The sequence below is a fragment of the Rana temporaria genome, chromosome 8 (genome assembly GCF_905171775.1).
Source record: "Rana temporaria chromosome 8, aRanTem1.1, whole genome shotgun sequence".
In the NCBI taxonomy this organism is placed as follows: domain Eukaryota; kingdom Metazoa; phylum Chordata; class Amphibia; order Anura; family Ranidae; genus Rana; species Rana temporaria.
This window is the reverse complement of record NC_053496.1, coordinates 143078493-143349131: the sequence shown is the minus strand read 5'-3', so window position 1 is coordinate 143349131 and position 270639 is coordinate 143078493. Positions and strand designations below refer to the sequence as shown.

Below are 270639 nucleotides of genomic sequence, written 5' to 3'. Positions count from 1 at the left end.
GGGGGGACAGAGTGCGCCCCCCCTCTCCTGAATCGTACCAGGCCACATGCCCTCAACATGGGGAGGATGTTGATGGGGACAAGGGCCTCATCCCCACAACCCTTGCCCGGTGGTTGTGGGGGTCTGCGGGCGGGGGGCTTATCAGAATCTGGAAGACCCCTTTAACAAAGGGGACCCCCAGATCCTGGCCCCCCCTGTGTGAATTGGTACTGGGGTACACTGTACCCCTACCATTTCACGAAGGAAGTGTAAATTCTTGTAAAAAAAAAAAACACACAGACACCGTAGAAAAAAGTCCTTTATTAATAAAAAAAAAGAAAAAAACTCCAGCGGTGATAATCCACTCGTTCCCGGCTTCCTGCTCCAACGTTGTCCTGATCCAGCGACGGGTGCGGGTGATCTCTGGTGCAGCAACGGGTGCGGGTGTATCCAGCGACGGGTGCGGGTGATCTCTGGTCCAGCGACGGGTGCGGGTGTATCCAGCGACCGGTGCGGGTGATCTCCGGTCCAGCGATGAGAAGATCCATCCATCCAGAGCGCAGCATCGACCGACCTCCTCTCACCGCTGGACACAGCCCAGCGAATGACGCGACTGAAGCTGTGACATTTCTTACATAGGGGAGGCAGGGCCACCCTTCACGTGACCCCACACCCTCTGACGCACCCTCTGCTACGTCACTGGGGAAGCCAAGGAAAGGGGAAGACTGGGCTTACCCAGTGATGTAGCAGAGGGTGCATCAGAGGGGGCGGGGTCACGTGACGGGTGGCCCTGCCTCCCCTATATAAGAAATGTCACAGCTTCAGTCGCATCATTCGCTGGGCTGTGTCCAGCGGTGAGAGGTGGTCGGCGATGCTGCGCTCTGGATGGATGGATCTTCTCATCGCTGGACCGGAGATCACCCGCACCCATCGCTTTATACACCCGCACCCGTCGCTGGACCGGAGATCACCCGCACCCGTCGCTGGATACACCCCCACCCGTCGCTGGATCAGGACAACGTTGGAGCAGAAAGCCGGGAACGAGTGGATTATCACCGCTGGAGTTTTTTTCTTTTTTTTTTTTATTAATAAAGGACTTTTTTCTACGGTGTCTGTGTGTTTTTTTTACAAGAATTTACACTTCCTTCATGAAATGGTAGGGGTACAGTGTACCCCATTACCAATTCACATAGGGGGGGCCAGGATCTGGGGGTCCCCTTTGTTAAAGGGGTCTTCCAGATTCTGATAAGCCTCCCGCCCGCAGACCCCCACAACCACCGGGCAAGGGTTGTGGGGGTTGTGGGGGTCACAACAAAAAAATGGCGTGGAGTTCCCCCCAAAATCCACACCAGACCCTTATCCGATCCCCGATTATCTGTCCCCCCTCTTTTCTGCGGCCGGCCAGGTTAACGTGCTCGGATAAGGGTCTGGTGTGGATTTTGGGGGGAACTCCACGCCATTTTTTTTTACATTTGGGGTGGAGTTCCCCGTAAAATCCACACCAGACCTGAAGGGTCTGGAATGGATATTTGGGGGGAACCCCACGTCATTTTTTTTTTAAATTGACGGCGGGGTTCCCCTTAATATCCATTCCAGACTCGAAGGGCCTGGTAATTGAATTTGGGGGATCCCCATTTTTTTTTAATGAATCCTCTCTGAATTGCCGAAGCCGACAATTCATTATAGCCGCAAAGCCGACAATTCATTATAGCCGCAAAGCCGGTTTTAAATGACTTTTTTTCCTTTCAGAAATGACACTTTGTGCAGTACCATTACATAGCCGAACTCCGAACCCGAACCCGAACTTTCAGCAAATTATTTGGGTTTGGGTTCGGGTCCAAAAAAAATAAAAATTCGGTACGAACCCGAACTTTACAGTTCGGGTTCGCTCAACCCTATTCCTGAATAGTCACTGATTGTTCATCACACCCACCTGGAGCAGTAATCTCCTTTCTCTAGAGTGAAGAAAGGGTTGGCCACAATTTTGACCCTGACATTTGGGGATAGTTCCTCTCCATTTTCTTTCTTTCTTTTTTTCATTCACTTTTATTTGGTGCATTTAATTATCACTTCTGACAAAGCTTATCAATTAAGCAAAACATGTAGAGTTTTAGAATTTTGGGAGCACTTTTATTTTTTGGGGTACAGCGTGGTTTTGTGCAGGGGTGTTTTTCAGAATTTGACTGGCAGATATAGTTCAATAGTTTTTATGATACAGGTTTTATTAGTCTCTCCAGCTCTTGAGGCAGTAGCTTTGGTTAGGCTGACTAATTGTTAGACTTTGGCAGTACCTAGCTTTATATGAGGCAGGTAAACAAAGTATACTGTATGCAGTTTTTTCTGAGGCAGACAGTTTTGTTTAGGCTTATCATTTGTCAGACTTTTGAAGTACCTAGCTTTTATATAGTTACTGTATATAGTAGGTTAGGTTGAAAAAAGACACAAGTCCATTAAGTTCAACCTATCTGTGTGATTATAGGTCAGTATTACATTGTATATCCCTGTATGTTGTGGTCATTCAGGGGCTCATCTAATAGTTTTTTGAAACTATCGATGCCCTCTGCTTAAACCACCGCCTGTGGAAGGGAATTTCACATCCTTGCCGCTCTAACAGTAAAGAACCCTCTACACAGTTTAAAGTTAAACCTCTTCCCTCTAATTTTAGTGAGTGGCCACGTGTCTTATTAAACTCCCTACTAAGAAGGGGGCGTGGCTTGCGTTCACTGCTGATGGCCATTCATTAGAGAAGATATATATCATGTGCCGCGCTACTAATACTAATTAATAAATAAAACCTATGCTATAAATAATAAAACAATACAGGTTCAGATGCTTAGCATAAAAACGTGACTTGCAATTTTTTTTACATATAGACACTCGTTAGAGATGCTCCGGAGCATCCGGCAGGAATAAAGAATCCAGGACCTGGTTTCCAATGGCTAAAGCTCCCTCACCCACCCGAGGATGACAATGAAGTGCAAGGATAAACGGCAGCCTCAAAAGCTGACGGAGTTCTTTCTCTCCAGCCTCCACATGGCGGTGGAAATGATGATGCCTACACCTCGTCTCTGCCGCCGTGCGCAGCCACTCCAGACACTACACTGACCTACCTAACGATAATCCAATGGCTGAGATAACTCCAGGGGCTGCTTCGCCCTATCAGACCTCTCCTCTATCAAGCCCTCCTTGTGCCAGCCCTGCTAAAGACAGAATGAGACTGGACTGCGATCTGAGCGGCAACCTGGTAAGTCAGGGTGAATCCTATTTACAAACGGCACATGCGCCGTCCGTGTACATATCCCAGTGTGCATTGCGGCAAAGTACGCAGCAAGGACGTATTGGTTTCGACGTGGACGTAAATTACATCCAGCCCTATTCACAGACGACTTACGCAAACAACGAAAAAAAATTAAATTTTGACGCGGGAACGACGGCCATACTTAACATTACTAGTCCAGCTATTTGATGGAATAACTTTATGCCTGAAAATGCCTTACGTAAATGGCGTATCTTTACTGCGACGGTCAAGCGTACATTCGTGAATAGGCGTATCTAGTGATTTACATATTCTACGCCAAACGCAATGGAAGCGTCACCTAGCGGCCAGCCTAAATATTGCACCCTAAGATATGACGGCGAGTTTGAGTGAGTTTTCAAGTTTGAGTTTTCGAATCTTCGAGTTTTCGAATCTTCGAGTTTGAGTTTTCGAGTTTGAGTTTTCAAGTCTGAGTGAGTTTTCGAGTTTGAGTTTTCGAATCTTCGAGTTTGAGTTTTCAAGTTTGAGTTTTCTATTCTTCGAGTTTGAGTTTTCGAGTTTGGCCCCCTACACACGACCGAGTTTCTCTGCAGAATTCTGCCAGAAACTCGATCGGAGCTGGATTCTGCAGAGAAACTGGGTCGTGTGTACACTTTTCAGCGAGGAAGCCGACGAGGAACTCGTCGGGCCGAATAGAGAACATATTCTCTATTTCCTCGTTGTTCAATGAGGAAAGTCGGCCCGCCGAGATCCTCGGCGGCTTCAACACTGAACACGATGAGGAACTCGATGTGTTTGGCACGTCGAGTTCCTCGGACGTGTGTACGGGGCCTTTGAGTTTGAGTGAGTTTTCAAGTTTGAGTTTTCCTATCTTCGAATCTTCGAGTTTGAGTTTTCAAGTTTGAGTTTTCGAATCTTTGAATCTTTGAGTTTGAGTTTTCTAGTTCGAGTTTTCGAGTTTGAGTGATTTTCAAGTTTGAGTTTTCGAATCTTCAAATCTTCGAGTTTTCAAGTTTGAGTTTTCAAATCTTCGAGTTCGAGTTTGAGTTTTCAAGTTTGAGTTTACGAATCTTCGAGTTTGAGTTTTCGAGTTTGAGTTTGAGTGAGTTTTCGAATCTTCGAGTTTTCGAATCTTCGAGTTTTCGAATCTTCGAGTTTTCGAATCTTCGAGTTTTCGAATCTTCGAGTTTTCGAATCTTCGAGTTTGAGTGAATTTCCGAGATTGAGTTTGAGTGAGTTTTCGAGTTTGAATTTGAGTGAGTTTTCGAGTTTGAGTTTTCGAATCTTCGAATCTTCGAGTTTGAGTTTTCGAGGTTGAGTTTTCGAGGTTGAGTTTTCGAGGTTGAGTTTTCGAGGTTGAGTTTTCGAGGTTGAGTTTTCGAGGTTGAGTTTTCGAGTTTGAGTTTTCGAATCTTCAAACCTTCGAGTTTGAGTTTTCTAGTTTGAATTTGAGTGAGTTTTCAAGTTTGAGTTTTCGAATCTTCGAATCTTCGAGTTTTCGAATCTTCGAGTTTTCGAATCTTCGAGTTTTCGAATCTTCGAGTTTGAGTGAGTTTCCGAGATTGAGTTTGAGTGAGTTTTCGAGTTTGAGTTTGAGTGAGTTTTCGAGTTTGAGTTTTCGAATCTTCGAGTTTGAGTTTTTGAGGTTGAGTTTTTGAGGTTGAGTTTTTGAGGTTGAGTTTTTGAGGTTGAGTTTTTGAGGTTGAGTTTTTGAGGTTGAGTTTTTGAGGTTGAGTTTTCGAGGTTGAGTTTTCGAGGTTGAGTTTTCGAGGTTGAGTTTTCGAGGTTGAGTTTTCGAGGTTGAGTTTTCGAGTTTGAGTTTTCGAGTTTGAGTTTTCGAGTTTGAGTTTTCGAATCTTCAAACCTTCGAGTTTGAGTTTTCTAGTTTGAGTTTGAGTGAGTTTTCAAGTTTGAGTTTTCGAATCTTCGAGTTTTCGAATCTTCGAGTTTTCGAATCTTCGAGTTTTTGAATCTTCGAGTTTTCGAATCTTCGAGTTTTCGAATCTTCGAGTTTGAGTGAGTTTCCGAGATTGAGTTTGAGTGAGTTTCCGAGTTTGAGTTTGAGTGAGTTTTCGAGTTTGAGTTTTCGAATCTTCAAATCTTCGAGTTTGAGTTTTCGAGGTTGAGTTTTCGAGGTTGAGTTTTCGAGGTTGAGTTTGAGGTTGAGTTTTCGAGGTTGAGTTTTCGAGGTTGAGTTTTCGAGTTTGAGTTTTCGAGTTTGAGTGAGTTTCCGAGATTGAGTTTGAGTGAGTTTTCGAGTTTGAGTTTTCGAATCTTCGAATCTTCGAGTTTGAGTTTTCTAGTTTGAGTTTGAGTTTTCTAGTTTGAGTTTGAGTTTTCGAGTTTGAGTTTGAGTTTTCGAGTTCGAGTTTGAGTGAGTTTTTGAGTTTGAGTTTTCGAGTTTGAGTTTTCTAGTTTGAGTTTGAGTGAGTTTTCAAGTTTGAGTTTTCGAATCTTCAAATCTTTGAGTTTGAGTTTTCTAGTTTGAGTTTTCGAGGTTGAGTTTTCGAGGTTGAGTTTTCGAGGTTGAGTTTTCGAGGTTGAGTTTTCGAGGTTGAGTTTTCGAGGTTGAGTTTTCGAGGTTGAGTTTTCGAGTTTGAGTTTTCGAGTTTGAGTGAGTTTCCGAGATTGAGTTTGAGTGAGTTTTCGAGTTTGAGTTTTCGAATCTTCGAATCTTCGAGTTTGAGTTTTCTAGTTTGAGTTTGAGTTTTCTAGTTTGAGTTTGAGTTTTCGAGTTCGAGTTTGAGTGAGTTTTTGAGTTTGAGTTTTCGAGTTTGAGTTTTCGAGTTTGAGTTTTCGAATCTTCAAACCTTCGAGTTTGAGTTTTCTAGTTTGAGTTTGAGTGAGTTTTCAAGTTTGAGTTTTCGAATCTTCGAGTTTTCGAATCTTCGAGTTTTCGAATCTTCGAGTTTTTGAATCTTCGAGTTTTCGAATCTTCGAGTTTTCGAATCTTCGAGTTTGAGTGAGTTTCCGAGATTGAGTTTGAGTGAGTTTCCGAGTTTGAGTTTGAGTGAGTTTTCGAGTTTGAGTTTTCGAATCTTCAAATCTTCGAGTTTGAGTTTTCGAGGTTGAGTTTTCGAGGTTGAGTTTTCGAGGTTGAGTTTGAGGTTGAGTTTTCGAGGTTGAGTTTTCGAGGTTGAGTTTTCGAGTTTGAGTTTTCGAGTTTGAGTGAGTTTCCGAGATTGAGTTTGAGTGAGTTTTCGAGTTTGAGTTTTCGAATCTTCGAATCTTCGAGTTTGAGTTTTCTAGTTTGAGTTTGAGTTTTCTAGTTTGAGTTTGAGTTTTCGAGTTTGAGTTTGAGTTTTCGAGTTCGAGTTTGAGTGAGTTTTTGAGTTTGAGTTTTCGAGTTTGAGTTTTCTAGTTTGAGTTTGAGTGAGTTTTCAAGTTTGAGTTTTCGAATCTTCAAATCTTTGAGTTTGAGTTTTCTAGTTTGAGTTTTCGAGGTTGAGTTTTCGAGGTTGAGTTTTCGAGGTTGAGTTTTCGAGGTTGAGTTTTCGAGGTTGAGTTTTCGAGGTTGAGTTTTCGAGGTTGAGTTTTCGAGGTTGAGTTTTCGAGTTTGAGTTTTCGAGTTTGAGTGAGTTTCCGAGATTGAGTTTGAGTGAGTTTTCGAGTTTGAGTTTTCGAATCTTCGAATCTTCGAGTTTGAGTTTTCTAGTTTGAGTTTGAGTTTTCTAGTTTGAGTTTGAGTTTTCGAGTTCGAGTTTGAGTGAGTTTTTGAGTTTGAGTTTTCGAGTTTGAGTTTGAGTTTTCGAGTTCGAGTTTGAGTGAGTTTTTGAGTTTGAGTTTTCGAGTTTGAGTTTTCGAGTTTGAGTTTGAGTGAGTTTTCAAGTTTGAGTTTTCGAATCTTCAAATCTTTGAGTTTGAGTTTTCTAGTTTGAGTTTTCTAGTTTGAGTTTGAGTTTTCTAGTTTGAGTTTGAGTTTTCGAGTTCGAGTTTGAGTGAGTTTTTGAGTTTGAGTTTTCGAGTTTGAGTTTTCTAGTTTGAGTTTGAGTGAGTTTTCAAGTTTGAGTTTTCGAATCTTCAAATCTTTGAGTTTGAGTTTTCTAGTTTGAGTTTTCGAGGTTGAGTTTTCGAGGTTGAGTTTTCGAGGTTGAGTTTTCGAATCGTCGAGTTTTCGAATCTTCGAGTTTTCGAGTTTGAGTTTTCGAGTTTGAGTTTGAGTGAGTTTTTCGAATCTTCAAGTTTTCGAATCTTCGAGTTTTCGAATCTTCGAGTTTTCGAATCTTCGAGTTTTCGAATCTTCGAGTTTGAGTTTTCGAGTTTGAGTTTTCGAGTTTGGGTTTGAGTGAGTTTTCAAGTTTGAGTTTTCGAATATTCGAATCTTCGAGTTTGAGTTTTCGAGTTTGAGTGAGTTTTCGAGTGACGTTATTGACGTTTTTTTATGCACATGCGCTGTCCGTGTACATATCCCAGTGTGCATTGCGGCAAAGTACGCCTCAAGGACGTATTGGTTTCGACGTGGAAGTAAATTACGTCCAGCCCTATTCACGGACGACTTACGCAAACAACGTAAAATTTTTAAATTTCGACGCGGGAACGACGGCCATACTTACATTACTAGTCCAGCTATTTGGAATAACTTTATGCCTTAAAATGCCTTACGTAAATGGCGTATCTTTACTGCGACGGGCAAGCGTACGTTAGTGAATAGGCGTATCTAGTGATTTACATATTCTACGCCGAACGCAATGGAAGCACCACCTAGCGGCCAGCCTAAATATTGCACCCTAAGATATGACGGCGAGTTTGAGTGAGTTTTCAAGTTTGAGTTTTCGAATCTTCGAGTTTGAGTTTTCGAGCTTTGCCCCGTACACACGACCGAGTTTCTCGGCAGAATCCCAGCCAGAAACTCGATCGGAGCTGGATTCTGCCGAGAAACTCGGTCGTGTGTACACTTTTCAGCGAGGAAGCCGACGAGGAACTCGTCGGGCCCAATAGAGAACATGTTCTCTATTTCCTCGTTGTTCAATGAGGAAAGTCGGCCCGCCGAGATCCTCAGCGGCTTCAACACTGAACTCGACGAGGAACTCGATGTGTTTGGCACGTCGAGTTCCTCGGACGTGTGTACGGGGCCTTTGAGTTTGAGTGAGTTTTCAAGTTTGAGTTTTCCTATCTTCGAATCTTCGAGTTTGAGTTTTCAAGTTTGAGTTTTCGAATCTTCGAATCTTTGAGTTTGAGTTTTCGAGTTTGAGTTTTCGAATCTTCGAATCTTTGAGTTTGAGTTTTCGAGTTTGAGTTTTCGAGTTTGAGTTTTCGAGTTTGAGTTTTCGAGTTTGAGTTTTCGAGTTTGAGTTTTCGAGTTTGAGTTTTCAAATTTGAGTGAGTTTTCAAGTTTGATTTTTTTTGAATCTTCGAATCTTTGAGTTTTCTAGTTCGAGTTTGAGTTTTCGAGTTTGATTTTTCGAGTTTGTTTTCGAATCTTCGAATCTTCGAGTTTTCGAATCTTCGAGTTTTCGAGTTTGAGTTTTCGAGTTTGAGTTTTCGAGTTTGAGTTTTCGAGTTTGAGTTTTCGAGTTTGAGTTTTCGAGTTTGAGTTTTCGAGTTTGAGTTTTCGAGTTTGAGTTTTCGAGTTTGAGTTTTCGAATCTTCGAATCTTCGAGTTTTCGAATCTTCGAGTTTTCGAATCTTCGAATCTTTGAGTTTTCGAATCTTCGAATCTTTGAGTTTTCGAATCTTCGAATCTTTGAGTTTTCGAATCTTTGAGTTTTCGAATCTTCGAATCTTTGAGTTTTCGAATCTTCGAATCTTTGAGTTTTCGAATCTTCGAATCTTTGAGTTTTCGAATCTTCGAGTTTGAGTGAGTTTTCAAGTTTGAGTTTTCGAATCTTCGAGTTTTCGAGTTTGAGATTTCGAGTTTGAGTCTTCGAGTTTGGACAAATATGTAAATGAAGCACAGATACTCAAATCACTGAACACCACATCCCGATATAAACAGAAAACAAGAAATGCGGGAAAGGGTGACAAACCCTGGGATTTTAAAGGTGTTAATATTGGAAAATTCAATCCAAAACAATGAAATAAATATAAAAATAATAATTTATTCAGACATATAAATTGGTTTTTAAATAACACAGAATATCAAACAAGACATGGATGGTCTCATAGGTGATGTTAGCGACTAAAACAGTAGCAGAGGAACCTGTTGGAGGAGGCCCGACATGTTTCGCTAGATTGAGCTTTATCAAGGGCAGTGCAACAAGCTACAAAATAGAAAAAAGAGAGAAAAACAAAATAAGGCATTGTGAATATTGCCAAAAACAACAACAACAGTCTGAAAAGTACAGACCGCTGGTGTTGCAGTACAAAATGATCTATATTTATACATAAATGATATTTGGGGGATAAACATTTGTAATAGAGTAGTTCATGAAAATACAAAGGTCACATAAACTAGTTGTACAGTGAAAGAGACCAGGAGCACACTTACCCGTCCAGGTCCAAGAACATCCAATCACAATTAAAATCAGCTGTATGCCATTAAATCAAACTGTGAAAAAGGATTCCACAGTATATGTGCCAAATCTAGCAAGCATCCCAAAGGAGAGCCACACCAGCCAGTCAGTCCAAGTGGGGTTTACACAATGCTATAGTAAAAAAGGTAAACAAAGCCCGAGTGAATCCCTCCCCAATTTGGAACAAGAATTAGGTCTGTACGGCGAATGGTCAAATTTCAAGATTAATTATGATAAATCGGAAGCGATGGGAGTGGCGATCCCGGGGAGAGAATTAAGGATATTGAAATCAAAATTTAAATTTAAATGGTCTGACACTGCCCTTACATACTTGGGAACCCTCATACCGGCGGACCTAACACAAGTTTTTAAGCTTAATTTTCTGCCCTTGTTGTCCAAAATACGGGCCCTCCTGGATGGATGGCATAGGGGGTTTCACTCGTGGCTGGGGAGATCCAGCATCATTAAAATGAGCATATTACCCAAATTTCTGTACCTCTTTCAGACCCTCCCGATAGCAATACCCAGATCTTTCTTCAGGCAGGTACAGGTTCTTATTAATAAGTTTATTTGGGCAAACAAACGCCCAAGAATTAAGGCTCATACTATATCACTGGCCAAACGGGACGGAGGAATTGCTGCCCCGGATATTTTTAGATATTACCAAGCAACATTACTGTGTCGACTTATTGATTGGAGCCGACACACTGGAGAAAAGTTATGGCCGGGGCTAGAGCAGGACCAATGCGGTAGTATCCTACAGCGGGCAGCATGGTGTTACCGGGCTCTCCCAACAGAAATGAAAAGACATCCGCTGATAGGACCTACCTTGCGGGTGGCACACAAGCTATTTGTACGGGGGATACTATCGACGGAGGATTCACCCCTTTTCCCAATTTTGGGAAATCCGCAGTTTGTACCAGGGTCATTGAACGGCCCCTTTAGTAAGCTAATGGAACAGGGGTTGTTCCAAGCATCGCATTTCCTGAGGGAGGGCGTTTGGATTCCCAGGCAGGAAATGGAGAGGATAGACTCCCCTTACCAACTAGACTTTTGGAGATCCCTACAACTGTACCACTTTTTAGACACCTTAAAACCACCAGTTAGGTACTGCCGAACCCTGACAATGTTCGAGAGGTACTGTAGCGGGCAGGGGACTCTACGGCACTCCCTCTCAAGAATTAGTGCGTTACTTAATACTCCATCAGCGGATTCTCAGTTACCCTTCTTTAATAAGTGGGAACGGGAATTAGGAAGACCTTTTACAGAAGATCAAAAAACTAAGATAATAGGGAATATTTTCGAAACATCCATGTGTATAAAGACACAAGAGATGAATTATAAAATCTTGTCTCAGTGGTATCGGACCCCTGAGATTTTGAGTAAATGTTTTCCAGACATGACAGACAGATGTTGGAGGTGTGGGCGGGAAGGAGGAACCCTCATGCATATTTTTTGGGCCTGTCCTAAGATTCTAGGATATTGGAGTAGGGTCCGGGAAATTACACAAAGATTTTGTAAGGAACAACTACCAACTAAATGGTCTTTTTTCATACTTCAGGATGTGGAAATATCAGTGAGGCGCTACAGGAAAACAGTGGTGTGCCATCTCCTGAACGCAGCCCGGGATTGCATTCCAGGGCTGTGGAAACAGACAAGGGCCCCATCTATTAAGATGTGGCTTAATAGAGTGGAAAACTTGAACAGAATGGAGGACCTAGTATGGACCTCAAGGCAGAAGCGGAGGGTCTACTTGGAAACGTGGGCGGAATGGAACATATTCAGATATTCGGAGGAGGGGAAAGCCTTGATGGATGTAGATTGAAGGTGGGATGACTGCTGCGGGGTCCGGGGGGAGAGGCAGGCAGGGGCGTTGCTTTTTTTTTTTTTTTTTTTTTTTTTTTTTTGTGGTTTTTTTTTTTTTTTTTTTGGGGGGTTTAATGGGTATTGGGGAGGGGTTAGGGACGGGTGGGGGGGGGTTAAGTAAAGTAAACAAGGAGATACAGGGGAAATGTCCCAATCATGGCGGGATTTTGGCTTCCCGCATGAAGGGGACAGAATCGAAACGGGATATTAAAGGTACTGTCAGGGTGAGAGCCCTGACTTTTGAGGAGTGAGGGAGGGGAAAGAAACAGGGATCAGAAAATTTAAAATGTAATTTGTTTTTCCTCCCCCTGGTTATAAATGAAGATTAATTAGATGGGGAAATGTTTTTTTCTTTTGAAATGTTTTTTTTTTTTTGTATGGGTAATTAAATTGATATTACTGTTATATATGATCAAAGGGGGTTAAACTGGAAGAATACCCCTCGGGTTTGGTTTCTTTTTCCTTTTTCTTTTCTTTGGATTGTACTCGTGAATCTCTGTTTTCCTTGTTGTTTAAAATCAAATAAAAGATGATTAAAAGAAAAAAGGTAAACAATAATAAATAATGGGAGAGTACACCCACCAAAGAAAATTCTGGGGGGGTAAAATCTCAAGCAATAAGGTTAAAAATAAAAGTTTCTATATACAGCTGTATCCATATATAAGCATATGTAAATACCTTGGATAGGCAGTTGGATCGGATCAAAAGAAGGGACTAGCAAAATTGCGTCCAGCACAGGAAGAGTTAAACAGCCAGTTAGCATTGATCAGTTGGAGAGAAACCTCTAACAACGCTGGTTGCTAATAAAAAAACATATAAGAAGACATATAATCACTAATGGTGTCAATATAAACACCCAATGCAGTAATATTAGGATATCAAAAAAAGCTGTAGAATAAAACAAGGAAAGAGAGAGAAACAAACCTGTTTGAAGAGGTTGAAATCACATGCCTGAGAAATCATAAGGCAGAGACAGCCTGAAGCTCTGACATTTCAGAGCCATGGCAAGAGCAAACATAATTGACCTTTAAATACCCCCCAGCTGTGATGCAAAGCTGCTGGGGGTGGGCCTGAATCAAAAGTGTGTCCAATGACAAAATGGGCTGGGCAGGGAGATCCAAGGTGGCCGCCCCTAGGTGGTCAGTTCCACCCAGATTAAACGAGGGGTCGGAACAAACAAAATAGGAATAACCTAAATGGTTTAGACTCTTAAAGGGGCGGGATGACTAACCTGAGTCTCCAACAAAGGACCAGGGTGGCATAGAGTCACCCAGGCCATCAGCAACCAAATGGCAAAGGCAACCTAGAGAAAAGGGGGGATCACCCACGTGGACTTACCGATCAAAGACCACGAATCGGGTGCAGCCCACAGGCCCATATAGCATGTGATTAGCCCTAAAACGGCTGGAAAGAGTGGGACCCGAAAGGGATGCATGCTTAGTGGAACAAAATTTAAATGAAAAGTAAAAAAAATTTCAGTATGTGTGTAAATAACACAGGGGTAGTGTACCCCAACAGCATGACAAATGTTGGATCAAAAAAATTAACATCCAACAGAGGAGAAAAAATGAACAATATCTCCCTAAAACATATCGATGAAAAACATCATAGTAAAAGGATGGTCCGGACCTGGACAAATAGAAAATATGCTCAGTATAAACATGCATTATTAAACAATAAGTACACAAAAATGACACAAATAGCATTGAATACATTTCAATTCAAAAACGGTCAGTAAAAGAAAAAGAGAAAGAAAAAGAAAAAGAAAAAAAAAAAGGGAAAAGAAAGAACATGAACATAGAGATAGATCAAGCAGACCGTCAGTTCATGTACAAATAGAACATGCATCAGAACATATGCGTGTTAAGAATAAACAAACACAAGAGGCAAAATACATATGTAAATAATACTGTATTGCCCGCTAACCTAAAGAAAGGGCTTGAAACTAAACCCATCATTAAGACCGGGGGACTTTAATGCAGACAGCTGATGGATCCATTTGGCTTCTTTCTGAAGCAACAGTTTGTCATAGTCTCCTCCTCGGTCACCGGGGGGAATATGCTCTAATGCAAAAAAATGCATGCAGGAACTGTCGAAGTCATGAAAGAGCCCCATGTGTCTACTGATAGGTGTTTCCATTCCTTTTTTCAGTACCAGGGCAACATGGTCCCTGATACGATGGAAGAATGGTCGCTTCGTTTTCCCAACATAGAACGCATTACATGCGCACAACATGATGTATACAATCCCTATGGATTGGCAGTTGGCAGAGAAGCGAGGTTTAAATCTCCGTCCATTGGGGAGAGTGAGAGTCGTTGCTGCGTGGATATATCTGCAGAACAAGCAGTTGTGACATGGTCGTGTGCCAAGCATATCAGCCGAAATGGGTTTCCGGCTGGCATGATGGCTCCGGACCAGTTTGTCCCGCAGAGATAGGGATCTTCGATAAGTGATCTGGGGAAAAGAGCATAGATGTTTAGATACGGTTTCATCACCCATTAGTAGGTACCAGTACTTCTGGAGGATGACCTTAATTTGATGGTGATGCCCAGAGAAGCGAGTAATGATCCTCGTACCTGGATTCTGTTTAGGAAGTTTGGGATCATGAAGCAACGAACCCCTGGTCTTGGCTTTGGCCCTTGCAAATGCCTTTTTGAGGCACTTTTTGCTGTATCCTCTATCGAGAAACCGTCTCTGGAGCAAATTTGCCTCATGAAGGAAATCATGGTCCGAGCTACAGTTCCTCCTCAATCTTAAATACTGCCCATAGGGGATACTGGACTTAAGAGGCTCAGGATGAGAGCTGGTAGCATGGAGAAGGGCATTCCCTGCCGAGGGCTTTCTAAACAGGGAGGTGCCAATGGTATCATCCTGATGGATCAAAATTTTAACGTCCAAAAAGGAGATTTTCTCTTGGCTAGTCTCAAAGGTGAATTTGAGGTTGAACTCGTTCATCTTGAGACTATCGATGAAAGAGGTCAACTCACAGTGTGGCCCGGTCCAGATGAAAAAAACGTCATCTATGAAACGTCGCCACATAGGGATCTTTTCAAGATGGTGTTGAATATCCTCCCGGTGAATACCATTTCACACAGGGGGGGGGCAGGATCTGGGGGTCCCCTTTGTTAAAGGGGTCTTCCAGATTCTGATAAGCCCCCCGCCCGCAGACCCCCACAACCACCGGGCAAGGGTTGTGGGGATGAGGCCCTTGTCCCCATCAACATGGGGACATCCTACCCATGTTGAGGGCATGTGGCCTGGTACGGTTCAGGAGAGGGGGGGGCCGCACTCTGTCCCCCCCTCTTTTCTGCGGCCGGCCAGGTTAACGTGCTTGGATAAGGGTCTGGTGTGGATTTTTAGGGGGACTCCACGCCATTTTTTTTTAATTTGGGGTGGAGTTCCCCTTAAAATCCACACCAGACCTGAAGGGCCTGGTATGGATATTTGGGGGGACCCCACGCCATTTTTTTTGGTTTTTACAACAGGGTTCCCCTTAATATCCATTCCAGACATGAAGGGCCTGGTAATTTAATTTGGGGGGACCCCCATACATTTTTTTTTTTTTTAAGTTTTAATGAGCAATGACTGTATTCTTTATAGCCATGAGTACTTTAAACTTACTTTTTTTTCACTTCAGAAATGACATCTTGTACAGGGACAGTTCTAAGCACGGGAAACATGCGTGTAAGCCCCCTCCCCCCTGTATGAAATGTAAAGGAATATTTCACTTTTATTATTTCACTTTAACCACTTCCATACCGCGCCTATTCTGGCACTTCTCTCCTTCATGTAAAAATAATATTTTGTTCCTGAGAAATTACTCAGGACCCCCAAACATTATATATAATTTTTTAGCAGACACCCTAGGGAATAAAGTGGCGGACATTTTTTATTTGATTTCCAACGGCATTTGCGCAATAATTATTCTAACGCCTTTCTTTTTTTGCCCAAAAAAAAACACGGTCCATGAATTTAAAAATAACCAAACAATAAAGTTAGCCCAATTTTTATGGATAATGTGAAAGATGATGTTACACCGAGTAAATAGATACCGACTTGTCACACAATCATGGAATGGCGCCAAACTTCGGGACATAAAAATATCCATAGGCGATGCTTGTTTTTTTTTTTACAGGTGACCAGTTCAGAGTTACAGAGGAGGTCTAGGGCTAGAATTATTGCTCTCGCTCTAACGCATGCGTCAATACCTCACATGTGTGGTTTGAATGGTGTTTACATATGTGGGGACTTACATGCATATTCGCTTCTGAGTGCGAGCTTCTAGGGACAGGGCCGTTTATTTTTTTGTGTTTTTTAGCTCATATTTTTCTTCTTTCACTTTTTTGTCACTTTTTTGGATTTTGGATCACTTTTCTTCCTATTACAAGGAATGTAAACATCCCTTGTAATAGGACTAGTGTGTGACAGGTCCTCTTTATGGAGAGAGGCGGGGTCAATAAGGCTGGAAAGCATGGTATTGGAAAAAAAAAAAGATCTCATGCTTTCAGCTGCAATCATGTTCGTTCAGCACAGTGGTGTAGTGTATAGCACTTTGACCTAGCAGCAAAAGAGTCGTTGGTTCGAATCCCGCCTGTGACAGCATCTGCATGGAGTTTGCATGTTCTCCCTGTGCCTGTGTGGGTTTTCTCCAACAATATAAAAACATGCTGTACATCGGATCCGGTCTAAATAAGCCCTAATATGCAGTAGTATATTTAGGTTTTGTGCTGCCCTAGGCCTGACTACATTTCTGCACCTCCTAATAGAAAAATGACCCACCCCTTCCTGTCAAAGCCACACCCTGTTTTTGTATGACCCGCCCAGGAATTTTCAGGGCACACACACACACTAGTTCTGGGGGGGGGGGGGGAGGGGGTTACTGGACTCCCTTAATTTGCATAGTTTTTCTCTCACTTCCTGTTTGGCTATGGGGCAGGAAGTGAAGGCAAATCTCCCCAATTGGACACAGATAATACAAAATAAACTGACAGGGCCTATAACCCTCCCTCACTCTATCCAAAATTAAAGAAAATAAAAAGTGTTGATTATAGTTCTAGTCAGGGGCGGACTGACCATTGAGTCACTCGGGCACTGCCCGAGGGCCACATGCGACTAGGGGGCCCCCATCAGGGTTGCCAGGCTCAGTAAAACCAGGGACAGTATGTAAAAATCTTTTATTTTTTTAGATCTGTCCCTGATATGTCCGAAACTGACATGCTTTTAATGTGAATATCCCAAGATTTTAGCTGCCCCGCCTCTGCACTGCCTCCTGGCGTGGTGGCCATCTGTAAGCCAGAGGGGCCCCATAATCTTCTATTGCCCGGGGGCCCCATGAGTTGTCAGTCCGCCCCTGGTTCTAGTTTAAGCACAAATTTCATAGAGTTGTATTGAGAGGCCTAAGAAAATATAACCATGCCAATAGGCCAGGATACAGCGTGGCTAATATGTATGAATGTACTGAATTTTGGCCCCATTCCAGGAGTGTTTTCAATAGTAAAGCGTGACATGTAAGGTATCTATTTACTCGGTGCAACATCATCTTTCACATTATCACCAAAAATTGGGCTAACTTTAGTGTTTTGTGAATTTTTAACCACTTGAGCCCCCGACCATATTGCTGGTCAATGACCGGGCCAGTTTTTGTGATTCGGCACGGCGTCGCTTTAACTGACAATTGCGCAGTCGTGCGACGTGGCTCCCAAACAAAATTGGCAACCTTTTTTTTCCCTTAAAGAGAGCTTTATTTTGGTGGTATTTGATCACCTCTGCGTTTTTTGAATGTTTAGAGCTATAACCAAAAATAGAGCGACAATTTAAAAAAAAAAAAAAGAATAATTTTGACTTTTTGCTATAATAAATATCCCCAAAAATATATATTCTAAAAAATAAATAAATCCCTCAGTTTAGGCCGATACATATTCTACATCTTTTTGGTTCCAAAAAAATTGCAATTAGCGTTTATTGATTGGTTTTGGCAAAAGTCTCCAAAATATGGCATTTTTGTTATATTTTTTTTTAACTAGTTATTGCGGCGATCAGCGATTTTTATCGGTACTGCGACATTATGGCGGACACATCGGACACTTTTTTGGAACCATTGGCATTTTTCTAGCGATCAGTGCTGTAAAAATGCATTGCTTACTATAAAAATGCCACTGGCAGGGAAGGGGTTAACACTAGGTGCGAGGGAGGGGTTAAATATGTTCCCTGGGTGTGTTCTAACTGAAGGGGGGGGTGGGACTGACATGGGTAAATTACAGATCGCTGTTCATAAGGGGGAACTCCAGACCAAAAAAAAAAAATGTGGGTTCCCCTTCAGGTGCATACCAGGCTCTTAGGCTTGGTCTGGAACATAAGGGGTTAAACCCGAGCCGAAAACCAGCGTGGGGTCCCCCCCAAGATGCAGACCAAGCCCTTATCCCAAGCACGCAGTCTGGCCGAACAGGAATGGGGGTGGGGACGAGCGAGCGCCCCCCCTCCTGAGCCGTACCAGACCGCATGCCCTCAACATGGGGGAGTGTATGCTGTGGGGAAGGGGGGCACTGCCCCCCCACCCCAAAGCACTCTTGTCCCCATGTCGATAGGGACAAGAGCCTCTTCCCGACAACCCTGGCCGTGGTTGTCGGGGTATGTGGGCGGGGGGCTTATTAGAATCTGAGAGGCCCCTTTAATAAGGTGGCCCCCAGATTCCGGCTCCCCACCCTATGTGAAGGAGTATGGGGTACATTGTACCCCTACCCATTCACCTGGGGAAAAAAAATGTAAAGAAATAAAACACAACACACATTAATAAATTAATTTATTAGTCTGCCGGGGGTCTTCTGCCGGGGCCCCCCACCACCCCATTAGGCACCGGGCTTCGCCGTCTTCTGCCGGAGCCCCCTTCACCATGAGGCTCCTGCCTATGGGGGAGGGCTTCGTCGCTTTCTGCGGGGGGGTTCACCTACCCCCCCGTCCTTAGCGCCGTCTTTCACCGGGACCCCCTTCACCAGTGAGGCTCCTTGCCTTTGGGGGAGGGTCCCGGGCTTCGTCGGTTTCTGCGGGGGGGTGCACCTGCACCCCCCCGTCTTCAGCGCCGTCTTTCACCAGGACCCCCTTCACCAGTGAGGCTCCTTGCCTTTGGGGGAGGGTCCCGGGCTTCGTCGGTTTCTGTGGGGGGGGTGCACCCCCCCGTCTTCAGCGCCGTCTTTCACCGGGACCTCCTTCACCAGTGAGGCTCCTTGCCTTTGGGGGAGGGTCCCGGGCTTCGTCGGTTTCTGCGGGGGGTGCACCTGCACCCCCCCCCCGTCTTCAGCGCCGTCTTTCACCGGGACCCCCTTCACCAGTGAGGCTCCTTGCCTTTGGGGGAGGGTCCCGGGCTTCGTCGGTTTCTGCGGGGGGGGTGCACCCCCCGTCTTCAGCGCCGTCTTTCACCGGGACCCTCTTCACCAGTGAGGCTCCTTGCCTTTGGGGAAGGGTCCCGGGCTTCGTCGGTTTCTGCGGGGGGGTGCACCCCCCCGTCTTCAGCGCCGTCTTTCACCGGGACCCCCTTCACCAGTGAGGCTCCTTGCCTTTGGGGGAGGGTCCTGGGCTTCGTCGGTTTCTGCGGGGGGGTGCACCCCCCGTGTTCAGCACCGTCTTTCACCGGGACCCCCTTCACCAGTGAGGCTCCTTGCCTTTGGGGGAGGGTCCCGGGCTTCGTCGGTTTCTGCGGGGGGGGGTGCACCCCCCGTCTTCAGCGCCATCTTTCACCGGGACCCCCTTCACCAGTGAGGCTCCTTGCCTTTGGGGGAGGGTCCCGGGCTTCTACGGTGTTTTCCGCCGGGGGGCGACACCCGCGGGCTTCTGCGATGCCTTCCGCTTCTGCCTGTCTCCTCCGCGGAGCACAGTGCTTTCTTCCACCGGAGGGCGCCACCCTCCGGGCTTCTGCGGTGCCTTCCGCTTCTGCCTGGCTCCTCCGGGAGCACAGGGCTTGTCTCCGCTGTGTTCTCCCTTCTCTTCCATTCGATGTTGACACGACGAGGTTCCGCGCTGGAATGCCGTCTGAGCAGCGGGCATCGACTTATATAGGGCAATGCCACCATGTGACCTCAACCCATGTGACATCATATTCCCATCATGCCCAGTGAATGTGATGTCACATGGGTTGAGGTCACATGGTGGCATTGCCCTATATAAGTCAATGCCCGTCGCTCACACGGCATGTCAGCGCGGAACCTCGTCGTGTCAACATCCAATGGAAGAGAAGGGAGAGGACAGCGCAGACAAGCCCTGTGCTCCCGGAGGAGACAGGCAGAAGAAGGAAGAGAGAAGAAAGAAGACGGAAGAAAGCCCTGGCTCCGCGGGGGAGCCAGGCAGAAGAGGGAGCAGAGAAAAGACCGGGGAGTTGGCGCACCCCCGGCAGAAGACCGGAACCCTGGCGGAAGGCACCGGAAAGACCGGGGGATAGGCGCCATCCCCCGGCAGAAGTCGCCGAAGTCCGGATGGCCCCCCCCTAATGTAAAAGAGCTTAAATGGGGTGGGGGCCCCCGGCGGAAGGCTCCGGAGAGGACCGAGGGATGGCGCCCTCCCCCGGCAGAAATCACCGAAGCCCAGGGTCCCGGCAGAAGATCGGGAGAGAAGAAACCCCCCCTTGTGAAAGAGCTAAAGAAGAAAGGGGGGGCTCCGGAGCTGATTAATAAAATATTTTATTCTGTGTGGTGTTTTATTTAACTTTACATTTCCCCCAGGTGAATGGGTAGAGGTACGATGTACCTGATACTCATTCACATAGGGTGGGGGGCCGGCATCTGGGGGCCCCCTTATTAAAGGGAGCTCGCAGATTCCGATTAGCCCCGCCCGCATACCCCGACAACCAATGGCAAGGGTTGCCGGGAAGAGGCTCTTGTCCCTATCGACATGGGGGCAAGAGTGCTGTGGGGTGGGGGGGCAGTGCCCCCCTTCCCCCACAGCACACACTCCCCCATGTTGAGGGCATGCGGTCTGGTACGGCTCAGGAGGGGGGGCCGCTCGCTCATCCCCACCCCCATTCCTGTCCGGGCCAGACTGCGTGCTTGGGATGAGGGCTTGGTTTGGATCTGGGGGGGGAACCCCCCGCCGAATCGGCGCGGGTTTAACCCCTCACGGTCCGGACCAAGCCTAAGAGCTTGAATTTTGGCGCGGAGTTCCCCTTCATGGCTGAAAACAGCTCGGAGATTCCCGTGCGCCGCGTCACGCAGCGCAATCACGGGTACGCCGCTTGGTATTTACCAAGATTTTCACGGCGTACTGACACGGCGCACAGGAAGCTCTGAAATTTCTCTCTACGCATGCCCAGTATGCAAATGAACCTCCCGAGGTTCAGGCGCACTGTGCAAGCGTACGGGGATCTGTTTTCAAAAAACACTTTCACTTTCAATTCGGCCCGCCAAACACATTCAAACACATGTCACTTCACTTCCCCTGCATCCCCCCACCTCCCCCCTAATAAACTCCTGCCCAAACCCCCGCAATTTACATTTCAATGTGCCGTGCGCCAGGTCTATCAGGTGCACAATGCACCCTCTCCTGGGCGCACGGAGCACATTAGTAACTAGGTAAATACACTGCACTAGCAGCGTATTTCTTTAGTAAATGGCAAAACGGCTGCTACTCCTGCTTTTACTCCATGAGTCATGGAGTAAAGGCTTGGTAAATCAGCCCCTGTGTCTCTATCTATCTCTCTCTATCTAACTGTCTGACTGCTCCTCTCTTTCACAAAGCGGGAACACACTACACAAGGCCGCCGTGCAGGCTGCCTTTTATAGTGTGGGGCGTGTACTAATCCCCCTGAGCCATAATTGGCCAAAGCCACCCTGGCTTTGGCCAATTATGGCTCTTCGTTTTTTGCGCGCTGTGATTGGCCAAGCATGCGGGACATACAGCATGCTTGGCCAATCATCAGCGCTCAACGCCGCAGTGAATTATGGGACGTTTTGCGTCACTCGAATTTGGCGCGAACGACCCGTTTTGTTCGAGTTTCGTCGAACGATCGAACGACCGATGTTCGAGTCGAACATACGTTCGTATCGAACGCAAAGCTCATCCCTAGCCAGGAGGGCTGGCAGGGCCTGAAGATGGCTTACTGGGCTCAATAGCCACATGTAGGACAGCTAGCACCAGAGACTTTCTATTTTGCTACACTATAGGGGCATGCAAAGGACAATTGCTATGGCCTGGCTGAGCCAGTGTCAGGCCTAACCACGCAGTGCTAGCTGTAGAGTGCTGGAGGAGCTGAGGAGTAATAGTCTGCAGTAAGAGTTTTGCTGGAGGAAGAGAGGCCCGTATATACCTAAGAGTATACAAGTTGTCCCAATTGATTGCTCTAAAATTCACCAAGTGAATTGAAAATTCACTGGGCATCCCATACTTCCTATGCCCTATCCAAGTTCAATCCCCTCAATAAAAATAAAGCTAATGGACTGTTCATGGCTTTGGAGTGACTGAGGATTGAATGCCTTTTTTTTCTTTTTTTCCTTTCTGCTAATTAAGGGGAGTGTTTAATTGTTAACAGGGGAGTGTCTAATTGTTAACAGGTGAGTATATAAGTGTCTGTAAAAACTCCATAAGAGCTGGCTCCTTGCGGAGATCTGGTGTGGAATTTCTGATCAGAAGTGGATTTTTTTAATACAAGTGGAAGAGTTAAAAACAGGATTTGCTTTTAGCTGCTTTTAACTGTTTCTGCTGCAAGTGTTCAATTGTTTGTCTTTTTTTCTCTGACACTTTTTAAACAGCTTTTTTTTTTCTTTTTTTCCTTTCTGCTAATTAAGGGGAGTGTTTAATTGTTAACAGGGGAGTGTCTGATTGTTAACAGGTGAGTATATAAGTGTCTGTAAAAACTCCATAAGAGCTGGCTCCTTGCTGAGATCTGGTGTGGAATTTCTGATCAGAAGTGGAATTTTTTGAATACAAGTGGAAGAGTTAAAAACCAGGAGTTTAAAACAAGAGTTAAGACAGGAGTCTTCTAAAACTGTAAGTATCATCTTAATCTTCATACAAGTAATTATATTGTAACTGGGAAATGAGTGCTAGCAGGGTTGAAGGTTTTGCTCAGTGCACAGCGTGTCACATGTATGCAAAATTGGTGCAACAGCTCCAAGATGGATACCGCTGTGACAGATGTGAGCAGGTTGCCCTTCTGGAAGCTCGTATTAGAGATCTGGAGGAGCAAGTTGCAACACTGGGTAGAAATGACAACCTTGAAAGGGGTCCTCTGCTCGCTGAGCAAGTGGTCAGTAAGGTTGATGTGGAGGGTGGAGGGGCAAGTCAGGATTATCAGATAGGGAGATGGGTTAATGCAGTTAGAGGGAGTGGAAGGGGCGTGAAGAAAGGGAAGGCCAGTCCTGTATTTGTGCATCAAAACAAATTTGCCAAGTTGGGTGATGATGTGGAGGTGGCAAACACAGAGGTGGCAGCCCTAGATGTTACTGCTACCCCTAACAGCCGGGAGAGCAACCCATCTAGTAGAGGTGGGGAGGGGAGTGCAGGTAGGCCTGGACAGTTGGTGGTAATAGGGGATTCTATAATCAGAAGGACTGATAGAATAATTTGTCGCCAGGATCGCTTCAACTGAATGGTTTGCTGTCTCCCTGGTGCCAGGGTTCGGCATGTGGTGGACCGGGTGGATAAATTACTGGGAGGGGCTGGGCATGACCCAGCTGTCTTGGTCCACGTTGGAACCAATGACAGTATACATGGAAGGTGGAGGCTCCTTAAGAATCAATTTAAAGAACTAGGCTGCAAGATGAAGGGAAGGACCTCCAAGGTGATATTCTCTGAAATATTGCCTGTGCCATGCGCAACACAGGAAAGGCAGGGGGAGATTAGAGAGCTGAATGCATGGCTAAAGACCTGGTGTAGGAAGGAGGGATTTGGGTTTCTAGAGCACTGGGCTGACTTTTCATTGGGGTGCAACCTATATGCTAAAGACGGTTTGCACTTGAATGGAAGGGGGTCTGCTGTGCTGGGGGAGAGGTTTATGGGAATGCTGGAGGAGTATTTAAACTAGGATTGAGGGGGAGGGTGAATTAGAATTACATCAAGCAGACAGGTCAGTTAGCGGTCAGACATTAATGGAGAGTGGAATGGGGATAGATGGGGGAAGGGTTATGGCAGGTGACAAGAAAGTTCCCATGTTGCAAACAGCCATTGGAAATAATAGTGCCATTTGTACTACTATAAATTATATGAAAAACACCAGAGAAAAATGTAACAATACATTTAAGTGTTTGTTCACCAATGCCAGAAGTCTGCCAAGCAAAACAGGTGAGCTGGAAGCTCTGGTGCATGAGGAGAGCTATGATGTAATCGGTATTGCTGAAACTTGGCTTCAATCCTCACATGACTGGGCTATTAATATTCCTGGCTATGCTCTCTTTCGGAAAGACAGGGTAAAAAATGTCTCTATGTGAGAAGTGACCTCAAAGCAAGCGTGAAAGAGAACCTGGTTGATGAAGAGTGTGATGAGGCTGAAGCATTATGGGTGGAACTGCATACAGATGTGCGTAGTTCAAAATTAATCATTGGAGTTTGTTATAAACCACCCAATGTTAATGAGGAGGTGGAGACTCAGCTCCTTGCACAGATGGAAAGGGCTGCAAGGTCTGGGACGGTGATAATAATGGGGGATTTTAACTACCCAGAAATTGACTGGATTAATGGCACTTCTGGGACAGTTAAAGGACAAAAATTTAAAAACCTATTGCAGGACAATTTTATGGTGCAGTTTATTGAGGCCCCAACTAGGAATGATGCCCTGTTGGACCTGATAATCTCAAACCATGCAGAGCTTATTACTAATGTTCAGATAAAGGAACACCTGGGTAGCAGTGATCATAACATGATTTCATTTAATGTTAACTATAAGCAAGAAATACATACAGGAAATATTAAAACACTAAATTTTAAGAGAGCAAATTTTCCAAGGATGAGGGCTGCTCTCCAGGACTTGGACTGGGAGGGACTATTGGCACAGCTGAACACAGAACAGAAATGGGAATTCTTCAAAAAGACTGTGTGGAACCTCACTGCAAAGTATGTTCCCATGGGCAATAAGTTTAAAAGGCTAAAAATAAAACCTATGTGGCTCACGGTCAAAGTTAAAAAAGCTATAAACAATAAGAAAGTAGCTTTTAAAAAATATAAAAATGAAGGAACACTAGTGTTGTTTAAATGTTACAAAGAATATTACAGGATATGCAAAAAGGAAATCAAGGATGCAAAAATTCAAAACGAACGACAGATTGCAAAAGATAGTAGGACAAACCCCAAGAAATTCTTTAAATATATTAATAGTAAAAAGGTGAAGTCTGAGCATGTAGGCCCCTTACAAAATAATCTAGAGTGGGTGACTGGGGACAAAGAGAAGGCAAATTTATTAAATGTTTTCTTCAGCTCTGTGTATACAATGGAGCATGGGGGAGCTCATGTCCAAAATGGGGGTGGGAGTGACATAGCCTCAAATCCACAATGGCTCAAAAGTGATATGGTCCAGAAATATTTAGACAGAATAAAGGTGGATAAAGCACCTGGACCTGATGGCATCCATCCACGGATCCTAGAGTTGAGCTCTGTCATTTCAAAGCCACTGTATCTAATATTTAGGGACTCATTAAAGACAGGAATAGTACCACTGGATTGGCGCAGGGCCAATGTGGTGCCCATATTTAAAAAGGGAACAAAGTCTTTACCAAGTAACTATAGACATGTTAGTTTAACTTCTATAGTTGGGAAGATACTGGAACGTTTAATAAAAGACCACATGGATGAGTTCTTGCTGGAAAAAAACTATTTAAGCAGCAGACAACATGGATTCATGAAAGACAGAAGTTGTCAGACAAACCTGATTTCCTTTTATGAAGAGGTAAGTAAAACCCTGGACAGAGGCGTGGCTGTGGACGTGATATATTTGGATTTTGCAAAAGCGTTCGATACAGTTCCGCACACGCGGCTCATGTGTAAGGTAAGGTCTACAGGATTGGATATATCAGTTTGTAAATGGATAGAAAACTGGCTGAAAGACATAATTCAGAGAGTCGTGGTTAATGATTCTTACTCTGAATGGTCCAAGGTTATCAGTGGTGTACCCCAAGGTTCAGTGCTAGGACCCTTACTTTTCAATATATTTATAAATGATATTGGGTCTGAGATCAAAAGTAACATTTCTGTCTTTGCAGATGACACCAAGCTATGCAGTGGAATAACGTCCTTGCAGGATGTCTCCAATTTACAAGCCGACCTCAATGCTCTGTCTAATTGGGCGACTAAGTGGCAGATGAGGTTTAATGTAGATAAATGTAAAGTTATGCACTTGGGGGTTAAGAATATGCATGCATCATACATACTAGGGGGAGTACAACTGGGGGGATCTGTAGTGGAGAAGGATCTGGGGGTTTTAGTTGATCATAAGCTCAATAATGGCATGCAATGCCAAGCTGCGGTTTCCAAAGCGAGCAAAGTCCTTTCTTGTATTAAGAGAGGTATGGACTCCAGAGACAGAGATATAATTTTGCCCCTGTACAAATCATTAGTAAGACCTTATCTGGAATATGCAGTTCAGTTTTGGGCACCAGTTCTCAAAAAGGACATCGGAGAACTGGAGAAAGTGCAGAGAAGGGCAACCAAACTGATAAGAGGCATGGAGGAGCTCAGCTATGAGGAAAGATTAGAGGAACTGAATTTATTCACTCTTGAGAAGAGGAGAATAAGGGGGGATATGATCAACATGTACAAATATATAAGAGGTTCATACAGTGAACTTGGTGTTGAGTTATTCACTTTACGGTCAACACTGAGGACAAGGGGGCACTCTTTACGTCTAGAGGAAAAGAGATTTCACCTCCAAATACGGAAAGTTTTTTTCACAGTAAGAGCTGTGAAAATGTGGAACAGACTCCCTCCAGAGGTGGTTCTGGCCAGCTCAGTAGATTGCTTTAAGAAAGGCCTGGATTCTTTCCTAAATGTACAGAATATAACTGAGTACTAAGATTTGTAGGTAAAGTTGATCCAGGGTAAATCCGATTGCCTCTCGGGGGATCAGGAAGGAATTTTTTCCCCTGCTGTAGCAAATTGGATCATGCTATGCTGGGTTTTTTTTTGCCTTCCTCTGGATCAACTGTGGGTATGGAGTTGGGTGTATAGGATTTTACTGTGTTTTTTATTTTGTTTTTTTTATTTTTTGTGGTTGAACTGGATGGACTTGTGTCTTTTTTCAACCTGACTAACTATGTAACTATGTAACTATGTAACTATGTAATGCCGGGCTGGGCAGGGTGACAGGTGGGCCACAACACTCAGCAGCCCATACAGGGGCATATATATATATATATATATATATATATATATATATATATATATTACAGTGGAGAGTTTATAGTGCCATCTGTATATATAATACATTGCAGAGTATATAGTGCAGTCAGTGTAGTATATATAGTACAGTGCAGGGTATATAGTGAAGTGCAGAGTATATAATGCAGTGTATTGAAGTGGTTATTGGGAAACCCTATGACAGAATTAAGAAAAAAAAGTGTGCCCCCCCCCCCCCCCCCCCAATCCATACCAGGCCCTTTGTGTTTGGTATACATTTTAAGGGAAACTCCATGCCAATTATAATTTTAAAATAAATTGGCGTGGGGTCCCCCCCCCAAAAATCATATCAGACCCTTATGCTAACAAGCAGCCTGGAAGGCCATGAAAGGGGGGCCGAACCAACCCCACCTTCTGAATCATACCAGGCCACTTGCACTCAACATAGGAAGGGTGCTTTGGTGTACCCCCAAAGCGCCTTGTCTTCATGTTGATGGTCCCCATCAAGAGCCTCTTCCTGACAACCCTGGCTATTGGTTGTCGGGGTCTGTGGGTGGGGGGCTTCAATGATTTTTATGTATATTGCCGGCAATATATTACAGCCCCAAACCATTTAAAATGCAATTTTTTCCTATAGAAATGTCATTTTGCTGCTCTCATTCTGAATTAGCCCCCTGAGCCATGATTGGCCAAAGGCACCCTGCCTTTGGCTAATCATCGCTCTCACAGCAGAGCACACTGTGATTGGCCAAAGCATGCAGGTCAGGTGAATGCTTTGGCCAATCAGCAGCTGTCAATGCACTGCAACCTCGCAGTGGATTATGGGGTGTTTTGCGGGCACTCAAATTCCTCGAACGCCTCATATAGTTCTAAATTTGGCTACATATGTTCGACTTGAACATCGGGCTCATCCCTAGTCAGTACATCAGCTGTGATCAATTTTTAATGATTGGCACCATAGCTTGTAGACTGTATAACTTTCACACAGACTAGGTGCCATGTACATGTGCATTTTTACAACTGCTCCTAAATGATTAAACTTGACAGATAGTAACACATGTTTAAAACTTCAGTTTTGTCGCGTTTACATGCCGCGTTTAGTGGCGTTTTGCCGCGTTTGCGTTTAGAAGCGTTACTAGAATTTTTATTTTTTTTTTAAATGGGCAAAAGCAAAATGCTGCTAAACGCGTGTTACAGCATTTAGCTGTGTTTAGTCACGTTTGGCATCTGAAACTTGGAAATCTTCTGCATCTGAACCCATTTTTTTGCTTTCAAAGAAACGCCAACTACCTAAAAAACAGCAATAAACGAGACTGTGTACATGGTCACATAGGATAACATTGAATGAGTTCAGGTTGAAAAAAGTGTCCAAGTGCGTACGTAAGTGCGTACGTTTAGCAGCGTCCCGTGTACATGGGGGCTTAATAATATCCACTAATTTGGGTTATTTTTTGCAGAAAATTTAAAAGATATGTAGCAGTATACATGTTGGCTAAAATTTATGAACAAAAATTACTAATTTGCTAAATTTTACAAATAGAAACTAAAGTGGTGATTAAATACCACCAAAATAAAGTTTTGTTTGTGTGAAAAAAAATGCTGTAAATTTGTCTGGGCAGAAAGTGCTCTGTACTGAAGTGGTTAACCATGTACTTTTATACCATGCCCCATATCCTGCACTATTTAGACATGGCCACTTTTTGCACAGTGCAATGTTTGCGCTGCATGACCCTCCCTCAGGGTATGCCTTTCTTGCAGTGGCGGCCCGTCCATAGGGGGCGACCGTAGCGGCAGCTGTTATTGTTGCCAGCTGCCGCTGGTCTATTCAGATGGCCAGAACTTGGGCGCCTGAATAACGGCAGCTGGTTCGCTGTGCGGAAGTGCCTATCAGAGCCAGCGGCTCTGATAAGCTTTCCGAGTACAGCCCTCGTCTCCGGGATATCTATCCTCAGAGCGCACGGGGGGTGCGTTCCTTGGATAAGACTGACGGCCGTCTCAGCCAATCAGGTTTGCCTATTCTGGTTATCGGTAACCTGATTGGCTGAAGCGTCATCGAGGGCAGGAGAAGACATCGAGGGACGTGGAAGCAGAAAGGTAAGTGCATTTTACAGGGCACAGCGGCGACAATGGGAACAGAGGCGACAAAGGGCACAGTGGCATCAATGGGTACAGTGGTGACAAAGGGCACAGTGGTGACAAAGGGCACAGTGGCAACAATTAAAGGGCACAGTGACATGCACAGTGGCAACAATGGGCACAGTGGTGACAATGGGCACAGTGGCAACAATTAAAGGGCACAGTGACATGCACAGTGGCATTAATGGGCACAGTGGTGACAATGGGCACAGTGGTGACAATGGGCACAGTGGCAACAATTAAAGGGCACAGTGACATGCATAGTGGCAACAATGGGCACAGTGGCGACAATTGGCACAGTGGCGACAATTGAAGGGCACAGTGGCTGTGTGTGATGGCATGTCACAGTGGTGACAATTGATGGCACAGTGGCTGCATTTGATGGCATGGCACAGTGGCTGCGTTTGATGGCATGGCACAGTGGTGCGAATTGATGGCATAGTGACTGCGTTTGATGGCATGGCACAGTGGTGATAATTGATGACACAGTGGCTGCATTTGATGGCATGGCACAGTGGTGACAATTGATGGCACAGTGGCTGCGTTTTATGGCATGGCACAGTGGTGACAATTGATGGCACAGTGGCTGCGTTTGATGGCATGGCACAATGGTGAAAATTGATGGCACAGTGGCTGCGTTTGATGGCATGGCACAGTGGTGACAATTGACACAGTGGCTGCGTTTGATGGCATGGCACAATGGTGACAATTGATGGCACAGTGGCTGCGTTTGATGGCATGGCACAGTGGTGGCAATTGATGGCACAGTGGCTGCATTTGATAGGCACAGTGAGGCTGCAATTTTTTTTTTTTCGTTTGCGCCTCCCCAAAAATTTTAAGCACCAGCCGCCACTGCTTTCTTGTCTTACGAAGTTTCCTTTGGGCTCCTCAAAACCAGAGTCTTAATTAGTAGGCAAATTGTAGCTTCCAGCTCAAAAGTCAAAGCTTTGACATATCCTCCTTCCCTTTCATCAGTGCAATGAATGACAATGGAAAAAGTGCCAGACTCTGAGCCCCCTGGATTCAGGAGCTCCTGTTTCACCCAAGACCAAAAAAATTATGTGTATGAATCTTGGAGCAAGAATGTAAACATTTTAATCGGTTTGAGTGAGTTAAGGAATTTAACAGTTTTTCTTCCAGACAACCCAGACTGAGAATAAGCAAATAGACAAGGATTCATGCCATAGCAGTAAGCTTGGTGCACATGGTAAGACAACAGATCTGCTTACACACAGCTCCCTATGCTTTACCTCCTCCCTCTTCTCCTATGCTGCTGCTCTCACATTCCCCCACCCCCTCTTTCTTTCACTGGGCACCTCTCAGTCACTCCAGAAACAAGGATGCAAACAGAGTGCAAGCTCACCCTGCGAGGTAAGAAAACATAATTGTTTTACTTTTTGTAAGTGCACATGTAACTGTTAGTTAAAATAAAACAGCATGCAGTAACCAACAAGCTGTTTTTTTTCTGTAATCAGTAATTATTGCTTTGTGTTTTTTACCTATTGTTTTTATCTTCTGGAGTAAGCTATTATAATAGATGACAGGTATTTTTAAAATGATATGGAAGGCAGAATTTCTGAAAATTAAGGGACTGTTCGTATAGGGTACATCAATGGCTAGCGGTTACTAAAAATGGTTTGAAAGCAAAAAGAAACAAGAAAAAAAAAGGAAACTGTAAAAACAGTGCTAATCAAGGTTAAAAAAAGGATTATATTTAAAAAGTTCTTATAGTGGCTTACATGCGTTGCAACCTGCCTCTGCAAACTATTAGGTTAAGGTAGAATTTTACAGTAAGGTATACATGCATTGGCTGGAAAAAGAGCCAATGTATTTACCAAAAAATGTAAAACTAGATAACAGAATAAATGAATAGACTGATAATGTGTCATTATATTTAATTCACTATACAGCCAAAGCTGACCATACACCACAACCTCTTAGTTCAGTATTTTATCTACAGTTTAAATGTTAGATAACATTACACTTAATTACCATTTTTCACAGTGCATACAGTAAATACATCAATTAAACCAATAATATAAGATTCAATATATAAAGTGCTCGGGGCTCCAAAATTCATAATAAAGGTGCTGAAGTGCTCCAGGTGAACAGGTTGTGCAGTGCGGCACACACCCCTCTTGTACCTTTACTTACTAGAAAAAAATTGACCCTCTGCTTTTCAGTCTGGGGGTGAAACTCACTTATATCTGGTGATAAAGGTGCCACAGATTCTTTGTTCTTTTAAATATCCAACCTGCTGCTTTTATCAGCAGCAATTAAATTGTAATGCGTGTGGGGCCATGTACTTTCAAAACACACTCCACAAGGACCACAAGTAGGTTATATTTTCCAGACTGTTGTAAAGATGTGATTATTAGAACACAAGTTATTTCACCTGTTAATGGTCTGCCAAGCCTTATCTATGACCACAGACTGACCACAAATACAAAGCAATAAAACAGGTTTACAATTTTATTTCAACAATCAGACCACGTAGAGGTGCCATAAGGAGCACATATGGTGGTCAGGACCCCGTGGTTAGGATAGAGTATCTCTGGTGCACGGCTTTGCATTCTTTAAGCCACCTGGCATTCTGTGTCTATCCTACAGTAAGTATCTATGGATGGAGGATTGCTGAGTGTATCCAATGAGTAGCAAAATCTTTGTTCTTGGGTATGTCCCTAGGTTTGACTACTGATCAACTGAACAACATAATATCTATTTTTAATATATATCTTTAACTAGCTGAATACCCGGCGTTGCCCGGTCTTCCTATCTTAACCTTTTGGGGAGGAAAATCATAGTAATATAAATATACCCATCTTTTATATAAGGGTGTAGGTAAGGGTTAATTTAACTGTCATATATTTTTATTTGGCATATAAGTAATATGTGTACCAGGTATTATTGAAATATCTCCAGGCGTACAGAAGTTATGTGGGAACATACATTTCCCATTGATTTGCATGGGACTTTAAACAAAAACCCCGACCCTCACAAATGGGGGCAGTTAAGGGATAAATTAACTATCCTATAGTTTAAGTGGACATATAAGTAACATGTGACCAAGTGTTATCGAAATATCTACAGCCGTTTGGAAGTTATGAAGTAACATGTATTTCCCATAGAGTTGAATGGGACTTTAAAGGAAAACCCCGACCATGGCAAATGGGGGTGGGTAAGGGTTAAACTACCTATCCTATGTTTAAGAAAATAGGATAGGGGGCGCTAATAGTAAATATGTGAAAATCCAAGTAAACACTATACAATAACACTAAAGTGCCTGTGCATAATGTGCAAAAAATGAAAAATATCAACCATAAAGAACAATCACAAAATAAATGCGTTGTATTACAAAGTAAATAATAAGTTTAAAGTGCATGTGCAATAAAGACAAAAAAGTATAATTGGAGTGAGTGAATCACACAATTAGAACCATTAAAAAAATATATATTCCGTGAACTAAATGAGTTCAATTGCAAATGTCCATAAGTGCCCTGATCGACACTGCATGTGTGATGATTGTGAGATATAAGATAACCGAAATGTCCACCTTCACCACTTTTATCACCCGATAGTGAATAAAAAAGATGGCCCCTTACCGCATGTAGTTGACCTCTTTAACTAAAAAGAGGTCAAATAAAGCTTAGTTGTCACCTTGGACAAAAAACGTGGATACTCTGAAATTCCTGTTGGTCCGATTTAAAATGTCAGAAATATCCAAACAAAACGAGCAGCGAGCTCATATCTCTCTCTTCAGAGTGTGAAGAGAGAGATGTTTGTTGCTGACATATAAGTAATGTTTGTTGCTGACATATAAGTAACATGTGTGCCAAGTTTCATGTTAATATCTTTAGACGTTTGGACGTGATGGTGGAACATACATACACACACACGTTTTATATATATAGATTGGGCTCATAAACCAAGGCAGAAAATAAGCAAAGCAGTACAGTTTCTGTGCTGAGATCATCTGATCAAACAGTTTTTTTTTTTTTGCTAGTAATAAAAGATTTTCACTATTCAGGCCTCGTACACATGGCCGAGTTTCTCGGCAAAAACCAGCAAGAAGCTTGCTGTTTTTTTTTTTTTTGCCGAGGAAACCGGTCGTGTGTACACTTTTTGACGAGGAAACCGCCAAGGATCTCGTCGGGCCAAAAAGAAAGCATGTCTTCTTTTTGCTCGACGGCAATGGGAAAATTTGACTCGCCGAGATCCTCGGCGGCTTCACAAGGAACTCGACGAGCAAAACGATGTGTTTTGCCCGTCGAGTTTCTCGGCCGTGTGTACGAGGCCTGAGAGTACATAATGTGCTGCCGTTTGCTAAAACAGAACATATATTATTGCTACAAAAGCCATTTTAAAATGTAATATTATTATTGAAATTACTTTTCCATGTCATACTGCAGACACGGTCATTTCCAAAATTGTCAAAACATTCAAAGGTTTCTTTGCCAATTGGCAAACTTGAGATGTTTTGTAAATCATCATATATCATTTTCCCAGAAATATAATTTCCTGCTTGTGTGATTGGCAGGGCTTTCCTAGAATTCTACACTGAGATACAAGTCAAATTTTAGGCTTCCACTGATGTTTCATTTTTGGTGAGATACTTTCTTTCTGAAGGAAACAGCTAGATAAGTTATGGTGAGGTGGGCTAAAAAAAGTCCCAGACGTAAAAAAAATATATTTTTTTCAGTGCCTCGAGTCCAGCATTGTCTACTTTTTAGCCAGTTCTAGCCACTGCAGGTTCCTGGTGCTGCCACTGGATATGCAGGGCCATCTTTAATGTTGATTGGACCCTGGGCAAAAAAATTATTGGACCCCCTCTCAATGCAATTTTGCTCTTCACCTGCTCTGAGACATACAATAAATATCAGCTAGACTTAAAATCAGTTTACTGTATCAGATCAGGCAGTGATTGCGATTGGTTGCCAAAGGTTGCAACATATCATTACCACTTACTGACTGGTTGCTAGAGGTTACAGCACACATTACAAGTCACTGATTAGTTGCTAGAGGTTACAGTACAGGATTTCTTCTAGTTGATTGGTTGCTAGAGATTACTGTAGAGTAATACTGCTCACTGATTGGTTGCTAGAGGTTACAGCACATCATCTCTTCACCGCAGAGGGGCATGATATACATATGAATGCCGTCTTTATTTACATACGAATCCGGGTGGCCTCAGCTATTTACATATGAATGCTCCCGTTATTTACATATGAATGATCCTGTTATTTACATACACACAGGTCTGTAGGTGAGTCAATACAACAATAGGGCAGAGCTGGGCAGCATTAGAAGCAGCACTTCACATTGAAATATCAGGACACAGTACTAATACTTCAAGGGACAAGGGAATTAAAACTGGAATAGTTGGAAAGTATGAGGCAGCTTCTTTTGGCCCCACAACAATGTCAGGGGCCCCTTTTGCCTTGCCTTAAAGGCGGCCCTGTGGATATGGGAGCCCGCTGTGGCTTCCTGAGGAACCATAGCTAGATCCCCACTGCTCATGCATGATCCTGCAGATTTCTGAGACATGTGACATATCCCTGGAGGCTGTGGGGGGGGGGGGATAGGGCGGGTCAAGGGATGCCATCCTCATCTAAGCAAGGATTGCAGAAGTGGCAGCAGGTACCGATAACAATTGGTACTTGTCCCTCCCAAACCACCCCCCCCCCCCCAAATACAAACCTAGGACTCAGTTACAGGCTGGGGGAAGGAGGGAACCAGTGGGGCTTTATTTTTTGAGAAAATAGAAACATTTTGGAGGCCTTACTTTCACCATAGATCAAAAAACAAGGTGTTTATTCCTTGTTTCAGAATGATGGGTGATATTGTGCAAATTGTTTCGTTATGTCCCTTTTGTGGCCAACTGCACATTCAAGAATGCTGGTTTATAGTAAAATTATTCCAAATTATTCCAAATTGCATAAACTTGTTTTGAGCCAGCGTATAAAGCAGCGGTTTTGAATGCCACAATGGGTCAATGATTTGCATGGCCCCACACCCAATAAAATGAGAAATAAACTCCTTATTTTTTGATCTGTGATAGAAGCAAATAGTGTTTCTTTTAAAGTGTTACTAAACCCAGAACCTACATTTACTATAGGTCTGATTTACTAAAACAGGAGAGTGCAAAATCTGGTGCAGCTATGCATGGTAGCCAATCAGCTTCTAACTTCAGCTTCTTCAGTTATGCCTTGAGAGGAAAAACCTGGAAGCTGACTGCTTTCTCTGCAGAGCTGCACCAGACTTTGCACTCTCAGGTTTTAGTAAATCAGCCTCTATATCTGCTCTCCCACAGTACACAGAACATGGGAATGCAATAGTTTTAGTAAATCTAAACTGCTAAATGCCTTTTGTCATCAACAGTATATAGGAGTCTTGTGACTTCTATCACTGCTTAAGCTTCTAGGTGGAGTTGCCATTCTCCCCTGATCCTCTGTTTGGACAGTGCTGATTGGCCCTGTGCTGATCACAAAAAAAAAGCAATACACACCAAACTGAGCATGTGCAGCCTGACTCCTAATGCTCTGTTCTACTGAGAGATGAGTTGGAGTCAGTTAAAGAGGAGGAGGATCAGAGAAGACAACACAGCCTTTATACACAATGCAGAGAATTAACCCCTTAGGTTCCACAGTGAGTATAACAAGCATGCTTTACTGCATATACACACTTTTTCTACTGGTGTGGGTTTAGTAACACTTTAAGAATGCTCTACTATGTTCTTCTAAATGGAAAAAGGAGACTACACCTGTTGGTATTTGTGATCCTCCCATTAAAAAATATGTTTACACAAGAACACGATAAACTAAAGAAAATTTATGCAGAGCAGAGAAAGGTATCAATGTGCAAAAAAAAATGTAAACAAGTTCATAATATATACCGGTAGTTTATTTAAAGTGTTACCAAACCCACAACAATAAAATCAGCCTGTATATGCAATAAAGCATGCTTGTTACACTCACTGTGGAACCTAAGGGGTTAATCCTCCGCATTGTGTAAAAAGGCTGTTTGATCCTGGCTTCTCTGATCCTCCCCTCCTTCCACTGTCCCCTGATAATTTTCTGATAACACAGCACCTATGGAACCAGGCTGCACACGCAGCATGTGATCAACACAGGGCCAATCAGCACTGTCCAGACAGAGAGAGGTCTTGCAGTCTCATTGGGCATTCAGAAAACTCCTCCTACAAGCTTTAACCAGTGCTTGGCTGGACACTGCTAGAAGTCACAAGACTGCTTTAACTGCTGATGAGGAAAGGTATTTAGCAGTTTATATTTACTAAAATAATTGCATTTCCATGTTCTGTGGGAGACCAGATATAGTGAATGCAGGGTCCTGGGTCTAGCAACACTTTAACCACTTACGGATCGGTACTTTGAAGAGGAATATCGTTGTTATGGCAACAGCTAGCTACCATATCCCCTGTATCCTCTTCTTCAGCAGATGGTCCACTTTCAGATAAAAGTGGTCTCTGGCCGGATTCACCGCAAGATCACTTTTATCGGTGGCGCTCCGATGCCCTCAGCCACTTACCAGACCCGTCGGTAGCGGAGGAGGTGACCGGGTCCTCTCCCTGGCTTGATATGGAGACGAGTGAGGGGAAGATAGCCCCCACCCGTCTCCATACCATTGCAGGGCGGAAGTGATGTCAAAACTTCACTTTCGGCCATAGCTCTGAAAGAGAAATTTTTTATTTATTTATTTTCAAATGGCATTTCATTATTATTTTTTTATTGCATTTTTGTGTATATATGAGATCTGAAGTCTTTTTGAGTTCATATCTCATATTTAAGAAGTCCTGTCATGCCTTCTATTACAAAGGATTTTACATTCCTTGTAAAGGGAATAAAAGTGACACAGTTTTTTTTTAAAAAGAACAGTGTAAAAATAAAAAATAAAAGGCAAAATAAATAAGATTTTTTTTTCAAACGCGCCCAGTCCCGCCAAGCTCGCGTGCAGAAGCGAACGCATACGTGAGCAGCATCTGCATATTAAAACCGTGTTCAAACCAAGCTAAGATCGTTATAGAGAAAGCAGTAATTCTAGCCCTGGACCTCCTCTGTAACTCAAAAAATGCAACCTGTAAAAAAAATGTAACAGTTGCCTATGGAGATTTTAAAGGGTAAAAGTTTGTCGCCATTCCACAAACAATCGCAATTTTGAAGCGTGACATGTTGGGTATCAATTTACTCGGCGTAACATTGTCTTTCACTATATAAAAAAATTGGGCTAACTTTACTGTTGACTTATTTTTTTATAAAAACAAGTGTATTTTTTAAAAAAAAGTGCGCTTGTAAGACCGCTGCTCAAATACGGTGTGACAGAATGTATTGCAACGACTGCCATTTTATTCTCTAGGGCAGTGATGGCGAACCTTGGCACCCCAGATGTTTTGGAACTACATTTCCCATGATGCTCAACTACACTGGAGAATGCATGAGCATCATGGGAAATGTAGTTCCAAAACATCTGGGGTGCCAAGGTTCGCCATCACTGCTCTAGGGTGTTAGAACCCCCAAACGTTATATATATTTTTTTTATAAGTAATTTTCTAGCCAGATTCAGATAGATTAGCGGATCTTTAGATCCGCGTAATCTATCTCATTTACGATCCGCCGGCGCAATTTTGCGAGGCTAGTGCAGTATTTACTTGCACCGGCGGATCGTAACTCCCCCGGCGGAATTCAAATTCCGCGGCTAGGGGGAGTGTAGTATTTAAATCAGGCGCGTCCCCGCGCCGATTTAAATGCGCATGCGCCGCCGGCTAAATTTCCCGGTGTGCATTGCTCACACTGACGTCGCTAGGACGTCAGTGGTTTCGGTGTGAGCATAACCTGCGTCGGGCCGAATTCTGAATCGACGTTCGCAAACGACGTTAACATTTAAAACTCAGAGCGGGAACGACGGCCATACTAAACATAGGATACGCCGCAGTTACCCCTGCTATAGCAGGGGTAACTATCTGCCGGAAAAAGCCGAACGCAAATGACGTGAAAAAAAAGCGACGGGCGGGCATCGTTACTGAATCGGCGGTTCTCCTCATTTGCATATCCGACGCGTAAAAAAACGAGGCGACACCTAGCGGCCAGCGGGAGATTGCAGCCTAAGATCTGACGGTGTAAGTCACTTACACCAGTCGGATCTAAGGGAGATCTATGCGTAACTGATTCTCATGAATCAGTCTGTCTTCCCTATAAAAAGGGATCACTCGATCAATGCGCCGCCATAGTGAAGCACGGGGAAGCCGTGTTTACACACGGCTCTCCCCGTTCTTCAGCTCCGGGGAGCGATCGCGACGGAGCGGCTATAACCGAATAGCCACGCCGTCGTCCCGGATCGCTTCCCGAGGCTTACCGAGCGCCGCATGTAGCGGGGGGGGGGTCCCGATCGGATCCCCCACCCACGTCAAGCAGAGCACGTACAGGTACGTTGATGTGCCTGTCCGTGCCATTCTGCTGACGTATATCTACATGAGGAGGTCGGTTGTGGTGGTTAATGACACCCAAAAATGCAGAAAAAGAACCCCCAAACATTATATATATATTTTTTATATATATATATATAAAAAATAATTGTGCGAGTTCAGCTAATTTCATTCTCACAGTCAGTGTGAACCAAGGCTAAGGGCCAGTTCACACCAGAGCGCAGGGCCGGAAAATTTCAAAATGCTCTGCAGTTGCGATCTGTTAATGACACCCAAAAATGCAGGTCGCAAACTCAGTACAGGAGTATCATGTGAAGAAGTTACAGTGAGTTTCCTAAATTAGTACATGCGCTACTTTGGGTGCGATGCAGTGCAATTTCAGCCAATTAAAAATGAATAGGATAAAGTCGGCACCACATAGAACTGCATGTGAATTGCATGGTTCCTGGTGTGAACTAGCCCTTATACTTTGCCATGAAGGTTGGTTGTAGTAATGCAAATGTTACCACTACTCAAGTTAACACATGTTTTGTGTAGTTTTCATTTTGAATGAAAGGAACACAATGGACAACTGATGCACACGTGTTGCAGTATACCACATCTCAGGGCAATGCAAAGTGTGAAAATATGCTGCATGTCCCTTTTTTTTTGTACGTTCTAGTGCATTTGCAGCGCTTCTAAGCAATACAACCAAATTAAATATTGTGGCTAGGCCCTTAAATCATTTCTGAAATAATTCCTATCAGCCCAGAGATGGCCATAGACATGAGGTATGAATCTCCAGATCTTGAAATTCAGATTAGACAACAATCTTATATCTGGTGCAAGGAGTCACTGCCAACCAACTGTTCTCCAGGGGGAATAAAGAATTGGCTAGGTTTGAAAACAGATGTTTATCTGTTTCTAACCCAAAATGCCCAGCTATCCAACAACATCTATCTGTCAATGCCCAGTTAACAGTGCTGCAGTATCCCACATACTTTCACTGTAAGAATGTTTTTATTCATTAATAAGTATTAATGTTAGGAGTAGTCACAGGTCTCCAGCAATAGCTTTAGTGATTTTTTTTTACAAAAAAAATGACAGATGCATATATTGAAATTACATTGCAATGTTCACACATAAATTGGACAAGCACAGAAAGATCCTTGGAAACTTGGGACAAGAATGTGGATAGTTTAACACCTAGTGAATATTTTATGTTACTGTATTAAATTTCAGGTGCTTGAAAAAATAAAAAAATAATGACATAGTGATACTGCACTGGAAGAGGAGTGCCATTGTTTCCTTCCTCTGTCAGACTTGTGTATATATCATTGCTAGGAGTCATGCCATTGTTACATGGCAGGAAGAGCATGTACATATGCTCTAAATAGCAGTATGTTTACTTATAGATAAGACATAAATCGCATAGTATAAGGCCGCTTTCACACCGAGATGTCGGAGGTAAAGCGCTGCTATTTTTAGGGGCGCTTTACCGTAGTTTTTGCGGAGGTATTCGGCCACTAGAGCGACACTTTGAACCCACGCTAGTATCCGGAAAAGGGTTAAAACCGCCAACAAAGCGCCGCTGCAGTGGCGCTTTGGCCGCGCTGCCTATTCATTTCAATGGGCAGGAGTGGTGGAGGAAGCGGTATACACACTGCTCCTTCCCCGCTCCAAAGATGTTCATAAGCTCAATAATGGCATGCAATGCCAAGCTGCGGTTTCCAAAGCGAGCAAAGTCCTTTCTTGTATTAAGAGAGGTATGGACTCCAGAGACAGAGATATAATTTTGCCCCTGTACAAATCATTAGTAAGACCTCATCTGGAATATGCAGTTCAGTTTTGGGCACCAGTTCTCAAAAAGGATATAGGAGAACTGGAGAAAGTGCAGAGAAGAGCAACCAAACTGATAAGAGGCATGGAGGAGCTCAGCTATGAGGAAAGATTAGAAGAACTAAATCTATTCACTCTTGAGAAGAGGAGAATTAGGGGGGATATGATCAACATGTACAAATATATAAGAGGTCCATACAGTGAACTTGGTGTTGAGTTATTCACTTTACGGTCATCACTGAGGACAAGGGGGCACTCTTTACGTCTAGAGGAAAAGAGATTTCACCTCCAAATACGGAAAGGTTTTTTCACAGTAAGAGCTGTGAAAATGTGGAACAGACTCCCTCCAGAGGTGGTTCTGGCCAGATCAGTAGATTGCTTTAAGAAAGGTCTGGATTCTTTCCTAAATGTACAGAATATAACTGAGTACTAAGATTTGTAGGTAAAGTTGATCCAGGGTAAATCCGATTGCCTCTCGGGGGATCAGGAAGGAATTTTTTCCCCTGCTGTAGCAAATTGGATCATGCTCCGCTGGGGTTTTTTGCCTTCCTCTGGATCAACTGTGGGTATGAAGTTGGGTGTATAGGATTTTACTGTGTTTTTTTATTTTGTTTTTTGTGGTTGAACTGGATGGACTTGTGTCTTTTTTCAACCTGACTAACTATGTAACTATGTAACTATGTTGCTTGCAGGAGTTTTTTAACGTCCTGCCAGCTCATTGCCTGCAGGGCTGGAGTTTTTCAGGCGCTTTACAGGTGCCATTTTTAGCCCAAAAGTGCCTTAAAAACGCCCCAGTGTGAAAGGGGTCTAACAGAAGGCAAAACCGGAGAGGAATTAGAACATCAGTCAGGCTATTATTGCTGTCTGTGCCCCTATTAGGGAGATTTACTGTTAGTGTATTACTGAGAGTGAAGGTGAAAGAAAGAAAATATAATATTTGGGGTTGTCACCATAACAGGAATAGAGGGTAAATCTTCCAATAGGAAGACAACCAGGGATACTTGTACTTTAGAGGGATTAATCTCACTCCCTGTTTTGGCTATAGGAAAGGAAATATTTTTTTTACCTGGAATGGACCTACGAATCTGGGTGCAATTTTTTTGGATGGGCATGTTAAAGCGGTGTTCTAGCCGCAAAGTCAGCAGCTACAAACACTGTATCTGCTGACTTTTAATAAGGACACTCACCTGACCAGAGAGCCCACAATGTCGGCCTCCCGAGGCCGATCTGTCCATCGGCTAGGGTGCAGGCACTGCCATTGTAACTAAGGGAAACTGGCAGTGGAGACTGCAGGCTTCACCGCCGGTTTCCTACTGTGCCAAGCGCAAGTCGCACGGCGCTTTCTGATTGGCCCGTCATCACCTGGGACACACACAAGTCCCAGAAGGCAGCGGGGTAAAAGAGAGAATTGATGCCGTGGGTCGCGGCTGAGGTAGAAAGGAAGTACACTTAGTACTTTACATAAGGTAAGTAAAAAAATAACAAATTATCAAAAACGAGTGGTGGAGGGGTGGTCATTCCTTTAAGAACAAGTTGTAAAATAGGGTGGAACTCTGCTTTAACTTGAGGTTTGCAGTGGATCCCCTAACTGGAGATTTCCTCCTCTTGTCAAACTCGTTTGCTGTCTGCCTATATTGGGCACATCTGGCTGCTAGGCTAAGGTGACCATATTTTTTAAATGAAATCTCTGGACTTTTTTATTTTTTTTTACTAGTAATGGTGGCAATCAGCGACTCTCTGCCCGTCACCCGTCACTCTCTGCCCGACTCTCTGCCAGTCTTACTCTCTGGGCCCCTGGCTACTACTGGGTGGGGAGCGGAGGGGAGGAAGATCACTCCGCCAGGGAAAGCAAAGAGATAAACAGGCAGGCTGCTGGTCGGGACTTGAGCCAAGGCAAAAGAACATGCAAGCGTAACTGATGATCATCAGAAAGGGGCACAGATAATGGAAAAAAATACACCCCCCTAAGCTAGTAGGTGCGGCAGAGCAGGTGTGTGTAATTCAGATTTTTTTTTTATTCTGCACTGACTGTCTTTGAAATTGCCCCAGCCCCTGTTCAAATCCAATCCGGGGACAGACTTGGTCCGGGAACAGTGTCCTCAATCCGTGGACTGTCCCTGGAAACCGGGGATGTCTGGTCACCCTATGCTAGGCTGTCTGATGACCTATCCAGAAGCAAGAGAGCAGCGTAGGGTTTGGATTGTGACTTGCAATCCAACCAGAATAGACAGTTCTGCCAGCCGGAGAACCTGTCTTGGTCGGAGGTAGAGGGGAAGCTGTCGCCACTAAGGGACCAATCACCTTGTTACCAATGACCTCAGTGAGTAGATGAAGCAAGTACCGGAGCAGAATTCGCACCAACTGGGGACGGTGACGAATCAGGAAACTTCAGCCCGGTATCAAGCCAGGGACCCAACCTGCACGCTTGAAGAGCAACCTTATGTGTCAAGCCAGGGACCGAGCAGGCCAGTGGGGTGAAGCTTGAGAAGTATCTGGAGTGCCAAGCTAGGTACCCAGCAGAGAAGTGGGGTTGACGCTTGAGGAAGATACTCAGTGAACATTGGCGGAGCTCAAGGGATTCCGGGGCAGTGAATAGGAGCTCAGTGGATTGAAGAACCACAAGACGTGATTGCAGTGGAAGTGAAGGAACTGTTACACTTTGTGTTAGAAACTGTTAAAAACTGTTGCCATAGGAGACAGTATTTCTACACATGCAGATATGGCATCTTGCTGGATGCCTTTCTCTGCGTGACTGTCCTGTAGCATTTTCGGCATCTGCCATCTAAAGTTGCAACTGCTTAAGGGTGTCCTGGCCCTAACCTTCTTTCCCAAAGTTCTGTTTAACAGAAATAAAATCTCTTTGCATTCAAGAAGTCTCTGGCGCCCAATGAATCTAAGTTGCATTACACCCACCATGCCTCACAGCCCACCATATACAGAAGGATGTCAGCTATCTCTGGCCCTGGAGGTTCTCATTAGACTGAAGGAGGCCGGAAACCTTGCTACATATATTGCCACTGTATTTTTTTTTTTTTTTTTATCCTTTTAGTACCTTATTGCTGCAGCACTGTTGTGTAGTCACACAATCTTTCCCTGTTTTTTGGCATCTGCAGAGAAAGATCCTTTGATGTATGCGCCCAACAATTTGCGTCTTTGTCTAGCCAGTCCTGATTGGTGCTGTGCCAGTCATATGACTAAAAAAATATAGTTTCAGCCGAGCGATTCAAATTTAATTATATTATTAATTACGGAGCATGCCCCCCAAGCTCGGCGCGGGAACGCGCCTAATTTAAATGATTCCCGCCCCCTACGGGATCATTTACATTAGGCGCCCTTACGCCGGGCATTTTTGAGGAGCGCCCACGCAAATTACGTGGCTACTGCTTCATGAATGAAGCGTAGCGCAGATAATTTGCGTAGGCGCAGGGTAAAAAGGGTACACTGCGCCTCCGTAAGGAGCGCGCAGCTGTACCTGAATCTACCCCAAGATTCACAGCCTCTTCAGAGACTCTGCTGGCCAGGCCATAAATGTGCAGTAGACTCCCTGAGTATTCCTATGGAAAACTCACAAATTGATGACCTCAATTGATGGGCTTCCCATGGGAATTAATAGTCAATCTACTGCACATGCATGTCAGCCAAGAGAGTTTCTGTTAAGAGGCTACAGTAAGTGTCACCTAGCAGGCTATGCACCTCCCAGTGGCGCACAGTGAAGATTGGGACAGACTTGCTGAGGCTTGGAGAGGGAGCCATCATTTTCAGGCTATCTGTTCTAAAATTACAGTTATCAGTTAGAATTTCTATTGTTGTATATTGTTGTCTCAATTTAGCATGGTTGCAATTTTTGTGGATAGTGTTAGTTTACTGATGGAATTTAATAAAAGCTGGAGTTGATCATTAAACTCATTTTGCACCACAATTCTTAAAGTGATTCTCAGGTCTCTCTTCTGTGCTCCTGGCACCTCTCTCCTTGCCCCCACAGTCAGCAGATTCCTAAGGGTGGCACCTGAACCGAGTCACAACTCTATGGGGGTTATTTACAAAAGGCAAATCCACTTTGCACTACAAGTGCAAACTGCAAGTGCAAAGTGCACTTGAAATTGCAATGAAAGTGCACTTGGAAGTGCAGTCTCTGTAGATCTGAGGGGGACATGTGTTTTTTATTTTGTTTGTTTATTTTTTTGTGGTTGAACTGGATGGACTTGTGTCTTTTTTCAACCTGACTAACTATTTAACTCATTTCAGATCTACCCCTCAGATTTACAGCGACTGCACTTCCAAGTGCACTTTCAGTGCAATTACAAGTGCACTTGTAGTTTGCACTTGTAGTGCAAAGTGGATTTTCCTTTTTGTAAATAGCCCCCCATGTGTCCATTCAGACACGGAGCCCCAACCCGGCCCAGATGCTGCTGTGTCTCAGCCAATCAGGAGGAGTGTCCTGGATGGCTTAGACATTTGTGGACATCTCTGGAGAGAGATGGGGCTCAGGTAAGTAATTAGTGGGTGATGGGGTGGCTGCTCCACACAACAGGTTTTTTATCTTAATGCATGGAATGCATTAAGATAAAAAAAAACTTCTGCCTCTACAAATCCTTTAACTTACAAATTGAAACGTAGATATTTGTTGTGCCCATGGTCAGTATCTGGTACATTTCCCTAATATACAGTATAACCTTGGTTTGCGAGCATAATTAGTTCCAGAAACATGCTTGTAATCCAAAGCACTTGTATATCAAAGCATTTTTGTTACAGTGTATAAAAGAGAAGAGAGGCACCTCTAAGTGTAGCAATAAGTTGCTAAATGTTGTTGCTACACTTATGCCGCGTACACACGATCACTTTTTGTGATGAAAAAAAATGGTCGTTTTTCAGAAGACAAAAAATGATGTTTAGCCCACACACGATCATTTTAAATGACGTTTTTAAAAATGTCATTTTTTTTCATCACAAAAAGTGATCGTGTGTACGGGGCATTAGAGGCTCCTCTCTTCTTTTTTATACTCAGTTGTGACATGACACTACTTGTATATCAAGGCAAAATGTATTAACCCCCCTGGCAGTATTCCCGAGTCTGACACGGGGTTACATTTTTGTGCTGCGATCGGTAACTCCGAGTCAGACTCGGGCTCGCCTCGCAGAATCCACAGGCTTGGTTTACTTACCTTGTCCCTGGATCCAGCGATGCCACCGCGCTGTGTGAGCGAGCGGGTGCTCGCTCGATTCACACAGTGCCTCTGTGTGCCGCCGATCTCCGTTCCCTGCAACGTTACGACGCACAGTGGCGGAGAACGGCGCCAAATTCAAAAAGGTAAACAAACACATTACATACAGTATACTGTAATCTTATAGATTACAGTACTGTATGTAAAAAATACACACCCCCCCTTGTCCCTAGTGGTCTGCCCAATGTCCTACATGTACTTTTATATAATAAACACTGTTCTTTCTGCCTGCAAACTGTAGATTGTCCGTAGCAACCAAAAGTGTCCCTTTATGTCAAAAATGGTTTTAGAGCAGCTAGAAAACAGCGATAATAAATTATAATCACTTGCAGAATTGTGCGATAGCGATTTGTGGGGAAATTCGTCATAAAAAAATAAAAGTAATGACAGCGACAATTCTGCAACTGAGCAAATTTCAGTGATTTTGAGTTGATTACATTATTGAATAATGTTTATTATAATTATATTATTATTTGTTATAATTATTTATAATTATTTATTATATTATAATTTATAATTTTGTTTTTAAAACAAATTCATACCCTGGATGCCTACTAGACTCTTGTTTGGTCAGATTTAAGTGAGTTATTCCTAAAAATGACAGGCCTACAATGTAAAACACCAAATTTCCTTGCAAATAATTGTACCGCTTTCAGCACCTTTTTTCTGAAATAATCATACCGCCAGGGAGGTTAAAACATTTTGCTTGTCTTGCAAAACGCTCTCAAACCAAGTTTCAAACGCTCTCAAACCAAGGTTTTACTGTAATAATTGCATAATTATTCCTGACATTCAAGAAATTTTAAAGTAGAAAAACTTAAATTTATAATGTCTTCCTAATATACTGAGTCATATTTTGATTGTAAAACTAATACATTTTATTGCTCTCATCTTGTCCCCCCACCCCCCCCCCCCTAATTCCATCTGTCTTGTCATTCCAATCTGGATGATTCATTCCCTTTCTGGTCTCCACCCAAGGCTTCCTCCTGCACCTCCTAAGTTTGTTTCCCCTCCTACCCCTCTCACGCTCTTATCCTTTCTCTCTCTCCCCTTGCCCCTCCCTTTGCACTTGCTACCCATCACCTCCGACAGCTAGCTGCCAGTCGCACAACCTGTCTCGAGTGCCATCGCCTCTACCGAACCAAGCCCGCCGAGTCTTCCTGCAGAACAACCAGATCTCAGAATTAAGTCCTGGACTTTTTTCTCCTCTGACATCCGTACTTTGGCTATTCTCAAATCGTATCTCTGTACTGCATCCTGGGACATTCCAGGGTCTGGAGCATTTAGAAGAATTGGATCTTGGAAAGAACCCAAATTTGCCACCTCTACAGCCAGACACTTTAAGTGGTTTGAATTCTTTGCTCTCCCTGCACCTGTATCAATGTAATATCCACAGGCTGCCGGCTGACCTGTTTCGAGGCCTCCATTCTCTGCGCTACCTCTACCTTCAACACAACCGCCTGACAGGGTTGCCAGTGAGTAAAACTTTTAAATACCATGAATGACCTCTAAAATATGTGTATCTCAACTGACCTGAAGAATTTTCTAAAAAAAAAAAAGAGTTGGACTCCTCAGTCTCAGAAGATGCCTGTAATCCTTTAATTCAGTGTTTCTCAACTCCAGTCCTCAAGGCGCCCCAACAGGTCATGTTTTTAGGATTTCCCTCAGATGAAACGGGTCTGGTAATTACTAAAGCAGTGAAACTGATCAAATCACCTGTAAATAATGGAAAACCTGAAAACATGACCTGTTGGGGCGCCTTAAGGACTGGAGTTGAGAAACACTGCTTTAATTCAATATTTAGCCACAAGCTGCTTACATGAAATCAACTATACTTAAAGGGACTGTTTATAAAAACCATACAATCCCTTTAACAATCTTTGTGTCATTGTGTATTGTTTAAAAAATGTATATGTGTAATGATTTAATAGAAATAGAAATTTGGATATATAGTGTATAGTGTCTGTATAATATATACTGTATATTGTCAAAAGTATTGGGCACTGGTCCAAATCATTTGGTGAAGGGAGGTATGGTATGGTATAGGGTTGTTTTTTAGGGGTTGGGCTTGGCCCCTTAGTTCCAGTTAAAGTGGATGTAAACCCTCCATACATCCAATGAACTGAACAGCCTCAGATGATACACAGAGATTAACCAAATCTTCCTACATAGGTTTTATATGTATATCTGCTGTCTTCACATTTATATACTGTTTAGAAAGTTGAGATTGTGTTAGGAGATTCTCTCTTCCTGGTCAACACATAGTGTGATGTCTGGGCATACACCCAAGATAACTAACATTGCTTATTGGAGGAAAGACACACATCCCCTCTCATCATAGGCAGAGACTCTCAGAGCTGTTTTGTAATAGGAGCTGCTCTCTGCTACTCTATTTTAGCAACCTCCTTTGACAAAAGATTCTGTTTGCCTTTGTCTAAAAAGTCGAAAAATATGTCAGGAGTTCCCAGGCTGATAACAGAGGAACCATTCAGAAGAGAGCTATAAGACTTAGCTCATTAAAAATAGAAAACAAAATACTGCAGATATATGTGCCCAGCTTAAATTTCATAAATCGGGTTTACATCCACTTTAAGGAAACTCTTATGCCACGTACACACGATTGGTTCGTCTGATGAAAACGGTCTGATGGACCGTTTTCATCAGACGAACCGATCGTGTGTGGGCCCCATCAGTTTTTTTCCCATCGGTGAAAAAACTTAGAACCTGTTTTAAAATTATCTGCTGGTTAAAAAACCGATAGAAAAAAATGATCGTCTGTGGGGAAATCCATTGGTTAAAAATCAACGCATGCTCAGAATAAAGTCGACGCATCCTCGGAAGCATTGAACTTAATTTTTCTCAGCACGTTGTTGTGTTTTACGTCACTGTGTTCTGACACGATCGTTTTTTTAACTGATGGTGTGTAGGCAAGACTGATGATCGTGTGTATAGTGCATTTAAGCGTCAGCATACCAAGACATTTTGGACAATGTCATGCTCCCAACTTTGTGGGAACAGTTTGGGGATATAAAAACTGCTTCCTCCAAAGTAGACAAGAACCCTTGAGTCACTCAACCTGCCTTGTTGAAAATTTTCTTATCCTGGGTGACATACACCATTCAAAAGACCTGCACTGTCAAAATATATATATTAATATGGAAAGCCCGGGATCATTAAACAGCTGCCTGTGGAAGTCCTTATTGCCCATTCAAAAAAGGAACACAAACAGCTTGTTTTCAGCACAATAAAAAACATACAGCCCAAATTTGTCCCCGAATGCCCGCCGTCGTTATATGTTAACTGTTTGAAGGGGAATACCGTTGTTATGGCAGCAGCTAGCTGCCATAACCCCAGTATTCTCTTCAACTGCGAGCGGTCGGCTTTCAGATAAAGTGGTCTCAGCAGTGGATTTGCCGCAAGATCACTTTTATTGGGGGCGGGAGAGGGTCCACCCCTTCCGCCATGCTTTGGTCGTCTCCGCTGCTTACCGGAGGCGTTGGTAGCGGCGGAGTCGATCGGGTCCTCTCCCTTCACAAGCTGCATGCCGAGTGAGGGAAAGATGACCCCGGCTCGGCTCCACACCATTGGATGGCGAAAGCGACTTCAAGTGTCGCAGGCACTTTTTTCCCCCCACACTGCAATCGGATCGCATGGGTATTCTCACCCATGCGATCTAATTCCAGTGCAAGTTCACAGTTTGCACTGCGATCTGCGAAACGATCTGGGGGTGTCATTAACATTGTAATGACACCCACAGCAGTTCGTAGAGGGCAGTGTGAACTGCCTGCGGGAGAGATGCGATGCAGGAAGCGGCGCTGGAATCACACTGGTACCCACATCGCATTTGTGTGAACCTAGGCTCAGGGCTTGTTTACACATATGGTGCCCTCTGAAGAGCAATCCATGTTTGGATTTCTCTTCAGAGGGAATTTGACAGGTAGTGAGGAGGTGTGATATCACCTCCTCATTACCTGTTTAAACCCCACAGCAGTACACTGCAACTGAATGCATTACACACGGTTGCAGGAAACCCCCATTCACTTGGATGGGCCACATTCAGCAGGCATTACGTTATGACGTTACGAATGTAAACAAAGCCGCAATTGCGGCTGTCAGCATTAGATCTGTGAATTTTCTTTTCCCGATCTCATGCTTTCCAGCCTGGAGGAGAGATGTGGGGTCTTATTGACCCTGCATCTCTCCATAAATAGGACCTGTCACTAACAATTCCTATTACAGGGGATGTTTACATTCCTTGTAATAGGAATAAAAGTGATCAATAGGTGTAAAATAAAGTGTAAAAATAAAAAAAATTAAGTAAAAAAAAAATGTTAAACGCCCCTGTCTCCGGTAGCTTGCGCTCAGAAGCGAACACACACGTAAGTCCCGCCCACATATGTAAACGGTGTTCAAACCACATGTGAGGTATCGCCGCGTGCATTCGAGCGCGTGCAACAATTCTAGCACTAGACCTCCTCTGTAACTCTAAACTGGTAACCTGTAAAAAAAAATTTAAGCGTCGCCTATGGAGATTTTTTAGTACTGAAGTTTGGCGCCATTCCATGAGTGTGCGCAATTTTAAAGCATGACAAGTTAGCCCTCTATTTACTCGGTGTAACATCATCTTTCACATTATACAAAAAAAATAAAGGTAAAGGGCTAACTTTACTGTTTTGTTATTTATTAATTCATGAAACTTTTTTTCCCAAAAAACTGGCGTCTGATTGCGCAAATACCGTGCAAGATAAAAAGTTGCAATGACCGCCACTTTATTCCCTAGCATGTCTGCTAAAAAAATATATATGATGTTTGGGGGTTCTGAGTAGATTTCTAGCAAAACAATTATGATTTTTACATGAAGGAGAGAAGTGCCAGAATTGGTGCGGTAGGGAAGTGGTTAATGTTTTGTATATATATATCAAATGTGTGTGTATTATTAATTGGGTGTAGATTATATATTTTGAATGATTCTTCTCACCGTTGGATACACATAGATACTCTATCAGTTGGATCAGTGCTCTTTTACCACAATCTTTAATACTGTGCCCATGGATGAGACATGTGTCAGGTGCCACAGCTGCTAAGTACATACTGCGCCACCGCCAAGTTTCTACCCACCGCCGGCCTGCATTCTCCCTCCTGCAGTGATCACTGGTCACACTTAGAACAATATCCCATGCTATACGTTGGACTGATATCCTAACCACTGTTACAATGTTAATTATATATGACCTTACTGCATCACTACTTCCAAGCTTCACCCTCCTGTGGAAAACGTTGGATTTGGGATATATACAGTACTTGAACTCCATACGGTATGTTAGTACCTGGAGTTGCTATCCACGGTGGTCAAAGGAAAAACTTGTCCCCCTTGCTGCACTCGCAGAGCCCCCATGTTTGCACAACCATCCTGTACACTGTGGAAATATTCCTTATCTATGGTGTTTCAACAGTGATTTTACTTTACTTAAGGGTTGCTACCTTTTCTTCAAGCCAAACCCAAACACTTTAGCTGCACAAGGCACTTTTCTTTTCTTTTTTTTCGTAGTACATAGGATTATAAAGGATTAAGTAACCCTAGTGGTAATGCAGCATGCTGTGACAAACAGTTGGTGTGGCCAAACTGCTCTTGCTGACATCTTCGAACCCCCCCCCCCCCACAGTGATTCTGAAACTGCACCCAGACAGCATCCTGCAGCTCCCAGATGGCAACAGATTTGTGTGTGACTATCTTAGTTATTCGGGGAGTCATAACCCAGTCTGAATAATGTGTCCAGGTTTTAGGCAGACTGAAACCTGGACACATCATTCCAAACCCGGACTGTCCGGGTGAATCCTGGACAGGTGGCACCCCTACTCCAAGGATGCAATGCCAAGCTGCGGTTTCCAAAGCGAGCAAAGTCCTTTCTTGTATTAAGAGAGGTATGGACTCCAGCGAGAGAGATATAATTTTGCCCCTCTACAAATCATTAGTAAGACCTCATCTGGAATATGCAGTTCAGTTTTGAGCTCCAGTTCTCAAGAAGGATATTGGGGAACTGGAGAAAGTGCAGAGTAGAGCAACCAAACTGATAAGAGGCATGGAGGAGCTCGGCTATGAGGAAAGATTAGAAAAACTGAATTTATTCACTCTTGAGAAGAGGAGATTAAGGGGAGATATAATCAACATGTACAAATATATAAAGGGGTCCATATAGTGAACTTGGTGTTGAGTTATTCACTTTACGGTCAACACTGAGGACAAGGGGGCTCTCTTTACATCTAGAGGAAAAGAGATTTCGCCTCCAAATACGGAAAGGTTTCTTCACAGTAAGGCCGCGTACACACCAGCGGATCTATCCGCTGAAAACGGTCCGCCAGACCATTTTCAGCGCACAGATCCGCTGCCGGATTTCTGTCTGATGGTTATACACACCATCAGACAGAAATCCGCGCGTAAACAATACGCGGGGCGTGGCTGCGCCGGCGCCGCGACGATGACGCGGCGACGTGGGTGGCCCTGGAAGGTCAAAGCTTCCACGCATGCGTCGAATCAGTACGACGCATGCGAGGGATGGCGGTCGGTCGGACGTGTCCGGTGAGTCTGTACAGACGACCGAACACGTCCGACGGACAGGTTTCCAGCGGACAGATTGCTTAGCATGCTAAGCAATTTTTGTCCGCTGGAAACTGTCCGATCCGCCGGACAATTGTCTGGTCGGGCCTACACACGACCGGATCTGTCCGCTGGAACTGTCCGTCGGAAAAATATCAGCGGACAGATCCGGTCGTGTGTACGGGGCCTAAGAGCTGTGAAAATGTGGAATAGACTCCCTCCAGAGGTGGTTCTGGCCAGCTCAGTAAAGTGCTTTAAGAAAGGCCTGGATTCTTTCCTAAATGTACATAATATAACTGGGTGCTAACATTTATAGGTAAAGTTGATCCGGGGAAGATCCGATTGCCTCATGGGGGATCAGGAAGGAATTTTTTCCCTTGCTGTAGCAAATTGGATCATGCTTTGCTGTTTTTTTTTGCCTTCCTCTGGATCAACTGTGGGTATAGAATTGGGTATATGTGATTGTAAGATATTATTATTATTTTATTTCTTATGGTTGAACTTGATGGACTTGTATCTTTTTTCAACCTGACTAACTATGTAATTATACTATGTTATGTTGACATATGTATGTGTGTGGATTTTTATGACACAGCTGCATCTTGATCAGACAACGTTGTCTATTTTGATTAATTTTTTACTGAGGTGTTGGTGATGGGATTTTTATCTGGTGTTTTTTGTATTATCATTTGATATTTTTGTGTAATAAAGTTCCCTTATACATAAGCTGCATGGTACCTAGTAATTACATTCCATGGAGCAGTGCAGGTTTATAAATAGAACCCATTGCTGTGTCCCCCACTGAGGAGATTTCCCCTCACTCCCTGTCTGTGTGACACCAAGACAGGAAGTGAGGGAAATCTCAGTGAGGGAAATCTCAGTAGGGGTAGAGGACATGGGATGGAGGGGTAGAGTTGGAGGAGGTCATGTATTGGAGTAGATGGGACTGGAGGAGGACATGGGATGGAGGAAGAGGAGGACATGGGATGGAGGACATAGGATGGAGGAGGAGGAGGACATGGATTGGAGTAGATGGGACTGGAGGAGGACATGGGATGGAGGACATAGAATGGAGGAGGAGGAGGACATTAGATGGGGACATGGGATGAAGGAGGTGGGGGACATGGGATGGAGGACATGGGATGAAGGAGGAGGAGAAGGACATGGGATTAAGGGGGAGGAGGATATGGGGTGGAGGAAAATGGATGGAGTGGGAAGAGGACATAGGATGAAGGAGGAGGGGGACATTGGATAAGGGAGATTGGACTAGAGGAGGAGGAGGAGGACATGGGACTGGAGGAAGAGGACAAGGAATGGAGGGGATGGTAATGGAGGAGGACCTGGGATGGAGGAAATGGAAATGGAGGAGGAGGACATTGGATGGAGGAGGAGGAGGAGGACATTGGATAAGGGACAAGGGGTGGAGGAGATGGTAATGGAGGAGAATACGGGATGGAGGAAGAGGAGGACATGGGATGGAGGACATAGGATGGAGGAGGAGGAGGACATGGATTGGAGTAGATGGGACTGGAGGAGGACATGGGATGGAGGACATAGAATGGAGGAGGAGGAGGACATTAGATGGGGACATGGGATGAAGGAGGTGGGGGACATGGGATGGAGGACATGGGATGAAGGAGGAGGAGAAGGACATGGGATTAAGGGGGAGGAGGATATGGGGTGGAGGAAAATGGATGGAGTGGGAAGAGGACATAGGATGAAGGAGGAGGGGGACATTGGATAAGGGAGATTGGACTAGAGGAGGAGGAGGAGGACATGGGACTGGAGGAAGAGGACAAGGAATGGAGGGGATGGTAATGGAGGAGGACCTGGGATGGAGGAAATGGAAATGGAGGAGGAGGACATTGGATGGAGGAGGAGGAGGAGGACATTGGATAAGGGACAAGGGGTGGAGGAGATGGTAATGGAGGAGAATATGGGATGGAGGAAGAGGACCTGGGATGGAGGAAATGGGGATGGAGAAGGACATGGGATGGAGGAGGACATGGGATGGAGGACATGGGACGAAGGAGGAGGAGGACATGGGATGGAAAAGATGGGACTGGAGAAGGACATGCAACAAAGTGTTGCCTGCAGTTTCCTTTTTAAAAAGTTTACTGGTGAGCCCACCACTTTGATTTTTCAGGATGCTAATGTCTAAAAAGTTGACCATATGTAGATCATAGGCCATTGTAAAGAACAGATTAAAATTGTTCTGATTCATCAAGCTCAGACGATCTCTCAGCTTGTTCTCTGGACCATCCCAAATGATCAGAATATCGTCTATGTATCTCTGCCACATTAGGATGCGGCGAGTATACATAGATAATTGTTCTCCTGATAAAAAATCCTTCCCACAATCCCCCAGGTACAGGTTGGCATATGAGGGTGCACAGCCCATCCCCATAGCCACACCCTGTACCTGGAGATAGTGGGAGCCCTTGAAAAGGAAAATATTGTGTCTCAGAATGAAGTCCAATATTTGAAGAACAAATTGATTGAGCTTCCATTCTGTGGTTGCCCTTTGTCTAAGTATTCGTCCAATGGCTACGATACCCAAGTCATGTGGAATGCTATTATATAGCGATTCTACGTCAGTTGTTACCAATATGGCAGGACTAAATAAATCAGGACTTCCAAATTCTCTAATATTTGTAATCGATGAATGGTATCCTTCGTATAGGAAGGCAATTCCATTACATGTGGCCTAAGATGTTAATCTATAACCTGGCTGATTCCTTCCGAGATACAACCATTACTGGAAATTATTGGTCTTTCAGGTGGATTGTGTATGTCCTTGTGCACTTTTGGTAGTGCATATAGTGTGGGCAAGCGGGGGGTGTCGTGTTCAAATAAAGTCCCACATATATCTTGTGATGACTCCCTCATAAAGAGACTCATCTACAAGAGAATATAATTCTTGATTGAATCTACCCACTAATGAAAAATACGGTTTTACGGTAGCATTTAATATTGTTGAGAATCTTCAAACTTTTTTTCATAGTTTACATTGTCCATCAAGACAATGTTGCCCCCTTTATCCGACGCCTTAATAGTTATCTGGATATTATTTTTTAAAGATCTGAGTGCCCGTTGCTGGTAAAGAATCAGATTTTGATTAGTGGTATCATTTTTCAATGCCTCCATTTCCTTAGTGGTTTGTTTTACAAAGTGCTATTGCTGGATTCTTGTTTAAAGGAGGAAATCTATGTGATTTCCTCTTAAATTTCTTCATTGAATTATCATCTACCTCTCCCTCACTTTCCTCACTATCCAAGTCTTCCTCCCATAGGCCGTCTAGGGAAAAAAAATGTTGTAACAGCAGATTCAGTTCTCTAAGACCTCTAAAGTCCGCTGCTTTCAAAGTCTGAGCTACCTCTGCCTCCTTGGTATTTAGTTTGGTATGCATACTTTTAAATAACAGTTTTCTCGCAAACAAATTGATGTCTTTAATTGTTTCAAAGTTGTCCGTACTGCTCTACTGGTGTCAAGATATGAGAGGATAGATTGATAACATTCAATCTTCCTTCTGTGTGGTTTTGATCACAAAGGGTTCAATTCCCATTTTTCTCAGGGGTGATGTCTAAAAAATCATCCAATTGCGTTTTTTGTGTCCTTGGAATGTCCTTGGTCCTCTGTTGAAAGAGGAATGTTTGATATTTCCATTTTGTGCACCACTGTTTCTAATCATGTTATACCCACCACCTCTGCCACCACGTGATGATTCCATCTGTATGCTCGACCTTCACCAAATGCATATTTATCTCTCCAATATTTTTTCTCTTTTTTGATAAGTGTAGCTTTGCCAAAGGCTTCCAAGTGCTCTTTAACTTTTTTCTCTGAGTTAGCATATTCCTCATGACTTTTCAGTGGAGTAAGTCGAGCATACAGAGAACCAATTTCTTTATCCAAAATTTCCAACTGCTGGTTGCAGCAGCTACATTACATTTCTTGAACAGTCATTTAATTTAATTTCCCAATACATTTTAAGATCCTTAGTATTATTATCCAAAATGGGGAATATTTGAATCCTCAAACCAATGTGGTTGATATCTTCCTAAAAGCAGAGGTCCGCCGATTTATTTTTTTATTTTTTTAAAGTCAGCAGCTACAAATACTGCAGCTGCTGACTTTAAAAATATGGACACTTACCTGTCCAGGGTGCCCACGATGTCGGCACCCGAAGCCGAGCTGTCACTCAGCTCTCGTGTGCTGCCGCCGCCATCTTCGGTAAGGGAATTAGGAAGTGAAGCCTTGCGGCTTCACTTCCTGGTTCCCTACTGTGCATGCGCTATCCCACTGGTCCTTGCTGTCTTCTGGGACCTGTGTGTCTCCCAAATTTTTGTGATTCAGCACTGCGTCTCTTTAACTGACAATTGCGCAGTTGTGCGATGTGGCTCACAAACAAAATTGAAGTCCCTTTTTTCCCACAATCCAAATCTACAAACGAACTAATGACAGTTTAGACCACCACCCAATTACTCTATGCTTAATCTTTCCCGAATGTCCACACATCCAAAATATGCGACATTATGGAGGACACTTTGGACACTTTTGATGCTATTTTGGGACTATTGTAATTTATACAGTGAACAATGCTATAAAAATGCACTGATTACTGTGTAAATGACACTGGCAGTGAAGGGGTTAACCAGTAGGGGGTGGGGAAGGGGTTAAGTGTATCCTAGGGAGTGATTCTAACTGTGAGGGAGGTGGGCTACATGTGACATGACACTGATCATTGCTCCTGATTACAGGGAGCAGAAGATCAATGTGCCGTCACTAGGCAGAACAGGGAGATTCCTTGTTTACACAGGCATCCCCCGTTCTGCCTCTTCAGTTCTAAGGTGAGTACGAACAGTGATGGGGAGAGGGGGCAACCTTGCCTCGTCCCATTACGGATGTGGAAGGCATTTGACAGGAAGCCGTTAACTCAGACTTTAGTAGAAAGCCATTATGAAGCTTAATAGGCGACTACCCAAGCCCATGGACCGGAGAACCGCTTCCATGTAGTCCCAGGCTACCCTGTCAAATGCCTTTTCCGCATCAAGGCATAAGAAGAAACCTGCTTGGTTGGAGGAGGTCAGATTATGGTGTAAATGTATTGCTTTGATGGTGTTATCCCTGCTACTGTATGCCAGGGATAAATCCTACTTGATCTCGGTCGATTATGGATGGTAGGAGGGGAAGCAGACGGTTTGCTAAGATTTTTGCAAAGATTTTTATCTCGAAGTTTAATAGGGATATGGGTCTGTTTGTGTAAGATCTGTTTCTTCCTTAGAGATAACTGATATGTGTGCTTCTAACAAGTTTGGAGTGAGATAGTGGTCAGGAGAGAGATAGTTAAATGTTTTGAGAAAAGGGGCAGATAGTATATCTGTGAATGTTTTGTAGTAGACGGCTGATAGGCCATCTGGGCCAGGGCTTTTCCTTGGTTTCAAGTGTTTTAGAGCTGTGTACCATTTTTTTTTTAATATATAGGGAGATCTAGCTTGATTGTGGTGTCCGGTGTGAGTGATCTAGGGCAGTATTTTTCCAGGAAACCCTCTGAGGGTTGACATAGATGAAAATCTGAGATTTTGTGTTTCTGAAGTTGGGAGGTTGTATAAGTCTGTGTAGAAGTGCTCAAATTCTTTTGCTGTCTGGGTTGCTTTTTTTTTTTATATAATCTTTATTTATCCATAAAGAAATTTTTTGTTTTTCATTATACAACAGCAAAACAAAAAAAAAAAGAAAAATATAAAAGGGCGAAGAGGGTGCATACAATGCCGTCCAACCATACAATCAGAAATTACAAAGGAGCCGAGGGCCCAGTTGAACATCTCGCAGACTAAATAATAAGGACGAAGGTTACACTTGCAGGGTTAAATAACATATAAACCAAAACAACTTGAAGTTGTCCCTAAATAGTCCGCCATGTGCAAGGGCCCATAGAAGAAAAGGTAGATCATCTTGGTCAGGCAGGTAAGTAAAAACAGGAACATAATAAAAATCAGAAAAACAAAAACAAAAAAAATTATAAAGAGGGCGTACCCATAGGCATCAAAACAGTCCAGCAACAGATATGGTCACATACACAGTGGTTTCATGAGGAGGAGTACAGGGAGGGAAGAGAGGGAAAAGGGAAACAGACCCAGTCACCGTCCCTCATCTACCTGGAGTTAAGGCGTGAGAGGTATAGCTGTGTCTCCCTCCCCCTCCCCCACATAGTGCAGCCAGGTAGCCCAGATCCCGTACCATTTGTCGTATTCGTCCCTATGCCTCGCCATCCACTCCTCCGCCGACCTGACATTGTTCACCATCCGAATCCAGTCCAAACGGGACGGGACCCGGCTGGTCTTCCAAAAAATAGGAATCAATCTCCTAGCTGGATTCAAAAGATGCGGTAGCACTGATTTCCGGTACAGGCCAAGGGGGACGGTGGGAACATGCAGGAGGAAATTCATCGGGGAGTCTGGCAGGTCCACGTCAAGGATGGAGTTGACTTGGGACCTAATATCCAGCCAAAATGAGCGCAACTTAGGGCATTCCCACCAGATGTGTAGAAAAGTGCCCTTATGACCTCAATCCCGCCAACAGGTATCTGAGGTCGTTGGGTAAATCTGCTTAAGTCTAGTGGGCACCCTGTACCACCTGGTCAGAACCTTATACCCGTTTTCCTGCATTTTCGTATCGACTGAGCTAGAATGTGTGAGACGGTACAACTGGCTGAGCTGGTTATCAGTAAACGTATGCTGCAAATCTCTCTCCCACTCCCGGATGTAAGCAGGTCTCCCACGAGAACTCCGGTCCTGCAAGAGGCCATAAAGTATAGATATAGCATGGGGGACAGGGGAGGAGGACATACAGAGCTTCTCAAAAGGGGTAGCAGATGTGGGGGAGCGTATGGTATGGGGCAGGCCCTGTGCAAAATGATGAAGCTGCCCATGCCTCCAGCTATCCATTGGAAACCCCCCATATTGGGCCCTAAGTTCCCCCAGGGATAGTAGGCCCCGATCCTGGAAAAACCGGCCACAACGCAGTTCGCCGTCTGCTGTCCAGGAGCGCAAAAAGGACGGATGTTCCCCCGGTAGGAACCAGGGGAAGCCCCCTAAAGGTGCCAGAGGGGAAAAAGGGGGGGCAAGGTCTCCCATCTTATTCATAGTATCTCATAATTTCAGGGCGTGAGTGGACATTAGGGAAACATGAGACGACAGACCCCTCTGTGAGTGGGGAAGCCAAGGGGCATGGGATAGATTACGGCCTGCCATACATTTTTCCAAAGGGACCCATTTCTTAGAGGACACTCCATGGTGCCAGTCTAAAATTCTCTGAAGGGCAATAGCTTCGTAATACTTGCGAATGTCAGGGACACCCATACCTCCTAGTCGTTTGGGCCTCTGCAAAATACGGAGAGCCAGACGGGGACTTCTACCCTGCCAGATGTATCGGAGAAACGCACTGTTAAGGCTCAAGAAAAAAGACCTAGGCAAAGAGATAGGCACCATTTGGAGGAAAAACAAAATGCGAGGAAGCACATTCATCTTTAACACACTGACTCGGCCCATCCACGAGAAAACCTCCCTGTCCCAACGGTGTAAGTCCGCCTTAATGGTGGAAAGCAATTGGACGTAATTACTAGAATATAATTGAGAGTAAAGGGGGGTGAGGTATACCCCCAAATATTTCATGTGGGTGGTGCACCATGTAAAGGGGAAGGAGGATTGCAACCGTGTACGCAGATCTGACGGGACCTTTAACGATAGAATTTTGGACTTCGCAAAGTTAATTTTGAAGTTAGAAATAGAGCCAAAAGTCCGAAGTTCCATCATAATATTGGGCAGAGAAAGCAGGGGGTTCGCTACATAAAAAAGGACATCATCCGCGTAGGCAGAGAGCTTATGTTCCTGAGAGCCAACGCAAAAGCCCCTAATATCAGGGTTAGAACGTATCTTACTAAGCAGAGGCTCCAGGGTGAGGGCAAAAATAAGGGGCGACAGTGGGCAGCCCTGTCTCGTCCCATTCCCAATAGGGAAAGGGTCAGAAAGAGTACCGTTTACCCTAACCCGAGCCTCTGGCCTACTGTACAAGGAGGAGACCCAAGAAAGCATTTTCGGCCCGAGTCCCAATTTAGACAGCACCGCCCGCAGATATGTCCAATCCACCCTGTCAAAAGCCTTCTCGGCATCAGTGGACAGGAGGAGACAGGGTGGATGGTCCGTCTGCATTTGTACCCACCGAATCAGCTGAATGGCCCTATTCGAATTATCCCACGCTTCTCGACCAGCAATAAACCCCGTTTGATCGGCGTGAACGAGAGAGGGAAGAAGAGGTTGCAAGCGGTTCGCTAAAATTTTCGCTAGAATTTTAATATCGGTATTTAAGAGCGAGATCGGTCTGTAATTACCCGGAACCATGCAATCCTTCCCCTCCTTGGGCAGCACTGAAATATGGGCCAGCAGGCCCTCCCTAGGCATAGGGGTGCCTGCGGCCAGTGCGTTAAAGTAAGTGCACATATGGCCCGAGATCAGGGGGAGAAAAACGCGGTAGTAGGCATTTGTGTAGCCATCAGGGCCAGGGCTTTTCCCTGACGGTAGGTTTTTTACAACGATTTCCAGCTCCTCCGAGGTAATCGGAGACTCTAGAACCTTACACGTTTTGAGGGGGAGTCGGGGAACATGGGCCTCAGCCAGATACTCGCGGATACGGTCCTGCTTCTGCGTTTCAGTTAGACCCGGGAGTGTGGCAGGCAGCTGATATAGTTGGGCATAATAGTCCTTAAAAACGGCCGCAATTTTAGAGGGGTGAACCACTGGGGGACCCGTCCCTATTTGGAGCTTATGTACATGGCCCGAATCGCGTTGCCTCCTCAGAGCTCTGGCAAGGAGACGTCCACACTTGTTACCATATTCGTAAAATGTATATGACACACGACGCAAACGATCACGTATACGGGTGTCAAGTAAAGTAGCTAGCTCCACACGGAGGGCTTCAAGGTTGGCCAACAGCTCCGGCGTTAAGCTTCTCTTATGCGCGACCTCCGCGAGTTGTATTTTCCGCAGCAGGGATTGAAGGTCTCCCTCCCGCACCTTTTTCAGACGCGCTCCCTGGGATATAAGCTCCCCCCGTACAACCGCCTTGTGCCCCTCCCAAACCGATGCCGCCCCTACCTCAGCCGAGGCATTTTCAGAGAAGTAACAGGTGATAACGTCGGAGGTGCTTTTGAGGGCAACGGCGTCGTCCAAAATATTTTCATTTAGGCGCCAGGTCCAGGACCTAGCACCTGAAACCAGTGGGTGTACAGATAAGGAAACCGGGGCGTGATCCGACATGGTGATGGAACCAATCGACGCGCCGGACAGCGAGTCCAGGGTGTACTGGTCCATCAGCAGTAGATCTATCCGGGTGTACACAGCGTGGGTTGCCGAATAATAACTAAAATCTTTTACCCTCGGGTGGAGTGTTCTCCAGCAATCCACAAGATGGTGGGCTTGTAGGGTCTTCCTAAAACGTTTTAAGAAAGCAAATGAGTGGGCAGAGTGCCCCGAGGACGTATACATTTCTGGATCAGGGCTGACATTAAAATCCCCCCCTAAAATCAGCTGACCTTCCCGGAAATGGGAAAGGGAGTCCAGAAGGGAGTCCAGGAAGGTGAGCTGACCCGAATTCGGTGCATACACGGTTGCAAAAGTAAACTTACCACCAAGGATGTTCCCCTTAATAAAAACAAATCTACCATTTGGGTCCGTCAATTGATCGGACAAAACAAAAGGGCAGGACCTGTGTATAGCTATAGCAACCCCACTAGATTTGGAACGGGTCGAGTTGCTAAGAAACCATTGGGAGTAGAGGTGTGTGGGTAGGCGAGGGACCGAGTCAGTGCGAAAGTGCGTCTCCTGCAAAAAAAGAATGTGTGCCCCCAGGCGTTTAGTCTCGAGCCACAACTTACTGCGTTTGTTGGGGGAACCGAGCCCACGGACGTTGTAGGAAACCACCTTCAAGGAAGCCATAGGGTAGATGTTCGGGGAGCCCCCCTTAGCCAGGAGGGGTGAGAGACCTGCAGCCATTTGGACCGGGATGCAATGGGTACCGAGAAAAACATTAAAGACAAAGGAAAAAAAAAAGTCATGAAAAACAAAAGAAACAACGGCAAAACAAAACAGAACAAATAATAGCCTCCATAAGGGAGACAGTTTAAAGACCTCCCGAGGCATCCAAGTCTGGTCGGTCGGGGACCTCCACCCAGCAAGTAAACCTGCGAGAGGAGAAGGTCAGCGAGCAACCCAGAATCCCAAACATGGGACATGACTCCGTGGAGTCGGCCTACGTGGGGGAAGAAGCGCAACATGAGGTGCGAGCCCGTCCATAGGGAGCGAGCCCGCCACATATCACTAGAGTGGCATAGCAGCCACAAGGGCGCATCTGCCTAATTTAAACGATTACCGTAGCAGCTTTAGAAGTACTAAAACCAGCCAAATACAGTGAGGTAATAATAACAGTGCCTTCAACTGCGTACATAAAAAAAAAAAACAAGAAAGAAAAAAAAAAAAAGGATGGGAAGGAAAGCCCTGGTAGACAGTTCACAGCCAACCAAGAATCAATGGGTTCTTCAGGTTCCCCTCTGGGGGGGAGTTGAGGGCTGAGGAGCCGGGTCCTCTTGGGGGGGATCCACTCAGGGGCGACGTCTGTTGCGACCCTTGCGGCGTGCCATGCGCCAAGGTTGCGATTGCATGGGCATGGGGATCTCAGGAGCAGTCTTCCAATCCGGAATCTCGATGGTAGGGAGGCCCAGTTTCTGTAAGAATTGTGGCAGATCATCCACGGTGCGTAGCACAACTTGGCGTCCATCTTTAGTCACGGAGAGCTGGAAAGGGAAGCCCCATCTGTAAGGCAACTGAGCATCTTGCAGGGCTGCCAGTAACGGCTTCAGAGCCCGGCGTTGCATCAGGGTGCGTCTTGAAATGTCCGGGAAAAAGGACACCTGCGCTCCATCAAAATCCACCTGACGTACACCTCGTACATGGGCCATTATGCTCTCCTTCAAAGAATATTTATGCAGCTTGCATATAATGTCCCGTGGTTTATCAGGGTCATCCGACGGTGGGCGCAACGCCCTATGTGCCCGATCAATCTCAATGCGGTCAGGAGCATCTCGGCCAAGTACCTGCTTAAAGAGGCCCTGTAATGAAGGAACAATGTCCCTGGGGCCAGTGGCTTCAGGCAAGCCCCTGATACGTATATTAACCCTGCGGCTTCTGTTTTCGAAGTCATCCATTTGGTCAATAAGGGCCTCGATTCTGCGGTCCTGCCTCTTGCAGTGTTCATGGAGAGATTGTAGAGCCGGGGTAACCACATCCCACTGTGCCTCCAGGTCCTCTAATCTACCCCCAATATGCGCAGTGTCCGCCTGCAAGGCCTCAATGTCCTGCCTGAGGGCCTTCTCGACCCTGCCAGCAAACAGTTCCAAGTCTGCTTTCGTGGGGAGGGCTAGAATGTGTGCTCTGAGGTCTGCGTCCCCCATCATCTCATTCAGGGGCACTGCTGACTGCTGGGAGCAGACCGTGCTGGCAGGGGAGGTGGGAGGCTGGAGCGAAGGAGTAGGAGAGGGCGGCTGCGGTGAGGGAATAGGGGAGGCCGCGTGCGGGGCCTTGTACCTGGTAGCCGGCGCCATCTTGGAAGTCCTAGGCGCGTGTCCCCGCTCCAAGAAATAGACATCCAGCGAACCGGATCGTTGCCGGGAGGACCGCTGCGGTTGCGGTGAGGTCTTCCGCGATTTAGCCGGCATAGTGGCGGGCCAAAGAGATGTAGCGAACGGCTGCTACGGGTGCTGTATATGCGGCGGGCGGACGGAGCTCCTCACAGACACGTCCTCACACGTCCATGCCGCGGCCACGCCCCCGTCTGGGTTGCTTTTTAATGTGTTGCCTATTGGGGTCTTTAGTAGATGGACTTTTGTTTTGGCCTTTTTTAAGCTTGTGCTAACAGGTGGCCACTTTTGTTGCCATGTTCATAAAAGTGTTTCTGAGAAAGGGTGTGTTTTCTCCTTATCTTTCGATCAAGTTCTTCTAGAAGGTTTTTCTGTGTCAAATTAGTTTGTTGTAGGTACTGTATGTTGTGCAAGATCACGTTTATTTGACCCTTTAAGTGTTTGTATTTTGGATAGGAGGTTATGGATGTGTTTTTGTTTTTCATGCTTTATGGTCAAAGCAAGGGAAATGAGACGTCCTCGTATTATACACTGTTGTGCTTCCCATTGAATAAGAGGTGAAGTGTCTGGGGTATTGTTGTCTTTAACCGCGTGCCGACCAACCGCCGTCATTATACTGCAGCAGGTCAGCACAATCCCATGAACCGCCGTAGCTGTACGTCGGTTCCTTTAAGCGGGATAGCAGGCACACGCGCCCGCTGCACAGTGGGGGTGCCGATGCTCGTTGCCAGAAGTTGCGATGACCGCCAGGCCACGAGTGATCGAGGACACGAGAGGCAGAACAGGGACATGTGTGAGTAAACACACACATCCCAGTTCTGTGAGAAGAGAGAAATCGTGAGTTTCTATGACCTGGGAACCACGAACTCTCATCTCCTATAGGGAACACAGTTAACCCCTTCCCTGCCAGTGACATTTACACAGTAATCAGTGCATTTTTATAGCATTAATCGCTGTATAAATTCCAATGATGTCAAAAGTGTCCAATATGTCTGCCATAAAGTCGCAGTCCCGATAAAAATTGCTGATCACTGCCATTACTAGTAAAAAAATAATAATAAAAAAATGGCATAAATCTATCTCCTATTTTGTAGACGCAATAACTTTTGCGCAAACCAATCAATATATGCTTTTTGCAATTTTTATTACCAAAAATATGTAGAAGAATACATATCGGCCTACACTGAGGAGAAAATTAGCTTTTTTAAAAAAAAACTGGGCTGTTTATTACAGCAAAAAGTACAAAATATTGTGTATTTTTTTCAAAATTGTCGCTTTTTTTGTTTATAGCGGCAAAAAAAACGTGGAGATGATCAAATACCACCAAAAGAAATACCTATTTGTGGGGGAAAAAGGACGTAAATTTTGTTTGGGTATGGCCGAACAATTGTCAGTTAAAGCGACGCAGTGCCGTATGGCAAAAAATTGCCTGGTTAGCTGATGAAGAGATCGACTACTGCAACTCTCTCCTTAATGGCCTACCCTTACACAGGCTATTTTCCCTTCAGTCTATTATGAATTTTGCTGCTAGATTAATACATCTCACTAACCGTTCCGTGACTGCTGCTCCTCTCTGCCAATCCCCTCACTGGCTTTCCATACCCCACTGTGTAAAATTCAAAATGCTAACCACAACATACAAGGCCACTCACAACATCGCCCCCATCTACATCACCAAATCGTCCCCTCCGCTCCTCCGGACCCCCTGCTCTCTAGCTCCCTTGTTTCCTCCTCCCATGCTTTCCTTCAGGACTTCTCCAGAGCCTCTCCCATACTCTGGAACTCCCTGCCCCGTCATGTCTGATCAGCCCCTACCCTGTACACTTTTAGGAGATCCCTGAAAACTAATTTATTCAGGGAAGCCTATCCCAAACCCACCTAACAACTGTCCCTGAGCCACCCCCATGAAATTATTCTCTGCGGCGGGGAGTGGGGACTCTGGGCTCTGGTGGCAACATCACCACGGAGGGGGTAGTGGAAGTTCCGGATGTTGCAGGGGCTGCTGCAGCCAGGGTTTGAATGCGTCCCTCCAGATGGGTGTACCCTTCCTGCAAGTTTCTTACAGCAGCGGTGAGACCATCCAGATGATGGCTTAAGTCCTCCATAGGAGACGCTTCCTGCGTGGGCTCGGACATGGCTGACAAGTACTGTCACGTACCTGGTTGTGGAGCCCAAGGTGCAGGGAGCGGCCTCTCGTAAGCCTCTGACTCTTGACCCTCTGTCTACTCTACAAGGGGCTCCTGAGTCTAGAGGGGCACAAGTGCCTGATGGTAAGCTGGATTGCGGACCGGGTGTGGCAGCAGGCAGGTGTAGGAAGGGTCCTGGCAGGATGCCAACAGCAAACAGGAACAGAGATGTGGCACTTGCGGGATAGGAGCCAAGTGGATGGCACAGACCGGATCAAGCACAGGCTAGCGGATCAGAAACCGGAGCGGGTCCGAAAGGGTTAGTCAAGTCCAGGCCAGGTCAGTATATCGGGCGAGCAGACAACAGAGCCAGGGGTTGAGCAGAAGTGGTGGTCAGACAAAGCCGGGGTCAGGGGCAGGTTGCAGGCAGAAGAGGTCACAGGAAGCCGGGTCAGGTAAACAGGAAACCAACAGGTAAACAGGTGCAGATTCTTCAGGGAACACTGTAGACTAGTCAGCAAGATGGTGAAGGACCAGACTGCTTAAATAGCATATCTTGTCGGCAAAACGCTGTCACCGGGCACTCGCTCCCGCCGCACGCACCACGCATGTCGCCGCGCGCTCCTCGCGCACAGATGCACGCATTTGCGCGAGCAAACGCGCGCCAACGCGCATGCGTCGGGGCTGAATTCTCCTGTCGTTGCCATTGATGGCCAAACTGCTGGATCGTCTTCCATGACAATTACTAGAGCAAATATAGGGGCGATAAAGGGCAGCCCTGCCGTGTACAGTTTGCAATATGAAAGGGCATAGAAACCATACCAGAGGTCAAGACTCTAGCAGACGGTGAGGAATATAGGGCAAGAATAGCTGTGGATTTATGTTCTGTAAGGCTGAATTTTTGTAGAACTGCTTTTAGGTCAAATGTACCCTGTCGAACACCTTCTCTGCATCCAAAGAGAGGAGCAGAGAAGGTGTGTGGTGATGCTCGGCCCACTGTAGAAGATCAATGAACCTTCTGGTTCCATCAGATGCTTGTCTATGTGGGACAAACCCAACCTGATCTGGGTGAATTAGTGTGGAGATATAAGGAGATATATACGGGAGGCTAAGATTTTTGCATATAGTGTGATATCCGTGTTTAATAACGAATTATGCCTGTATTTTTCCGGGTTATCTAATGACTTGGTTTGGGCATAGTAACAATTGGTGCTTCTAGGGATTCCTCAGGTATTTCTCCAGAAGCAATAAAATGATCGAAGGCTTGACGCAAGTATGCGACCAGGGTGGAAGAGTATGTTTTAAAGTATTCACTGCAGAATCCAATGGGTCCAGGTGCTTTATGTAACAGGAGCGATTGGATGGCTTTTAAAATTTCAATTTCGGAGATTGGTTGATTAAGTGACGGTACTTGATCTGGTGTAGGAGCAGGGAGATGTATAGATTTCAAGAATTGGTCTATTTGGGCTGGTTCTGGTTCGGGTTCTGAATTAGAGGTACGCAAATTGTATAATTTTGAGTAGAAGTCGCCAAAGCAGTCCGCAATATCTTTGGGATTAATGACTCTTTGTCCTTGTGAGGTATGCATATAGGGGATTTTACAAAGGGCTGCTTTTTTTAACCTGTTTGGCCAATAGGGTTCCAGGTTTGTTGCCATATGCATACCAGTTTAGGCGTAATTTATTGATATGGTAGTCAAAAGATGATTGCAAGTAGTTACAGAGATTTTCTCTAAGATTACGAAGGAGGGCCGCATCAGTTGCATTGGGGCGAGCTTTATTACTCTGTTCGGCATTATGTATTTGGTCAGTGAGGGAGTTAAGCGTCTCTGCTCGTTTTTTCTTCTCATAGGCCCCCAGCTTTAAAAAGATCCCTCTAACAACAGCCTTATGGGCATTCCATAGTAGTGGAGCATTGGTTACAGATCCATCGTTTAGGCAAAAGAAAGATTCCAATTTTGTCTTGATTTGTTCCTGATGCAATGGGTGAGAAAGTAAGGAGGTGTTCATACGCCAGGTTGTGCATCTCGGTCATGTCGGATTAATATAAATTGTTAAAGTTATTGGTGCATGGTCTGAACAGGTAATTTGGCCTATGTTAGCTTTAGATACTGTCTGGAGGGTAGATTTGCGTAGCAGGAACAAATGAATTCTAGAATATCTTGGGCAGCAGAATAGAAAGAATAATCTCTTTCCGAGCTGTGCAAGCACCACTACGGATCATATAGGTCTTCCAAGAGCTTGAAAGAATGAAGAGCTGTTGGAGTCTTTCTGTGGGTAGAGGAGGAGTCTAGGGTAGGGTGATCTATATCGCTGAAGTCGCCACATAATACTACATTATCTTTGGGGTAGTGTGATAATTTGTTGTGGATCATGTGGTAAAAAAAATTGATGCGGGTTGGGAGCATATAAGTTAATAATCACATAGTGAACATTGTCAAAAAGGGCAGACAGAATGAGATATCGGCCCATAGGGTCACTTTCTATTTGTTGGAGCTGAAAATATCTAGATCCACGCACAGTGATCATAACCCCTCTAGTTTTTTTAAATATTATTAGCAAAGAATTGATGGGGGAATATGCAGTGGCTACGGGAGGGGGCGTTCCCTTGTGCAATATGTCTCTTGCACACTTAATATATCTGTTTTTAGGGACAAGGCTTCTCTCCATAGGCTTGATCTCTTGAATGGGCTATTAAGCCCTTTTGCATTGATGGTGGTTATACGAAGCGTCATTGTTATACCAGTCCCTCAGCGTTTATTAGGTGGGAAAAAGAGAGAGGTATGACCTCAAGAGCTAGAAGGTGAGGGTCAAGTGAATATGAATGCAAAATAGCTAATCAATTTTACAGTCTTAAGCCCTGTACACACGGTCGGTGAAAAAAAATAGAACATGTTTTAAAATTTTCCTATGGATAAAAAAAACGATCGAAAAAAACGATCGTCTGTGTAGAAGTCCATAGGTTAAAAATCCACACATGCTCAGAATCAATTTGACGCATGCTCGGAAGCATTGAACTTCATTTTTCTCAGCACATCGTAGTGTTTTACGTCACCGCGTTTTGGACACGGTCAGATTTTTGACCGATGGTGTGAAGGCAAGACTGATGAAAGTCAGCTTCATCGGATATCCGACGAAAAATTCCATCAGATATCCGATCGTGTGCACAGGGCTTTAGTGTTAGTTCAAGTATAGATACACTTTAAACAAACAAAAGAAAGAGAAATAACAAGCGTATAGTAATACAACACAGTAACTACACCACACGGGTGATATATAGCAAATTGCTTAAGCATCTATAGTGCCTTCTGCCAATAAGTATATAATAGTTTGTTACAGCATAAGTAGGGATGAGCCGAACACCCCCAATTCGGTTCGCACCAGAACATACGAACAGGCAAAAAATTTGTTCGGAAAAAGCAAACACCGTCAAAGTCTATGGGACACGAACATGAAAAATCAAAAGTGCTAATTTTAAAGGTTAATATGCAAGTTATTGTCATAAAAAGTGTTTGGGACCTGGGTCCTGCCCCAGGGGACATGTATCAATGCAAAGAAAAGTTTTAAAAATGTAATTTTTTTCGGGAGCAGTGATTTTAATAATGCTTAAAGTGAAACAATAAAAGTGAAATTCTGATTAATACTCCTGAACATTGATCACTGCAGATTATGAACTTTTAGTTCAGATGAAGTTTATTTTTATTTCATCAAGCGCTGTTAATGTTTTATTGTTTACAATGTTACATACATGATTTTTCTATACATTTTATTTTATAATAGCTGTTCAACTGCTCCAAACTAGTTACACCATAGAGCGCTTGGATCAGAATTATCTTTGGATCTTTTATGATATTTTTTCAAATAAAAGTGAAACATTCCTTTAAATTTTGTACCTGGGGGCTGTCTATAATATGCCTGTAAAGTAGTGCATGTTTCCAGTGTTTAGAACTGTCCCTGCACAAAATGTCATTTCTTTATTTATTTATTTTTTTTCCAACAAATGTCAAAACAGATACCATAATACAAAAGAATACCAAGTTCTATAATTACATACAATATATTAAAACAGTGCCTACTTTATCTTACCCTAAACGACAACCCCCCTCCCTCCCTCCCCCTTCCCCTCCGCATATAGACCTTGTTTCCTAGTGAAGTCATAGTTTATTTTCCTAAAGAAAAATAGAATTACCTTTCTTATAAAGGTGTAAGTGCTCCCACCAGGGAGAGGGGGAGAAGAACGAAAAGAGGAAAAAATTAAAAAAGGAAAAGGGAGAAGTAAAGCCAGAACGGAGGATGGCATTAGAGGAGAAGGATTGCAAAGAAATATAGAAGGAGCAGAGGAAAAAGGGAGGAGCTAGGCACCCTTATTAATAAATTATACTGGCAATGGCAAGACGTTTCAATTCCTATAGGGACAAGGAGACCTAAGGCGGGGGGAATGCCAACCCCTTATAGAGGATACCCCATTGCCGCCAGCCAGGGCCCCCACATTCTCTCAAACTTTTTATAGTTGCCTTGTCTAATAAACGCCGCTCTCTCACTCCAAATCATTACGTTGATAGTCTCTACCCAATTTTCCACCGCCAGGGGAGTGTGTGCCTGCCATTTCTGTGCAATTAACTTTTGTGCTTGGAATAGGCACCACTTCCAGGGTGGGTACCTGACGGGACTCTACGATTCTCCATGCTCCCTAGGAGGCAGGTTATAGCCACTGGTTCTAATGAGGTCCTAAAGATTTTATTAACCCTGTCTATTATCTCCACCAATATCTAAATAGCTTGGGGCATTTCCAGACAGTGGGCCAGATTCAGAAAGATCAGCGGATCTTTCTGCTGGCGTAAATATCTCTTTATTCACAAAGCACTTGCCTGTAAAGTTGCGGTGGCGTAGCGTAAATCACCCGACGGAATTCAAGTAGGGGGCGTGTATCATTTAAATGAAGCGCGTCCAAGCGCCGAACGAACTGCGCATGCGCCGGCCGCGACTGAATCCCAGTGCGCATGCTCCAAATGACGTCAGGAAATCGTCATGCTTTCGACGTGAACGTAAATTACGTCCAGCCGTATTCGCGAATGACTTACGCAAACATTAGCTACGCCTCATATAGCAGGGGTAACTATACGCCGGAAAAAGCCAAACGCAAACAACGTAAAAAAAAAGCGCCGGGCGGTCGTTCGTTTCTGAATCGACGTAAATACTAATTTGCATATTCTTCGCATAAACAAACGGAAGCGCCACCTAGCGGCCAGTGTGGAATTGTAGCCTAAGATCCGACGGCGTAAGACACTTAGGCCCCGTACACACGGTCGGTTTGGTCCAATGAGAATGAACCGAAGTTAATTTTCATCGGACCAAACCGACCGTGTGTATAGGCTATCGGTCTGGTTTCCTTCGGTCCAAAATTTCTAAACATGCTTCAAAACCGAACCGATGGACCGCTGCCCCATCGGACCAAACCGATGGTTAGTACAGAAAAGCATCGGTTCAAAACCCGCGCATGCTCAGAATCAAGTCGACGCATGCTTGGAAGCATTGAACTTCATTTTATTCAGCACGTCGTGTGTTTGACGTCACCGCGTTCTGACCCGATCGGATTTTGGACTGATGGTGTGTACACATTTCAGGCCGTACAGCCACTTCAGAGGTGAACCGATGAAAACGGTCCGATGGGCCAGTCTCATTGGTTTGGTCCGACCGTGTGTACGGGGCCTTACACCTGTCGGATCTTAGGCCCCGTACACACGACCGGATCTATCCGCTGAAACTGGTCCGACGGACAATTGTCCGGCGGATCGGACAGTTTCCAGCGGACCAAAATTGGTTAGCATGCTAACCAATCTGTCCGCTGGAAATCTATCCGTCGGACGTGTTCGGTCGTCTGTACAGACTCACCGGACTAGTCCGACTGACCGCCATCCCCCGCATGCGTTGTACTGAATCGACGCATGCGTGGAAGCTTTAAACTTCAAGGCCGCCCACGACGGCGCGGCCACGGCCCGCGTATTGTTTACGCGCGGATTTCTGTCTGATGGTGTGTACAACCATCAGACAGAAATCCGGCAGCCGGACGCAGCGGATCTGTCCGCTGAAAACGGTCCGGCGGACCGTTTTCAGCGGATAGATCCGATCGTGTGTACGGGGCCTTAGGGATATCTATGCGTAAGTGATTCTCTGAATCAGTTGCATAGATACGACCGGCCGGACTCAGAGATACGACGGCGTATCAGGAGATACGCCGTCGTATCTCTTTCTGAATCCGGCCCCATGTGTATAAAATCGCCCGTCGCCTTGCATCTAGGACATTCATCGCTTTGTCTCCACCCAAGTTTAAACATTTTTTTAGGAGTATGGTAGACTCTATGTAATAGGAACAGGTGTGACAATCTCTGTGCAGGAGCAATTGAAACCAGTGCTCCCTTTTCTAGGATCTTGTTCCATTCTTACACAGTTACTGTCCCCAGATCTCTTTCCCATCCTTCTCTGCTCTTAGAGGTTCCTGTTCTATTTATTACTCTGGCCCCCAATTTACTGTACGTCTCTGAAATTAGACCTCTAGATATATTAGACTGAATTATTTTTAAAAGGGCGGGGATATGGGTCCATTCAATCGTTTGTGACCTGGACTGTACATGGATGGCATTCCGAATCTGAAGATATTTATAAAACGTCTTATTCGAAATATAAAATTTGCGACTCAGATCTTAAAACGTTTTCATGAGGTTGCCCTCATACAGATGGATTAACCGGTTAATTCCCTGTCTCTCCCATTCTAAACATTTCTCTATGGCCGTTATTTCCGCCAAATTTTTGTTATTCCATAAAGGGGCAAACTCTGTTACCCCAGTGTACCCCAATAGGGCCTTCACTGTCTGCCATATTTTGCTGACTAATTTTATGGTCGGGCATCTATGAATAAAGGAATCTGCCTCTAGGGCCTTCACTAGTATATTGTATGGGGCCCCTATTAGCATTAATCTACCGCTGAAATTCACTAGCGTTTGGTTTACGCAACCCGCTAGATGTTGTAATGTGGGATGCCAAAAAGTATGCCATCGGATGCGGAACCGCCTCTTTTATTGGAAGTTGCATAGTCTGCAAGCTAATCCTGGCTTGTCCCCCCCCTCCACATTAACTCCCTAAATAGTGATTCTATTCTCTTGAACCACATTTGGCCTATCCAGATCGGTGAATTATGGAACAAGTACAGTATCTGCGGTAGCCATATCATTTTTATTAAGTTGCACCACCCTGCTGCAGACAGAGGAAGACGGTTCCAAATGTCTCTTTTTTGTTTCAATTTAAGTAGTAATGTTATTATGACATACTCCTTTATGTCGCTCGTGATCAAGACCCCAAGATATTTAATTTTTTTAACTACTTTTAGCTGGGAGGCTCCGAGTTGTACCTGGTCACCAAGTGGGTCTATTGGTAACAAAGCCGATTTTTCCCAATTGATGACCAGGCCTGAAAATTGTCCAAACTCGCTAACCATTTGGATCACTGTAGCTAATGAGGCTTCAACATCTCCTAAAAAGAACAGAACATCATACGTAAATAATGCAATCCCGTCCTCTTCCAGCTTCCTTTTAAACCCCTGCATGCCTTTCCTTGATCTGGTCATAATTGCCAATGGCTCCATAGCAAGAGCAAACAAAAGGGGGGAGAGGGGACAACCCTGTTTCGTCCCTCTCTCCAACCCAAACATTTATAAAAGCTCATTATTTATTTTCATTTTTGCTTGTGGCTCTCTGTATAGAAGTTTGACCCAGCTAATAAAAGATGGGCCAAATCCAAAACTCTCCAGCACCTTCCACAGATATAACCACTCAAGGCTATCGAATGCCTTTGCGGCATCAAGGGCCAGCACCGCTCTAGGGCCCTCATTATTCGTTGGAATCTGCATATTTAGGAATACCCTTCCGATGTTAATGCTTGTTGACCTATTTGGGATGAAACCTGACTGGTCAGGATGAGTGAGATTCTTGATACACCCATTTAGGCGAGTTGGCAGCACTTTAGCTAAAATTTTTACATCAGTGCAAAGTAATGAAATTGGACGGTAGGAAGAAGGATCCAATTGGTCTTTTCCCTCTTTATGGATTACAATGACAGTCGCTTCCGTAATTGAGGTAGGTAACCCTCCCCCCCTCAGTTAATGCCCACTCCAGTGTCTTCAACAGTTCTGGAAGCAATATTTCACCATACTGTTTATATATTTTTATTGGGAGCCTATCTGGGCCGGGCGATTTTTGACTAGACATTCCCGCGACTGCCTGTTGTATTTCCTCTAGCGTAACTAGGGATTCTAACTCCAGTTTATCCTTCCCTGACAAAATCGTTATTTTAATTCCCTGAAAAAAAGCTTTCATGCCTCCACTCCCTTTACCTCTCTTGGATTTATACAAAGTTTTATAGAAATCATAAAACGTGTGCATTATCTCTGGTCCATCGGTAGAGATTTCTCCTCTTGATGTCCTAATTGCCACAACATTGGAAGAAGGGGTATTAGCCCGAATCAAAAGAGACAGCACACATCCTACTTTCTCTCCTTCTCCAAATTGGCATTGTCTCTAAAAGATTTGGCTATTCTCTGCCCTCCTCATAGTGGCCATTCTATAAGCTTGCTGTTTATCCAACCATACTCTTTGCCTAATCAAAGGTGGATCCTCGATGTACCGCTTTTCTGCTAACATCACCTCAGTTCTAAGGTCTCCCTCACGCTCTCTAGATTCTCTTTTTACTCTTGCTACCTGTTGAATTAAAAGACCCCTTAAATAGGCCTTCAGAGTCCCAGACCACTCCAGCCGGCGCTGAAACTTTATTAATTTGTACATAATCTTTCAATCTGTTCATCAGTTCTCTCGGGTCACCAATCAACTCGAGCCAACATGGGCTAATTTTCCACACTCTTTGATAAACTTTATCCCCAGTTTTTATTATCAGCCCTAGCGGTGAGTGGTCTGAGATCCCTCTTGGGCCATACTTTTCTTCACCATAGTCAGTGCTTCTTCATATCCCCCCAAAATTCCATACCAGACCCTTATCCGAGCACGCAACCTGGCAGGCTGCAGGGAAAGAGGGAGACGAGAGAGGGCCCCCCCCTCCCGAACCGTACCAGGCCACATGCCCTCAACATGGGGAGGATGTCCCCATGTTGATGGGGACAAGGGCCTCATCCCCACAACCCTTGCCTGGTGGTTGTGGGGGTCTGCGGGTAGGGGGCTTATTGGAATCTGGAAGGCCCCCTTTAACAAAGGAGACCCCCAGATGCTGGCCATCCCTTATGTGAATTGGTAAAAGTGATATATAAACGCACACATCTGTGTTTGAGCTTTGGTGTGCACACCCTTAGAAACTAAAAAAACCTCAATGGGAATGGGATTTTTAAGGCAACAAATATAGAACAACAAGGTCATAAAAAAGTATAAATGTATTACAACATATAAATATATTAGAAAAAACAATATCAGTAACAATTGTAAAACTTTTTGAAAAATACTGTCTGTCACCGCATGACCAAAATCAGCAAAATCAGAATTTCCAACGCGTTTCAAATGATTGACATTCTTCCTCAGGGTATTTTTACAGTATAAATTTCTACAATAGAAAAAAACACAAGAAAAAAAAGAAAAATTAATTAAATAAACATATATATTAGGCACTGGAAGGGGGCAATCATCACTACGTCTCACCACCAAAAGTTGACATAAAAAGGTGACTCACCCTCTCCTCAAGAGAAACATGTGTCAGGAAGCTCGGGGTGTGCATCTCCAAAGGTCCCAGATGGTAATATTCAAAGAAGGCACCAAACATATACGTGGGGGCTCATCATCCCTCAAACCCATAGAGTGCGGAATAAAGAAAATTCCATAAGACGGCATTCACAAAACTTCTCCCACTTTGTCACTATAGAAGGAAGGGGTATATATGTATGTGTATATATATATATATATATATATATATATATATATATATATATACACAGTATATATATAAAAAAAGGGGAGACCAAAATGTCACCAAATAGGGGAGAGATTTCTATGAAGACTCACCAGTCTTGGATGAAGAGAGAAAAATAAAAAATAAAAAAAAGATTCTCCAAAGATCCATGCAATTTTTATCCAGCCAGGAAAGGAACACCAAATATCCCTCTAAGTGGGGCAAGGAAAAGCAGAACTTTTCAGCTCCTCCAAAAGTAGTAGTGCCCGCCACAGTGCCAATCAGAAACACCTGTCAGTACCTCATCATCAGTGCTGCCTATTAGTGTCAATCAGTGTCACTTGTTAGTGCCAATCAGTGCCCATCAGTGCCACCTATCAGTGCTGCCTATGGGTGCCCATAAGTGCTACCTATCAGTGCCCATCAATTCTACATATCAGTGCCCATCAGTGCTGCCTCCTCAGTGCCTGTCAGTGAAGGAGAAAACAAACAAACAAAAAAAAGAAACAAAACATATTTTTTGCACAAATTTCGGTCTTTTTTCGTTTGTTTAGCAAAAAATAAAAACCCTAGTTATGATCAAAAACCACCAAAAGAAAGCTGTATTTGTGGGAAGAAAATGTAAAAATTTAGTTTAGGTACAGTGTTGCATGACCGCGCAATTGTCATTCAAAGTGCGACAGCGCTGAAAGCTGAAAATCGGGCAGGAAGGGGCGAAAGTGTCTGGTATTGAAGTGGTTAAGTGGGAAAAAGATCTCTCCCAAACCTTCTCATCGGAGTCCTGGCATACAGCCATTAAGATAAACTATTCTGCAACATCTTGTATCCAACACTGGGAGAATTCACAAAAAAGACTTAACCGTTGGTACATGACACCCTACAAACTCTCTAAAATCTTCCCTTCTTCCTCCTCTCCTATCTGTTGAAGATGTAATAATCAAACAGGAACATTATATCATACACTTTGGAACTGCAAAAACATCTCCAGCTTCTGGAGGACTGTTTTCTCTTTTATTGCATCCCTTACAGGTAACCTAAGTCCTCTTAACCCTGCAACAGCACTAGTAGGATTAAAAAGAGATTTTTCTCTGCATAAACAGAAAAAACACTGCGCTAACGTAAATGATGAAATTAATTGTCAAAAACCATGTGAAATAGGATAGAAGCCGCCAGTATTAATTACTAGATACCATAGTAAAAAAATGCAAAAAAAGGGGGAAGGGATAATACAGCGCTACTAATTGACCAATACAAAAAGTGGTTGGACACGTGAGCTTTCAACCAAAATAAAAACAATATGAAAATTAATCAAAAAAAGTTCATAGTGTAAGAGCCATAAAATCGAATGATTCAATTGAATTAGCAAAAATAAAGTTCATATAAGGTCTGAGTGAAATATATTCCTTAATGATGAATGTGAAGTAAAGTCCTTAAAGTCATGATGACTTTGCCCAATCATGGCTCTGGCTCAATGCTCCATAGTCCCACCCCACACTATAAAAGGTTCCTTTCCCCAGGAAGCTTTTGTGGTGTGTTATTGGAGTAGAGCTAGACAGAGCAAGGCTCAGTTTGCTACTAGCGAGTTAGTTTGTTAACCTATTGTGACTCTTGAGTGTAGAGTGTTAGTGTAGAGTTAGTATAGTGTGAGTATAGTATGTCATTATAGTGCAGAGTCAGTGTAGTGTGTCAGTATAGTGTTTTAGTATAGTGTAGTGTTTCAGTATAGTGGGAGTATAGAGTAATGTGTGAGTATAGTGTGTGAGTATAGCACAGTGTCAGTGTAGTGTGTTAGTGTAGTAGTTAGTGTAGTTTAACAGCATTAAGTGCTGTATACCCCCCCTCCCTTTTTTTGGTTGCTGGATTGTTGTTGTTGTTTTGTCCCCTGCCTGCCCCCTTTTTTTTAATTGTCAGCCACAACGCTGGTGTCTCCCCCTTTTTTATTTACTTATATATTTATTTTTGTATAGTTTTTAAATTTCTGTCAGCATCAGTCCTCAATTTAAAGTGCACCAAAAACTTTTCATTCAATATAGTTCACCCAATAACACATTTCCCAGTTTCTATTAAATTTGGGTATTAAGTCCACTCCCCATCGTGTCTAGGAGGCCAACAAGGAGAGACAGACATTCTCATAGCACTATGAGGGGGCCAGCAGCGTATGTGTCCACAGGCAAAGGTGGATGTGGTCCATCCTCAGCCAGAGCATGTTTTTCTCTGTTTAGTAATGTTGCCCGTGCTTTAACGCCACAGCATGCAGAGGAGGTGGTGGACAGCCTACAGAGAACACTGATAAACAACAAGTTGACAGTCATGTTCCCCCCAGCCGCAGCATATTGTCAAGGTGGCTCCAGTGATGATGAGGATGGAGGAGGTGATGATGATGAGGTCACTGACATGACTTGGGTGGCGGATAGAGCAGAGGAGGAAAGTGAGGGGGATGAACAACCCAAATGAGGCAGGGTGTCCTCCAAGGGCAGCCATCATGGAAGATCAGAGAGCAGCCATCCAATTCCATCAGATTGTCTTCTGGTCCACTTTCCACAGCTCAGCTGTGTGAGTCTTTTTTAGCACATGTGCAGCTGATCGCACTGTTGCAATTTGCAATCTCTGCCACAAGCAGACCCAGCGTGGCAAAAACACCAGCCATTTGCATACCACATGCTTGACAAGGCATTAAACCTTCCACCATTCAGCATGTTGGCAAGAACACCTGAAAGCCACACAGAAGGGACACAATGGACACAATTCTTCTCCTCCTCACTCCTCACCATTCATGTCTACCCCCACTATATCTTATGACCCCTCATCAGCCTCCACTGACCGGGATGACGGTATAGCAAAGGGTGTCACAGGTCCTTGCAACACATCTGCCAGCAGAACACCACCAACTGTAGACTATAGCAGGCAGATTTCTCTGCCACAGCTCCTGCAGCGGAAAAAAAATATTCTCTCTGCCACCCACATGCCCAGAGTGTAAATTACAGCTTGTCCAAATTGCTGGCGTTACAACTCCTGCCTTTCCATCTGGTGGATTCTGCACCCTTCCATGAATTTGCAGAATGTGTTGTACAACAAAGACAGGTTCCCAATGGCTATTTCTTTGCACATAACGCCATTCCAGCTCTGTACCATCATGTGAAAGGCAATGTTTTGGCATCCTTGGTCAAGGCAGTCAGCCGCAAGGTCCACATTAACTACCATGTACCTGGTGCCGGAGGACAATAGAGAGAGGGCTTCCCTTGCGGCTAAGTTCCAGACTCCCCTGAAAGTGAGAACAGGAGGAGTCAGGCTCAAAGTAGCACAGGTTGCCAGTGATACTGTTTGTAGAGGAACTCAGAAGGGTTTCTGATGTGCTAAGTAATGGCTGCAGACAGGTGGCGCCTGTGAGACGTGGCAGGTCTGTAGTAGCACTGATATAATGGGAAGTCAGTTCAATCCAGAGTTTGGAGCCAGGAGGATAACAGAGCAGGCAGTGTCAGAGGGGAAACGAAAGCAAGACACAGGTGACAATAGAAAATATCCATGGACAAGCCAAGGTCAGATCAGGAGACAGGCAGGAGAATAGTCAAGGACAAGCCAGGTTGGTAAAAAAGGATTTTCAGGAACAAGGATCACAGCAACATGCAGTACAACACAGTACAAGCTGAAGATCAATCAGCAGCTTTGAACACTAACACACTTCCTTATCATGACTCATGTGACGTGCTGGTAGAGATGCTGGGTCCTAGAGCCCTTCTCCTGCTGTTGGTGTATTGACAGATGATGGGTCCTAGAGTCTTTCTTCTACCATTGGTTCCCTGGGAGTGCCCCCCCCCCCCACGGGCAGCCTCCAGATGCCTATTTGGAGGTATTCAAGCTCTGTACCATCATGTGAAAGGCAATGTTTTGACATCCTTGAGCTCTCCTCCTGCTGTTGGTGTCTTGACGGATGCTGGGTCCTATAGTCCTTCTCCTACCATTGGTTCCCCGACATTACTGCTGACAAGTGGTCCAGCAAGCATGATATATTTCATTCACAATTCTGCTTGCAACTAGAAAGATGCAGGACAGGGCTCAGTGCTGGAGCTTGTTTTGCTGCCGCATCTCAATACAGCTAATGGTGATGAAGCGAGATCTGTTCGTTTCATGCATTCCTCCTCCATACCCTCCTCTGCTGAAACCACCAGTACACCGTAAGCATCCATGGGGCCATTTAACAATTCGGGCTAAAAGATGCCATGCAGTGCTTCAGCTGGTCTGTCTAGGGGACAGGAGCCACATCAGAGCAGAGATTCTTTCAGCCCTGCAGGGGCAGGTCCAGATGTGGTTTTACGCCACTGCAAATTAAGCCAGAAATGGTGGTGTATGATAGTGGCACTAACCCTCATTTCACCCTCTGCCCTGAGTATGGAACATGGACACGCTCAGGACAGCTTGTTGCACTGTATGTGTCACCATTTGGGGAGGCGACATGGATTGTAAACCGTGACAATGCATGCATCAGTGATACAATCCCTCTTTTGTTCCTGCTGGAGCAGACTCTGTGTGGCATTATTAACAGGGCACTTGAGGCAGAGCAGCGGAAGGAAGAGGAGGACTTCCTTCTTCTCTCACAGCCTGCTTTATGCAGACGCACTTCTTGCAATGCCACAGTACACACAAGAAAAGGGGGAGGAGAAGGAGGAGGATACTGCCAGTTTTGGAGGCATGGAAGCAGAGGACGACATATGTCAAACCTTAAGAGATGGTTTTCAGTCCCCAGAAACACTTGGGAGTAGTACGTGGCTAGGAGGAGGCAGTTCCAGATACTGTAATCCTCAGTGGCCCAGAGGCTTCTCATGCCTCTGCAAACTTGTGGTGCATGGGCTCCCTTATTCTTCAAAGCCTGTGAAAGGACCCGAGAATTTGGCAACAAGGATTATTTTTTTGACAACAACATTATTGGTTGTCAACCCTCCTTGACCACTGTTACAAGAGGAAAGTCTCATAACTCATCCTACGCTTAAAGAGGAGTTTATGTAACCAGGGCCGGCCTTAGGTGTTCAGGCGCCCTGTGCGAGCTAATCCTGTGGAGCCCCCCCTCCCAGACTGCTAGACACTGACCGCTACACAATACACACTGACCGCTACACAATACACACACTGACATTACAGCATTGGTGCATTTTACTATAGATCCATTGATGGACTACAAGGTCCAGCATTTTACTATAGGAGGTATTGGTGGACATTTTAGTCCCACCAATGCCTCCTATAGTAAAATGCTGGGCCTTGTAGTCCATCAGGATTCCCTTTACCTCATATTGGTCCCCCCTTGATTAGATCAGGGAACCCACCCATCAGTGTCCCCTTCCCCACGAAAGACCCCCATTAGACTGCCTTACCAAGAGACGCTTTGAGCCAGGAAGTGTGGGAGCCGGAGTTTGGGGGGTGGAGCTCCTCTACTGTAGTGTCGTTTTCCTTCCTTTCATTGTGTGGAGAAGTGTGTCGGCGAAACACAGGATTCAGGACACATCCAAACTGGTACACTCACTCACAGGGCTGCTGTTAGCATACAGCCACCCCCTAAGGATGGAAAGAGGTGGGGGGGAGGGAGGTGAAAAGGGAGAGAGAGAGAGAGAGAGAGAGAGGGGGGGAGAGGGAGAGAGAGATTAAAAATAGAGTGGGAGAGAGGGGGGGGAAAGAGATAGAGAGAGATTAAAAAAGAGTGGGAGAGAGGAGGGGGTGAGAGGGGGAGAGAGAGGGGTGAGTTGGTGAGGATGAGAGAGAGAGAGAGAGAGAGAGAGAGAGAGGGGGATTAAAGAGTGGTGGGAGAGAGGAGGAGGTGAGGGGGTGAGAGAGAGGGGGGAGAAAGAGGGGGTTGGGTGAGTTGGTGGGGGGTGAGGATGAGAGAGAGGGGGATTAGAGAAAGAGTGGTGGGTGGGAGAGAGGAGGTGAGCGAGGGGCTAAGTGAGAGGGGGGATTAGAGAAAGAGTGGTGGGTGGGAGAGAGGAGGTGACCGAGGGGCTAAGTGAGAGAGTGAGGAGGGGGTGACACAGAGGAAGGGGGGTAAGCTGACACAGAGGAGGGGGGGTGAGACAGAGGAGAGTGGGGTGAGACAGAGGAGAGTGGGGTGAGACAGAGGAGGGGGGTAAGCTTACACAGAGGAGGGTAGGTGAGACAGAGGAGAGGGTAGGTGAGACAGAGGAGAGGGGGTGAGACAGAGGAGAGGGGGGTGAGACAGAGGAGAGTGGGGTGAGACTACACAGAGGAGAGGGGGTAAGCTTACACAGAGGAGAGGGGGGGTGACACAACAGAGGAGGGTGGGTGACACAACAGAGGAGAGGGGGGGTGACACAACAGAGGAGAGGGGGGGTGACACAACAGAAAAGAGGGGGGGTGACACAACAGAGGAGAGGAGGGGGTGACACAACAGAGGAGGGGGTGGGTGACACAACAGAGGAGAAGGGGGGGGACACAACAGAGGAGAGGGGGGTGACACAACAGAGGAGAGGGGGGGTGACACAACAGAGAGGGGGGTTGACACAATAGAGGAGAGGGGGGTTGACACAACAGAGGAGAGGGGGGTGACACAAGAGAAGAGAGGGGGGGTGACACAAGAGAGGAGAGGGGGGTGACACAAGAGAGGAGAGGGGGGGTGACACAAGAGAGGAGAGAGGGGTGACACAAGAGAGGAGAGGGGGGGTGACACAAGAGAGGAGAGGGGGGTGACACAAGAGAGGAGAGGGGGGTGTCACAAGAGAGGAGAGGGGGGTGACACAAGAGAGGAGAGGGGGTGACACAAGAGAGGAGAGGGGGTGACACAAGAGAGGAGAGGGGGGGTGACACAAGAGAGGAGAGGGGGGTGACACAAGAGAGGAGAGGGGGGTGACACAAGAGAGGAGAGGGGGGTGACACAAGAGAGGAGAGGGGGGTGACACAAGAGATGAGAGGGGGTGACACAAGAGAGGAGAGGGGGGGTGACACAAGAGAGGAGAGGGGGGGTGACACAAGAGAGGAGAGGGGGGGTGACACAAGAGAGGAGAGGGGGGGTGACACAAGAGAGGAGAGGGGGGGGGTGACACAAGAGAGGAGAGGGGGGTGACACAAGAGAGGAGAGGGGGGGTGACACAAGAGAGGAGAGGGGGGTGACACAAGAGAGAAGAGGGGGATGACACAAGAGAGGAGAGGGGGGGGGGGGTGACACAAGAGAGGAGAGGGGGGGTGACACAAGAGAGGAGAGGGGAGGGTGACATAACAGAGGAGGGGGGGTGACTCAGAGGAGGGAGGTAAGCTGACAGAGCAGATGAATAGGACTCACATCGTGAGGCAGGACTCTGGGAGCAAGCAGGCACGATGATTCGTATCCATCCACAGTGCAGCCCCGCCCACGCCTCCACACATGACCAGCACAGCCATTCACAGACCCCATATCTGCTTCCCGGCCCGCCCCGCACATCGCACATGGCCCGTTCGGCCAATCACAGGGCACCCACTGTCTCAGAGCGCAGCGCAGAGTACGGGATCATGCGCGCTGCCCGAGACAGAGATCCGGCTGCTACAAGCCACAGTGGAATGTGTACCCGAGCAAAACAGGTGGCAAGTGGCAACCCTATGCACGGCGCCCCTGTTCCCAACGGCGCCTTGTGCGGGCGCACAACCCGCACAACGCAAAGGCCGGCCCTGTATGTAACACCTTTCCAGACTCTGGATAGGTTACAGTCTCATATAAAAGCTAGTTTTGAGGCTTATGTTATCCTTAGTGCCCATGACTGTCAGCTTCAAGATCCCATTGGCAGCGTCTGCTTCATATGGTGGAAAATTATCTAGGGGCGAAAACAGACATGGAGAGCTTTCCAGTACACTGGGTTACTGGTTCATGAGAATAGACCACTAGCCAGAACGTGCCTAGTATGCAATTGAGCTGCTGGGCTGCCCTGCATCCATTGTGCTTTCTGAATGGGCATTTAGTGCTGTTGGAGGTTTTGTTACAGATAAAAAAGCGCATCTGTCCACAGACTCCGTTGACCAGCTGACATTTGTCAAAATGACTCAGTCCTGGATTAGCAGCAGCTATTAAGCCCCTGATTCCGATGTCACTGATTAATTGTTTTGGGGATCTGTAGTCTGCAAAGCTGTGTAAGCTGCCTAGCTTTGTGGATGTTGATTTTATCTTGAAGTCATTCTTTGCTTTAGGTTTCATGGGCACAATTAACACCCAAGTACCACCTTTTTCCACATCTGTTTGACAGGTTGTTTATAATTAATTATTTTTTTACAGCAAGGAAAATTCTTGCTTTCATCAAGAGTACCTCTATAGGGTTAGGGAATGAAGGCACACCCTAAGACCAATTTTTCCACAACTGTTCGACTGGGGCATCAAATTTAATTTTAAAATAAAGAGAGAGTAGAAAATAGAAAAAAAACACTGCGCTAAACAAAAAAATGTGTAAATGCTGCCAGTACCAAGAATTGTAGATACAAATTCAAAGGATGTGTTAAAAAAGATAAATGAACGGCGCAAAAACAATATATGTGAGAATTTTAGTGGTGACACCAAAAAAGATAAAGTGAATAGATAAAATGTGCAAACTAATGCCAAAAATAAAATAAAATAAAATAAAACAAAACCTATAATAATTTATCATAAATTGTGAAACCAATAACAAGATGAGTGTGTACCAATCTCTTGGTTACAACAAATCCAAAAATATAGTGTGCAAACTATTGCCAAAAATTAAAACACAACCTATAGTGATTAAGCATAAATTGTGAAGCCAATGACAAGATGAATGTATACCAATCTCTTGGTTACAAAAAATATAAAAATGTATATGATCAATCCTAGAGGGCAGCATTAGAGTGAAAAAATACATATAGCAATGTGAAAAAGGTCAAAGTCCATAGAAAATCCCAAGTGTGGTAAAAGTGATGGATCAGTCCAAAATCTTCTTATCATTCATGACATGACATCAAAGATTACAGGTAAAAACTCCTTCCACCAAGTGAGCACCCAAGTGAGGGGGATGTAGTCTCCTTACCAGATGCTGCGACCACAGGTAGGCGGTCAGACCAAGCATAGGGTTTTTAAAGTCACCCAAAAAGACTTATGGCTGGAGCGGGTTCAGATGTGCTGAATCAAACGCTCACAGGGGTCTCAGATGTAAAGACAAAAACAAAAAAAAGCCCATATTGTAGACTGCGACTAAAAAGCTTTAATAAAAAATGGTAATGCACTTACAGGAAACAGATGTATATCGCGCGTCATGTACGACTATATCAACGACTCTATTCATGCAATGTGCATTGGGATCTCGGCGTCTCCTTCCGTTCCTTCTCCTATGTCTGTCTCTTGTTCCAAAGAGTTCATTAAGAGTACCTCTTTAGAGTTACAGTGTAAATGCATTACCATTTTGTGCGAAACGTCGGCTGTCCCCTGTTTCTGTTGCTGTGATCTGGTAATGCTTTTGCTGTTCATTTAATAAAAGACAACCTGTACGGTTTTTGGAGTGCGGCCATCCATCCTTCATTCAACCTTTATGCATAAGATAATACTTGATGCAAATGTTCTTCAATATAATGCAAATTAATAAAGTGACTGATGCATAAACCACAATATAAAAAAAAATGCTCAAAAAAGTGCAAAATTAATAAACATTCAGGTGCCTAAATAATAAGTACCTTTTGTGACTCTCATTTGTAACGCACATAGTTCATATAGTGAATAGATGCAGCATATGTGGAATCTAATTCAGGCAATCTCCTCCATATGTCTCCTATGCGTTCAATCACTGAGCATTGCAAGATGTCTGATATGTTCTGCTTGAAAACAATCACATGTGTTTGAAGATACAATGTCTCATAAGGTTAAAAGTTGGCCTCTTACCAGAAATGGTGGACCCCTATTATGCCGCGTACACACAGTCAAAATTTCCAATGGAAAAAGTCAGATGGGAGCTTTTCATATGATATTCCAACCATGTGTATGCCCCATCTGACTTTTTCGCTTGGAATTTCCGACCGTGTGTACCGTGTGTCATCTATTTCTTTGTTTGTTTTAATCAAGATCTCCTTTTTTTTTTCTGGTGATCTCCATATTTTTTTTTTACCACAACATTATTATCTTGTATTTTTTAACCTCAAGGAGGTTGGTTGGTGTACCTTGTTAATTTGATATTGTATTTTTGAAATGTACCTGCCTACTCACAAACAAACTGTCCTTTTTTAAGAAAAACACATAGGCAAGTATTTCCAGAAAAAAAAATACCCATTTATTATGGGTCATCACAAAATAAAGAGGAAGGCAACGCTAGAGAAACTTCTGGAATTTGCGAAGCCTTTGGACCCCAGGGCAGACATCAACTCTGTGGAAAAGAAAATTGGTAGCTTGAGAAGTCTATATAATAGGGAGCACAATCTGATCCAGGACTCAGAGAGATCAGGAACAGCAGCAGATGACATACTGTATATGTCCCCAGTCTGTGGTACTACAACACCCTTCATCTTCTGTCAGACCAGACTGAACCCAGGTTATCACTTTCCTGTCTTCCTTGCAGTCTTCCCTGCACCCTTCCCTGCAGCGTTCCCTCCATGCTTCACTGCACGCTTCCTTCGGAGACTGTGGCTCTGGTGGTGGACTTGTGGCAGGAGGAGGATGAGCGAGCTCACATACGTGGTTGTTCTCAGTCAGCTGGCCCCTCAACCCCTTCTGAAGGGCCTGAGCAAAAATTCTCTCACAGAGGAGGCATCGGCTCTCCTCCAATTTCTGCAATCTAGTAGCTAGATAGCAGCCAAAGGCCTCACTAGCCTCCTTAATGAGGCCCAGTGCTGCCTCATCCACGTTCCTCCCCTTCCTGGGCCTTTTTGTTTGTTTGAAGGCGGAGGGGAGGCACCTGAGATTGGGCGAGGCCACTGGGCCCGGCCACCTCCTGGCTGCCACTGGGCCCTGACTGGCACTTACCTTGCCTCCTCCTGCGTGCCACTTTCCAGACCCTCATCCTGGTGTGAGGTCTTGCTGTGTATAAAAAAGGGACATAGTTTTAGTTTTTGGCTCATCAATCACACACAATTTTCAGCTCATGACTATTGCAAATTGAATGTTAATAAATAGAAAAGACTCTCATTCTGACTCCAGCAGTTTTCATTCTTGTGCCAAACATTTTTGGTCACTACTGTCTATTGATATGTCAGACGTTTTTTGTTAAAGCATTAATTTGTTATCAATAATAACATGTAGTTAACATCAATAATTATAGGACAATAAATATGGTAAAAAATACTATACCTGGCTCAAGCTGGGCTCCTCCACTTCTTCCAGGATGGAAGGCCCAGGTTGTTCCTCGGAAGCCTCAGCTGGGGTGGAGGGAAGGCTACAGGGAAGTGTAGAAAGTGATTCCCTGGCTTCAAGCTGGTCGTCCAGAAACCGCAGTCTGTTGTAGTACCACAGACTAGGTACAGAAACATCCTCTGCTGCTGCTCCTGATTTAGGGGAATCCTCTTCTTATACATGCTCCTCAAGGTACCAATTTTCTTTTCCAGAAAAGCGATGTCTGCGTCAGGGACCTGCGTCTCAAATTGCAGCAGTTTCTCCAGCGTTGCCTTCCTTGCTGGTCTATTGTAATACAAGTTTTTTTTTTACCTCCCATAAATTGTTCGGCTCCCTGTACCGGTCTATGAACCTGGCCATGAATTCTGGCTCCTTAAAGGGATTCAAATTTGCTGCAAGACAAAACACAAGACAAAAACACTAATGTCAGGCTAAACTCTCATAATCTTATCCCAATATAGGCCTCAATCTAGAAGCAGTATAGACCACTGATGCCCCAAGTTTAAATTTTACCTTTGTTAGAACGTTCAGCGCTTCCATTCCACCTTCCTCCGCACACAGAACGTAGGTACAACACATGCGTGTTAGCTTCATATACACTCCGCATGCGTTTAATTCCGCATACGTCGCCCGCCCCTGACGTTCTTTCTAGTATATTCCACATCTTTTCTCTTTCAATGCGCAGTGGGAGAGACATGGTGGAGACACAGCAGGTGGCTGATAATTCCACGAACGACGAGGAAAGCCCGGGGCCAGAAACGTCCCGATCCAGGAGGAGATATAAGGCCTCAAATATGTCCTTTGTAGAGGTGGCGAAGATGGTGGACATCTTGAGAAGGACTGACTATGATGGGAAGCATGGACCGTACACCAACCCTAATGTGAAAAAGGCCAAGATCATGTCTAAAGTTGTGAGGAGTCTGCACAGGAATTTCGGGGTACGACGATCCAAAGAGCAATTGAGGAAACGCTGGTCAGACCTGAAATTGAGTGAGCATGATCAATACAGAAGGATCAAGAAAATGCTTAAAAAAAGTAAGAATTTGTCCTGTGTTCCTATTATTATTATTATTGCTTGCATGTTGCTCCATGTACTTTTCTTTACTGTTGTACAGTTAAAAAGGGCAACTTTCAGTTTTGTGGGCACAGTATTCGCTTGCATTAAACATCGTTTGTTTGCCAAGAAAATACAATGTTTTGGTAGATACAGGGTTAACTACATTTGGTCATGCCTATTTATATAAAATAAAAAAGTTTATTACATTGTTGTCTAGATGTGTTTGTAACTAGAATGAAATGCAAACTTGATTTAGTGTAAGGAGAGGGCACTCAGCAGCTATTTACACATCTGGGCATGGATTCAGAAACATCTGCCTAGCTTTAGGCGGGCGTAGCGTATCTCAGATACACTACGCCGCCGTAACTTAGAGCGGCAGTTCCTGTATTCAGAAAGAACTTGCGCTCTAAGTTACAGCGGCGTAGTGTAAATGGTCTGGCGTAAGCCCGCCTAATTCAAATTGTCCAGGCAGTGGGCGTGTTGTATTAAAATGAGCCTTGACCACACGTAAATTAAATTTTTAACGAACGACGCATGCGCCATCCGTGGACGTATCCCAGTGCGCATGCTTCAAATTACGCCGCAAAGCCTCATTGGTTTTGACGTGAACGTAACTTACGCAAAGCCCTATTCGCGAACGACTTACGCAAACGACGTAAACGACGCTAAATTCGACGCTGGCCCGACGTCCATGTTTAACATTGGCTACGCCTCATATAGCAGGAGTACCTTTACGCCAGAAAAAGCCTTACGTAAACGACGTAAAACAAATGCGCCGGCCGGACGTACATTTCTGAATCGGCATATCTACCTAATTTGCATATTCTACACGTAAATCTCCGGAAGCGCCACCTAGCGGCCAGCGTAAATATGCAACTAAGATACGACGACGTAAGAGTCAGTCGTATCTTAGCCAAATTTCGGCGTATCTTGCTTTCTGAATACAGAAAGAAGATACACCGGCGCATCCTAGAAGTTACGCGGCGTATCAATAGATACGCCAGCGTAACTTCTTTCTGAATCTGGCCCCCGGACTCAGAAGCACTAGTGTGGGACACCAGAACAACCTTTTTAGGGTGTCCCACACAGGTGCTCCAGTGGATACTTGGGGTGTCTCCATGTGTGAAACTTATCCAAAAAAGGTAAGTATTCCATCTTTGGTAAGGGAAAAAATCATGTCTTCAGCTTTGAACTCTGGCAAAACAGCTAATTGTACCCCCTTTCCATGCAATGTTTCATGTTCCTATTTCTGGCCTCAAATATCTGTGTGCTAAGTATACCCTTTGTTTCATTCTCATAGGGGAGAAACGACTCTGGAAAAATGAGGACCCCAGGAACCCCACACTTCATGAAGAAGGGGAACAGAGGACACCAGAACCTGAAGATGTGGAGGAAGGAGAGGTGGAGGAAGTGGTTGAAATTGTCACCACAACAGGTCAGTGTCTGTCACCACAGCTTCAGGTATTAGATGTATGCCTGCATATTTATAACACATGCTTTTTAATATTTTTTTAGGTGATGTGGATGTTGTGGAAGAACAATCTCCTGATTTCACAAGTGCTATTGCACAAATCCTAATCCAGGAGATCATGGTGTGTAGTCAGGAAATAGACATCATGATGAATAATCTCAATGTTCTTGAACAGAAAATTAAGAACATGATTGATGTTTTGGAGAGAATCTAAATATGATCAAAATGCCACCATTTTACATTTTGTTGTACTAAATATCAAATTTTTTAGGACATTTTAAAAGCCAAATTTTGAAAATGCACACAGTGTGTCAACATGTGCTATCTCCCATCACAGGATATAAATGTACATGTTTTGTGGGTGCAACCCCTTCCTCACAACTCAAGTAGGTGAGAGGAAGGGGTTGCACCCCCCAAAACACGTCCATTGTTCCCCCATGATGCGAGATAGCACATGTTGATGTTTGGCATGGGATTAGGAGGGAAAGCCCCATTTTGATTCCCAATTTTAGTGCATCTTCAAAATTTGTCTTTTTTTAGGGGTCACATCACCCCATCTGATAAAGGCAAGATCAACACAGTTTTGACACACTATAATGTCTGATATTGCCTTCAGTTTTTCTACGTTGAACTTTGTAAGTTCCAAAGTTGGGTCTATGATGTTTTGAAACATGCCTGTTTATGCAAATAAAAAAAAATTCAATTGATCTCTGTCTTCTTACATCCGATATGCTCCCTTTGTTGGCTGGAGTTAAATATATCCCCAGAGCGGTGTCCGAGCACTCGCCTTTGATGGTGCACCTCACTCTGGGCCCTCCCACTTATACCGTGTATGGAGACTGAGCCCACTATGGTTGGCAGACCAGACTGTGGTAGACCAGAGTTTGGCAGACATGAAATCGTATTGGGTGAATAATATGCACAGTGCATCCATCCCTGTGGTCTGGGATGCCTTTAAGGCCACTGCTCGCGGCTCATTTGCTGCGGCGATCGGGGTGGCCCGTAAGGCGTCGCAGTCCAGATTGATGGACGCGGAAGGAGGACTTCGGGAGGCGGAGACTGCTTACTTAGCGGACCCTACCCCCGAGACACACGCTACCTGGCAACATAGGGCCAGAGAGTTAGACCTGGTACTTCTGGAACGCACACAAAAGAAACTGCTCTACCAGAATCAACGTATGTATGAATTTGGGGGAAAAAATAGCCATCTATTGGCCTATTTGGCCAGGCCTGACTATCAGCCATGTACTTTCCCTAGAATAACAAACTCAGCAGGCTTAATAGTAGAGCAAAACGATGACATTATGGGAGCGTTTGTCGCTTTCTACTCCACGCTCTATACTACTAGAGCTCACTACACCATAGTGGAGCTAGATGATTATCTTTCAGATATTTCACTCCCGAGACTAACGGACCATCAGATCTCTGGACTTGATGCTCCATTAACAACGGAAGAAATAGGGGAGGCTATTAAGTCGTTCGCTAGACATAAAAGTCCAGGCTTAGATGGATTTCCCAGTGGAAAGTACATGCAATTCCGGGAACTGTTGATCCCACCTTTGCTGCTAAAGTACAAGTATGCCCTTAAAACAGGACAGCTACCACCCTCCATGTCAGAAGCACTGATGGTACTGATTCCCAAACCCCATAAAGATCACCTCCTCTGTGAGTCATATAGACCAATTTCACTCATCAACACTGACATTAAAATTCTGGTCAAGGTGCTTGCACAACGTTTAAATACAGTCATCACAACCATCATAGGGGCAGACCAAACTGGATTTATGCCCGGACGATCGACATCTATTAATTTACGTAGACTCTTTACCAATATGCAAGCGGTTCATGACACGACTGGCTCCCGAGCTGTGCTGGCTTTAGATGCTCACAAGGCCTTCGACTCTTTTGAAGTTCTAGCTAAATTTGGATTTGGACCTACCTTTATAAAGTGGGTACAACTCCTGGACTATAAACCCATTGCCAGATTAAGGGTTAATGCATCCATATCGGATGCCTTTCCCATAAAGAGAGGCACTAGACAGGGGTGTCTGCTATCGCCGCTCCTTTTTGCGCTAGCAATAGAGCCCCCCGTGTCACTGATAAGGTCCAGTGGGGAAGTTAAGGGACTGACGATTGGGGGTCTAGAGGAAAAAGTGTCCTTATATGCGGACGATATGCTGGTATATCTGGAGGACCCCCAGTCGTCGCTCCCAGCCCTGCTGGAGATTATCCAAGTCCCTTTTTTTTTTTAGATTGACCAGGAGGCACCACTTACACCACCCCCCGCATGCCCACTACAAAAAGTTTAAACCTTTCAATATCTCGGAGTCGTGATAAAACACCCAATCTCCTCCTATACCAAAATTAATTTGGACCCCATTATCGGTAGATTGAAAAATACCCTGAAAACATGGAACAACCTCCCTCTTGCACTGTTAGGAAGAATAAACATTTTTAAAATGATCTATTTCCCACGATTCCTGTACATCCTGAGCAATTCACCAATATATATAACCAAAGCAAAATTTAAAGAGATAGACTCCATAATTACCACTTTCATCTGGAGGGGCGGTGTAGTGAGGATCGCTTTACAGCTCCCTACCTTGGAGGGGGGCCTGGCACTCCCCTGTCTCCAAACGTACTATATTGCTTCACAAATGGCGCATGTCCATTGGTGGTTTTTTATCCTGAGGCCAACAATGCGGCTGCTGCTCTAGAGGTGGCCGTCCTCACCTCATACGAATCTCTCCAGAACCTAATACACAGTCTGTCGCTTAGGGGGAGGGAAGGGGTAAATGTTTTGACCATGACCTTGTGGATCTTTAAAATCTCTAAACTATTACCACCCAGCACCTCAACTAAATATTCTCCCAACGCCCCGCTATGGGAAAACCCATGTCTACCAGAATTTCATCAGAGAACCGACGGGGGTACTGGTTTAAGAAAGGGGTAAAAACGATATTGCATCTATTTACAGACAATACGTTCAGTTCGTTTGAGGAATTCCAGAGAGACTTTGGACTCCCACGCACGGCCTACTTCCAATATCTACAGATACGACATACCGCTGCGGCACAATTCGGGCTGCAAAATATAGAGATGTGTACGTCTCCACTTGAAAACTTACTGATGGATCTCTTCCACACCAAACTAGTTTCCTCTTACTATAAGACTCTACTACACTCCACGACCGCTAGGCTTACTACCATTGAACAGAGATGGCGCACAGACATATCTGAGCTGACGTAGGAGATTTGGGGTGAAATTATTCCGCTCCAGGTGCCCTCCGTCATCTCCTCAAGGGATAAGGTGATCCAGACCAAACTGCTGTATAGATCATATTTTACACCATATTTGTTATATAGACTAAAGAGATTATCCACTCCTGTGTGCACTCGATGTGGAATGGCCGATGGCACGTTCTTCTATCTGATGTGGGAATGTGCTCCGATCAGGAGGTTTTGGTCGGATGTTACAGCCTTCATAAGCTCTGTAGCTGAGATACCAATCATTTGTAATCCTCTTAGATGTTTGATGGGATATGTTGACGATGAAGCATTGTCCAAAAATGTGCAACCCTTTATATGCATAGTGATGTTTTACGCAAAAAAACGATAACCATGAACTGGAAATCCCAATCCGCACCGACTATAAAGTTCTGGCTTACCATTATCAACCAAGCAATACCACTATATAAGTTAACATACGAAGCTAGAGGATGTCCAAAGAAGTTCTCCAAAATATGGAACTCCTGGGTTACCTCAGATAGTACCATACCACCTGCCTCCTAGGGTACAACTTGTAATAGGAATATTATGGTCCGATTACTGACAGTGCCTACGCCCTGACTAGAGTAAACTATGCTGTGCGCTGATGTTTTCTGTGTACTGTTTCACACTATTCACCTCTATACCTGATTAACGTATTGCACTATGTTTGCAGCGATGTTCGCTATGATTATACGCCTGTGTAACTATTATGCGTTATGTTTATAAAAAACAATAAAAAAGTTAACCTTTAAAAAAAAAAATAGTAAAAAAAGCACCCCTGTCCCCCCTGCTCTTGCGCAAAGGCTAACGCAAGCGTCGGTCTGGCGTCATATGTTAACAGCGAAAGTCAGATCGAGGGCAGTAATTTTAGCAGTAGACCTCCTGTAAATCTAAAGTGGTAACCAGTAAAGGCTTTTAAAAATGTATGTAGTTTGTTTCCACTGTGCGTTTGTGCGCAATTGAAAAGTGTGTTTTTTTCCCCAAATGTTTTGGGGAAAAATCACTGCGCAAATACTATGTGGAAAAAAATGCAACACCCACCATTTTAATCTGTAGGGCCTTTGCTTTAAAAAACGATATAATGTTTGGAGATCCAACGTAATATTCTTGCAAAAAAAATAAAAAATGTTGTGCTTTGTCTTCAAGTGGTTAGAAGAGTGGGTGATGTGTGACATAAGCTTCTAAATGTTGTGCATAAAATGCCAGGAGAGTTCAACCCCCCCCCCCCCCCCAAATGACCCCATTTTGGAAAGTAGACACCCCAAGCTATTTGTTGAGAGGCATATCGAGTCCATGGAATATTTTATATTTTGACACAAGTTGCGGGAAAAAAAGACAAATTTGTTTTTGAAAATAAAGAAAGAAAATAATATTTTTTTTCTTTTTTCAATTTTCAAAACTTTGTGACAGAAAGCTAGATCTGCAAAATACTCACCATACCTCTCAGCAAATAGCTTGGGGTGTCTACTTTCCAAAATGGGGTAATTTGGGGGGGGGGGGTTGTGCCATCTGAGCATTAAATGGCCTCTGAACTGTGATTGGCAGTGAGGAGTGAAATCAAAAATTTACACCCTTAGAAAGCCTGAAGGCGGTGCTTGTTTTTTTTGGGGCCCCTGTACGCGGCTAGGCTCCCCAAAAGTCCCACACATGTGGTATCCCCATACTCAGGAGAAGCAGCAAAATGTATTTTGGGGTGCAATTCCACATATAACCATGGCATGTGTGAGCGTTATATCATTTAGTGACAACTTTTTGTAAAAATGTTATTTAAATTTTTTTGTCATTATTCAATCACTTGGGACAAAAAAGTAAAATATTCAATGGGCTCAACATGCCTCTCAGCAATTTTCTTGGGATGTCTACTTTCCAAAATGGGGTCATTTGGAGGGGTGTTGTACTTCCCTGCCATTTTAGCATGTCAAGAAATTAGATAGGCAGTCATAAACTAAAATTGTACCCTAGTTTGTAGACACTATAACTTTTGCGCAAAACCAATAAATATATATACGCTTTTTGACTTTTTTTTTATCAAAGACCTAAATGTATGACTAAAATTGAGTTTATTCGATTTTTCGTATAGCAAAAATTAGAAATTATAATTTTTCTCCAAATTTTCAGTCTTTTTTCATTTATATCGCAAAAAAATAAAAATAGCAGAGGCAATCAAATACCATCAAAAGAAAGCTCTATTTGTGGGGAAAAAAATAATGCAAATGTTGTTTGGGTATAACATTGCATGATCGCGTAATTACCAGTTAAAGCAGCGCAGTGCCAAATTGTAAAAAGTCCTCTGGTCCTTAGGCTGCCTAATGGTCCGGGGCTTAAGTGGTTAAGAGCTATTGGCAGAAGTGATGTTTTAACATCGCTTCCACCCTGCAAAAACCACACACGGAAAGGACTTGATCGCTTCTGCTTCCCGCGGAACGGCAGAGGGCTACGCAGGGAGGGGAGGCCCTCTGTCCCACAACCGATAAAAGCAGCAAATCAGCCGCAGAGATCATGTTTATCTGAAAGCCGACTGCCTGCTCTTGAAGAGGATACCGGGGTTATGGTGGCTATCTGCTGCCATAACAACCATATTCCTCTTCAAAGTACCCACATAACGACGGTGGGCGGGCGGCAAGTGGTTAAACTGTTGAAGTCTATGGAACCAAAAACCAGAAAAAAAAACTGGCCCTTTCCATAAAATGCACAGATGTGAACTGCATCCATAAGACACCATGTTAAATGAACTGTAGTGTGTTTCTGCAAAACTGAAAATGCACTAAAAAATGTACAGGTGCCTTAGCCCTGGTTCACACTATTTAGTGCTTTTTGCATTTTGCAGAAACACACTACAGTAGGGTGACCAGACATCTCCGGTTTCAGGGGACAGTCCCCGGATTGAGGATACTATCCCGGACCAACTCTGTCTGTCCCCGGTTTTGTCCCCGGATTGGATTTGAACAGGGGCTGGGGAAATTTCAAAGACAGTCAGTGCAGAATTAAAAAAAAAAAAATCTGTATTACAATTTTTTTTCCATTATCTGTGCCCCTTTCTGATGATCATGTGCTGGTCAGAGTGGAGGTAATATTTCTTCAGTTTTGGGTGCATGCCCATTCAGCTCCACTCGCATGTTCTTCTGCCTTGGCTCAAGTCCCGGCCAGCTGCCTGCCTGCTTATCTCCCTGCCTACCCTGGCAAAGTGATCTTCCTCCGCACCCCACCCAGTAGTAGCCAGGGCCCGGAGAGTAAGACTTGACAGGCTATGAGGCGAGCAGTGACAGGCAGAGAGTCACTTTAATTCCGTTATTACTAGTAAAAAAAAAATATTTCCCGGATTTCATTTAAAAAATCTGGTCACCTTACACAGTCCATTTAACATGGTTTCCTATGAAACACATTCTGCATTGCAAATCTGCAAAATGCAAAAAACACAAAAAATGCATAGGTGTGAACCAGGGCTTAAAGGGGTTGTAAACCCTCATTATTTTTCACCTTAATGCAGTCACCCCCCCCCCCGAGTCACCATTTTACATACCTGACCCCGATCTTCCTCTGGCCGGGAATGAGCACACCAGCACTAGCCGGTGTCTCGTGTTCTGATTGGATAGATTGATAGCAGCGCAGCCATTAGCTCCTTCTGCTGTCAATCAAATCTAATGACGTGGGTCCTGCATTCTGTGGGAATGGACACAGGAGCGCGCCCACGCGGGTGTCCACCAAGGAGCGCTTCTCCAATGTGGACACTTGATGCAGGGAGGAGCCACCAGCGCCAACTGCACAGTGGTTTTTAAAACAAGGGTTTACAACCCCTTTAAACTGCATGCTGGCAGTCACTTTTCTGCACACTGATTTAAGCTTGCTGCAGATTATGTAATTGCTAGTAAGAGGATAAATTGCACAGTAGCATGATATTTAAAGTGCCCGTGTGGTGAATTCCAGAATGGAACAGCATGATTAATAAATGTAAGGGATATCATCACTATTGTTTGTGCTGTCCAGTAGTGCTTAGCATGTTCTACTTATAAAGGTGCAGACAATTTGCAAAAAACAAGTCTAAATCCTAGAGTTGTCTTAGCAAACAAGGAACAGATGGTAACTATAGGACATAAACTCATAAGCATATGATTCCTGATTAGTGTCAAACTATGAAATCATTGGCAGGATGTGCGGTATTATTCTTTGGAAACCTTGTGGATAATTCTAGATGAAAAGCTGTTTGCTTTGAGTCATTAAAAATGAAAGAGTAGCAGGCTCTGTTCCCTACTCAGTCTGAAAGTGGAGTAATGTTTCCATTTAATTTATTCATTACCTGTTGCACTAGCACAGTACAGGAGCTAAACTAAACGGACTGTACTGGAGATGGCAGGACCACTAAGCTTGTTTAATACCGCATCGCCTAACCTATTGTGAATATTACACTAATAACAGCCTGACAAGTCTTTCTAAAATATGTAAACCTGTTATAATAAAAAAAAAAAAAACATAAAACATTTAAATCTTTGTCTTTCTAACTTCTGGACTTTTGTTTGGGGCTAAAGGCCCCAAACAAAAGTGCTTGAGGTCTTTATATTTCTCACAGTCTGCTCCCAAAGAGACTGTATTTGAGTAAACACTAGACATGTGCATTCGTTTTCGTCCGAATGCATTTTCGTCCAAATTTCAGTTATTTTCGTTATCGTTTTAACAAACGATAACGAAAACACAGAAAACGAAAACCGAAAGATCCGACCTAAACAAATGCTTTATTTTCGTTTTCATTGCGGTCGAATGTGCCTAACCTTAACTCTATTAGTCCAACATTATTCTACATAAAGAGAAAAGATTCGACAATATAGAGCAAGAAGAGTCGACATAGAGAGAAAAGATTCAACATTATAGAGACATGAAGATTCGACGAAGTAGCACTCGAAAGTTTGAAATCTAAAGCGCTAATTTTAAAGGCTAATATGCAAGTTATTGTCCTGGCCCCAGGGGACATGTATCAATGCAAAAAAAGTTTTAAAAACGGCAGTTTTTTCAGGAGCAGTGAATTTAATAATGCATAAAGTGAAACAATAAAAGTGAAATATTCCTTTAAATTTCGTACATAGGGGGGTGTATAGTATGCCTGTGAAATAGCGCATGTTTCCCGTACTTAGAACTGTCTCTGCACAAAGTGTAATTTCTGAAGGAAAAAAAAGTTATTTAAAAATCACTCGCGGCTATAATGAATTGTCGGCTCCTGGCAATTCAGAGAGAATTCATTCATAATTCAAAATTCAATTACCAGGCCCTTCAGGTCTGGTATGGATATTAACTACTTAAAGACCCGCGTATTGTAAATGTACGTCCTCTTTTTAAACATGGATATCTCAGTAACGGCAGCAGCTGCTGCCACAACTGAGATATCCATGTTTTCAGCGGGCGGTCGTGTAAACGATAACGGCGGTCTCCGCGGCGGATTCGCCGCGAGATCGCCGTTATCGGTGGCGGGAGAGGGCCCCCCCCCTCCCGCCGCTTTTCCACGCCCTCCGCCGCTTACCGGAGCCGTCGGTAGCGGCGGAGGAGATCCGATGCTGCCGCCTGGAGAGCGAGGACTTGAGTGAGGGCAAGGTGGCCCCCACCCGTCCTCATAGCTCTGCTGGGCGGAAGTGACGTCAAAACGTCAGTCCCGCCCAGCCTCTTAAAGAGACAATTTTTTTTTTGTCATTTTTTTAAATGACAAATTTTCCTTTTTTTTTTTTTTTTTTTTGCATTTAAGCCTAAATATGAGATCTGAGGTCTTTTTGACCCCAGATCTCATATTTAAGAGGACCTGTCATGCTTTTTTCTATTACAAGGGATGTTTACATTCCTTGTAATAGGAATAAAAGTGATCATTTTTATTTTTTATATTTTAGTGTAAAAAATAATAAAATCAATAAAATTAAATAAGAAAACAAAAAAAAATTTTTTTTAAAGCGCCCCGTCCTGACGAGCTCGCGCGCAGAAGCGAACGCATACGCGAGTAGCGCCCGCATATGAAAACGGTGTTCAAATCACACAAGTGAGGTATCGCCGCGATCGTTAGAGCGAGAGCAATAATTATAGCCCTAGAGCTACTCTGTAGCTCAAAAAATGCAACTTATAGAATTTTTTAAACGTCGCCTATCTAGATTTTTAAGGGTAAAAGTTTGACGCCATGCCACGAGCGGGCGCAATTTTAAAGCGTGACATGTTGGGTATCATTTTACTCGGCGTAACATTATCTTTCACAATATATTAAAAAATTGGGCCAAATTTATTGTTGTCTTATTTTTTAATTCAAAAAAGTGAATTTTTTCCAAAAAAGTGCGCTTGTAAGACTGCTGCGCAAATACGGTGTGACAAAAAGTATTGCGATGACCGCCATTTTATTCTCAAGGGTGTTAGAAAAAAAAAATATATAATGTTTGGGGGTTTTAAGTAATTTTCTAGCAGAAAAAACTGTTTTAGTCTTGCAAACACCAAATCTGAAAAACACCTAAGGTCTTTAAGTGGTTAAGGGGAACCCCGGCGTCAATTTAAAAAAAATTACGTGGGGTTCCCCCCAACTATCCATTCCAGACCCTTCAGGTCTGGTGTGGATTTTAAGGGGAACTCCACCCCAAATTTAAAAAAAAATGAGGTGGAGTTCCCCCTAAAATCCACACCAGACCCCTTATTGGAGCATGCAACCTGGCCGGCCGCAGAAAAGAGGGGGAGGACGAGAGAGTGCCCTCCCTCCTGAACCATACCAGGCCACATGCCCTCAACATGTTGCGGTTGCAGGGGCACGCATCGCGGCGATCGTTGTTGCAGGATGTCAGTCTGACACCCCGCAACACCGATCAAGGTAAAGAGTATCTCACGGAGACTCTTTACCACGTAATCAGCCATGTCCAATCACGGCTGATCACGATGTAAACAGGAAAAGCCGGTAATCGGCTTTTCCTCACTCGCGTCTGTCAGACGCGAATAGAGGAGAGACGATCGGCTGCTCCTGTGACAGGGGGGGTTTGTGCTGATCGATTATCAGCACAGCCCCCCCGAGGATGCCCACTGGACCACCAGGGACGCCCACTAGACCACCAGGGATGCAAAAAAAAAGGTATGCCACCCTAGACCACCAGGGATTAGAAGGACACAAAAAATGGATGCCAATCAGTGCCGCAATGGATGCCAATCAGTGCCCACAATGGGCATTACTGATTGGCAGGCATTGTTTGGCACTGATTGGCATCCATTAGTACAACACATACGATAGTGCCCATCCGTGCCACCTATCAGTGCCCATCCGTGCCGCCTATCAGTGCCCATCCATGCCGCCTATCAGTGCCTATCCGTACCGCCAATCAGTGCCCATCCGTGCCGCCTATCCGTGCCCATCCGTGACGCCTATCCGTGCCCATCCGTGACGCCTATCCAAGCCCATCCATCTCGCCTATCCGTGCCGCCTATCAGTGCCCATCCATGCCACCCATCAGTGCTGCATATTAGTGCCCATCAATGCAGTACCATCAGTGCCCATCAGTGAAGGAGAAAACATACTTATTTACAATGTTTTATAACAAAAACAAAAAAAACGATTTTTTTCTAAATTTTCGGTCATTTTTTATTTATTTTTTGCAGAAAATTAAATATCCCAGAGGTGATCAAATACTACCAAAAGAAAGCTCTATTTGTGGGTACAAAATGATAAAAATTTAGTTTGGGTACAGTGTTGTATGACCGCGCAATTGTCATTCAAAGTGCAACAGTGCTGAAAGTTAAAAATTGGTCCGGGCGGGAAGGTGTATAAGTGCCCTGTATGGAAGTGGTTAATAAATTACTTTTTCCATGGTGTGTGTGTGTGTGTTTTTTTACAATTATTTACACTTCCTTAATGAAATGGTAGGGGTACAATGTACCCAATTACCAATTCACATAGGGGGGCCCAGGATCTGGGGGTCTCCGTGGTTAAAGGGGTCTTCCAGATTCTGATAAGCCCCCCGCCCGCAGACCCCCACAACCACCGGGCAAGGGATGTGGGGATGAGGCCCTTGTCCCCATCAACATGGGGACATCCTCCCCATGTTGAGGGCATGTGGCCTGGTACGGTTCAGGAGGGGGGGCGCTCTCTCTTCCCTCCCTCTTTTCTGCGGCCGGCCAGGTTACATGCTTGGATAAGGGGGCTGGTGTGGATTTTAGGGGGAACTCCACGCTATTTTTTTTTAATTTGGGGTGGAGTTCCCCTTAAAATCCACACCAGACCTTAAGGGTCTGGAATGGATATTTGGGGGGAACCCCATGTCATTTTTTTTTTAAATTGACGACGGGGTTCCCCTTAATATCCATACCAGACCTGAAGGGCCTGGTAATTGACTTTGGGGGGACCCCCACGCTTTTTTCTTTTTTTCCTTGTCAAATATCTTTATTTGTAAATGTCAAAGAATTGAACAAACAGTATAACACAGATACATTACAATTAAGGAATAAGTTCTTTCGCAAGTACGTCATCTTGAAAATTTCGTATAATGAGCACGTTATAACCTTGGTGGATAATTTTCAACAATCTTATACCGATTAATCAAGAGGTAGAAAAACTTGAAACAAAATTTGAAGCCTAATATACCATACTTATATATCCGTTAAGTAAGTCTACTTATTATATAAACAGTTGAAGCTTCAATCTTATATTACTGACCTAAGATAACTTAAGTGGAATACGTACAGCAAACATCAAAACGTCAGAACAAAAAATAAAAGGGGGGGGGGGAAGGAGGGGGGAGGATAAGGTAAGGGAGTTTCTTTTTTTCTTTATGAATTAATTCTCTTTGAATTGCCGGGAGCCGACAATTCATTATAGCCGCGAGTGATTTTTAAATGACTTTTTTTCCTTCAGAAATGACACTTCTTTTTTTTTTTTTTCGCTCAGTCAATAACTTTCTTGGTGACTTTCTCATGGAAGATGGTCCCCCATTGTCTCCGAAGAAGTTTTAGCATCATCTGCGGATATATAATTCCTTTTTATTTTGATTGTTCATACTAAACTTTTTTTTTTTTTTTATTATTATTATTATTATTATTATTATTAGATAGTATATTATCTATTTTTATAAAAAGTAATTTGAATTTTTCAATCAGAGACAATGATGAGGGAATACACAAATTGATTCCAGCGACCCTCCCCCTCCCCCCCACCTAACCCCCCCCCCTCCCCACCATCTCGTGACTCCACTATTGCTAATTTGTCCCAAGTGCTACTTGAACTTTCTATATCTCCCTCAGATTTTCCATGTATCCCCTAGTTTTTTTGAACTCGAACCAATTTACCCATTTACCCCTGTGATTGGCATTTTCCTCGTCCGCCCCGTCTTTCCACTCCTCCCTCCTGTAGGTCTCCTCCACTGACTCCATCCACTCCCATACTTGTGGGCTTTCTGCTTCCCTCCACTTTTTTGGTATCAGAAGTTTAGCTGCGTTGAGTAGATGGGGAGTTAGTGATCTTTTATATTCTTTTATGCTCTTTTCCCCACCATGGAACAGAGCTACCCATGGATCTTCTATTATGTCTTTCTTGGTTATTACCTTAATCAGTGGCAGAATTTTTTTCCAATAGTTTTTTATTACCGGGCAGTCCCACCATAGGTGTGCCATTGTCCCCTTTACTGTACACCCTCTCCAACAATCTGCTGACTGACCTTCTCTATATTTGCTAGTTTTATCTGGGGTAGCGTACCACCCCGTTAAGCATTTGAAGTTCATCTCAGCAGTCCTTACGTCTATTGCAGAGGAATGGGTCATTTTTATTATTCTTGTTACTGACGTATTCCCTCTAGGTGCCTCCAGTTCTCTTTCCCATTTTAGGATATATTTTGGGGTTTCTAACTCATCCCTTTTAAGCAAAAACCTATAGATTTTAGAGATGTTGCCTTTTGCACTGTCGGTTATGCAGAGTTTTTCAATCGATGTATACTCCTCACGTGGTCTGAGAGGTAGCGGGAGACGCTTAATAAAAAGCGCCAACTGCATATATCGCCATTCATCCAGCCTCATGGATTCTATCTTTGCTTTAATTTCATGGAGTGCCAATATCTTACCCTTGTGAATTATATCCCTAACCTGTATTCTATTTTTAATCCAATTCCCTTCCACCCCTTCAGTCCCTGGTGCAAAATATTCATTATATTTAAGGTCCATTAGTGGGGAGTTAAATTTTGATTTCAATTGTTTGTGAAGTCTATCCCAGACCCGTAGTGCATTAAATGTTATTTCATGTGTAGCAGTATCTAATGTTCTATGTTGTGGTGGATTCCATATTATTCGTCCCAGATGTGCCCGTGCAAGTGCGCTTTCAATTTTAATCCATCTTTTGTCTAGATTTTCTTTGGCCCACTCTATAACCCGTGCGAGTACCGTTGCATCGTAATATTTTCTGATGTCTGGGACCGCAAGTCCACCCATTTTCTTATTCTGTTTTAGTACTTGAGCAGAAATCCTCTGTTTTTTATTTTTCCAGATGTAATTCATCAGGAGGGAGTTTAATATTTTGATGAACGTCTGTGGCAGTGCTACTGGGACCATTTGAAATGTATAAATTATTTTTGGAACCAAGACCATTTTTACGACGTTTATCCTACCGAACCATGAGATTGGCCGATGATAAATAGTTTTAATTTCTCGTTTAATTTCATTTAGCAGAGGGACATAGTTGACTCTATACATTTTCTTTAAAGAATTTACGAGTTTTATGCCAAGGTAATTTATTTCTTTTTTCCAGGAGAAATTGAATGTCTTTTGGAGGTATCGTTTTTCCTCCTTAGGAATATTGACATTCAATATCTCCGTCTTGGATACATTCATTTTAAAATTTGAGACCTCGCCATACTGTAAAATAATTTTCATTAGATTCGGGAGTGTGTTTCTGGGGCTACTTATGAAAAATAGGATATCGTCCGCGAAGGCAGCCAATTTGTGCTCTTCATCCCTGACTTTGGGTCCCATAATCTCGGAATTATTACGTATCTTGCCAGTAGAGGTTCCAGCGAGAGAACGAAGAGGACAGTGGACACCCCTGCCTAGTCCCATTCCTCATCTCTAGAGGAGTGGACAAGGACCCATTGATTTTAATCCTGGCGTATGGGTGATGGTAAAGCATTTTAATCCGCCTCACCATCATCGGGCCTATGCCTATATCTTCTAACGTTTGAATCATGAGCCCCCAGTCTACCCTGTCAAACGCTTTTTCAGCGTCAACTGACAGGAATAGACCGGGGGATCCACTATCTTTAATTTGTCGAAGGAGAAGGAGAGCCCTAACCCCATTGTCCTTACCCTCTCTACCAGGTATGAAGCCCACCTGATCAGGGTGCACTATGGTCGTCATTAGCCCCTTCATGCGTTCGGCCAGAATCTTTGCATACAGCTTTGTATCTGCATTTAATAATGAGATGGGCCGGAAGCCCGAGCAAAGTGTATTATCTTTTGACACTTCTAAGTACGGGAAACCTGTGCTTTTTTCACAGGCATACTTTACACCCTCCCTATGTACGAAATTTAAAGGAATATTTCACTTTTATTGTTTCACTTTAAGCATCATTAATTTCACTGCTCCCGAAAAAACAGTTTTTAAAACTTTTTTTTTGCATTGATACATGTCCCCTTGTAGGCGGAACATTCGACCGGAAATGTACGATTGCAGCATCGTACAGTTTCATTGCTCTCTTTTTTTTTTTTATTCTGTCGAATATTCTTTTTTTTTTTTTTTTAAAGATTCCGTTGAATCTTCTTTTTTTTTTTAAGATTCCATCGAATCTTCTTAGAACATTTGACAGACACCATAAGCCTTCAATGACAGATTCGATCTTAATTCATTTGGATTTTCGGACAAATGCATTTTTTTTACGAAAAACTAAATAAATAAAAACGAATTTCGGGAGTAACTAAATAAATTTATTTTTCAGTGCCGCCCATCAGTGACACATGTGATGGCTCATCAGTGCAGCACATTAGTGCTGCCTAATCAGTGTTGCCATATCAGAGCCCATAAGTGCTGCATATCAGTGCCCATCAGTGCATCTCATTAGAGCACATCAATGCCACATGTCATTGCCCATAAGTACCACCTATCAGTGCAGCACATCAGTGCTGCCCATAGTGCCCATCAGTGCAGCCCATCAGTGCCGCATATTAGTACTGCCTCATCAGAGCCAACTTATCAGTGCCCATAAGTGTCGCCTATCAGTGCCCATAAGTGCAGCTCATCAGTGCTGCCTCATCAGTGCTTCTTATCAGTGCAGCCCATTAGTGCTGCCTCATCAGTGTAGCATCATCAGTGCACATCAGTGAAAAAGTAAAATTACTTACAGTAAAACCTTGGTTTGAGAGTAATTTGGTTTGAGAGTGCTTTGCAAGACAAGCAAAATGTTTTAATACATTTTGCCTTGATATAGAAGCGATGTCTTGATATAAGAGTAGTGTCATGTCACAACTGAGTATAAAAAAGAAGAGAGGAGCCTCTAAGTGTAGCAATATGGTTACATTTAACCACTTCAGCCCCAGACCATTTCGCTGGCCAAAGACCAAAGCATTTATTGCGATTCGGCACTGCGTCACTTTAACTGACAATTGCGCGGTCGTGAGACGTGGCTCCCAAACAAAATTGGCATCCTTTTTTCCCCACAAATATAGCTTTCTTTTGGTGGTATTTGATCACCTCTGCGGTTTTTATTTTTTGCGCTATAAATAAAAAGTTTTCTTGCCCCTTTTATTCCAACCTTCAAGGAGATGGTTCTTAAGGATATAACAGCTTTGAAAATTCCTAAATTTAGGAGCAATTACGAATTTCAGAGCAATCTAAAACAAATCTGTGCACGTAATGACATTGTGATACGACCTGCTGACAAAGGCGGTGGCGTCGTCATTTTAAACAAAATTGACTATTTGCCAGATATGAACAGGCTTTTATCTGATACTGCAACGTACACTCAATTGCCTTGTAACCCCACAATCAAATACAAAAAAGAGCTCCTGTCTTTGATCAATGAGGGTTACTCTTTAGGTATTTTAAATAAAAAAGAGAAAGTACATCTAGTACCCTCCGCACCTAGAGTACCAGTCATATACTATTTGCCTAAGGTGCATAAAAGCATGTTAAACCCACCGGGTTGTCCCATTATAAGTGGACTAGACTCAGTTACGGCAAGAATAGACAAGTATATTGACGAATTGTTGCAACCTTTGGTTACGGCAACACCTTCATATTTGCGTGATACCACCCAAGTCATTAATCTTTTGACTGATTGGAAGGAAGGATTCATCTTAGCGACAGCAGATGTCACTTCCCTCTATACTATCATATCACACGAGCATGGTCTAGAGCAGGGTTATGCAATTAGCGGACCTCCAGCTGTTGCAAAACTACAAGTCCCATCATGCCTCTGCCTCTGGGTGTCATGCTTGTGGCTGTCAGAGTCTTGCTATGCCTCATGGAACTTGTAGTTCCGCAACAGCTGGAGGTCCGCTAATTGCATATCCCTGGTCTAGAGGCAGTGAGATTCTACCTCCAACAAGATAACACTTTATACGTTGTGCAGAAAGATTTCATTATAAACCTTTTAATTTTTGCCACCAGTCACAATTATTTTTGATTTGGGGGGCTCTTTTATTTACAAAGGTGTGGCGTGGCTCGCCAACCTTTTTATGGCATATTGGGAGAGGGAAGTCATAGACAAAAACCCTCCCAAAGAATTGCGCCTTTGGAAAAGATACTTCGATGATGTTCTCATATTATGGGAAGGTGACCTCCTTTCATTAGAAAATTTTCTTAACAGATTAAATGATAACAATAGAGGCATTTGTCTTAAGTATGAAACTAGTCAGTCTTAAATCCACTTCCTGGATCTTAACATCACAGTTAATGAAGGGATTCTGACTACTACTACATACTTTAAGGACACCGTTCGGAATGCGTTTATGCCACTGACGAGCTGTAACCATTTTAATTGGCTCACTGCTGTCTCTAAGTCCCCATACACACGAGAGGACCGTATCCGCGGATAAATCCTCTCGAGGATTTCAGAAGATTTCTATGCGATGGCGTGTACACACCATCGCATTGAAATCCGCGCTGAAATCCTCTGGCGATGACGTGTCGCGCCGTCGCCGCTATTATGACGCGTCCACGGGCGCGACGCTGTCATATAAGGAATTCCACGCATGCGTCAAATCATTACGACGCGTGCGGGGAATCCCTTTGGACAGATGGATCCGGTAAGTCTGTACAGACGAGCGGATCCATCCGTTGGAATGGATTCCAGCAGATGGATTTGTTGTGCATGTCAGCAAATATCCGATCTGCTGGAATCCATCCCAGAGGAGATTTCTCCGCGGAAACAGATCCGCTGGCGTGTACACACCATAGGATCTATCCGCAGAAACCCATTTGCTGGGATTTATCTGCGGATGGATTCTATCGTGTGTATGGGGCCTGAGGGTCGGTTCCAATGAATCAGGAGAAACTGTACCACTTTGGTGGACTATCAACAACAAGCACAAATTTTAAAGCAGAGATTTTTAGAAAAAGGTTATTTAGAGACAAGCATTGATAATACCATTAAGATGGTCAATGATATGGATCGTATTCGTAATCAGATGCTTACAAGAACAGGTAGGGTCAACCAAATTATGGACAATCGGTTTGGTTGCTCAATGATTACAAGCTACTCCAACCCAAATTTTTTAGTCAAAAAGATTTTCAATAAACACTGGAATATTGATCTGCTATTCCAGATCGTCCAGTTGTTATATTTAAAGGAGCACCTTCTTTATGCCATAAGCCCCTAATATTATCGACCCCCCCTCAAACAGTCTTTCTTTCAAACTATGAAAGGTTTTTTCCATGTCGCAAATGCAAAATATGTCAGTTAAATTCTTTCAAAGGACGCAAATTAGAAAACTTTCAATCTACGCAGACAGATAAGGTTTATGATATTGACTCTTTCATTACGTGCTCCAGTGAATGTGTGGTATATCTTATCCAGTGCTCATGTTCTAAACAATACATTGGTCGCACTAAGAGGGCTCTGCATGTCCGTTTAGAAGAACATGTAGGGAATATAAGACGTGGGCTTCCTAAGCATAATTCATCCAAGCATTATGCCAAATGTCATAACCGACAAATTGATGGAACATTGTTTGTCCCCATTGAAAAACTCCGCCCACATTGGAGAGGCACGAATAGAGTTCGCTCTATATTCAAATTCGAGGCGAGGTGGATATTTGATATGCGATCCTATGTGCCTCATGGGTTAAATGTAGATTGGGACATCAACTGTTTTTTAAATAATGCTTAGTCAGAATATGATTATTTATTTTAACACCTTTGAAATCCATTTTTTAATATTCATATATTTTACTATCATTTTTACTGTATTTTTATTGTATTTAATCAATTCATGTTGGATTATTCATGACTTTTTAATTATTATTGCGATATGTAATCCATTCAGATATGTTTTGCATATTGGTCGCGGTGCCTTTTTGTTTTTCTGCCTTAGATGTATTGCTCCGTGTGCTTCCTCTTTATCTCCACAAGATGGTAGTGTTTTTTCACTGAATAGGCTTCTCTCTTTGCTCCATAACAGCTGTCATTACCAGGCCATTGACACGGTCTGCTTTCCATTACCTTTATCTCCGTTTGCCCTCAGTCAAAATGGAGCATCGGCACTATATAAGGGCATGCGTGATGGCGCAAATCTAGCAGCCAATCCCAGACGACGTCCGTGGTGACGAAACGCGTGTGGCTTGCAGATCCAACGTCATCACGCCTTTCCAGACGAGGAAGCACGGAGCATATACAAATAGGAGATGCAGGAGAAGCCGCCGCGCCTCCATTGGATTTGTTTATATCGCAACTAGATCTCCATGGTCTTGTAAGTGCATAGTTACTTGGCCTAATAAATTTATACTTTACGGTATTATGCTATGGTCTTCTTTTCTCTGATCATTCGAGATAACAGATACCACCCCAGACATTCCATAGAGGGTCCGGAGGGAGACCTAAAATCCCCACGTTTGCTGAGACTGCTGTTAGGCCTTGTACACACGGTTGTTCCAAACCAATGAGAATGGTCCGACGGACCGTTTTCATCGGTTCACTGCTGAAGTGGCCTGATGGTCTGATGTGCGTACACACCATCGTTCCAAAAACCGATCGGGTCAGAACGCGGTGACGTCAAACACACGACGTGCTGAATAAAACGAAGTTCAATGCTTCCAAGCATGCGTCGACTTGATTCTGAGCATGCACGGGTTTTGAACCGATGCTTTTCTGCACTAACCATCGATTTTGACCGATCGGGCAGCGGTCCATCGGTTCGGTTTTGAAGCATGTTTTAAAATTTTGGACCGAAGGAAAACAGACCGATGGGCTATACACACGGTCGGTTTGGACCGATGAAACTGAACCTCGGTCCATTCTCATCGGTTTTGTCTGACCGTGTGTACGGGGCCTAACGGTGGTCATACAGTTAGGGTAAGGAGACTGCAGAACCACTTCTGGGTGCCTTCCTGGTGGATGAAGTTTGCTCTATTTTTCAACCTTTCTTTTGGGCGCTTACCTGGATTAACCCCTTAAGGACTGATTTTTCTTATGTTCCTTTATCCATTCAATGTAATGGGACTCTCTTGTTTTCACACATGTTTCTTTGTGTCACTTATACTGTTTTTTCACAAGAATTTGTTACTGTGAGAATTAATTCTCAGTATTCACCTGTTATTACAGTTATATTTAAGATCAATTTATTTTTAGATCTTCTTCACCGTTTTTTGAGCGCTGTACTGTTTATTACACAAATAAAAAAATAGAGTGACAATTTTTTAAAAAAAACAATATTTTTTACTTTCTGCTATAATAAATATCCCCAAAAAATGTATTAAAAAAACATTTCCTCAATTTAGGCTGATACGTATTCTTCTACATATTTTTGGTAAAAAAAATGCAATAAGCGTTTATTGATTGGTTTGCGCAAAAGTTATTGCGTCTACAAAATAGGGGATAGTTTTATGACATTTTTATTAATATTTTTTTTTTTACTAGTAATGTCGGTGATCAGCGATTTTTATCGTGACTGCGACATTATGGTAGGACACATCGGACACTTTTGACACATTTTTGGGACCATTGTCATTTTTACAGCGATCAGTGCTATAAATATGCGCTGATTACTGTGAAAATTACACTGGCAGTGAAGGGGTTAACCACTAGGTGGTGCTGAAGGGGTTAAGCGTGCCCTAGGGAGTGATTCTTACTGTTAGGGGGCGTGGCTACATGTGACATGTCACTAATTGCTGTTCGGTCAGGAACCGGTTATGAAGGTACATTTAGCAACTTATTGCTACACTTATGTCTTGTACAGACGAGCAAACATGTACGATGAAACCGGTCCATCGGACCGTTTTCACCGTACATGTCTGCCCGGGGATTTCTGTATGGTGGCTGTACTCACCATCATACAGAAATCCGCGCGTAAACAATACGCGGGACGTGTCCGCGCCGTCGCCGTGACGATGACGCGGCGACGTGGGTGGCCCTGCCAGTTCAATGCTTCCACGCATGCGTCAAATTCATTTGACGCATGCGAGGGATGGCGGGCGCTCGGACATGTACGGTAGGTCTGTACAGACGACCGAACATGTCCGAGCGGGCAGGATTCCAGCGGACTGTTTTAAAACAAGTCCAAAAATATTTGCCCGCTGGAAAAAGGGCTGGCGGGCAAATGTATGCTGGAATCCTGTCCACTCGGGCCTACACACGACCGAACATGTCTGCTGAAACTGGTCCGCGGACATGTTCGGTCGTGTGTACGGGGCCTTAGAGGTTCCTCTCTTCTCATTTATACCCTGTAAAAAAAATGCTTTCATATACAAGTGCTTTGGATCACAAGCATGTTTCTGGAACAAATTAAGCTCTCAAACCAAGGTTTTACTATGTGTAAAATGTTATAACAAACTAATAAAAACATATTTTTTTAAATACCAGTCTTTTTTGATGTTTAGCACAAAAAAAACTCAGTAGTGTTTAAATACCACCAAAAGAAAGGTCTATTTGTGTGGAAATTGGTAAAAATGTCATATGGGTACAGTGTTGCAGAGAAATATTTTCAATATGTTTCTGTTTTGGCACTTGGCACAAAAATTGTTTGCATCTTCATTTTATTTATTTCCATAAAAAGCCCCACCAAAATCCTCAGCACCAGGCCCATGATGCTCTTAATCCAGTCCTGACTGCCATGTGCATTGAGTATGCCCAGGAAATGGTTCCTGAGTTGGTTCCCACCAGGGATCTGTCAAGAGCCGAGGGGAAAGAGTGCCCATCAGCCTGAGGAATGTGACCGATAAAGCGATCACGTTGGGGGCCCGAATGCTGGTGGGGCAGGTGAGTGCAGCCACTTCTGTATTCCCTGAAGAAGTCAAGGATCTGAAGGGTGGTCAGCAGCTGCAGAAGGAGTTACAGCGTTGTGCTGAAGTCTTATCTCCTGCTTGGCAGAAAATAACGAGGTCCCAATTGATGAGATGGGAGAAGATCTTTCCCAAGGATGATTTTGATGTGGGGTGTGCTAGAAGTGCTCAATATAGGATCCGGTTGCAGGAGGATAAACCCTTTCGAGACCAAGCTAGAAGGATACCTCTTAGTGATTTGGAGTGGAGTTGAAGAGGTCAGGAGTCACTCAGGAGTCTCGGAGTCCCATACAGTCTTATGCATCCCCCATTGTAGTGGTGCAGAAGAAGATTGATTCACTACGTATGTGTATTGACTATCGGACTCTGAACCGGCGCACCATCTTGGATCAGTATACAACACCCCGGGTATTATCAGATCCCCATGCATCCAGAAGACCAAGAAAAAATGGCATTCATTTGCCCTTTAGGATTCTACGAATTTAGTCGAATGCCTCAAAGGTTGTCGGGGGCCCCAGTGACCTTTCAACAGCTAATGGAGAGAACGGTAGGAGACATGAATCTTGTGGAGGTGCTGGCGTATTTGGATGACATTGTGTTCGGAAGAACACTAGAAGAACATGAAACTCGACTGTAAAAGGTGTTCTCCCACCTCCATGATGAAGGATCGAAGCTGTCGTTTCAGAAATGCCAGTTTTATAGAACCTCGGTGACATATCTGGGTCATGCTTAACAAAAAAAGAGGATAGGGAATGGGGATTATAGTACATACAATGCATACACATGTGTGTTAAAACAACAGAAAAAAAACAGGGTGCCTCTAAGTGCAGAAGTATACAACTTTTAATATCCCCTAAAGGGGTTAAAAACACTCACAAGATAGTGGATGAAACAGGCATGTAGCAGGTAAGTGTGTCCAGGAGATGTTCCAGTGGCAGGGCAGTCCCAGTCTGTGATGGTAAAGCTTCCAGGGAAGTCCACGAGATAACAGCCAACTTGTGCTGTGAATGTTCAGAGGACACAATAATGCTGGAGCCTGGGGGTGACGTCAGAGGAAGCGAGACACCATCTTGGATCAGTACACAACACCCCGGGTATTATCAGATCCCTATGCATCCGGAATACCAAGAAACCCGCGACCTTTCAACGGCTAATGGAGAGAACGGTAGGAGACATGAATCTTGTGGAGGTGCTGGTGTATTGGATGACATTGTGTTCAGAAGAACACTAGAAGAACATGAAACTTGGCTGTAAAAGGTGTTCTCCCACCTCCATGAAGAAGGATCGAAGCTGTCGTTGGAGAAATGTCCGTTTTATAGAACCTCGGTCACATATCTGGGTCATATTTAACAAAAAAAGGAGGATAGGGAATGGGAATTATAGTGGTTCCTAGTACATACAATGCATACACAGGTGTGTTAAAAACAACAAAGCATAAAAGTACAATTAATACTGGCCAGGGTATTTATGGCCTACTGAGGTTACAAATGGTGGATCCCTACATGTTTCGCCAAACATTGGCTTCTTCAGGGGAAGTAATGGTAACCTGTATATGTACAATGGCTCTGAAAATACAAAAATACATCTTAGTGGTTATTCACTAAAAATATTAACCAGAAAATACAAGCATTGAAAATTGAATCACCAACTTATTAAAGGACCTGGCATATTAAATAACATTTTAGAAAATTAATATTATAAAACAACAATTAATTTTCTAAAATAGTATTTAATATGCCAGGTCCTTATCTGCCCCCTGCAGCCACAACTGTTGTGGTGTCGGACGGTGGTTCTGGGGTGGTCCCAGTTTTGACTCGGCTCCCTGGGGATATCTAGGTAGGTAGTGGGGTGTGTGCACTTTGAAAGTTGGGGCTATTCCCTGTTTGGAGAGTTTCCTTGAGCCATGCCATGCTCCCAGCATAATAATTTCTGGTAAATATTTTTTGTGAATATCCACTAAGATGTATTTTTGTATTTTCAGAGTCATTGTACATATACAGGTTACCATTACTTTCCCTGAATAAGCCAATGTTTGGTGAAACATGTAGGGATCCACCATTTGTAACCTTAGTAGGCCATAAATACCTTGGCCAGTATTAATAGTACTTTAATGCTTTGTTGTTTTTTTAACACACCTGTGTATGCATTGTATGTCAAATCAACTTTTTTGTAACAATAAAAACTTTAATCTTTTTAAGTATTATTTGTAACCTCTGTCTTTCTAGGCAACACGATAATCCCTATTCCCTATCCTCCCTTTGTTGTGAAACATTACTTGGGATCAAGTGCCAAACACTTTGAGGACATTCGAGCCATACTCCATTTTCTAAATATCTGGGTCATTCCAGACCATCTGGAGGCACCTGCAATTCAGTCCACCGGGAGCTGTAGCGTGGCGTGGTGGCTCCATTTCCACAGGACACAGAGAATTCCATCTGGAACTATTAGATTGTAAGCTCTTCTGAGCAGGGCCCTCTTAATCCTCTGGTATTTTATTGTATTGTCACTGTTTTGTCTCCCTTTATATTGTAAAGTGCTGCGTAAACTGTTGGCGCTATATAAATCCTGTATAATAATAATAATAATTTATCTAACGTCCATAGTGAGCGGGCACAGCTCTTGTGATAGTTGACAACAGTAAAGCTGAGTAATTTCTTTACAGACTGGCTTGTGATACTTGTAGTTGTACGGATGTGAATCTATTTCTTCTCAGGCCTCACACAGCAGGCGCTTGGGGCCCATATTCCCCATTGTGCTTTAAAGTCAGTATTTTGAACACCTCTCTAACACATTTAAATAGGAGCATACAGGTGTTATCATCCCTTTACATAAGGTGCAGGTTAGTTCATCTTTGTTCTCCTTTTTTCATTTTGGATTACAAATTACTGCAGTATAAATAACAGGCTAGCTGAAGATAACCGGAACTGAAGGAAGATTTATAATTTCTTCTCTGCTCTGCACAACTTCCTTAGATTCCTTTGCTATTGCATTGAACTACAAACACAGGGGAGCCAATCTATAGGATAGTGTTCAATTTACATTGTGTTTAATATATACATATGTGTATCACTGTTTGCTGGTCTGTGTGTTGAGGGGACTCAGAGGGAAAATATCCAATATACAGTTGCAAGAAAAAGTATGTGAACCCTTTTGGAATGATATGGATTTCTGCACAAATTGGTCATAAAATGTGATCTTATCTTCATCTAAGTCACAACAATAGACAATCACAGTCTGCTTAAACTAATAAGACACAAAGAATTAAATGTTGCAATGATTTTATTGAACACACCATGTAAACATTCACAGAGCAGGTGGGAAAAGTATGTGAACCCTTGGATTTAATAACTGGTTGAACCTCCTTTGGCAGCAATAACTTCAACCAAACGTTTCCTGTAGTTGCAGATTAGACGTGCACAATGGTCAGGAGTAATTCTTGACCATTCCTCTTTACAGAAATGTTTCAGTTCAGCAATATTCTTGGGATGTCTGGTGTGAATCACTTTCTTGAAGTCATGCCACAGCATCTCAATCGGGTTGAGGTCAGGACTCTGACTGGGCCACTTCAGAAGGCGTATTTTCTTCTGTTTAAGCCATTCTGTTGTTGATTTACTTCTATGCTTTGGGTCGTTTTCATGTTGCAACACCCATCTTCTGTTGAGCTTCAGCTGGTGGACAGATGGCCTTAAGTTCTCCTGGAAAATGTCTTGATAAACTTGGGAATTCATTTTTCCTTCGACGATAGCAATCCGTCCAGGCCCTGATGCAGCAAAGCAGCCCCAAACCATGATGCCCCCACCACCATACTTCACAGTAGGGATGAGGTTTTGATGTTGGTGCGTTGTGCCTCTTTTTGTCCACACATAGTGTTGTGTGTTTCTTCCAAACAACTCAACTTTGGTTTCATCTGTCCACAGAATATGTTGTCAGTACTGCTGTAGAACATCCAGGTGCTCTTGTGCAAACTGTAAACGTGCAGCAATATTTTTTTTGGACAGCAGTGGCTTCCTCTGTGGTATCCTCCCATGAAATCCATTCTTGTTTAGTGTTTTACATATCGTAGATTTGCTAACAGGGATGTTAGCATATGCCAGAGACTTTTGTAAGTCTTTAGCTGACACTCTAGGATTCTTCTTCACTTCACTGAGCAGTCTACGCTGTGCTCTTGCAGTCATCTTTACAGGATGGCCACTCCTAGGGAGAGTAGCAGCAGTGCTGAACTTTCTCCATTTATAGACAATTTGTCTTACCGTGGACTGATGAACAGCAAGGCTTTTGGAGATACTTTTATAACCCTTTCCAGCTTTATGCAAGTCAACAATTCCTAATCATAGACCTTCTGAGAACTCTTTTTTGCGAGGCATCATTCACATCAGGAAATGGTTCTTGTGAAAGGCAAACCCAGAACTGGTGTGTGTTTTTTATAGGGCAGCTGTAACCAACACATGCAATCTCATCTCATTAATTGGACTCCAGTGAGTGAGTGAGTGAGAAACTTATATAGCGCAACACATGCGAACTGAAATGCCTCTGGGCGCTTAGTATCCATTCCCTGAGTAAACTTTGTTTTTTTCGCCTTCAGAAGAGATGGGTTTTGATTTTTCTTCTGAAGGCCAAGTAGTTCACCTCCAGTCGGATGCTGGTTGGTAGAGCGTTCCATAGTCTAGGTCCTTGGACTGCAAATCTTCATTCTCCTTTGCACTTGTATCTGGCTTTGGGTATCTGGAGTAGATTTTGGTTAGTGGATCGCAAAACGTGATTGGGGTTGTGAGCTTTTAGTTTTTCGCATAGATATTGGGGGGCATTTCCTTAAACACACTTATGCGTTAGACATAGTGCCTTGAAGGTGATTCTGTCTTTTACAGGCAACCAATTAAGGGATCTCAGTGAGGGTAAGATTGATTCCCATGGTTTTTTCCCAGTCACGAGTCAAGCGGCCGTATTTTGAACGACTTGCAGACGAGTGATTTGGTATTTAGGGAGTCCGAGGTAGAGGGCATTTGCATAGTCAAGTCTGGAGTTGATAATTGTTCCCACCACAACTGCTATGTCTTCTTTTGGGATAAAAAGAGTGAGTCTGCATAGTAGGCGCAGCAGATGGTGCGATCCGCTGACTACTGACCCTATTTGTGCATCCATTGTCATGTAGGTGTCGAAAATGACTCTTGACTTTGGTGCTAGGGGTGATGGTTTTACCCAGAATGGGCGGGGGTGTCCATGTTGTTGCAGGATGATTCTTTTGATTGGCATGAAACAGGAGAAGTCCTGTTTTCGAACCGTTGAGTTTAAGATAACTCTTCGTCATCCAATTTTCTATCAAAGTAAGGCATTTCTCTAGTCCGAGATAATGATCCTTTTTTTTTGCAGATGCGAAAATACAGTTGTATTTCATCTGCATAAGAGTGGTAAAGTAACTTCTGGTTACTGATGATTTCAAAAAGAGGGCAGAGATAGATATTGAACAGAACAGGCGACAAAGGGGATCCCTGAGGGACTCCGCATGACACCGTGCGTTCTTCAGAAGTGAAAGGCCCAAGTTTCACTATTTGTTTATTGGCTTTCCAAGAAGAAGGAGAACCAAGATAAATCACATTCCGCGACTCTGGCTACTTCAGCTAGCCTCACCTCACTCCAATTAGCTCTTGGAGATGTCATTAGTCTAGGGGTTCACATACTTTTTCCACCTGCACTGTAAATGTTTGCATCAGGGGTGGGGAACCTTTTTTCTGCCAAGGGCCATTTGGATTTTTTTAACATCATTCGGGGGCCGTACAAAATGATCAACTTAAAAATTAGCCTGTTATATTTGGTCAAACATTTTTTTTGTATAATTTTTATTTATATACTCCATTTTTACAAAAGAACAAAGGAAACACAATGGATATGTGCCTATCATACAGCCTCTGTGCACATTATAAGCAGCCTGTGCCCATCATATGAAGCCTCTGTGCCCATCATACAGCCTCTGTGCACATGATATGCAGCCTGTGCCCATCATATGAAGCCTCTGTGCCTATCATACAGCCACTATGCCCATCATATGAAGCCTCTGTGCCTATCATACAGCCTCTGTGCCCATCATATGCAGCCTCTGTGCCCATCATACAGCCACTGTGCCCATCATACAGCCACTGTGCCCATCATATGCAGCCTCTGTGCCTATCATACAGCCTCTGTGCACATTATAAGCAGCCTGTGCCCATCATATGAAGCCTCTGTGCCAATCATACAGCCTCTGTGCACATCATATGCAGCCTGTGCCCATGCAGGGAGGGGGGGGGGGGGGTGCTTTTGCAAGGAAGAAAGATAGTGCTAGAGGGAGTTGTTAGATTTCAAATCTAATCCAAACTTCTAGCATTGCCTTCCCCCTCCTAACCCCTCGATCACTTCAAATATTTTCTACCTTGCCCTCCTTTTCTACCGATCTCTCCCCCTCCCTCCTCCATCTACAGAGCATAAAAAAACTTTCTACAGACCTGATATCAGCACCATGCCTGTTCCCCCTCCTCCTCCTCCTCGTGTACAGAACGGAGAAGGAGGGGACGAGCTATGATACATTGACACTCTGCTCTTCTCTGCTGTACCAAGCTGCTGTCAGGGAGAGGGGAGACATGTCACTCTCAGTGCAGTCTGTGCGAATGATGTGTCCTGGTCTGGGACAGAAGTAAACCCGCACCCGCTGCACCCCGCCAGGATCGGCCCTGACTCTGCCTGTGACTCACACTGTCAGAAGGAGCCGGAACTACAATGTAAACATCGGCTCCTTCTGACAGCTCCGCGGACACACACTCAGCGGCACGGGGGGCCGGATGGAATGATTTTGCGGGCCGCAGGTTCCCCACCCCTGGTTTACATGGTGTGTTCAATAAAAATATGGTAACATTTAATTATTTGTGTGTTATTAGTTTAAGCAGACTGTGATTGTCTATTGTTGTGACTTAGATGAAGATAACATCACATTTTATGACCAATTTGTGCAGAAATCCATATCATTCCAAAAGGGTTCACATACTTTTTTCTGTTTGTGTTACAGTGTTGGGTATTTGTTTTCTGTCCACCTGTTCACATAGGTCTTGTAAGGGATTTATATCAAGTACTTTTGTGTATCAGTTATGAGACCTATTCGCTGTTAAACTAAGCTGTGTTTATTCATGCCATTCTTTGTGTTAATTTCATCCCAGTAAACATATCTGAGTTGTTCAGTGATACTGTGTGAGTTTTTATTACTATCGCAGCTGTGGCGGGAAGGAACTCAAGGTGTCAGAGGTAACAGAGGATTTGCAGAATCGAGGTAACCAATGGGGTATAGAATCTACTAGCAGCCCTCACGGGGGTACGGCTCCATTTACATAACCAAATCAAACGTTTACATACCCCAGTTCTTAATAGCGTGTATTGCCCCTGATAACATCATTGACAGCTTGAAGTTTTTTGTGGTATTTGTGGATGAGTCTCTTTATCTTCTCAGATGGAAAATCTGGCCATTCCTCTTGGCAAAAAGCCTCCACTTCCTGTGAATTCTTGGGCTGTCTTGCATGAACTGCACGTTTGAGATCGCCCCAGAGTGGCTCAGTGATATTTAGGTCAGGAGACTGAGATGGCGACTCCAGAACCCCCACTTTATTCGGCCGTAGCCAATGACAGGTCAACTTGGACTTGTGTTTTGGATCATTGTCCTGTTGGAATGTCCAAGTACGTCCCATAATCAACTTCCTGGCTGATGAATGCAAATGTTCCTCCAGTATTTTTTGATAACATACTGCATTCATCTTGCCATCAATTTTGACCAAATGTCCTGTGACTTTGTAGCTCACACATCCCCAAAACATCAGCGATCCACCTCTGTTTTTCACAGTAGGAATGGTGTACCTTTCAACATAGGCCTTGTTGACTCCTCTCCAAATTAAGTGTTTATGGTTGTGGCCAAAAAGCCCAATTTTGGTCTCATCAGTCCATCACTCATCACTCCAAACTTTGTGCCAGAAGGTTTGAGGCTTGTCTCTGTGCTGTTTGGCGTATTGTAAGCAGGATACTTTGTGGCATTTGTGTAGTAATGGCTTTGTTCCGGCGACTCGATCATGCAGCCCATCTTTCTTCAAGTGCGTCCTTATTGTGCATCTTGAAATAGCCACACCACATGTTTTCAGAGTCCTGAATTGCACCCACATTTTCCTGGCATTTGTGGCTGAAATTTTAGTTGGTCTACCTGACCGTGGTTTGGTTTCAACAGAACCCATCATCTTCCACTTCTTGATTAGAGTTTGAACACTGCTGATTGGCATTCTCAATTCCTTGGATATCTTTTTATATCCCTTTTCTGTTTTATACAGTTCAACTACCTTTTTCCCGCAGATCCTCTGACCATTATTTTGCTTTCCCATGACTCAGAATTCAGAAACGTTAGTGCAGCACTGGATGAAAGATTCAAGGGTCTGTCAGGAGTCCAGAAACTCATTGATGTTTTATACACACACTAATTACAAGCAAACAGATCACAGGTGAGGATGGTTACCTTTAATAGTCATGCAAACCCCTTTGTGTCAACTTGTGTGCATGTTATCAGGCCAAAATAACCAGGGTATGTAAAGTTTTGATAGGGGTCATTTGGGTGGTTTATGTTGTCATTATGATTTAAAAAGAGTAAACATAGTTGAATGATAATAAATGGCTTCAGCCAAACACTAACCATGAGTGAAAGAAAAGTTTTTGTGTTATCATTCATATTCTCTGAAAAATTACCAAGAAATCATAAATTCTGCCAGGGCATGTAAACCTATGAGCACAACTGTATGTGTGTGTGTGTGTGTGTGTGTGTGTGTGTGTATGTGTATATATATATATATATATATACATACACACAAAGGCCCAGATTCACAAATCACTTACGCCGACGTATAACAAGTTACGCCGACGTAAGTGCAAATGTGCGCCGTCGTATCTATGCGCCAGACCCACAAACAGATATGCGCCTAAAACCAGGCTACACCCCGCCGACGTAGCTTGGTGGGCGCACATTTAGGCTGGGTGCATGGTGCCGCTTCCATTGATTAGCCATTCAAACATGCAAATGAGGGAAATACGGCGATTCACTGACCTGCGTGCGCCCGATGCAGGCTACGCGAGGTGCGCGTAAGTTGTACGTCCGGCGTAAAGTTATTCCCCATAAAGGAGGTGCAACCCAGCAGCAGACATGCAAAGGTCTGCACCAGGGAACACAAGCCGGCGTATTTTACGTTGGACGTGTGTCTGGCTGGGCGTAGGTTACATTCACGCCGTACGCAGTGATCCGGCGTAGTTTAGGCAGTTGTTCCGATGTGTTTGTGAGCAGGCGCAGGGGGATGCGTCCACGTCATGGCAAATGCGCAGTTCATGATACGTATCTGTCTTGCGTTCAGCCCATCATTTGCATGGGGTCACGCCTCATTTGCATGGGTCACGCCCACTTCCACCTACGCCGGCGTACGCCTTCAAATCCCAGGCCACGCTGGCGCAGCGTTGGGAGCACTGGCTTGCTGAATGCATTGCTTGCCTCTCCGCGATTCGTTGGCGCGGCGTACAGCGTTTGCGCTACAGCGGCATAATGTGCGCCCACACTCTGTGAATCTGGGCCAAACAGTCTAGTGTGTATGTGTATATATATATATATATATATATATATATATATACACTCTGCACTCAGTGTAGCCTATATATACAGTGCATTCAGTGGTGTACAGTTTCTAACTTCAGGCAGTGTACACAGTATATACAGTAATACAGTGTGTAGAGTTTCTAATACACTTCAGGTGGTGTACACAGTATATAATACAGTGCAGCCAATGTACAGTTTCTAATACACTTCAGGTGGTGTATACAGTATATAATACAGTTTGTACAGTTTCTAATACAGTGCAGGTGGTTTACACAGTATATAATACAGTGCAGCCAGTGCACCGTTTCTAATACAGTGCAGGTGGTGTACACAGTATATAATATAGTGAAGTATGCTGTGAAAAAAAAAAAACTCCCATCATGTCCGGAAGGCCACCAAGTAGAGGCAGATGCTTACAGGCCACTAAAAGAAGGCAAGCAGCCTCTGTGTCTACAGTCAACAGTGTAAAACGCATGATGTCATGGCGTTGCGCACATGCCGAGAAAAACCCACACATGTGCACCTCGCCAGGAACAGTCCAGAGATGAACAAAGGATGCTGCCGGCAGGGTGAAGCTAAAGTCGGCGGATGCATCTGCCAACAAAAAGCAATGCAGGGGGGACGTGGACAAGTGCTCACTCCCCCCCACCCTGCCGGGAAGCCACATAAGACCAGGGCCCATCCCACCAAGGAGGCAGGCGCCACAGGGGCCCACCACACTCCACGGCAGAATCGCACCCATCAAGTGTGTGCATGATATATTAGGACACATGACACAATAGTGTACTTCATAGAGGAAATTGGTATAATTATAGGTCTAGCAATATCCATTGCATATTGGTTTGAATTAAATAGGAGTTGTGTAAGCGTTCAATGGTCTCAAATTTCTGCATGTATGGTCAGAAAAATATTGTTTAATTGCCTGAACATACTGCACTACAGGATTATAGGTTAGATATATCCTGATGTGTGAGAAGGAGAAGGACACATTTTGGATCTATTCCCCCATTAGGGGGGATATCGCTTCATATTGAGGTTAACGATAAATCACCCACAAATGTATGTAATGGTTGGGGTAGAAAGGTTGACTTACAGGTAACGGGACAATTTAAAGAACAGTACACAAATCCTATAGTGTCTCTCTGTGTCACGAAGGGGAAAGGGGTGTTTAACCACCCAAAATAGTTTGCTATGGGAAAGGACACATGGAGGAGAGATATAAGCGATGCAAACCCCGAAATGGTAGAAGAAGAATGGGAAGGTTCCCCAGTGGGGCTTTGAACAGCAGTGTAATGTAGTTGAAAAATTAGCAAATGGATAGCAAAAAGGGGTACATTTATTGAAATTGTACAGGTATCACAATGAATGAAGTTACAACATTTAAAAGGCTGGCCAATAGGTAAAATACATAATCCACATGTAGCTTATATTCAAGTTTACACAATACTGTGCACATTGTTACACATCAGATTGCTGAACGTGGTGGAATCCCCGATGCGTTTCCACCTCTGTAGCGGTCATCATCAAATTAGCTCTATAAAACACATAACATAATTTCAGATATAGGAAAACATCATCATAAGTCCCATTTGGGGTCTAGCATAATGAAATATTTACCGCTGAAGTGGAGTGGATGGTCCCATGGCCAGATGGGTTGTGAATCGCTGGGTGATGAGGAGGGTCCCATAGGGGCACCCACTCTCCCACAGCGGAAGAGCCGGTCCGAGGGGCTTACAAGGAGCCACACAAGATTGACACCCTCCAGGGGACAGGAGAATCGGAACCTGCAATAAATCCCCAATCAATGACCATATATAGAGTGTAAAGGTTATGGGTATATTGGCTCTTGGCACATTAACATGGATTATTAGAAGTATAGCACGCTACGCCGGCATAACTATGCGTCAAGGTATGTGAATCCGGGCCCTTGTTGCTATTTGAACCAATTAAAGTGTGCTGCTAGGCAGCTATGCTAACTACTAAGTCACTGTGCTGCCTATAGATTTGACTAGAATATAGTAGTACCATGATTCAAGAATAAAGATATATAATTATAAATAGATATTCTAATAAAATTCAAATTAGACATGAAAAATTGTTTGTATGCTAGAGATATAACTATAATTTGTATAGATATTTTTAACATTAGAAAAAAGTATGCATTACTCTGTAACATTCATTAAAAAATGCATTAGTTTGCAGGACATGTAAAAAAAAAAAAAAACACTACAAAACAGGAAATACAATTTAAATTTTTAGTATCAAAAGTAGACAAATTTATAATTAGAGAACTCCGTGCTATGGTAATAAAAATATAAATATATTAAAGAAGCTAATATGGAAGTAGCTAAACGTGACCAGAAATGCCTCGACGTACGTTTCATCTATTGATGTCATCAGGAAGCTTTCTGACGACATCAATAGATGAAACGTATGTCGAGGCATTCCTGGTCACGTTCAGCTACTTCCAGATTTGGCACAGAGAGGCGGAGGAATGCACGCTACACCTACCCACGAGAGTGAGACACAGTGCAGCTGGTGCTCCACATCACATCTAGCTTGATTTCTTAGTGCCAAGGTCTCGGCACTTGCACAAGTTTTGTTTTTAATCTGTTTTACAATAAATCGCAGAACTTCACTATGGCCCGTTTTTCTTCATTTTATTCATGGTAATTTCTTCTGTTGGAGGCCATTCCTAGCCAGTCCCATCCAGGTACCAGTACAGACCTTAGGCCACCAACTGTACTAAAGCTCCACCTGATCCTTTTTTCAAACGAAGGGTCATGCTGGTCTGGTAAGTAGGCACTTACCTCTACCTCTCAGGCCCCGTACACACGACCGAGTTTCTCGGCAGAATTCAGCCAGAAACTCGATCGGAGCCGTATTCTGCCGAGAAACCCGGCCGTGTGTACACTTGCGGCCGAGGAAACCGACGAGGATCTCGTCGGGCCAAATAGAGAACATGTTCTCTATTTCCTCGTTAGTCAACGGGGAAACTTGGCTCGCCGAGATCCTCGTCGGCTTCACAAGGAACTCGACGAGCAAAACGATGTGTTTTGCTCGTTGAGTTTCTCGGACGTGTTTACGTGGCCTCACCGCTGTCGCCAGTTGGATATCTGTTCCTTGGTGATGGTGTTTACTCTCAAGTCAAAAATTTGATGCATGGACTTACCAATGCTTATCATTTAATGACCATTGCTGCGTTTTTTTAACTTGTTTGCACCTATTTTTCGATGTTATTATTATAAAAGCACTTGCACTTTAAATCACTATTATATTGTTGACCTTATAGTTAATATATTGTTTCAAGCTAGAATTTGGAATTTATCTATCACCTACTATTAGCGCCCCCTTATTATTATACACCCCCCACAAACAAAAAAATTACACTTGCCAATTGTTTCTTTTTACACACAAACAGGATCTTGGCAAAATCCTGCTATTTTTTCTATTATGGAAAATTGACTATCCTGACTTGACATTTACTAATAGGCGTTAACCTATTTGGTCCACTTCAAAATCTTATGCCGCGTACACACAATCGAAAATTCCAACAAGAAAACCGTTTTTCAGACTGAATTTTGGCTCAAACTTGTGTTGCATACACACGGTCAGACAAATCTTGTCTGAAATTCCGACCGTGAAGAACGCGGTGACATACAACACGTACGACGAGCCAAGAAAAATATCCTCCTTCTTTTTCAGTAGCCAGTGTGGCTCTTCTGCTTGATTCAGAGCATGCATGAATTTTTGTGCGTCAGAATTGTATACAGACGATCAGAATTTCTGACAAGAACTTTTCCCGTCTGAAAATTTAAGAACCAGCGCTCAAATTTTTGTTGTCTGATGGAGTCTTATAGAGCCTACACACGGTCAGAATTTCCAAACAAAAGCTCACATCGAACTTTTCTTGTCGGAATTTCCAATCGTGTGTACACGGCATTAGTTGTTTCAATTAGGCGCAATTAGGAGTCTAATGAGTCTAAAGTGTGATGTGAGGTTTTTGTCAGGAATTCTGACCGTATGTACTGTATGCATCATCACACTTTTTCTGTGAGTTTTCCTGCCAAGAAAAGATTGAAAGCAGGATCTCAATTTTCGTGACAGGAAAAATTCCTATCGTGAATCTTGGACGTCTGTATGCAGTTACCACGCGGAAAAAAACGTGCATGCTCAGAATCAAGCAAAAGAGCCGAACTGCCTATTGATCTTCATTGATCTCGGCTCGTCGTACGTGTACGTGTACCGCGTTCTTGACGTTCGGAATTTCAGACAAGATTAGTGTGACCGTGTGTATGCAAGACTAATTTCAGCCGTTTTCCTGCTGAAAAAAATCAGCAGTTTTCCTGTCGGAAAAACTGATCATGTGTACTAGGCATTACATCTATTGCTTCTCTTTTATTCTTAATAAAGGAACCCCTCAATCTCTTTTTTTTCTAAACAACTAGTTAATATTTATTTCCTGTTTATCTAATTTACCTTGTTTAGGTGGTTTGCTGTTCCTTCTTTTTTTTTTGTGGATGGTTGGTTGGTCCTCATTTTGCTGAATGTGACTCTTAACTCCTTCAGGTATTGTTTTTTTCCTTTAATAGTGACTCTCTGACTTGGCCTGGGGCACAAGGTTAATCCTTGGTGCCCTTCCTTTAGTTGTGGCAATTTCCATATTTGGCTTGTCCTCCTCCTCCTCCTCCTCCTCCTTCAAAAAATAATATTTATGTACTTACTTTGTTCCATAAAATCTTTTATCTTTCTGATAAAAGTGGTCTCTGCGGTGGCGGGAAAGGGGCCTGCTTACCGGTGCCGTCGGCGGTGGAGGCTATCGCGTCAGTCCCCTGCCTGGGTATGTAGACTAGTGAAGGGATGGCCCCCACGTTTCTCCATAACATTGCAGGGCGGAAGCGACGTCAAACGTCACTTCCGCCCAATGTTCTTAAAGAGCCATTTTACATTTTTTTAAGTTTAAATGTTTTTATTGAGAGTTTTTCAAAGAACAACATGTCAGTTAACATTGGTACATGTTTACAAAGCGTCAGTTCCATCTCACATATACATGTCGGGAGAGAAACTCCCCTGTTCCTACAAAACATAGTCAGTGAACTCCTCAAGAGCGAGCAGAGCACAATGTTAAAACCAGTAGTGTGAGCGCCATTACAGGGTTCCTACTAATACATTAGTACCGCTCAGTTCCCATAACCCACGGCACACCGGACGCCCCTAAAAGGGATCACGCTGCGTCCCGAGTACCAGGGTCAGGGGCCCGGGCCTGTATAAATCAGCCGCACTCTGTCCCCTCGGGGGATGAAGTCTGCCCGTTCTCGAGGCGACCCCCCTAAGAGGGGCATAACCTGAAATTCAACATCCTACCCGACAGCAGCATCTAGCACCAAGGGAGGTGCTTACAGGGGGAGAGAGAGAAAGAGATAGAGAAACGTGGTAAAGAGGAGAATGACAGAGGAGTCTAGTGAGGATCAGGATGGGGTGTTCCCGCCTCCAGGCGGTACTCCAGGCAGGAGAGAAACGTTGCAGAAGGTAGCCCAGGGTTCCCATATAGATCTAAATTTGTCAGTCTGATCCGCCCGCTTCGCTACTATTTGTTCTTGTGACATTATCCAGGAGACTTTCCTCCTAAACATCTGAAAAGAAACTGCGGGTTTCTTCCAGGCTTTAGCTATGGTCATCCTGGCCCCCAATAAAATGAAAACTGATAAAATCCTGGAATGTTTAGGTAAGCCTGGGATGCACTGATTTAGGAGTGCCGTGTTAGGCTGTGGAGGTATCCTTTTCTCTAGAACGGAGCCCATAGTGCTGAAAACTCTTTTCCAGAAGGATCTAATGCGGGGGCAGGACCACCAAGTGTGTAACATGTTACCTTCCAGTTCGCATCCCTTAAAACATAATGGAGAGGACCCCGGGAACATTCTAGCCAGTCTAGAGGGGACGTAATACCACCTAAACATCACTTTAAGACTAGCTTCAATGAGACATGTATTGAGAATACCTTTATATGCTCGCTCCGTTGCTCGGTGCCAGACTGCAGTGCTCCAAGATGTGTTCAGTTCCTCCTCCCAGACCCAGGCGTACGAGGGCTTATCAGTCTTAGTCATCAGGGTCCTATAAAGTAACGAGATCCCACCCCTCTGATCCCTAGAGTTTGCGCACCAGTTTTCATATGGCGTTATCCTGGGGGGAGCTGACTTGTCCTTCCAGATAGTGTGGAGATAGTGGGAGATTTGGGAGAACCTAAAAAGTTCCTCCATGGGCATATCCAGTTGTTTTTTGCAATGCTTTAGTGACAGTGGGCCCTCACTAGCCAGGAAGTGTCCTATCCTGTACATTCCTTTATCCGTCCACCACCGGAACGCCTTGATGTCCATCCCTGGGGGAAAGTCTGGGTTATGGAATATGTGCGAGAGGCGTTTCAGAGGGGAAATTAGACCGGGACTTGAGAATAGTTTAGTACATAGGGCTACGGAGTGAGATAGCGTAGGCGCTAAAATGGCTGGTCTGCGTTTGGAGTCACACCCCAAGACATAATCAATGGTATGTGATGGGATGGCCTGTCTCTCCATTGCAAGCCAGTCCGGTTTCGAACCCTGGAAGAAGGCCGTCGAAATTTGTGTTAGTTGGGCCGCTTGAAAATACCCCCATAAACTAGGGAGCCCCATACCTCCTTGTGTTTTTAAACGGTAGAGAACTCCTGATGGACACCTATACCCCTTTTTCCCCCACACAAACCGGGTAATCTCTGCTTGGAATTTATTGAGGAAATGTTTCGGTACCGCGATCGGGAGCGAGCGGAACAGGTATAGCAAACGTGGCAAAAGGGTCATTTTTACTGCGTTCACCCGGCCCAGCCAGGACAACCCACATTTGGCCCACCTCCCCAAATGCCCTCTACACTTGCTGATCATCGGGGGGTAGTTCACTTTAAAGAGGCCTTCGATATGGGGTGTGAGCTTGATGCCTAGGTACGTAATATGTGAGGGAGCCCATTGGAAGTCGAAGGTATCAGTAAGCTGTTTAAGTAGGTCCGGGGGGACTGATACATTAATAGCCAGAGATTTGCCCACATTTACCCGCAGGCCAGACACCTCACTGAATACCCCTAGGGTCTGGAGTATCTTTGTCGTGGAAGTAAGGGGTGAAGTGACAAAGAGTAGGAGGTCGTCCGCGTACAGGGCACATTTGTGTTCCTTTGGTCCACAGAATACCCCCCTGATGTCAGGGTTCGTCCTCAGTGCTACCGCCAGCGTTTCGATAGCCACAGCGAACAGGAGCGGGGAAAGGGGACACCCCTGCCTGGTCCCTCTGCCAATTGGGAAGGATTCAGAGTATCTGCCCATAAGTCGCACCTGGGCGGAGGGGCTGGAGTAAAGTGACCCAATGAGGCTCATGAAGTTGGGTCCAAACCCCCACCTTCTCAGGACCTCCCTCAAGTACGCCCAGTCTATAGTGTCAAAGGCCTTATGTAGGTCTATAGATAATAAGAAACCCTCCTGCCGCGGTCCTCCGTCCCACTGTGATTGCAGAAGGGAAACGATGTCTATAGCCCGTCTGATCTGGTCTGTCCCCTGTCTCCCAGGGATGAAGCCCACCTGGTCTTTGTGTACATATGAGGCTATGAAGCCGGACAGCCTATTCGCTAGTATTTTTGTCATGATTTTAATATCGTTGTTAATCAGTGAAATGGGGCGGTAATTACACACCTCGCTAGGGTCCTTATCCGGTTTCGGAATGACCGAGATGTAGGCAGAGTTTAGGTCTGTCCCCAGTTGGGCTCCATCCCTGAGAGAGTTGAACAGTCGTGTCAGGTGAGGGGCCAGGCATGGACCAAATTTCTTATAGTAACCGGTGGAGAAGCCATCCGGGCCCGGCGATGAACCCAGCTTGAGGGCCTTAATTGTGGACAGTACTTCCTCTTGAGTGAAAGGGGATTCCATGATGTCCCTATGTTCCCCCGTCAGGGATGGCAATGGGAGATTGTCCAAAAAGTCCTTACCCGTCGGGGAAGGGGGCGTTTGAGCTGGCTTGTATAACCCCAAATAAAATTGAAGGAATGAGTCCATTATCTTAGTTGGGTTCTGCGTCAGCTCCCCTGTGGGGACCCGTATTTTAGGGAAAGCAAGCGCCCGCTGTTTGGGGCTCAGTTTGGTGGCCAGGCGTGAGCCTATCCTGTCAGTTTGGGAGTAAAACCTGGCCCCGGACCATCTGAGGTGCTTCTCGGCCGCAGTCGTCAGTGATAAGTTCAGAAGAGCTCTCGCTTCGTCCAGTCGGGCAAGTGAGTCAGCCGTGGGTTGGCGTTTGTGTGCTTTTTTCAGCTTGTGAAAGGTCTCTGTAAGCCTGATATTGTCAGCCCTGTGTTCCTTTTTAAGTTTAGCGGCTACCTGTATCAGTTTTCCCCTGATGACCGTTTTGTGCGCTGCCCAGACCGTGGAAGGGGAGACTTCAGACGTTGTATTGGTAAGGAAATATTCCTTAATGTCCTCTTCTAGTAAGGAGCATTGGACCGGATCGCTTAGAAGCGACTCATTCAGGCGCCAGCGAGGGGGGTTTCTAGATCCCGTTGGCCTCCTAGTGAGCAGAGTGACCATTGAGTGGTCTGACAGGGGGGTGTCTACTATCCTGGCGTTACAAATTAACGGTAGTGTCGTGGCGTGGGTGAAAATGTGGTCAATCCTGGCATAGGAGTTGTGGGGGGCAGAAAAGTGGGTGTAATCTTTTGTGCGTGGGTTTACCTCCCGCCAAACATCTATCAACCCCCCCGAGTGGAGGAGCTTGGCTATATTAGAGCTCTGTTTGGAGGGGCGTTTAGGTTTGGGTGTGCCGTTAGCCGTCTTATCCAGTGAGAAGTCAAACGCCGTATTTGAGTCTCCCCCCAGGAAGACAGTGCCCCTCAAGTGTGGTTGTAGTTTGCGTAATAGTGATTCAAAAAAGGGTCTTTGGCCCTTATTCGGTGTGTAGTAGGAGACGAAGGTGTATAGTTCCCCATCGATATGGCCTGAAACCAGGATATAGCGGCCCAACGGGTCCACTATAGATTCCATCAAGGAAAGGTTGATGTGTCTGGCGAAACATATGGCCACCCCCTTCGTTTTAGTGTCAGCCGAGGCAAGGTAAAATTGGGGATAACGGTGGTGGAGGAACGTGGGTCTGTAGGTGGACGGGAAATGCGGCTCCTGCAGTAGAAGGACTTCAGCGTGCATAGAGTGGTATGACTGGAGGAGCTTCCTGCGTTTAACGGGGGAATTTAGGCCCTGAGTGTTATGGGAGATGATTTTGAGTGTTGGTGGGGGGGGACATGTGTCAGCCATGGATCAGAGGTTCAGGAGCCCCACTATACCAATACAGCCTACCTGTGTCCTGTCGGGAGTATTCCCTCCGTAGTTCTGGCACTTGTAGCGTCGCGAGCCCTGGGTCTGGGCTGAGGAACTGGAATCCACCCCGGAACCGTGGAGCACCCCTAGGGAATTGTGGAGAAGTCAGAAGAAAAAGAGGTGAAACAGAGAAAGAAGGGAGAAGAAAAGACAACATTATCACATAGCTGCCGCAGAGCAAATAAATCCTCAAACTCAGTGAACATTTCTTGACCGTATTCCGGGGGTCCCCTGACCCCCCCCCCCACCCCGGGGTGATGTGGGCAAAACTGCCCTCATCCCAAAAAGTTTAGGGCACCGATATGGCCCTAAAACCGGGCTACCGGTAACGGATCTGGCTTCACCAAAGGTGATCCTGATCCAATGGAGGTGCACTGAGTCCACCACGGCCCCGTCACCTCTATACTATCACTTAGGGCTAACCGGGAGCCTATGATACCCAAAAACTGAACGCCCCTTCCGTGTAGGTCAAGGCCCACAAACTGTAACCGAGCCCCCAACAAAAACTAACCGGAGGAGGGAGAGAAGGAAAAGGGCCAGTATCCAGTGACTTAACCAGTTTTAAAAAGATGCCAGCCTGTGGAGCCCCTGGGCCATTTAAAACCCACCCCTTTATCCTAGTACGTTAGCCTTAAAAGGACTGAGACCCCTCCTCCCCCCCCGCTCTACCAAACTGTGACCTTGATTTTCCCCCTAGCTTCCCATGCAAGATCTAGTTGTGCGATGAAAAACAATCCCTAGCAACCATGCTGAAGAAAATAGTCCCCCCAGGAGCCCCAGAGCTCCCAAAATCGTCCCCCCCCCCCCCAGAGTTCCAGACAAAAGTCCCAGTCCCCATACCATGACCAAAGAGCAACACAAACCAACATTAAACTAAAAAAAAAAAAAAAAAAACTGCTTATCAGAGTTCCGATAGGCCTCAACAAGGCAACCAGATCGTGGTATAGGAAGACAGCTCCCATAAGGGCCATCGTTGGGACCGGGGGGGAAAGAGGGACCCTCCACCCCCATATGGGATGGGTAGTTCTTCAGTGGTCCAGACCAGTCAGGACTGGGAAAACTTCAGATGCTGATTCTCATGTGAAAGAGTTCTCCTTGGAGCGCTTGTGGTTCTGTGTCAGCCAATTCTTCTGCAGCGGGCTTGCGGGCGGCGGTCTCTTCGTGGATCCAGGTGTCCCCCTGCCGGACTGTGAAGATGGCGGTTCCAGGGCAATCAGTCCTAGTTGGGTTAGCAGGCGTTCCCCCTCTGGGAATGATGAGAAGCAGAAATTTTTGTTTCTGTAGGAAAAGTTCACTCGTAGCGGGAAGGACCATCTGTACGTGATTTCTTTTCCCATAAGGACCTGCAGCAGCGGTTTGAGAGAGCGCCTCTTCTGGACTGTGTAAGGTGACAGATCCGCAAAAATTTGAATATTGTGGCCGTTTAAAGTGAGATTGTCCGATCTCCTAGCTCTCCTCATCACCTCTTCTTTGACAGCATAGTAGTGCGGTTTCACAATGATATCCCTGGGCAGGCCATCCGATCGGGGGGATTGTAAGGCTCTGTGTGCTCTATCTAGCTCAAGACGGTGCTCAGCGATATCCGGGATGAGGCTTTTGATCAGGGTTTTCACCGCAGCTTGTACCTCCTTGTCCGACTCCGGGAGCCCCCGCACCCTAAAATTATAGCGTCTCGATCGGTTCTCGAGGTCGTCGATCTTAGCAAATGCCATCTCCAGTTGATCCTGTACCTCTTGTAACCTAGTGGAATTCTGATTGATACGCGCCACTGCCTGGTCCGCCTTTTGCTCTATAGTGTCCATCCTCATCCCCAACTGCAGCAAGTCTGCATGGATGGATGATGTAATTTGTGCTGCGTTCAGTGCCAGGCTCCTGGACAGCATTTGGGAGAAAGCAGCCATCATAGAGGGAAAGTCTGTGGGAATGGGGGCCTCCTCCTGCACCTCACTGACAGTAAGCAGCAGGCCTGTATGTGGGTCTAGCATGGGGGTAGTGGGGAATGCAGATCCCATCCTGCCCAGCAGTGATTCCGTGGATGATGGAGAAGCTGCTGCTGCTAAGGGGGGGAATCCTGTACCTGGGGATTGCGGGGGGGAATGGTCTTGGTCAGCTATGGAGTTCTCCTTCTGCTCCGTTTCCAGGCCTCGTGGAGCCGCCATCTTGGCATAGCTGAGGGGACCAGGAGACGCCGCCATTTGGCCTGATAAGTCCCTCCGGACTGGCGGTAAAGACATCCGCGGGTTCGGGGGTGCCTCCCCTACCTGATAGTCCCGGTGTGATAGCTGTGGGGGCGTTCAGTCAGCTCCGGTGGGCAGCGTTAGGCCGTGGTGGAGCGGAGCTTCAGACGCCGGTGGCCATCTTGAAAGCTGCGCGCATGCGCCTTCCATTTTACATTTTTTTAGAATTACATGTGCGTTTTAGTCTTTTTGACCCCAAATCTCATATTTAAGAGGACCTGTCATGTAATTTTTCTGTTACAAGGGATGTTTACATTCCTTGTAATAGGAATAATAGTGACCCAGACTCCATGGCAGCCTATGTGTGGGTTAACCCTGCCTCCTCTCCAATGCTATAGGACGCCATTCCCATAAATGTTAAATCACCGCTAGGGAATGCTGTTTTCCGAAGGCTGGCATACCATTTATGCTGTGCAGCTCAGGGCCCAGCCACGGGCGGGCAAGTAGAGTCTCAAGGCAAACAAATACCCCAGTGGTGGAGGGGAGGTTTCATCTGTATGCCTGAAGATGGACTCACCAACGGCTTGCAAGGTCTGCTGTCTTTTCTCTCTTCTTTCGCATGGCAGCCGTCCTTATGTTTTTGTTTGTCTGTTTTTGGCCTCCCTCCCTGGGTTTTTCTCCCTGTACCACTCGGTATCTTTCATCTCCCCCTTATGGCGTCTGGAACACTTCTGCGTTCCAAACTGCCACGTTGCTTCTGGGTGGCTGCCTCCCATGACGCAAGTAGGTAGGTAGGGGTGGTAATGTTACTTGGGTGGGGGGATTTAAAGGGCTGCCAGCTCCTGTTAGGTCGGGAATCCCCGCAGACCGTGAGCGGCAGCAGCTTCCCCCAGCCTGGTCTGCACCCTGTTGAGGTAGACGTCCTGGTGGGCCGGTTCTTTCTCCCTTAAAGGGGAAATTACAAAATATAAAGGAGTAAATATATATATTTTTGAATGTATATAAGATATCCTAAAATAAATAATAATAAAAAACGGGTAAATATACATTTTAATATAATTTTTTTTTACACACACACACACACATATGTATATATATATATATATACATATATACAGTATATATATATATATATATATTTGATGATCCTATTTTTCTTATGGCTTCCCCAGTACGCTTGGCTATTCTTATGTCATCTGCAGACCATCTGTGCTTGACGTTCATTCCTGAAGTCATAGACAAGTCACCACACCCCCTCACACACAAGGTACATGCAGGTGAGGGGAGGGGTCGAGCTTGCAGTTTTAAATTTCTATGAGTGCGTTTGATGTTATATCTCGACCTTCCCAGGCCACAACATTACTGTTCATCATCCAGGTCCAGATGTGATTCTCCGTCCAGGACCCAACAGCAGAGGAGATGTTCCCATTCCTCCTCCAAGCAGAGGAGATGTTCCCATTCCTTCTCCATTCACCGCACCCAACGCCATGACAGCTGCTCTGATCGCAGAGCCTGCTGGGGATGTGGGACACGAGTCCCAGAGGGAAAGTCTTTATGTAACCAATGTTATGCCAGGGCAGTTGGAGAAAAAGAGACGGAAAAACAACATATGGAGTCTCTTGTGAAATGTGTTGTGCAGCAATCACTAAAGGAATGGGATACATCCCACACACAAAGCCAGTCCACCAACCTATCTGGCCCCTTGGCTGACATGGTCCAAGAGGACCTGGGTCCTTCCCAGCCCTACGCGGCTTCTCCGGATTCTTCGGACAGCGAGCCGGGATGGTGACGGAGGTGTCGGAGGCTTTGATTTCTCTCTGGTTTCTTCACTAGTCAAAGCGGTCAAGAAAGCTCTTAAGTGGGAAGAGCCAGTCGTCCGGTGGACGTGAACTGGTAAAGTATTTTTGAAATTGTGCCCGCCCAGGGGGGTCAGTGGGGGCTCGTCTGCTCCTCTTCCGGTACATCTGGGTGGCCTCAATATCGGACTACTGGACCATCAAGACGGTCTTGTCAGGCCACACATGGTCCTTCACCAGTACTCCTCCCCCCAGATTTATTTCCATCCTGCTACCTCGGTCAGAAGAGCAGAAGCAGGTGTAACGGTCCTACGTGGATTTGCTGAAGACTCCGGGAGCAGTAGTGCACATCCCAGGGGATAAAGAATTTCAGGGGGTATACTCCCCCCTCTTAGTTCAGAAGAAAAGCGGTGAATGGCGCCCAGTGAAAGATCTAACTTATCTAAACAAATATATAAAATACGAAAGATTCAAAATTAAGATTCTGTCGACCATCCAACAGGCCATGCAGCCGGGTGATTGGCTAATCTCAATCGACTTAAAGGATGCTTACTTTCACATCCCAGTGGCAAACAAGTTTCTCAAATACCTCCAGTTCCAAGTCGGGCAGGAACATTTACAGTTCATCTGCCTCCCTTTTGGGCTGACAACCTCACCTTGAGTCTTTTCAAAAGTTCTTCTGGCCGTAGTGGCTCTCATCAGAACGAGAGGAATGTGTCTTTATCACTACCTCAACAACCACTTGTTACTGTCCCAAGACAAAGAGCAGTTGCTAGCCACCTTGACCAGCTTCGGGTGGCTGCTAAACCTAGAAAAAAGCCACCTAGAACCAGTCCAGTGCCTGATATACTTGGGGGCCCAGTTCGATACAGTGGAAAGCACCATCTCTCTCCCTCTGGAGAAGATTCTGGTCACCCAGAGAGAATTTCACAGGCTCTGAACTCCTCACGAATGAGGGCCTCACAATGCCTAAAAATTATCGGCACAATGGTCTCTACGATCCCCATAGTCAAATGGCCCCTGTAGAGATTATGCCCTTTCTAGTCAGGGTTTCTTCAGCAATGGAAATCAGGGGACAACAGTCAACCTATTCACGTATCATCATCGATGAGTACCAGCCTCTTCTGGTGGCCTTGTGTGACCTTCAGTCCTTTTCTCATCTCCTGAAGGAAGAGTCGGTTTTATTAAGGATGGACAACACCACAGTGGTCTCCAATGTGACGAGGCAGGGGGCACTCGGAGTGCCAAACTACTCAGAGGTCAAGCCCATCATGTCTTGGGCCCAGAAGAATCTGACCAACATCTCAACGGCCTTCATCCATCCAATTAGACTTCCTGTCGCGCACTCGGTTAGACAACAACAAGTGGATCCTGTCTCTGGGAGTCAATCCTGAAGTGGATCTATTTGCTTCCGCCTGCAACTGCAACTTGGAGAAGTATTACACTCGGGGCTGCTGCAACCATGCCTTTGGAATAGATGCACTGACAGATCAATGGAAATTCAAGAAGGTATACGCCTTTCCACCGATCTCAATTATCCTCAGGTTCCTACGGAAACTTCAAGCGAAAGCAGTCGAGGTGGTGGTATTAGCACCCTTCTGGCCGAACAGGCCTTGGTTTCCCCTCCTGATCCAGCTCAGCTTCCGGGATCCGGTGCCTCTTCCCCTCAGGCTGGACCTTCTTTATCAGGGGGCAGTCCTGCACCCGTGTCCATTACTGAGACTGATATTCTGGTTCTTGAGAGGGAAAGGCTGAAATCTCTCGGGTGCACTTTAAGAGTGATCTCCACTCTCATGAGCTCTAGGAAGACGAGCACGAATAAAGTTTATAGGAGAATATGGGCCAAGTTTGTTGAATTTTCATCCTCTACGAATAGATCATTCAGAAATCCAGAAGTTCAGGATATCCTCAGCTTCCTTCAATCTGGCCTAGATCTATCTCTATCTATCAGCTCTCTTTGAGTCCAAGTCTCAGCTTTGTGGGCCTTCTCTGGAACTTTGTGGGCTGTTCACCCCTTAATCTGGCAGTTCTTCTGTGGAGCATCAAGACTCAGACCCCAAAGAAGGCCAAGAATCCCAAAATGGGATCTTCCCCTTGTTCTCGACTCACTGTCTGGCCTCAATACCACAGGGTCCTCCCCGCTTTCCATTAAAGACTACTCTGCAAAAGTAGCCTTTCTAGTGGCCATCACCTCAGCCAAAAGGGTCTCTGAGATCAGGTCCCTAGGCCATAAAGAACCTTTTCTGACGTTCTTTCCAGACCTGGTGGTCCTCATCCCTATGTTGGGCTCAAATCCAAAAGTTACTTCAGTGTTCCACGAGAACCAAGAAATCTTCCTACCTATGTTCAGGACCCAGGGGTCCAGTGAAGCTCACCCCCTGTATGTGGGCAAAATTCTGAAAGAATACCTGCAAGTTACTCCTTTAGACGTTCTGACTACCTGTTCATCTTGCATTCCTGCAGCAATAAAGGGAAGCGTACTTCGACCAGGACAATTGCAGTTTGAATCGTACTGACCTTCCAGCAGGCTTATAGGGCTAAGGGCTTGGCTCCTCCAGAGGCGGTAACAGCAGACTCCACCAGGTGAATGGTGGCCCCCTGGGCAGCAGCCCGGCATGTGGCACCAGATGTCATCTGCAAAACGGCCTCTTGGGCCTCTATCAATACCTTTATGTCTCATTACTGTATAGAGCAGTGGTTCTCAACCTTCTAGCACCGTGACCCCTTGATAAAATTTCCCAAGTTGTGGGGACCCCTAATGGTAAAATTATTTGCATGGCAAGACAAGTAATTTGCGCCCCCTAACCCACAGACATTTAGCGCTCCCTGAGTCCCTTCCACTCATACAGTGTTAAAACCCCTTATGGTACATTTTAGGATGTACTACTCTTTCTCTTTGTTCTCCTTTCTTTCCCTTGTATCTCTCTCTATCCTAATCTCTTTTTTTTCCCCCATCCCTCTCTCTAGCCGTCTTTATTGTTATTTCTCTTATTCCTTCTCTCCTTTTTTCTTGGTTCCTCCCCCTTTCATGTATTCTCTATTTTTATTCCTGCACTTACTCCTTGGTGGGAGGCTCATACCAGCTGGGCAGCCACAAGCTCCAAGGACAGCCCTGCTGGGGGGCCGCAAAAGGCTGGGAGAGTGGTGTGGGCTTCAGGAACAGCCCAGCATTTGGTGACCCCTGGCAAATCATCATTTGACCCCCGAGGGGGTCCCGACCCCCAGGTTGAGAACCACTGGTATAGAGCCTGCGTCTCTTTCCTCTGTAAACTTTGGTCTAAAAATGCTGTCTGTTGACGGCACAAATTAAAATAATTTTTCTGTTCAGCATACCCACCGTGTGGTCTGGCTAGTTATTTCCCACATGTAGGCTGCCATAGAGTCTGTCAGGAAAATGGAAAATGTATTATTAAATACTTACTGTAATTTTCCTTTTCCTGATGGACTCCATGGCAGACAGTGTTCCCACCCATCAAAGAGTTGGCTAGTTAATGGAACACTAAAGGCAAAAATGTTTTTTTTTAAATACCAAACATATTTTACTTACCTCCACTGTGCAGCTCGTTTTGCACAAAGTGTCCCCGAACGCTGTCTTCTGGGGTCCCTTGGCGGCTGTCTCGGCTCCTCCTCGCAAGAGCTTTCCACCTTCATGCGAGCGAGCGTGTGACAAAAAGCATTGCAACGACCACTCTTTTATTCTCTAGGGTGTTATAAAAAAGAAATATATAATGTTTGGGGGTTCTAAGTAATTTTCTAGCAAAAAAAATAAATGTTTTTAACTTGTAAACACCAAATCTCAGAAAGAGGCCCGGTCCTTAAGTGGTTAAACAAAACACCTTTGGCCCTTGGCTTCAAGGAAATTAAGGTCTATATTATATAGACTATTCTGTTTCAACATATACAACTTTATACATTGACAAACCTCCTTATGCCCCGTACACACGGTCGGAATTTCCGTCAAGAAAAGTCTGATGTGAGCTTTTGGTCGTAAATTCCGACCGTGTGTAGGCTCCATCAGACTTTTCCTGATGGAATTTTCACCCAAAAAAATTTAAGAACTGGTTCTCAAATTTTACGACGGAAAAAAATCCAATCGGAAATTCCAATTGTCTGTAACAATTCTGACGGGCAAAATTCCAACGCATGCTTGGAAACAATTTGACGCATGCTCGGAAGCATTGAACTTAATTTTCTAGGCTCGTAGTAGTGTTGTACATCACCGCGTTCTTGATGGTCGAAAGTTCAGAGAACTTTTGTGTGACCGTGTGTAAGCCAAGCTTGAGCGGAATTCCGTTGGAAAAAATATACAAGGTTTTTCCGACGGAAAATCAAATCGTGTGTATGCGGCATTCGACTCAGTCTGTCCTAACAATATTGTTACCTGCTGACTTGATCCATAGGCAGCCTAAAGTGATATTAAAGTTTTTTTATTTTATTTTTTGTTTTTTAATAACAAACATGTTATACTTACATGCTCTGTGCAGTGGTTTTGCACAGAGCAGCCCCGATCCTCTTTTTCTTGGATCCTCTGCTGGTGCTCCTGGCTTCTCCTCCGTGACCAGTGCCCCAATATCAAGCTGCTTGTATGTAAATCAGGGGAGGATTTTAGGATAATACTGGACTATAAAATATCTCATAGAGGCAATATCGTAGGAAAGGTTTTACCACTTCACCCTAACTTTCTTTACAGAAGGGCACATACTCTTCACAATATGTTGGCTCCTGGTGTCTTGGATCCACCTATTCTGAAGAGAAATAATGGATTTCTTCCACTGTTATCTGGATTTTTTATGCTTGCAGAAAATGCAAAGCTTGTAAAACTTTGAGGCATAATGTAAAAAAAGAAAGGAATTTACAGCAATAGCCACTGGGAGTACATACAAAATAAGGGACTTTGTTACATGTACCACTTAGGGGGTGGTGTACATGCTAGAATGTACCTGTGGCCAATTGTATGTAGGCCGCACATCCAGACCATTACAAGTAAGAATATGTAAACATGAAGCTAATATAAAGTAGGGTAAAAGGGATTATAGTGTGTCCAAATATTTTAAGTACATTCATAACAATAATGCAAGAGATTTGAAGTTATGGGGACTGAAGAAAGTGGAAAGGCATTGGAGGGGTGGAGATCATGTCAGGCAGTTAAGTTGACGCGAGTTCTGTTGGATCTATGAAAAAAAGGTTTGTGCCCTGACTGGTTAAAATGTAAATATTGATTGTAACTGCTTCATTAGTGATAGTTTACTACCCCTACATAGTAGCGGAAATATTTAAATGGAGATTTGATATGTTTGCTCATTTTATGATATAAAACCATTTACAATTACTGTATTTATTGGTGTATAACACTCACTTTTTTACCCTGAAAATAGAGGCCCCATAGGTTATTTAACCTTAGGTTAAAAAAATGGCAACTTGCTTTAAAATTTAACCGATGGATTGTTAACCGATAGGTCAAAACCGATCATTAGTACGCACAACCATCGGTTAAAAATCCACGCATGCTCAGAATCAAGTCGACGCACGCTTGGAAGCACGTCGTTGTGTTTTACGTCACCGCGTTCTGACACGATCGGTTTGTTAACTGATGGTGTGTACGCACGACGGACCATCAGTCAGCTTCATAGGTTAACCTAGGACAACGGTCCTTCAGACCGTTGTCCTCTGGTTAACCTATCGTGTGTACGAGGCCTTAAAGTTAGGGTGCATGTTATACGCCTGTGCGTTTTATACGCCGATAAATACGGTATTTATTATATTCATTACTTTTTCATTTTTTTTATATATTTTATAAATATTTTTATAGCTAAGCGCGACATCTGGAAGTGTAAAGATTGTTTTTATGAATACTGGCCCAGATTCAGTAAGCAATTGCGCCTGCGTAACCATAGGTTACGCAGTGCAATTGCTTACTTGCGCCGGCGTTACGAATGCTCCCGATTCAGGAACATCGCAACGCCGACTGCAGCCTAATATCTGCGTGGCATAAGGCTCTTATGCCACGCTGATTTTAGGCTGCATTCTTGCGTTGGCCGCTAGGGGGCGCTCCCATTGTGATCAGCGTATAGTATGCAAATTGCATACTAACACCGATTCACAAAGTTGCGCGGGCCCTGCGTACGCAAGTTACGGATTTTCCGTACGGCGTCTTTAGCGTAAATGTCTGCCCCTTCTAATAGTAGGGGCAGCCAATGCTAAAGTATACCGCCCTTCCCGCGTCGCGACGTTCAAATTTTACGTCCTTTGCGTAAGTGAGCTGGACGCCATTCACGTTCACTTTGAAGCAAATGACGTCCTTGCTCTACGCTCCGCGCGGGAGCGCGCCTAATTTAAATGATTCCCGCCCCCGGCTGGATCATTTACATTGCGCGCGCTTACGCCGGGCAATTTTGCCGGCGCGCCCTCGCAATTTACGGAGCTACTGCTCCGTGAATCGAGGGCAGCGCAAAATATTTGCGTGGGCGCAGGGCAAAATCGTTGCTCTGTGCCTCCGCAAATAAAACGCAAATGTACCTGAATCTGGGCCACTATTTAGAATCTTTTTGACTTTATGCATGATTTTTGTGTCCCATTGTCTTCAGCTGGGTATTGTGCTCCTTCCATGGACGGGAGGAAGCTTGAAAGCCAAGCACGTCACTTAATTGTGTAAATTTACTCATAGTAGTCTGCAGAGCATACAACGCTTAAAAACTACAGAGGTCTCCAGAATGCTAGTATCCAAAATGACCATGGCTCATTGCATGGGTGGTGACAAGTCTCGGCTCCACCCTAGGTGTTTTGTCATAAGTGATGTCATCAGGGGCACGTCATGATGGCACCTGTGCCCCTGATGATTTCAATTATGATGAAACAAGTAGGGCCATTTTAAATGCTGGCATTCTAAAGAACTGTTCAATTACAAGCGCTGCATGCTCTGCAGACTACTGTGAGTGCATTTACACACTAAAGTCAATTTTTTTTGTGGATTTACACTATGGAAGTTGTGTTTTCCATCCTACTTTGTGATGTGAGCTGTGGGTCTTGCCGAATTGGAGAGAGTGGTGTAAAGTGTTGCTCCTGCTGAATTGGTTAGAGGTATTTGAGATCATTCAACCATTGGTGGTATAGAAAGTGAGAGGCCGTGATAAAAGAGCTTTTTATGACCACTCTATATTGGGGGTCATAAAAGACTGGTAATTCTTGCCTCTACAGAGAATGTTGTGTGACACATACGGCTCTGGATCGGGACACGCTGTCACTGGAATCAATAGGTTTGAAGGGGACTATCTTTGTCCTAATCTGCCAATTAAGAACTTTTCTGTTGTGTACCACTATTCGGAGCTAGATGAGTACTGTGTAGCTTCCCTATTTAACTCTGTTATAATTACTCTGCACTTGATTTTGCACAACTTATGTTATGGTTTGCACTTATTTGCACAGTTGGCGTTATTTCCACTTTTTGCAAACTATTTACTGCAAGTAAATAGTGACTATGAATAGTGAAACAGCATTAAAATAAACATAAAATAAGCTTTAATATATCACCCAAATACAGCGAAAACTACCTTCATAATCGAGGTGGAGAGGCACGACCCCCCTCATTCAATCAGGGAAGGCTTTGCATTCTTTAAGAAAATACAAAGTGTTCTCTATATGGCCAGGAGCATCGGGGGTGGACCTCAGAAAAGGAGGATCGAGGCTGCTCTGTGCAAAACCACTACACAGAGCAGGTAAGTATAACTTGTTTGTTATGTCATTTTGTTTTTTAATACAGCCTTTAATAATTACTTTAAGCTCCGAAGGGTGGAGTGAAACACATTAGGATGTGGCCTAGTTGGAACCCAGGCTGAGGTTGCCACATATCACTTCATAGCCTGTCTGTTTCGATATCCAGAATATTGGACATGCTTCTAATCTTACACTGCAGGGTAAAACCATTGCAATCCTGGCCGAAGGGGACTGGCTACACAGTAAAAAAGAAGGAAATGAAAGCAGAGTTCAATTCTTGCTTTTTTGACCAGAGTTTTCCTTCATATACAAATCATAATTTACATGTCACTACGTGCCTCATAAGTGATGTGAGCATTTAATTAGTTATCATACCAGCTGCCTAAGTATTCTATGATTTAACTATACAGATTACATTTCTGTATAAGCCATAGACTGTAACTTATGCTCAAAGGCACATGCACATTTAGACATGTATATTCTGTGATTGCATGAAATGCTGTCATATACTATATATAAACTGATTGCTGCGCTTCTGTCAGAAACTCCTACAGTCCTCCCACTACCACCTGTTATTTCTCCCTCATTTTTCTATCCTATTTGTTAAAGTAGAACTCTGGTCTGTTTTTATCCATATCACAATTATTGCTGCTGAACATCATATAACATCATTTAAGATATTACTCTGGTTTTCATATAATGTAAGAGCACCTAAAAGTAATCTAAAGCCTTGCACCCACGTTAACAAGAAAGCACAGCACGTAAAGCAGTGCATTATAGGAACTTTGCATTTTCTGATTTAAAACTACCTAAAGCGATTGTAAACCTTCCAATAAAAAAAAATAACAAACATGTAATACTTACTTGCTCTGTGCAATGGTTTTGCAACAGAGTAGCCCCGGTCCTCCTCTTCTCAGGTCTCCACCAGTGCCCCTGGCTCCTGCCAGGTGCCCCCATAGCAAACTGCTTGCACATAGAGCACGGCTCAGCCCCACCTGCTACTCCCCTCTGTAATTGACAGCAGCAGGAGCCAATGACCAATGAGGAGGGAGAGAGCCTCGTGCACATTGCTGAATTAATATCGGGCTTAGGTAAATATAAGTGTAGCGCTACCCCCTCAGGAGCCGCTGATTGATTTGGGATCGGCGTATTAAGTTAACTTTATGTGATGTCTAGGGGTGAAGGTAGTGAGTAGAGCAGTAATTTAATATCCAGACTGCAGGTGAAGTTTTCTGAATGCTTTATTTCTTGGTCCAACACGACCAACACATCAACTCGAGGTAGACAGGAAAGGCTGATGAAATAAAGGAACCGTGCAGTATCAGACTTTGGATAGAGAAAAGCAATCCTGCTATTCTGTAGTTGTATCAATGCGTCGCCACTCCATCCAGAGTGGGTGAAGTGCCTCCGGACAGACCCCTGCCACAGGCCTGGCAGCCGGAGTGCCACTTAAGGTTGCTGGGAGGAACAAGTCTCTGCCACAGACTTGGCTCTAATTGAATGTTGAGGCCTCTGCCACAGGCCTAGTGCAAGATTTAAGTTGAACAGCAGAGCGAATCCTCCCAGTAAATTACGATAGGGTCACCGGTTGACAGTGCAAGTGTACCTGTCAATGTTCCGGTCACCAGATCCCCGATGGTCCGTTCAAGCCCTTTTGGATAACCTGCCTCCGGGTTCTCCTCAAGCCAATCCCCCCCACCGAATGGCATACAGCCTGGGATCTCCTCAGTAGAAGTGGGGACCCAGTAAGTCACTGGGGCCCCTTGGCAGCATCAGTCGCTCCAGGCCAGGATGGCCCAGAGTCTGTAACTCCACGTAGCGCGCGACCCCAGGCCAGGTGGGCCATAGTGGTGGGGCCCGCGATGTGCGCACACCCTAAAGGTGGGCGCCGCACCTGGAACCAGGAACCCGCAAAGAACCCAGAACGGCTTCCGCCACAGAAATACCCCTCCCCAGCATGCACAGCGAGGTCCAACTCCTCTCATTGGCTGCTGGGAAGAAGTGGCTCCGCCTGGATCCCTCTGGCGCCATCTGCCGTCAAGAGATGAAACCGTATCTCTGGACGCACAGACTGACACACAGGACAATCCAGGATTTGGCGATAGTCAAATTTACCAAAATCAAGAATGAGAGCAACATAATCTCATTCCCCCACTAAATTTAACATAGCGTCCTTTCTGAAGGTAAAGGGGCGCTACATAAGGGGGGTGCTCAAGGTTTTTATACTTTATATTTTGAGGGTGGGGAAAATACGGGCCATCTTTTAACAGCAATAGTAAAAGCGCAGAAACCAATGACACAAGTAGTTGATCTACAAGTTTCTCGATTTGAAACTGCAGGAGCGTTTGATGATTTTTATAAAAACTTGTATAGTAGTAAAGTATCCTAGAATGAACTGCAACTTTCTCTTAACTCTATTACATTAACATAACTATCAGTAGATGATAGGGAGATGTGGAATCAGCCCTTGACATTGGAGGAACTCAAATCTGCCTCTGCTTGTCTGCCTAATAATAAGGCACCGGGGGTAGATGGGTTAACGGGGGAAGTTTATAAGGTCTATGGATCTGATTTGATGCCTGAACTACTAGAGGTATTTAATAGAGCATTGAAATGTGGTCACCTTCCACCCTCTATGTAGGAAGCAATTATTATAGTTTTGTTGAAACCAGATAAAAACACCTAATGCCCTGTACACACGATCGGTCCATCCGATGAAACCGGTCTGATGGATTTTTCCATCAGTTATCCGATGAAGCTGACTGATGATCAGTCGTGCCTACACACCATCAGTTAAAAAACCTATCGTGTCAGAACGCGGTGACGTAAAACACAACGACGTGCTGAGAAAAATGAAGTTCAATACTTCTGAGCATGCGTCGACTTTATTCTGAGCATGCGTAGATTTTTGACCGATGGATTTCCCCACAGATGATCGTTTTTTTTCTATCGGTTTTTTAACCATAAGAAAAATTTAAAACAGGTTCTATTTTTTTTCACCGATGGGAAAAAAACTGATGGGGCCCACACACGATCGGTTCGTCCGATGAAAACGGTCCAACGGTCCGTTTTCATCAGACGAACCGATCGTGTGTACAAGGCATTAGAACTAATCCACAAGTGAACAGCTTTGGGCGGTGGTGTAGAGACACTATAGGATGAAGAGTGGGAACAAGCGCTGAAGAATCTATTTGAAGTATCCTTATGTTCCTCACAATGCTTATTCATAGATCCCATTATACCCCTATACTCTTGTGATAAATCAGACACACCAAACTTTCCAAGGTGTACTACTGATACAGGTACACTTATACATATGCTGTGGCGATGTCCTAAAACTGAATTGCTATTGGGAGGGTGTTTTTGATATTTAAAATTCGCTATGTTTTACACAAATTCACTTTAAACCAAAGATACAGTAGCTTTTCTAGGCACCATTCCAGCTGAAAGGCATGTGATGTGGCTGAGAGCTATGTATATGGCTCGTAACATTATACTACAAAAATGGAAATCAAAATATCCACCAAAGATAGATCAATGGATAAGAGCAATTAATCTTAATTTAAGGCAATTGAACAATCAGTTGAGTGAATTAATGATACAGAAGAAAGCTAATAATGATATAAGAGGGGGATAAGCATAAGTATATATATATATATATATATATATATATATATATATATATATATATATATATATATTACAGTAAGGAGTATTAACCACTTCCCTACCGGCCCATAGTAAAATGACGTCCACAAAGAACTTCTGCCGTTCAGAGTGGACGTCATATGACGTCCTGGGCTTTCCGGGTGGATATCTGAATGATGCCTGCAGCTAGAGGCATCATTCAGATATCCTTCTAAACTGCCGGCGATTCTGCACAACGTAAGAACGATCATAGCGGCGGTTCCGCCGCTAGATCGTTCTTACAGGCGGCGGGAGGGGACATCCCCCCCTCCCGCCGCCATCCGGTGCTTCTCCGGGCTCTCCCGTGCCATCGGGGGCCCGGAGAACGAATCGTCCGGCGCTCGCAGGAAGCATAGAGATGACTGGTGACCAGATGGTCACCAGTCATCTCTATGACCGTCGGAGGACCCGGGCGCGATGTGATGACGTCACGCCCGGGTCCCCGTAAGTAAACAAAGCCGCGATTGCGGCTGCTAAGCAACCACAAGCATGAGATCGGTGAATTTTTTTTCACCGATTTCATGCTTTCCAGCCTGGAGGAGAGATGTGGGGTCTTATTGACCCCGCATCTCTCCATAAAGAGTACCTGTCACACACATTCCTATTACAAGGGATGTTTACATTCCTTGTAATAGGAATAAAAGTGATAAAAAAAAAAAAAATAATAAAAAAAAAATTGTAAAAAAAGAAATAAATATATAAAAAAAAAAAAGAAATAAAAAATGTATTTTTTTAACGCCCCTGTCCCCGGTAGCTTGCGCGCAGAAGCGAACGCACACGCAAGTCCCGCCGACATATGTAAACGCCGTTTAAACCACATATGTGAGGTATCGCCGCGTGCGTTAGAGTGCCAGCAACAATTCTAGCACTAGATGTCCTCTGTAAATCTAAACTGGTAACCTGTAAAAAATTTCAAATCGTTGCCTATGGAGATTTTTAAGTACCGAAGTTTGGCGCCATTCCATGAGTGTGCGCAATTTTAAAGCATGACATGTTAGGTATCTATTTACTCGGTGTAACATCATATTTCATATTTTACAAAAAAATTGGGCTAACTTTACTGTTTTTAAATTTTTTTAATTCATGAAACAATTTTTTTCCCAAAAAAAGGCGTTTGAAAAATTATTGCGCAAATACCGTGCAAGATAAAAGGTTTCAATGACCGTCGTTTTATTCCCTAGGGTGTCTGCTAAAAAAACATATATAATGTTTGGGGGTTCTGCGTAATTTTCTAGCAAAAAAATTATGATTTGTACATGTAGGAGAGAAGTGCCAGAATAGGCCTGGTATGGAAGTGTGTATAACTGCCCGGTATGGAAGAGGTTAATATGAAGAATGGTCTTCAGTAAATATGGAAGCGTAGTCTGGTGGGCGCATATAGGCAAAATAGGAAATGTGCATTTTTTTGAGGGGGGGGGGGTGATTGGGGGTTGGTTTGTGGGAAATGTATTACAGTGGAAGCTCGGTTTAAGAGTAACTAGGTTTAAGAGCGTTTTGATTTGCGAGCAACTTTTTTTTTATTCTGACTCGGTTTGCGAGTGTTGACTCGCAAGACGATTAATTTAAGCTAAATAGGCCTACAGTACCTCATTTGGCCTGAGGTACGGGGGTGCAGTAGCTGAGCATAGCCGAAAATAGGCCTTCAGTACCTCATTTGGCCTGAGGTACGGGGGCACAAGAGCCGAGAAAAGCCGACCGTTGGCCTGCAGTACCTAATTTGGCCTGAGGTACGGGGGCGCAGGAAACAAGCCGAAGTGTCCTCTGTTTTTTTCTGCCGTTTTACTTACCGTAATCAGATGTTCAGCTAACTTAGTCATTGGACCTCTTGTCCACGTCTGACGAAACACAAAACGTATCTTGGTTGATAGGTTCTTTTTCTCGTGACTTAAATATATTCACAAAATTGTGGTAGTCTCGCCCCTCTCATCAAGGATAGAGATTTCCATAAAAAAAAAAAAAAAAGACAGCAGTGCCTGGCTCGTCAAAATGAAAAATATTGAAGATATGTAATATTTTTGTATCTTTAGGCATTTCTGAATGATTAGCATTGACAGCCAGACTGAGTTAACCTCCCTGGCGGTATGATTCTGTCTGGAATTACGTACCAAAAGTGGTACAATTATTTGCAAGGAAATTTGGCTTTTTATACTGTAGGCCTGCAATTCTTAGGAATAACTCATTTAAATCTGACCAAAGAAGAGTCTAGTAGGCATCCCGGGTATGAAATTTTTTTAAAAACAAAATGATAAATTATAATATAATAAATAATTATAAATAATTATAACAAATAATAATATAATTATAATAATAATTATTATTTAATAATGTAATCAACTCAAAATCACTGAAATTTGCTCAGTTGCAGAATTGTTGCTGTCATTACTTTTATTTTACTTTTATTTTTTTATGACGAATTTCTAAAACCATTTTTGACATAAAGGGACACTTTTGGTTGCTATGGACAATCTACAGTTTGCAGGCAGAAAGAACAGTTTTTATTATATAAAAGAACATGTAGGGCACTGGGCAGACCACTAGGGACAAGGGGGGTGTGTATTTTTTACATACAGTACTGTAATCCATAAGATTACAGTATACTGTATGTAATGTGTTTGTTTACTTTTTTGAATTTGGCGCCGTTCTCCGCCCCCGTGCGTCGTAACGTCGCAGGGAACGGAGATCGGCGGCACACGGGGACACTGTGAATCGAGCGAGGACCCGCTCGCTCACACAGCGGGGATGCATCGCTGGATCCAGGGACAAGGTAAGTAAACCAAGCCTGTGGATTCAGCAAGAAGGTAAGCCGCCCCGCTGCACACTCTGCACATCTACCCCGAGCGTGACTCGGGGATACCGATAATAGCATGAAAAAAACACCCGAGTCACGCTCGGGGATACCACTAAGCAGACAAATCAAAGTGTGATTTTATTGTCAGGCAATTGGCATCATAAATACAATATAAAAAGTATAAGGCCACCATGAATAATTCCATAAAGAAGGGTCAGTCGTTCACCCCTGAGCTGCTGACCGCTAACATTGTGATGATCCCGAAGCCGGATAGGGACCATTCCTCTTGGGCTAACTTCAGGCCAATCTCCTTAATTAATATCGATATGAAAATCTTGACTAAGATTTTGGCCAATCGATTGAATCGATGATGACGCGGCGACGTGCGCGACGCGGTCATATAAGGAATTCCACGCATGCGTCGAATCATTACGACGCATGCGGGGATCCATTCGGACGGATTGATCCGGTGAGTCTGTACAGACCAGCGGATCAATCCGTTGGGATGGATTCAAGCGGATAGATTTGAAAGCATGTCTTCAAATTTGTATCCGCTTGAAATCCATCCCAGGGGATAAAAATCCGCGGAAACAGATCCGCTGGATTGTACACACCAGGGGATCTATCCGCTGGAGCCGGTCCGCGGATCAATTCCAGCGGATGGATCCTCTCGTGTGTACGGGGCCTAAGAGTTTATGCGTTGCTCCGTAACCTCTTTGATACCAACTTAAAGAGGGACCCTTTTGAGGCCCTTTTATGGAAACCGATCACGGAGCTTCTCCGTCCTGAACGCCAGTTGGCGGCGCATGTTTTTACTGCAATTAAATTGATCATTGCAAGGGCCTGGAAGACCCCGGTTCTTAGCTTCGAAGCAGTTAAAAACTGCATTAATGATATTATGGTTAATGAGAAACTTACTGCTGTGTTAGCAGATACCCACAATAAATTTCTCCGGGTATGGCAACCCTGGGTGGCTTACAACCACCCTTCACGATTTGACCCAGCACTACTTTCTCTTTGATGAGTCTCTGTTCCCCCCGCCCCGTGGACCCCCTTCCTTCTTTCTTTCTTCTATTTTCTTTTATTCTTTTTTTTGCTCTTTTCTTGCTGTTCTTTTCTATTTCTATTCCTCTTTCTCTCCATTGCTACTTGTTCATGCTACTTTTCTAGCTGGCTTTCTTTCTTTTCATCCTCCCTTTCTTTGTTCTTTGTGGCTTGGGCCCTCAGGCTTGGTCCTGTTGGCCTTGGACACAGGATGCATTATTTAATTTACAATTTGGAATACTGATATCCTCTGCTATGTGCCTGCTTGAATTTTATTTTATTTTTATTTATTTTATTTTATTTTTATTTTTTTTGTAAGGTTGTGTATCGTACAACAACTGTGCTTTTAAGTTCTACATTTACCCCGGTGTGTTAACCGGTATGTTACCTAAGCCAGCATTAGGTCAATCTAGCAGGCCACTTCAGTTGAGGACATTCTATTGCTGGCCTTCTGGATTTGTTTTCGGATCCCTAGGAGCTGGACTGATCTCAGGTCTATGGACTATTTTTTCTGATATATGATAAGCTTATGGTGTGTCCTCCACTGCTTTTTTCTTTTGTATTCTTTTTTGTTTGTTGATGTGTTTTTTCAATAAAACTCTTTGTACAAGAGTTAATCTTAGACGTGAACATGACAAAAAAATAGTTTTGTTTAGTTTAGATACGTTAATCTAGTTATTTTGTTTCATTAAATTTGGTTTTAATGTTCAAAAAAAAAAAAAAAAGTATAAGGCCTCGTACACACGGACGGACTGTCCGATGAAAACGGTCCGCCGGACTGTTTTCATCGAACATGTCCGCTGCCGGATTTTGGTCTGATGGTTGTACACACCATCAAACCAAAATCCCTGCGGACAGGATACGCGGTGACGTGGCCGCGACGATGACGCGGCGACGTGCACGACCCTGGAAGGTCAATGCTTCCACGCATGCGTCGAATCACTTCGACGCATGCGAGGGCTTTCGGCCGAGCGGACATGTCCGGTAAGTCGTACAGACGACCGAACATGTCCGACGGACAGGCTTCCAGCGGACATGTTTCTTAGCATGCTAAGAAACATTTGTCCGCTGGAAACCTGTCCGATCGGCCGGAAAATTGTCCGGTCGGACGTACAGACGACCGAACATGTCCGCTGAAACTGGTCTGCGGACCAGTTTCAGCAGACATGTTTGGTCGTGTGTACGAGGCCTAACAGTTCAGCTCAGTGTAGGTAAAAATATAAGAAATAAAAGCAATGCTTATGAAAATGTGTCAAGCTTAGAGTATGGCTTACCTGGGCTAAAGAAAAACGGACCTGGTCTGTTGCTAAGTGGACCCGGAGTATGGAGGAAGAATGGAGAGTCACACACTGCAAGATGCTTGAAGTCCAGTGTGAAGTTTCCACAGTCTGTGTTGATTGGGAAGCCATGTCATCTGCTGGTGTTGGTCCACTGTGCTTCATTAAGTCCAGGATCAACACAGCTGTCTACCAGGAGATTTTGGAGTTCTTCATGCTTCCTTCCACAGACGAGCTCTATGGGGATGCTGACTTAATTTTCCAGCAGAACTTGGCACTTGCCCACACTGTCAAAAGCACAAAACCTGGTTCAATGACCATGGGATTACTGTGCTTGATTGGCCAGCAAACTCACCTGACCTGAACCCCATAGGGAATCTATGGGGCATTGCCAAGAGAAAGATGAGAGACATGAGACCGAACAATGCAGTACAGCTGAAGGCCACTTTTGAAGCATCCTGCTCTTCCTTAACACCTCAGCAGTGCCACAGGCTGAGAGCTTCCATGCCACGCCGCATTGAGGCAGTAATTGTTGCAAAAGGGACCCAAACCAAGTACTAAGTATGTACTTTATACTTTACTGTATATTTCACTTACGAAGACGTCAATGCCTCCCAGTGCCACTAGGATGTGGCTGTCAGGGCGCTGTGCATGGCCTCGATGTGCAGGAGGACAAAGGGGCAGGGAGGCACTGCTGCGCATTGTCACCCAGCGTGCCAGGTCCGTCTGGCGGTGCTCAATTGCTTCAAATTGGAGGCTGAGACATACGCCACCCGGCACATGCAGCACGTCCTGGCTCCCATGTGTTATCAGCTCAGACACTGGCCACAACAGACAATGTCCACCTACACGGGTGATGTCATCTTCCTCCTGTTACTAACCCAGGAATCCCCAGCGGTTGGCAGTGCCATTCCCTGCTCTCCATTATTTACCATCTCTGGATACAGGTTTAGTTTCATCTCACTCTGCTGGCAGAGGGATGTAACCTTCTCCAATCGCATTTTCATCAGTCTCAACATGACTAACACCTTTTCTCGATGTTTCACCAGCCAACCGCTTGGATCGTGTTAACCCTTCTCTACCCGGAAGCCATCAAGTGATATTGTTTGCCTTTTAATACTTGCTTTTTAACCACTTAAGCCCCGGACCATTTTGTTGCTAAAGGACCAGGCCCCTTTTTGTGATTCGGCACTGCGTCGCTTTAACTGACAATTGCACGGTCGTGCGATGTGGCTCCCAAACAAAATTGACGTCCTTTTTTCCCACAAATAGAGCTTTCTTTTGGTGGTATTTGATCACCTTTGCGGTTTTTATTTTTTGTGCTATAAACAAAAATAGAGCGACAATTTTGAAAAAAATTCAATATTTTTTACTTGTTGCTATAATAAATATCCCCAAAAAATATAAAAAAAACATATTTTTTCCTCAGTTTAGGTTGATACGTATTCTTCTACATATTTTTGGTAATAAAAATTGCAATAAGCGTTTATTGATTGGTTTGTGCAAAAGTTATAGGGCCAGATCCACATAGAAATAGATCGGCGCATCGTATCAGAGACACTCTCACTAGGAAGAACAGGGAAAGGTTTGTTTACACTTACCTCTCCCTGTTCTTTAGCTCTGTGACCCGATCGCGGGACACCAGCGGTTGATAGGGTCCGCGGGTCCCGCAGGCGTGGTCACAGAGCTCATGACCGGGTTGCAAGCGCGCCACAGACGGCACGCGCGACCCACGGCTGAGCTCTTAAAGTGTACGTATCTGTACATGCTTATGCCCAGCCGTGCCCCTCTGCCGACGTATATCGTCGTTAGGCGGTCCTTAAGTGGTTAATATCAGTGTTTCAGTTGTGTCATACCTTGACCAATACAGTTTTTTAAAGATTCATAGACTTTCCCTTAGTTCTTGCTTGATTAATCTCAAGTGCAATAAACTATTAATTATTCAATTTAGGATTTTTCATGTACTTTTTGAATTTGACCCATAGAGCACCATCCCCAAGTTGCCTTATTTTTGTATATCCATTGTTCCAGTGGTTGACGGCCGCACAGGGTTCAGTCCATCAAACCTTGTTGGATTATGACATTCCTATACATGAGCCATAGTTTTAGCACTTATGGATTTTTGTTTTAGCTTTGCAAAATCATATGAGGTCAAACCTAAATACTTTCAGTTTGTATGCAATCAGGCAGGCATTTGCTCTACATAGTTGAAGGTAAATCTAAAGGAAATTGAATAAGAAAATTGTATAATGTATGGCCAGCTTAAGATAGGTAAATACACTTTAAAATGCACTCCATTAGTAAATACCACAGTAAGGTATGAAAAACAGACATTTCTAGTCACTGACTAGCTTACAATAAAAGGCAGATGATACTAACACATGCCGTGATGGATGATTTGGACCTAGACCCAGACAGACAAATGTGTATTACAAACATCATTGGCACCACCCAAGTGCTTACCAGCATATGGAGGACCTACAAAGCTTATGAGCTAAATGTTCCATGGAGTGACTTAGGGAGCTACTGTTTATATAATGCAGAAGATGTAACTTTTACTAAACATTGTTTGATAGAGAATCAATCAACTGCTTAAAACACATGGACCTGTAAGATTCCCTGCCAGAGCATTTTTGGTGAAAGTCACATTCTCTTTATAAATATACCTATTGGCAGGGCGGCCATTAGGAATTATGGGGCCCCTTACACAGCTTCAGGCATCATGGGCCCCCTGCAGCAGAGAACCGGGGGGGGGGGGGGATGCTGCCACGAATTGAGAAGCGGGGGGGGGCCCTTTACAAAAAAAGAAGAAATTAGGAAAAATATATATAAAACAAGGGGGGTAGCCATCCGGGGCCCTGGGGACCTCCCTTTAATAAAAAGAAATAAAGAAAGATAAAATATATAGAAAAATATATATGTTTATGTATGTATGTATATATATATATATATATATATATATATATATATATATTTTTTTTTATGTATATATATATATATATATAACTAAATAAAAAAATATATAAAAAAATATGGGTTGTCATCTGGGGGCCCTGGGGATCTTTGGACCCCTAAAAAAAAAATGTCCCTTTAATATAAAATAAAAATATATTAAAAAATATATATATTTTTTTTTTATAAAAAAAAAAAAAAAAAAAGGAGAGTTGCCATCTGGGGCCCTGGGGGCCTCCGGGCCCCTTACAGGTGTACTGCCTGTACCCCCCTGATGGCGGCCCTGCCTATTGGTAGGAATTTTAGAGGTGACCCAAGTTACTGCAGTATGAAACACAACTGAAGTTTCTTGAAAGAGAAAAACTTCTTTGAAAGCCAGTATTCATTACAAATGCCTTACATTTTTGTCTACTTATCAAGAACCCAAAGTATCTCCTCAGATAAGCATACACTGTGAAGTATAAATATAGTTTGATAGACATACCTGAATTCAATAGTTGATAAAATTAGGCTCCTGTCTCAATAAAACAACTCAGTCACCTAGAAAAGTGCTACCTATTATCAAGCAAACAGTCTTCTTGAGAGTGGTGTTTTGAACAAGACAGATTTAATTGAAATATAGAGTGTGATTGTTTTGAACATGCATTCAGTATAACTGATATATTCTAACATGAGAATTTATTTATACAACTTTAGTTTAAAGAAGGTGGCATCACCGTTTTTATTTTATTTACAATAATGATCATTAATTTTTTTTTCTTCTTTTTTTTTAGGATGGCCTTTTTGGTGATCTGTCAAATCTTACACAGCTATTTCTGTACGGAAACCTTCTACAGTCGCTCCCCGCTGGTACCTTTTTTGGCCTCTCAAGCTTGGATCGCCTTCTACTTCATAGTAACCGCTTAGTGACTATTTCTCCTGCTGCTTTTACAGGCTTAAGTAGCCTTACTATTCTCTTTCTTTTTAATAACAGCCTCCCTTCTCTCTCAGGAGACTCTTTGCGTTCTCTGCCTTCCCTCCAGTTCTTACGCCTCAATGGAAACCCATGGCACTGTGATTGCAGTTGTCGATCACTATGGGGCTGGTTTCGATCTTCCCCAGGTGTCTCTAGCTCCCCAGTAACTTGCGCTTCCCCTCCTGCTCTTAAGGGGAGGGACTTGCGCTTTCTAGAGGAACGGGACATGCGGCTCTGCACTTCACACAGTCCTTTGCCCACGGGGAACCTGTCAGGATTGTCATTTCCACCCAAGCCTTCCTCTTTCTACAGAGGTCAGCCTGGGCCAAGTGAGAATGGGATCAGAGGATGGGATGATAGGACAGAGGAGGATGAAGAAGGAGAAGACATAGGCAATGGTGCAAATAGGTCTATTGGGGGTCTTGCGATTACACTGATGGTGTCTGTACTTATTGTGAATGTGGAACTAGACATTTGAGCTGTGCAAACCATTATAACCTTATACTCTGTAATTACTTTCTGAAAAAAATAAAAAAAACAATATATATATATATATATATATATATATATATATATATATATATACACATAATATATGCGTGTCTGTTATTTTTTTTAACCAGCAAGCAATTGTTCAATTGTTCTTAACTTAGGGTAAATCACCCAAAACACAGTTTATTTCATATATTATAAATATAAGGGGCTTTATAGTATCTAAATGTCTGTGACTATTCTTATCAATATATTTAACATAAGGGTCTCATCATAATAACAAACACTGGTTTTTGCTTTTTAATTTTCCACAGTAATGTTCTCACTTTTTCCTGGAAGCCAATTACATTTTTTTCACTAAAAACAAACAAAAAAAAAGCCATAGACCAACAGTCCAACTACTTAAAGCGGTGGTTCACCCTCCTTCACATCATTAGACCATTACATTCGGCATCGTAGCGCGAGCTACGGTATGCCGGTCTTAAATTTTTAATCCCCGTACTCACTGTGCTATCGATGATTGAAGAATCCGACTCCCGCGGGGAATGGGCGTGCCTATGGAGAGGGAGGATGATTGACGGCCGGCTCTGGCACGTCACGCTCCCCGAAGACAGCCGGAGTAGGTCTCGGCTATTCACGGCGCCTGCGCACAGGCTATGCGCAGGCGCCGTGAATAGCCAAGCCTATTTCGGCTATTTCCGGAGAAGCGTGACGTGCCAGGGCCGGCCGTCAATCACCTTCTCTCACCATAGGAACGCCCATTCCCCGGATTCTTCAATCATCGATAGCACAGTGAGTACGGGGATAAAAAATGTAAGACCGGCATACCGTAGCTCGCGCTACAATGCCGAATGTAATGGTCTAATAAAAAAAAAACATTTTTTTTTTTTTTTAACAGGGTGAACCCCCGCTTTAATAATAGTAAAGGAACCTATTTGTGGTTGCTCACACAGTCATATTTTCCTAAACTGCCCAGCTTGCCTTAAAAAACAGGAATACTGTGTAAATGGCTCTTCTTTTGCATCTCTAGGCCTCCCTATTGACTGCAAGCAGGAAGAGAGCAGCGGTGTCTCAGACCACACAGTCACCTGTCACTCTTTCTAATATTGTGCCTCGTTTTTAATGTAAGCTGGAGGCTTTACATAAAATATCAATATCTGTGGCCATAGTGCCAAATCGTAGCAGCAGGTTCACTTTACTGACTCCAGATATTAGACAATATTCAGAAAGCATGGTCCAGACCTTACTAAAGGTGTTTTAGAACAGCCTTAACCATTTGGCCTTGTACACACGATCAGTCTAAACCGATGAAAACGGACTGAAGGACCGTTTCATCGGTCCAAACCGACCGTGTGTGGGCCCCATCGGTCAGTTATCCTTCGGTCCAAAAAAATAGAACTTGCTTTAAAATTGAACCGATGAACGCCTAACCGATAGGTCAAAACCGATGGTTAGTACGCAAAAGCATTGGTTAAAAACCTGCGCATGCTCAGAATCAAGTCGATGCATGCTTGGAAGCATTGAACTTCATTTTTCTCAGTACGTCGTTGTGTTTTACGTCACCGCGTTGGACTCGATTGTTTTTTTAACTGATGGTGTGTAGGCACATCAGACCATCAGTCAGCTTCATCGGTTAACCGATGAAACAGTCCTTCAGTCCGTTCTCATCGGATGGACCGATCGTGTGTACAGGGCTTTAGGTTGCACACACACACGTATTCCTGTTTACACTATGGAGTTCAGAGATGCTGCTCAACATGTTATAGACTGTTCTACTACTAGTGTATTGTGAGGGAAAACAGTACCAAGCATATAAGAATTCCTACAATACTATACACTCTGCTGAACTTATATAGCTATTGCATATATGTATTAATTTGTATGTCCCTTTATTGCTAGACTAATCTACCAGAGTATGCTAGGCCTAATGATAAAATGTTAGCTATGAGACAGACGCCTTTGCTTAGTAAACAATGTTACATTTATTTCCTTTAAAAATAGGAATATCATATGTAGCACTACCCCCGGAGGAGCTGCTGGTTGTTTTAGGTCTACGCTCTGTGATTAACCCCCTTAAAGTGGCTCAAATCCCTCCCTTGACATACCTGGTAATATGGGATTTGTGGACCCCAGTAGCTTGTGGGGTAGCACAATATCCCATTACACTACAACAGATTATGCAGACAAATGGAGTTACCTTAAATGAAATGGACCTTGTAATAGGAACGATAGGCTGCACACAAACTTGAAAATAACCAAAGTGATGCTTTACTTAACCTCCCTGGCGGTATGATTATTTCAGAAAAAAGGTGCTGAAAGCAGTACCATTATTTTGCAAGGAAATTTGGTGTTTTATATTGTAGGCCTGTAATTCTTAGGAATAACTCACTTAAATCTGTCCAAACAAGAGTCTAGTAGGCATCCCGGGTATGAAATTTGTTTAAAAACAAAATTATAAATTATAATATAATAAATAATTATAACAAGTAATAATATAATTATAATAAAATTTATTCTATAATGTAATCAACTCAAAATCACTGAAATTTGCTCAGTTGCAGAATTGTCGCTGTCATTACTTTTATTTTTTTATGACGAATTTCCCCACAAATCGCTATCACTCAATTCTGCAAGTGATTATAATTTATTATCGCTGTTTTCTAGCTGCTCTAAAACCATTTTTGACATAAAGGGACACTTTTGGTTGCTATGGACAATCTCCAGTTTGCAGGCAGAAAGAACAGTTTTTATTATATAAAAGAACATGTAGGGCACTGGGCAGACCACTAGGTACAAGGGGGGTGTGTATTTTTTACATACAGTATACTGTAATCTTATAGATTACAGTACTGTATGTAAGGTGTTTGTTTACCTTTTTGAATTTGGCGCCGTTCTCCGCACCTGTGCGTCGTAACGTCGCAGGGAACAGAGATCGGCGGGAGGACACTGTGTGAATCGAGCGAGCACCCGCTCGCTCACACAGCGCGGTGGCATTGCTGGATCCAGGGACAAGGTAAGTAACTTTTGGTTTTGGTATAAAAATCTTACCCCGAGCCAGACTCAGGAATACCGCCAGGGGGGTTAAAGAAGAAACAAAGGAACATGAGCAACAGTGATACTCTGTTTGCAGATCCCTGCAATATCAATAATAATATTAAGGCTTCAGTGTGAGCTAGGCTACAATGTCATATAAAAGAGTAGAACTGATTAAAGTAGTAGAACTGATTACTCGGTCAACGAGCAATGCAATCAATAAAGCAAATATACAACTCTAAATAGATAACCCTTGGGTACTATAAGCTATAGTTAACTAGGATAGCCTGGCGTCTCAGGCCAAACTTCAATACAGTCTCCTGCTAATAGTTTGTGCACTTGTACGTTGGCATGCGGTGGCGCGCAAAGAGCAATTTATAATCCAATGAGGGTAATAATAAATTGTTAAAAGTTTCCTGAATAGTCAAACCGCAAAGATGGATATCAACGATCCACCCTTCCGCAAGACAATCAGTACTTTCAGGCAAGTGCCCATCTTACCCAACCGGTTCAGGCCTTGTCCTTCTACGGCACACCGTTCGGTCAGTCAGCAGTCTCCAGTCCTCAGACAGGTTGCAGGGTTACTGGGATCTCGTCCGCTGACTCCGGCAGAAACTCCGTCCTTCCTTCTCAAAGCCACTCCCGCTCGGGCGTATGTAGGCCTCAACTGCAGCCTACTCCCCGTGGAGACACTCCTGACAGTGTCCTCCTGGGTTGAAGAGGCAGTCCTGAGAGAGCGCACACCAAACACGTCCTCTCCCTTAAATTACCTCCCTTAGCAGGTGGTGCGGAAGGCAAAGTATCTTGGGTGGCCCAGCTGCTCTCTGGGTAATGTAGTTCATTACAGGCCAGGGCAAATGGAGTCTCTTCTCCTTCTGAACTCAATTCCCCAACATTCACTGCAGTACCAGGATGAATTGTAAACAACAGGTGGCTCTAACCCAACTCGGCCACAGGAGGGAGCTGAGATCTTTCACGATCAGCAATGGTAGTCCTTTGTATCACATCAGAAAGGATGATACCCCACTACACACTCCCCCCACCTAAGAATCGTTGGTCCTCCAAAGATAGTAACAGTTTGCAACCTGGTACACGCTTTCAAATTACATGCAGAGAAACTTGATTAGGGCATGCATGACAATAAGCAATCAACATTCCTATATGAGGAGCCTAAATTAAAGCAACTCATAACATAACACCTCCCACCAATTGTCATAGGACAGAGGGTTGTTCTGTCCACAGACCACCTGAACTGATGTTGCCTTACCAGATGTGTCAGGGAGTGAGCTAGGGTTACCCTCTTGCAAATAGACAGCAGAGGGACCAGGCAGGTCAATTTTCCTTTTATAAGTGAAAACGACCTCTTCAGAGCATTCACCCAGCTGACTGTAAGTTAGCTTCTTGGGAGGGTGGATGGTTCTCTTCCCCTTCTCTTCCTGCTCAGACACATAGAGTTCAGCTTCTTCTTTTGGAACTTCTTCTTCTAGAGCATCTTCCTCAGAAACCGTTTCCTCTTCTGGAACGTCTTCCTCTGGAACAGCTTCCTCTGAAACATCTTCCTTTGGAACATCTTGCTCTGAGGCTCTTTCTTCTGGAACTTCTTCTTCTTCTTGGGGAGCATCTTCCTCCTCATCAGAAATTCCTTCGCCAAGCCACGAAGTCTCCTCAAGAAGCGAGGCACAAATTCGGGAGCTTCAGGACGAAGAGCGCCATTGTCAACCATGTCAGGGTAAGATGGAGTGGGGTATACGGTCTCTTGAGACTGAGACGGCCATAACCAGTCGGATTCCATCTCTTCCTCTTCTGGGTCTTCATGTTCAGGCTCTTGAGAAGACTGAGATCTGGTGACTGGCCGTGACCCTTGGGAGGTCGACGGGGTCACTGGTGGATCAGACATGGGAGGTATACGAACTGCTTCGGAAAGAGGCAACAGATGTTCCGGTGCCAGGTCTTTATCGGTCCAGTACTACCTTCTGGCCTGACCTGGTATACTGGGAGACCGGGTAACTGTTTGCAGATAATGTATGGCTGAGATTTCCAACGGTCCGCCAACTTGTGTTTGCCTGGCACACCTAAGTTCCTCAATAATACCCTATCTCCCAGCTGCAGGTCTTGAACCCTGACTTTTAAATCATAATTCCATTTATTCCTCTGTCCCCTTTGGTCTGAGGTAGCTCAAGCCTTTTCATAGGCCGTTTTCAGGCTCCTTCTGAGTTTGTCCACATACCTCTTAAGGGAGGTGGCTGAAGCATTGTCCAAGGAGACACCAAATGCCAGATCCACTGGAAGCCGAGCTTCTCTTCCAAACATCAGCCGGTAAGGGGAGTATCCCGTTGCATCACTGGTGGTGCTATTGTAGGCATGCACAAAAGCAACCACTGCTGCTTCTTCTCTAGAGTGGGTTCCGAGCATGTCCAAGAGAGTGCGATTAAAGCGCTCCAGCTGAGCATCCCCCTGGGGGTGATAAGGAGTAGTCCTGTTTTTTTTATACCCAGCAAATCCAACAGCTTCCTAATGAGGTTACTCTCGAAGTCCCTTCCCTGATCGAAATGTATACGTTGGGGAAATCCATAATGGACGAAAAACTTTTCTACTAATACCTTCGCCAGTGTGGAAGCTTGTTGATACTTGGTTGGAAATGCTTGGGCATATCGGGTAAAATGATCAGTTATCACCAAGACATTCCCCAATCCACACAGATCTGGCTCTAGGCAAAGGAAATCAATGCACACCAGCTCCATGGCTCCTTGGCTTTGCAAGTGGCCAATTGGGGCAGTCTGATGTGGCAAGGTCTTCCTTTGGATGCACCGCATGCAGGAGTGGCAGTACCCTTCGACTTCAGCCCACATGTGGGGCCAGTAGAACCTGTCTCTGACTAACTGAAAGGTTCTCTCAGAACCTAGATGGCCGTGGTTGTCATGAAGGGTGTTCAAGACCATCTCTCTATATTTGTTGGGGAGAAATAGCTGCCATCTCTCTTCTGGACCATCGGAGGGGCCCCTTCGTTAGACCACCCCCTGATGTAACTGCAACCGGTCCCATTCTCTATGTACCAGTCGAGCCTCCTTAGGTGAGTCTGTAAGAAGTACTTCTGGGCATTTCTCCTCTAGAAATTTTAAGATGAAGAATCTTCCCAGGGTGTCTTCCTGTTGGTCCATCTTCAGCTCTTTTTTTGATAGCTTTAGGAGACCCTCCTCTCTCACCTGTGTTACTATACAATAGCACTTAGGAGTTTCACCTGCCGGAGTACCCATCTCCTCAGCCATGGACCCTCCTCTGGCCTTGAGCTCCACCCCTTGATATAGGGGCCGTACTCCTTCTGTGTTTAGCTGAGTCCACTCTTCAGTGGGACCTTCAGGGCCATGAGGACTTCTGGATAGGGCATCTGCATCTCTGTTCCCAGCACCTGGTCGATACTTCAGACTAAAGGTGAATCCTGAGAGGGCTGCCAGCTACCGATGTCCTGTAGCATCCAGTTTGGCTGTAGTGAGGAGGTAGGTGAGTGGGTTGTTATCGGTTCTCACCACAAACTCGACCCCATACAGATAGTACTTCAGTTTATCCACAACGGCCCACTTGAGAGCCAGAAATTCAAGTTTATATGTCGGGTAATTCTTCTCTGCTGGGACCAGACTCCTACTCACATATGCGATGGGGCGCAGGTGACCATCATATTCTTGGTACAACACCCCACCCAGTACATCTCGGCTGCCATCAACGTGCAGTTTGTACGGTCTCTTGGGATCTGTATAGGCCAGGACAGGAGCCATGGTCAGGCTTTTTTTAACTGGATAATAGCCTCTTCACATTTAGGGTTCCACTGATCCTGGATCGATTTCCTGGGCCTTAAAGTGGGCTTCACAGACTTAACCGCCCCTGGGGCTTCATCTTCTTCTTCTATCTTCAGCAATTCATTCAGGGGTCTGGCTATCTTCGCAAACCCCTCCACAAATCTTCTGTAGTAAGAGCAAAAACCCAGGAATGATCGGAGTTCGGTCACATTAGTAGGCCTCGGCCAGGAGGTAACAGCATCCAACTTCTCTGGATCCGTAGCCACTCCTTTAGCAGACACAATGTGACCCAAATAGTGGACTGAAGACTGATAGAATTGACACTTTTCCGGGGATAGCTTCAATCCTTCCTCATGAAGTCTCTTCAAAACCTTCTCCAGCCTTTCTTTATGCTCTTCCAGAGTTCTTCCAAATACAATAACGTCATCCAAGTACACCAGGACTTCTATCAGATTCATGTCTCCTACTGTCCTCTCCATCAGTCTTTGGAAAGTAGCTGGGGCTCCTGATAGGCCCTGAGGAATGCAATTAAACTCAAAGAATCTTCTTCTTCTTAAAGGCCGTCTTCTCTCTGTCCTCAGGATGCATGGGAATTTGGTAATACCCACTCTTCAAGTCCATCACACTGAACCATTTGGCCCCCGATAAACTCTGTAGGTGTAACAGCCTACTGTGTCCTAGTAACAGGCGTTTTCAGCGGCGTAATGCATTCCATGCTGGAACGCATACGGCGCTCGCGCAATGACGTCATCGCCCGGTGCTGTGGTGCGTTCCACCGTGGAACGCGGAAGTGCGCTGTGGAGTACGGCCGTCTTTTGCATTCAGTGCTGTCGCACTGCACTTGTACCTATTTGACTCCTTGCCTATAAAGGCATTGATTTAACTAAAGAACCTTGTTCTATTATTGTCAGCCATTTCGGCCATGCTACTGATACCGCTGCCATCGCTCTCCATGCTGCAACACCGCTCCAGGAAACAACTACTTCTTTGGTGCTAATGCACCTACTGCAACAGAACATTGCCTCTCATACGCATCTAATTGTTGTCGCAACAACTCCAAGTTACCATGTGTACTCTCAAAGTACCTACGCTATAAATTGCTACTCTTATGCAACTATCAGTTGTCGCTACAACGCATATATACTACGTGCTGACATAAGTGCTACTTGTATATGGGCCTATGCCCTAAAGTTGCGAAACATGTTCGCCTAAAACTTTCTATGCTAAGGGTTGACGTATTCTATACCTTCTCCCTTAGTCGCCTAATGCACAACGCTATGTTATACTCATAATCCCTAGCGTATAGTTGTGCATTGCAATATTTTAGTACATACTATAATTTTAAATGCTAAGCTCTGGTCGCATGTTGTAATGCGTCCATTCTTAGTAGCTCAACGCCTTTCTTTATGTGACAGAAAGATGATGTAGAGATCCCCCAAACTCCTGTTGAGAGGAGTGACGCCCGGGGCCAATACTGAGTTGTCACATAAGGAAGCGCATTGAAATCCTTGCTAACCGCAGTTGTGGTTTACTCCGTTCACCAGTGCTGTTACAGTAGGGCATCTTCTATCCTGGGGGTAGTATACTAATCAGGGACAGCCCTTCGGTTCAACGTTCGGTAGTCGATGCACAATCTTAGAGACCCATTCTTCTTGCGAACTACCACGATCGGGGAGGCATAAGGGCTTCTAAATTCCAGAATTATTCCTGTCCTCTTTAGCTCCGCCAGTTGTTCATGCAAAATTGTCTTCCTCTAGGCGGATCGTGTCAGTGGCACTCTTCGCACACCCCATGTCATATTCATCCTTAGAAAAGATTTTCTGCCATCTGGCCAACTGAGCTCTGGCCCTTCCTTTCCATTCTGGTGGGAGGGCCGTGTCCCCTGTGCAGAGCTTCTCCAGCATTCCTTCTCCCCCTTCCTCCTTCTTCCAATCAGATGGGGCAATTGGGGTAGCTGAGTTCACTTGGCCCAGTAACATCCTGGCTGGTACCTTCAATGGTGCGGTTGTAGTGTTTCTGATGCTCACCGAGACCTTCCCATGATTCCTCTGTAGGGCCTTCAATGGAACCACTTCAGGGACCACTTCTATCCCCTTGATGTTCTGTGGATAAGCTTTTAGAACAACAAAGGGACCTGGTTGCCTCCAGCTGAGCTTGACAGAAGCCTTTAAGCAGATCACCTCTCCTGGCTGTAGCATCCTTTCACTTCTTCCCAGTCTCCAGGTCCTTCCAACCCCTTCTTTGGGAGTCTTCTTTTCCAGAACCAGGTGCTGGTAGGCCTGCCTCAACATTGGATGCACCCTCGCAGGTGGAGTATCTTGCTCTTGAGCTAGAGGTGCCAGAAGCCTCCGCACCAAGTCGGTGTTAGTCCCTATTATAAGAGAACTCTTTTCAGCTCCTAGTGGGTGGGGGCAAACTATCGCCAGAGTTTTTGAAAGTTTTGGCCTTTCCAGCCACTGAGGGGTCAAAAGTCAATTTTATTGGCAAGTATCCATCATAAGGGAAATTTTGGGTGCCAATGCTCCAGATCTCTAACTCTTCCAGCTTGCGTAACGGCAGGTGCTTGAGGTGTTTGTCATAGAAATCCCTATATATGAGAGTCACTTGGGCTCCAGTATCAAGGAGGCCCTTGGCGTAGATTCCTCCTATTTGAATGGAAACTATCGGGGAAGGCTCCACTAACTTGGCAGGAAACTTCTTTCTTGACACCTTCTTACTTGACTCTGCCGTCTGTACCTTTACTTCTTTCTTCTGTGGATTCCTATTAGGTTTGAACCCTTGTTGGACCCGGCGTGCATTGATCTCCCGCCTTTTGGCAGCTTACGTCATGGGAGGAGAAATATTTGACTGCCCAGAGACAACAACAGGGGCGCTTGGTGGGGACTTGTACCTTTTGACACTGCCTTCTTTTTTTGGAGAATGTCTTGGCGTCAACTGAGACCCGCGGACACAACCGCTTGACTTCTTCACCGGGGCCCTCTGAAGTTTTCCGCCAGCTGGTGGTACTGAGCTGCGGCCTTCTCAGGACTTGGGCATACCTCCATGATATGTCCGACTCCTCCACAGTTGAACCAAATTGGTAACTTCCAGTGTTTCCTTATGGAATCGGTGTTGGAACTGGTAGGTTTCCTTGATTCTGATGAAGCATCCCTACTCGGGGTCTTAGTTGTTTGACTTGTCAGGGCAGTCACCAATTCTATCAGCTGAGACACTTGAGCCTTCAAAATTTCCACCTGATTGTCCCCTTCTTCAGCACCGATGGTTCTGACTTTAGCAGTGGGTTCAGGCTTCTGGGGTTCTCTCTTATTGTCCAGCATAATTTCTTCTTCTCTAACTAGCCGGATCAGATCAGGGTATTCCAAGACACTTCCCGCCAGGCGGGTTCACAGAACAAGGGCGATGGGGTCTAAAGGCTGAGCACCTCGAATAACTTGTTCTGTATGGACCTCATCTACCCTTTTTGGATCCATTCCCTTCTTTAGTAAGATCTGGTATATGATCCGGTCTAACCGTCTTATGAACTCCAACATTTTCTCCCCCTCCTTCTGGTAACAGTGTTCCAACTGATACACATCTTGAAGTGCGCTCGGGTAATCTTGGGCTGTACAGTTTTTCTTACTGAGCTTGAGATTTTGTATGATCTCTAGAGCGGGGCCCCTTAAGCTCTCAGTGACCCTTTGTTTCTTCTGGGCTTCAGGAACTTCCCATTCTTCCAAAGCCTGGGTGGCACAGTCTAACCACTCCTCGAATCCATCTTCCGTTGAGGGTACTGGTTGCCTACCTGAGAAGACCCTAAGCTTCCGGTACCCAGCCATCACATAGTCCGTTGGATCTTTCTTGCACTTGGCAATCATTTCCCCAAGGACAGAACACAGTTCTGGGTTAAGTGAGGCTAAAGACGGGGATTTTGATCCCACACTTGAACTGGGAGTGGCTTGGCTAGTGGATGTTGGACCCCCTCCGGATAGATCTGGACGTATAAGAAAAAGTTCAGTCTGATTAGCTTCTTTTACACTCGGACCCTTAAACTAGTCGGGAATCCCTTTCTTCCATTCACACAAGGCATAGGTGTGTGGGACCTAAGGAGTTGTCTTTACATCAATCACCCAGGGCTTTCTACCTGGGGACAGTGTTTTCAGGACTGAGGTCAGCTCTTCCTCATTCCAAATTTTCCCTTTTATCTCCACCACCAGACAGGCATCAGGAGAGGCATTTTCCTCTTTACACCACTTGGTGATGGCTACAGGATCCATTGTGGTGTTGACAAGGGTTTTTCTTAGGGGGGAGTTAACCGCTAAAGCCGTAGAAATCCCGGACTAACCCCCACATGTAGTACTACCCCCGGAGGAGCTGCTGGTTGTTTTGGGTCTACTCTCTGTGATTAACCCCTTAAAGTGGCTCAAAACCCTCCCTTGACACACCTGGTAATATGGGATTTGTGGACCCCAGTAGCTTGTGGGGTAGCACAATATCCTGTTACACTACAACAGATTATGCAGACAAAAGGAGTTACCTTAAATGAAAGGGACTGTGTAATAGGAAAGATAGGCTGCACACAAACTTGAAAATAACCAAAGTGATGCTTTACTTAAAGAAGAAACAAAGGAACATGAGCAACAGTGATATTCTGTTTGCAGATGCCTGCAATGTAAATAACAATATTAAGGCTTCAGTGTGAGCTAGGCTACAATGTCATATAAAATAGTAGAACTGATTAAAGTAGTAGAACCGATTACTCGGTCAACGAGCAATGCAATCAATATAGCAAAAATACAACTCTAAATAGATAACCCTTGGGTACTATAGCTATAGTTTACTAGGATGGCCTGGCGTCCCAGGCCAAACTTCAATACAGTCTCCCGCTAACAATTTGTGCACTTGTACGTTGGCATGCGTTGGCGCGCAAAGAGTAATTTATAATCCAAAGAGGCTAATAATAAATTGAAACTCCGTCCTTCCTTCTCAAAGCCGCTCCGCTTGGGCGTATGTAGGCCTCAACTGCGGCCTACTCCCTGTGGATACACTCCTGACAGTGTCCTCCTGGGTTCAAGAGGTGGTCCCGGGAGAGCGTGCCAAACACATCCTCTCCCTTAAATTACCTCCCTTAGCATCACATCAGAAAGGGTGATACCCCGCTACTTATATACTAACAACAGATAACTACAACATATAACAATCATAAAGATACTTATCCCCTCCTCTAAGTAAACCTTGCAGACTGAACTCAGATGTTAACAGAAAGGTCTGGGCCGCATGGAGTTTTAGGCCTAAGCCATTAGGCCCCGTACAGACGAGCGGACAGTCCAATGAAAACGGTCCACCGCACCGTTTTCATCGGACATGTCCGCTCGGAGATTTCGGTCTGATGGTTGTACACACCATCAAACAGAAATCCGCGCGGACAGGATACGCTGTGACGTAGCCGCGTCGTCGCCGCGACGATGACGTGGCGACGTGCGTGACCCTGGAAGGTCAATGCTTCCACGCATGCGTCGAATCACTTTGACGCATGCGAGGGCTTTTGGCCGAGCGGACATGTCCGGTAAGTCGTACAGACGACGGAACATGTCCGACGGACAGGCTTCCAGCGGACATGTTTCTTAGCATGCTAAGAAACATTTGTCCGCTGGAAACCTGTCCGATCCGCCGGAAAATTGTCCGGTCGGACGTACAGATGACCGAACATGTCCGCTGAATCTGGTCTGCGGACCGGTTTCAGCAGACATGTTCGGTCGTGTGTACGAGGCCTTAGAGATGGCAGAGAGACAGCCTCATGGCAAGGCTTGCCACAATCCTTTTTACAAAACTCACTCATCACTCATTCAAACTCCCCCCATTGCCAGTCCCCTTTGCTTCTGGATCAATCAGTATTCACAGGTAACAACAAAGCCTGGGAAAATGCCCAGGGAAAAACCAAGCCTACTTATCGACCAGCTTGCAGAACAGCCAATTAACCTGTCTAACAGTATGCGTTAAAAACAGGGGTTTTGTCCGCACGCATTTGCAAACGCATGCTTGAGCCACAGAGCCACGCTAAGGCACCCTGTAATCTGTGGTCTTAACACTAAACAATGCGTGTCCCCACAATGGAGGCACATGCATTCTAATGGATAGATGAGGGCAGGTGGACTGAAGGGGAGCCACCCCTCCTTAAAGGTGCAGGAGCACACCAAACACCCAGCATGTAGCACAATGGCTGCAAAGGTGTTGGTGCGCTGCTGGACCAATACAAGCACCACAGGCGAAACATAAACATGTCCACCGTCCCATCTATAGCAGTAAGTAGCATTCACAGGGCAGTCTTTCTCATATTACTTACTGTCCTGTCATACTTGGCCTCTGGGGGCAGTATTGTCCATATCATCTCCAACAGCTTGCTGGTTTTTGATCATTGCCATTTAGGGGCTAATGAAAGGATCTCGCAGACAGATTGGAGCCTCTAATATCATGTAAATATAGAGGTTTAACAGGCTACATTCCAACCTGGGGGGGGGGGCATCCTGTCCTCCAGGACACTGCAAGCCTCAGCTTGTCTGACTGTTGGGAATGAAAACAGATGTGTAGAAACTTTAGAAATATGACATTAGACCATGTTGCCCTCCAACATATGCAGCTTTGCGCCTAAAGAGCGCATATCACCCTTCTTCAGACATGGCTCCCATTGAACAGTCCATATGGTCTTAACGGCCAACATGTGTTTCCGAACCAGTACCTCTGGAACAGTCCTTTACTGTCTTTCAATATGTGCTTCAGAAACGGCACCTATGGAACAGCCTATAATTGTTTTATCGTGTTGCGCCTCTCAACATGTGTTTCCAGACCAGTACCTATGGAACAGTCCTTAACTCTTTCAATGTGTGCTACAGAAACGGCTCCTATGGAACAGCCCATAACAGTCCTAATAAGCTGTGCTTCCCAACAGGTGCCGCTTTACTACTGGGTGACACACCAACATCATTCTTCCGTGACAGCTTCCATGTCACCATTCTGTATCTTCTGTATCTTCTTCTTTCTGACATCTTCATGAAGGGGTGTAGTACAGGCAAGGGGTGTCCATTCACTCACCATTCCCCAGCACACTCTCAGAGCAGCATATCAACCAGCTTTCGGATACAGAGTCTCAAGGAGGGCCTTTCTTGCCCATATAAGTAGCCTAAAATACACCTTTATCACACTATACCATGACATGAATCAACCCATTATTGTAATATATGCATATATATGATCCATCCAATTACGCCTCCCGCTCCCAACCTCCTATAACTCTTTATTGTAGATACGGGTCGGGATTAGGCAGGCTTGCTCACAGTGGTCTTTTCTACCGCAACTTGGCCTGTCTGCGTTACCTCAGGTCTCTGAATTGGCAGCAAAGTCTCTAATTTGTACGAAGAGACCTTACCATCACTTTGTCCCTCAACTTGCATAGATAAGCGGGAGAGCTAAATCTGAAACAATGACAAAACCCACAAAATTCCATCCCTGCGCCTGGATTTCAATGACCATGCCCAGGGTATATCATGCACCTCTACCTACTATTATGTTCAAGAAACACCCTAGTTCCATTAATAACGTTATATCGGTATCCTTTAGGACAAAGAGAAAACTTGCCTATGTCTCAAATAATACCCAGGTTCTTCCTTCCCAGCAATGATCTCTCCATCCAGAACACAGAGTGGAATATCTTCCCAACATTTCTCGTTCACCGCCGTGTATTGACCTGGCATGCAAAGGACATTGTGGTCATGCTTCTGACAGAGGGAAATATCAACCTGTCCCCAGCTTCTGTACTCTCTGATCACATGTGGGTCACTTAGCAACAAATGCATCAAAAGAGAATCCCCAGTCAGTAGGCCCGTTGATGCCCCCACTTCTGCACTTCTGTATATGGGGTCATACAGCATAACACCTTTCACAATCCAAACTAGTACAGCCCATCAAGGCATTCGACCACCACTTTGGATTAGTGTAAGCGATGAGTTTTGGCAGTCTTACTGAGCGGTGATGCTACCTCATCAGGCCACTGCCCCCCATATAGAGATTGTACAATCAGCTTGATGCTGGTCAATAACTCCGCCTGCCCCTGCTTGCACGCCAGTGCCAATGACGTATTTCTGCCATGTACCATCTCACACTCTCTACCAACCTCTCAACATGTTTGACAAAATCTTGAGCCACTTTACACTGGGTATTTATGTGACTTTGTTGAATTTTATCAAGGGTGCCCCCAACCTCTCTGAGCAACAAAGCCATGCTTATTGTCTGAAGCTATGGCTGCAAGTTTGTTCCTCAGGAGACCGATGTCCACTCCATTAACAACACCCATCCCAGCTCCTAATCCCCCAATATAGTGCTGAATACATCCCTCCTCTTTCAGGTTACTTCTCATACTTGAAGTGATTGTAGCTGTATTAGTGCAATTGTGACAGAGAAAATTAAGTACTGTCCGTGATACTTTTTTTATTTGCACTAACATATAATTTTTCATGGATGAGCTTTCGGGGTGTGTCCCCTTCTTCAAGGTCCAAGCAGTACTGATTCACAAACGTTTTAGCAGAAGGTGAAATGTTAAAACAAAACAAAAAAAAATATCTCTGAAGGAAAGGGAAAAGAAAAACAAACACATACAAATCACTGTGCATGGCAATGGTAATAAAGCTACCAGCAAGTGAGATAAGACAAAGGTAAAGCTATAGACTTTCTATATGCATAAGTGCCAGCCTCCTAGGTACCTGCACCATATGTCACACATCAAAAAACATTTCCTTCTTTCAATTACTCCTCCCCCAAAAAAATATATATATATTTTACATTTCTTGTTCAAATCAGAGAAAACTTTTTTTTTTGTTAAAAGCAAAATAATCACATACACAGACATTTGGGTTACAGGCAGCTCACGTAGAGAATGTGCAAGGAGTATTACAAGTTACAATACTGTACATAACACATGCCCCTAAACCTGTGTATTATACTGTCAAATGTAGCTCCAGTACTATTCAAGGAGAACTTGAATAGAAAGGAAGAAAAAAATGAATAGAACCAACAACAATTAACCTAAATGAGCAATACAACTGGTGTGCACTTACCCAAAAAAAGGGAACAGATATTCCATATATTTGCCTTCATCAATGTATCACTCTCAAAATTACTATTGATCCCAGCAGGCCCCCAGACTGTACAGTGACATTACCCCCCATTTTCAGCTATGCCACCAACAATCTGTCAAAGACAAGATGTGGGGGAGCAACCACCGGGGACTCCAGCCACTCCTGCCATACTTTGGTAAATTTGCTTGGTACTTTTCTGTGTTGATATGTGTTTTTTCCCTCATGAGTATCTTAATAACTTCTTGAATCCATTGGTGGGATGTGGGGGCATGGGTGGAGAACCAATATTCTGCAATCAGTTTCCTGGCCAAATACAACAGCCTCAGTATCGTTATGTATGTAGTAGGGGGGTATAAGTCCTCCTCAAATTAGCCTAGTGACTGGGACAAATTGCAGCTGCCTATTATAGGTATGATTAATAATTCCCAGCACCTCCTGCCAATATTGTACCAGTTTGGGACATCTTCACAACATATGCATTAGAGTTCCTTGGTGTAAGTGGCATTTTGGACACAAAAGCCTCGTACACACGATCGGATATCTGATGGAATCTAGTTCGATGGATTTTTTCGTCGGATATCCGATAAAGCTGACTTTCATCAGTCTTGCCTACACACCATCAGTCAACCAAATTCGACCATGCCAAAACGCGGTGACGTAAAACACCACGCCGTACTGAAAAAAATGAAGTACAATGCTGCCGAGCATGCGTCGACTTGATTCTGAGCATGCATGGATTTTTGACCGATGGACTTCCACACAGACGATCGTTTTTTTCTATCGTTTTTTTTTATCCATAGGATTTTTTTTTATTTTTTTTAAGATATTTTTATTAGGTTTAAGACAAACCAACAAACAGAAAAACATACAAAAAAAACCGCACCAGACAACCTGGTCATAAACGTTAGGCAATACACTTAAACATAGAAAAATAAACTGACATCAGTGCAAAATATAAAGTAGGCACAATAGTAAAAGGCTCAGGTATAATACCTGGATATAGCAAAAGCGGAGGTCCAGACATTCGAGATCTGTGAGGCACGGCCCATCAATGGTCAAGCAAGAGTAGTACAATCAGTGCTGGGAGAGGGTTAGCGGACTAGCCAACCATCTACCCCAAATTTTGTGGAAGGTTTTGTTCTGTTTCCGGAGTTCAAAAGTAAGTTTATACAGTGGGATAGCTTCATTAACCGCTTCCCGACCGCCGCATGTAGATATACGTCGGCAGAATGGCACGTACAGGCACACTGGCGTACCTGTACGTCCCTGCCTTTCTGCGGGTCGGGGGTCCGATCGGGACCCCCCCCCCGCTTCATGCGGTGGTCGGATTCCCGCGGGGAGCGATCCGGGACGACAGCGCGGCTATTAGTTTATAGCTGCATCCGTCACGATCGCTCCCCGGAGCTGAAGAACGGGGAGAGACGTATGTAAACACGGCTTCCCCGTGCTTCACTGTGGCGGCTGCATCGATCGAGTGATCCCTTTTATAGGGAGACTCGATCGATGATGTCAGTCCTACAGCCACACCCCCCTACAGTTGTAAACACACACTCCTACACTCCTAACTCCTACAGCGCCCCCTGTGGTTAACTCCCAAACTGCAACTGTCATTTTCACAATAAACAATGCAATTTAAATGCATTTTTTGCTGTGAAAATGACAATTGTCCCAAAAATTTGTCAAAATTCTCCGAAGTGTCCGCCATAATGTCGCAGTCACGAAAAAAAACGCTGATCACCGCCATTAGTAGTAAAAAAAAAAATAATAAAAATGCAATAAAACTATCCCCTATTTTGTAAACGCTATAAATTTTGCGCAAACCAACCTATAAACGATTATTGCGAATTTTTTTACCAAAAATAGGTAGAAGAATACGTATCGGCCTAAACTGAGGAAAAAAATGTTTTTATATATGTTTTTGGGGGATATTTATTATAGCAAAAAGTAAAAAATATTGTTTTTTTTTCAAAATTGTCGCTCTATTTTTGTTTATAGCGCAAAAAATAAAACCGCAGAGGTGATCAAATACCACCAAAATAAAGCTCTATTTGTGGGGAAAAAAGGATGCCAATTTTGTTTGGGAGCCACGTCGCACGACCGCGCAATTGTCTGTTAAAGCGACACAGTGCCGAATTGTAAAAACCCCTTGGGTCATTTAGCAGCATATTGGTCCGGTCCTTAAGTGGTTAATAAGTTTTAACCAGAGGGATTTCAGAGAGGTCTGTGTGCCCTTTCGGACAGTAAATTAGCTTTTTTAACATAGAAGAAGAGTATACGGAGCAGTCTCTTGGCATGTGATGATAGGCAGTTCTTGGGGTGGATTATGTTTGGGAGGCATAGCGCCGATGAGATGAAAGCACCCACTTCTTCCCAGAAGTTCTGGACTACCGGGCATGTCCAGAAGCAGTGTAAGAAATCGACCTCCCGGCCACAGCCGCGGAAACAGGCAGCTGAGGGCAGGAGACCCATCCTGCTTAACCTAGCCAGAGTGAGGTGGGTTTGATGGAAATTTTTGACCTGTATGATGCGGTCCCGGGAAGCAATAACAGAGGTTTTATACGTATTACTAAATTCTGACCAGTCCTCGTCTACCAGGGAGATTCATAGGAAAAATTTAAAACATGTTCTACATTTTTTCACCGATGGAAAACAAACCGATGGGGCCCACACACGATCGGTTTGTCCGATGAAAACAGTCCATCGGTCTGTTTTCATCGGACAAACCGATCGTTTGTACAGGGCTAAAGGGGAGTCTCTTCTACCCCACTTACAGTATGTAACTTCAATAGTGTCCTATAAGAACAATGAAGGATAAACAAATGTGTTAGCTTTCGGACAAAAAACAATCAAGTCATTAAGCGCCAAAACTGGCAGTCATTGAAGGACATTATATATATATATATATATATATATATATATATATATATATATATATATATATATATATATATATACATATATATGTCTTGTCATAAATGATGTAAGAAAATGACCAGACCCCAGTGCAGCTGCCAACTTCTGGAGAAAAGTAGACAAGATTGAGCAACAAAAGCAGTGCTCGATGGGACCAGTTAGAAATAACTTTTGGCAATTGTGGTGCTCAATTTAGTTCATTTATTGAATGCACACTTGAGTTAAAAGACAACTGTCAGATGAAAATTATGTAGTTAAAATAAAACAAAATAAAACTCATTCTCATGGTTGAAGTACTCAACATTAACATCAACGAGTGTACTCCATAGTCCCGATCATGACCGGATGGCTCAATACACAGAAAAAAACAGAGTGGAGAGACACAGCTCTCTGAGATACAGCTGCTGGTTAGTGTCAGGTGTAAAATGCACTGTGCTGTGGGAGATGTACTGTAGTCCACGCTGCTGGATGTTGACAGTCAAGCAGATTGGTATAGCGAGCTACAACCTGGCATCCCGGATGGCAATCTCAGTAACGTGTCAGGTGTAAAACTCACTCTGCTGCGGGAGGTGTTCTGTAGTCCACGCTGCTGGATGTTGACAGTCAAGCAAACTGGTGTAGTGAGCTACAACCTGGCGTCCTGGATAGCACTCTGAGTGACGTGCACTAATTCGAAAAACCGTAAGCAAAGTTTGGGGCCGGAAGCAAAGAGTACCCGGGTGATGGGCAGATCACAGGCCCGTTGTTGCTGTGGCGACCGTGACTTACGTGTTTCAGGCCCTGCGCTTTGTCAAAGTCACTGGAGCCAGCAGCAGCAGAGGATTATATAGGCATTTAAATGTAGGTGGGGTAGGCTATCAGTTCTCATGATGTTAACCACCTGTTTACACCATACAAATACAATGATAGCTGCGTACACAAAAATATATATATGAAAAATGCAAAAAGTGGATGATAAATAAAATGATAAAATGTCACTAACTGTGGATTATATGTGGGCTTCGTTGGACGTTGCCTCATTGTACACTTAAATACCTTATGAGGTTGGCATTGCTGCTGTACAGTACTTTTTAAGTAAGAATGGTGAGATGAATTCCAAACAATCAGAATTTCTGCTTTTTAGTATGATTTTTGTTTACGCCATAATTATTTTACAAAAATGTGTAAAAAAAAGGCCTAGGATACACAGCTTAGCGCCAGAAGCATGTAAATCTTCTATACAAAACCAAAAAATAAAGACCAGTGGAGATATGATAATAAAAGTATTAGTTCCTCTGATGATTGCAATCAAAGAAAAACTATAAGAAAGCAGCTGTTTAAAATGTACAAATATTAAACAGTATTCTAAAAACCATAAAGCCCAGCAATGTCCACAATGTGGGTATGGAGTTGGGTGTATAGGATTTTACTGTGTTTTTTATTTTTTATTTTTTTTATTTTTTGTGGTTGAACTGGATGGACTTGTGTCTTTTTTCAACCTGACTAACTATGTAATTATCTATGTAATGTCCACCTCCCTTTCCGCTGAGCAATCCGTAAGGGTTTGATCCCCCGCAGACTGCAGGCGGGAATAAATAGTCGTAACCAGCTTTTCTATGTCCGGGTACGACATTAGCACCTCCAAAGGGGATTCAGTGAGCTCCTGGGTCAGACCATCAAACTGCACCCGAATGTCATGGCGTAATAATAGATACCTGTATAAAAATGTGTCCGTCACTCCACAACGTACCTTTAAATCCTCAAAGGAGATAAACGTATCATTAACAAAGATGTGGGAGGCATGTGTGGCCCCCCAGTCGTGTCCAGCACAGAGAATCCGGGTGACCCAGAAGCTCAGAGAAGTTGGGGTTTTGCCACAGGGGGGCATTGGGAGACATCCCGTCTGAATTTGTAAGCACCCCGTTACCCTCCTGCCAGGCTAACCAGCTGATTTCTATCGGGGAGCAACAAGAACAGCGTCTGGGTACAGACCTGTGTAGGTCATCAACAAGTGAGGCCCTAGAGCCTACCAGTGCAGTCAATAGAGCAGTGGAGCAGGATGAGGAGGCCTCCAGGAACCAGTCATAGACATACGCGAGCTGTGACGCTATAAAATAATATCGCAGATTAGGACAGGCTAGACCTCCGACAAGTTTAGCAGCCTGAAGAGAGGCCCTAGCAATTTATGGGTTCGACCACTGCCAGAGGAAGGTGGAGAGGAGCGAGTTGATTTTTTTTAAAAAAATTGAGGATGCTCGAAAAACATACAAATTTGGGTAGGGTTAGGGTTAGGGGTTAGGGGGTTAGGGTTACGGTAAGTGTTTCTCATGCACTGGTGCTGGCGCCACAACACTGCAACCCCTCACAGATACTCTAGTTGGAGCACAGGAATGAGCATTGCTGCAAAGTATTACAGCAAAAATTGTAATTGCACGCCCCAGTTTAACAGGGGCAGAAAAATTGGGCCTTAGCCACTGGTGGCGGTGCCCAGAACCAAGAATGTTCTTACAAGCTATCAATATGAACATTGAGGAGGAAGAGGATAGTCACTCAGCATAGCAGGATAGTCACTCAGCATCAGCATAGGCAGTCTTGAAGGGATTTCAGATTCATAAAACAATATTCAGTTACATCAGCATCAGGTGCTTGGTAGCTGGTGATCCAAGACTGATTAATTTTTATGAAGGTCAGCTGATCGACCGAGTCGGTAGATAGGCGCACCCTGTGATCGGTTACAAAGTCTCCAGCAGCACTGAATGTGCGTCTCGAAATAACGCTGGATACAGGACAGGCCAGTATCTCAATTGCATACTGTGCAAGCTCTGGCCAGTGATCTATCTTCAAAACCCAGTAACCCAAGTCTGATCTTGACCCTAGGTATTCCTTCACCATGTAAATCAGATGCTGGCGATGGTTTCTGGAACCGATTATACCTTGGGGCTGCGGACTAAAAGATTGTCTGAACGCATCGGTCTGATGGCCACCTTTTCCACTGCTCCTTCTGTGACTGACTGAAGCCTCAGCAACACGCTGTCCAGGACCAGGAATTTGTAACTTCCCAGGCTCTGGAAACGCGTTACACAAACCTTTCTGCAGGCCATGCAATGTAGGTTTGCTGAGGCATTCGGTCCGGAGTCCTCTGGGTCACTAAGGATGACATGATCTGCAGCCACCTCCTCCCAGCCACGTACAAGTCCATGGGTTTCTGGGGACTGTAAATGATCCCTTGAAGACTCCTGCTGATGCTGAGTGCTAGGCTCCATGCTGCTAACCTCCATGCTGACACAATCCTCCTTCTCCTCGTCCTCTTCCAGTGTGATAAGTGGGCCCGCAGGAACACTGTCTGGGTAAAGGGGGCCATGAGAGGTAAGGAAGTCCTCCTCTTCCTCCCTCTGTTCTGCCTCAAGTGCCCTGTCATTATTCCACTCAGCGTGTGCTCCAACAGGTGGACAAGAGGGACAGTAACACTGATGCATGCACTGTCACTGCTCACCATCTTCATGGCCTCCTGAAATGGTGAGAGGACAGTGCATGCATCCCTGATCATGACCCACTGCCGTGGCAGAAAAAACAAGATTCCCTGACCCTGTCCTGGTGCCATAGGCGCACAGGTACTCATTGATGGCCCTTTGCTGTGTGTGCAGCTGCTGCAGCATGGCCAACGTTGAGTTTCATCTGGTGGGCATGTCACAGATTAGGCGGTTCTTGGGCAGGTTAAATTCCTTTTGGAGGTCAGCCAGCCGAGCACTGGCATTATATGACCGGTGGAAATGCACACACTTTCCTGGCCTGCCTCAGGAGATCCTGTAAGCCCGGTCCAGTGATGTTCCCGGAGGACATACTCGACCAGGGACACCCATCCACCACAGCGACGCCGGACACACTCTCCCCTTCTCATCTCACCCGGAAGTCAGAGCAGATGATCTATACCATGTCTGCTTTCATCAACATTCTGTGAGTGCAATCACTTCTATTGTTTCTGATTAAAACATATTTACTGCACTTAGAGGGCGCCGTTCTCTCTTCTTTTCTTGTATTACAGAGTTCTTTTTACTTCCACTTTTTTTGAACTGGCAGCCTTCTTTGAACAGTCATCTATTTATTGTGACCTTACATGGACTAATACTCCCTCAAGAATATTGTTATTTCTACCCTGTTTCCCTCTTCTCCCCAATCCGTTCTAACTATTGAGTCATAACCAGAGTGCGTCATATTACCCATTTTTTTCATTCCTGTAAGCCCGGGTACCTGCCCAAGAACGTGTAACAGGAATAATCCGTGCTACCCCTGATATACAAAAAACTGATGTAAAAAACACACCTGTGAATGCAAAGCAATAATAATTGACTGAAATGAAAAGAACGTTTTTGATAGTGGTGCAGCACCTAAATAAAAGCCTGAATATGGGGCTCAAAACACATGAAAAAATATAACAAATAAGTGCGCAACCTAAACAATAAAATACAGGTGACTGAGTCCTGATGAATAAATGAAATAATCAATTGTGTGATACAATCTAGAGAGCATATAGTCCTATGAGATCATCCCACATGCGTGTGTTCCTTCCTGGGGAAAAAAATTGCTTGAACAGATCAACCCAATAGGAGGATGCCTTCAATCTTATCCTTCAACAAATAAGTGAATAGCCGCTTACCAGATCCAAAGATCATTCAGGCACATCAGCTGGATGGGAGGCTCACTTGTACCCCTCTTCCTCCTCTGCAGGTTGCAGGGATGTCACGATCTCCAGATGGGTCCTTCAGTGAAGGAACAGATCCACAGATCATTCAGGCACATCAGCTGGATGGAATGCTCACTCGTGCACCTCTTCCTCCTCTGCAGGTGGCAGGGATATCACAATCTCCAAACAGATCTCTCAGTGAAGGAGCTCACGTGAAGGGAAGATTTTACAAGTGGTATAAATGGAGAGAAAAAAAAAGGCTTCATAGTGCAGTGACATAATAAAAAATATTCTCTTTATTCCAATTGCTGGAAATAAATCACTGACATCTAAAAGGCTTTTGGCAACAAAGTTAAAAGTCCGGGGGAAAAAAGTTTAAACAGCTTCGGCTCTGGCCGATCAGCTGGGAATGTGGTGACGTCAGCTCCTGATGCTCCACCCGACGCTGCGTTTCTCCCTATTGGGCATCAACGGGGAATGGAGGCATAGAGGCAAACGTCATACACTACACATTTAAATACTCCAAGGCAGGTGAGTAACACCTGATGCTCAGCAATCATTATGAAGCCGAGCGTATCAGTGCCAATACAAACACATATGTTTCACATATAAAAACAGATGGAAATAGTTAATAAAAAGAAGTCTAACAATAAACATTTATATAAAAATTGTCTTCTTCCTATAACCAGTACACAACATTTCATTACAACCAATTAATCTCATTACAATCTAACAATAACAATTATTATATGATGAGCCGAGTGGCGCATGGATATGCGCACGCGTGGGTCAAAAAAACAACAAAATCATCCACGAATGCAGGGAAAGTATTCAGGACCAGCCGGGCGAGACGGGATGGATGGTTTTTAAATAAAAAAGTAAACAAGGTAAAAAATGTAAAAAAGGCCCACGCATGCGCACACCTCATGGAATCTGGCAAAGGGTCTGATAGGATTTCACCCACATGTAATTACATAACAATGGAACCAGTCACACAGTAAACAGATGATAAATCATTAAGACACTATGGATACACTATGTATGACTGGACTCATAGCAACCAAAGGCACAAGATCTAAGTCCCATGACTTGGGTATGGTAGCTGAAGATAATGTGGAATCCCAAAACCACCACTATATTCCCAACTTTAACGGTGATAAAGAAGGGAAAAAAGGGAAATACGGGAACCTATGCTAAATAAAAATGAATATAAAAAAACATGAAGATACAGATAAAAAAGATGATACTGAGGGGACAAGAGCATATCAAAGAAGAGACACTGGTATTGCCATCAGCTATTATTTATGTAGCAATTGACATCCCATTCAATGTTGAGTCCCCACAGGTTTCTCTACGCGAAATGCTTCTCTTCAGATCACTCCCTCTCCAGTGTGGGGTGTATTTCTCTATCCCCACTACTTCCAGCACTGAGGGATCTTTATTGTGATGTTTCCGAAAGTGCAAAGAAACACTATGTTCTTTGAACCCCCTGCGAATGCATGAAAGGTGTTCCCCAATTCTGACCTTGAGTGCCCTGGTGGTCCGCCCAATATTTTGTTTATATTTATTTATTTAGCATAGGTTCCTGTATTTCCCTTTTTGTCCCACACCAAAGAACTTTTGGAAAAACACACAGTCAGCAGCGACCTGCACATGCGGAGCTCTGCGGTGTGATGCAGTCGGTTGGCTGCCCTTAAGTTGGCCCCTGGAGGGCATCCTGCCTCATTGGAGATGTGCCTCCTCCTCCTCTCTCCTATCAGGCACCCACGTAGAGTCAGTGACCTCATCATTCCCTCCCTCCTCGTCACTGGAGCAAACCTGGCAGTATGGGGAACATGACTGCCAGTTTGTTGTCCTTCTTGGGCACCCCCTCTCTCTGGGCTCACATTACTGCCTTCCTCAAGCTGCTGGTTGTTGCGCCGGTTTCTGTTCTCAGCGTCCTCCGCTCTGGATTCAAGGTGCTTCAGCCTCACTTGCACGGTATGGAGCATAGCCGAGAGGTCTCTCACACTATCTTCCATGTCCCCGATGTGGCATTCTGCCTCAGTGAATCAGCCCCTGATCTTGTCGATGTCCCCCTGAATCAGCCCCATCTCTAGCTGCAGGTAGTCGATCTTGGAGGTCAGTGCAGATTGGCAGCCATTGATCGCCTGCATCAGGGTTGAGAAATTTGACTGCTTGTCCAGGGCCGGGTCCGATTCAGCGGTGGACTGGGACGCCATTTCAGAGGCCCACGCCATGTGTGCCAGCGCTCCGCCAGGTTTAACGGGTGTTCCTCCCGATTTACACGGCTTCGATTAGTTCTTTCCCCATGTCAACATCTGCTAGCAGGTGAGTACAAGAACCATGGACATCAGGTCACCTTTGGAGGATATTAAGCAGGATTTATCCCCGTTTTGTGCCTATGCGTCTGGCCTGGTCGCCATCTTGGTCACACCCCCGATGTATATAAAGGTTCCTTTATTTACATACTGCGTTCAGAGAATCACACGCGCTTCACTCCGCCTATTACAGGGGTGTCCAAACTTTTTTCAAAGAGGGCCAGATTTGATGAAGTGAACATGCTTGAGGGCCGACCATTTTGCCTGACATTCTTTAAACCATTAGAATTTGGTCTAAGTGTGTTAGTCCAAGCACTAATACATTGCCCAACAAGAATTCTCTTGCCTTTGTGGTTGTGTTTGAGTAAAGAGATAAGCTTGGGCATGTTATTTGGATATATCGTATTTATCGGCTTAAAACACGCATCTAAAAAGGGTTGTAAAGGTAAAAAATGTTTCCCTAAATAGCTTCCTAAGGACATTTAAAATCAAAATGGAAGAATGAGGTAAGTGAAGGAGGACTGCACTAAGGTAAAGGAAGCCATTTAGGGAAAACATTTTTTACCTTTACAACCCCTTTAACTTTAAAAAGGAAGTTTCAGGAAGAAATCTTAAATTTTATTTAAAGAACTGTGAAGCAAAGTGAGGGTCTGCAGCCTCACAAGTGCCATGAATGCAGCCCCCACCGTATTGCCATGAATGCAGCAGCCACCGTATTGCCATGAATGCAGCAGCCACCGTATTGCCATGAATGCAGCAGCCACTGTATTGCCATGAATGCAGCAGCCACCGTATTGCCATGAATGCAGCAGCCACCGTATTGCAATGAATGCAGCAGCCACCGTATTGCAATGAATGCAGCACTCACTCCATTGCCATGAATGCAGCAGCCACCGTATTGCCATGAATCCAGCAGCCACTGTATTGCCATGAATGCAGCAGCCATCGTATTGACATGAATGCAGCAGCCACCGTATTGCCATGAATCCAGCACCCACTCCATTGCCATGAATGCAGCACCCACTCCATTGCCATGAATGCAGCAGCCACCGTATTGCCATGAATCCAACACCCACCGTATTGCCATGAATGCAGCACCCACTGTATTGCCATGAATGCAGCACCCACTGCATTGCCATGAATGCAGAAGCCACCATACTGTCATGAATGCAGGACCCACTGTATTACCATAAATGCAGCACCCACTCCATTGCCATGAATGCAGCACCCACATTGACATGAATGCAGACTCACCATTGCCGTCAGTGCAGAATAATTCATGTCCATCTGAAGCCTTGAGGAGACAGGGAGGGGGCGGGACGAGCGTCGACAGACAAACAGGAGAAACTCCTGATTTCTCGGCTGCCTCTTTAAATGAAAGTCCCGCCTCCTATGATGGACAGAACAGTTGTCCAATGGCAGTGCAGGAGATGGGACTTCCTTTTACACAGGACGCAGTGTAAACAGGAAATACTATTGTATCCTGTACGGCAGGGGTGTCAAACTGGCGGCCCTCCAGCTGTTCCGAAACTACAAGTCCCATCATGCCTCTGCCTGTGAGAGGCATGCTTGTAACTGTTAGCCTTGCAATGCCTCATGGGACTTGTAGTTTTGCAACAGCTGGAGGGCCGCCAGTTTGACACCCCTGCTGTACGGCATTTGTCCCGTCCCCTCCAAGGCAGCCATTTTTTATCTTTTGTGGCCCTCGGCAGTCTGGGATTCATGGGGGGCCACAAAAGATATATATGTCAAAATTACCAGGCGTGCCGTCCGAAACACTGGCTGCAATTGGTCCGCGGGCCAGACTTTGGACATGCCTGGCCTACTTCATATATTTGCATTTTCTGTTGTGTGATGTCAGATGTATCGGTTCCCATAGTTACCACTATTCCCACCGTGAGGCATGGAAATTAATAAGCTCATTGGGACCAGGGCATGGCACGCATGTCCATTTGCTATTACAAAAATTATTAAATGATGTCGGAAGCGATTCAACTTTGGCATCATTTCCCACTGATATCAACACATTTCCCAAAATGAGGCTTGGAACGCATGTGATGTTACCACATCGAGACTTGGAACGCACGCCGGTCCGCCATTTTGACAAAACCGGAAGTAATCTGTAGAACGGTCGGGGACACACTGTGGGCTTGGCTCTCATTATCGGGGTCACATTGTCCTTATCAATTGAGATGGCTGCAGTGGAGTGACACCCCAGATGATGTCTAATGAGACAAAACACATCGGGAATGACTCCACTGCTGTCACATTTTAATCAAAGCACTTAACTACCTGCTAAATGTAAGTTTTATAGCTTCATTACATTTTTTGTAAATTTTTTACGAGAATTACACAATGTGGTCTTCTTCTTTTGTTCTCCTGTTTGTAAACATCCATGCAATATTGGTGAGAATTTGATACCGTCCATTGTTTCCATCCTGTCGGTTGATAACACAAGCCTTGTTGGACTCACAGAACATACGTTCCCCCGAGTTCAAAATATCCAGTAAGCCTGCATTCTCACCGGTGGTGGATTACCTCACTGTAACAGGAGTCACTTTAGGGGCACAGGGTGAATGAGAACCCCACTATGGTCTGTGCTAGTCACATTTAATGCGGTCAGATATTGTATATATTGTATATATATTGTGTGTTGGCTGATGTATACTAGTAAGCTTGCTGTGATGAAAGGGGTGGGGTGTGATTGCATTCCTTTGTCTATTGTGGTAATTAAGTCTGCTATGTGGATTGGAGCTTGGTAGACAGTCTGCATACCTATTATGGGATGTTCAAGTGTTTTGCTGTGAGGAAACGGGGGGGGGGCGAGGGGAATCACTCCAGCAACCCCCCCTGCTAAGACTGTTTACTGAAGGAGAAGTTTGAACACACCTGACCGGTATCACCATTGTCATAGGACAATTTAACCCACCCTGTTTCCCAAGGGTGGGAGGGATGTATTTTGAAGAAGAATGTATTACCATGTGCAGATAATAAAGATTCATTCCCTGTTTTGAACCTCAAACCGAGCTGTGTGTCTCGTTTCTGGGGGGAATTCTTATCGGTCGTGTTCGTTTGCCTGATTGTGGAGTGTCGATAAGCTGTCTTGGGTGGAATGGAATATCGTGAACGGATTTAACCCCTGTCCCATTTGGGGTTCCGTTACAATTGTTGGCAAGCAGTGAGATGATCCCACAGAATTAAAGGACAGCTACAAGGACACAGGACAATGGAGACACAGTAGGAACGGCTGAAGCTCTCTACCCTCAAGGACTTACTGGAGAACCGTGGCAGACCGGCCAGCAACCATAAGAAGATGGACGTGATCACAGAACTTGTCCAAATGGATGGAGCTGGAAGACCCAACATAACGGAAAGGCCTAGCGTAACAGACAGGACCCCGGAGGAGGCAAGCTTTGATCGGGCTGTCAAACTAAGACTGGCACACTATGGTCCTAACCCTCCACCGGAGATCATAGACCGGGTTATAGCTGCTGTGGACGCAAATTGGCTACGGCAAAGACGTTCTGCAGCAGCAGAAGTCACAGCAGCACCAACTGAAAGGAGAAAGATACATTTTGCTGCTTTTAAGAACTTCATTGAAACGGAAGGGGAGATTGATGGGTATCGTGCTGATTTTGAACGGCAATGTGCCCTACACCGGGTGCCCACAGAGGAATGGGTTACCATTTTGTCTGGGAAATTGTCCGGCTGGGCCAGTGAAGCGTTCAGGGCCATCCCAGACAAGGATATTATGAACTATGGACTGGTAAAAGAAGCACTTTTGGCCAGGTATGCCGTCACACCGGAGGCATACCGGAGGCAGTTCCGAGAGACGAGCAAGCAGACTGGAGACTCATATACCGAGTGGGCATGCCGCCTACACCGCACAGCATACAGACAGAATTCTCACCGCTCCAGGTGAGCCTCGTGATGATCAGGGGTTGTTGAACCACCAGGGTGCTGGCAATGCGGTAATAGCAAAAAAACAAAAGAACAAAAGCTGGACAGTGCTTAGCCATGACTAAGCACTGACGCCAGTGCGAAACGTTGGCCATACTGATTTTTGTGGGCTTGCAGTGACTGTATGCACAGTTGAAAATAAAGACATCTCTTTTAAAGAAAATTTTGGAGTGCGGCTGTCCAGCTTTTGTTCTTTTGTTTTTTTGCTACACCGCACAGCATCCCACTGGGTCGATGGATGCCAAGCATAATCCGGGGAAGAGGTGCTGCAGGTGTTCCTGCTGGAGCACTTCTTTGACAAACTGTCCCGGGAAGTCAGAGAATGGGTCCGGGACAGAAACCCTTTCTCCTTGTCTGAAGCAGCTCGCCTGGCGGACGAATACACAGACACCCGCAAACTGGACAACTCTGTGGTCAAGACAACAGCTCGGGTGGATTATCGATCAGCGGCACCCCCGCCGGCTATTGCCTACAAACCCCAGTCGGACCGTCCTACAACACCACCTCCAGCGGCCACTTATCCTCAGAAGCCTAGGTTCAACTCCCAGGACTACTCACAGCCCATCAGGTGTTTTGGGTGTAAACAGCTAGGACACAGAAAGCTAGACTGTCCATTGAATCCACCCAGGCAGTCACAGTCATGGAGACAGCCAGAAAGGGGGAACCCCCGCACATCCATGCCTGCGGCCCACTGCGTTGAGGAGGAAGAACATTGGGTGTTCTGCACGAGGCAGATCCGATACAAGCAGCTAACCAGGACAACAGGCAGCAACACAGGTAGACTGTCTGGGTCAATGGAAAGGTAGCCAATGGACTACGCGATTCTGGGGCCACGATGACCCTGCTACAGAAGAAACTCATCCCAGAGAGCCAGCACACCGGAGACACCGTAGCCGTAAGAGTAGCGGGAGGCACCGTCTTCCGCCTACCCGTTGCCCGGGTTCACCTGGATTGGGGGGTTGGTTCGGGACATGTGAATGTGGGGGTGATGAAGGATTTGCCAGCAGATGTACTACTGGGGAATGATTTGGCCCCCCTTGTTTCTGCGTACGCCCCGCTGAAGCCCACACAGTGACTACCTGTGCCCAGACCCGCGTTGCTGGAACCAACTCGCTTGCTGCTGAGACCTGGGTAAGACTACCTTCCCCGACATGTACTGTAGATCCGGGGACAATATCACAGTCTAAAATGGGAATGTGACAAGTTGGCCAGTGAGAAATCAGAGATGCAACAACACCAGGGGGGTTATTTACTAAAGGAAAATCCTCTTTGCACTACAAGTGCACTTGGAAGTGCAGTCGCTGTAGATCCGAGGGGGACATGAAAGGAAAGTAAAAAACAGCATTTTAGCTTGTACATGATTGGATGATAAAATCAGCAGAGCTTCCCCTCATTTTAGATCTACCCCTCAGATTTACAGCAACTGTACTTCCAAGTGCACTTGCAGTGCAACGTGGATTTGCCTTTCGTAAATAACCCCCTATGTCATGTATTATGAGATGTCCCGTGGCTTGAACATTGAAATTCACAAACAGGCTGAAATTGTCAAAAGATTAAATGGGATTTGCATCCAGGTGGTGCCTTATCTCGCCCAAGAGCATCAGCAACAGGTTTTGGGAGCCATTGAGAGAGCAAAGCAAGTGACTGTTCCAGAACTGAATTCCATTATTCACCTTCACCATCAGCTACCGACCTGGTAAGCCAAATGGCAATGCTGATGGGTTATCCCGGCAAACAGACGTCATCCCGGCCTCCTAGTTCCGGACATCCCCAAGTTGACCCGAAAAGGATCAAGCCGGGTCTGCCGGAAGTGTTCCACAAGGAGGGAGCCATGTAACAGGAGTCACTTTAGGGGCACAGGGTGAATGAGAACCCCACTATGGTCTGTGCTAGTCACATTTAATGCGGTCAGATATTGTATATATTGTATATATATTGTGTGTTGGCTGATGTATACTAGTAAGCTTGCTGTGATGAAAGGGGTGGGGTGTGATTGCATTCCATTGTCTATTGTGGTAATTAAGTCTGCTATGTGGATTGGAGCTTGGTAGACAGTCTGCATACCTATTATGGGATGTTCAAGTGTTTTGCTGTGAGGAAAGGGGGGGGGGGAATCACTCCAGCAACCCCCCCTGCTAAGACTGTTTACTGAAGGAGAAGTTTGAACACACCTGACCGGTATCACCATTGTCATTGGACAATTTAACCCACCCTGTTTCCCAAGGGTGGGAGCGATATATTTTGAAGAGGAATGTATTACCATGTGCAGATAATAAAGATTCATTCCCTGTTTTGAACCTCAAACCGAGCTGTGTGTCTCGTTTCTGGGGGGGAATTCTCATCGGTCGTGTTCGTTTGCCTGATTGTGGAGTGTCGATAAGCTGTCTTGGGTGGAATGGAATATCGTGAACGGATTTAACCCTTGTCCCATTTGGGGTTCCGTTACACTCACTTTCTACAACAGTCCACGTTCACTATCCGGATGTCAGCATAATGCTTTGAAGTGTTCAGTGTCTTTTTCACATTTTCCTTTGTGTGGATACACAGTGGACTCTTACCTGTTTTCTATATGGACTTTGCATGGATTTGCATAATTGAATCGCATGGGTGTTCACACCCATGCGATCTGATTCTGGAGCGGCCCAAAAAATAAAAGGGTCCTGCACCACTTTGGTGCAGATTAGGTGCGATTTAAGCCATACAGAATGCATGGATCAATTTGCACTGCTAAAGAATCGCTTGTGATTTAAGCAGGAATGTAGTGCGATTGGTTGGGGGACAATATATAAATATATATTTTTTTAAATATATTTTTGTAGCGCTACCCCCTCAGGAGCCGCTGGTTAGATTTGGGATCGGCATAGTTGTGTTACCTCTGTGATGTGTCTAGGGGTAATGACGATGATGAGAGCAATGACGGAATGTCCAAACAATTAGTTGACGTTTTCTGTGCCTTTATTTTGGGTCAAACATCCCTATCTATCTAATCTGCCCCAGTCTCCGACAGCGTTGATAGTAGGTAGGATCAGTGACCTGCAAGGAAACACAAAAAAAAACATACAAAATATATACTCTAATATATTAATAATCTTCCTATTTACAATCTCCAAGGTCAGAGTTGAGACTGCACACTCGGGCCCAAGTGTGAAATTTCCCCTCCTCCCAGGGAGCTATCAATAAGCGCTGAGCATTTCTTTTACCCTGAGCTGCAGAAAAAAAAAACAACATATATACATTTAAGTCCTGCAATAAAAACGTTGCAGAACACTGCCCCCTAGCGGTCAGTGCGCTGGTTCTATACGGCAGTCCAAGTTCAATTCAAAAGGTACATCAGGAAAAGAGAAATGTAGAGCAGAGCATTTCCTTTGCTGAATTTTCTTTTGGTGCTGCAAAGAAATGGACAAGACCCTATTCTAAATAACTGAGATAAACCCAACCCAAAGTTCTGCACACGCACCAAGATGTGGATCCGGGAGGGGAATAAACAAACAAAAACTTGAATAGGGGGAAAGGTCCTTGTCCATAACTTCTTCAAAAGCAGCAGGTTCAATAGTATAGGCATTAGGCCTACTTGTTAAAAGTGGGTCTGGCAGGCAAACTTTATCTCCATTGGAGTCAATGGTAGTTATGGAGAACGCTTGGTCTACCCTCCCGGGACAGTTGAGAACCACACGATCGGGAAAAATGTACCTGCCAGGGCTCCATCCTTTTAAACAACCTTCTAGGCGATCTCCCAGGCATACCAAAGCATAGGGTGTCTCACGCTGGTCGACGTGAGACACATAATGAATGTCCTTCTCTGCTGCTCTGAGCCAGTTCACACTATGCGGTACATGATACTGCATGCGAGTTTGAACAGGAATCGCACTACATTCCTGTTTAAATCACAAGCGATTCTTTAGCAGTGCAAATTGATCCATGCATTCTGTATGGCTTGCTCTTGCAATAAAGTTGAACTCACGGTTCCGTTGCCAGAGGTAACAGCCGAATCCCGGACGAGCCCCCATGTGTAGCGCTACCCCCTCAGGAGCCGTTGATTATATTTGGGATCGGCATAGTTGTGTTACCTCTGTGATGTGTCTAGGGGTAATGACGATGATGAGAGCAATGACGGAATGTCCAAACAATTAGTTGACATTTTCTGTGCCTTTATTTTGGGTCAAACATGACCAACAGTCAACTTGAGGTAGATAGAATAGGTTGGTGAAAAGGAGAGAACTTTGCAGATTCAGGCTATGGATAGAAGAAGCAGTCCTGCCTCCAATGATTAATTTTGCTTCGTCGCCACTCCAGCCAGAGTGGGTGCAGTGCCCCTGGACAGGTCCCTCTCACAGGCCTGGCAGCCAGGGTGTCACTCTGAACCGCTGGGAAGGAACAAGTCTCTGCCACCGCCTTGGCTCTAGTAAGATTTAGACTTTTGTAGTGAGACCTTTGCCACAGGCCCAATACTTGTGAACATGAATGATAGAGCGAATCCTCCCAGTAAACACAGTTTTGCCTGAATCCTCCTCAGGTAGACTTGATAGCTTGGGGCCACCGACTGACAGTTTGCAGCATACAACCTGTCAGTGTCCGGTCACCCAGATCCCCGATGGATGGTCTAAGCCCTATTGGATCACCTGCCTCTGGGTTCGCCTCAGACCGACTCCCCACCGAACAGCACAACTCGCTTGGGATCTTCTTAATAAAGGTGGGGGACCCAGTAAGTCAGTTGCTCCAGGCCTTGGCAGCATCAGTTGCTCCAGGCCATGAGGGCCCAGAGTCAGGAACTCCACGTAGCACGTGTGCCCGGCCTGGTAGGCCATATCGCCGGGACCCGTGATGTGCGCACACCCTAAAGGTGGGTGCCGCACCTGGAACCCGCGAAGAACCCCGGAAAATGGCATCTGCCACAGAAATACCCTCCCCAGCATGCCCCGCGAGGGAAACACTCCTCTAATTGGCTGCTGGAGAAAAGGCGCCTCCGCCTGGACCCCTCTGGCGCCACCTGCCTTTTGTGGAGTATAATACCTGCAGATTAGGATTAAACCACAGGGGGTTGTTGGGAGATTTCAGTCAGGTGTGCCTGGATACATTTGTGACAATATAACAGGAAGAGGAAAGGGAAGTGGCAAGTAGGGAGGTTCCGGGGCTATCGGGGACCCGGCCTCTGTAGATAATATTATGTAGGGTTTCCAGAGAAGATGCAATGGCTCCCTCCATGGAGGTACAGGCATTAGGCGGAACCGGGCACAGCCAATCGTGGATGTGCACCAACTGGGATGCCAAATAATATAAAAAGAAGTTGGCAAGGATATAGAGTAATCTTGGTAGGTAGATCATTTTGAGGATGTTGGCCCTCCCCATAAGATCCAGAGGCAGATCCATCCACTGCTTGGTCTGCTCCTGAAGGCGGACCAATAGAGGATCTAAGTTATTGGCGACATATGAGGATAAAGGGGTCTGCACCAGAACCCCAAGGTACCTAAAGGAGGATACTACTTAAAGCTTGGAATCCGGGTGAATCAAAGGGGGCTCAGCCACGTCTAGAAGGAAAAGACTAGACTTATCCCAATTCACCCGGAAGCCAGAATAGTCTCCAAAGGTAATAATCTCCACCAACAGGGCCTGAAGTGATTCATTAGTATCAGCCAGCTAAACCAATGTGTCATCCGCATAAAGTGAAATTCGCTCCTCTATATTAGCGATTGGGAGTCCTTTAATCGAGGGGGAGGAGCAAATGCAAACCGTAAGCGGGCACCCCTGTCGTGTGCCCCTAGTAATCGGAAAGGGGCCAGTAATAGAGGAATTGACCCAAGCTACCGGGGAGGTGTAAAGGAGTTTTATCCATGCTACAACACAGGGGTCAAAGCCATACATCTGTAACACCCGAAACAGATATGGCCATTCCACACTGTCGAATGCCTTGCAAGTGTCCAAAGACACACTAGCACGAGTGGGAGGACAGACATGTGGATATTGCAGGTTGTGAAACTGCCTGCGGATATTTATTCTGGTGGAACTGCCGGGGATAAAGCCCCCTTGGTCACTATTGACCAAGGACATGACTTCATTGTTCAAACGGTTTGCCAATATTTTGGCCAGAATCTTAAAGTCCACATTAAGAGAAATTGGATGGTAAGATTCGCATTTAAGTGGGTCCTTACGGGGTTTTAATAGAAGTGCAATCAAAGCATCTCGCATTGTTGGGGGGAGGATCCCGACATTTAGAGCTTTGTTATAGGTTTGCAAAAGAAAGGGGCACAAAAGGTCTTTAAATTGTGAGTACCATTCAGTCGGGAAACCGTCTAAGCCCGGAGTCTTATGTGCAGGCATTTGTGAAATGGCTGCAGCAATTTCCTCAACCGAGATAGGTGCATCCAGCATATCACGCCCCTCCGTTGACAAGGAGGGGAGAGATTTGTCAGCCAAGAAGTCATTCAATTGGGATTTATCGTAGTCAACCCTAGAGGTATACAGGTCTTTGCAAAAGCATATTAAGGAGACTAGGATATCCCCTGGGCTGTCACTGATGGGGCCTTGAGCAGTAAGGATACGTGGGATGGAAATAGGAGAATGGTCAGGTCTAGTCAGGGAGACAATATATTTAGTGTAATGTTGTATATCTTGACAATAATATGTATGTTTTCATCTGTAATAGATCCTTTTAAGCTCCTGAAGATTCCATGAGGACAAGTGATACCCCAAAAGTGATGATATGTAATACTATAGCATTTTGATGTGCTCAGTTTGTTTTACAACATATCCTATATTCTTGGGGATATATATCTAAGTCCATTTACATTTTATATTTTTGTATCTTTCTACTGTACTATTGTATTTTTATGTAGATCAATACATTTGTAAACTTTTATGTGTCTTTAAAGTCCATTACTTCCCCAATTTCCATTATGTTAGAGCTTACAATCTAAGAGACATATGGAGAGCTCTTTCTTTAGAAGAGGATCAAAGTTACGTAAATGTTTGTTCAAGATCACCCTAATTTTTGTACAGTATGTTGATTGCTGGTAATCTGCAACTCTCTAGATTTAGACCTTATTTCATAAAGCCCATATCTATTTACACCTGTATTTTTGTGTACTATTGTCCTCTTGTACAATGCATTTATACTAGGTTTTTAATAACTTGTCATTCAATATTGATTCACTCTCCACAAGACACAGATCTTAAATGTTATTGTGTAACAGCATTTACTCATTGTATTATCTTAATTTTTCACCTTATCTACTAAATTAGCAAAAGATATAAGAATTTGGCACAGGAATGAGTGCAGGATCTGCCTCTCAGAAAAGCATTTTCTGTACTAACAAGTGACAGATGGTGTGAAGGATGAGTTAGAGCGGGGGATGAGGAACAAGCAGCAAAACAAGGCCACATTTAAGAGGCTCTAGAGGAAAATGTGTGGGGAGTAGTGGGAACCATATAGAGAAGAAAGCAACAAAGCAAAGAGTATACAGTTATTGTTATTATTATCCAAATTTATGTAGTTCTAACAGCTTATGCAGCACTATGCAGTATAAAGTAGACAATGCAGTTACAATACAATTCAAAACAAGAGGGTTAGGAGAGCCCTGCTCGTGAGAGCTTACATTCTGAAAGGTTAGGGGCAATGTTTAGTAGTGTATTTATGTTTTGTGCTGCCCTAGGCCTGACTAAACTCGTGCTCCCCCTAATTTAAATACAACCCACCCCTTTCTGTCAAGGCCACACCCCTTGCTGTTTAAGGCCCGCTCTGATAACTAGGGCCTGGGGGGGGGGGGGGGCAATGAATTACTTTAATTTGCATCTCACTTCCTGTTTGGCTATGGTGCAGGAAGTGAAGGGAAATCTCTGCAATGGGACAGGGATGGTAAAAAAATAAACTGACAAGTGTTATAACCCTCCCTTACTCCAACCAAAATGAAAAAAAAAAGTGTTGCCTATAGTTCTACCTTAAGCACAAATTTCTGATAATTTTATGGAGAGGACTAAGAAGATATAACCATGCCAATGGTGCAGCAGAAAACATATAGCACAGAGAGGAAGGTTTGTGGTCCAGGATGATAGGACAGTCAAAATTAGAAGCAGCCCCCCCCCCCCCCCACAGCTGCAGAATGCCGGCCGCCTGCATACCAGAAGCAGTGCGGCTGCTTTATGGGGCACTAGACTAATTTGCCTCTCAGCCCCATAAGACTAGCACTACACTAACAGTGTAGCGCAAGCCGGTGGGGACGCATTCCGTGCTGCCCCCCTGCAAAGTGCTGCCCTAGGCCTTGTTGGCCTAGGCCAGGATACAGCGTTGGCAATGTCACAAATGTCATGTCTACCTCAATGCAGGTGTTCAGACACTATAGCAGTCACCTTTCTCTTAAGACAAGCAGGCTTACCGGTACTTGATTGCCCCCAGGACTTATACACAATGCTATAGTGCCTGACCACCACAGAAGGGCAGACGCAAACAGAGTAAATAACAGAATACTTGCAGTTTAGCAGACTGATAGAGTGGTTCCAATGTAATAGGGCAGGCTGAGTTCAGGAAATAGTCCAATATCTGATCAAAGGACAGTCTAGTTGGAAGTAGAGGTCGACCGATATGGGTTTTTCTCTGGCCGGTGCCGATATTTCGAAATCTGGGCGGCCGATGGCCGATATGTGTTGCCGATTTTTGCGGCCGATATGTGTTGCCGATTTTTTTCCCTCATCTCAAAAAACCTAGGGTGGAGAGGAGATAATTGTTTAGGGTGGAGTGGTGGGGTGCAGCCTGTCAGTGCCACATCAGTGCAGCCCATCAGTGCCACCTCATTAAGTGTCAATCAGTGCCACCTCTTTGGTGTCTATCAGTGCCCACCAGTGCCACCTCATCAGTGCCCACCAGTGCAGCCCATCTGTGCCACCTCATCAATGCCCACCAATGCACCAGTGCATCCCATGATTGCCCACCAGTGCATCTTACCAGCGCATATCACCAGTGCATCACCTCATCAGTGCCAACCTGTGCATCACCAACACAAAGTTGTCCATTGATAAGATATTTCCAACACATAGCATGTACATAGCAAAAATGACACCCCAAAATACATTCTGCTACTCCTCCTGAGTAAAAGGATACCCCATGTGTGAGACTTTTTCACTGCCTGGCCACATACAGATGCCCAACATGCAGGGAGCGCCATCAGGGGTTTTAGGAGCATAAATTGCACATCTAACTAGTTGACAACCTATTACACTTTTGAAGGCCCTGGAACACCAGGACAATGGAATTACCCACAAAATGACCCCATTTTGGAAAGCTAACACCCCAACGTATAATCTATGAGGCATAATGAGTCTTTTGAACGGTTCATTTTTTTCCAGAATTTTTTGGAATATGTGGAAAAAAAATGAAATCGCATTTTTTTTACACAAAGTTGTCCATTGATAAGATATTTCCAACACATAGCATGTACATAGCAAAAATGACACCCCAAAATACATTCTGCTACTCCTCCTGAGTAAAACGATACCCCATGTGTGAGACTTTTTCACTGCCTGGCCACATACAGAGGCCCAACATGCAGGGAGCGCCATCAGGGGTTTTAGGAGCATAAATTGCACATCTAACTAGTTGACAACCTTTTACACTTTTGAAGGCCCTGGAACACCAGGACAATGGAATTACCCACAAAATGACCCCATTTTGGAAAGCTAACACCCCAACATATAATCTATGAGGCATAATGAGTCTTTTGAACGGTTAATTTTTTTCCAGACGTTTTTGAAATATGTGGAAAAAAAATGAAAATGCATTTTTTTTACACAAAGTTGTCCATTGATAAGATATTTCCAACACATAGCATGTACATAGCAAAAATTACACCCCAAAATACATTCTGCTACTCCTTCTGAGTAAAATGATACCCCATGTGTGAGACTTCTACACAGCCTGACCACATATAGAGATCCAACATGCAAGGAACACCGTCAGGTGTTCCAGAGACACATAGCATGCACATACCAAGAATTACACCCCAAAATACATTATGCTGAGCAAAGCGTAAACAAAAGATTACCTGTGGTAATAGTAGCGCAGTTCTACACAGCAGGATAGCACTGGTCCAGGCAGCAGGCAGGGACTTGGTCAGCAACGGCATACACAATTGTCCAGGCAGGGATACTGCAGGTGGTCAGTTCATGCAACAGGCAGAGGCATGATGGCATAGGTCCTACAGGCAGCAGGCAGAAGGAGGGCCTCGTTCAGGACAGAATGGGGACAGGGGTAGAGGCTTCTCCCACCCAAATCTCTTTGAAGCCTCCGGGCAACCAGACCCTAATCTAGGATGAAAAAACAAAAAAATTGTTTTCTTCATCTAGAAAAACTTTTCTAGAGCCCCTCACATATGTGAGAACCCTGTGTTGAATCCCACTAGTCCAGTAGCAGGGTACAAGATCAGTCCATGAGGCAGGCAAAAACATGGTCAAACAGTCCGAGGTCAGTTCCATATCGGGCAGAGGCATTACAGAATCGTTAGGCAGAAGAATGGTCGAAAGACAGTCCAGGGTCAATTCCAAATCGGGCAGAGGTATTACAAAATCGCAGAAGCGTGGTCCAATAACAAGCCAGGGTCAGTTACAAAGCAGGCAGTGGCATAAGGGGTGTGAAGGCAGGAACGGAGGATTACGTTTACCATACTAAACTAATACTTTAGTTTAGTATGGTAACGTTTAAAACACTCAGTTATACAGAGGCCGGGTTGTGAAGGACACTCGGCACAATAATAAACTGTGTCTCGTCTGACTCCTTCACTGGCACACACTTTACATTTTTTTTGAGCTCGTCGGCCTGATGCTGTAGGAGGGACCATATCCGGGAAGTGCCGTTCGGAGAGCCGACTTAGAACATCTGATCGGATGTTTTGGGGTAGGTTAGTCGGGAATATCAGGGTAGTGGTAATTTCCTCCAGGTAGGGGGGGTAGGGGGTTTTGGGTGGATTTGCGGTAAATAATATGGGAGTTGTAGACGGCCAAATGAAAAAAATAAATTGCTACCTTTTTGTACCAATGCGTCTTGTGGCAAGGTATGGTTCCAACATTTGATCATTTAAGTCGACTCCCCCCATGAACGAATTGTAGTCCCGGATGCAGGTGGGCTTTTGGATGGTGGTGCCACGCCTTCTGCGGGTTTCAACAAAAGAATTGTTGTGGATGAAGGACAACATGTATACGTCTCTTCTGTCCCTCCACTTCACTGCAAGAACCTCCTTGTTGCGTATACTTGCCGGTTCCCCTTTCTTCAGCTTTGTATTCACAAGGCTTTGAGGAAAGCCTTTCCGGTTCTTTCTGGCAGTGCCACATGCTGGCGTCTTCTTTCGGTGCAGGTTGTGGAACAGTGTAACGCTATTAGCGTTAATTTATGTACTAGGAGCGCAGCTTTACCTAATATGACAGCTGCGCTCCATTCACAAAGACATCCGCGTCACTTCCGGTACGCGGACGTCTGCGCTCCACGCTGGAACGCGGAAGTGCGTTCCAGTGTGCGGCTCTCGGCGTGCATGGGAGACCGGGCTATTTAAACCTCCAGCACTGGCGACAGGTTGTTGGAATATTCCTGTTGGACCCTGTCGCCACCTGGAGACCCTCCACCAACTCACACCAACCTTGAACTTCACTTTTGGGATACTTGGATCCAGATCTTAGTTGCTATACTAGATAGAAGGACCACCAGCGTTACACCTGTGCTTATTTTCCCAGTCTGGACTACCTCCTAACCGCAAGTATATAGAGTATATTACTGCATATTGGGATTACCATCTACTCCTGTGCAAACAGACCTGGTCCACACTACTTCTTAAACTGCATAAGGATATATAGCATATTACTGCATAAAGGGATTACCATCTACTCCTGTGCAAACAGACCTGGTTCACACTACTTCTTAAACTGCATAAGGATATATAGCATATTACTGCATAAAGGGATTACCATCTACTCCTGTGCAAACAGACCTGGTTCACACTACTTCTTAAACTGCATAATTATATAGAGCATATTATTGCACATTGGGATTACCATCTACTACTATGCAAACTGACCTGGTCCACACTACCTCTTTAACTGCTTGTGTTTAAAGACTATTTTGCCATATAGTTAGTGTTGTTGCCCATAGTCTGGTCTACCTCCTTCTCTCTCTTTCAGAAATACATATTAACTATTGAGATACTTGCTCTAAATATATTGAGGTTTTGCTTCTATATGTTATATCAGGAGTGCTAATTTCCTACATGACTCAAGTTCAGTACCTATATATTCAAAAAGCACTTACTAAAGACTTATCCTCGTCATTGCTCTAGACAAAGGTTACTATATAGTTTAACAAGTATTAAACTATTACTACATGTTTTGCTCCAATCAGAGGATATGATGATATAGACCCCATACTCTTATAGTTCAGTGAGAGTGAGCTGGTGGTTAATTCTGATAGGCCTCTACAGCTGGAGTCTAAACTTGAGACAGAGTGTTCTCAGAATCAGGGTCGTAACATAATATTCCAACCACTTTAAAAAAAAAAAAAAAAAAAAAAAAAAAAGGGAAACATTCAAGATGGATCCAGCTGAACTTGCAAATCATTTAGTTACACTCTCCCAAAGAGTGGATAACCTGACTGCTAACATGAATGAATTGCGTGTTCAGAATGATACCTTACGCAATCTCAATCATGCACAAGCTAGAGACAGACCTGAAGCTAAGGTCTGCCCACCAGAACTTTTTTCTGGTGAAAGGAAGAATTATAAACAATTCATTAGTTCATGTCGTTTGATGTACGAATTACGTCCGCGCACTTATTACTCTGATAGAATAAAGATCCTCACTTTAGTTACCTATCTCAGAGGTGAACCCAGAGTGTGGGCTGATACATACATAGAAGAACATGGAGATCTTTTGGGAGCTTTTGATACTTTCATTAATGAGATGTCTCTCTTATATGAAGAGCCTAACAAACAGCTAACAGCTGAAAATTCAATCAGAACCCTCAAACAGGGTAAGAGGCCTGTGGAGGACTTTATTTCAGAATTTAAATGCTGGAGCAGGGAGACCCAATGGTCAGAGATTGCTCTTAGAAATCAATTTCGTTTGGGTTTATCAGAGGCTATGAAGGATGAGCTTGCTCGCGTCGTGCTCCCTGATACTCTAGAAGACCTCATGCACCTATCAGTGACTATCGATCGCCGTCTGCGTGAGAGAAAGGCAGAACGTGCAAATACATACCCAGTCACTTCCTTCAGGAGATTCAGATCGCCTTCAAAAGAGTCTCCAATGGAACTTGGAACTATAAGAGGACCTTTGACTCCAGCAGAAAAGCAACGCCGTAGAGCCAATAATCTATGTCTTTATTGTTCAGCTCCAGACCACATTGTGTCTACCTGTCCTCTACTTAAGAAAAACTCTGAAGGTAAATTTTCCCACATTAATAAATTAGACTCATCCCTTTCCACGTCTAATCGATATATCTTTATCCTTCTTACTCTACAGTGGGATCAAGAAGAGATTTCCATTGAAGCAATGGTCGACAGCGGAGCCTGCGGCAACTTTATAGATTCAAGTATTGTAGAATCAAATAAAATTCCCTGTGTGTTTAAGCAAAATCCAGTGTCACTCACTTTTATTGATGGGTCCAGTTCAACTCATGGTCCTGTTATATCTCAGACATCTCCCCTAAAGGTTACATGTGCCACTGGTCATTCTGAGACCCTCAAATTTGATATTATTTCCTCACCTGTCTTTCCCATTGTTCTAGGCCTCCCATGGTTACTTCTTCATCAGCCTATTTTCTTATGGTCCACCAAATCAATTTCTTTACAGTCTGATTATTGTAAACAGTTCTGTTATTCCCCATGCATCATCTCTTTCTCTGACGCCATTCCACATGACCTACCTGAATATTTACATGATTTCCTTGATGTATTCAGTAAGACTAATGCAGATAAACTTCCTCCACATAGAATTTACGACTGTCCCATAGACCTTATTCCCGACAGTCCTATTCCTACTGCTCGAATCTACCCCCTCTCTCAACCAGAGCTTGTACATTTAAAAGAGTACCTCGATGAGAATCTAAAAAAGGGGTTTATTAGGAACTCCACCTCTTCAGCAAGTGCAGCTCTCTTTTTTGTAAAAAATAAAGATGGTTCACTCCGACCAATCATTGATTATCGTTCCCTCAATAATATCACTGTAAAAAATAGATACCCATTACCACTCATTCCGGAACTCATTGAGCGTCTACAGAACGCCAAGATCTATACAAAACTGGACCTCAGAGGTGCATATAATCTGATCAGAATCCGTTCGGGTGACGAATGGAAAACTGCCTTCAAAACCCGATATGGCCTTTTTGAGTATTGTGTAATGCCTTTTGGTTTGTGTAACGCTCCAGCAACTTTTCAGTGGTTCATTAATGATATTTTTCATGATCTACTTGATATTTGCGTTGTAATTTATTTGGACGACATCTTAATTTATTCTGAGAATCAGGATGAACATCACAAACATGTGCGCTGGGTTCTGGCTAGGCTTAGGACACACTCTTTGTATGCAAAACTTGAAAAGTGTGTATTCAATCAAACTACTATTTCCTTCTTGGGTTACCAAATTACTCCTAGTGGAGTTCAGATGGATCGATCTAAGGTAGATTGTATTCTGTCCTGGCCTTCACCACAAACTAGGAAAGCTCTTCAGAGATTTCTCGGTTTTTCAAATTACTACAGAAAGTTCATAAAGAACTTTTCAGCTATTGTGAGACCATTAACCAGCTTAACCAGTTCAAAGATACCTTTTGTTTGGAATGATGATGCACAGAAATCTTTTGACACACTCAAGAATAGTTACACTTCTGCTCCTATTCTTCAATTGCCAAATCCATCATACCATTTTACATTAGAAGTAGATGCTTCGCATTTTGCTCTTGGCGCTGTACTCTCCCAACAACCTACATTATCGGAACCACTACATCCAGTTGCCTTTTTTTCCAGGACACTCTCCTCAGCGGAAAAAAATTATCCTATTGGCGAGAAAGAATTACTAGCAATAAGAGATGCTCTCTCTAACTGGAGACATTTGCTGGAGGGTTCAACACATACTATCACCATCCTCACTGATCATCGAAATTTACAACACTTAAAATCTTGCAAAACTCTCTCTGCCCGTCAAGTCAGATGGAGTCTATTTTTCGATAGATTAAATTTTGTTATTTCCTACCTTCCTGGTACCCAAAATACTAAAGCAGACTCTTTGTCTCGTATGCATGAAGAACAAACATTGGAGATTCCACCATTTTCAATTATTCCATCCAATAGGATTCTGGGTACTACTATGACCTTCAATAAGTTGCTTATTCAAACCCTCACTAAAGAGAGATCTCATTTACCTATGGGTTTACAACAAGAGTCTAACGGACTATTAACTTTTAACAACAAGATATATGTTCCACCAAAATTGCAACTTATGTTACTAAAACAACTTCATGATGCTCCACTTGCAGGACATCCTGGCATTACTAAGACCCTTCATCTAGTCAAGAGAAATTACTGGTGGCCAAATCTCACAAAGACAGTTCAGGACTATGTTAATTCTTGTCAGACCTGTGCCACCAACAAACATTCTAGAAAACCTCCCTATGGTCTATTAACTTCTATCCCAGTACCAAATAGACCTTGGGACGTTATTTCTATGGATTTCATAGTTGACCTCCCAAGGTCAAATGGAACAAACACCATCATGGTCACAGTTGATGTTTTAACAAAGATGGCCCATTTTGTACCTTTGAAGAGGTTACCAACCTCTCAAGAGACGGCAAAGGCTTTCATATCCAATATTCTTAAACTTCATGGCTTACCATCTCAGATCATTTCAGATAGAGGCTCACAATTCATTTCCAGATTCTGGAAAGCTCTCTGTCAAACGCTACAAATAGATCATCGCATGTCTACCGCCTATCACCCCCAAACTAATGGGCAAACAGAACGGGTAAATCAAACACTGGAACAATATCTGCGCTGTTACTGCACCCACCTCCAAGACGACTGGTTTCATTTACTTCCACATGCAGAATTTGCTTACAACAACGCCTCCAGTTCATCCTCCCAGTTTTCACCTTTTTACGCAAATTATGGTTTTCATCCTAATAATTTACCGTCTACTTTTCCTTCAACTAATGTCCCTGCTGTTCAGAATCTTTTATCAACCATAAAGGATACTCTAGATACTCTCCGTTCTAATCTTGAAGATGCGCAGATTAGACAAAAGAAGTACTACGATTCTCATAGAACAAAACCCCCATCTTATAAGATTGGAGATTTGGTATGGTTATCTACTAGGAATTTACGACTCAAGATTCCTTCTAAGAAACTTGGCCGTCAGTACACGGGACCTTTTCCAATTTCCCACATCATTAACAATAATGCTGTCAGATTAATTCTACCCTCCGATTGGAAGATTCATCCATCCTTCCATGTTTCATTAATTAAACCTTTCAAACCAAACCCTTTTCCAAACAGAGATCCACAACCTCCTCCACCAGTTCAAGTTTTTGGTGAGACTGAATATCAAGTAGAGAAAATTTTGGATTCTAGGAGGAGAGGTTCTTCCATTCAATACTTGATTCGTTGGAAAGGCTATTCTCCCACAGATGATTCCTGGGAATGCTCATCAGATATTCATGCCCCTAGACTTATTAAGCAGTTCCATCACAAATATCCTGATAAACCATCTCCTATTAGGCGCCCCGGATGGGCCCCCTTGAGGAGGGGAGTATGTAACGCTATTAGCGTTAATTTATGTACTAGGAGCGCAGCTTTACCTAATATGACAGCTGCGCTCCATTCACAAAGACATCCGCGTCACTTCCGGTACGCGGACGTCTGCGCTCCACGCTGGAACGCGGAAGTGCGTTCCAGTGTGCGGCTCTCGGCGTGCATGGGAGACCGGGCTATTTAAACCTCCAGCACTGGCGACAGGTTGTTGGAATATTCCTGTTGGACCCTGTCGCCACCTGGAGACCCTCCACCAACTCACACCAACCTTGAACTTCACTTTTGGGATACTTGGATCCAGATCTTAGTTGCTATACTAGATAGAAGGACCACCAGCGTTACACCTGTGCTTATTTTCCCAGTCTGGACTACCTCCTAACCGCAAGTATATAGAGTATATTACTGCATATTGGGATTACCATCTACTCCTATGCAAACAGACCTGGTCCACACTACTTCTTAAACTGCATAAGGATATATAGCATATTACTGCATAAAGGGATTACCATCTACTCCTGTGCAAACAGACCTGGTTCACACTACTTCTTAAACTGCATAAGGATATATAGCATATTACTGCATAAAGGGATTACCATCTACTCCTGTGCAAACAGACCTGGTTCACACTACTTCTTAAACTGCATAATTATATAGAGCATATTATTGCACATTGGGATTACCATCTACTACTATGCAAACTGACCTGGTCCACACTACCTCTTTAACTGCTTGTGTTTAAAGACTATTTTGCCATATAGTTAGTGTTGTTGCCCATAGTCTGGTCTACCTCCTTCTCTCTCTTTCAGAAATACATATTAACTATTGAGATACTTGCTCTAAATATATTGAGGTTTTGCTTCTATATGTTATATCAGGAGTGCTAATTTCCTACATGACTCAAGTTCAGTACCTATATATTCAAAAAGCACTTACTAAAGACTTATCCTCGTCATTGCTCTAGACAAAGGTTACTATATAGTTTAACAAGTATTAAACTATTACTACATGTTTTGCTCCAATCAGAGGATATGATGATATAGACCCCATACTCTTATAGTTCAGTGAGAGTGAGCTGGTGGTTAATTCTGATAGGCCTCTACAGCTGGAGTCTAAACTTGAGACAGAGTGTTCTCAGAATCAGGGTCGTAACAAACAGGGGAAGAGACGTATAAAAGTTGTCCACGTACAGGTGGTATCCTTTATCCAGGAGGGGGTTGATGATTTGCCAGACAACTTTCCCACTTGATCCCAAGTAGTCTGGGCAATCGGGGGATTCAGCTGGGTGTCCTTCCCTTCGTACACCAAAAAGGAATACAGGTACCCTGTGGCTCGTTCGCAAAGTTTATAAACCTTCACCCCATAGCGGGCCCTTTTGCTGGGTATAAACTGTTTGATTTTAAGTCGGCCACAAAATTTTACTAGGGACTCATCGACACATATGTTTTGTTCCGGGGTATATATTTGGGGGAATAATTCCGAAAAATAATCTAAAATTTGGGTCATTTCGGGGAAGGCACTGGGTATTATCATTGAAGTGGAGGAACCTCATGATTATAAAATATCGGGATCTGGGCATTGTTGCGGAGAAAATTGGCATGTGGTAAATGGGGCGTTTTGACCAAAAGGAATGTTTTTCATTTTTTGGGTTGAGTCCCATGCAAAAAGTGAGGCCTAAAAAAATCCTGAACTCATCCACTGTAAGGTCTCTCCACTGGAAGGGACGGGCATAGGACGATGTGGGGTTGTTGGTGATAAATTGTTGGGCATATAAGTTGCACTGGGCCACAATGCTAGATAGCAGTTCCTCAGGGAAAAATAAATCGAAAAAATGAATTGGGGAAAAATTGTCTGTGTTTACCTGGACTCCTGGCTGGGCAGTGAAAGGGGGAATGTTGGCTTCTCCAGAATTTGGAGGAAACCACAGGGGGTACTGAAGGGCATAGGGAAGGCTGGCATGGGTCCTTGGCCTTTGTTGCTGAGGTACTGCAGTGCTGGTGGATGGCACTTCGGTGCTGGTGGATGGCACGACGGTACTGGTGGATGGCACTTCAGTATTGGTGGATGGCATGTCGGTGCTGGTGGATGGCATGTCGGTGCTGGTGGATGCCACTGCCTCCTCACCAGAGCGCCTTCTTTTGGCAGGCTGACCATCTTCCCCCTCTGAGCCTGTCGCTGTTCCACTGGTGTAGACTGGCTCATAGTCTACGTCCGAATCCGAAACAGAGAGCTCCACATTGCTCTCGTCAGGTGCAGAAAGAATCTGATATGCCTCCTGTAAGGAATAACGACGTTTTGACATGTTGGCGACTTCACAGGTGTGTGTGGCACAGATGTGCACTGAGGTGGCACAGACGGGGACTGAGGTGGCAGAGACGGGGACTGAGGTGGCAGAGACGGGGACTAAGGTAGCAGAGATGGGTACTGAGGTGGTGGAACAGATGTACACCGATGAGGCAGAACAGATGTGTACTGATTGCACAGATATGCACGGATGAGGCGGCACAGATGTGCGCTGAGGCGGCACAGATGGGCACTGAGGAGGTGTTACAGATGGGCCCTGATCACATGTGGGCACAGGCGGTACTGATGGCACAGGCGGTACTGATGGCACAGGTGGTACTAATGGCACAGGTGGTACTGTGGCACAGGCGGTACTGATGGCACAGGCAGTACTGATGGCACAGGCGGTACTGATGGCACAGGCGGTACTGGTGGCACAGGTGGTACTGTGGCACGAGCTGTACCGTGGCACGGGCTGTATTTGTGGCACGGGCTGTATTTGTGGCACAGGTGGTACCAGGTGGTACCAGGTGGGCACTGATTGGGCGATGATGGGCACTGATTGGGCGATGATGGGCACTGATTGGGCGATGATGGGCACTTTTATACTGTAAGAATTGATTTTTTACAATGTAACAAACCGTTACAGCTTTTCTCTCCACACACGCAGCGTCTGTGTGAGGAGAGAGAGAGACGGCAATGAGAGATGATCTCATATGTTTACATTTGAGATCATCCCTCATTGGCTGTCCAGATCGCGCTGTAAATAGCCGATGTGATTGGCTATTTACCGCGATCTGTGTGCGGCTGTGTCCAGGGGACACGGCCAGCACAGTAGTTCCCCGCTGCGCGCTCGTGAGCGCGCGCGGGGAACGAGCAAAGGGGCGGCCGTAAAAAGACGGCCTGTTAGGGATTCAGAGCCGCGCTGCGGCCGTACAAAGTCGTACGGCCATCAGCTAGTGGTTAATGAAGCACAACTGGAACTTAAATAAGGGTTGGGTTTACTGAAAAATAGATATGCATAGATTCTATTTACAAAAAAGAATGTAAATAATTTATAGTTACAAATAAGGGATTTAAAATAAAGAATAAAGTGACAGGGTGATGGAGTGAGACAGGTAGTAGAGATGAAGTCTTCACCAAGCAAAACACAAAATCACTCTGAATCTTTTACATCAGGGCTTCCTGTCCACTGGTCCGAGAGTGAATTGCATTTTTTATTTATCCTTATTTATCGTGCACCGGTAGGTCATAAAAATGCATTCTTGTCCCAGGATCAGAGTTACGTATTTTTTGAACAGATGATTACACAGGATAACCATAATTATTCCCCCCCCCCAGCAAGCATCCTGCAATACAGGTTTGGGCAGTAAATACCACTAGGTGTTCTACTGGTCAGTATGCTGATGATCTAAGGCACAGGTGTCAAACACAAGGCCCGCGGGCCGAAACCGGCCCTCCAGGTCATTTCATGTGTTCCTCGCACCTCTCCTGCAGCTGCAAGAGAGCTCCAAACCTCCTCCAGACCCTTGGAGCTTCCTATAAGCCCTGATGGGCATTAACCAGACAACCTCTTGCTGCTATGTCTATGTTTGCTTGCTATGTCTATTGTCGGCTCTCTCTGCCATAGGATTTGTAGCCACAAATTACATTTAGCCAGACTGCCTGATGGTCACTCCCCTTAATATGGCCACATAGCCTTTCCCTTTCTGTCATTTGGGATAAGTGCAAGTCCTTGAGGAAATTCATACCCAGTACTGTGAGTACAGAGGAGACCACTGAACTGCAGGTGACTACTACCCCTACCTGCTCTACCACCTGTTTAAATAGTTGCATCATCACCCAGGTGACCCCTTCTACCACAATAGGTAAGTTATTGGCTTCTTTCCAGGACAACCATGATGGGTCTAGCTGCCTCCGGACCCTGAACCGCTGCACATAAAAGTCATACTCCATAGTGGTAACTTTAAACCCTGTATCTAAGACAATGGACCTGCTACCCCTTTACTAAGGAGATGACCATAGGGCTTGGAGCAGCCATTGAATCATGCAACTGATTTGTGGAATGTTCCTGGAGATCATCATCCCCCTCCCCCCTCAAAACCTTTAGTTCAAAGCGGTTGTAAACCTTGCTTGGACATTTTTACCTACAGCTATAATAAGACTCTATCTCCGTTTAGGGGGTATTCACCCTGCATGCAGCCAGTGACATCATACCTTGCCAGAACTTCAGAGCTTTGCGCCGAAACCAAGGGCTCCGTGACCGCGCAACAAGCGGACCCGATCGCCGCCGCTGTCCCACGATCCGGTCACAGGAGCTGAAGAACGGGGAGAGGTGTGTCTAAACACACCTTCCCCGTTCTTCTCTGTGGCAGTGACACTGATCGTCTGTTCGCTGTTATAGGGAACGTCGATCAGTGATGTCACACCTACAGCCACGCCCCCCTAAAGTAAAAATCACTTTCTTAAGTTCAGTGCTCGCAATCTTTCCTCATAACTAACATCCTCCAGATCCCTTATTAGCTTTGTTTCCCTTCTTTGTACTCGCTCCATTTCCAGTACATCCTTCCTGAGGACTGGTGCCCAAAACTGGACAGCATACTTCAGGTGAGGTTGGACAAGAGTGTTGTAGAGCGGGAGAATTATCGTTTTATCTCTGGAGTTGATCCCCTTTTTAATGCATGCCAATATTATGTTTGCTTTGTTAGCAGCAGCTTGGCATTGCATGCCATTGCTGAGCCTATCATCTCCTAGATTCCCCCAGAGGTTCAACCCCCCAGTATATAGATTGCATTCATATTTTTGCCCCCAAAATTCATTGGTGGCAAAATTGGCTTCCTTACGTGCCTAGTGATTTATTTAAGCATTCACTTATTATATGTAAAATGGCAATTAATAAGTGGTAGCTATTTTTCATGATTCTCCCACTGATGAGTGCTTTAACCACTTAAGGACCGCCTCCTGCACATTTACATCGGCAGAATGGCACGGCTGGGCACAGGCACGTTCCTGTACGTCCCCTTTAAGTGCCCAGCCGTGAGTCGCGCGTGCGACCCGGTCCGAAGCTCCGTGACCACGGGACCTGCTGACCCGATCGCTGCCGGTGTCCCGTGATCGGTCACAGGAGCTGAAGAACGGGGAGAGGTGTGTGTGTAAACACACCTTCCCCGTTCTTCACAGTGGCAATGTCACTGATCATCTGTTCCCTGATATAGGGAAAGGCGATCAGTGACGTCACATGTCCAGCCCCGCCCCCCTACAGTTAGAAACACATATGAGGTCACACATAACCCCTACAGTGCCCCCTAGTGGTTAACTCCTAAACTGCACTATCACAGTAAACAATGCATTTTTATATAATTTTTATATTAACTTTTTGGCCTAATTGTCCGATGTGTCCGCCATAATGTCGCAGTCACAAAAAAAAACGCTGATCGCCGCCATTAGTAGTAAAAAAAAAAAATAGTAATAAAAATGCCAAAAAACTATCCCCTATTTTGTAAACGCTATAAATTTTGAGCAAACCAATCGTTAAACGTTTAATGTGATTTTTTTTACCAAAAATATGTAGAAGAATACGTATCGGCCTAAACTGAGAAAAAATAAGTATTTTTATATCTTTTTTGGGGGTATTTATTATAGCAATAAGTAAAAAAAAATTTTTTTTTCAAAATTGTTGCTCTATTTTTGTTTATAGCGCAAAAAATAAAAACCGCAGAGGTGATCAAATACCACCAACAGAAAGCTCTATTTGTGGGGAAAAAAGGACGCCAATTTTGTTTGGGAGCCACATCGCACGATTGCGCAATTGTCAGTTAAAGCAACGCAGTGCCGAATCGCAAAAACTGGCCAGGTCCTTTACCTGCATATTGGTCCGGGTCTTAAGTGGTTAGTATATTTTGGATGTTTCAGATTCAAAGCTTACCTTAGTCCGATGAATAGTGCCTTGAAAAAGTATTCATACTTTGAAATTTTCCACATTTTGTTATGTTACAACCAAAAACGTAAATGTATTTTATTGGGATTTTATGTGATAGACCAAAGTGGCACATAATTATGAAGTGGAAGGAACATGATAAATAGTATTTTTTTTTTACAAATAAACATCAAAAGTGTGGCATGCATTTGTATTCAATCCCCTTTACTCTGATACCCATAACTAAAATCTAGTGGAATCATTTGCATTCGGAAGTCACCTAATTAGTAAATGGAGTCCACCTGTGTGTAATTTAATCTCAGTATACAGTATCTCACAAAAGTGAGTACACCACTCACATTTTTGTTAATATTTTATTCTATCTTTTCATGTGACAAAACTGAAGAAATTACACTTTGCTACAATGTAAAGTAGTGAGTGTACAGCTTGTATAACAGTGTAAATTTGCTGTCCCCTCAAAATAACTCAACAAACAGCCATTAATGTCTAAACTGCTGGCAACAAAAGTGAGTACACCCCTAAGTGGAAATGTACAAATTGGGCCTAATTAATAATTTTCCATGTGACTCGTTAGTGTTACAAGGTTTCAGGTGTGAATGGGGAGCATGTGTGTTAAAATTGGTGTTATCGCTTTCACTTTCTCATATTGATCACTGGAAGTTCAACATGGGACCCCATGGCAAAGAACTCTCTGAGGATCTGAAAAAAAGAATTGTTGCTCTACATAAAGATGGACTAGGCTATAAAAAGATTGCCAAGACCCCGAAACTGAGCTGCAGCATGGTGGTCAAGACCATACAGCGGTTTAACAGGATAGGTTCCATTCAGAACATGCCTCGCCACGGTCGACCAAAGAAGTTGAGTGCACGTGCTCAGCGTCATATCCAGAGGAGACGGTCGCAGGGCAGTATTCAAACATGATAATAACCCCAAACACATCTTCAAGATGACCACTGCCTTTCTAAAGAAGCTGAGTGTAAACGTGATGGACTGGACAAGCATATCTCCAGACCTAAACCCTATTGAGCATCCTCAAACGGAAGGTGAAGGAGCGCAAGGCCTTAAACATCCACCAGCTCCATGATGTCGACATGGAGGAGTGGAAAAGGACTACAGTGGCAACCTGTGATGCTCTTGTGAACTCCATGCCCAAGAAGGCAGTGCTGGAAAATAATTGTGGCGGCCACACAAAATATTGACACTCTGGGCCCAATTTGCACATTTTCACTTATTGGTGTACTCACTTCTGTTGCCAGTGGTTTAGACATTAATGGCTGTGTATTGAATAATTTTGAGGGGACAGCAAATTTAAAGTGTTATACAAGCTGTACACTCACTACATTACATTGTAGCAAAGTGTCATTTCTTCAGTGTTGTCACATGAAAAGATATAACATATTTTCAAAAATGTGAGGGGTGTATTCACTTTTGTGAGATACTGTGCATACAACTGTTCTGTGAAGCCCTCAGAGATGAGTTAGAGAACCTTAGTGAACAAACAGAATCATTAAGGCCAATGAACACACCAGACAGGTCAGGGATAGAGTTGTGGAGAAGTTTAAAACAGGGATAGGTTATAAAAAAAATATCCCAAGCTTTGAACATTTCACAGAGCACCGTTTTTAAATTTATCATCTGAAAATGGAAAGAGTATGGCACAACTTTAAACCTAGACATGGCTGTCCACCTAAAATGATAGGCCAGGCAAGGAGAGCATTAATCAAAGAATCAGCCAAGAGGTCCATGGTAACTCTGGAGGAGCTGCAGAGATCCACAGCTCAGGTGGGAGAATCTGTTCACAGGACTACTATTAGGCGTGTACTCCACAAATCTTGCCTTTATGAAAGAGTAGCAAGAAGAAAGCCATTGTTGAAAGAAAGCCATAAGAAGTCCCATTTGCAGCCATGTGGGGAACAGAGCAAACATGTGGAAGAAGGTACTCTGGTCCGATTAGATGAAAAAAAAAAAAACTTTTTGGCCTAAAAGCAAAAGGCTATGTGTGGCGGAAAACTAACACTGCACATCACCCTGAACACACTCCCCACCGTGAAACATGGTGGTGGCAGCATCAGTTGTGGGGGTGCTTTTCTTCAGCAGAGACAAGGAAGCTGGTCAGAGTTGATGGGAAGGTGGATGGAGCAAAATACAGGGCAATCTTAGAATAAAACCTGTTAGAGTCGGCAAAAGAATTGAGACTGGGGCAGAGGTAGAATGGTTTAATAGAATGGTTTTTATCAAAGCATATTCATGTGTTAGAATGGCCAAGTCAAAGTCCAGACCTAAATCCAATTGATAATCTGTGGCAAGACTTGAAAATGTATGTTCACATACACTTTCCATCCAATCTGACAGAGCTTGAGCTATTTTGAAAAGTTGGGCAAAAATGTCACTCTCTAGATGTGCAAAGCTGGTAGAAACATACCCAAAAAGACATGCAGCTGTAATTGTAGTGAAAGGTGGATCTGCAAATTATTGACTCTGGGGGCTGAAAACAAAAATTTGAAAACCATTCATAATTTTCCTTCCACTTTGTATTGGTCTATCACATAAAATCCCAATAAAACCCATTTATGTTTTTGGTTGTAACATGTAAAAATGTGGAGAATGGCAAGGGGTATGAATACTTTTTCAAGGCACTGTATTTATGAATGTTTCACCTTTTAAAACTAGTAGTATTGGTGATAAAACTCTCAAACGGAATCAAATGTCACCCAGCAACTCAGAACATCAATTCAACAAAAAGTATAATCTTACTTGCTTACAGCTTGCAAATATAAAAAGCAGATGGAGTACACACGGACAATGGCTGTGGAGAATACATTTTAAAATTCATATTTAAAATATCTTAAAACCTGCAAAAAAAGTGGGTACCAACTTCCTTTTATGGCACGTTCATGTAAATGTGTTATTTTCAAAACATTAACAAATGTCAATATTCCCATTGCACACTTCCTGGAAAAGGCTTGAGGATATCAGGTGATGTAGTAACAACCAGCTGGAGACTGGAAACATCTGAACCATTGCACGTCTTTGCTGTGATCTGATCATTCGTCAATAAAAACTGGACGTTATTTGAAGATCCATGGTGTGCTGGGAAATAGCTATATATACTGTGTGTATATATATATATACACACACACATACACACACTGATTTTCAAAACATTAGGTTCATTTTAACACTTATCCACCAATAGACATTTATCTTATATCATTGTCTTCCATTTGTAGATAATCAAGTGTCACAATTTTATGCTTGTTCCACTAAGTTTCCAAGTTGATGAAATCTGCCTGCCAGACGTTTAGTAGTCCTCCGTAGTGTGAGTGATGACACAGGGATCTGGAAAAGCAATAATACGACCAGAATTCCATGGGATACCCGCTCAAGGGGTAATGGCTCTGCTCCTGGATCAAATATAAGGAAGAGCAGAAGAGGGAGCTGCAACAGGATACTGAGAAGCCAAAAACCAGCAAGTTCCGGAACCTAACACAGAAACAACATAAAATAATTAAAAATAAAGTTTACCTTTTTTTTTAAACAATAAAGGTGTTTTATTCAAATAAGGAGTTTGCATTACAGGAGATTACAGATCAGACAATGGCATTACCATACAGTGCAGATGTAGCATGGAAAAATGAACATGAAACAAGGGCAGTAAAATCATTTTTTTAATTCTATCAACTGTCAGCTTTATTTAACTCAATAAATGCAGCTTTGAGCTGTCATTTGCAATGTTCCATAATGCAGGGAGACCATTATACCCTTCCTGAGAAGACAGTATGCTATAGTACATTGTGTCAGTGCCTGGTGAATGTTGGCAGCGGGGGGGGGGGGGGGGGGTAAAAGGAGACAGGTCCGTAGTCCAAGGCCGAATCTCTGAGACAGCTGAGAGAAGGTCAGAAGGACTCCCGCAGGCATGATATCCCCCACAGTTATAATCCCAAAGTGTGTCCATGCGTGAGGATCTGGAACTTTACGGAAGTGGGGGAGACAAGGATTACCCCACAAGGATTGGGCAGGCGTCAGCTGACCCGGTTGGCTGAAACGTCTAGTTGCTGCCTTCCATACTTTTAATGTTATATGTGTTGGTCCCGGCAGTGAAGGGTATGCTCGCGGACCTCTGAATATTAGGTTTTGGAGGTATGGATCCCAAACAGGTAGCTGCGTTGGACCTAGAGCATTGAAACCACCGAGACCAAGACCGCTGCCCAAAAATATATCTGAAAGTTCAGGAGTCATAGTTCCCCCATCCTCTGCGGTAGGCACAAAGTCGATTTATCTAACCTGGGGGAAGTCCCATTCCAAATAAAGGTGTTTAGACAATGGTCAACTTTTCTAAAGAAGGCTGCGGGTACTGGAGTTGGGCAATTGCGAACACATAATTGAAGTACGGAAGAAGCACCATCTTGCTAAGATTAAAGCGGTCCAAGAAATTCAGCGGAAGCCCCGCCCAAGATGAGCAGTTCAACTTAAGTGAGGTAAGTACTGGTTGGATGTTTTTGTCGAAAAATTCTGTTGGCTTCCTAGTCACCTGTATCCCCAAGTATCTGAACTCCTCCACCCAGCGAAGCGGAGTAGAGGAGCCCAGGGCAGTCGCCTGATCATCAATTGAAGAGAATCGATTTGGACCAATTAATTTTAATGCCTGAGAATGAGCCAAATCTGTCAAAAATCCTTAGAGCTCCCAAAAGGGACAGCCCTGCATTGTTTAAGTAGAGCAGAGCGTCGTTCACGTATAGGGACAACTTCTCCTCCAAGCGTCCCACCCGTAAGCCGCGGACCTATAAGAGGCCCAAATTAGGATCACCAGTGGTTCCAGGGCAAACAGAGCAGGAGACAAGGGGCATCCCTGATGTGTTCCCCTCTATAGGGCAAATATTTCAGACATCCTGTCATTAGTACGCACCGTAGCTTTGGGGGCCCGGTATAGTAGCTGAAGCCAGTGCAGGTACCTGGGGCCAAATCCATAGCTGCGCATGACCTCCCATAAGTAAATCCACTCCACTGAGTCAAACGACTTCTCCGCATCCAAAGAGGCGATGACTCTAGTGCCCGGACTGTCATAGGGGATTGATAGATTTAGAAAAAGGCAATTTAGGTTAATGTCTGTTCCCTTACCCGGCATGAAGCCCATTTGGTCAATGTGGATTAGGTCCTCTATAATGGTGGAAAGTAGATTCACCAGCACTTTCGCCAAATTTTTTGCATCCACATTCAAAAGCGAAAATCAGCCTGTAGGATGCGCAATCCTGGGTATCTTTGCCAGTTTTAGGAATTAAGACAACAGCCACCTCCTCCAAAGATTCGGGAAGCCGGTCCAGAGAGGCCAAGTCCGAGAACAAAGCTGTAAGTTTGGGAGTCACAAGTTTAGCAAACTTAGAGTAAAATTCAGTCGGAAGGCCATCAGAGCTGGGGGTCTTGCCCACCTGCAGTCGTCCTATAGCTATCTGAACCTCCTCTAGAGATATGTCCTCCTCTAAGTGCTCTCGGTCAGCCGTGGCCAATATTGGAACTGTAACTGAGTCCAGGAAGTCTGTTAGGTCAGTCAAGGCGTATGTAGCCCTAGACTTATAAAGGTCACTAAAAAATCGCATAAAAGCGGTCATTTATACTAGGGTTGTCCCGATACCACTTTTTTAGGACCGAGTACAAGTACCGATACTTTTTTTCATGTACTCGCCGATACCGATTACCGATACTTTTTTGAAGAATGCCCCTTACATTGGCAGGCAGGGGGAAAGAATGCCCCTTACATTGGCAGGCAGGGGGAAAAGAATGCCCCTTACATTGGCGGTCAGGGGGAAAAGAATGCCCCTTACATTGGCGGTCAGGGGGAAAAGAATGCCCCTTACATTGGCGGTCAGGGGGAAAAGAATGCCCCTTACATTGGCGGTCAGGGGGAAAAGAATGCCCCTTACATTGGCGGTCAGGGGGAAAGAATGCCCCTTACCTTGGCGGTCATTGGGAAGAATGCCCCTTACATTGCTGGTCAGTGGGGAGAATGCCCCTTACATTGCTGGTCAGTGGGGAGAATGCCCCTTACATTGCTGGTCAGTGGGAAGAATGTCCTGCACTCCTGAAGAGTTGGTTCATATTCACCAAAGAAAGACAGGTCTCCCCTCCCCCTTGGGCCATTCTTATTGCACTGCTTATCAAATCTCCCTCCCCAGCATCGAAACAAACAGTCACATCCAGCAAAATACCTGCCAGGCTGATGGGATTTACACAGAGAAACAAGCCTTCCCAAATGGCACCCTAAGCATGCGTTGCACGGAGGCACTCCTTCCACCATATTTCTGGGTAAGAGAGAGACATCACTCGTTTCCTTCCCCAGCAGAAGACACGCTGCAAGTTTTACAAACAGTAGCTCATAAAGACGGAAGGCAAGACTGTGTGCATGTCACTTTACTTGCCCGCCTGAAGACTCGCTCTGTTCTGCGCTCTGATCCCCGCCGCGCACTCCGCCCCCTCCACTCTGATTCCCGCCGTGCACTCCGCCCCTGCTCTCCGCTGTACGCCAAGCCACGCTCTCCACCCTGATCCCCTCCCCGTTCTCCGCCCACCGCCCGCTGACTTCTCTCATCTGAAGTATCGGGTGAAGCATCGGGAGCATTTGCGCGAGTACAAGTACTCGCGCAAATGCTCGGTATCGGTCCCGATACCGATACTAGTATCGGTATCGGGACAACCCTAATTTATACTCTCTGGGGTTACTAGAGGCAAGTCATTTACATCCTTTACACTTGCAAAGTACTTTATGGGGCTTCGAGTCTCAGCCAACCAGGCCAGCAGGCGGCCATTTTTGTCACCATATTCCAAAATCCTCTGCCGGGTGTAAAGCATAGCCTTCTTGGTATTCTCCACCCGATGAGGGGAGAGCTGTCTTAGAACCCGCTGCCAGGATTTATACCTATCTGAGGCTGGGGACAACACAAATTCCACCTCACGATCAGCAGCCCCTGTCTCCAGTTGTTCTAACAATTGGGAAGATTCCCTTTGCAGCTTCGCAATTCGGGAAATGTAGGCTTCCCTAATCCACGCCTTGAATGAGTCCCATTGCACCAGAGGGGATTCAGTATCCCTATTCAAATTGAAGTATGTGACCAGTGACTGCATTATGGGTTCCTGCAGCTGTTCATCTGATGCCCATAGCCCTGACAAAAGCTTGGTAGCAGGGTGTTCAGAGATGGAGATAGCCAGACTAAGTGGGGTGTGATAAGACACTCCGTGGGGGAGTATATGTGCCTCTGCAACCCACCGGAGGGCCACCTGGGAAGTGTACGCCAAGTCCATTAGTGACAGCGTTTTATAAGTACTCAAGTGACACGTATACTCCCTAGCATCCCGGTGCAAGCAACGCCACACATCAGTAAGGGCATAAGTAGAGGCCCATTGTATCAGGTTGGACTCACCCCTCTTCACCCCCTGCAGCCGATCCATCCCTGTACAGGGAACCATGTTAAAATTTTCCATCATTAAGATAGCTGGAGTGTTATAGCTCAGGGCAATTTGCATAATATCGTTTAAGTTAGGGATTGATGCCAAAGGTGGCAAGTACAGTCCCACTAGTACCACATTTTTACCATAGGTACAAGCATGAATTATGATATATCTCCCGGCTGGATCCGTGCGCACCTCCAGTACTTGAAGGGGCAGGGAACTCCGTATAAGAATACTGACTCCTCGGGCATACGTAGAGTAAGTAGCATGGTCGACGGAGTCCCTTAACCCTTGAGCCCTGGAGGTGTGTTTCTTGCAAACTACATATGTGTGGGTTGTATTTTTGGAGAAACATAACCACTTGCTGACTTCCCTACGCACTTTTACATCGGCAGAATTTGCCGGCCTCCGTGACCATGCCCGCGGGGTGTCCCGCGATCGTGTCACGGAGCTGCAGAATAGGGGGTTGCATGTGGAAACAAGGCATCTCCCTGTTCTGCCTAGTGACAGGACACAGATCATCTGCTCCCTGTAATCGAGAGCAGCGATCAGTGTCGTGTCACAGTAAGCCCAGCCCCCGCACAGTTAGAATCACTCTCTTGGACACACTTAACTCCTTCCTAGCCCCCTAGTGGTTAACCCCTCCCCGTCCAGTCACATTTATACATTAATCAGTGTATTTTTATAGAACTGATCGCTGTATAAATGTGCATGGTCCCAAAATAGCGTCAAAAGTGTCCAATGTGTCCGCCATCAGTCACAATAAAAATCGCTGATTGCTGCCATTGCTAGTAAAAAATAATAATAAAAATACCATAAAACTACCCCCAATTTTGTAGACGCTATAACTTTTACGCAAACCAATCAATAAACGCTTATTGCGATATTTTTTACCAAAGATATGTAGAAGAATACAAAGTGGCCTAAACTGAGGAAAAAAAGAAATTTAAATATTTTTTGGGGATATTTATTATAGAAAAAAGTAAAAAATATTTTTGTTTATAGCGCAAAAAATAAAAACCGCAGAGGTGATCAAATACCACCAAAAGAAAGCTCCATTTGTGGGAAAAAAAGAACGTCAAGAGGGTTTAAAAAAAAAAAAAAGAGGCCGCGAGAGTTAGTTGAGAGATAGGAGGGGGAAAAAAAAAAAAAAAACACCTGCAAAGTGTTTTAGTTAGGGGAGCAACATCATTTCTCTACTCCTCCTATGTGCCACAAAAGTGGTCTACTATTCCTCAAATGTGTATAATAACTTCACTGTGTTTTATTCCTATCGAGCATAACATTGTATAAACATTCAAAAACCATTAACAATAAAAAAATTAAAATAAAATTCAGGTGATCAATATTTATATTACTTTACCTTAACAACCCCATAAAAATAAAAAAAACACATTCTCGTTTTAGTAAGACACGAATGTGTCCTATGTGCCAAAAATAAATAAAATAAAAAAATAAATAAAAATAAATAAATTAAAAAAGTGGTGTATTTAAGGATAAACGCAGTTCATCAATTATTCCTCAAATGTGTATTTTAACTTTACTATATTCTATTCCTGTCAAGCCTAACATATTATAGACCTTCAAAAAACCATTAACAATAAAATAATAAAAATGAAAAATCAGGTGGTCAATATTTAGTGCATGCGCCTTGACTTTACCGAACCCCCACAAAAGAAAGGGATTAAAAACGTGTTTATATATATATATATATATATATATATATATATATATAAAAAATGTTTTTGTTTTGTTTTGTTCTCCCCTCCCCTCCTCCCCTCCCGATCCCCCTCCCCTCTTATTTCATTTACTGGTTGGGAAGAACATTGCTTTTAGAAAGACATTTTTTAATTCAGTATTAAAAAATGTGAGTGATCCAAACAATATCTTACAATGGAGTGTGTCGCATATTGTGCTAGAAAATTGTTATCCTTTAATCAAAACATAGTTGATGTGCAAAAAAAAAAAAAAAACAACCTTGCACACCATTCAATAATTAATCCCAAGGTAGAAATTATATTAACTGCTTCCCACACGCACCACTGTAAAATGACGGTCAAGTGGGAACCATACTGTTCTGGGAGGACGTCTTCCTGACAAAGGACCACGCCCTGCCACGATCCATCACTGCGGAGTCCAGCGATCACCTGACCGTTTTAACCAGTTCCCTACCGAGCCATAGTAATATGATGTCGGCAGGAACTGTCTCTCCCTCAGAGTGGACGTCATATAACGTCCTTTGCATCGCGGCCGCTAGAGGGTGATCATGGCAGGAGTGTGGATCTGTGCGTGTAAACACACAGATCCACCTCCTGTCAGAGGTGAGGAGACCGATGTGTGTTCCCAGTAAAGAGGAACACACATCGGTCTCCTCCCCTTGTACAAATGTACAAATAAATACATGTACAAATATATAAGAGGTCCATACAGTGAACTTGGTGTTGAGTTATTCACTTTACGGTCAACACTGAGGACAAGGGGGCACTCTTTACGTCTAGAGGAAAAGAGATTTTTACCTCCAAATACGGAAAGGTTTTTTCACAGTAAGAGCTGTGAAAATGTGGAATAGTTTTCCTGCAGAGGTGGTTCTGGCCAGCTCAGTAGATTGCTTTAAGAAAGGCCTGGATACTTTCCTAAATGTACATAATATAACTGAGTACTAAGATTTGTAGGTAAAGTTGATCCTGGGTAAATCCGATTGCCTCTCGGGGGATCAGGCAGGAATGTTTTCCCCTGCTGTAGCAAATTGGATCATGCTCTGCTGGGGTTTTTTGCCTTCCTCTGGATCAACTGTGTGTATGGAGTTGGGTGTATGGGATTGTACTGTGTTTTTTATTTTGTTTGTTTATTTTTTTGTGGTTGAACTGGATGGACTTGTGTCTTTTTTCAACCTGACCAACTATGTAACTATGTAACTTGTGAGTCCCCTTCCCCCTACAGTTAGAATCACTCCCAGGGAACATATTAACCCCTTAGCGCCCCCTAGTGTTAACCCCTTCCCTGCCAGTCACATTTACACAGTAATTAGTGCAGTTTTATAGCACTAATCGCTGTATAAATGCGAATGGTCCCAAAAACGTGACAAAGGTGTCCGATATGTCCGCCGCAATGTCATGGTAATAATAAAAAAAATCACAGATCGCCGACATTAATAGTAAAAAAATAATAATAAATAAAAATGCCTTAAATCTATCCCCTATTTTGTAGACACTATGGGCCAGATTCACAGTCAGCGGCGTATGTTTGTGCGGGCGTAGCGCATCTCATATGCGCTACGCCAACGTAACATAGAGAGGCAAGAGCAGTATTCACAAAGCACTTGCTCCCTAAGTTACGGCGGCGTAGCGTAAATGGGCCGGCGTTAACCCGCCCAATTCAAATTTGGAAGGTAGTGGGCGTGTTGTATTATAATTAACCGTGACCCCATGTAAATGAATGGCCGAACGAACGGCCCATGCGTGCGCATTCTCAGAATCACGTCGCATATAGGTACTCCCTAAGAAACGACGGCTCAATGCGGATGACGTGAGTGTAACTTTCGCCCAGCCCCATTCACGTACGACTTACGTAAACTACGTAAAATACTGTTCCCGCACCCATACCTTAACATGACTTACCCCTGCTTTATGAGGGATAACTATACGCCGTACGTACGCCTTACGTAAACGACGTAGCTTACTGCGACGGGCGCAAGTACGTTCGTGAATCGGCGTATCTAGGTAATTTACATATTTGACGCGTAAATCAACGGAAGCGCCCCTAGCGGCCAGCGTAACTATGCAAGATACAACGGCGTAAGGAGACTTACCTCGGTCGGATCAAGTCAAAATTCAGGAATATCTGCTTTCATGAATATGGCACAGAGATACGGCGGCGCATCCTACAACTTACGCAACGTATCGACAGATACGTCCGCGTAAGTTGTACCTGAATCTGGCCCTATAACTTTTGCGCAAACCAATCAATATTCGTTTATTGCGATTTTTTTTTACCAAAAATATGTAGAACAATACGTATCGGTCTAAACTGAGGGGAAAAAAAAATATATTTTTTATGATATTTATTAAATCAAAAAGTAAAAAATATGGTGTTTTTTCAAAATTGTTGCTCTTCTTTTGTTTATAGCGCAAAAAAAAAAAAAACGCAGAGATGATAAAATACCACCAAAAGAAAGATCTATTTGTGGGGGGAAAAACATTAAGATTTAATTTGGGTACAGTGTTGCATAACCACGCAATTGTCATTCAAAGTGCAACAGTGCTGAAAATGAAAAATTGGTCTGGGCAGAAAGGGGGTAAAAATGCCCTGTATGGAAGTGGTTAAACAATGAAAGGCTTCCTTTCATGCCATTCATTGTTTACAATTGTGTTACGATCTGTGATTTGTCACATTGATCACATGGTACAGACAGGGCCAATCACAGACCATTTGTACCATGTGATTAGCTGTGGTCAATCACAGCTAATCACAGCAATACAAAGGGGGTTCATCACTAAAGGCAAATTCACTTTGCACTACAAGTGCACTTGAAAGTGCAGTGCAAAACTGCATTTTAGCTTGCACATGGTTGGATGATAAAATCAGTAGAGCTTCCCCTCATTTCAGATATTCCCCTCAGATCTACAGCGACTGCACTTTCAGGGCACTTGAGTGGATTTGCCTTTAGTAAATAAACCCCAAAGTGTCTAAACCAGGGATGTCCAATCTTTTTTCAAAGAGGGCCAGATTTGATGAAGTGAACATGCGTGAGGGCCGACCATTTTGCCTGACATTCTTTGAACCAATAAAATTTGGTCTAAGTGTGTTCGTCCAAGCACTAATACACTGCCCAACAAGAATTCTCTTGCCTTTGTGGCTGTGTGTGGTGAAGAGATGAGCTTGGGCGTGTTATTTGGATACACTGTATACAGGTCATTCTCCAAAAATTAGCATATTGTGATAAAGTTCATTATTTTCTGTAATGTACTGATAAACATTAGACTTTCATATATTTTAGATTCATTACACACAACTGAAGTAGTTCAAGCCTTTTTATTGTTTTAATATTGATGATTTTGGCATACAGCTCATAAAAACCCCAAATTCCTATCTCAAAAAATTAGCATATTTCATCCGACCAATAAAAGAAAAGTGTTTTTAATTAAAAAAAAAGTCAACCTTCAAATAATTATGTTCAGTTATGCACTCAATACTTGGTCGGGAATCCTTTTGCAGAAATGACTGCTTCAATGCGGCGTGGCATGGAGGCAATCAGCCTGTGGCACTGCTGAGGTGTTATGGAGGCCCAGGATGCTTCGGTAGCGGCCTTAAGCTCATCCAGAGTGTTGGGTCTTGCGTCTCTCAACTTTCTCTTCCCAATATCCCACAGATTCTCTATGGGGTTCAGGTCAGGAGAGTTGGCAGGCCAATTGAGCACAGTAATACCATGGTCAGTAAACCATTTACCAGTGGTTTTGGCACTGTGAGCAGGTGCCAGGTCGTGCTGAAAAATGAAATCTTCATCTCCATAAAGCTTTTCAGCAGATGGAAGCATGAAGTGCTCCAAAATCTCCTGATAGCTAGCTGCATTCACCCTGCCCTTGATAAAACACAGTGGACCAACACCAGCAGACCATCACTGACTGTGGGTACTTGACACTGGACTTCAGGCATTTTGGCATTTTCCTCTCCCCAGTCTTCCTCCAGACTCTGGCACCTTGATTACCGAATGACATGCAAAATTTGCTTTCATCCGAAAAAAGTACTTTGGACCACTGAGCAACAGTCCAGTGTTGCTTCTCTGTAGCCCAGGTCAGGCGCTTCTGCCGCTGTTTCTGGTTCAAAAGTGGCTTGACCTGGGGAATGCGGCACCTGTAGCCCATTTCCTGCACACGCCTGTACACGGTGGTTCTGGATGTTTCTACTCCAGACTCAGTCCACTGCTTCCGCAGGTCCCCCAAGGTCTGGAATCGGTCCTTCTCCACAATCTTCCTTAGGGTCCGGTCACCTCTTCTCGTTGTGCAGCGTTTTCTGCCACACTTTTTACTTCCCATAGACTTCCCACTGAGGTGCCTTGATACAGCACTCTGGGAACAGCCTATTCGTTCAGAAATTTCTTTCTGTGTCTTACCCTCTTGCTTGAGGGTGTCAATGATGGCCTTCTGGACAGCAGTCAGGTCGGCAGTCTTACCCATGATTGCGGTTTGGAGTAATGAACCAGGCTGGGAGTTTTTAAAAGCCTCAGGAATCTTTTGCAGGTGTTTAGAGTTAATTAGTTGATTCAGATGATTAGGTTAAGAGCTTGTTTAGAGAACCTTTTCATGATATGCTAATTTTTTGAGATAGGAATTTTGGGTTTTCATGAGCTGTATGCCAAAATCATCAATATTAAAACAATAAAAGGCTTGAACTACTTCAGTTGTGTGTAATGAATCTAAATTATATGAAAGTCTAATGTTTATCAGTACATTACAGAAAATAATGAACTTTATCACAATATGCTAATTTTTTAAAAATGACCTGTATATATCTTTTGTGACCCCAACGAATCCCCGAGCGCTTCTCAGGACTTAGGATGAGCTTGGGTGTGTTATTTGGATATACCGTATTTTTCGGCGTATAACACGCACAGGCTTACTATTGCCATGAATACAGCCTTACCATTGCCATCAGTGCAGCCTGATTGATGCCTATCTGCAGCCTCGGAGGGGACAGGGAGGGGGGTGTGAGTGCTGACAGATTACAAAAAGGAGAATTTCTTGTTTACTTGGTTACCTCTTTAATACACAGTCCCGCCTCCTATGATAGACAGAACAGTCATCCAATGGCATCCCAGGAGACTGGACTTTCTATTACAGACGCCGCTGAGTAAACAGGAGATTCTCTTCATGTAATCTGATGGTCCTCGTCCCGCCCCCTCCCTGTCCCCTCCGAGGCAGCGCCAATAAATACGGTATATATCTTTTTTGGCCCTGAGGGCCACAGACAATATATATATCCAAATCCCCAGGAGGGCCTTAATAAATCACCAGGGGGGCCGCAATTGGCCCACGGGCCGGACTTTGGACATGCCTGGTCTACACACTGTCATTCAGTAATAATATTTGCTTATAGCAGTGAAATCCACTGCTTTACGCACTTATAGTATGTAAAAGTGGTCATTAGGGGGGTATGTGTACTGTCCTGGCATTTTCAGTATCAGGATTGATTGATTTTCAGATATGCATACCATAGTTTGTGGACTCTATAACCTTCCTACAGACTAACTAATATAATCTGATTTAGGTTATTTATTTTCACCAAATAAATGTAACAGAATGTTAAACATGTGCAAAAGTTGTAGGGGCACTGTCCCATTAAATATTAGGGAGGAATGTGGCATCCAATGGGAGATCTGGGAAGCTTCTGGATTCCCCAGGGAAGGCTATATAAGGGCTGCAGAGGGTCTGGGGCTTTCTCTGAGGTGGCCAGGAAGAAGGAGAAGAAAGCTCCCTCCCTCCCTTCCCGTCAAGGCATTTTTATGTGGTAGGGTTTTGGTGGTAATACGGTTAAGCTGCCCGAGTTCCAAAAACTGGGCAGAGACTATGTGATGATGTACGTTTTATTATTATGCAAGCGTTTTAATTCTAATGGTTGTTTTGAAACAGTATGTAAACCAATAAAGTGCCACGGCCATTTCTGCCAAATAAGCGTAGTGTGGTGTTTTTGGTATGTGTGGTTGTATCTGGGAATAGGTGGGGTGGGTGTGGCCTACAGACCCATACATTTTGGGATAAAAAAAAACAACAGAAACAAACAAAATGTTTTTTTTCAAAATGTTTGTTATTTTTTTCATTTATTTAGCAAAAACATAAAACACCAAGCGGTGATTAAATACAGAGACCAAAAGAAAAATTTTTTGTGAGAAAAAAATGTCATATGAGTACAGTGTTGCATGACAATGCAGTTGTCATTCAAAGTGAGAAGGCGCTGAAAGCTGAAAACTGGCCTTGTTTTAATTGAAGGATAGCAGTTTTAAAGCACAATATGTTGCACACACTATTGTAAATCACCACCATTACTAGTTAAAAAAATCCCTAAATCTATCCCATAGTTGGTAGATGCAATAACTTTTGTGCAAACTAATCAATATACGACTATTGCAATTTTTTTTGCCAAAAATATGTAGAAGAATATACAGTATATCGGCCTAACTGATGAATAAAACCCCTTTCACAGTGAGGTGTTTTTCAGGTGCTAAAGGGCTAAAAATAGTGCCTGTAAAGCGCCTGAAAAATGCCTCCCCTGCCACCCCAGTGTGAAAGCCCTAGTGCTTTCACACTGGGGCGCTGCACTGGCAGGATGTTAAAAAAAGTCCTGCAAGCAGCATCTTTGAGGCGGTGGAGGAGCTGTGTATACACTGCTCCTATACTGCCCCTGCCCATTGAAATTAATGGGCACTGCTGCCGAGGCGCCTGCAAAACAAATTCGGCAGCGATGCTACATGGGCGCATTTAACCCTTTCTTCGGCCGCTAGCGAGGTAAAAGGTGCCCCGCTAGCGAGCGATTAGCATCGCTAAAACAGCGGTAATGCGGCACAAAAAAATACGCAGAGGTGATCAAATACCACCAAAAGAAAGCTCTATTTGTGAGGAAAAAAGGACGTCAATTTTGTTTGGGTACAGCGTCACATGACCACACAATTGTCAGTTAAAGCGATGCAGTGTCATATCGCAAAACATGGCCTTGTCATTAAGGGAGCAAATCCTTACGGTCCTTAAGTGGTTATTAAATACTATCAGTCAAAAGCAACCCCTCAGCTTTGTATAATCGTCTTTCTTATTCAAAATCCATTTTTTCTGTATGCTCTCCTGTCAAAAAAACACTGATAAAAGCCTATGTGTGCATGAACACAAGGGATAACATGCAGAGGAGTTTAGAGGCAGTTAAAAAAAAAACATCTGACACTCAATATCAATAGCAGTTATAAAAAGCCCAGTGTGCACGAGTCCTTAATTTGCTTAAAAAATATCCCTTTAACTAACCTTTTAACTCCACTCTCCGAGGACCACAGAACCCCACCAGTCCATATTATGGAGGAAAGGGGGAGATGCCTGCTTTGATATTCTGATACAGTAGAATGAGTGTTGTCACCCTAGGACTGGGGTCTCCAAACTTTCAAAACTAGATTACTGTCCTTCAGACTTTAAGAGGGCCGGACTAGGGCCAGTGGGAGTAGAAAATGTCCTGATGTCCAGTTAGAGAAAACAATGCCCTATATTTGGTGTCCGTGGGAGGACTAGTGCCCCATCATTGGTGCCAATAAAAGAAATTGTGCCCCATCGTTGGTGTCAGTGGGAGGACTGGTGCCCCATTGTTTATGTTAGTGGAAGGAATTGTGCCCGATCATTGGTGCCAATAAAAAGAATTGTGCCCATCATTTGTGTCAGTGGGAGGAATAAGGTCCTATTGTTGGTATCAGTGGAAGGAATTGTGTCCCATCGTTGATGTCAGTGGGAGGACTGGTGCCCCATTGTTTATGTCAGTGGAAGGAATTGTGCCCGATCATTGGTGCCAATAAAAATAATTGTGCCCATCATTTGTGTCAGTGGGAGGAATAAGGTCCTATTGTTGGTATCAGTGGAAGGAATTGTGTCCCATCGTTGATGTCAGTGGGAGGATATGAGCTCTTTCTTTGGTGTCAGTGGGAGGAATTGTGCCTTATTGTTGGTGTCAGTGGATGGGATAGTGCACCAAGGGCCTGATAAAAGGCAAGCAAAGGGCCGTATCGGGCCCCAGGGTAGCAGTTTGGAGACCACTGCCCTAGGACAAGGAAGTGTGTTACTGGCAGAATCACCATTTAAAAAAAAAACTAAAAAAAACACATTTTTAAGATTTAGATATGTTTTAACCACTTCAGCCTCGAACCATTTTGCAGCTAAAGGACCAGGCCACTTTTTGCGATTTGGCACTGCGTCAATTTAACTGACAATTGCGTGGTCGTGCGACGTGACTCCCAAACAAAATTTACATCCTTTTATTCCCACAAATAGAGCTTTCTTTTGGTGGTATTTAATCACCTCTGCGTTTTTTTTTTTTTGCACTTTAACCTCCTTACAACCGCACGCCGTCAAATGACGGCGGGCGGAATCCCCTGTTCTGACAGGACGTCATATGACGTCCTGTCATTAGAAGCTGCTAGGGGGGGCAGGCGCACCCATCGCGTTACTGGGAACACAGTGCGCCGCCGGGCACCCGCGATTGCCCAGTAACTGAGCAGGGACGTGGAGCTCTGTGTGTAAACACAGAGCTCCACGTCCTGTCAGGGAGAGAGGAAACCATCTGTGTCCCTTGTACATAGACACCCCCCTCCCCCCACAGTTAGAACACTGACTAGGCTACACATTTAACCCCTTCCCTGCCAGTCACATTTATACAGTAATCAATGCATATTTATAGCACTGTTCACTGTATAAATGTGAATGGTCCCAAAAATGTGTCAAAAGTGTCCGATGTGTCCGCTATAATGTCGCAGTACCGAAAAAAAAAAAAAAAAAAAAAAAATCGCAGATCGCCACCATTCCTAGTAAAAAAAAAAAAAAATATATCATAATTATGTCCCCCTATTTTGTAGGCAATATAACAAACCAGTCACTATACGGTTATCGCAATTTTTTTTTTTTTTTACTAAAAATAGGTAGAAGAATACGTATTGGCCTAAACGGAGATAAAATATATATATATTTTTTAAAAAATTGGATATTTATTATAGCAAAAAGTAAAAAATATTGTATTTTTTTTTTCAAAAATGTCGCTCTTTTTTGTTTATAGCGCAAAAACTAAAAACCGCACAGGCGATCAAATACCACCAAAAGAAAGCTCTATTTGTGGGAAAAAAAGGACGTCAATTTTGTTTGGGAGCCACGTCGCACGACCGCGCAATTGTCAGTTAAAGTGACGCAGTGCCGGAAGCTAAAATTTAGTCTGGTCAGGAAGGGGGTGTTTGTGCACAGTAGGCAAGTGGTTAAACAAAAATAGAGCGTACATTTTGAAAAAAAAATCTATATTTTTTACTTTTTGCTATAATAAATATCCCCAAAAAAAGTTTAGGCCGATACGTATTCTTCTACATATTTTTGGTAAAAAAAAAAATTGCAATAAGCGTTTATTGATTGGTTTACGCAAAAGTTTTAGCGTTTACTAAATAGGGGATAGTTTTATGGCATTTTTCTACAAAAAAACTTTTTTTTACTAGTAATGGCGGCGATCAGTGATTTTTTTCATGATTGCGTCATTATGGCGGACACATCGGACACATTTTTGGGACCATTGTAATTTTCAGTGATCAGTGCTATAAAAATGCACTGTTTACTGTGATAATGACACTGGCAGTGAAGGGGTTAATCACTAGGTGGCGCTGTAGGGGTTAAGTGTTCCCTGCATAGTGTTTCTTACTGTAGGGGGGGATGGGCTCTGTGTCACATGAAAATATTCTCCGTTCCCAGTACACGGAGCCGAGATCATTGTCATTGTCAGTGTCATTGTCACTAGTCAGAGCGGTGAGATGCTTGCTTACACAAGCATCTCCCCGCTCTATACCTCCGTGAGACAATCGCGGGGATCCCCGCGGCGATCGAGTCTGCAGGACCCGTGGTCCAACTCACGGGGATGGCGGCTGGCGGCACGCACGCGACCACACGGACAGGCATTTAAAGGGGACGTACAGGTACGTTGATATGCCTGTCCGTGACATTCTGCCAACGTATATGTGCAGGAGGCGGACCTTAAGCGGTTAAAGTTTATGTGATCAATCACCTTTTAAAACAACTCATTCAGTTTAAAATAGAAATGCAAGGTAAAATGTCTGTGAATATATAAAAAAACATTATAAATACCCTTGTTTCCTTTTTTCAAAGGTCATCACATGACTGCTGTTCTCAGCTACAAAAGGGGATTAGTGAGCTAGGAGTGGGAACTGCAGGGGGTTTAGCAGGAGGCAGAGGAATAGCAGTATACTGATCTTCCCAATGATTATCTGTGCGGGGGGGGGGGGGGGGGGGGGGCGTGTCAGCACAAGTCTGCCTAATGCAGTATAGACAAGCTGAGCTCCTAAGTAGAATGCAAAGAAAAAAAAACTGACCACGCTGGAATGGCTGTGCTTTCATGACTAGTATGGTCAGTTCCAAACAGGAAAGCATGGGACTGGCCAGATCACTAGGTATTTTAAAAAACAGAAAGCAATGCAAAGAGAACAGGATATACATGGGCAAATTTATGTGGCTACTTTGTATCTACCATGAACCAAAACTGAAATGATCACCTTTTCTTGCAGGTTGCCGCTGTATCCAAGAAAAAGTCGGATAACTTCAATTACAGATATCAGGATGAGTAGGGTTACCAAAATGAATTTGTAATGATCAGGTAGAAGTACATACTGAAAAGAAAAGAATATATCCATTATAAATGTAACACGTGAGTACCAATATGTTAAAGAAGGGGCAACTGTATGCACACATAAATATATAACACTCAAAAAGATCAGGCGCCAGAACAGAGGAAATTTAACCAAGAAGATGTCAATGTCATAGCATCCATAGCCTCACATTATTGTAATAACTGTAGTAGTGCTTACACCTGCTGCACGCCAGGCGGAGATGGTATGGAGATGCTCGGCCAGAGGAATGGCCGAGCATAATGGACTCACATTGGAGGGCGTTTGGTTTATTCTGCTGTAGAAGCTGCGTCCGGATTTTTACCCGCATGTAGTGCTGCAGATGGAGTCACAAAAAGGTGGTGTCCCTGTGATGTGGCTGGAGCCACACGCCCGCTGCGCCAAGTGCCGATCCCAGCTGAGCAAGATCGCAGGCTGTGGAAGGCAGTGGAGAGTACATGAAATGCTATGATAGTGTTTCTATGACAACGCCTTTCGCATGCATGTGCTTTCTCAAGTCATGCGATACATACGGAGACCATGGAAATATAAAGGCATGAAAACAAAACGGAAATAGGAGGAATTTAATGGGATGTATTATGTATAGTCTCAAACTTCCCTACATCATCTCCAATACATTATAATACACATTGTTTTTTTTTTTTTTTTTATCAAAAAAAAGTTTTATTAGAGAAAAACCAAGAGGTATATGGTGCAATAATTCTTGAAAATACAATTAGCAATGAGCGTCAAATAAGATATTGGCTAAGACATAGGAACAAGTCTTGGATGATGTACAAATGTAACCAGCAAAAAAATGTACATTACATACAGGAACAAACAAAAGAAGAAAATAAACAAAAGAAGGGAATATCCTCACGGAGATACTATACTACTACTACTAGTCACCAATAACTTTGGAAAAATTGTAATTTGTTACGTTCCATTCCATTATATGCGGTATTCGTTATTTCAATAATTCTTAAAAATATGAAAGCCAAAAATAAGAAAGAAGATTCGAAAAATTCATAAATACGAAAATAAGAACGGAAAAATAACTAACGAACAATAACTATTAAATTATAGGTATTGGAATTTCCTTTCAAATTTGTCTGTTAGTAAATGTAACAAATACGAATTTATCTGAAATAACGAATGCCGCATCTAAACGAATGGAACGTAACGAATTATAAATAATAAAAATGATATTATTATTAATTATTATTATTAATTTGTTAAAGGAGTTCTCTAAGCTAAAACGTTTAACCCCCGCTGTGCCCGGGCTGTAAAACTATACAAAATAAACTTTCACTTACCTGCCTACAATCCCCCGTTGTTCCGATATCGCCGTCCCGTTCTCCGGTCCCGGTCTCTTCCACTTCCTGTGGGTCGGTGACTCACAGTGCGCTCAGCCTATCAGCGGCCGCAGCAATGTCCCGTCGCGGCTGCTGATAGGCTGAGCGCACTGTGAGTCACCGACCCGCAGGAAGTGGAAGAGACGGGACCGGAGAACGGGACGGCGATATCGGAACAACGGGGGATCGTAGGCAGGTAAGTGAAAGTTTATTTTGTATGGTTTTACAGCCCGGGCACAGCGGGGGTTAAACGTTTTAGCTTAGAGAACTCCTTTAAGTTCCATTCATTTAGATGTATAATTCATTATTTCGTATAATTCGTAACTTTGGATAAATCTGGATTCGTAATGTTCACCAACAGCCAACTTTGAAAGGAAATTCCAATACCTATAATTTAATAGTTAGTTAGTTATTATTTTGGATTATCAAATTTTCGTTCTTATTTTAGAATGTCGGATTTTTGTTCTTTAGTTAAAATTAAATGAGTTTTCTTTAATTAGAATATTTTCGAATCGACAAATTTGTTGAATTTTGATGGAAAACTAATTCGGAAACTAAACAAATTGCACTTGTCTAGTAACTAAACCCCCTTATAGAGCTTCAGCCTTCAAGAAGTCTATTCATTACTAACTGATGCGGTGCAAGGTCTGGGACATATAGCCAAGATTGCCACATTGAGTTACATTTTTGGGGAACATTTCTGTGTTGGTACGTTAATTTATTTTGAATGAGCATAGTATTCACCTGTTCTACCCATTGCTTCTTAGTCGGGATATTAGGAGACATCCAATAACAAGCAATCAATTTGCAAGCAGTATACAATAAATGCCACATGTGCATGTGGGGTCCAGGTTTCCTCTTCCAGAGTTCTCAATAAAAAATGGGGCCTTTAGAGAGTTGGAAGTTATATACAGTGGAACCTTGGATTGTGAGTAACGCGTTTTGCAATACGAGCACTGCATTTAAAAAAATTCTGACTCAGTTTGCAAGGTTGTCTCGCAAAACGAGAAGGATTCTGTAACGATACGCCAAATTAGGATCAGGTCTATGGATCGCAAATGCGGAGACTTCTCAGGTTCGAACCCAGGTTTCACTCTTAACTCAGTTAAGAGTTTGGGTTCTATCATAGCCTCAATGAAGTATATGGCCCATATTCCAGCATAAGCAACATTAAAGTAAATCTTGGTATTAATGGTATAGATCAGGTATAGGGATATGAGTAGTTGCAGTACTGGGACTGCACACTAGGGGTAAGACTGACCAGTGAGCGTGAGCTCAGTGGTTCTGGTTTGTACAGACAGGACTGGGTTTCTTATGGACAGAGTAGTCTACACAACATAGTTCAATGGTTGAAACTAATGGTAACCAATATCATTGGCAGAGCACAATGGTGAGAACATGCGCAGAGAGGTTAAGTGTAACAGCATACTGAGTAACCTTGAGATGCAATGATCATTACTAGGATGTACTATTAATGCACAGCGACAAGATAGGATGGCAACAGGCATAAGGAGCGGTGCATAATAATTTATATCTGTAGCAGTGTACATGAACTTGAGAGATGTAGTTTCAGGCTCTAGGAGTGATCTATAGTACTTAATAGTATCAGGCAGTGAACACAGACATGAGAGCAAACATCAGGCATGGTGAATGGAGTGTAGTAATTTGTATTTATAGCAGTGAGCAACATGAGAGCTGTAGTTCAGGCTTTAAGGAAACTCCATAGTACTTGATGAGAATAGGAATATACTCAGGCATGGAAGCAAAGCAACGAGCATGGAGAGCAGTGCAAAGTAATTGATATCTATAGCAATGAGCTTAAACATAAGAGCTGTAGTTGAGACTTCAGGAGGACTCCATAGCACTTGATAGCATTAGCAGTGAGCATAGGCATGAAAGCAGAGCGACAAGCATGGAGAGCAATGTATACTAATTGGTAACTATAGCAGTAAACTTTAATATGGGAGCTGTAGTTGAGACTTTAGCAGGACTCCATAGCACTTGATAGGAATAACAATAAACTCAGGCATGGAAGGAAAGCGACAGCTATGCAGAGCAATGCATAGTAATTGGTAACTATAGCAGAGTACTTGTGGTTGCAGATAGCTGGGCATGAATGAGCGTCCTGGGAGCCTGGACCTGGTTGATGTGAGGTTGTGCCTTGCAAGGAGTCCTGGTGGTCCAGTTGAGGAAGCTGGGACTCACTACAGGTGAGTCTGGAAGCCCAGCTGACAGTGGCATTCTGTCAGCAATAGAGGAACCCATACTGTCAGTGCTGGGGGTTTAAATAGGCCGCACAAGAGCGGACCAGGAAGTGCCACTAGGTGGCGCACCTCCATAACCACCGTGGAGCGCAAGGCTGCAGAGGAAGTGAGAGGAAACTCAGAGAGACGGATGTCAGTTGTAAGGGAAAGAACTAGCAACAGTAATACTTAATGTGAAGTTGCTAGCATGGCGTTACAGATTCAAGCCAAAGCAGTGTGCAGTGCCATGTTTGGCCTGAGGTGGGGGTCGCCGAAGCCGAGCAGAGCCGTTCGGAAATGCTCAGAAAACCTCGGAAATACTCTGTTTCCGAGCCTTTTCGAGTTCAGCCGAGCTGTACTGGGACTTTAACTAGGTCATGTCTGACACACGGGATAGGCTCTGGCCCTCGCCATCTCCCTCCGCCGGTTTGTCCCTATGGGTATCCTCTCTGGCGCCATTTCCACCCCTCTGACACTCAGTTCACTTGTCTCTCCACTACCCATCAGACGTTATCCTGGATTGACATGGCATTTGCCTCCTCTGACCTCCTGGGGGAGGTGGCGTCCACCGAGATTGTCTCACGTGGCATATCAGATCATGCCCCCCTGCTGGTCTCGATTCAGGTGGCTCCTCCTGGGGGTCAGAGGGTCTGGAGATTGTCCAGGTTTTGGGTGATGGAACTCAGAGATCCAGGAAGATATACCTGAGGAGTTGTGCAGCTTTTGGCAGTGGAATGGCGATTCCTCTGGACCATTGATAGTCTGGGATACATTTAAGGCCTGGTTAAGAGGGGAATACATTAAAAAAAATGCAGCTAGGAAGAGGGGATCTGTGCAGTCTCTCAGGCAGTTAGAGGATTAGGCCCTGGCGCAAGAGAGGTCGTATAATCAGTCACCCAGCACGGACACTTATCTTACCTGGCAACACACCCTCAGGGAACTGTCTCTGCTGAGAGTGGATCTTACTAAGAAATCCATGCTTGATAGTGCCCAATGGGTGTTTGAGTTTGGCGACAAGAATGGCAGACTTTTAGCATTGCTGGCCAAGGGTCAGTATGCCACCACACATATAGGCAGGTTGAAAGACGCAGATGGCACATTGACTTCTCCTGAGACCATTAATGCTAGATTCTTACGCTTCTGCCGGGACCTTTACTCCTCCAGGGTAACGTATACAGCTGAAAATCTGTCCCGAAGAGGAAGGAGGCACATCTGTCTCATCTGTGCCGCAAGTAACCCCTGCAAGTGCCCACCAGTGCCACCTATCAATGCCCACCAGTGCCGCCTAATCTGTGCCCATCGGTGCCTATCAGTGCAGCCTCATCAGCGTACATTAATGAAGGAGAAAAAATACCCGTTTGCAAAATTTTATAACAAAAGTAAAAAAATATAATGTTTTTTTTTTTTTTAATAATTGGTATTAAATTTGTTTTAACAAAAAATAAAAAAACACAGAGGTGATAAAATACCACCAAAAGAAATCTATTTTTGTGGGGAAAAAATTATAAAAATTTCATTTGGGTACAGTGTTGTATGACCGCGCAATTGTCATTCAAAGTGCGTCAGCACTGAAAGCTGAAAATATATATATATATCAGCGAACAGTTAAACTCTAAACAGTTAGGGCTCTTTCACACAGGCGGACCGTATGTCTGCTTTTTCATCCATCCGTGTACAGATGAAAAAGGGACATACATTGGTCCCTATGAGATTGCGGGTGTCAGCGGATGAACATCCGCTGACATCCAATTTCACCCGGTTCCGCAATCCTCAATTCTGCAGACGAAGGAAAACCCTATTTTTTCCATCCGTCTGCAGATCGGGTGAACACGGACAGACGGTCCGTGTTCATCCAATCCACCCATAGGGGAGAGCGGAGAAAAGACAGGGCAGTCCCTGCACAGTGTGCGGAGACAGCCCTGTCATCCGCCGGCTCAGCAAAGCGATCCCCGCTGACCAAGCGGAGGTTCACGGGGCGGATCATCACTGATCCGTCCCGTGTGAAAGAGGCCTTAAACATTAGCAACTTATTCTTGCAACATTGTATCAAGTGTTGCAGAAAAGAATAACATACTTTGAGAAACAACAGCGTCATTACCATATATATAGTACGCTGACATATAGTGAGAGTTCTGAGGATTGCAGTCAATAATCCAATCATCCCAATATACAGTTTAGCATATATCTTTTTTTCATTGATATTTTGATGTATGCTGACACCAAGCTGTGGGGCTGTGCCTCTAGAACTTGGTATTGTGTGCATTTGGTATTTTCTCTTTGGTTTATGCTAGTTAGGACAGTCCAGCTAGCCCCTCCCTGCTTTTCTCATGTTTCCTTATTAGTTTGAGCTCATTATAAGGGCTTAGGAAAGTCATTGCCTTCTTACACTTCAAAAGACAAGCAAAAAAAATGCCTCTGTACTTTTTTTTTTAAAGTACATTTGCACTATGCCGCGTACACACGACCGTTTTTCGGGATGTAAAAAATGACTTTTTTTAAAGGTCATTAAAAACGATCGTGTGTAGGCTCCAGAGCATTTTTCACGACGTAAAAAATGGGCATAAAAAATTTAGAACATGCTCTAAATTTTCACGTTGTTTTTAACATCGTAAAAAATGGTCGTGTGTGGGCTTTAACGACGTGAAAAAAAACATGCATGCTCAGAAGCAAGTTATGAGACGGGAGCGCTCGTTCTGGTAGAACTAGCGTTCGTAATGGAGATAGCACATTCATCACGCTGTAACAGACTGAAAAGCGCAAATCGTCTTTTACTAACACAAAATCAGCAAAAGCAGCCCCAAGGGTGGCGCCATCCTAATGGAACTTCCCCTTTTTTTCACGACCGTGTGTAGGCAAGGCCGGTTTAACAATAATCGGGTTGAAAAAAACTTTCTAGACCATTAAAAATGGTCGCGTGTACGCGGCATTAGATTCAACTTCTTGAAGAGTTAAGCTGGCTGGGGAATCTGCTAAGTCAGTAAATGTCCATACTGTCTGCACAGACTGGATCTAAGGAGGTACAGTATGTAATTGCACATTTCGGCAGTTGATACAGAACATAAACCGATTTGCAAAATAAATATTTTCACTGATCAGTGTAAAAAATAAATAAAAATCTGTTGTTATTTAATCTATGACAATAAAATATAACTTTCAAGGGTGTTAATACTTTTTATGTAAATAGATGTCTTATAATAAAGTTGAATAACACTTTTTACAAGTTTAGGCATTTAGTTATTACCTTTAACTGTAATGCTACAACATCACAGACCCACCAGAAGGGAAAATAAAAGCAGTTAAAGTACAGTGATATGTGCAGCAGCAGACTGGAGACAATATCGACCTCTGTAGGGAGAAGGGAAATTTACATAGTTAGTCAGGTTAAAAAAAAAGACATGCATTTCAAACAATAGATAAAATAAACAAGTAGAACCCTTTACCCAGAGCTGATCCAGAAGAAGACAGAAAAAAACCCTATAAAGCATGGTCCAATTTACTACAGTGGGCGGGGGAAATTGTTTCCGATTAAGGCATTCAAATATTTCCTGGATGCTCTCTGGTGTTATTACTTATCAATGTTAATATTCAGTAATATTTAGTGCATTTAGGAATGCATCTAGCTCTCTTTTTTTTTTTTTATATAAATCTACTGAACTGTCCTGAAAGAGTCTTTCTTGATGATATATCACGGGACACAGAGCCTGAGTTAATTACTTAGTGGGTTAGATAGTCACCACAGGTGATTGGACACTGGCAACCCTAATTACAAGGCAAGTTCCTCCCCTATATAACCCCTCCCATATGAAGAGCACCTCAGTTTCCTTTCTCCCTTCACCCCTGGCTGCCGCCATGATGGGAGAGCGCTTTGACTGTCAGATGGCAGGGGAAAGAGGGGGGGCATGGTTGCTAGTGCCCGTGATCGTTCACGGCTCTCCAGTGTGCAGATGCCAAGAGGCTTGTGTTTAAAAGCCCAGTGCCAGAGCCTTCCAATTGCCCTGGTCAAAAAGTGCCAAGACCGGAAAAGGGGGCGCCCGCCCCTTAAGAGCATAGGCCTGTATGACGGTCTGCCTGATCCACCGAGAAATGGTGGTCGACAAGACCGCCAGGCCCTTTTGCGGACCAGACACCGACACAAAAAGAGCGTCAGATCTCCGAAAGGGAGCCGCAGCAGGCAGGTACACCCGCCAAGTGCGTACCACGCCTAAAGTATGAAGCGCAACCTCCGTAGGGTGTGCCGGCCGAGGACATAAGGATGGAAGAACAAGGTCCTCATTCAGGCGAAAGGCCGAAACCACCTTCAGAAGAAGGGAAGGTTGCAGGCGCACCACCACCTAATCCTTATGGAGGATCAAGCATGGCGACTTGCAAGACAAGACCACCAACTCAGAAACCCTTCGGGCAGAAGTAATGGCCACTAAAAAGGCCATCTTCTGAGATAGTGTCAAGAGAAGAATCTCTCTGATGTTTCCAAAAGGAAGGTCCCTGAAGAACCGAGAGCACCAGAGTCAAAACTCATGGGGAAAAAGGTGGGCGAAGAGGAGGAAGTATATGACAAACCCCCTGCACAAAAAGGTACCCACCAGGGAATGGGCCGCAAAAAGACCACTGAAAAAACACAGCCAAGGCTGAAATCTGCCCCCAAACGGTGCTTTAAACAATTTTAAGATCCACTCCAATCTGTAAAAACAGCAGGACCCTGGACACCGAGTACGTCCGTGAACGTCACCCCATCTCTTCGCACCAAGAGATGTAGGCCTTCCAGGTGCGATGGTAGATCCTCCAGGAAGAAGACTACCGTGCTGGTTGAGATGACCAAGTCGAACAGACCCTGGTCTCTTAGAAACCTGGCTTCCAACAGCCATGTCGTGCAAGCCAGCGACTGTACAACAGGAGGAAGTATGGGACCTTAAGACAGAAGGTCCTCCCGCCCTGGCAACCGCCAGGGTACCAACACCACCAGGCACCCGAGATCGGTGTACCAAGGACGCAGAGGCCAATCTGGAGCAATTAGAATCATCGGTATCCCCTCAGCCTCCACTCTGTGGAGCAAGTCGAGGAAGCAACTGCAATGGAGGAAAGGCATAAAGTCACCACTACAGATCCCACAGGGCCACCAACGCGACTGATGCGTCTGTACAGGATCACTAGACCTGGCCACGAATGTCGACACCCTTGTGGTTAAGACGAGCGGCCAGGAGATCCATGCCCCGTGAGACTCACCTCCTGCAAGGGAGTTGAAACACCTCCAAGACCAGTCCTCCTGGTCCAGCATCTGGCGACTTCTGTAGTCTGCCTGCCAGTATTCCAGATGGTAGACTGAAGCCACGGCCGTGGTGTTGTCCGGCTGAATCCAGATCGGACGACCTTTCAACCTCCTCGACCACGAAGAGAGGCATAGCCTGATCGTCCAAAGTACTAGGACAATGCTCGGTAGAGAGGATTTACCGCACCTGGTTTGACAGACTCACACAGGACATCCCCGGACCCTCTTATGTCTAAAATCATCCTATGTCCACTAGGGGCAGAGGATGACTGAGAAATCATATCTTCTATTTGTTATCATCCATTATAGAAATTAGTATTGGAAACATAACTGGTCGGATCATGCCCCAGCTAAAGAGATGACAGCATATCTTCAAGTAAATGATACACCAGAGAGTAATCCGTGTATGGTCTGGGAGGCACACAAGGCTGTGATTAGAGGGATTCTGATCAAACATGGATCAATATTGAAGAAAAAACGGGAGAAACAGGCCAGAGACCAACTAGAGGAGATCCAAGCATTGGAAATGTGTCATAAAAAGACACAGATACCCTCTGTAGGTAGGAAACTGGGTCACTTGAGGAGACAACTATCTGAGATCCTACGCTTTAAAGCCAGGGCTATAATACAACGAGGAAAAAAGGTAAATTACGAATTGGGAGATAAATGTAGTAGACTGTTGGCAGGAAAAATGAAAGAAAAGAATAGATCAACCTATATATCTCAAATAAAAGAGAGAGATGGAAAATTAATACAAACACCCAAAGAAATCGCCCAGATGTTCGGGAAATACTAATCTGCTCTATATAACTTGACACATGTTTCCACCCCCCGGTCTACTATAGAAGAATATCTTGTCTCAGCAGGCCTTACTAGGCTGCCCTCTCCAACCCGTCGTAATTTAGACAGTCCTATTTCCGTGGAAGAATTGATTGAAATATTAAAAACTGTTAAATCTGGAAAATCCCCAGGACCAGACGGTTTCAGTATAAGTTATTATAAGGAATGTTCCGAGATATTAGGTAAGCAAATGACAAAGGCCTTTGATGCGGTGGGTCTGACCCCCGCATTCCCCTCGGATACTCTTCGAGCTCATATGACGGTAATCCCAAAAGAGGGGAAGGATCCGGCAGAGTGTGGAAGTTATAGACCCATCTCATTACTTAATACGGATTTAAAACTTTTTACTAAAATACTTGCAGTCAGACTTAAACCATGGCTTTCACAATTAGTGGATTTAGACCAAGTAGGATTTATTCCTACAAGAGAAGGGAGAGACAACACGACAAGAGTTCTTAATCTGATCCATCAGGCTAACGACACAAATATACCTTGTGTGTTTTTGAACACCGATGCTGAGAAAGCATTTGATAGGGTTAACTGGTAGTTCCCTTTTGAGGTGCTGAAGCAGGTGGGCCTGGGGGAAAAATGGTCAACTGGATTACAGGTGCCTATGCGACCCCACAGGCTGCAGTAAAAGTAAATGGTGTTCTTTCAGAACCCTTCAGCATCTCGAATGGCACTCGCCAGGGTTGCCCCCTTTCACCTCTTCTCTTTGCATTGTCATTGGAACCCTTGTTGAATAAAATTAGTCAAAACCCAGATATACGGGGAGTTCAGGTTGGAGAGACTATCCATAAGGTCTCGGCATATGCGGACGATTTATTGTTCTCTATGTCATACCCACATACCTCCCTCCCTAATTTGTTGGGAGAGATTGAGAATTACGGTACTCTATCCAACCTAAAAATAAATCATACTAAATCTGAAGCCATGAGTGTGGCAATAACGCCCTCCCCTTGTAATACTATTCAATCAAACTTTGGCTTTAAATGGGGAACAGCACTTAAGTACCTGGGTATAAATATACCATCAAAAGAGAAGGGTACCTTTAAGATACATTTTCCACCAATATACAACTTAATACGATCACTTCTTGATAAGTGGCGACACGGCCTCCACTCGTGGTTTGGCCATATTAATATAATTAAAATGTCCGAAAAGGTTGTATTTACTTCAAGCACTGCCAATCATGATCCCCGTGACGTTCCTGCGCCAGATACGTAGTCTTTTTATGAACTTTATATGGGCAGGAAAACGCCCAAGGATCAAACAAGATTTGTTGACTATACCCAAGTGCTTCGGTGGGATGGCAGTCCCCGATATATTTAAGTACTACAAAGCGGTACATCTCAGGAGATTGGTGTAGACATACTGAGAAAGTCCATATATATATATATATATATATATATATATATATATATATATATATATATATATATATAAAATCTTTTTCTGGGCGATAGTTATTTTGGGTTTGCGGTACTAGCAGCCGCTGCCATTCTATCCCCCGGTCCCTCTCTTTCCAGGTCCTGCTGGGATTGCTTGATTCTATTCGCTGCGAACGCTGGAAGGAAGCGCTAGCCCGTGAGCAGCAACACTAGGGAAAAGTTCTCCCCTCCAACCGGGAAAGGTACTGGTCGCAGTATGGATTGCGGGTGCTTTTGTTGGGAGAAAAAACGCACAAGGAACAAACAGCTGAATTAAGCAGGTTGGTCTGGGCAGAGATGCGGCTGAGTGAGATCTACAGAGCCCTTTAGTGGCATGTATCCCAAGCATGTTCCTGGATAGCGGATGACAGCCCAACGGAAGGCTTAAGCTACGGCGGCCTGGGACTGTTGTATGTGAAGCTGACAGGGGTGTGGTGGTTGGATGAAATCATGGATTTCAGAGAAGGGCTACTGAACGTCTCGGAAGTGCACTGGGCACTGGAAGATATAGAGTTTCTGGCCATTCAGGAATGGGAGCTGGAGATCGCCTACAAACGGCTACTAGACTCTGCTCAGCGCCAGGGCTAGGCTCCCTTTGAGAGGAAGAAAAAAAAAATGTGAGGTAAGCTGTGAGGTAAAATTTGTGAGGAGAACGGCGCCGCGCGCCGTAGGAATCAGCTCTAGAGGCCAAAGGCTCAGCCAAGATGGCCACCAAACGCTGCATATGGAGCCTGATACAGCTACAGGAAAATGGCCGACCGCAATAGTAATCTGTACCATAGCACGGCTACAACAAAATGGCCGCCAATGAGATTTTCAATAGAAACTGATAATCACCCAAAAAATGGCGGCAAAACGCAGCATTTTAAAAAGTGAAAGCCTAAAGAGGATACACAGTGTCCAAAGCATAGGTCAGACGCACAGTCCCCTCAGTAAGGTCCCCCCCCCCCCGACAGCAGCAATGTAATACAGCAGAGGGAAAAGGAGCAGGGAAGGGAGGATAGGAGGACCCCCAAACCCCAGGAATGCTCAGTCGTACCACCCCACTTAAGCGGGAGGGATTGTACTTACCCGTCCACGCAAGGACCTACTGATGCATTCAAGACATGCATACAACCGCGTTGGAGGTAGCTGTCGGCCCGGTCCACTGTGAGTGAGACAACACCACAGCCCTCCTCCCTGCAGTATGCAGCCTCAGTTTCATCTGCCTAGCAAAGGAGAAGGACGTATGGCTCCCTTTGGGCCCAGCGCCCTGAGGAAAATTTTTATTTTATTTAATTTTATTTTTTCTTTAAAGAATCTTCTATCAACTGTCGGCTGAGAGACAGGCTGGATATATAGATCTTTGTAGTCTACTCAGTCCGGCCAGCGAGCGTGAGCACACCTTTGCAAAGAGGCTGGGTCTGCCACGACATGCCTCATGACTCCTAGGGTGGCCGGTGAGCTTTGCGCTGCGCAGATTCATTTATATTTTTCTCAGGTTTCACACTAAGCCAAGTGTAACTGTAACTGTGTGAAACAAACAGAGAGGAGAGAGAGAGGAGCTGTCAGCTCGATGTTGGGGCTGGGCGGGACCCAGCAACTAAATTACACCAGCCAATGATTGGGCTGCTTTAGAAAGGGGGTGGGGCCACATACACGTAGCGGCCCGCCCAGATACCATCCCACTGGCTGGTGTAATATAGCTGCTGGGTCCCGCCCAACCTGGCCGGGTCCCGCCCACCCCCGACATCATGCATAGCTCACTCTCTCTCACTCTTGTGCTAGTTTTCCAGGAAGGGAGGGTGGTGAGTCATAAGAGGGCCAATGAGAGCTGAAGAGCTGGAGGTGAGCCTTTGTCTGTCTGTGTAAATTCAGGAAGTGAACAGGCAGCAGCTTCAGCTGGCCACAATTAACATGGTTGCAGCTAGACTCAGTGGAGGGAGATTTATGCAGACTATTTGGCAAGTACAGAATCACAGTATATATAAAATAATAGAGGTTGACTGATATGGGTTTTTCTCTGGCCGATGCCGATATTTAGAAATTGGGACGGCCGATGGCCGATATATGATGCCGATTGTTGTGGCCGATATTTAAAAAAAAAAAATAATAAAAAAAAAAAAAAAAAAAACCTCACCCACTCCACTCCTTCCTGCTTACTCCTGTCACTCTAGCACACACTTGATGTCCTCAGTACAGATGGCACTGGTTTTGAACTGACAGATGGCACTATTGGCACTGTTAGGTGGCACTGGTTGGCATTGGCAGGTGGCACTGGTTTGGAACTGACAGATGGCACTGATTGGCACTAGCAGGTGGCACTGGTTTGGAACTGACAGATGGCACTGGTTTGGAACTGACAGATGGCACTATTAGCACTGGAAGGTGGCACTGGTTTGGAACTGACAGATGGCACTATTGGCACTGGCAGATGGCACTGGTTTGGAACTAAAAGATGGCACTAGTTTGGGACAGATGGCACTGGCAGGTGGCACTGATTGGCAGTGGCACTGGCAATTGAAACTGGCACTGGCAGGTGGCACTGATTGGCGGTGGCACTCTCTCGCACTGGCGGGTGACACTGGTTGGCACTGGCAGGTGACACTGGTTGGCGGCACAGGCAGGTTTCACACTAAGCCGAGTGTAACCGTATTTTCCGGCGTATAAGACGACTTTCTGGATGCAAAAAAATGCATCCAAAGTCGGGGGTCGTCTTATACGCCGGGTACAGTCTCAGTACTCACTTTTTTCCCAGCGCTGACAGTGTCCCATGCTGCGATCGCGATCGAGAAGGATTTCAAAGCCGCGCCTTCACTGCAGAGTGTTCTGTGATAGGATGAACAAAAATCTTCCCAGCAGCGCCTCTGTTCTTTGTTCCTCCTATCACAGATGCCTTCTCATCCTCGGACGAGATGAGAAGACGTCCGTGATAGGCGGGAAACATAACAGAGGCGCTGCTGGGAAGATTTTTATTCATCCTATCACAGAACACTCTGCAGTGAAGGCGCGGCTTTGAAATCCTTCACGATCGCGATCGCAGCATGGGGGACTGTCAGCGCTGGGGAAAAAAGTGAGTGTTAATGCACTGGGGGGGGCAACAAGTTCAGGCACAGTGGGGGCAAGTGATGGCAATGTGGGGGCATGTAATGGCACAATGGCAATGTGGGGGCATGTAATGGCACAATGGCAATGTGGGGGCATGTAATGTAATGGCACAGTCTGGGCATGTAATGTAATGGCACAGTGAGTAATGTAATGGCACAGTGAGTAATGTAATGGCACAGTGAGTAATGTAATGGCACAGTGAGTAATGTAATGGCACAGTGAGTAATGTAATGTAATGGCACAGTGAGTAATGTAATGTAATGGCACAGTGAGTAATGTAATGTAATGGCACAGTGAGATTTGAAAAAGCCTGTTATTGTCAGCGGTTCTGGCTACCCCTCAGCTTCCAGAAAGACAGTAAGAAGGGGGTAGTCTTATACAGTGAGTATATCCCAAAATCAAAATTTTTCCTGGAAAATTAGGGGGTCGTCTTATACGCCGGAAAATACGGTAACTGTGTAAAACTAACAGAGAGGAGAGAGAGATGAGCTGTCAGCTCGATGTCAAGGGTGGTCGGGACTCAGCAGCTAAATTACACCAATCAATGATTGGGCTGCTTTAGAAAGGGGGTGGGGCCACATACACATAGCGGCCTGCCCAGATACCATCCCATTGGCTGGTGTAATATAGCTGCTGGGTCCCACTCAACCTGGCCGGGTCCCGCCCACCCCCGAAATCGAGCTGACAGCTCCTCTCTGTTACTTGTCAGTTTCACACACTCAGCACGGCGCTTGATGCTGCCAGAGCCACGGGAGACCCGATCTATGATCTGCCACCTCCAGCGCCCAGCCACAGACTGGAACGAAGCCGTAAACGGCTTTGATCCAGTCTATTCAATGTAAACACAGAAGCGACGTCACAACGTCACTTCCTGTTTACTCGGCTGCCAATGGCACCGGATTTAAAAAAATATACAGTATTCTTCAGTATTTTCGGCGATCTGAATACTTCCATAAAGAGTACCCGTCACCGCCTATTACTGTCACAAGGGATGTTTGCATTCCTTGTGACAGCAATAAAGGTGATCATTTGTATTTATTTTTTAAAAACACAATTTAATATTATTAAAAATAAATAAAAGAAATGATAATAAAAATAATAAGAAAAATTAAAGCGCCCCCGTAAGCTCGCGCAGCAAAGAAAATGAAATTGGTCGCGCCTGCATATGTAAACGGTTTTCAAATCACACATGTGAGGTATCGCCGCGATCGTCAGAGCGAGAGCAATAATTCTAGCACTAGACCCCCTCTGTAACTCTTACCTGGTAACTTTTAAAAAAATAAAATAGAAATTAAAGGGCCGCCTATGGAGATTTTTTAGGTACAGTTGTTTGTCGCCATTCCACAGTGCGTGAAATTATAAAGCATGAAATGTTTGGTATCTATTTACTCGGCGTAACATCAGCTTTCATGTTTTTTAAATTCATGAAAGTAAATTTTTCCCAAAAAGGTGCGTTTAATCACTTCAATACCGGGCTTTTATACCCACCTCAATACCGGGCCTATTCTGGCACTTCTCTCCTACATGTACAAATTATCATTCTTTTGCTAGAAAATTACGCAGAACCCCCAAACGTTATATATATATGTTTTTTTAGCAGACACCCTAGGGAATAAAATGGCGGTCATTGCAATGTTTTATCTTGCACGGTATTTGCGCAATAATTTTTCAAACGCCTTTTTTTTTGGAAAAAAAATGTTTCTTGAATTAAAAAAATAACAAAACAGTACAGTTAGCCCAATTGTTTTGTAAAATATGAAAGATTATGTTACACCGAGTAAATAGATACCTAACATGTCACGCTTTAAAATTGCGCACACTCATTGAATGGCGCCAAACTTCGGTACTTAAAAATCTCCATAGGTAACGCTTTGAAATTTTTTACAGGTTACCAGTTTAGATTTACAGAGGAGATCTAGTGCTAGAATTGTTGCTGGCATCAATGCAAACATCCCTTGTAATAGGAAATGTGTGTGACAGGTCCTCTTTATGGAGAGATGCGGGGTCAATAAGACCCCACATCTCTCCTCCAGGCTGGAAAGCATGAGATCGGTGAAAAAAATTTCACCGATCTCATGATCAGTGTTGCTCACTAGCCGCAATCGCTGCTTTGTTTACTTACGGGTACCCGGGTGTGACGTCATCACATCGCACCCGGGCCTCCGACTGTCATAGAGATGACTGGTGACCATCTGGTGACCATCTGCGCTGGACGATTCCTTCTCCGGGCCCCTGATGGCACGGGAGAGCCCGGAGAAGCACCAGATGGCGGCGGGAGGGGGGTATGTCCCCTCCCGCCGTCTATAAGAATGATCAAGCGGCGGAACCACCGCTATGATCATTATTATGGTGCGCAGGATCGCCGGCTGAAGACATGGATATCTGAATGATGCCTCTAGCTGCAGGCATCATTCAGATATCCCCCCGCAAAGCCCAGGACGTCATATGACGTCCACCCAGGATGGGAGATTCCATCTTAGGGTGACCACGTGTCCCGGATTGCCCGGGACAGTCCCGCATTTTGCAGGTCTGTCCCGGGCACATTCATTCCAGGACAATACAGTGTCCCGGAATGAAACTGACACAACCACCCCCCGGGCCAATCTGATGCCCCCCAAAAAAAGCCGCCACATCACCGTTTTACTCACTGACAATACTTGTCCTGGCCGGGAATGCCTGGAGGAGCACAATCCCGCCCCCTTCTTGTGATTAGAGAAATCATAAATCCCGCCTCTTGTGTCCAATCACTGTGCTGTGATTCGTTTTTTTTCCCCGCTTTTGGGAAGGGAGGGTGTCCCTGAATGGTAGTTTGGAAATGTGGTCACCCTATCCCATCTGTGGACGTCATATGACGATGGGCCGGTATTGAAGTGGTTAAAACACCGCTGCAAATACTGTGTGACATAAAATATTGCAAAATCGCCATTTTATTCTCTAGATTCTCTGCTAAAATATCTATAATGTTTGGGGGTTCTAAGTAATTTTCTAGCAAAAAATACGGATTTTAACTTGTAAACACAAATACCTAGATTCATAGACGCCGCCGCAACTTTAAGGCGGCGTAGCGTATCGTATTTTTACGCTACGCCGCCTTAAGTCAGAGAGGCAAGTACTGTATTCACAAAGTACTTGCCTCCTAACTTACGGCGGCGTAGCGTAAATGCGGCCGGCGTAAGCGCACCTAATTCAAATGAGGATGGGGGGGGCGTGTTTTATGTTAATTACTGGTGACCCGACGTGATTGACGTTTTTTTTACGAACGGCGCATGCGCCGTCCGTGTACATATCCCAGTGTGCATTGCTCCAAAGTATGCCGCAAGGACGTATTGGTTTCGACGTGAACGTTAATTACGTCCAGCCCCATTCACGGACGACTTACGCAAACAACGTGAAATTTTCTAATTTTGACGCGGGAACGACGGCCATACTTAACATTGACTAGGCCAACTAGGGGCAGCTTTATCTTTATGCGGCGTATCTCTTACGGAAACGGCGTATCTTTACTGCGACGGGCGCACGTACGTTTGTCATCTAGTCATTTACATATTCTACGCCGAACTCAACGGAAGCGCCACCTAGCGGCCAGCCTAAATATTGCACCTTAAGATACGACGGCGCAGGCTGTCGTATCTTAGCTAGGTTTAAGTGTATCTCAGTTTGAGAATACACTTAAAGTTAGGACGGCGCAGATTCCAAGTTAGGTCGGCGTATCTACTGAAATAGGCTTAGGCATGAAAGGGTTAAGATGAACAACTGTTAGGTTTTGTTTATAATTGACAGCATCATCTGCAGTTCTGAAAGAAATGATGTTACACAAAGTAATGATCATTGTTCCTCACCACAAGCCTCTGTCAGTTCATCCCTTTGTGACATGGTCCTCCTAACATCAATAAATATATTTCGTGCCGCGGAATCCAGCTGTCGCCTAACCGGACCGGGAAGCGCCATCTGGAACTCAAAATACAGGCCCGTTTTCTACATTGGCAATCGCCATGGAAACCGACGCGGAAATCACTGCGCATGCTCGCATTCCCATTTAGCCGAAGTGAAGCCGTTGGGAAAAAAAGCAGGCGTGGCCTGCATGAAAGAAATCTCATATACACGGAACGTAGGGGTAAATCTAAGTGAGGTCAGAGAAGGGACGTAAAGTAGCTACTATTGGTAGTATCCAGGCACGTGGGAAGAGGAGGCGTGGTATGACGTAAATAGGACGCAGGTCCCGGAAGAAGATATTGGAACGCACAACTCGTAGGTTCTGTTGAAACGCACTACCCGGAAGTAAATTAGGCTTGCAGGAAGTACTGGATACGCTCTTTTCTCGGAGAGTATAGAGCGGAGACGCGAGGGAAGTTGCTGGAGGTAAATATATGGAAGTATTAAAATGTGAATTGCAAGCTTAGGTTCTCGGTGTCACGTTAGTTTTCCTGGAGTTGTCGGCTGCACCTATAGTGAACATTTGGTTTGAAAAGAGTTGACAGATTCTCTTTATTTTAGTTTATGGGATGGATAAACAAACTCTAGTCAGTGTGCCTGGGGGGAAGGGGGGTTGAACTAACACTTTTAGCCAGAAGTGTTAAACTACTTTAAAAAAATGTAACTGGCCAAGAGCTGTGCCAGCAGAAAAAGATTGTTAGTACTTAAATGTTCTGTTATTTATTGTTAATTTTCTGAAAATCTTTTTAGTGTAACTCAATTTGCAGAACACTCTCCCTGTGGTGCAGTGTTACAGATTATTTACAGGGTACATTCATAAACGAACAGCATTGCATTCCCACACTGATGCGTTTCTTTCTTTTCACTTGGTGCCAGTCACAACTAAACCGAGAGCTGCTGCACATTAAACCCCAGTTGTCCGTTCCAGCTGCAGTAGAGGGTGATGTGGCGCAACATTCAGCGCATCAGACAGCTCACTTTTTTTATTTTATCTCACCTTATTTTACACTCCGCTTTATTTGATGTGTACAAAAGTGACACTAAGCCTAGGTTCACACTGACAGTGGGAATGAAATCGTGCGCGTTCAGTTGAACGCGCACAATTTCACCTTCCGCATGTCAGTCCGACTTTTGGGGGCGATTTCAGAGACATCTGTGCGAGTTCCTGCACAAATGTCTATACAAATCGCACCCCAAAGTTGCCAAAAGTAGTAAAGAAAATACTTTTGGAAATCGGTGCAGCACCACACCGATTCGGATGGTGCCATTGCTGGCAGTTGCTGTAGATTTGGCATGCGGTTTGGCATGTCAAATTGCATCAATGTGAACCTGGGCTTCATGTCATTGCACAGCAGCACAATACGCTGCACTGATTGTACCATGACATGGGATCCTGTCCTAGTGCAAAAAACGATAGGATGCCTGCGTTTTATTGCAGATCGCTGCAGTGCAGCTCCGGACTGCTTTTCACTGTGAACAGAATTCACAGAAAACCGTGCGGAAAAATGCCGGTCACCACAGTAGTATGAATTGAACCTTTTTTCTCTTTCGTTCATGGACGGACACAGCACTCTCTTGACAAAGTGGGTGTTCAGCCTTCAACCAGGAGAGGACTAGGCAGAAAACAGTTCAGCCTTCAACCAGGAGAGGACTAGGCAGAAAACAGGTTAATGTTTAAACACATCAAACAAACTGTACAGTACCGCCCCGGGGGCGGGCCCTCTAGGTCAGGGTTTGACAAATTTGCTTGGAATCTAGGAGCCAGCTAAAAAAAAGTTAGAAGCCAGAAAACGCGCCCCGTCCCGCCAAGCTCGCGCGCAGAAGCGAACGCATACATGAGTAGTGCTCCCACATATGTAAACGGTATTCAAACCACACATGTGAGGTATGGTCGCAATTGGTAAAGCGAGAGCAATAATTATAGCCCTATACCCCTTTCACACTGAAGTGTTTTTACAGTGTTTTAGCGTTAAAAATAGAGCTATTAAAACGCTTATAAAACGCTCTCCATGCATGTCAATGGACCCTGCATCTTTGGAGCAGATTTTGGACGCTGAAAAAAACGCTCCAAAAACGCCCCTCTCCATTGAAATGAATTGCAAGCGCTGTAAATACGCCTTACCCTTTCACACTGGCACTGCAAAAACACTCTAAAACTTTAGGGTCTTAGCCATGCTTTACCACCACATTGGGATTGCAGATGAGGCTACACTCGAATAACGCTCGAAAAAAAGCCCCAGTGTGAAAGGGGCCCAACTCAAAACATGCAACCTGTAGATTTTTTTAAACGTCGCCTATGGAGATTTTAAAGGGTAAAAGTTTGTCGCCATTCCACGAGAAAACGCCATTTTGAAGCGTGACATGTTGGGTATCAATTTACTCGGCGTAACATTATCTTTCACAATATAAAAAAAATTGGACTAACTTTACTGTTGTCTTATTTTTTAATTAAAAAAAGTGTATTTTTTACCAAAAAAAGTGCGCTTGTAAGACCGCTGCGCAAATACCGTGTGACAGAAAGTATTGCAACGACCGCCATTTTATTCTCGAGGGTGTTAGAATTACCGCGCCGGACGGTAATTGAGGCCTTCTGCAGGCCTATGCTTCCCCGGGCGCCAGGTCACTATTTCTTGTCGCAATTGCAACCGGATTTTGTCGAGCCCTGCCTTAGACATTCTGCCACCAATTAAGGCCCATTCACACCATCCAGTACACGTGGCAGCAATGTGTGTAGTATGCAGTATTGGGTTAACATTTATTCATTTTTCCTGGACTCCAGTGTGCATGTGACCTTACCCTCAGAACACCACAAAACATACAAACAGTACACATCTGGGTTGCTTTGACGTGCAATGAAAATAATTGGTGTTACACTTTTTTATTTTTTTGCTTGTGCAACAGTGTAAATAGGCACTCAAATATACAGTACTGTATATTCAAAGGTGTCTATGCTAGCAACAAAAAATACAAGAATTAAGTAAAAATACCAAGAAAACAATATAAATCACAAAAAGACAATGATACAGTACTCGTTTGCTTTGCTGGTGATGGCTATCAGATTCCATCAGAGTTCTGAAGCTAGAAGTAAAAAAACATTGTCCACTTGCTATGAGTAACAACCTTTACAGTAGCACTCATGAACATTTACAAGATAAGTTGTAACTTGATGAATGATTTAACTCTTACAATAGTTAGAACTGATACTATATTTTCCTCCTATGAGCTTTCACATCAGAGCTATGAAGTGGACCGTTGCACTAGGAAGAGACACAGAGATTTACTTGTCATTCCAACGGCCACCACAAGATGGCACCAGATCACAGAAGGAAGCTTAGGCCTGTAGAAGGCCGCAAAGCCACGGCCTCAATTGCCGGCCGGCCTGTGTCTCCGTGCGCCTCCACCTCCCCCGCCGCGCCAGTAATTGAGGCCGCGGCTTTGTGGCCTTCTGCAGGCCTAAGCTTCCCTGGGCGCCAGGTCACAATTTCTTGTCGCAATTGTGACCAGGCGCCTGGATTTTGTAGAGCCCTGCTGTAAGGAGATGCTAATGTGTTCAACTCCAGCCACCTGTCTATCTGTTATAATGTAAATGAGTCTAGGATAACTTCTAAGGATCTTTCATTGTGGCTTGTGCTAATTGACCCCGTAATTGTGTGAAGGAGTTCTGTGTTTATTGTAGTTAGGGAGAGGAGACAGCCAGGCTAGGAAACCTAAAGGTAATGCCTCTGAGTCATCTTGGCTGCTTAAAGGGATTAGTTAATTTAGCTCATGTTAATTGGGTCTGGTCACAGGTGCATTTTCAGAGTAACATGAGCAGGATATGTATGTAAACTTGTAGTCTTTCAATAGAGATATGTATTCCTGTTTGACCTTCAACACAGAGCTTTGTCTTGTATTTTGGGACAATTATTCGTATGGATTTCTTCTTCGACTGGTTGGAGTGTCCGGTAGCTGTCTTTGTGTTCGGGAACAGAATGTCCTAAACGACTTTAACCCCTTTCATACTTGGGGTGTCGTTACACTGACCAGAGAACTTTTTGCGTTACGGCACTGAGTCACTTAAACTGACAATTGTGTGGTCGGGCGACGTTGCACCCAAAAAAATGGACGTTCTTTTTTTTTCCCCCACAGCTTTCTTTTGTTGGCATTTGATCACCTTTGAAGGTTTTTATTTTTTGCGCTATAAACAAAAAAAAAAAGCAATATTTTTTGCTATATTAAATATCCCCAAAAAAGATATAAAACATTTTTTTACCCCTCAGCTTAGGCCGATATGTATTCTTCTACATATTTTTGGTAAAAAAATAAATGGTGTAAAGATTATATATCATCTCCCCCCCCCCCATTTTTTTTTTTGTGTCTTTATTTTGAATACACATTTCTCCACAGGGCCTTACAGTGACTGTAAAGGTGTGTGTGTGTGTGTGTGTGTGTGTTTGTTTTTTTATTTTTTTATTTTGTTTAAATGACAAACATGTCATACTTGCTTGCTTTGTGCAATGGTTCTGCACAAAGCAGCCCCCGATCCTCCTTTTCTGGTGTCCCCTGGCGGCGCTCCTGGTTCCTCCTACTCATCGAGTGCCCCCACTGAGAGATGTTCTCTATGGGGGGGCTCATGTGGTCATGCTCCGAGTCCTGCTGCTGCGTCCATTGACACAGGCAGCAGGACTCGGCCCCGCCCCCCCCAGCTCCCGTGTTACTGGATTTGATTGACAGCCGATGGCTCCCGCTGCTATCAATCTATCCAATGAGGACCTGAGACGGGGAGGGGGAAGGGCTGGAGCTGCTGGGCTTGTTCTCATCGCTGGAGTGATCGGGGGGAATCTGGGGGGTCGCTGTGTAGAATGCATTAAGGTGAAAAACATTGAGACTTTGCAACTTTTTGCCAGTTGCTTACTAGGCACTTAAACCCCCTCCCTGCCCAGACCAATTTTCAGAACTCTCAGACTTTGAATGACAGTTGCGTGGTCATGTACCCTGTTTTCTTTTTTTTCACACACATAGAGCTTTGGGTTCTTTATTTATTGCTAAAAAAGACCGAAGATTTTGAAAAAAAAAAAAAAAACGGTTTCATAGTTTTGTTATAACATTTTGAAAAGGTATATTTTCTCCATTTATGTGTGCTGTTGAGGCTGCAATGATAAGTTGGCCCCGATGATCACTGGTTGGCATTGATGGGCAGCACTAATCGGTGGTACTGATAGGAGGCACTGGCAGGTGGCATTGGTGGGTACAGATAAGGCAGCCGCGGCTCTCTGTGTGAGGGACTGATGTCCCTCTTACAGAAGCCGGTGATCGGCTATTTTTTCCCCCTCATTGGCTGAGAGCTGATCACGTGGTTAGGGGCTGGGACTCTGATCTGTGATCATCTGAGTCTCGGACTCAGTGATCACAGAGCGTGCCGCGAGCGCCCCACAGGGGGCGCGCAGGCAGCTCATGCACAGGATGACGTCCTATGACGGCCTCCTGGAAATTTAAAGGAGTTGTAAATAAAAACATTTTTTTGCTGAAATGACTGTTTACAGGGTATAGAGACATAATAGTTAACCGATTCCTTTTAAAAACGATTAAAAATAGATAAAAATCAATCATATAATGTACCTGTAGTTTCGTTTTTTGCATGTTTCCTGCTTCTCTGGTGTACAGAGCCAATACAGGGCAGCGATGGTTTGGAAAACGAAACTGATTGGTGCTGAGGGGTTTTAGACACACAGTAATCACACCTCCTTGATTAGTAACCTGTGGTGATCAGGAAACAGACAACCAGGAAGTGTGGAGATCAGAGAAGAATTACAGCAACTTGAGAGCAAAAACGAACAATGAGGACATGAAAACAGCACTGCATTAAGGTAAAGGAAGCTACTAAGATAAAAAAAAAAATTCTTTACAAACCCTTTAAGGTCCATGGTGTAGCCGTCATTCGGCTATAGCGTGGGCGGGAGAAGATTTAAGGATTTGTTTAAAAGCATTTCTACTGCCTCATAAAAATAGGTTGATTCTTTGATGTATAGTCGGAACATAGGTTCATGTTACGTTGTCACTCCTGTCATAAGTGCAGTCTGCTCTGTGTGTGTGTGTGTGTGTTTTTTTTTTTTTTATTCTTTTATACCCCGGAAAGGGGCTACAAGACAGTGTTCATGACCCTATCGCCTGTCTTTGACATATTGTAGATTGATGTAGCTGCACTGTAACTACTATTTTGTGAACTGTGCTTTTTTGCCATCATTGGATTAATAAGATAATGATTTCTTCAACTCCAGGCTTCCTTCTTGTCAATTGTCCTGTGACAGAAATGGAGAGCATCATTTGTAAGAATGAAGGAGAGCATATCCTTATGCCAGGACTAGAACTAAAGGTAAATAATAGAAATTAATCATTGATGAAATGATAATGAGAATCATTAATTAATCTTCAGCATATCCCAAAAAACTTTTTGATAGACAAACATTACCATTTAATAGCAACATTATACAGTAAAACCTTGATTTGCGAGTAACGCGGTATACAAGCGTTTTGAAAGCGGAGATATACATATTATAATTTTTATTTTATTTTTTATTGATATGTGAGAGATGAGCAGTAGAAGGATCACAGTTTTAATGTTAAAAAAAATAAAAATTACACTTACAATGTTAAGGAGTCTGGTGCTCATCCATAAAAAGCTGCTGTGTATATGTCCGGTAAATCTGTGTAGAGTATACAGTGTAGTATGTGGCCAGAGGTTCGGGGGCGCTAGTGGCTTCCTGGAGACACTCGGATATGAATAAATGGTTGTGGAACGAATCCTCTGAGTTTCCATTATTTCTTATGGGGAAATTTTGCTTTTTAAGCCGAGCCTAAATGTTAAAAACCAAGGACAGAAATCCCCATTAAAATCCCTTGTACCCAATGTCACCTATCTATAAGGCTGATCCATCACATTAGTCACCTAGTAGCAAGAGTAGCAAATATTTCATAAAATTCCTTATAAAAAAAGTATCTCTTTGTAAATGTTTGAATAAGCCCTTTAGAGGGGCTGTTCTGCTTCTCCTGGGCTACTCCATTCTAGTTTCCAAGGCCAACAATCATCAGACACACGGAAGTAATCCTTGTAGTGGCCACATCAGTTGTCCTAGTGCCAAGGATAGGCACTCTTCGAGTTAATTATTTTGAAGCTCCTTGTGTAGGTATCATTTGATGTATCTTAACTGCCTAAAATTCTAAACTGTGTCCACATAAATTTCATATATTTAATTATAGGGGTAAAAAGACACTTGCTTATCAGGGGTCAAGTCCTGGGGGAAAAAAGTGTGGGAACTCCCACCCAAGATCCACTCCCCCACCAAAAAAAAAAAAAATACGCTCATATGCATAATTACTAAACCGCATGTTTTTTTTTTCGATCCACTGTACCTTAGTAATCCTTTGTTACTGGCCGCTTCCTGTATATGGATTCATCAGGTAGTGTCCGGGTATTCCGTCACTTCCTCGATGCCGCAATGTCTCCTGTGAGCTTTTGTCATTGTTCCCAGGAGACATTGAGAAGGTCTGACGCGAGTTATCGCGGGATTTAGAAAGAACTTGCTTCGAGCTGGGCATCGCCGCTTAGTGAAGGATTGGCTCGGGCGGCTCGGCTGCTCTAGTCCTGCAAAGGGAACTGAGTTCCTGCTGTGAAAAAAGTGCAGGAACTCCGTTCCCGCAGGACTTGAGCCCTGTTGCTTATTCTAGACTGCTGTCATGGATTCACACAGTGGTAAGGCATACTTGTTCAAGGCACTTTTAAGGTACAGCAATTTAGAACAAAAAATACATCCAAGATTACAAAAATACCAAATTTATTAATACAAAGATAAAAAAAAAAACATATTTCTTTGCAGATGCCTCTTCTGTGGTGTCGCAATTAATGGATATTATTGAAGTAAGCCGTAGAGTTGTGCTTTCAACAATAAACATGCTAACAGGAATTCCTGAAGAGTATCTAAGACACTCTTTTAGAATTATGATATGCCTTCATGAGACAAATGTTGCAGTTGGTGACAGATTCATCTACATATTGTAGACGAGTACATGAATCTGGGAGACACACTGCATGTGGAGGCGCACTGAGGCCGGAGTGTTTATATGGACTTGTTGCACTGAGAGTGCAGCAGTGGGAGTTTTGTAGTGGAAGGGCAGAGCCTAATGGGGATCCTCAGACACTAATTCCCATCAAGTCTGCTGCCCTTATGATTGACAGCAGGCAGTGGTTGCATTGTGCACCGGTTCAAATCATTTGGTGGAGTGGGGATTATGGAGTGGGGTTGTTTTCTTTATCGTACATCATGGGACACAGAGCCTAGTAGTTACTAAGTGGGTTATATTCCACCTTCAGGTGCTGGACACTGGTGTAATCAATTGGACAGGAAGTTTCCTCCCTATATAACCCCTCCCATACTGGGAGCACCTCAGTTTTTTCGCTAGTGTCTAAGGTGTTGGTCACGAGTGAAGATGTGTGCTCTGAGGAGCTCCTCTGGAGGTATCCATGCTGGATTTAAATAGCCTCCATAAAAAAACAGATCCATCCAAAGTTCCTTGGGCCAAAGTGGATGGTACCTGGGGCCTTGTATCCGAAGCACAAAGTTTTTGCCTGTAATGCCTCTCTTCGGAGGGCTGGATCCTGGGTTCCAGTGCTTTGGTCAGACCCAATACCAAAAGTTTTCTGGCAGGGTGCGATACAGGTCCAGGGGTGTGGTGATCCTGACCATGGACCCCGGTCCCTGAAGGTCTGTTGACTTAGCCCGCGGTGATGGGTGAAGATTGGGTCTGTCTGTGCTCGGCAGTATCCTGCAGCGGGGATAAGGTCAGTGAAGACAATCCTAGGTAAATACCTTAAAGCGGTTGTAAACCGCATAAACTTTTTTTTTTTTCCCCCAAACCTGCAATGCAAAAGGCATAATAGGCTAGTATGCACCGCATACTAGCCTATTATGAAATACTTACCTCGGAACGAGGTGTGTACCACTTACCTGGTCCACGCCGAGCAGGATGTCATCTTGCTCCGGCGTGTCTTCCAGGTATCGCCGCTCCAGCGCTGTGATTGGCTGGAGCGGCGATGACGTCACTCCCGCGCGCGGGAGATTTAAAATCGGCAGGGTCCGGCGGATGCCGGTCCTTCAGCCGTGGATTCCCCCCTGCGCATGCGCCGCCCGCATTGCGGGAGGAATATCTCCTAAACCGTGCAGGTTTAGGAGATATTCTCCTTACCTACAGGTAAGCCTTGTTATAGGCTTACCTGTAGGTAAAAGTCCAAATAGTGGGTTTACAACCACTTTAAGGATTCTTCCATGATTAACTGCATGTCTTATCTGTTTTCTGCCACTGGAGGCAGTAAAGAGACATACCTGGAGTTTCGCTTACCATGCTCTCCAGGAACGAAAGCTCGGTGTTAGCCGGTCTGTTGTGCGGCTCACTTCCTCCGCTTCAGGCTCTGCCACAGTTGTGTGGGGGAGTCCCACGTAGTCCGGGTCCATGGCGCTCCTTGGGGGGGGGGGGGGGGGTCTCTCTTACCCCCCATCTCCACAATTTCCCTACGGGCGCGTGCGTGGCGTGCTTTTTGGTTGCTGCTGGCTCACATGCTCGCCGGCACATGGTGCAAACACAGGGAGGGCCCTTCAAGAAAGCCCAGACGTCAGAGCTCTGTAAAACCAGAGGGACACAGCAGCTTGGGGCATGTAAGCACCTCGTGTGTGTGTGTGTGTGTTGGATACAGACATACCTAAGATGCCTACTCAGCATCTAGCTGTGCAGATTAGCAGGCATTGTTTTTTGCTAGACTAAGTTCAGCTGTTGATGCACCTGTGTTAAGTTCCTCTGCTTTTAGCTTAGGACTTTCGTCTCCCTGTAGAAAAGGTTCAGGGGCAAGAATATAAAAGGGCACCAGGGTATCGCCACCTGAATTTGGTGGCCCTTATCATGCTTGCATGATACCATCCTCCCCTGTAGAGACTTCAGGTAGCCCACAGGTTGAGCCATCAGCCCTGTCAGGCATTACAGCCTCCCCCAACATTGCAGCCACTTGTTGGTCTATAAGAGGTTAACTTCTATATTCGCAGCATCCTCACAAGAAGCAGAAACTGGGGTGTTCCCCTTTCCCTGCTCTAAATCCTCAAACAAAAGTATTAAAAGACCTGAGGATGAAAGTTCACTGTCGGAGGAAAGGGAACAGGTGCAGCCTAACGAGGAGGAGCTATCAGAAGCCTCACAAGTTCTGGAGTTGCAGCTGCCGTCTTTTTCAGAGATTCATACTGCATAGAACTTACCCTCAGCCTAGACGGCCAAAGCCTCGGTCTCCTCCTTGGGGTTTAAAAAATAAATTAAAAAATTCCTAATGGGTTGCTAGAAAAACCTCCACAGGATCCTCATCATGGTGCTGGCTTCAGGCTAACCAAACGCACAACTGTGGAATGCACAGTTGCTGGTGCACATTAACGCACAACAGCTATATCGCATGATTGCGGAAACGCACATCTGCAGAGGATAACTTCCTCTTATCAGTCCGCATGTTTGCATAAAATACATGAGTTTGGAATGTTCAAAATGCATGTGGGATAAAAACAAGCAACAGAACATGTTTTATTGCTGATCACATAAAGATACATGTTTCTGTTTGTATGGGTTTACATGTTTTTTACATAGTCGCATGAGGATCCTTGGTCACATTAAAGTGCTTAAGTCGCACGGAGAGGCTTGTTTTCACAGAAATGCCTAAAATCGCATAAAAATGCTTGATTGCATAAAGATGCTGTATCACACAAGGTTGCCGGATCACACGAGTCCTTGATTACCCAAGGATACTTGGTTACACAGAGAGGCTTGTTTTCACAGAAATGCCTAAAATCGCATTAAAATGCTTGATTGCATAAAGATGCTGGATCGCACAGGGGTGCTTGATCACACAAGAGTCCTTGGTCACACAAGGGTACTTTTTCCGCATAGTTGTGCTTAAAATGCATACGATGTCTGATCGCATGAAAAATGCTGAATTGCATAAGGATGCATGATTGCTTAAAGTTGCATGTTTGCCTAGATTTTGCATGGTTGTATAATGAGGCATGATAATTTAAGTTTCCTTAATTCTACAGGATTCCTTGTGTTTACATAGGAATACGTGTCTGCATGGGTACATGTTGCGCAATGTTGCATAACACGTTCATAAACGCATGCTTGCTTGCAAGATGCTCATTTCATAGCACATACGCTATTTGTATGCATGTATACAGCATGCCCTTTTTTATGTTTTGCCTAAAACATATTTGTATGAATTCAAGCTTCCACCAACACACGCTTCCATAGAGGCATATGGCTTTAACCCTTGCCACATACACATATGGGGATCCATTTGCATATGTGTTTATTTACATGGGACTGCAGAGGTTGTCTGCGTTTCGCAGGGGAACAGCCACCGTGTCCGGGTTAACAGGGTGCTAGGGCCCGCCTCTAGCAGGTCCAAAGGCCCAGGGTATAGTAGTAATGGCATACTGAGGCAAACTTCTGCTGATGGATCAGTCAGTAGCATGGCTGGACCTAAGGGTGTCCAGCATGGTCAAGTATCTGGAACCTTCAGGCTCTGCCACAGTTGTGTGGGAGAGTCCCTCATAGTCCGGGTCCACGGTTAGGATCCCAGTCTAAAGGTGCATTCTTTCGTTTGGAAAGAAGCTTGGAATGTTTGGGACACAGCCCAAAAAGGAGAGTTTTTTTTTTTTTTTTTTGGCCTCAGACAAGATCATCGCTATGAGAAAGCTGGTCTTTGTGGTCAAGGCAAGGAACAGTTCCTTACATTTGCCTTTTGCTTAAGGTGCTAGGGAAGATGGTGGCTTCATTCAAAGCAGTTCCCTATGCTTACATTATTCTGTCGGCCTGGAACGAGTGGATCCTAACCTAGCATTATGCAAAGAGTCTGGTCCCAGGAATATGCTGGAATTTCAGTTGGTGGTTCTTAACCAAAAGATTGGCAGAAAGGAAGATCCTTCATGCCCGTTACCTGGGAGGTGGCGGCTACGAAGGCTGGCCTCTAGGCCTGGCCTCCATCCCTAGAAGAGACCACTGCCCAGGGGAAGTGGTCAAGCTCCAAGTGAGCCTAATCCGTCAGCATTCTAGAGCTACTGATGGAGCATCTGGCTTAAGGGCCTGGACGTTTAGGTTGCAGGATTGTTCTGTCCGAGTACAATCCGACAATGCCACACTAGTGATTTACTTTGTTTACCAAGGAGGCACTAGAAGTCACGCAGCCAGAGGGAAGTAAGCCATGTTCTAGCTTGGGCAGAGGAGCTTGTGCCTTGCCTATTTGACAATCGTCATTTCATGGAATACAGAATTGGCAGGCAATTCTCTGGAGCCGTCAACAATTGTTCCCGGGAGAATGACCTCCACACCCCGACTTTTTTCTGACCAAATGTCATAGAAAGGGTACCCTGTACATAAAATGTATTGGCGTCCAGGTTCAACAAAAAATTGAACAGCTTTGTGTCAAGGACGAGGGATCCGCTCGCATGCGGGACAGATGCGTTAGTGATCCTGTGGGACCAGTTGTCACTGGTTTATGCGTTCTCTCCCCCCAGTGCCATGACTTTCGTAGCTTCTATGCAACATCAGAGGAGAACGGAAGCCGGCATAACCCAGATGACCTTACTGTGCAAGATTAGTAAGGGTGGTAGTAGGGGACCCAGGGTCCCTTACATCTTGTCCAGGCCTACTTCGCAATGGGGTATTACATCCTGTCTTTCAAACATGGGAATTATTGGTCTGGCTGTTATAGCCCGCATTCTTAAGGATCTGGGCTTTCAGTATCGGCGGCAATTGTCTTGATTCAAACAGGAGAGCTGGCCTCCAGAACCATGTATCATAGGATCTGGAAGGCCCATGTTCCTGGTCTGAAACCAAGGGGTGGCATCCTTGGAAGTATGTCATAGGTAAAATTCTTGCCTTCCTACATTAGGAAAGGAGATGGAGCTAGCGTTAAGTTCTATCAAGGATCTGATCTCGGCCTTGTCATTATTTTCAAAGGTCGCTTGCTTCGCACTCTTTGATCTGGGCCTTTATACAAGGGGTAACGTGTATAAGTCCGCCAGTTAGGTCGCCCTTGTGCTCAGAGGATTGGGTCTTGTTTTGTCGGCTTGCAAGGTCAGCACCTCGGGCCGATGCACCATATTTCTCTTTGTCCTTCTAACAAGGAAATTTGTTCTTGGTTGCGGTAGCCTCCGCAAGAGAGTTTCAGTATTGGCAACTGTCTTTGTATAGAGCCATACTTAATTATTCTTACAAGTAGGGTGATGTTAAATCCTCACCCAGCCTTATTTCCTAGAAGGATCTAGTTTTCATTTGAATCAAGATATTCTTCCCTTCCTTTTTCCAGAACCTTGTTCCATGAAAGGAAAAGTTATTGCTTTTCTCTCAATATAAATGAGAGCAGTTAAAGATCTATCGGAAGGTTTCAGATATAGGAAACTGACGTTTTGTTGTGCTGCCAGAAGACCCTAGAAATGGGCAGGCAGTGTTCAGATCAGCTATTAAAATGGTTACACTCTCTCGTTGGAGTAAGAAAAGTCATCTGAAGCGGCTGCTCGGATACGGAAAACTGATGTTGTTGCGCTACCAGGAGGCCCCAGGAAAGGGCAGGCAGCGTCTAAATTAACTGTTTTCAATGTTGATTAATCAGGTTATTCAGGCTTGTGGCTTAAAGAAAGGGTTTCCCCTGTTTCTTTTGGTGGGCACCCTACCAGGATAGTAAGCGCTTCATGCGTGGTGCATTACCAAGCCTTTATGACTCAGATTTGCAAGGCCGCAACTTGGTTGTTGGTGCTTACGTTCACTAATTTCTATCAGGTGAATATAAGACTGCAAGAAGATGCCACTTTTTGGTGCAGTATGCTGCAGGCAGCAGTATAGGTCCTCACGTCTGGCGGTCTGCGTTATTTGTGTCTCCCTCCCCTCAGTAGGAATTGCTTTGGGATGTCCCACTTAGTAATTACTAGGCTCTGTGTCCCGTGATGTACGATAAAGAAAATAGGATTTTTATAACCGCTTACCTGTAAAATCCTTTTCTTGGAGTACATCACGGGACACAGAACTCCTACCCCTCTTGTTTGGGGATATTGGGACACTTATTGCTTTGCTACAAAAACTGACGTGCTCCCAGTATGGGAGGGATTATATAGGGAGGAAACTTCCTGTCTAATTGATTACACCAGTGTCCAGCACCTAAAGGTGGAATATAACCCACTTAGTAATTACTAGGCTCTGTGTCCCGTGATGTACTCCAAGAAAAGGATTTTACAGGTAAGCTGTAATAAAAAAACTATTTTTTAGGTGTTAGACTTTGGCCTTTTGGTTCCAGTGAAGGGAACTCTTAAGGAGTAAGCATACTGAGACATTTTGGAAAATGCCATGCTCCCAACGTTGTGGGAACAGTTTGGGGATGGCCCCTTCCTGTTTCAACATGACTGCCCACCAGTGCACAAAGCAAGGTCCATAAAGACATGGGTTAGTGAGGGAACTTGACTGGCCTGCACAAAGTTTTTACCCTAACCCGATGGACCATCTTTTCGGATGAATTAGAATGGGGACTGCGAGCCAGGCCTTCTCATCCATATCAGTGCCTGTCCTCACAAATGCGCTTCTGGAAGAATGATCAAACATCCCTATAGACACACTCCTAAACAATGTACACAACCTTCTCAGAATAGCTGAAGCAGTCATAACTGCAAATGGTGGGCCAACTCAATATTGAACCCTACGAACTAAGACTAGGATGCCATTAAAATTCATGTGCCTGTAAAGGCAGGTGTCCCAATACTTTTGGTAATAAAAAAATATGCCTAGATTAAAATCACAGCATTAACAGCGCTAATCAAAATATCAGGAGATATTCAGTGCTATAAGGATATCGTGCAGTAGGCTACTCATTTCTCCCATACATCATAAAAAGAAATCGGGTGTCAGCAAAAAAAACATATCAATCCATATGCAAGAAATAGCATGCAAAGAAATTGTCTACATAAAACACCCTTCCAGTGAGATGACTAAAGGTTCATGCAATCAATCTTAGAACGGTGTGTCCTGTTTATAACCCGACAGCTCTTTTGTCAAGAGTATTCACAGCCTCAAAAAAAGCACCCCTTTGTGAATCTACTCACCAAAGTATACATAGAGGCGAGCCTGTAAAATCCTTTGGGTGGAGCCTTTCTCCGCTTGAACAGCAATCTTTGGCCAAAATTATGGCCCATTAACTTCAGTGCCCTCTTGCTAGTCTTTCTGAAGCGGACTTTTTGCTGACACCTATGAGCGCTGGGATCAGTGATACTTTGTGTCTCTGTTACTCTACAATACTACTTTTGGTAGTATGGTGTAGATCAGGGGTCTTCAAACTATGGCCCTCCAGTTGTTCAGGAACTACAATTCCCATCATGCCTTGTCATGTCTGTGAATGTCAGTGTGTTACAATGCCTCATGGGATGTGTAGTTCCAAAACAGCTGGAGGGCCCTAGTTTGAGGATCCCTGGTGTAGATCCCTGCCAAACCTTAGCACTGACAATTGGCAGGTTTCCCCTGTGCTGATGGATTTTATGAGAGAACTTACTGAATACTTCTGTTCTCCAAAATGTTTTCAATCTGATATATGACATACCTTCAGAAGGTAATACACCAAGTAGGATTCATTTCGTCAAGAGAAGGTTATGGTTATATTTTAGCCTCTAAAAAACACATATAATATATTTTATTAATTAATAGTACGATCATCCAGAAATTTGAATTGAATAGAAATTCGACTTTTGGTCCCCAAACCAAAAAAAGGCCAAAGAGAAGAACACGGGGCAGTTGGACTGTGGCAGTACAGGTAAATAGGTAGAATCAAATATGTAGATACATATATAAGAAAGGTATACATTTTTATTAATACAACATCAATAAAACACAAACAAAAATATACAATATAAAAACATAGTGACAAACCATACGTATCACCAAGATAATGATCCCCAAAGGGGGAAGATCACAGTGGGAGTAGGGGTCACAGGAAATATCTCAACTAGTTTTGCGGCCAGTTGCCTCTTCGTCAGGAGAAATTCTGAAATTAATTGACATACAATTAATTACTGAACAGATTTGACAAGCATAGACATACAATCAAACCTGACAGAGTAATGGTATAATATATACATTGGAGGGACAAGGGTATAATATATACATTGGGGGGACAAGGGCTTACCTAAAAAAAAAAAAGTCAGTTCAAAGGGGTCACCAGTCAAGGTCTCCCACGGCGACCAAGGAGGAACGTAAGTGAGGATGGACCGACTAACTAGATAATTAAGGCAACCATAAATAAATAGATGAAATCAGAAAGGTTCAAGGGGTGAAAAGATAAGGAAGTGAGGGGAAATGGTGAGGGGTCAGACTCTCTAATGCACTTGCTGATCAATTCCCCACCACCTGATTATACCCCATACACACCTTTCCATGTGGGTAAGAGCCCTAAAAATACAACTGTCCGTGGCGCAAAGATCAGATTTTAATTCATATACCTAAAACCTCCATATGCATTGGATACTAAGAGTCTGGCTTCAAAGTCCTCACCCGCTAGTACAGAACATTACACTTTTTGGAGATGTGGTCAAACAAAGAGTGACATACTCTACCTATTATGGTAATACAGTGTTCATAAACCATTCTGGAACAAAGTTCAGCAGATAACCCAAATTCACTGACCTCATGGTCCTCTTGATGCTTTATTCTTATACCCTACACCGCTATACCAGCATGAAAGCTGTCCAACCTCTTGTGATCAACACGGCCAGAAGCTACATACCTTTCTCTCGATCTGTCTGAAATTATCAAAATCTGCCACGTGAAGGATCCAACTTCCTCCCACAACAAAACACATAAATTCTGGAAGACCTGGTTCTCGCTTATCAATTTTTACATCCGCTACCAAGTATGAAGCTTTTCTTTACAATGTCCCTCCACAACTCTTGTAATGCTCTGTTACTGGTGCAGGCCTGATTGCAACAGGTGCATTGTGGTCAGGAGCTGGAGGTGAGGAACCCTTGTTTATCTGCCCCAACCATCTTCCAAAACGGAAAATTGTATACTCACCTTTCCGTAATTTTCCTTTCCTGACGCATCTTCATGGCAGCACACACTGGGTTGTGACTCCGCCCCCACAACCTGACAGGATTGGTTAGCTATAAATTTGAAGGGGAGACGCCCAGCATTATTCTCCGTATATATCATCATTGAACAACAGGGTGGGCAGCTGTGTGCTGCCATGAAGATGCGTCAGGAAAGGAAAATTACGGAAAGGTGAGTATACAATTTTCCGTTTTCCTGACGCATTCATGGCAGCACACACTGGGAAATAACTCGCCAGTCGGGAGGGTTCAATGCAAATAGTATTTTATTCCCTAAAGAGCAGAAGAATTGGCCCTGATGATAGATCTGCCAAATTCGGCTGTAGCCAAGAGAGCGGCGTCCCCTCTGTAGTGGGAGATAAAGGTATGCCTGGAAGACCAGGTTGCTGCTCTGCAGATAGTTTCCGAAGAAACACCACAATATGCTGCCCAAGAGGTTGCCACTGCCCTGGTTGAGTGTGCTCTGACGCCTTCCGGGGATCTCCAGTTGTTGAGTGGAATACGCTTTTTCAATAGCCTTGACTAGCCAAGAGGCGATGGTACGGGAAGTGGCTGCTTGGCCTCGCCTGGCCCCGTGAGGTATAATCAGGAGGGCGTCTGTTGACTGAAGATGGGTAGTAGCCGACAGATAGTTGGAAATTGTAGACTTAATGTCCAAGGCATGAGGTTTGCCACTCTCGTTAGAAAGGCATGGCAAGACGATGTCCTGGCTGTAGTGGAAGGCCAAAGTAACTTTTGGAAGGAAACGATCTGAAGGCCTCAGTATCACCCTGTCTGGCAGAAAAACTAGGTATGGTTCTTTAGACATGAGAGCTTGTAACTCCGACACTCTCCTTGCCGAGGCAATGGCAATGAGGAAGGACAACTTTAAGGTCAGGTCCCATAGGGAAATTGAGTTAAGTGGGAAGAAAGGTGGATTGGAAAGCGCCTCGAGAACCACCGAAAGATCCCAAGCCGGAAAGGATGGTTTCCTGGGCGGTCTGATTTTTATGCATGCCTTCATGAACTGGATAATCAAAGGATGCAAGGCCCATCTGGTGCCAGTCTTGGCAGACAGAGCGGAGATCTGTACCTTTAGGGTGCTTGAATTTAGGCCTTTGTCAACTCCCGTTTGCAGGAACTCCAGGATCTGGTAAGGATCAGGCGAGATGGGATCCCAACCTTTAAGTTGCGCCAACTGGGCGAATCTTTCCCAAACTCTGGTGTAGATGGTGTTTGTGGTGATCTGCTGGTGTTGCTGCCAGGTCGACCTCCGGAACCCCCCCATGCCTCTGTCAGAATGGAGAACTCCCGGAGGTTCAGAGACCACTCGTTGTTTGACATAAGTTCCCTGCTCAGGAAGTCGGCTAGCGTGTTCTGTGCTGCTGGAACGTAAACTGCTCTCAGGTCCAGTAGGTGTACCTGGGACCATTCCATTATGGGGTGAACCTCCTCTAGTAGTGTGTGGCTTCGGGTACCGCCCTGTCTCTGGATGTAGGCCACCGCCACCTTGTTGTCCATCTGGATTAGGACGCTCTTCCCTTGTAGCAGAGGTGCAAAGGCTAAGAGGGCCTGTAACGCCGCTCGGAGCTCCAGTATGTTTGAGACTGTGGGAGCTGGAAAGAAGCAGAAAGGTGGTTAAAAATAAAGCAGAGTGTAAGATTAGGGAAGCCTAGAAGGGGAAAGGCACATGGGTACCGGGGAAAAAATCCCTTTGGAAGTCAGGCAAAGCAGCAGCCTTAGAAGGGAAAAGAGAAAATTTGTCATTTTTAAATTCTGCGTCGCCGCCGTGGTGCTGATGACGTATGCGCAGTAGCGCCCCGCGCGTCCCGACGCCAGTTTGGATGAGGGCGAGGGAGAACGCCGGTGTCATCACTCCGCTGCGTGCATGCGCAGAACGGCCAGGGGACACGGCGGGGACTGCAAGGAACCACATTGCCCAGCAAGCCCGCTGGGTTTAAGGTAAACAACATGGGAGGAAATATGAAAGAAGGGACAGAGAGGGGCATCCAGTCTACACAAAAAAACGAGGAAGGATACTGGGAAAAGAGAGAAGGAGCCACACTGCCTAAGTTTAAGCTTATTTAAAGCTTGTATAAATGCCAGGTATTCTGCCGGGACCAACCCCTGAGACCACCAGAACGGGGTTCCCCCATAAAGCTCTATTAGAGACTGTACAGGGGGGACTTCCAAACAGGAGAGGCTGAACCTGCTGGGGCTATAGCGGTAGGAGGCAAGCTGTAACGTCCACGTCCTGTCAGGTGAGGATAAAAAGAGAATAATGCCGGGTGTCTCCCCTTCAAATTTATAGCTAACCAATCCTGTCAGGTTGTGGGGGCGGAGTCCCAACCCAGTGTGTGCTGCCATGAATGCGTCAGGAAAGTAGCATCAAGTGATTTTCTAGATGCCTTCACCCCCCCCCCTTCCCTTACAGTTTAGGCCCCCTATATCCTAATTTACATTTGCTGACCCTTTCTTATCTAGTTGTTTAAAATTCAAGCACTGGAATGCACTCGATGAACCCCATCTGGTTGTGAACTGGAATATCTATGAGTACAATTTTGTAATGGTCTTAATGTATTTGACTTTTGACTAGTTCTGCTATGTTGCTTGAACATTTTGTCTTTTTCTTGTGAATGTTTATTTGAAAAAAAAAAAAGAATATAGATATACAGTATCTCACAAAAGTGAGTACTCCCCTCACATTTTTGTACATATTTTATTATATCTTTTCATTTAACACTAAAGAAATTGCACTTTGCTACAATGTAAAGTAGTGAGTTTACAGCTTGTATAACAGTGTAAATTTGCTGTCCCCTCAAAATAACTCGACACACAGCCATTAATGTCTAAACCGCCGGCAACAAAAGTGAGTGCCCCCCTAAGTGAAAATGTCCAAATTGGGTCAAAAGTTTCAATATTTTGTGTGGCCGCCATTATTTTCCAGCACTGCCTTAACCCTCTTAAGCATGGAGTTCACCAGAGCTTCACAGGTTGTCACTGGAGTCCTCTTCCACTCCTCCATGACAAAATCACAGAGTTGATGGATGTTGGAGACAGGGCTGTGGAGTCGGAGTCGAAGAGTCGGAGTCGGGGGAAATTTTGGGTACCTGTAGTCGGAGTCGGCAAACAATACTCCGACTCCTACTAAATTTAGATTGGAATAAAGAAAAAAAAAAAGCAAGTTTAAATGTCCCAATTCACAAAAAGTTAAAATTAATGACTTCTCTACTGTAAGAATAAAGACCAATGCATGCAGTGCCTCACGTAACTGCAAAACGAACTTGTTAAGTGACCGTGAAGAAGCATGCTTTTCATGTGCTTCACTATATGGCACGCAACGCACAATTAGGAGCTGCAATACTTATACTTTCCATAGTGTTGTGTTCTGCTTTTACAGGGAACGCATGTTAGAGAACCAGTAAGTGTCCAAATAAAAAAATTCCAACAGGAGTTTTATAAAGCACTAAAAGAAGTTGAAAAGTATGATCGCGCATCAAAACTTACTGTTGAAGAAGCCATCCTTGTTTATCCAGAGATCGTTAGTGATGTGGCCAGAATAGTTACTGCAATGCCACCCACCCAAGTCAGTGTCGAAAGATTATTTTCAGCCCTAAAAATAATAAAGTCTGACTTAAGAGCCTCTATGAAAGAGGATCTGGCAGAGGCAATTCTCTTCCTTAGAACTCTACATTGAATTGATTTGCATTTGCTAAGCCTATAACTACATTTCAAGATTAATATAAACCATTTCTAGGTTTTACAGATTTTGTTTTTGGTTCATTATAGATAAGCTTTGTTTTTGTTCTAAAACAACCAAATAATGTGGTTTGTATTTTTGAACTGGTAAAGATCCTGTTCCTGATGTTTATGCCTGCTGCTACTATCCAGCCACTTGATTGTTTTCATTGTGTTTGTCTTTTGCTTAAACTGTGCAATACAGTAGACTGTTGGCTTCCCAGCCAGTAGTCCTGTGGTAGGTTGCGTTTATTTCCCTCAAGGAATGTATAAAATACATTCACATATTAATACAGAGGAGTCGGAGTCGGAAGTACATAAAACTGAGGAGTCGGAACATTTATCTACCGACTCCACAGCCCTGGAACCCTTGAGCTTCCTCACCTTCCATTTGAGGATGCCCAACAGATGCTTAATAGACATGTGCACTGCCAAAAATTTGGGAAATTCGAAAAATTCATTTTTTTTCCGTTTTTGTTTCATTCATTTTCTATATTTGTTCGGAAATTCGTAAATTTAGAAAAAAATTTTTTTTCATTTTTTTGCTTTTTTCGTAAATTCAGGAAATTTTCGGATTTCCAAAAAAGCAAAACGAATGAAACGAAAAAAAACGAATGAAACGAAATTTTTGACATTTCGAGTTTTTCGAATTTCGAGTTTTTCAATTTTTGACATTTTGGATTTTTCAATTTTTGACATTTCGGATTTTCGAAATTTCGAAATACGAAAATTCGGAAATGCGAAAATATTCGGAAATACGAAATTTCAAAATTTCGAAAATTGAAAAATACGAAAATCTAAAAATTCGAATTTTTCAATTTTCGGAAATTGAAACATTTTTTTCATTTTTCGATTTTTTTCGAAATTCGGAAAATTGAAAAATTCGAAAAGTGAAAAATTCTAAAATTCGAATTTTTCAATTTTCGAATTTTTCAATTTTTAAATTTTCGAAATTCGTAAATACGAAAATTCTAAGTGAAAAATTCGGAAATTAAAAAAAAAACGGAAATCCGAAAATTCGTAAATACGTAATGCTTCAGTATATCACAGTACATGTTGGCATTCATGGTTCCCTCAATGAACTGTAGCTCCCCAGTGCCGGCAGCACTTATGCAGCCCCAGACCAGACACTACCACCACCATGCTTGACTGTAGGCATGACACGCTTGTCTTTGTACTCCTCACCTGGTTGCCGCCACACACGCTTGATACCATCTGAACCAAATAAGTTTCATCTTGGTCTCATCAGACCACAGGACATGGTTCCAGTAATCCATGTCCTTAGTCTGCTTGTCTTCAGCAAACTTTCTTGTGGATCATCCTTTTGAAGATGCTTCCTTCTGGGATGACAGCCACGCAGACCAATTTGATGCAGTGTGCAGCATATGGTCTGAGCACTGACAGGCTGCCCCCACCCCTTCAACCTCTGCAGCATTGCTGGCAGCACTCATACCTCTATTTCCCAAAGACAACCTCTGGAGAGCACGTGCACTCGTTTGGTGGACCGTGGTGAGGCATGTTCTGAGTGGAAAACCTGTCCTGTTAAACCGCTGTATGGTCTTGGCCACCATGCTGCAGCTCAGTTTTAGGGTCTTGGCAATCTTATAGCCTAGGCCATCTTTATGTAGAGCAACAATTTTTTTTTTCCCACATCCTCAGAGTTCTTTACCATGAGGTGCCATGTTAACTTCCAGTGACCAGTATGAGAGAGTGAGAGCGAGAACACCAAATTAAACAAACTTACTTGCTCCCCATTCACACCTGAGACCTTGAAACACTAATGCCGCGTACACACGATCATTTTTCGGCACGAAAAAAACGTTTTAAAAAAATGTAATTTAAAATGATCGTGTGTGGGCTTCACATCATTTTTTCGGGTTCTGAAAAACGACAAAAAAAAAATTCGAACATCCTGCATTTTTTAACAACGTTTTAAACTGTGTCGTTTTTCGGGTTGTAAAAAATGATCGTGTGTGGGCTAAAATGATGTTAAAAACCTGCGCATGCTCAGAAGCAAGTTATGAGATGGGAGCGCTCGTTCTGGTAAAACTACCATTCATAATGAAGTAAGCACATTCATCACGCTGTAACAGACAGAAAAGCGCAAATCGTCTTTTACTAACACGGAATCGGCTAAAGCAGCCCAAAGGGTGGCATCATCTGCATGGAACTTCCCCTTTATAGTGCCGTCGTACGTGTTATACGTCACCACGCTTTGCTAGAGCATTTTTTAAAAACGATGGTGTGTGGGCAACGTCGTTTTAATGATGAAGTTGGAAAAACATAGTTTTTTCTACATGCCGAAAAACTTTGTTTTTCTTCATGCTGAAAAATGATCGTGTGTACGTGGCATAACAAGTCACCGGGGAGAGATGGTTTATTGGGCGCAATTTTCAAATTTTCACCTGGAGGTGTACTCCATTTTTTTTTGCCGACAGTTTAGACATTAATGGCTGTTGAGTTATTTTGAGGGGACAGCAAATTTACACTGTTATACAAGCTGTACACTCACTACTTTACATTGTAGCAAAGAGTAATTTCTTCAGTGTTGTCGCATGAAAAGATACAATTAGAATATTTTCAAAAATGTGATGGGTGTACTCACTTTTGTGAGATACTGTATGTATAGAAAAAATACAGTTTAATGTTCCTTTTTTTTTATTTGTGTGTTTTGTGCTCAGATTGAAGATCAGTGCATTGTGAATATTAAGCAGGAGGGAGACACGCACATTAAGCAGGAAGAAGATCCTATAGTTATTACAGCATGTAAGTAACCAAGTAAAATCTGCCTACATTTCAGATTGTGGAAACTAGCTGCTTAGTTGCTGATATTAAAATAGTATGGTTTAGTCAATCATTAACATGTGATAAAATGGCGTCAAAAATAAAAAATGCATAATGTACTTCACACCAATTGCAAATGTCGGCAGGCTATTGAAACGGGATTGCCGTCCTTCTTCTTCTTCTTTTTTTTTTTTCTTTTTTTTTTTATAAAGCATCCCATCACATGTGAGGTTTCAGAAAGACTGATGTTTAAATTCATCGTTTTATGGGACCACTATGTATAACATCTCGTACGTAAATGTCCTCTGTTTTAATAAAACAGAGATGCGAAAAAGGCGAGTGACGTGTGTGTGTGTGTATATACGTCACGTTGAATTTCGCGCCATGCGGGCACACGCACCCCTGCCGCAAGCTCAGTGACATTGCCCGTGGACGCAATGTCCGCCAGTGTCCCGCGATCGAGTCACAGAGCTGCAGAACAGAGAAAGGCCAGTGTAAACAAGGCATCTCCCCGTTCCGCCTAGTGAGACAACACTGATCGTCCGCTCCCTCTCATTGGGAGCAGCGATCAGTGACGTGTCACAGTAAGCCATGCCCCCTAACAGTTAAAATCACTCCCTAGGGCACACTTAACCCGTTCACTGCCAGTCACATTTATACAGTAATCGGTGCATTTTTATAGCACTGATCGCTGTATAAATGGTTCCAAAATAGCGTCAAAAGTGTCCGATACATCCGCCATAATGTGAGTCACGATTAAGATCGCTGCCATTACTAGTAAAAAAATATTAATTAAAATGCCATAAAACTATCCCCTTTTTTGTAAACACTATAACTTTTGCACAAACCATCAATGAACGCTTATTGCGTTTTTTTTCTTTCTTTCTTTATTTTTTTATTTTTTACCAAAAATATGTAGAATACGTATCTGCCTAAACTGAGGAATTTTTTTTTTTTTTTTGTTTTTTTATATTTTTTGGGGGGATATTTATTATAGCAAAAAGTATTGCTCTTTTTTTCAAAATTGTTCTATTTTTGTTTATAGTGCAAAAAAATTAAAACCTCACCTCAGGTGATCAA

At 44.3% G+C, this 270639-nt stretch overlaps 3 protein-coding genes across 4 annotated transcripts in view; 2 read left to right on the top strand and 1 right to left on the bottom strand.

Annotated features, from left to right (window-relative positions):
• Positions 1-30136: 30136 nt before the first annotated feature.
• Positions 30137-155220, top strand: RTN4RL2 (reticulon 4 receptor like 2). Of its 2 annotated transcripts, XM_040320809.1 has the most exons (4): positions 30137-30363; positions 46447-46943; positions 89455-89589; positions 89670-89921. In XM_040320809.1, exons 1-4 carry the CDS (start codon positions 30234-30236, stop codon positions 89730-89732), a joined length of 825 nt encoding a protein of 274 aa, XP_040176743.1. In that variant the 5' UTR covers positions 30137-30233; the 3' UTR covers positions 89733-89921. The 2 variants fall into 2 exon arrangements, with proteins under 2 accessions (XP_040176743.1, XP_040176742.1); XM_040320808.1 differs by lacking the exons at positions 89455-89589; positions 89670-89921 and adding an exon at positions 154506-155220 and having other exon boundaries at positions 30215-30363.
• A 55447-nt stretch (positions 155221-210667) lies between these two features.
• On the bottom strand, positions 210668-246109 carry TMEM17 (transmembrane protein 17). Its single transcript, XM_040320807.1, has 4 exons — positions 245827-246109; positions 234609-234712; positions 227659-227772; positions 210668-211424 (listed from the first exon to the last, which is right to left on the bottom strand). Exons 1-4 carry the CDS (start codon positions 245933-245935, stop codon positions 211191-211193), a joined length of 561 nt encoding a protein of 186 aa, XP_040176741.1. The 5' UTR covers positions 245936-246109; the 3' UTR covers positions 210668-211190.
• A 34-nt stretch (positions 246110-246143) lies between these two features.
• LOC120909133 overlaps positions 246144-270639 on the top strand; it is a 62022-nt gene continuing 37526 nt past the window's right edge. Inside the window, exons 1-3 of the mRNA XM_040320806.1 lie at positions 246144-246346; positions 252178-252272; positions 269457-269541. Of these exons, the coding sequence (XP_040176740.1) occupies positions 252210-252272; positions 269457-269541 (148 nt within the window). The 5' untranslated portion in view covers positions 246144-246346; positions 252178-252209. The remainder of the gene's footprint in view (positions 246347-252177; positions 252273-269456; positions 269542-270639) is intronic.

Coding starts and splice junctions, on each gene's coding strand:
- RTN4RL2 (XM_040320808.1), top strand. CDS start 30,234: ATGCTTTACCTCCTCCCTCTTCTCCTATGCTGCTGCTCTCACATTCCC. Junction 30,364..46,446: donor GTGCAAGCTCACCCTGCGAG/GTAAGAAAACAT, acceptor TCTCCACCCAAG/GCTTCCTCCTGCACCTCCTA. Junction 46,944..154,505: donor ACCGCCTGACAGGGTTGCCA/GTGAGTAAAACT, acceptor CTTTTTTTTTAG/GATGGCCTTTTTGGTGATCT.
- TMEM17 (XM_040320807.1), bottom strand. CDS start 245,935: ATGGCGCTTCCCGGTCCGGTTAGGCGACAGCTGGATTCCGCGGCACGA. Junction 234,713..245,826: donor TGAACTGACAGAGGCTTGTG/GTGAGGAACAAT, acceptor TTCTCCCTACAG/AGGTCGATATTGTCTCCAGT. Junction 211,425..227,658: donor GCGGCAACCTGCAAGAAAAG/GTGATCATTTCA, acceptor TTTCTGTGTTAG/GTTCCGGAACTTGCTGGTTT.